The sequence below is a fragment of the Cydia fagiglandana genome, chromosome 17 (assembly GCF_963556715.1).
Source record: "Cydia fagiglandana chromosome 17, ilCydFagi1.1, whole genome shotgun sequence".
Classification (NCBI taxonomy): Eukaryota; Metazoa; Arthropoda; class Insecta; order Lepidoptera; family Tortricidae; genus Cydia; species Cydia fagiglandana.
In genome coordinates, this window is record NC_085948.1 from 13,875,226 (window position 1) to 14,163,583 (window position 288,358).

The following is a 288,358-nucleotide window of genomic DNA, read 5'->3' on the forward strand; positions in this document are numbered from 1 at the left end:
TGGAGCAAGGTTCACAATCGCATACATATTTATGAGCTGATTCTACAGTCAGTGCCCTAAAGCCGCAGATAGCTGCACAAAAGTCTCAATGGCGGCATTATACGCCAATCAACGAGGCTTGTTGCGACAGTAATTTGCCTTTTACGCCAATCAGCGACGCCGATTGTGCCCATGAATAGCTCTTGGAATATAAATTGCAAATAACCTTATGAAGATTGCATGGAAGTTTCTAGATAGGTACACAACCTGAAAAGCTCGTGCAAAGTTATAGGTACAATCAAACCATTTTTTTTTAAATAAATTTATCGTTATAAGTTACTTAATAATTTGATCTGATTATAAATTACTTAATAATTTGATCTGGGATAGAGCAAAATATTTGTCAGACGGTGGGCTCACTAATTTAGGCAGACAACATATTGCGCTCGTGATTTAAATTTGTACTAATGTGGCAAAATTGAATGCGCTACCCGCGATCGTGTGTGATCTGCCCAATCTGCCTATCATCTAAAATCTTCGATTAGGCGGATCATTCATACTCTCTAAAGCAGGCAGGTGATAGAAAACCTTGCGTTATCCACCTTGAACAGTAGTTCCATCAAATAGATAGTGACGACCAAAGCACAGAATAAATAATACTCGGTACAGAAGACTCACTTTCTCACAAAACGCGTCTGTTACGATCAGGACATATATAGCCGCTAGGTGGCGACAGCGCCACGCGCGGCTTATGGCTAGTTACCAAAATTGGTGTGGAACGGATGTACTTTTAGATACTTGTAGCAAAGCGACGAAATCGCGGAGTGAGCCACGCCTGACCAAAGTAACAAAATATAGTCCCGCTCTATCTATTTAACGTTGAGTGTACCTCGTCGATTGGCGTTCTTAATTCAAGTCCAAAAATAGCCTAAAGAGAGCCGCTCCGAGATTCAATAGGTTAATAGGGCAGTCTTCATTGCTTAAGGGGCCCACTGATTAACAGTCCGCCGGACGGTATCGGCCTGTCAGTTAGAACAAAATTTTGACAGTTCCGAACAAGTGATAGGCCGATACCGCCCGGTGGACTGTTAATCAGTGGGCCCCTTAAGTTGTTGTAAAAGGTGGCGAAGTATCGCCAAGTAATGTACCGTGGCGGCTAGGGCGAAGATGTGCCAGATGGCGTGGGCGAAGGGGTTCCGGCCGACTTGAAGATCACGCCGATGAGGAAATTCGCCTTTGTAATGGAATGCTCCTTTAGCCGTCACTATCTATTTAATGTTGAGTGTACCTCGCCGATTGGCGCTCCACGGCTTACAAAAATAGCCTAAAGAGAGCCGTTCCGAGATATAGGGCAGTCTACATTGTTTAAGTTCTGGGAAGAGGTGGCGAAGTGTCGCTAAGTAATGTACCGTGGCGGCTAGGGCGAAGATGTGCCAGATGCCGTGGGCGAAGGGGATCCAGTCGTCGGGCTTGAAGAACACGCCGATGGGGAAATTCGCCTTTGCACGGGACAATGGTATACAATTTCGTGGAATGCTCCTTTAGCCGTCACTATCTATTTAATGTTGAGTGTACCTCGTCGATTGGCGCTCCACGGCTTACAAAAATAGCCTAAAGAGAGCCGTTCCAAGATATAGGGCAGTCTTCATTGCTTAAGTTCTGGGAAGAGGTGGCGAAGTATCGCCAAGTAATGTACCGTGGCTGCTAGGGCGACGAAGATGTGCCAGATGGCGTGGGCGAAGGGTATCCGGCCGTCGGACTTGAAGAAGAACACGCCAATCAGGTACAGCATGCCGCCGAGCTTCAGGTCCGACATCGCTGGGAACTGGTGCTGGAATGGGAAAAATGTATACATATAAGTGCTTATAGTATTAGTAATATTAATTAATTTAGAAATTCAGGCAACAAGGCCCATATTACAAATACCTTACGGCTAACAAACATATGTAATTAATAAACTTAAAAACTAAACACTATTTAGTCGACAAAACGGCGTGGCTCAGTTGCATCGGCTGCTCTAGTATACGTAGTAGTAGTCTATAGTGCGTTTTTTTAGCATTAGAAAGAACTCCACAGAACCAAGCGTGCAGTTTTTATCAGGCTCTTTAATTGTTAATAATTATTGAATTATCTAATGTAGCATGGTCAGTACATATAATTTACTTCAAATTATTACCGCTAAAAGTGCCGGATTTGGAACCACAAGCTTACCTACTTCTGCGAAGTTCTTTCTAATGGTAAAAAAACGGACTATAGTGTAGTAATAGTATAGGCGGCTGTGGTCGATTGTATTCTCAACGTCTCTTAAGTGATGAGCTCCTTCGGTTCTGGCTCAGTTCAGAGGCGGTTTACACAATTACTCTAATCTGATCACGTTCTAATTCTTTTCGTCAAATCCGGTAGGTACGTAAATTAAACCTACCTATAGCTCTACTATGAGTTCCGTGAATGACAGTGAGAAGTGAAGATAGTGAGAAAGTTAAGGAAAATGTATGGAGTAATTGTACAGTGCCTCTACCGGTCACGTAAAGAACTAAAAATTTCAATTTGTACCATGAGTTACAAACGTTTTTACGCGAGTTTTCCATACTTGCCTAACTTCACACCTAAAACGCTCTCTTTCTAATTATATAATGAAAACTGAGCCAGAATTATTCTGCGTAAATACTTTACGCGAGTAAACGTGACAGATGTTATGGAAAAATACGTGCGTTTCCAACGTGACATTTCTGTCAACTTGTAAACACAACAAATACGCAGATTTTTCACGAATATTAATGCAATTTTCAACGTAATATGTATAAATTTATAACAGTATGTGAACTTCAAGCAAAACTTTAAGGGATAAATCAATTAATAGTTCGATAAAAGGCTGATTTAGTACAAAGGTAATGAGTTATACTTGACATCATATTTTCCTATTTCTACTGCTACATTTGCGAAAATCACATTGCTTACGAGCAGTTTTTGGTTTTAGGCAAGAAGCTGATTGAAAACAACATTTCCCTGAAAACCCGGATTGCATCATGTATGCATGCGTATGCATGTAGAAGTTACATATGTATTAAGAATTAAGGCTCAATACAAGGAGCGGTACATAGACATGTTGCTGTTTTTGTTGCTGGGTGCACATAACACATAGTAAGAACATACACATAGTAAGAATATTTACACAAGAATTGCTACGTATTTTATTAAGCATTATTATCTTAAATAAAATAAAACATACAAATGTTCTGTGAGTTTATTTATTTTTCTTTACTAAGTAAGTATTATTTTATTTTCCGTTGTTCAAATTATTGTGTTTGGTAGGTACTCGTTTTTCATGTCAACTTGGTAACAGGAAATATAAAACTTTCTTCAAAAACTTTTGCTGGTGGTTCAGAATCTGAAAATTTAAAACACATTTATTGCCAAATACCCGCAGCGTGGGTTCATTTTGTATTGGAAATGGGGCGCTTGGCACTGAAATATACTCGAGATCATATAGGTAGTATAAAATTAAGATCGCTATTAAGGTCATACGTAGGGTCTGTGCGGAAAGAGAAGAGTCGTAGGTATAATGTATGGGCTCCCCTAAATTTCACGACTCTTCTCTTTCCGCACACTCTATTAGATAATGTTACTTAGCAGTAGGAGACGGCCGCTGTCATGATGCGGACTGAAGCGGACCATTATAATACATACCTATTTTAAGATTTCTTCTCATGTGTGTACTATTTTCATCATAGGTAATAAATATGTAGCCAAAAGTAGCCTGTATAATCGCGCCGTATACTTTGCTTCCTATTTTTTAACACGCAAAGTCATAATTTTAACTCGATTATTAATGATGTTTACGTAATTATCATATTTTGCAATTTTTGTCTTGAATACAATATATTTTAATTTATACATTGTTTACTAACATTGATGTGTTTATTATTTTCGTAACTATGGCAACGTCAAATCTTTAAAAAATTGTAGAATGAAGGTTGAGTCAGTAACAAAGTGACAAAATTGGTCTTAGAGCATTTAATAACTGGAGTGGCCACTGAGTGCTTACTGTTAGGATTTAGGATTAGGGTTCCAAGCAGGAAAGAAAAGCTTGTTTGAACACCATATAGGTAATGTTTATTAATCTCAAGCAAGACTACATAGTAATGGCGTCTCATACGGGAAGAAAGAACACCTACATTTGTTTTATATTGACAACCGAATAAATCAAATATCATAGTCGTAGTAGTCTCGTAGGTATACTCTTTATTTTTTTGTTGACATTATTACTTACCCCTCTGCCGAAAAACACAATTGTGCAAACTTTTGTATGGACTGACATGGCTATTTGTACGTTACGTACAAATCATGTAGAAATAGCAATACATTTGACGTCCCCTCCCCCGCAAAAATCGGCAGACTGTTTTGTAAAGAAAATGACAGCGATGACATGTCCCTTCTAAATGCTCTTAGTGGATGGTAGAGGTAAGGAATACAATCTCCATGTAATTAATAATGAAAAAGTGTCCGTCAAAAACCTTAAGAGGGAAGTATACTACGTAATCGTCCATACAAAAAGAGAAAACGTTTTTCCACTTGTAAATACGAGTATCTTCCATTCTCCATGATTTTTAGTACGGTATTGATACAATGAAAAACTAGGTTTATGGGTTTTCTTTTTTTCGCTACTCTGGAGAGATTTAGAAAAAATATAATAGCTGACAGCGTGCCCACTTTTTGCAAATATTCTCCCATAAAGGAGTTTTCTCATAAAGTCATAAAGGATTCTCCTTACCTCTACCCTCCATATTGACGGCTACCATCAGTATATGTAACATTACTTTCTGTGCATCTCACTTGCACTAATATGCGAGAGCGAGATGCATAGATAGTAAATTACGTAGACGTGAGAAAATGTGTCAATTTTGTTATTTAGTTCTATAGGTGAATCCTAGAGGCGCTGTATAAAACTCCGATATAACTCTTGCTCTGTTTTATAGTATACTTAGAAAGGGACAACATCGTTTGGAGTGGAGTGAAGTTAGGTACATAAGACCGTAAAGAAACGTAAAACGTGACACACGGCACGTTTATTCACTGAAAGTAAGTGAAAAATACTCTGCCAACTGATAGTAGAGGCAATCGTAATCCAAATGAAGGTAATGATCGATGGTCAGTTATCACGCAACGATAATATTATATAATTTGGTAGTATCTTACAATTTCAAAAAATTCCACAAGTCAAGGCTTTTAGCACAATCTTTAACTAAGGGCCTCGAAATTTAAGGAATATTTCAACAACTTGTATTATGATATGATATGAGTGACATGATACCGGCTTACCGGCACAGTCGATGTAAGTAAGAGTTTGTCCAGTTCGGCTCTAAATAGGAAAACAGGTAAGTCTTATACCAGATACCTGACCATGTCATAAAAAAATTTTATGGACATTGGACAATCAAATAGTATTACAAATAATAATCTGCGGAAACAAGTTGCTTAGTATCAACATAATAATGTAGGTACGCAACGCTTTTACATACGAGTAGGTACGTGAAGCATGTATGTAATGTAGGTACAGTCAACTGTAAAAATATGGGTGTACAAATCATCTCAAAAAATATGTCCCATAACTCGATCTTATGTCAGTGAATTAAGAACTATTGGACATATTTTTGTGTAAGTTGTCTACAGCCATATTTTGACTGTTGACTGTACCTACTTAGAAACAGCATTGTGAGCATTATAACATCTACCCTATGGGGTATCCCACAAATATTTTGCACGTTCAATGATGGCACTTTTCTACACTACTATTCTACTCTTTTCTTCTTTTTTCTCTCTCTTTCTTTTCTACTTTTTAGGGTTCCGTACCTCAAAAGGAAAAACGGAACCCTTATATGATCACTCGTGCGTCTGTCTGTCCGTCTGCCACAGCCGATTTTTTTCATAATTTTCGAATAAACAGTTTAGAAGTAATTCAAGAGAATAGGCAAAAAATGACCATTCCCCCCCTTTATCTCCGAAACTACTGGGTCTACAATTTTGAAAAAAATACATAAAATAGGTCTATACCTATAGATGGTAGGAAAACCTATTAGAAATGAATGAGTCAGACAAGCGTGAGTCGGACTCAAATACTTACTTTTTGATCTGACCCCTACGGATTTTTTAAAGAGATTTCACTCACCTCTCACAATAAACAAACATTGTTAAAAATTGCGTAATTAATGAAAATCTTTATTTCAGGCAACTAGTGGCCCATACATAAATACCTTAAAACTAGCATACATATTATAAAAATATATTTTAAAACTAAACACTACAAATCACATTAATGGCTGCGATGCATTACGCAACCCCGTAATGTACGGAACCCTTGGAACGCGAGTTCGACTCGCACTTGGCCCGTTTTTTTTTTCTTTTCTTTTATTGTAATTTCAGATGCCTATGACCGGTACTGTTCAATGCTCGTAATTTATTCGGTAGTTAATTTCCATTGACGCGAAGCATAAAATCTGAAGGCCGATTGATAATAGAATTTAGTGTTTACATGCTCGTACCCCAAAATAAATATGCAAGTGTTTTATTTTAAAACAACTAAACGTAAACCCACCGAAAGATACGTAGAAGATAAGTAAACAAACAAAGATAGTGTCTAATATTAGACAGGCTTAAAAAAACCGGGCAAGTGCGAGTCGGACTCGCGCACGAAGGGTTCCGTAACATAAAGCAAAAAAAAAACGGAAAAAAAATGCAAAAAGAAAACGGTCACCCATCCAAGTACGAGGGTTGCACTGAAAATGTCGGGAATAGAGAAAACTGTCGCATCTAGACAGTCAATCTTTATTTTAATGCATACTTAAACTCAAACTGACCACGCATATAAATTTTCTTTTGAAAGTAATCATTCTGTAATGCACACGGCTCATAATCCCAAAGTCCTTTTTGTATGGCGATTTTGGGGCCTTAGTGGTTTTGTATGAAATTCGTAGAGTAGCCAACGGAATTGAAGTTTTTTTTACATATATCTATATATAAAAGATTTTTTTACTGTTGTCATATGAATATTTAGGAATGTCGAAATCTGCCGATATGCAACTTTTTTGGCAGTCTTTTTAATTAACAGCACAAATGCGATCTTAAATTTTGACGTCGCTTTGGAATGACATGCTTCTTTAAGATCACCCATGGGATAAAATGAAAGTGACTTTCATATATAATTTTAACTGCAAACGAGCGTACGATGAACTCTAGTTCATAAAAAAATAACAGAAGCCCATTGTAACTTTTATTTGTTCGCTGAGGGCATATTGAAAACCGTTTAAAAATGTGATCCGAAAAATCACTTGGCCAAAAATTCAAATAATGTTCGACATACAATTTTCAAATTGTCAGTAAATTTTAAATATAAATGACAACCAAATGGAATATACCTTAAAAGTTTTATAAAGAGTTACATTTTTATAAATTATATGCCTCATTCTATTATGTTATTTCTAAGTGTCCCATTCCCGAATATTTCAGTGCGACCCTCGTACTGACCACGCCCGACGTTGCTTAACTTTGGTCAAAAATCACGTTTGCTGTATGGGAGCCCCACTTAAATCTTTATTTTATTTTGTTTTTAGTATTTGTTGTTATAACGGCAACAGAAATACATCATCTGTGAAAATTTCAACTGTCTAGCTATCACGGTTCGTGAGATACAGCCTGGTGACAGACAGACGGACGGACGGACAGCGAAGTCTTAGTAATAGGGTCCCGTTTTACCTTTTGGGTACGGAACCCTAAAAATTATGTAAAGTTTCAAGTCCATTTTTCAATCTCTTCGCCAGACGAAAACTACTCAATGAATATCATTTTCGTTGTCAGGTCTCAGAGTAGGTAAGTTCCTAGAATTTAATTTATACTGTAAATGTGGCTTTCTATAAGACTAGGGTCTTTATGCTCCATGTGCATAAGGAACGTTTCCATCAGAGAAGAAAGACACACATTGAGCATAAGGATCCTTCTCTATGGAAAGCCACAAATGTTCATTATATTCGAACTATAATCCGTCCAAAACAGTGTTTTACAAATTGAAACCACTCTTTTCAATGGGCAGTTTGGTTACGGAACAAAAAGTTATCGGTTAGGGTAATTCAGCGGATTGGTGTTAACGGAATTGGTATAAACAATTTCAACCCTAATGACGTTAATATTAACCTTAATTTACCATTTTATTTCCCTTGGAATTATCTATACCAATTCCGTTAACACCACCCCGCTGCACCAAAAATGGTATAAAATTTACGATGTCTGGTCATTATACTCATTATCCTGCAGCCCCACTCTAGGCATTCACAAATTACTTTAAGTTAGGGGTTAGATTATCACATAGACCTAGTACACGACAATATTAAAAACACGTTTTAATATTCCTGACAACATACCAAAAACAATCTACGTAATTCGGTCGGGTTATTTGTTGCCCACCATAAACCATACTAAATTTTTGGTGGGGAACAAACAAAAAGTGAGACTGTGACAAGGACAAGCAATAATATCGCTTTCTCTGCTACTCCTACTGAAATTTCCATAAGTGCATCTAGTTCAGTCGTTTGGCCCCTCCCCCGTGTCATCTCTATATTATTGTACCTCTATGGATTATCATTATAGTTCAAAAAGTTCGTTATATTTTTAAATTTGGAACAGCTGTCAAAACTCAAGTGGGTGTCTATTCTAGTATCCATAGATATTAAAACAATTATCGATTCGAAACGTCAATTCGGTATATTTTTTTAATATAAACCGTACGACATTTGATGTCGAGTGGCATGAGAATAGGGACTTCATTCTTTTGTCTATGAATTTAAAAAAACTACGGATGCGTGACATTTGTGAAAAAAAGTTTTCATTTACCGCCATTTGACTTACAGTTTCAACTTTTAATTACTTTTAGGTTATAAAATTGATTTGATAGTTGTTTTTAAACAAACTTTAAGCAAAAGTATCGTGTAAAATGAGTGATAAAAAGATATTTAGGAGCCGCCACCTCTCAAATCTGCGAGTTATGTCAGACAGCAACGATGGATGTCGGTTGAACTATGAGGTTAGTGAATATATAATAGAAGGTAATAATATGTGTGTAGATAAAGTAGTGTATGTAACTGTACATAATTAGGCATTAAAACACTCGTGTGATCCTTTTAAGAAACTCACTTCGTTCGTTTCTTAAACCCACACTCGTATTTTAATGCCTTTCATTATGTAGCAGTCACATAAACTACTAATGCGTTCTTGGTACAGTACTAATGGCCTTGCTAATGGTACTTCCTATCGAACACACATAAATAGAGAACCAATTCTGAGTCGTTGTAAGAATTGCCATCTGACATCTGACATATCTGACTTCGAGTCTTTCTATACGGACGGAACCGTAAAAAAACATTCTACATATGTCATTGAAAATGTACTGTGATCGTTATACATATTAGTATGCAATAATAAAGTATAATATAAGTATATATAATAATATACAAACCATCTTTCAATTCCATACAACGCATATACCGATGCCAAATCGAGAGAGCAAGATTTATTTGTACACCATATCGTTGCATAAGACATGCACGTGCCATATGCAAATATTTATACAACTTGGTTGTTTCTATTTTTAGTACAGTCGCCATTAGGTATACAGGAGCCAAGTGTTCATGGCTCCTCTACACGATGGGCCAACGCCGGCCACTCCAAGGGACGCATTTATGCGTTAGAGGGAGGGAGCAAGTGATATTGCTATCTCATTCTACCGCATGGCTGCGTCTCTTGGAGTGGCCGGCGCTGGCCCATCGTGTAGAGGAGCCATAAGATATTTATAAGCGCTTTGGCCGCTCCGATTTCATGGTGACTGAACATAAGGCAAAAATATATATTCTTTTTAGCATTAGAAAGAACTTGAATGAAGGTAAGCGGTCTTGACAAGTCTTTTAATTGAAAAACGCTTTTTAAAATTCAGTAACTATTACTTATGACAGCAAAAGAATATAAATGATCGTGTTAGATTCATAATTGTTACATATTTGCCGTAACTTATTTTTAAAATGTGTTTTTCAATTAAAAGACACATCAAGATTGTTTACCTTATTTCTAATGCTAAAAAAAACGAACAATAGTGGATGCCGGGTAATTAGACTGATTAGGTGCCGTTTGAACAAGTTGATAAATACTCTGATGAGTCTGTTAAAAGTCTGTGTAAGGAGCATTCCATGAAATTGTCTACCGTTGTCCCGTACAAACGTGACTTTTCTGAAGATTTACAGGTATAGGAGTTTCTATTTCTCTGTCAAAAATAAGACCAGAAAAATAATTGTCGGCTTTAAACGCCGAAAAAAAAGTTATAAAATACGAAATAAAAGGCGTTTGTACGGGACAGCTCGTGGAATGCTCCATAACCGTAAGGCCGGACAGTATTCGTAAACATATTCGCTAAATCAAGGTTAGCTAGTTAGACTAGTCTCAGGCAAAGGTAAACTACGCTAATTATTTTTGCTACGTAGGTATTTATATGCAAACACACTGTTACGACTTGTTTCTTATAGTTATATTATATCAAACATTAATATCAGACGTAGAAATATAAAATGTAAAACGGGATGGATCTAAATATTCTAAATTATCATTTCTATTGTACATAAGCCTCCAGGATTTCTGTAATGGAAGTCAAGGTTTAAGTCCTGGTTAGCTCAAATTAGGTACATATTTAAGGAACACTTGGTTCGCCATTTGTTGGCGGTCGAAACTATGTATAACCCTCTTCAGTGGAGGCCTGTGACACAAGTAAGACGAATGTACTCGTAAGGTAATTGTTTGATTGGTTGTAAGTAAATATATGTATTTGTGTGTGTGTGTGTGTGTGTGTGTGTGTGTATGTGTGTGTGTGTGTCGCTTTCGTAAAAACTAGTGCCTACGCCAATTCTTGAGATTAGTTGCCAACCGGACCCCAGGCTCTCATGAGCCGTGGCAAAATGCCGGGATAACGCGAGGTAGATGATGAAATGTATTTCTGTTATTTCGAGAATTAACTGCTTGCAAAGCAATGGTACAATATTTTGAGACGTTAAATTGCCGGCGCCCTAGTCGCCCTACTAATCGACAAAGTGATTAATTATTAATTAAAACACTCCGCCTCCGTGGATTCGTTTAGTTTCGACTCAAAATGTAGGCCGTTCTTTTAGCGGATTAAGCTTGGAAATGAAGTTATAAAGTGAGTCGACGTCGCTACCAACAAAGTTTAGTAAAGTAACTTAAACTTAATTGATTTAAATTGTGGTGTTTTAAATGTATTTTAAAACTGTTAGATAGGCACTAAATAAAGGCTCCTCTTCACGTTGGGCCAACGCCAACGAGGAACGCATTTATGCGTTAGAGGGAGCAAGTGATATTGCTATCTCATTCTACCGCATGGCTGCGTCCCTCGTTGGCGTTGGCGTTGGCCCAACGTGAAGAGGAGCCTTAACGTAATGTTCAATTCAAATTTTAATGGCATTCAGCATAAGAGAAGAGTTTTGGTAGATCGGTGTGAAATTCCGGCACCGTGGGCTAGCGCAACACAATGCCATTGTAAGTTATCTTTGACAATGATAATACAGCAGGTTGCACCCTTCGTGAGTCCCGCAGTCTCAAGCTTTCTTTTCCTTCTCATCGTACCGGTTTTATCTCTAACTCCTTCACCGTTCAGGCGATCCGGCTTTGGAATGATCTCCCACTCAATATCAGACAGGCTCAAACCAAGCTTTCGTTTAAGCGCATGTTACGTAAGCATTTCTTCGACAAACTCACTGGTTAATTGTCCATCGTAGGCATAGTATTCTTTGCACTGGGTACATAAAGTAATATATATGTAAGTTTATTTAATTATAGTATGTATATGTAAGTTTATTTTCGTTAGTATGTATTATATATCGCTATTTTTTTTTTGTCTTAAGTTACCTATTCTGCGTTTTTTTTTTGTTTAATGCCTGCACCTACTACTGTTTCTGTTTAGCCTGGTGGTTGACTGGTAGAGAATGCCTTTAGGCATTAAGTCCGCCATTTGTACTTTATTTGTTATATTGTGCAATAAAGATTAAAATAAAATAAATAAATAAAAATAATACATAACACGCCAGTCAAGTATTAAATTTATCTATGAACCTTATTTTATTTCATTACAATAACTAAAACGCCACAAATGGAATTATGGAATATACCTAAGTAGATCAATTCTTTGGCTAGTTTGACTAAATTGCGTAGCAGAGCAGAGTAGCCTATTCGCTCCATCTCGCAAGGGACTCTCTCGAAATGCATACCTTCTATTGTTCTCCAGTACCATTACCATGAGTTGCTATCGAGAACTTACATTACGTTACTACAATCGCTAGCGCCTAAACGCGGTTCGTGTAGATTTCGAAACAACTGGTACCATGAGTCAATTACTCGTTTACTATACTCGCTAACGTAAGCTCGATTCATCGTGTAGTTAACGTTACGATAGCGAATTACCTTGGAGTGACGTGCCTAACTTCACAGCAAAGAAAGCTATCTCTTTTTGACTATACTGAAACGACAGAGTAGGACGATATTGGGCAAAAAGCTAAGTATCCAAGCATTCGTTTAAAAAATATAAACATAACCGTGCTAATTTAAAGCGTCATGGCACAGTATTATTATGTAAAGTGTTAGTGGGGGTCTTGTATTTGTGTTGGTTACTTTGTCAATGTGACAGTTCTCTACTTAAGTTTGAGTCGATTGGCATGACGTAAATTGTGTTACTGTGTATAAAAAAAAGTGCCTAGCGCCGCTAAAGAAGTTTTCACTTCAAAATTAACTGATTTGCAAGACCAAAGTGATCCCATAAGTGTTCCGTAAACAAAGTTTTGTACGGAACACTAAAAAATGCGTACTAGTACGTCGCAATTTCAACTTCTAGTTGACTACATGCAAAAGTAAGTATCTATGTACTTTAACTTTAATTTGAGTTATACAGTCTCCCTAGTTTATAATAATATGATGAAATATTTTAGTTTCAAGTGGTTAGCAAAGTATTTTAAGGTCCCTCTCATCTCATGTGTTAACAGGCATGGTGACCTTAGCAAACCCAGCGATGGGCCACATGGGAAGGAGCTCAATACCCGACGGTGGGCCGAGCTGACACAACTTTTAAACGCGGATGCGACAGGCGTCACCAAAAATACAGATAAGTGGAGAAAGGTATGTGTATAACATATTAAATATATTAAAAACGGGTCACTAATATCGGGTTTGGATATGTCTGTCTCTCACGGAAGTTTTGTGTGTATAACCCATTAGCTTTATATTTATGTTTTCATTTACCTATTCATTCATCACATTTTTTTCTTTGCATGTACATTTGGTTCGCTCTTCACTGATTTTGTGTGTGTGTGTGTGTGCGTGTTGGGTGTGAAGGTGTGGAGTGACCTGAAGAACAATACGAAGAAAAAGGCTGCTCGGATATTCAGAGCTGGAGCAGGAACTGGTGGTGGTCCTGCTTGTACATTAAAATTAAGTGACCTAGAGCAGAGGGTGCTGGCTATAACAGGGACACGGGCAGCTACAGGCATTGTAGAAATTCCGGAGGTTGGCCTGGAGGTAGGGTAATGGGTACTTCATGCTTAATAACAATTTCGGCGGGGTGTGTAGCATGGCGTCGGGCTCACAAGTAATTTGAGCAGCGTGTACTAAGGCTGCTCCTATACGCTTCCATTTGTTTACTTAACATGCAATCCGCACACCCCGCCCCGCTGCACGCCCCACTCGAGCGTCCACTCAGGCCTTACACTTAAGGTGACAGTCCATTTCCAACCGCAGCTGCACTACTGTTCATTTTACTATGGAAACTGACAGTAACAGCGACGCATTAAGTACCAATAGTGCAGCTGCAGTCAGAAATGGAATGTTACCCTAAGGATAAAATAAAAAGTAAGAACTCCCATACTTAATCCCCTACACAGAGAATGCTGTCCTATGGGAGTTTGTTATTCTTTATTTAGGGCCAGTTGCACCAACCACATTTGACAGACTGATCAAAGTCAGCCGGCGCGCCCAGGCGCTTTACTATGAAACTTTCCATACATAAAAATTTAGTGAACTCTTTAACGATACGAACAGTTTGGTGGAACCGACCCTTAATCTTACTCTATGGTCATACCTAAATTAAAATATTTTACAGGAAGAAGTAACTGAACTGGCTGTACTACCGACACTTGATAATGATGACAGCCCATCTATTTTTATACTACATGATGAGTTTGCTCAACAAACTTGTTCCAGTGAGTTTCCGTATCATTGTTGCTATAAAAATAAGATCAATGGAATTAATTTAATGCATGTCCTGAGAAAAATTCTAACAACATACATAGTTAAGAGTCACCATAGCCTAGCTGGTATTGATTCTGCCTAGAAAGCTGGTTGTCCCGACTCGGTATCCTGGAAAGGGTAGCGGCACAAATATATTTTCTTCAATTATGATGACAATGATTTTATGTGTAACAATTATTGGATTTATATTTTTGTATGAATATTATTGCCCAGTATCAATGTACAGTCAGCAATACTATTAGCTTAGCAGTTTGCACCTTTTCATACAAATTTCTATGCAGGGGTGGTACCTTTTCTCTGCAGCTGACTGTAAAGACCAATCTCTCTTTGGTTGTAATTTTGTTACCAAGTATTTATTTTATTGTTTTTATTTTTTATTGCAGATGTTGAAGATTGGAATCGGCCAGGGACATCGGCTCAACCCCCAGTTTTTCCACCCTTACCTGTGGACAGGAATAACCAAGACTTGGCGGGCAGAGAGGAGCCTGAAATAGTTAACAGCCCAGGTAGAGTTTTATTTACTAAACCTCATTTAGAAGCAGATAATAAATTTTGCATTTATTGACACATTTTATAGGTGTAAGTACTGCTCAGTAATATTATAGCCCATTGCCCACAACACACTTAAACTCTAATCTTGCAGAGGTGTTCTTTTAACCTGCAATTTATAATAGGTATGAATGTATGTATGTGCAATAAATACTGATTTATCATTACTTTGTATCCTCTAGACAGGAGTGAGGCCGGCATGACACAGACGCAGGAGCCTGCGGCTCGGGCCGCGCGGATGCTAGACAGGAGTGAGGCCGGCATGACACAGGCGCAGGAGTCTGCGACTCGGGCCGCGCGGATGCTAGACAGGAGTGAGGCCGGCATGACACAGGCGCAGGAGCCTGCGACTCGGGCCGCGCGGATGGCTGCTGAAGGCAGGCAGCACGCGCCGCAGAGTCCTACGCCCTTACCACTTACGCCACGGCGGCGGCGAACACGTCCGACGCCAACATTCTCCTCTCGTACTCGTACCCAGACACAGTCCGATTTGGCAAGGCAAGCCTTCGTCAGGTCTGACTGTGAATGGCGAAATTTCCAAATGGAGGCAGAGCGGGAGAGGAATAGGTTAAGAGAATTAGAGATAAGGATGCAAGAAAGGTGGTTAGATTGTTTTAGTCAATTGTTAGTATTGGGAAATAGAATTGTAAGTCATTGGGAAAAAAAATAAAAATGTTATAAATGTGTATGTATATTTTTGTTTTACCTATTTAACAAATGATACTTGGTACCTATTTGCAAACATTACACTCTTAAACAATTATACTATGACCGTCTTGATGCAAGTCTTCTAGCTAACTGATCCCGTAGTGCTCTCCCCATTAATAAATCGCTAGCACCTCCATCTTCCAACACCACTTCCTCTCGATGAAATTCTGAAAAGAGAGAGCTCTTCTATAGGTAATTATTTATTTTATATACTAATATTATAAAAATGTAATTTTGAAGTTTTGTATGTTATCCTAAACTAGGTTCCTATATTTCATACATTCTTTCACCAGTAGGTATATCCATACTATCCATACGAATATTATAAAAGGAAGTCTGTCTGTCTGTCTGTTACCTCTTCACGCTTAAACCGCTGAACCGATTTAGATGAAATTTGGTATAGAGATTGTTTGAATCCCGGGGAAGGACAAAGGGTCCTTTTGGACAAAATAATAGCTAACAAAATTACTGATTCCACGCAGACGAAGTCGCGGGCAAAAGCTAGTAATTAATATTAAAAATGCGAAAGTGTGTCTGTCTGTTACCTTTTCACGCTTAAACCGCTGAACCGGTTTAGTTGAAATTTAGTATAGGGGTAGTTTGACTCCCGGGGAAGGACATAGGACACTTTTTATCTCAGAATCCCTTAAGGGGGTGGAAATTTGTATGGGCAATCAATAACCGCTGAACCGATTTAAATGAAATTTGGTATGGTGATAGGTTTGAGTTGTGGGGAAGGATATAGAATAGTTTTTATCCCAGAAATCATCCTTTAAGGGGGTGGAAGTTTGTATGGGGAATCAACAAAACGCAGATTGGATAAAATAATACCTACCTAAATTACTGATTCCATGCAGATGAAGTCGCGGGAAAAAGCTAGTATACTAATAAAAAGGACCTTCGGGATGGGATATAGGCTATACTGGCTATACATAGTTATGTATAGCCTATATCCCATCCCGAAGGCCCTTTTTATTAGTACTGTTTTCTTATATAATAGATACCTTGATCTTGTTCACATATCTCTTCGGGATCCGGAACATTGTACTTTAAGGCAATGTTGTGTAGCACAGAACATGCTATAATAATTTGTGAGCATTTTTCTGGCCTATAATGTAAATTTCTATCTCGGTGTACACAGCGCCAACGGTTCTTCAATCGCCCAAAAGTGTTTTCAATGACAACTCTTGCAGAAGTGTGGGCTGCATTGAAAGTTTCTTCAATAGAGTTGGGAGTTGGGTTTAAATATGGTGTCATCAGCCATGGCCGTTGAGGGTAACCAGAATCACCTGTAAAATAGGAATATATTTTATTAAGGACAAAAATAAATGCTGTTTTAAATGAATCATAATTTAAATTATATTCAAAATATGTCTTACCTAAAAGCCAGACAATTTCATTACGCCTGTGTAAAGACTGTATATAATTGTTAACATTACTATTTTCCCATATGAAAGAATCATGGGCTGCACCTCCAAACTTAGCATTAATGGATAAAATTTTACAATCCTGATCACATATCTGAAAAATTAATATATTGTATATAATATTACGAGTAGTAAGTAAATAGCTTTTAGATAAACATGTCAATCTAAATTTATTAAGGAGTAGGTTAGGTACCTATACAGATAAAAACAGACCTACTTACCATTTGTACATTCATTGAGTGATAATGCTTTCTACAGAAATATAAGTGTTCTTCTTCCTTTTTGGGTGTAAATATCTTGAAGTGGCTGCAGTCAATGCTTCCTATCACCCCTGGGATGCCATATTTATTGAAAAAACTAAAATGTGAAGATTGGTTTGTAGGTATTGTATTGTGGTCATAAGAGGAAAGAATATTACGTGAGTGAGTGAGTCAGTGTCGAAAATAAGGAACTTTGTTGCACAATAATTTTTAAACTACAATATGAACATATTGAATGTTTTTGAGAATATATCTTAAGCATGTTAAGCCCTATATATTAATGAAAATTCAGGGTTCTAGCTTCAGCCAGCACAATATTACAGGACGTCGAAAATGGCCTGAATCGCTTCGAGAAAAGGATAGTACGGCCGTGCCTCTTTGTTTTGCTCGACTTGGCGGGGGCACTGCCGTAAATTACGTCAGTACCTAGTTTAAGTTGTGATTCGTCTATTTTTACCTGTGTCTAATGTCATCTCTTTCTTGGCGTGTGGTTGGAAAATTGATAAACATTTTTAGAATATTGGGGTGGTTCAAAGCGGTTGTTACTTCTTCAATATAAACACTCATTGCTTCCTGCGAAAAATGGTGTGCCTTGCCAGTCACACGTTGGTAACTACCTTGTGCATAAAATAGTAATGCACATAAAACCTGCAAGAGTTAGTTTGTTGGTTAATTACAAAATAACACTCATAAATGTCAAATAAAATGTATAAGTACTTAACACTTTTATAGAATTTATACTTAACTTTGATTCCACTGACACTCTTTGAGTGGATTTCAAATCCGCATGATTTATTAACAAATCACACAAATCCTCAAAAGCTTCCTTGCTAAGCCTATATTCTTTAATAAAATTATTCTCACTTATGTGTTGAAGTGGGTTTCTTAATATGTTTCTCATATCGGCTTGATATTTTCCTTGTTCACGTCGTTCGTCTTCATATGCAGCTTTCGCTAACATATCCCATGCCAAATAATGCCTTGCTGACATTATTTACATAAATAATGATAAGAAAATATACTATAACACGAATTCTAATAAGTTTTCACGCTCCAATATGCCAGTGAAATAGATTACTACAGTCGATAACGTATTGCTCGGTAGCGTATGTCAAAAATGTGACTCATGGTACCAATTTCTATAGGCAACAGCTACAAACGTTACTCGCTAGCGAGCTAGGTAAAATACCTATCGAAAAGTAATCGCTAGCGTTGAACTCATACTGCCGATTTTTAGTTCTATGAGTGACCGCCGACGGCGCTGTACTATTCTCCATAGAAATCATTTACGCAGTCGCTAGCGAGCATTGTCACTGTAAACTCATGGTAATGGTACAGTTCATAACTCAGAAGCTACCACCTACCCGCATTGCGTATAAACGCATATGAGCCAGCAGTTTACTTCTTAAGGTGCGTCTACGCTGGGCGAGCCGAGCACGAGCCGAACACAATTCGTCTAATGTGTACCGACTTACAAGCCACGAACGAGCGCGCTGCGAGCGTTTCGTTCGTGCTCGGCTGCGTTCCGCCAGTTGTCGGTTTTTTGACGAACACAAAGGGATTTGCTTCGCGCTCGCAGTGCGCTCGTGGATAGGGTTGCCAACTTTTTTTTGGTGGAATATAGTATTTTCCAGAATAAGGCATCAAAAATATAGTACATTTCAAAAAAATATAGTACTTTTCCCACCCACAAGATGGACGGACGACCTTGTTAAGGCCGCCGGAAGACGCTGGATGCGGGTCGCTTCCAACCGGTGCGAATGGAGGTCCAAGGGGGAGGCCTATGTTCAGCAGTGGACGTCTTATGGCTGAGATGATGATGATGATGATAGTACTTTTAGATAAAATACTAAACATGAGTGTAATATACGTTTAATAGGAAATATAGTATTTTAGCGTACTATATATTTTTTCAAAAGTATATAGTACAGAGAGCCAAAATATAGTACAATTCTATATAATATAGTACGGTTGGCAACCCTACTCGTGGACGTATTCGTTGTACGTCCACACTTGACGCCGCGAACGACGAAGCCGAGAACGGCTCCGCTCGTGCTCGGTTCGTCTAGCGTAGACCCATATTTAAGCCCGTAGAGTAGAAACCTATTAATCATAATCATAACGTCCGCCACTAATACTCGTTTGATAAAGTAATTTCTTTACGCAACGCACGACATGTCGCACCCTATGGCTCCTCTACACGATGGGCCAGCGCCGGTCACTCCAAGGGACGCAGCCATGCGGTAGAATGAGATAGCAATAACACTTGCTCCCTCTAACGCATAAATGCGTCTCTTGGAGTGGCCGGCGTTTTTTTTTTTTTTTATTTTTTTTTTTTTTTGTTTTTTTTTATTTATTTTATTTAATTCTAAACAATATACATTGTGTCGAATAGTAATACATGCATATAATTAGTACATACATTAAAAACTAGGGTCAAATATATCTTATCTCTACCAAGTACAAATTCAAAAAAAAATAAATAAAACGAGGCCTTAAAAAAGTTAACGTTACAAATACAAATACCTTAAAAATACAATTCCCATTATGATATGTCATACACAATTTCATTGATGATATAATAAAATTTAATACTTCTACAACAATAATAATAATGTCAAAAATAGATCAATAGAGGTAGGTATGTCATTTACATTTTAAAAAAAAGCCATTAAATTAAATAATAAAATTGGTAACCATTGCAATACTAATTAAAAGATTCATTCACAAATTCATTGATAGAATAATAACATTTATCAACAAGAAAAGCCTTTAACTTGCGCTTAAATACTTTGCAGTCGGAGATCTGTTTATACTCTATCGGCAGTTTATTAAAAAGATGAACTGCCTGGTAGCTTGCCGAATGTTGTACAACTTTGAATTTAGGCACTAAACTATTTTTAAGGTCTTTTCTTCTTGTTGCAAGTCTTACAGCTCTGTCGTATTCGCATTCAGTGACCTCCAAATTTTTGACTAGACCTGATAGCAGAACTAAAATATAAAGGCAAGGCACAGTCAAGATCTTAAGCTTTCTAAAATGCTCCCTGCATGATTCCCATTGTGGTATTCTGACTATAATTCGGATAGCTCTTTTCTGCATCAAGAAAGCACTTTGCGTATTATATTGATAACTGTTGCCCCACAATTTAATACTATATCGTAATTTAGATTCTATGAGGGCATAGTAGACCACCTTAAGCTGTTCAATCTTCGCTTCCTCCCGTAAGCTTCTCAAAGCAAAACAACCTGAACTAATTGAATTATTCAACTCCTGTAATTGCGGTTTCCAATTAAGATTAGAGTCAATCAAAACGCCCAAGAATTTAACTACTTCTACTTGTTCAACTATTTCTCCATTTATATTTAAAAGTAAGGAATCGGTGCATGTAGGACTAGTATTAAATAAAATCGATTTAGTTTTGCTACTATTTAAGGTGAGATTGTTAACTGTGAACCATATAGAAAATGCATTGAGGGCTCTATTAATTACTTCATTAAGTTTAGCTATGCTATCAGCGGACACTACAGCGTTGGTGTCATCAGCAAATAATACCAGCTTCAAATTCGGAATAGAGTCGTTCATATAATTAATTAAGTCGTTAACAAATAATATAAAAAATATAGGACCCAAGATGGAGCCTTGCGGCACACCTCGTCTTATATCAATCATACGTGATTTATGAACTGTCTCGCAATTATTCTCAATGTGTTTCAACTCTACAAACTGTTTCCTGTTTCTTAAGTACGATTGATATAATTTAAGAACGTTTCCTCTCACACCATAGTGCTCTAATTTACTCAATAAGATACAATGGTCAACAGTATCGAAGGCCGCACTTAAGTCCAAAAATACACCTGCTACCTTTTTCCCACTGTTGAGTTGTAGTACCGTATCTTTAATTAGCTCATCAATAGCTTCACTCGTCCCAACACTCTTACGGTACCCGAACTGCTTTGTGTTTAATATTTTATATCTGTTGATATGATCTAGCAATCTGTCTTTTAGCAATTTTTCGAACACTTTAGACAGTGTAGGTAACAATGAAATGGGCCTGTAGTTTTTAGGCATATTAGTTGATCCCTTTTTATGAATTGGCAGTACTCTAGCTATTTTTAGTTGATCAGGAAATGTACACAATTCAAAACATAAATTATAAAAATGAGCTAATGGCCCTGCTAATAAGTCAATATTGTCCTTAATAATCCTAATCGGTATGCCGTCATAACCTACAGATGATTTAGACTCCATCATCCTAACCAGGCGATATATCTCCTGAGGAGTAACTAAGGCATTGGTCATCTCGTAAGTTACCCGGGCCACATGTTGATGGAGTAACTTGACCGCTGTTTGTTGGTCCCCTACACTTCCACTAGAATGATCAAATATTTTACAAAAAATATTACATTGCTCTTGTGGATCGCTTACAATTTTATCTGTTTTTAATAACAAGTTGTTAGTCGAAATGGGTGGAGCTTTATTTCTATGCTGATTCACTATTTTCCAAATAGCTTTACTAGAATTTTTTGCATTATCGATTTGCGTCTGTACAGCATTTTTTTTGGCATTTCGGATTACCTGCCTGTATAGCTTTCCGTATTCTGTACGATATGTAGCTATTGAGTTGTCAAGGTGTTCCTTATCAATGAACGTTAGAAACCGTTTCATTTTGCTGGAAGTTTTTATGCCCTTCGTTATCCACTTACATTTCGTGTTCACTTTTGAGACTTTTAGTGTTTTCTTAAAGCTGCTTTTAAAACAGTTCATAATTTTTTTAATAAAATTGTTAATGCCTAAATTGTTCCAATTTTCATTCAGTAGCTTACATCTAAATTTATTGTTGTTGATGGCATTGTAACACCTTCGTTCTCTTCGAATTAATAATTGTGGCTGCTTTTTAGCAGAACACGATGAATTTGTTTCAATTCTACAGAGTAGTCCAGCATGTCCATCAGCTAGACCGTTGTGATCTACATCTATACTTGATACCGAGGACTCTGGCAAATTCGTAAACACATTATCAATGCATGATTCAGAGTTATTTCGCAAGAAGGTGGAAGCTGTTACTAAAGGTCTAAAGTTATAACACTTAAACAATGTTATTAAGGCAGTACTTCGACTATCATTTAAATGCAAATTTATATTAAAATCACCACAGATTAAACACTTTTTGTGGAAAAAGTGGTTTAGCATTATTTCTAGTTTTTCCATAAATGTTTCAAAATTGGACTCACGAGGACTGCGATAGCAACATATTACACAAATATTAGTTTCACAGTCTCGAATACCACATACTTCGAATGACTCCATTGAATATAATTTCTTACATATTGATAACTCTTCAATATTTCTATCCTCACGAGCTAAAATTAAACTACCGCCCCTTTTTTTATTGGTTCTTACGTTATAAGTAGCTAGATAGTAATCAGGAAAGTTAAGAAGCGGCGCTGTAATCTTGTTTAAGAAGTGTTCACTGACACAAACAAAATGCTGTACTATAGGTAAGCTATTCAAATATAATTCCAAGTCGAGTTTTTTATTGCTAATACCACACAAATTCTGATGATACACATTAATTAACACTTTATCTTTGTGTTCACTAGTTAAGCTAGTTCTGTTTTCGGTTCTAACGAAAGGAGTCATTACTGATGCCTCGAAAAAACTGATTTTCGATAGGTATATTTTCTTCATTAGTCAAGTACGCCTGGGCTTGTCCCATAAATATTTTAAGACTCGAAAATACTGCTCTCATTCCAAATTTGGTTAACCTACCCGAATAGTCCGAAAACATATCTAAAGTTAGGTCCCGATTCGTGTCGAACAGGAAGGCATAGTTGTTAGTTTGCATATCCATCGCAAGTAAACTACCAAACATCTCTACCTTATAGTTATAAATAAGTGCCCCACAAACATATGTTGGAAGACAGATAATTTTATTGGTATGTGTGATTTTCCTAAGCGACTCTCTAATACAATTTATTAAATTAATACTATTTTGAGACTCATTTATGTCTTTTTCACCAATAAAGATTATACAGAAGTCATTCATGGTAAAACTCTTCAACTTGTTCTCTAAGTTCGTAAGTAGCTCTATAATGCCACAGTTTGGCGCAGCATAGTGACAGTATGTGGCATCTCTATCTAGGTTATATTCTATGGCATTCAAAATGCAACCGGTTGCTTGATTACTTACAATACACAATTGATTTTTAGGGTTATCGTTTTTGGAGGCCGCGACTAGTCGAGTGGCAGTGGTGTGTACCCGATGGGGCTTACTGGTTCCCTGCTGCGCATGCGTTAGACTCTCTTTCCGTCCCTGTTCCGGCGTCTGGCTGAAGTGATCCTCTTGTTCTTCTTCTCTATCTATGCTAGTTTGCCTTGACCGATGTTCTACTTTACTCGTATCCTGAGAATTTTCCTTTTCGCCTAAGAGTTTTGATTCGTCCGATTGGTCATTTAAACGTAAGGCTGGGTCCGGGCAGCCCGAAACGAGTGGCTTATTTACTACAGGCACTTGTTTGCTGCATTTTGCCTGTGCTTTGGGTGTCCCTGTTGGTGATACTGGTGCTGTTCCCTTCAGCAGGCTCCGGTACAAATCACACTTCTTACGTGTCTCAATTAGGTCATCTTCTAGTTTGTATTTTTCGCCTAGCAGCTTTTGGATTTCTGTATCTGCTCCCAGCAATTGTTTCTTAAGATTCTCTATCTGTTTTTTTAAGTCCTCTACTATAAAATTTTGTACTTGTGAGTGTATGTTAGGCAAACTGTGGGTATTAGTGTTTCCTGTCAAATTCAATTCACTCTGAGAATATTCATCCTCACATTTTTCGGCTTCTGTGTGTATATTTCGGCTTAACGACACGTCAGGACAACTTGTGTTTAGGGTGTTTTCCAAAACTGAAAGATCTGAGCAACTTTCATCTTGGGATAAAGAATCAAAAGAATTCTGTACTGGTAGGTTATATTTTCGCCTTGTAGTGATATTTTCTGACGTAGGTTGAGTATTTGTTTGTGAAGCATCTTGTACTTCGCTGTTGTCTACCGGCTCTAATACTTCTGTCTCGACCGGTGTAGCTATTTGTACAGTCTCTAGCTTACACATCTCCTTTGCATTCTTTACGTTGACATTTGGCGTAGATGTTGAAGTACTAGATAGCCTTTTTTGTTGAGCTATAGTTTTGTATTCGTGGTCTTTTTTCTTACAGTTCATACAAGTCCACTTAGATTTAGCAGACCTATCCATTAAGTTATAACGTTTCTCAGTATTGGTGCAGGTGAGACAGTACGTCTGTTTGCAACATGAACATTTCAGGTAGTGTTTAACTTGTATTTTTTTACACTTTCTGCAGGCAGGATTCGGCGCCATGATTGTATTACAAATTGTCAAGTTTTAGATTTAAAAAATAAAAATAAAAAAAAAATTACAAAAATTAAAAAAACTTTCACCCGAGGATCGAACTTGAACTCAAACTGTTTGTTACATGCACATAGTAACGTTGGCCCATTGCGTCCAAAAAGTATGTCTCAAAGGGATTTTAAGACCCGCTGTTTTAACGAATACATTTTTTTAAGACCCACTCACACGCCTGTGTCGTGTAGAGCTGTTTTAAGAAAAATACGAGTGTGGAGTGTGTAATGTAAGACACGCGATGGGCGACCGTGAGCGTGGAAAACGGTTATGTCGGCGGCACAGTAGCTTGGTAGGTTTAAGAGCCAACAGGATTGGTCATTTCTCCATACAAACGTACTCGACTGTTTCCTCCGTGGGTTTTGATGCTAGAGCAATGATTTTTTCAACACAGATTAATATTGTCAATATCTGTGTCGGACCGTTTTGCTTTTTTTGTTTTTTAAGGCGCTAGAGTCCTCCAAAAATGGCCAAAATGGCCTAATTGACTATGCCGCAACGCAATGAGAGGCGTACCTAGTATTCAAAACTGATATCAATTAGCCAAAAAAGCAAAACGGTCCGACACAGATAATTTCATAGTCATTTAGATTTCCAAGTTTGGTTAGGATTGGTTAAGTTTTGAAGAAGGAAATAGTCGAGTACGAAACCTCGATTTTTGAGATTTTTACGCAGGATATTTCGCCTTGTCCTTATCGCACTAGTTTTCCGTTAGCGAGACGGGTATATATACCTAAAATATTTAAAACTCAGCTCCTGTTTCGTCTTAAGTTAAGTACATTACATACTTAGAAACTAAATACGGGTTTATATGGATTTAGGTGCCCAAGCACAGATTTTTCATCTGGCTGGGTCGTTGGTGTCTACACTACTGACAAAGTAATAACTGAATAAAATGAACAATGTTTTGTACGGAACACTAAAAAGTGAAGCTAAACCCTTTTGTCAAATATGCTAATTTACTAAAGTTTCATAACAGTTACGGGTTACGGACCAGTGACCACCAGATAGATATGTACAGTCACCAGCAATAATATGTTACACAACGAAGGCCGCAAAAATATGTGACGCGCACTTATTGTACTACGAATAAGATCGTGTCAGGTATTTTTGCGGCCTTCGTTGTGTAACATATTATTGCTGGTGACTGTACTATTTACACGTGTCCACGTGAAGCGAAAGTATGATAATTATATTCATGTAATTCTTATTTATAAGTATAATATGGATAATACTCTCATTTTATTCGAACGACTATACAGTGATCAACAAATGTTAAAGGTAATAAAGTCATTAATAATGATAGTGTCTGGAGCGCTCGCTCGTTGGACTGATACAAGAATAGGTATTCTTGTTATGTCTGACCAAAGTTTCGGTTTCGGTTTCGGCAAAAAAATCATGTTTCGGCTGAAGGTTCGGTTTCGGTCAAAAACTGCCGCACAGAAACTGTATTAGTTTCGGATTCTTAGGTGTGGTTAGTATTCGGTAAAAAATCCGTTTTCGGTCGGACACTAATTCTTGTTCGCAAACCAAGAAAGGTATAAATATATTCCTCAGGTGAACGGCCCAATTATGTAATTGTTCTAAAACAAACGAGGAAAAAACGGAAATAACAATACATATATATTATACAATATTAATGTTATCTACATTGTTTTTTTAGTTTATTTATTCACTTTAAAATTTAATACAATTTTTGCATGCATGCCACTATTGAAAACCTCTAGGGTTTATGTAATAGTTGGCGAGACATAAAGGTACCTATGTATATACACCTATTTACTCGTTTGAGGAAAATCGAAAATAGCTCTCAAACAGAACTCGTCGACATCCTCGGATGTCCTTTGACTTTTCAACCCGAAGATTTATCAACGTCACGTTTCACAGAATATTTCTTTATTCGGCAAACACTTTGTCTTGAGTATTTATTTCTTTTGCTAGCGTTATTTATATTATCTTGGAGGAATTCGACAAATTGCTGATATTGCGGATTTTTTCCGTCCGACAAGTTTAGTTTAGGTTAGAGGTCAACAAAAAGGGGTCATCCATTAATTACATCACACGTTTAGGGGGAGGGAGGGGGTCAAAAAAATGTGACATATTGTGACATGGGGGAGGGGGAGACACAAACTTTGTGACGTCACTTTAACTTCATCAGTAGGTAACCGAAAATTTATTTAAATTATTTTATTCGCTGTAAATTTAAATAACAAGTTTTTAAAACGATAATTGTTTTTATCTTTTAATTTTCTTTCCTAAGCAGTTTTGGGGTATAATATTTATATCGTCAAAAATATTTTGATAAAATATTAATAATACTTAGGTACTTACTTAATTCGATTTGGCGATTTCGTAGAAAAGAAAAAATGTGACGACACACTAGGGGGGAGGGGTTTGCCAAATGTGACCAAGTGTGACAAGGAGGGGGGGAGGGGTCAAAAAGCCTAGAAATTCGTGTGACGTAATTAATGGATGACCCCAAAGGCCCAAGATACATTTGTAAGTTTTATTTACGTCATTAGAGACACAGCTATACTACAGAGATGAATATTGTTATCTCCTTTCCTTTGTATAAGGTTACCCCCTTAGAGCATTTACTAACTGGAGATGTCATCGCTATCATTTTCATTACGAAACAGTCTGCCGATTTTTGCGGGGGAGGGGACGTCAAATGTATCTAGACACGCGGCAGCGTGTCAAGCCAAGTTCAAGCAAAGGAACTGGCTAGCCAGCGCCAAGTGTAATATTACACGAACCACTTGGTGCCACTTTTGACCCTTCTATAACTCAAAACATCTTTAACGTAAACACATAAAATTACGTGTTTAATTATATCCATAAGGACATCTAGAAGCCCAAATTTCATTAAGCTAGCTCAAACGGTTATAAAGATATGAAGGTCAAAAAGTCGTAAATTTTAAGACTGACTGACTGACTTATATGTAGTACCTAAACCTAACCTACTTCCAGATGACCTAGAAGGATGAAATTTGGAATCCAGCTCAGTTATTGTGTGAAAGCGTAGGAAAAAATCTAAAAATAAAAAAAAGTTAAAAAATAGGGGGGGGGGGGTCCCCATACAAAAAAAAACATTTTTTATTGTGACTGACATATAAGTACCTAAACCTAACCTACTTCCAGATGACCTAGAAGGATGAATTTTGGAATCCAGCTCGGTAATTGTGTGTAAGCGTAGGAAAAAATCTAAAAATAAAAAAAAGTTAGAAAATAGGGGGGTCTCCATACAAATTTTTTTTTATTGTAGCGTTGGAACCGTTACAAGCAGATATTTGAAACTATCCCAATATATGTATTATTATATTTGCTATATAAAAGAAATATAAAAATAAATAATGACGACCGGTCTGGCCTAGTGGGACCCTGCCTGCGAAGCCGATGGTCCTGGGTTCGAATCCCAGTAAGGGCATTTATTTGTATGATGATACAGATATTTGTTCCTGAGTCATGGGTGTTTTCTATGTATTTAAGTATTTGTATATTATATATATCGTTGTCTGAGTACCCACAACACAAGCCTTCTTGAGCTTACTGTGGGACTTAGTCAATCTGTGTAAGATTGTCCTATAATATTTATTTATTTTTATTTTTTTATTATTTTAAAGTTAAGTCAAAAAATAAGTGGTGTCCCCATACAAAAAACTTGTAATACGCGCTAAACAACCGGCCAACGGTGTGTCGTTGACGGCGCGCGGCACTACATAATTAATACAAAGAACAGAAGTAAAAAACATGCAGCGGAAACACAAGAAAAAACATTAAATCTCAATACCTGCCTAATTTTCTTTACAAAAAGTATTGATATCCCATCAAAAACGTAAATGTAAAAAAGGAGAGCCAAGTTCAATACAAAAATTATGCTTGGCTGTGGGGTTCGCCGCAAAAAGAATGGAGATCTAAATGAGTGCCAAGTTCTATGCAAAATCCAAATATGTATTTATAGGAACAAAATAACATTATAAACAAGTATTAAACTCTATTTCTTTGTTTTATTGGATACCTATAACAATTGCTGTTATTAAAAAAAAAAAGTGAGATCTTAAAGTAGGTTAGATTTGGCTTGGCCAGTTTTTATCAGAATTACAAAATATATATATATTGAATAACTTTACAAAATGACTGATGTAATGAAAACTGGCCAAGTCAATTGTTATAGGTATCCAATAAAGCAAAGAAATAGAGTTTAATACTTGTTTATAATGTTATTTTGTTCCTATAAATACATATTTGGATTTTGCATAGAACTTGGCACTCATTTAGATCTCCATTCTTTTTGTAGACCGGGAGATAGTGACACATTTTACTGGGTCATTTGTACCAGTATGGCGGTTCGTCAGGGGTCTAAGCATGTAATGAAGGAAAGAAAAATGATGGTCATAGCGCTGGTACCGGCGGCCCAATCGCGTGGGCGTTAGTCGAACGTGTCGCATAAAATACGAGTGTCGAACGATTTGTTCCACAAAAATCCTCGTATTTTCCGATAGTCCATAAAAAAGAAGTAGGCGGTAGCGTAATGCCATACTTCTCCGGTGTGACTTACAGCCCGCCATACTGAGGCGAACACATTAATTTAAAAAAAACAATTCAACCATTTGTGCCAAGCTAATTTTTGCACAGGTGATCATCGTCGAGGAGCCATTCATGGACATCACCATGCCATACTCTTCGGATGGTTCCAAATGGCCGCCATACCGCCGCAAGGGAGTTAATTTTTTTTTTTGCTAAACGGTTTGTACCAGTATTGCATTTAAATTTTTGGAAAGTATTTGATAAAATGTGACCGTTATTATAATTGCCATACTTATAGTAGGGGGAAAAAGTGCTGCCATACTTGAAAAACTTATTTAATCGACACGTTTCAAAAATACGACTATGTATACGTAAAATAATTTTTTACAGCATGGCATCATCATATTCTGTTTGTTTGGATACAATTATACCTAAAAAAAAATATTTCAGATTATAACTACGGGGCGGACGACTGTGAGACTTAAGCCAAGACTTAAAACAAAAAACAATTTTTTGACGATTTGTACCAGTATGGCATTTGGATTTTTGGAAATTGTATGATGCAATGTGACCATTATTATATTTGCCATACTTCTAATAGGGGGAAAAAGGGGCACCATACTTGAAATAAAAAAATATTGTACACATTTGCCACCTCCTGCAGGTATGGCATTATGAGATTTCCATTTATGATCACACAGAGTCTTGAAAAAAAATTACAAGATGGTACAAATCGTTTAGCAATAAAAAAAAAATTAACTCCTTTGCGGCGGTATGGCGGCCATTTGGAACCATCCGAAAAGTATGGCATGGTGATTTCCATGAATGGCTGCTCGACGATGATCACCTGTGGAAAAATTAGCTTGGCACAAATGATTGAATTGTTTTTTTTTAATTAACGTGTTCGCCTCAGTATGGCGGGCTGTAAGTCACACCGGAGAAGTATGGCATTACGCTACCGTCTACTTCTTTTTTATGGACTATCGAATAATACGAGGATTTTTGTGGAACAAATCGTTCGACACTCGTATTTTATCCGACACGTTCGACTAACGCCCACGCGATTGGGCCGCCGGTACCAGCGCTATGACCATCATTTTTATTTCGTTCATTACGTACTTAGACCCCTGACGAACCGCCATACTGGTACAAATGACCCAGTAAAATGTGTCACTATCTCCCGGTCTATTGCGGCGAACCCCACAGCCAAGCATAATTTTTGTATTGAACTTGGCTCTCCTTTTTTACATTTATGTTTTTGATGGGATTTCTATTTCTACATGATTTGTACGTAACGTACAAATAGCCATATGTCAGTTCATAGAAAAGTTTGTACAATTGTGCAAGTCTTTCGGCAGAGGGGGTAAGCTCTCTAATGGCCACTCCGGTTATTAAATGCTCTAAGGTTACCCCTCCTGTCCCCAGTTATCCCAATTGACGGTATCCATAGGAGAGGCTACCGCGAAGATGTCTTGTAGAGTGTGCTAACCTGTTAGCATATAATATTGAAGACCCCGTCGTGGCTAGCACGGCGTCTAATAACCTTAAGTCGCGTAGTATTTTACGCCTTGGTAGCGTAGGGTTTGAGATGGAGCCGCCTGGTGATTTGAATTTAAACTAATCGCTACGACAACGTGTGCACCAGCCGGCTCCGTTCATATTGATCACTGTGATGCTAGTATGTTTAGTAAAACCAATTTATTGAACTTAGTTCATCAAAATATCCAAGGATTTACCTGTAAGGAACACGAAATTGATTTGTTTATACAGTACTCGAATATTGACATTCTCTGTATAACTGAGCACTGGCTTAAAGGTCATGAATTTATGTTTAATTTCAATAATCATAGTATAGTAAGTTCATTTTTTAGGAGATCTTGCAATCGCGGCGGGTCATTGATAATGGTAAAACATAATTTAAAAAGTAAGGAGCGTAAAGACATTGTTGACATGTCTGTGGAACGCCTTATAGAACTTTCTTGTGTTGAATTGGAACAATTTATAATTATATGCGTGTACAGGCCCCCATCGGCAGACTATAACTTATTCGAATCGGTCATAGATGAAGTACTTAGTAGTGTTTTTGGAAGTCACAAAAATATAATTGTATGTGGTGATTTCAATATTAATTTGCTAGAAAATTCGCCATTATGTGGAAGGTTACTAAATACTTTTAAATCCTTCAATTTAGTCAATTTATTTTGTGAACCCACTCGAGTCACAGCAACCAGTGCTACATGTATAGATAACATCTTTAGTAATAATGACGCGATTAGTAAATCTGTTATTAACAACCTAAGTTCTGACCACTGTGGACTAAAAGCTTCTTTCAGCGGGAAAACTGAAGAAATTCCTCAAGACACTTTGTGTAGGCCGATTTCCGAAAGTCACCTAGGTTTATTCAATCGTAATATTACTAAACAATTATGTTGTCTTTCATGTACCCAGGAAAACCCTGACTGTTTGAGTTCCGAGTTGTTTAATTGTATTAAAAAGGAATTTGATGCCTGTTTCATTCAGAAAAAGGTGCAAGGCAAGGCTAAGACTAAATTTAGCGACTGGGCTACACCGGATATTCACGAGAAAAGACGCCGGCTCTACGACTTATATGATTTAAAGGCAACTGATAAAAGACCGGAATTTCTGGAGTACGTCAAAAATTATTCTAAATCTTTTAAAATGTTGTGTGTCGCCGCTAAAGCCGATTATTTGTCGAAAAAGATCCTAAATTCCAGCGATAAAGTCAAAACTGTATGGCAAGTTATCAGTAATGAAACTGGAAAACGTAAACTGAAGGATCCGCACTACAACCTACGAATTGCTGACACTTTAGTAAGTTCCGACCGTGAAGTGGCAGATCATTTTGAGCGGTTTTTCTCGAATATCCCGGTAGAAACAACAAGATCCCTTAATTCATCGCCAGACGTCGCTGAAGAAATTTTGAAGACAAATGTGGCAGAATGTACAGAAATCTTCAAATTTTCGTATGTCTCATCGAATATAGTTCTTAAGACTTTTAGGTCTTTAAATTTAAAGAAAACAGAAGATCTTTGGGGCCTGTCTGTCAAAGTATTAGATTCCATCATTGAGTCAATTACACCATACTTAGCTGAGATTTTCAACAGATGCATTGATGCTGGAATTTTTCCAGATATTATGAAACATAGCAAAATTATCCCTCTGTTTAAATCAGGAACGAGAACAGATCCCACGAACTTTAGACCGATTTCAATACTACCGGCATTAAGCAAAGCGTTCGAGAAACTTATTCTGAATCAACTATTGTCACATTTCAACAGAAACAAACTGCTTGATAGCAATCAATTTGGTTTCACCAAAGGTCGATCAACTACTGACGCCGGTGCGGTACTTCTAAAACACATCTTTGATGCTTGGGAAAAAGCTCAAGATGCTGTTGGAATTTTCTGTGATCTGTCAAAGGCATTTGATTGCGTTGATCACGAAAATTTAAAGAGAAAATTAAGCCGCTATGGGATAAAAGCTAGTGCCCTTGACCTGGTCTCATCGTACCTTTCGGATAGAACTCAGCGAGTAGTTATTAATGGAACTCAATCGGCGGGGTCCCCGGTAGCCCTCGGAGTGCCTCAAGGTTCAATTCTTGGTCCCTTCCTGTTCTTGGTATACATTAATGACTTACCAAAAGTTGTGCAAGATAGACATGATATAGTGTTATTTGCAGATGACACTTCCCTTATATTTAAAGTGGACAGAAAGGAAAATAGCTTCGAGAGCATTAATGACGCGCTATCTACCATTGTAAACTGGTTTACGGCAAACAATTTGCTTTTGAACGCCAAGAAAACCAAATGCATCAAGTTTACGCTACCTAACGTCAAGCAGGTAAATAACAGCAAGATTAAAATAAAAGGTGATACGCTGGAATTTGAGGACCGAACTGTTTTCCTGGGAGTCACTCTAGACTCCAAACTGCAATGGCATGCACATATAGGCACTCTAGCCGGAAAACTTAGTTCAGCAGCCTATGCAGTGAGGAGAATCAAACAGCTGACAAACGTAGAGACGGCCAGGCTGGTATACTTTAGTTACTTCCATAGTGTTATGTCTTATGGAATTCTGTTGTGGGGAAAAGCGGCAGATATTCAGACAATATTTGTGCTGCAAAAACGAGCTGTACGTTCCATCTATGGACTGGGCGCTCGAGTATCCCTAAGAGAGAAATTCAAAGAAGTTAACATTCTTACCGTTGCATCTCAATACATACTAGAGAATATTATGTATGTTCGGAAAAACATCCACGAATTCAAGGTTAACAGTGATATCCATAACTATAACACTAGAAACAAACATAAACTTGCTGTGCCCGCCCACCGCCTCCGTAAGGTTAGTACGTCTTTCGTCGGGAACTGTACACATTTTTATAACAAAGTCCCCACTGATGTAGTGAATTTACCACTTCATAAATTTAAGTCGCACATTAAGCACTCCTTGTTACGTAAGGCGTACTACACTGTAAATGATTTTATAAACGATAGAGATGCTTTTAAGCCGGTAGCTTGATTTCATTAGTATAATAAGAATTAAATAAATATTTTTTTTTTTTACATTGTGAATTAAATATGCTAGTGTCCAGTACAATTGACACATGAGACAATGATGTTCTCGCTTGATTATATTGTTTAATTTAATTTTAGTTTTGGACACTTGGAGACCTTATACATCTCTAAGTACATATTTATTTATTTGATTTTTATTTTTGATTATACATACTTACCTATATTTTTAATGTTTCTGACACTTAGAGACCTTTACATCTCTAAGTCAACTTAGGCTAGTAATTATGTGAAGCTATATTACTGTCTTTTTATGTAACATATGAGCACAAAATGCCGTGTCTTACAGCTACATGTTATTACTATTTTAATATTAATATAGGCCGGTAGCTTGAACATGTCATGCTCGCTTAAAAGTCTTTGCTTACGGTGGCGTTGTTGATCGGGTCGCCACTTTCCCGAATGAAGGTTGAGGGAGGCGATGGCTGAGATACGCGTCATACTCGTGAACGGGTGCTGTTTGTGGAGACTGGTCTGTTAAGCTAACACGAGCTATTATACTTAGTAACTTTTATTAATTAATTACAGTGAGACGCCTCATTCTGTTCTCGTATGTTTCTTTTCTTTTAATGAATGTATTAATTATACAGGATATTGACTCTTGGAGACCTTATACATCTCTAAGGATAACTTGATAAACCATATAATCTTATAGTTCTGACACCTAGAGACATTTACACCTCTAAATATTATAGTTTTTTTTTGTGTGTGTTTTTTTATCTGTATTTTGTATGTAATTCGACATTAAGAGACCATATACATCTCTTAGTAATTGTAATACGTTAGATTGAATTGTTAGTTTTATTTTATAAAATTGTTGATGTTATTATTTTTGCTTTTATGTAAATTCAATGTTGACGTGTAAAAGTGCCCTTGTGGCCTATTTGCTGAATAAATGTTGATGTTTGTTGATGTTTGATGTTTGTTTGATGTTACGTGTCAAATGTCTATGCTGTGTCACATGTTATGAACGTTAATGCAGTGTCCATAATTACTGTAATCTCGGCACCTTGGACTGGCACACGTCAGCATCCATGCATTACTAGACTATTAAACAATAACGACTGCCGATATTTGTACACTCGTTGCTATAGCAGTGTAGCTACCGCTAAAGTGCGCTAAATTACACGGTCTTTATTTTCTCTGGTCTCTGGTTTACAAAGAAACAAAGAAGTATGTAGAGCGGCAAAGTCTACACAAGTAGGCACAGATGTCAAAGGCCTAAGGCTAAGAGAATAAGCTGTGTGTAACAAAGAAGCGTCATTATACAATGCCCATTTCAACGTTACACCATTGTGTCGTGAGATAAGTACACTAAACACTTTGTGTTCATAACACTAAGTGTATATTTAATAAATAAGATGATGTATACATATAGTACAGTCGCTGCCCAACATACCTAAATACCTATACCTATCCCCTTTTCTATAGGCCCCGTGCATGAACTATAGGGGCACTGTAGGAGCCGTCAGATTTTTGACGCGATGCGTAAATGTGTCGTTTATGCTTCCGATGTAGCCCACAAGATGGCAGAACCTACTATGCACAAGGAAACGTACCGACGATAAAGGTAGATGGTAGCACTTGCTTTGGCAATGTACATGTGCACATATGTTTCCGATTCAGGCCACAAGATGGCAGACCCTCAAACGCGCACGGTCCCTATACAGCTAGTTTAGCGGCGTGGGTGCTTAACACATTCAGTGACGATATTCGTACCTATAACACAGGAAAATCCATGTGTAGCGAAAAGCGCATACGAGCAGAAGGATAGTTAAGTTAGGACACTGTCTTACTGTGCAATAGTGCCTTACTACAGTATTCGAACTTCAAGATATTCACAAGAGACAACACGTACTAGATCCATTCTAGATACCTATGTTATAGTTTAAATATCAACTAGTTCTCTTTTGCAGCGCAATTCAGGCAACCAATGTCACTTTTACGTTAGATAGAGTAAGATATCTATTAGATGTGAATTGGATCTCTAAGTCATATCCTGTGGAAATCGTTCAAGAGTATCTCCAGAATCGCGCAAATGTCAAAATTGACAGGTTAGATCTTAAACATATCGTTATCGTATCTTGATGTCTAAAAGATATCTAATAGATATCTATTTCAAAATCCGAATCGGGCCCTTAAACTACTTAATAAGATAAGTACTTCTGGCGTTAGTAACACGTTACTAAACATTATTACAAACATGAAAACGGTTTACGACGTGATTCGTGTAGAGAGATCAAACGATTGTTAAGTTAATACAGTCATTATATGCGGCTGTTATGTAAGCTACAACCTCTGCCGCCTTGTAACTATCGTACATGCTCAATACGATCAATTCAAATTTTTCCAGCCTCCAATTCCGGTAATCTAGAATTTGCTTGAAACTGCAGAGAAATCTGGACACATCTGTACCCTCGTAGGAATCGCTATACTTCACCTGTTGTCGCCAGAAACAGTACTGCAGTGCATCAAAAAACCGGCGTCTTGAGCATCTTTTTCATTAACTACAAGGCAAGTAAAGCGAGGTAGTCATGCAAGGAGACGTACAGTCGTACATTAGACGTGACGATGGTCGCAGCTGGCCCGAGCGCCATGACCAGGTACAGCAACAGCTCCAGCATCTTGTAGCGCTCGTGGAAGATCTGCTGGTACGTGATGCCGAGGACGGCCAGCAGCCAGATGGGCCAGCGCAGCTCTTGGATAAACTTGTCACTGATAGTTAAGAGTGACAGAGATAGCACTATCGCATCAATACTTACATTAGACGTGACAATGATCGCAGCGGGCCCGAGACCCATGACCAGGTATAGCAACAGCTCCAGCTTCTTGTAGCGCTCGTGGAAGATCTGCTGGTACGTGATGCCGAGGACGGCCAGTAGCCAGATGGCCCAGCGCAGCTCTCGGATAAACTTGTCACTGACAGTTAAGAGTGACAGAGATAGCACTATCGCATCAATACTTACATTAGACGTGACGATGATCGCAGCTGGCCCGAGCCCCATGACCAGGTACAGCAACAGCTCCAGCATCTTGTAGCGCTCGTGGAAGATCTGCTGGTACGTGATGCCGAGGACGGCCAGCAGCCAGATGGGCCAGCGCAGCTCTTGGATAAACTTGTCACCGATAGTTAAGAGTGAAAGAGATAGCACTATCGCATCAATACTTACATTAGACGTGACAATGATCGCAGCGGGCCCGAGCCCCATGACCAGGTATAGCAACAGCTCCAGCATCTTGTAGCGCTCGTGGAAGATCTGCTGGTACGTGATGCCGAGGACGGCCAACAGCCAGATGGCCCAGCGCAGCTCTCGCAGCATCCAGCAGGAGAGCGTGCCGACGGTCAGCCAGGGGAAGTAGGAGCTGGCGATGAAGATGTAGATCATGGCGCGGTCGCAGCGGTGAAGCCAGTGCTTCATTTTGCTAGAAAAAAATGGATGTGTTAGAGAATTATCTGATGAAAATCGGTTAGTCGAATTTAAACTGTCGTGAGTTCAGCAAATTTTACGGTTGAAGTCGTGTAATTTTAGTTAGTCGCGCGACATGTTTTGAAGACCTCATGGCTCCATTTTCAAGCACTAACAGTGGATGAGTAGTGACTAAAAATACGTGAGATAAACCGTAAAATTTGCCTAAAGTCGGTTAGGTTTTTTTATTGGTGGGAAACAAGCATACAGCCTGAAAAGCCTGTTTTCTTTATGAGCGCTTTGCGCAAAGATTCTGAATGGTAGAAATCGAAATGAGAATATTTTCTGAGATTGTGATGTGAAAAAGTTATTTTATAAATATCAAAAGTGTAAAATAGTGTTATCAAATAAGCATGGATGATAAACTGCTTAAAATGTAGTAAGAAAATTGTGAATATAAAATGTTGATCGTTGTTTATAACGCGTTTTCCCATTACTGAGTCACCAGCGCAATGTATGCGAGTCGAACATACATTTTTGCCTTTGCATAAAGGCTTTATGATAAAGCCAATATACCCACTGCGTTCACGAGCGTCTATTATCTTGTCTATTACCCATGGTACAAACAGCACCACTCGTAACTGACCATCGGTGGACCTTATGCCTTTAGTAATAAGGTTTACGAACTTAACAGAGTGGGCGATGGTACATGGGTCACCGAAAGCAGACAAGTCAAACGCTAAATACAAGGACACGATTTAGCATACTTGTTACGGATCACGGGATTGAACTGGGCTAATAACCGCGGAAATCTAAGTTCGTGAATTGCGGGCATTTTTCTCGGTCAGTCTAATTACGCCTTCATTGGAGTAAAAGAGAAAGATCCCCGCAATTTGCTAATTTCGGTTTTCGCGGTAGCCCCTCTGGCATCCAATTAAGCTAGAAATCGGCTCGCATGCACTCGCACTTAACCAATGACACACGGTGGGCTATATTTAGCTAACTCGACTTAATTCTCACGGCCTGTGGCCTCTGACGCACCTACGAAGCCTTAAGACAGCTTGGATTACATTTAAACCCGTTTGCTCCCAATGTCATGTAAAACTAGGCTATTCTTAGGGATAAAAAGCCATATACATGAGAATAATGGTTTTAGCGGATGGGTAAGCGCTCGTTAAAGCTTAACCTAGTTTTTAAAGCGTCCATTTCAGAATAACCGAGTTGTAAACATAAAAATGCCTCGGATAGCACTTATTCGCAAACTTTTTAAGGCCTCACCGTAAGACCCCGACTTATTTCTTAATGTTTTGAAAGACGAAACAGGAGCTGAATTTTAAACATTTTAGGTAAACATACCTGTCTCGCTAACGGAAGCGGCTTAAACTAGTGCGATAAGGACAAGGCGAAAAATCCTGCGTATAATAATCTCATAAATCGAGGTTTCGTACTCGACTGTTTCCTCCTCCAAAACTTAACCAATCGTAACCAAATTTGGAGATCTAAATGATTATGAAATTATCTGTGTCGGACCGTTTTGCTTTTTTGGCTAATTGATATCAGTTTTGAATACTACGCCTCTCATTGCGGCATAGTCAATGAGGCCATTTTGGCCATTTTTGAAGGGCTCTAGCGCCTTAAAAAACAAAAATATCAAGAAAAGCAAAACGGTCCGACACAGATATTGACAATATTAAACTGTGTTGAAAAAATCATTGCTCTAGCTTCAAAACCCACGGAGGAAAGAGTCGAGTACGTTTGTATGGAGAAATGACCACTCCTGTTGGCTCCTAATTAGATGCACCAGGTACTTATTTCACCACGCTGACAATTGACACCTGACCCTGTCAATTTTCTGTAAGGTTCTCTTCCGGGTCCTGTAAAAGACAGTACCTAAGTATTGTCAATTTATATTTTTTGTTAGGCCAGCAATGTACGGCGAATTGTCAATGTCAAGTGACCACATCTATGTCGTCTTAATGTATATTGTATCTCTTTCATAATGAAGAGTACAAAGCCTTTTTAAATATTTACCGCTCTTTTGAAGGCTTTGAACAAACAAGTTCTAATTGTCGTTCTTATAACCCGGCAACCTTCAAATCAAGAGTGAACGGCACCTTCTGGGCGAGCTCGCTCCATCGTAGGCCACGTCTACGCCTCGGCTAGTCTGTAGCCATGAGTAAGCCCGTTCATAATATGAAAAAAAAAGAATGTGCCAAGTCAAAGTACAGGTGAGACAGGGATAAAGTGCCAATCCTGCCAATCTGAGTAAAGAGGGCACGCCAATTGTGCGCCAATTTCAATTCAATTAGACGTACCTCGTGCCGGTCCATTGTTAAACCATCACAGTAATTGGAACTGAGGCGCCGCTCAGATGTTTATACCTATTTACTATACATACCTACCACGTGAGCATAGTATGTATAAGGTGTATTGTGGTAACTTCGAAACTGGGATAATTAAAAAAAAAATCTAAGTAATAACTAAACGAAGTAAAATCCAGCATGTGGTAAATTAATTTGTCACCACACCAGCCAGGATTCCATTTTTCGAAGCACTCGCTACGCTCGTGGTTCAATTTTGGAATCTTTCGCTTGCTCGGGTATCAATATTAGCACGAGCGGTTAAACAACAACTTTGCCCCCTTGTAAAACAAATACCTATTGTCATGTGACCTAATCTGTCGGTACCTACTGATTTGGAAGCGCAGATTATACTTACCAGTAGGTATATTAACATACAACGTTGTATAAAAAGGTAGGTATCTTGGATAACCTTTAAGCAATATTCAGTATTCTAGACGAGATTATTAGTATTATTACGTATAAGATTCTGTTTTTGGGTCATGGAAATGTGGAACACGCCGAATATGAAGCACGATTTTGCATTATTGTGTCAGGGTATTATAATAACCAATATTCCGGGCACCTATAGGGATTATCTTCAAGGATTCGACAGAATCTAGGGCACGCGGGTCTAGAGGCAAGATATGCGTAAATACGAGTACTAATATTAGTTTATAATGTTTACAATATTATTATTTATTACCCTATAAAGACGTATATAGGCTTAACAGTCATTACTTGTTCTAAAAGGGAGCATTATTAAGAAATGGTAACCTTTGATCTATGTACTTTAGCACACAACCAGTGAGGCGTCATAGTCTCAGAATGTGTTAGCATTTTTCTGTAACAATGCTTAGTACATATATCTTTACGTTTTGTGAAGAAAATTATGCAATGCGGCTTGGAATTAAAATAAAAAATAAATAAATATACGCGTCGACTTGAGAACCTCCTCCGTTTTTTTCGTCAGTTAAAAAGTATCATACGGCGAAGCTCGATATAAAAACGCAATTATAAATGCGAAAAACGGCAAAAAAATTACGGTTGTTTTGTATGGGAGCCCCAATTAAATATTTATTTTATTTTGTTTTCAGTACGAGTATTTGTTGTTATAGCGGCAACAGAAATACATCATATGTGAAAATTTCAACTGTCTAGCTATCACGGTGAAAGACAGACAGAAGATGGACGGCCAGCGGAGTCTTAGTAATAGGTCCCGTTTTTACCCTTTGGGTACAGAACCCTAAAAAACGATGGAAACCCCTGATCTATGCCAACATTTCCTTTATTGTATCGTGGCGTTACCAGCATTTGAGTTCGTGCAAAGCGTGAATAAGCTTTGTATAGCACAAAATGGATTTACCAGCTCTGCCGTCCTACTTACCGCTTCTTTTTACGACGCTTCCTCCTAGCAGCGTGAGTGTAACATTATAGTATACAGTTAGAAATATGCTCCTAACAAAAGAGTTTATAGTGACAAGATATGTGTTTTATGTAATATGTACTTGATTACAATAGGAGACAATGTATCGGGACTCGTGTTCTTAATAATCCCACGCGATTTTACTGAACATATTGATTTTAGCGTTCACGATTTTCCCACATTGTTCATTATGCATACCTGGAGTTTATAACTTTAAGGGGCCCACTGATTACCAGTCCGCCGGACGATATCGGTCTGTCAGTTAGAAGCAAAATCTGACAGCTCCGAACAACTGACAGGCTGATATCGTCCGGCGAACTGGTAATCTGTGGGCCCCTTATATCTTCGCAATTAGTTCCTGTTTTATAATTAATAATTTGCCGGGTAATATTCCTACGCCTGGCTAGGGCTATGCTTAGCTGCATCACCATTATACAGGACAAGTAAAAACTCTTTATAGTCTTTGAATTCTTTGATACTGTAGGTTGTAGCTACCAACACGAGTATAGGGACGTTATTTTACTGTGTCACTGTCAGTTCCACTATTTTATTGTTAGAGTGCTGTAAATGTTCCTCGAAGTGTAGTTTAAGGAGAGCCCATGTAGGAGTTTAATGTTAGCCGTTAATGTTTTATGATGATTAAATTCATGGACTATCCCGGCCATCAGTGGAGACATATTATTATTATTAAGACCTGTTTGTACTTTTAAAGTAGATTGAAAGCGTGCAGACGATTCGTTTTAGAACTGGGGAATTCTAATTAAAATAAATATACTTATGCGGCGCATATTGATATCAGATTTCATTTCGATCAAAGAACTCATTCACATATTTTATGCCTCAGAAATGACTCTTATTTGGTGCAGTAACCGCAGCTGCACTACCGGTACTGAACGCGTCGCTGTCATTGTCAATTTCCATAGTAAAATCGACAGTAATGCAGCTGCGGTTAGAAATGGAATGTTACCCTTACGTATCACTCGTGTCAGATCTGTAGCAGCACACCGAGTGGAAAATAGCCGACAGAGTGAACAGTAGACATCTGTATACCAGGGCCTGAGGCGGGCGAGGAGAGCGCGCGCGCCGAGCGTCGAACGAATGGCCGCTGCTGCTACGTTCACAGGTCAGCGAGTGAGACACTTACGTATCAGATCTGCAGCAGCACACCGAGTGGAAGGTAGTCGACGGTGGTCACGACCTGAGGCGCGTGAGCGTCGTGAGGATACCGCGCGCGCCGAGCGACGAGCGAATGGCTGCCACGTTCACAGGTCAACGTGTGGGACACTTACGTATCAGATCTGCAGCAGCACACCGAGTGGAAGGTAGTCGACACTGCGAACAGAAGGCACAACGCCAGTCCGTATACTACGGCTGCGATAGCTTGAGGAGCATTCAGCGAGCGCGTGAGAAGCTCGCGCGCGCCGAGTGACGCTGGCGCCACGCATATCGCGTGCGTGCATACGTTCGCTACGTTCTCTACCTGTGGACAAAATACAATATATATAATAAATACAATATTGTGGGTCATTATAAACCCTCAGTCGCGCCATAACCTCCTCAACTAGTCTCCCATATCACATTCTATGCTAATATTTAGTACTAAGGCCTGATTCGAAACAAATTTGACAAATTCAGAGTGATTTTTCTTGGATATTTTCTAGCTTACTTTATATATACACTACGACATTATAATTATCAGAATCACAAAATTATTATACCACAAATTTTTTTTTTTATCAATTCTAAGATGATCAAAAAAATCAAATAAACGCCGCCGTCTTTTTAATTAGGCGCCAAATTGCTGTCAAAAACTTGATAAGTATGGAAGAAACTTGCACATAACTAATTTCCAACATAACCTGTTACCTAATATTATACCAATACTGAAAGGTAATTTCATTGCAATATCCATGAAACAATGAGGATCTAGACATATCTTCAAATATCTGGCGTATCAGGAATTTCGTCGATGTGGTGTCAGTTACCGGGCATTGGTTACTTTTCGACAGAGAAATCGACACCAACATCACTAAAAGAAACGGTTCGCAGCTTTAGTTTAATAATGCGGATTTCCAATATTACTTTGATAATATTTGGAGATGATCCACGATGTTTATGAGGCAATCAGCATGCTTAAGCCAGTACCCTCGAAATCGGACCAAAAAACTTGATTCAACAAAGTCCCACAGTATTGACCTATTGAACGGTATGGAGTGGAGTGTCCAAGGAATTAGTTCGTTAAAACAACAAAAACTATATGCAATATAATATTTCAAAATAAACATTGTTCTTGATAGGACTCAAACTAAGAAACTGTCAAAAAACACTGTCGGATGTATGATGGAGGGCATACAACAAAACTAACGACAGGAGCGGGAAGAAATGGAAAATGATGAATTTACTTATAAATAACAATTTTTAAACAAATTTTCAATAAATTATGGAAAAACAAATCTTGATTCAGCTAGCTTCAGTACCATTAATAGGGTTTTCAATTTGGCAGATTGAATTCGAATCAGGCCTTATATGTGCGTCGCAACGAGTTATTTGCTAGCTCATGTTTATTGATCAAAACAACAACAAAAAAAGTAGGCTGGCTGGAGTGTCAAAACTATCAAAAGCCTACACTCCATTACATACTTACATATGTCGTGTCGTAAGTTGACTCTTGAATATATTAATGTTTTGGAATTTTGCCAAATCGAGGGCCTATTGTTACGCTAGACTGTCAAGAGATCTTTGATCTTCAGTTGAAGGTTTTTGTGCCACGCAAATCGTTACATATTCGACTTTGAGCCGACTTTTAGCCTAATGCAGTTGAGATCTACTTATATATTCTAAATCAAATTAGGGAGTCTAAAGTATACCTACGCAAAAATAACCTATTTAGTCCTGTAGGGAGTGTAGGGAATGGAGAGATTTAAGTTTATAAAAGCTAGGTAGCTTAGGTACATCATTTTTAGCTCATATTCTGCGAAGCTGCTTCTGCTATTGACTGTACTGGATTTCCACTCAATAATTTAACTTCTTTATAATTAAATTAAATTAACGAGACTCATTATGCATGCATTATGCCAGTACGATGCAATAAAAAAGTTGAACAGATTTAAATTATCCAAAGAATTGTATGATCAAAGGCGATTTGCACTGAAATCAGCTAAAGATATGCCGCTCGAAGTTACATCGGCATATTTTATGCGGCTCCCAGAAAAACCGGGCAAGTGCGAGTCGGACTCGCGCAGGAAAGGTTCCGTACCCTAATGGAAAAAAAGGCAAAAAAAACGGTCACCCATACGGTACTGATCCCGAACGACGTTGACTACTTCGGTCAAAAATCACGTTTGTTGTATGGGAGCCCCTCTTAAATCTTTATTTTATTCTGTTTTTAGTGTTTGTTGTTATAGCGGCAACAGAAATACATCATCTGTGAAAATTTCAACTGTCTAGCTATCACGGTTCGTGAGATACAGCCTGGTGACAGACGGACGGACGGACAGACGGACAGCAGTCTTAGTAATAGGGTCCCGTTTTACCCTTTGGGTACGGAACCCTAAAAACGAAATGGATGTTCCGAAAAGTGCTTACGTTCTCGTCCTTACGTATGAATAGCAATGTGACAAACTTAGGAACTTAAATACTTATAAACCATGATTAAGTTCTACTTTCAGAATATGAATGGGGTGTTACTAGCAATAATGTCACCAAGTTCGTTTTTTTTGCATTAGAAATAAGGTAAACAACCTTGATGTGGCTTTCAATTGAAAAACACATTTTAAAAATAAGTTACGGCAAATATACAATGTAACAATTATGAATCTAATACGATCATTTATATTCTTCTGCTTACATAAGTAATAGTTACTGATTTTTAAAAAGCGTTTTTAATTAAAAGACTTGTCAAGATCGCTTACCTTCTTTCAAGTTCTTTCTAATGCTAAAAAACGAACCATAAGGAATATTCATAAATATAAATAAAATGTTATACTTTAACCCCCTTATTCATTCCCTTAGAAAATGACACATAAGTACAAACGATTATCAATTAGCAGGTTTGTAGGGGTAATAAGGGGGTTAAGGGGGTAAGTTTATGAATGGTCAAGTCTTACTACTGAAAAACGCCGTAATACTTACGCACGATGAAAATTACGTATTAGTAAGCTTTTATATTTAATTCCTCTTCTACTTATTTTTTATTAACCCTTAAATGCATGGTGTACGATGCAGCGTACATTACAAAAATATGTAATTTTATACATAATTTGATAAAATCTATTTATGTATTCCTATATAATATTTCAATAGTAAAACCAATCCGTTTTCCGATTTTTTACTTAAATTAACGCAATATTTTAATTTATTCGTTTTAAGACGAAATGTCGGAAAATTCCAAAATATCCAGGGTTTGATGATTTCTAGTATGTGATTTTGGAAGTATTTTTTGGGGTTTGTAATTATTTTACATTTAAAAACTTTATCATAGGTGTATCTAAAATAGTGTATCTTTCTGATGGTAGTAAGAGTTTTCATATATATCTTCCTGATGATAATTATATATTTACATAAATATGATTTAGCCTATGCAACTTCTAACACTGATTACGCAGTGAAAACCGATGTTATAATTTTTTTACCATTTTTCCCATAATCAGCAAACAATTACGTAACACATATATTAATTTCGGGCAAAAAGAAAAAATCATACATTTAAGGGTTAATTTAATAAATTTAATTGTTCTGATTCTAATTCTTACTGAAAATAATTATACTTCTAAGTTTAATGTATGCTAAAATAAAGTAGTATCCATAGTGTGAGTTTTTCCCTCGCTGATGTGACGAAAAAATGTTGTTTCCCAATGGTTTCCCACGTTCAGAAATGTTATGAGATCATGCGGCAGCGACACTTTTTTAACCCTCTTCCTTTAAAACCTCTTTCGCATCTGTTTTCTTTTTCATCTTTCGCCTGCTCGGATTTCAAAGGGGTCACTAACTTTGCTCCCTTCTAAAACAAATAACTATTGACCACCTTTGCCGCTGGTCTACATACAAGTTCATAAATATACAGTGTGGAAAGATAAGTCGAATCGGGCCCTGGGGGGAAACTAGTCAAACTACCTTAAATCCTTAAGCTGGCTCATTTTACTTAAAGGAGACATTTTAAAAAAGAAACAAAACTGCATTCTAAGAATTTTTCTTTTTTTATTCAATGTGGCTTGTCTAAAAAAATCTTGAGTACTAAATATTAGTTTTTATGGATATTTTGTACAAAAGACGAGTGTAAGACCTAATGTTTCTTGGAGAAATGTTATTATTAACATTATCTGTATCGACTAGTAGAATAAAATAGCGAGTGTTTATTTTTTGGAATTTTTAGTCGGTTCGAGTCCCGGGCGAGGCAAGCGAGTTTAAGAAAATCTTTGAATGCAGTTTTGTTTCTTTTTAAAAATAAACGAATGTTTCCTTTGAGTAAAATGAGCCAGCTTAAGGATTTAAGGTAGTTTCCCTCCAGGGCCCGACTTATCTTTCCACACTGTAACTAGAACCTGCGGTGCGGCAATTAGTGTAACTCGTAACTTATCATTTAATAATTGCAATCATGTACAACATTAGGTATAAACAAGGTACACATATGTGAACATGAACCCGGACAGCGTATAGCAATTAGTTTTAATATTATACTAAAGTCTTATCACAATAAATTTTAAGCTCGTAGGTTATAAAAAAAACAACAATGTATAGAATTTACATTACATAAACCAACAATTACTCTAATTAGGTCTTAAATGTATTTGTAAGAACTAAGCACACTTTGTATGGGGTCCTTCGACCCCATATAGCAGAGGAGTATTAGTAAGGAGTAGTAAGTAAGTATATTTTGTCAATTTATCTATTAGGTCAGGAAATGAATGCTCAAAAAACGTTGTAGAGGGAAATGCTAGGAACACAATTTTTGACTCCGTAACTTTGTTTGGACTAGTTAGGAGGTGAACATATCAAAAGTCCCCTTCTGTAGCCCCGATGCTGGAGGGTAGAGGGGGGTAAGAAGGTCGAATTTTTCGGTTTTTCATTGATATCTTGGAAACTTTGCGTCTTAGCGACATGACTACTAAGACAAACCGAAAGCTGATAAAATTAGTTACAAGTACTTAGTAGTCATGTCGCTAAGACGCAAAGTTTCCAAGATATAAGTAAAAACCGAAAAATGAGACCTTCTTTCCCCCTCTACCCTCCAGCACCGGGGCTACGGCCGGGGACTTTTGATATGTTCACCTCCTAACTAGTCCAAACAAAGTTAAGGAGTCAAAAATTGTGTACCTAGCATTTCCCTCTATACCTTCTTATTGCTTGGCCTATATTAGCAGAAAGTGGAACACAAATATGTATGCTTTTGACTAATCGAACCCGGAGTCATATTGTCCTTTGTGCGAATATCAAACGCAAAATGTCATGTGTCATGTCGTGTTTGAACGGATCTGTTTCTATTGAGAACACGTATCGCGAGATGACCCGTACCGTATCGGTATATAGGTCAATCATACAAATAGATAAACTGTATATGCTACTTAGTATATGGCTTGCTAATGAAAGCGAACATTATGTCAAAGGTAGCATCATATCAGTCATACATAGGGTTGCCAGATGAGAAATATCTAGGTGATATAATATAATGTTACCGAAAAATTTTAATATGTTTCACTTTTACATAGGACTCCTCGTCCCCTGGTTGTTTCATATCAATCCAACAACGTGCATCGCTGGGTGGTTCCGAAAAGATCTCTACAGTCACCTGCAATAATATGTTACACTACGAAGGCCGCAAAAATATCTGGCACGATCTTATTTGTAGAGCCATAAGAGCGTGTCTCATATTTTTGCGGCCTTCGAAGAGTAATAACATATTATTGGAGGTGACTGTAATAAATAACACTTCGTGCTTAGTTCTTATCCAAAAAGTTTTTTGGGAACTCAACGAGATCCTTGGTACAGTCAGCAGCAAAATTTGCTAAGCGGGCGACGTGTTCAAAATTACCTTGACACGCTCTTATTTTTTTAACAATAAATTCGAGATTCGAGCAATCTGTCTCGCCTACCGTCCCTTCTAGTCTGGCATCTCTTAACTTAATCGACGACCGCGTGGTTATTCTATCTCTTCTTTTGAGAATAAGCTGAATTTTAAAATTCTATGTAAGTACAGCTTGACTATACGATGACAGCTATATGATGACAGCAGGAATATATGATCACACGCCATGTTGCGGAATTTCACTTGAACTAATTTTTTTCATACTATACTGAACTGTCACCCTATACATGAGAATAACAGCGCCCTCTTGACAATGATCATATACATATTACTGGTCAGGCTATACTTGGATTCCCTGTTAATCGTAAATAAGTTTTATATTTCCCTGAGAGTATACAAATCATGCGAAAGGTCGAAAGAATCCAAGACGAAACGAACCTAGCAACCCTTATTACCGTATATGTGGCTCTTCGCTAGGCTATATTTGTAGCGAGACGGAGGCACATAATAGAATGATTGTTCTCGTATGATATAATATGGTTGCGGTTTCATTCCGTAAATACCAGAGGTCAATGCTTAGTACAGTGAGTAGGCATGTGTAGAAAAATATATTATGAAGCCTATTAATACCGATGGTATGTTAATGTAATAGCACCACTTGCATTTAGCCTTCAGCAGACGAAAGTGGACAACCGCGCGAAATCGCCTTTCCATACAAACGTAGTCTCCATTTTGCTCAATCAAGCGAAGGGGTATGCTATATGGCTAACATTATTTTGTGTAAAAATATTTTCCATAATAATGTCATATATCCAGAGAGGAAAATAGGGTCTACTTTTGTATGGATGGAGAAGGTGTTTCACTATCTTGTTATAATGATTCTGTAAACTGCTCCTACGAAAACTAACCGATTAACCACAGTACATAATCGAATGTATCAGCCACATTTGAGATTTAGTCACTGTCTAGTCCAGTGGTTCCTAACCTGGGGGTAATTACCCCCGTGGGGGTAAAACTGGTATTTTGTGGGGGTAATAAGCTGACCTAATATGACAATACAACAAACGTACACGTTATGTTTTTTATTACCATCGGGAGGAGGGGTAAAATCAGGTTCCCTAGTTAGTCATAGGGGTGATCGGATTGAAAAGGTTAAGAACCACTGGTCTAGTCTCTACCATCGTCCTATTTGGTCTACTGATGGTCAGTTAAAAATGCTGCTGTTATATAATTACAACAACACTTGGGTCTCTAAACTTTATTCCAACGGTGTGTTACTGAAAGGGGTAGACCTCGGCGGACTTTCTCTGATCAGATCGGGGAAATCCTGAAGAAAGGCCAGGTCAAGAGCACCCTAAACCGGCGAGCGTGTATGAGGAATGTTATGAATGTGAAGGAAGCGAAAGAGGTATGTCAGGATCGTAGCAAGTGGAAATCCGTGGTCTCTGCCTACCCCTCCGGGAAATAGGCGTGATTATATGTATGTATGTATGTGTTTCTGAAGTATCTCACGGTACTATACCTACATATAATATATCCGATATCCTTTTTAGGGTTCCGTACCCAAAGGGTAAAACGGGACCCTATTACTAAGACTTCGCTGTCCGTCCGTCCGTCCGTCCGTCCATCTGTCTGTCACCAGGCTGTATCTCACGAACCGTGATAGCTAGACAGTTGAAATTTTCACAGATGATGTATTTCTGTTGCCGCTACGAGTATAACAACAAATACTAAAAACAGAATAAAATAAAGATTTAAATGGGGCTCCCATACAACAAACGTGATTTTTGACCAAAGTTAAGCAACGTCGGGCGTGGTCAGTACTTGGATGGGTGACCGTATTTTTCTTCTTTTTTTTCCGTTTTTTTTTGCATTATGGTACGGAACCCTTCGTGCGCGAGTCCGACTCGCACTTGCCCGGTTTTTTCTGGCAAACCAGTCGTAAAATCTTTTGTATTGAAGGATACGCCCCCGTGGTTATTATTTTAGACTGTTATTTTATTCATCGTGCGGCAAAGTGATGGCGACAAAGGCCGAATTCTTAATTAGAAATATGGAAATGAGAGAATAGGACCATAATAACAGTCCTCTATTTTGTAGTCATTATACGCACACTTTACACCGTCGCTTTTAGTGTTTAAAAATAGTTTAAATCATAAATGGTTATTTCTTATGGCTGCTAAACCTATAAGACACACCTACGGGCGCGAATAAATGATATGGATGTGCATTTGACTTGCCGAGGTTGTCTGTGTGGTTGGCATGTAAAAGCACCCTAAAAGCAACATGGTTTTAAAAAATAGATCCATTATTATCAAAAGCGATCGAGAATTAAAAGCCTTACTTAAATTTGGCTGGTCTTTCATTATCGTTTACACGTTTTTTACACAAACCACCCACTATATTTTAATTCCCCGCAACCCAATATTATTTGCAAGCCGCCTTCAGTATCCTTAAAAAGGTGCAAATTCAAACTTTGTTCTCCAACAAAACTATAAGGAAAACGCAACAAAAAAGTGTTGGAAGCCCTTTTGATTTACCCAACAATTTTGTTATGGTTAACGGACCCCTGATAGTCCGGGAGCCGGCTGCATGAAACAAACCTCATCAAAAAATAGAATATACCTACCCTGTAGAGGTACCTGACATTTAGTAGATTCCAACGCACTTGGTCGGCCTAGGCTTAACCTGGCAGATTTTGTACAAATGGCAAAAACGTTGGACAAAAATTCATCAAAAAAAACCTCATCGAAAAATAGAATGAAACTTGTATGGTAGGATACCTGACCTTGAGGACAGTAAAAAAAAAGTGGTCGGCCTCACCTTAGCCTGGCAGTTTTTGCAGTCCGACCAGATTTATTGGGTCACGTGAGAGCTACAATTTACCTCATCGAAAAATAGAATGAAACAAACGGATTATAATAGCTAAAATAAGCCTGTTGACGTATGTCTTGGTCGGCCTCACCTTAACCTGGCAGTTTTTGCAGTCCGACCAGATTTATAAAAAATCATCAAAAATTTTTTATCGATAAATCGTATGAAACTTGTATGGTACGATAGCTGCCTTTGAGGACAGTATAAAAAAAATGGTCGGCCAAATCCTGTGTTTGCAGGTTCCTGTGTCCGACCAATTTTGTGGTACCACGTGAGAGCTACAATTTACCTCATCGAAAAATAGAATGAAACAAACGGATTATAATAGCTTAAATAAGCCTGTTGACGTATGTCTTGGTCGGCCTCACCTTAACCTGGCAGATTTTGCAGTCCGGCCAAATTTATAAAAAAATCATCAAAATTTTTTTATCGAAAAATCGTGTGAAACTTGTATGGTACGATAGCTGCCTTTGAGGACAGTAATAAAAAAATGGTCGGCCAAATCCTGTGTTTGCAGGTTCCTGTGTCCGACCAATTTTGTGGTACCACGTGAGAGCTACAATTTACCTCATCGAAAAATAGAATGAAACAAACGGATTATAATAGCTAAAATAAGCCTGTCGACGTATGTCTTGGTCGGCCTCACCTTAACCTGGCAGTTTTTGCAGTCCGACCAGATTTATAAAAAAATCATCAAAAATTTTTTATCGAAAAATCGTATGAAACTTGTATGGTACGATAGCTGCCTTTGAGAACAGTAAAAAAAAAAGTGGTCGGCCAAATCCTGTGTTTGCAGGTTCCTGTGTCCGACCAATTTTGTGGTACCACGTGAGAGCTACAATTTACCTCATCGAAAAATAGAATGAAACAAACGGATTATAATAGCTTAAATAAGCCTGTTGACGTATGTCTTGGTCGGCCTCACCTTAACCTGGCAGTTTTTGCAGTCCGACCAGATTTATAAAAAAATCATCAAAAATTTTTTATCGAAAAATCGTATGAAACTTGTATGGTACGATAGCTGCCTTTGAGGACAGTAATAAAAAAATGGTCGGCCAAATCCTGTGTTTGCAGGTTCCTGTGTCCGACCAATTTTGTGGTACCACGTGAGAGCTACAATTTACCTCATCGAAAAATAGAATGAAACAAACGGATTATAATAGCTAAAATAAGCCTGTCGACGTATGTCTTGGTCGGCCTCACCTTAACCTGGCAGTTTTTGCAGTCCGACCAGATTTATAAAAAAATCATCAAAAATTTTTTATCGAAAAATCGTATGAAACTTGTATGGTACGATAGCTGCCTTTGAGAACAGTAAAAAAAAAAGTGGTCGGCCAAATCCTGTGTTTGCAGGTTCCTGTGTCCGACCAATTTTGTGGTACCACGTGAGAGCTACAATTTACCTCATCGAAAAATAGAATGAAACAAACGGATTATAATAGCTTAAATAAGCCTGTTGACGTATGTCTTGGTCGGCCTCACCTTAACCTGGCAGTTTTTGCAGTCCGACCAGATTTATAAAAAAATCATCAAAAATTTTTTATCGAAAAATCGTATGAAACTTGTATGGTACGATAGCTGCCTTTGAGGACAGTAAAAAAAAGTGGTCGGCCAAATCCTGTGTTGGCAGGTTCCTGTGTCCGACCAATTTTGTGGTACCACGTAAGAGCTACAATTTACCTCATCGAAAAATAGAATGAAACAAACGGATTATAATAGCTGAAATAAGCCTGTTGACGTATGTCTTGGTCGGCCTCACCTTAACCTGGCAGTTTTTGCAGTCCGACCAAATTTATAAAAAAATCATCAATTTTTTTTTATCGATAAATCGTATGAAACTTGTATGGTACGATAGCTGCCTTTGAGGACAGTAAAAAAAAATGGTCGGCCAAATCCTGTGTTGGCAGGTTCCTGTGTCCGACCAATTTTGTGGTACCACGTGAGAGTTTCAATTTACCACATCGAAAAATAGAATGAAACAAACGGATTATAATAGCTAAAATAACCCTGTTGACGTATGGCTTGTTACGGGCGGCTTTCATAAATTCAATGTGGCAGTGTGCGGCAGAATCCACTTGCATCAAATTTGATGCAACACATTGTGGCTGGACATTAAGAGATGAAATGTATAAGATCAAATGGTTTGAAGGACACATAACGCCTTTGCGAGTCGAAGAAATAACAATAAGATAATCACTTAATATATGTGAGGTTATCTTGTGTATTTTTATTTATTTATATTTATTGAGAAGTTCAACAGCGTTTACATTAAATAATATACAAAAAACATGAGAACTTATAGCATAGCCAATAACAGAACTTCCTGTAATTTATACATAATAAAAAATCATCTGTGGGTAGACTTGTAACTTGTGCTGTACAAGAATCGTAAATATAACTTAATTTGTAAGTCTTTAAGGTACAAGGAAAAAGAGAAAAAATTAATAATAACTGTAAACTGGAAAAAAAATCCTAAAATAGTAGGTATAGCTCTAATTTTGCGTAAACAATAAATAAAACATAGTAAAATAAAAATACATACAGTACCTACATAAACGAGCGAATCTATTAGTTTGTATGCATTTATTGGAATTTATGTGTTCGTGTGTGTGTGTGTGTGTGTGGTGTGTGTGTGTGTGTGTGTGTGTGTGTGTGTGTGTGTGTGTGTGTGTGTGTGTGTGTGTGTGTGTGTGTGTGTGTCTGTGTGGGTGGGTGGGTGGGTGTATGTGTGTAAGTGGGTGTGATAGTGCGTGACTACCAGGAAAGTTGCTTTGCAATTTGTGATTTGAAAACACGTCTGGAGGAGAAGAAAGGGTCAATGTTTTGGAACGATTTATTATAGGTACGTGCGATTCTACTCAGAATTTAATAGAATAGAATTTTGGCCATAATTGGTACGATGACAGGGAATATGGAATAGTGTGGTGTGACGAGTTCGGCGCGTGGGAGCGCGGAGCCCTAACTGTGACAGCAATCCAACGCAGTCTAGATGCCCGTTGAGAACATCGTGGAGGAACATTTTACCATTTATTTAAATTTTGGAAGGATCACGTGCAGTTTTTCCTCTTATATTACAAGTGTTCGATTAAAAACTAAGCTTTGGTGTATACCTACCTGGATCACCTGCACGTACAAGAAGGCGTTTCATATACGCCCGCCCATCAGATAGGTACACAAAGTCATGATGCGTATGGAATACAGCATGTGTGGTCCTATTCTAGCTGTCACGTGGTATCACAAATTTGGTCGGACTGCAAAAACTGCCAGGCTACGGTGAGGCCGACCAAGCCATACGTCAACAGGTTTATTTTAGGTATTATAATCCGTTTGTTTCATTCTATTTTTCGATGAGGTAAATTGTAGCTCTCACGTGGTACCACAAAATTGGTCGGACACAGGAACCTGCAAACACAGGATTTGGCCGACCATTTTTTTTTACTGTCCTCTTAGGCAGCTATCGTACCATACAAGTTTCATACGATTTTTCGATAAAAAAATTTTGATGATTTTTTCATAAATTTGGTCGGACTGCAAAAACTGCCAGGTTAAGGTGAGGCCGACCAAGACATACGTCAACAGGCTTATTTTAGCTATTATAATCCGTTTGTTTCATTCTATTTTTCGATGAGGTAAATTGTAGCTCTCACGTGGTACCACAAAATTGGTCGGACAGAGGAACCTGCCAACACAGGATTTGGCCGACCACTTTTTTTTTACTGTCCTCAAAGGCAGCTATCGTACCATACAAGTTTCATACGATTTTTCGATAAAAAAATTTTGATGATTTTTTTATAAATTTGGTCGGACTGCAAAAACTGCCAGGTTAAGGTGAGGCCGACCAAGACCTACGTCAACAGGCTTATTTTAGCTATTATTATCCGTTTGTTTCATTCTATTTTTCGTTGAGGTAAATTGTAGCTCTCACGTGGTACCACAAAATTGGTCGGACACAGGAACCTGCCAACAAAGGATTTGGCCGACCACTTTTTTTTTACTGTCCTCAAAGGCAGCTATCTTACCATACAAGTTTCATACGATTTTTCGATAAAAAATTTTTGATGTTTTTTTTATAAATTTGGTCTGACTGCAAAAACTGCCAGGTTAAGGTGAGGCCGACCAAGACCTACGTCAACAGGCTTATTTTAGCTATTATTATCCGTTTGTTTCATTCTATTTTTCGTTGAGGTAAATTGTAGCTCTCACGTGGTACCACAAAATTGGTCGGACACAGGAACCTGCCAACAAAGGATTTGGCCGACCACTTTTTTTTTACTGTCCTCAAAGGCAGCTATCTTACCATACAAGTTTCATACGATTTTTCGATAAAAAAATTTTGATGTTTTTTTTATAAATTTGGTCGGACTGCAAAAACTGCCAGGTTAAGGTGAGGCCGACCAAGACATACGTCAACAGGCTTATTTTAGCTATTATAATCCGTTTGTTTCATTCTATTTTTCGATGAGGTAAATTGTAGCTCTTACGTGGTACCACAAAATTGGTCGGACACAGGAACCTGCCAACACAGGATTTGGCCGACCACTTTTTTTTTTACTGTTCTCAAAGGCAGCTATCGTACCATACAAGTTTCATACGATTTTTCGATAAAAAATTTTTGATGATTTTTTTATAAATTTGGTCGGACTGCAAAAACTGCCAGGTTAAGGTGAGGCCGACCAAGACATACGTCGACAGGCTTATTTTAGCTATTATAATCCGTTTGTTTCATTCTATTTTTCGATGAGGTAAATTGTAGCTCTCACGCGACCCAATAAATCTGGTCGGACTGCAAAAACTGCCAGGCTAAGGTGAGGCCGACCACTTTTTTTTTACTGTCCTCAAGGTCAGGTATCCTACCATACAAGTTTCATTCTATTTTTCGATGAGGTTTTTTTTGATGAATTTTTGTCCAACGTTTTTGCCATTTGTACAAAATCTGCCAGGTTAAGCCTAGGCCGACCAAGTGCGTTGGAATCTACTAAATGTCAGGTACCTCTACAGGGTAGGTATATTCTATTTTTTGATGAGGTTTGTTTCATGCAGCCGGCTCCCGGACTATGATTACAAACATCATTCGACATCGACAATCGATCGATTTATGTGGTTGAAAAGCTCTTGAGGGGCCTACTGATTACCAGTTCGCCGGAAGATATCAGCCTGTCAGTTGTTCGGAACTGTCACCTTTTGCGGCTTTTGCTATGCTTTTGCGTTTAACTGACAGACTGATATCGTTCGGCGAACTGGTAATTTGTGGGCCCGTATAAAAGACAGATTTAAACTGTATAGATATAGATACCTACCTATTTATAAAAATTGAGCGCATGATTTGTATTATAACAGACGTGAGGATTATATCAAACGAGACTAGAATTTATTAGCACATGCACATCTACGCTGTACCTACTAAATTAGTATGGATGGACGATACCCTGATTAGGTTGAATACATTATTACATTAGAGCACACGATCGGTGGGGTCCCTTGAGGGATGGCCTTTCCATTGAATAAAGAAATTATCTATCTATCTATCATTAATGGTTATAGACTGGGCACTTAGGTAACTGGATAGAGAACTAGACTAATATGATAAGTAACTCCATAGGGGCTCGGTATATTAGTTATACATATACCCACCAAAAACATAAATGTAAAAAAGGAGAGCCAAGTTCAATACAAAAATTATGCTTGGCTGTGGGGCTCGCCGCAAAAAGAATGGAGATCTAAATGAGTGCCACTGCCAAGTTCTATGCAAAATCCAAATATGTATTTATAGGAACAAAATAACATTATAAACAAGTATTAAACTCTATTTCTTTGCTTTATTGGATACCTATAACAATAGCTGTTATTTAAAAAAATGTGAGATCTTAAAGTAGGTTAGATTTGACTTGGCCAGTTTTCATTATATCAATCATTTTATATATATTGTAATTCTGATAAAACCTGGCCAAGCCAAATCTAAGCTACTTTAAGATCTCATATTTTTTTTAAATAACAGCAATTGTTATAGGTATCCAATAAAGCAAAGAAATAGAGTTTAATACTTGTTTATAATGTTATTTTGTTCCTATAAATACATATTTGGATTTTGCATAGAACTTGGCAGTGGCACTCATTTAGATCTCCATTCTTTTTGCGGCGAGCCCCACAGCCAAGCATAATTTTTGTATTGAACTTGGCTCTCCTTTTTTACATTTATGTTTTTGGTGGGATATCAATACTTTTTGTAAAGAAAACTAGGCAGGTATTGAGATTTAATGTTTTTTCTTGTGTTTCCGCTGTATGGTTTTTACTTCTGTTCTTTGTATAATTATGTGGTACCGCGCGCCGCCGACGACACACCGTTGGCCGGTTGTTTAGAGCGTATTAAAAGTTTTTTGTATGGGGACACCACTTATTTTTTGACTAAACTTTATTTTAATATAGCAAATATAATAATACATATATTGGGGTAGTTTCAAATATCTGCTTGTAACGGTTCCAACGCTACAATAAAAAAATATTTTTTTGTATGGGGACCCCCCCTATTTTTTATTTTTAGATTTTTTCCTACGCTTACACACAATAACCGAGCTGGATTCCAAATTTCATCCTTCTAGGTCATCTGGAAGTAGGTTAGGTTTAGGTACTTATATCAGTCCCAATAAAAAATGTTTTTTTTGTATGGGGACCCCCCCTATTTTAAAACTTTATTTTATTTTTAGATTTTTTCCTACGGTTACACATAATAACCGAGCTGGATTCCAAATTTCATCCTTCTAGGTCATCTGGAAGTAGGTTAGGTTTAGGTACTTATATGTCAGTCCCAATAAAAAGTGGTTTTTTTGTATGGGGACCCCCCCTATTTTTTAACTTTATTTTATTTTTAGATTTTTTCCTACGGTTACACACAATAACCAAGCTGGATTCCAAATTTCATCCTTCTAGGTCATCTGGAAGTAGGTTAGGTTTAGGTACTATAAGTCATAAGTCAGTCTTAAAATTTACGACTTTTTGACCTTCATACCTTTATAACCGTTTGAGCTAGCTTCATGAAATTTGGGCTTCTAGATATCCTTATGGATATAATTAAACACACGTAGTTTTATGTGTTTACGTCAAAGATGTTTTGAGTTATAGAAGGGTCAAAAGTGGCACCAAGTGGTTCGTGTAATATTACACTCGGCGCTGGCTAGCCAGTTCCTTTGCTTGAACTTGGCTTGACACGCTGCCGCGTGTCTAGATTCGTCTTACGTGTCCAATTGTTGCGGAGTTATGAACTTTGTCCCGTTGAGATAAGGGCTAGAATTTCGTATTTTTAGGCTATAGGCTTAAGATACAACAGACTGGCGAGCACGTATTATGTCCGACATAAAGTTTTCGTTTCAAAAAGAAAGCACCTACGTGCGAAAGAGGCAAATGTTTTATACCGCCCATAAAATACATCGTGCTACCATTGCATAAGATGTATACGAAAACCTATACGTAGAGCTGATGAAAGTTTATATACATATGCAGATTCCTGAAAATAATTCCGTCATGGGTTGGTCATGGGGGTAATGGTCAAAAATACAAACAAACATTTTTTTTTTATATAACGACCATCAGGTTCAAGTGTCAATATATTATTAAGTATTTCAATAACAAATCAAATAGAAAGTTAACGCAAAATTAAAGCATCTATGTCTACATATATGCTTAGATTCGATTAATATATCGTCGGGTGACAAGCAAAAGTCACTAACTAACACCATTGAAATTATTGGAAAATAAACCGTGTTACAAGTGTAATAATGTGCATTGTTACTTTAATTTCTTTATAGTACTTAGCAGTGGCGGCGCGTCCATAAAAGCCGATTCCCACCGGCTTGCCTGTTTTTGGACGTTTGAGCAGAGTTGTAAAGGAAATATGTAAGCCTAATTAGCCCCGGCTTGCCTATGGATATGTTTGACGCGCCGCCACTGGTACTTCGTGACTTTTGCTTGTCACCCGACGATATTTTCTTGGGCAGAATACATATCTAAGGCGGAAAAATAATAAGTTTTAGGTAGGTACATATCTCGGAGGCTTACATCGCGCCAAAACTTGTTATCGGGGGGTTTTCTTGTATTATCGTCTGCAGTGGCGTGGCGGCAGGGCAGGAAGCGAAGTTATCTTCCGGCACTAGGCCGTAAAATACATTTACTCATGGTTCCCTACTAGCGACCAGCCTAGTGATCCAAAAAACTCGAGCCCTGTTACCTCTTTTTTTACAGCTCGCCTCATTTCACGACGCCTAAAAGACTAAAAGCCTATTTTACTAATGAAATAAAAAAAGGCTTTTAGCCTTTTAGGCGTCAAGAGATGAGGCGAGCCCTAAAAAAGGCTCACAGGGCTGTCTTTTGGATCACTAGACCAGCCACGCCGGATTTCAGACATGAAACGTGTCAAACAATGTAGGCATAATTGGTTTTTGTTACTATAACACTAACAATAACAATAGGAACAAGTAGGTAGTAAGTAACACTAACTAATGTCTAAACTAAAGCATATTTTGGACACGATCATTAAGTGCCTATTATCAATAGTTTCGGGTGGAAAAAGTTTCTGTAATTATGTCCATTTAATGTATAGTAATCGTTTGACATTAACCCTTTCGCCTCGATGCTATCGTAATTTGTTACGAAAGTAGACCGCCAATAGCACGGAAAGGGTTAAATGGGTCACACAAATACGATTAGGTAGGTAGTTTCCTTTGGGTATATACATTCAGTGTGTTCAAAGATGTGGATTTAATTGAATTGGAATGTTGGTTATTTACCTACCTATGGTATGAAAGATTTTGATACACAATACGAATTAATATGTATAAATCCCCTGTATATTTGTATAATCCTTTGTTATCCCGTTATACCTACCTACCTTCCCATCATGACAATAGATAGGTAAATAATCGTCTATTCTGTTATTTGAATACGCGATTATCTATAGATTAGTTGTTTTCGCAATATTAAGTAGGTATATTATGTATACAGATATCATTACATGTAATCACGGATGGTATTATGACCCTTATCATATTATACAATCTGATCTGTGATTTGCTGATTTGGTGTATGTATTGTCCGTTACACAACTGGACAAATATCGGAAACTGCAAATCCCTATGGGCTTGTGCACTAATCACGCGAGGTGTTTTCAGTTACTTTTTGACCGCCCCTCTCCCTAGGTTATATTTGATGAGGTTTTTGGCTACCCCCCTCCCGCACATAATCTCACGTGTATTTTTTTTTATTTTTTCATTCGACCTATTTTCTAGATAAATAGTATTGTAGGTATAAAGTAAATACAATTAAATAAATTTTTTGCCAATAACTGATTTTTATATTTACATAACTTCTAATATAATATACCTATGTCATGATTTCCTATATACCCCCGTTTTAGCACAGTTATTTTCTGCGCGATTCGCGCGCAAAGTGTAAGTGTAGGCGGGCATTAACTTAAACACTTTAAGCTGTCTGAAGCGGCCTTATCATTAAAGTATCATTAGTTTCATTACACATACACAATATTCAAAAGCATGACTGATAGCAATATTTATGGATCCTTATCAACAAACATGTGTGCCACAATAACATTTAAACAATCATTGGGCTTTAATGATACCAGTTTTATGGTCTATTAGGGTAATACTTAATTGGTTTACAGTGGTTTAATATGAGTTAAGCCTTGAAAAGGTAAGAGAGAAGAGAGAGTTACATTAATTTCACATTTATAATATTGGTAATTTTTGTATGGAATATAATGTATTTACTGGAGTGTACATTACTCCCCTGTCTCCCCTTAAGTTTCGAGTTTGGACTCGGGACAAGAGGGCACAATTATTTGAAGCTATAGGGGGCTATACAGCAACAGATGTTGGGGTTTTCCAGTCGATATTGGCGGAACCCCTATCTAAACATGCGAAGTTCGTGTACCATTTCTTTGATATCTAGCAACACTAATGTAATGTAGAGTAATGTAATGTAGAGGCCCAACGGAGCCGACATGTCCCATAGATAAAGGCTCCTTCTAAATACGCAGATAAAAAAAAAAAAAAAAACAAGTTTCGAGTTTGACAAATATGAATCATTTGATCCGAATTGACTCTAAACTTACGAGGTCTAGTAGCGGCTACTTAAAAGTTCTACTTCAATCTCCAAAGGTCCACCGTCAACATCGAAAAATAGAAAATTTATCTACCACTCCAATTGAATATTCAAGCAATAGATTATTGGATCGTAAGTCTCTGGATGAATTATGCGATCGACAACACAAACGAAATTCTTCCTATTCGCGATTCCCATACAATATGGATTCCACACGACTGCAGTTTACTACATTATTGGATCGTAATCTGGATAATGTTTACTTGCAAAGTTCCATGTCATTATACGAACCATTTAATATGGTAATAATTAATAAAAATCATAACAATCATAATACATATAAGGTACTTGCGCCTAATAAGGCCCACTTTTAATTTAATTTTTTATTTTTTTCATTTTTGATATGAACTTGCAATTTTGTCTATGGTACTAACCAAACATGGGCGAGAAATTTAAACTCATTTACACTTATAAAAGTATGAAATTTTGAAATTGAGCATGCTTTAAAACTGGGACTTATTAGGTGCAAGTACCTTATAGGCAAAGGGGTACTTAGATAATACTTAGGTAGGGTAGAAAAGGGGTTTCACTCGAAATTTTATGTCATTTAACTCTGTTCCAATCGAATATGATTTAAATTTCATTGATCTGAATAAGTACTATAGGTAGGACCTTGGGCCTTAGGCACTGGTCCCACCGCGAGCTAGTAAGTAAATAAAAGAGACACGGCGATATTTATAGTTACTCGCCCAGCGGTGAGTTATAAATATCGCCGTGTCTCTTTTATTTACACGGGAGTGCTTATATTTTGTTCGTGTTTATAGCCGATAGCTCATAGCTTACTAGCTCGCGGTGGGACCAGTGCCTTAGGAGGATAAAAGTTGATTAAAATTGAATTGGAAGATTTCATTACATTATTAGTTTGTCTGTTGTATAATTATTAATGCTATTTACTTGACTGGTTGACAACAAAGTGAAGAGTTGTCAAATAAGTTCAATGGCCTGTGTGCATTATCATACAGTACTGTTAAATCAAAGTCTAATTAACCTATTACTAATTAGATTATCCAAACTGAATACAATATCCACTTTGAATAAAATACTCAATGAGGTCTAAATACATGAATATGCTAAATTGTAATTGAATTATTTCGTTTTAGTTATATGTAGTAGTATGCTTTGTTTATTAATGCAGCCACTGGTGCAGTTGACTCTTTTTTGGGGTTCCGTACCTCAAAAAAAAAACAGAACCCTTATAGGATCACTCGTGCGTCTGTCTGTCCGTCTGTCACAGCCTGTTTTCTCGGAAACTATTGGACCAATTTAAGTTGAAATTTGGTGCACATATGTAAATTAGTGACCCAAAGATGGACATATTTTTTATATAATTTTAAAATACATAGGTTCGAAGTTATTTAGACCCGGGTATGTCCTTAAACTACGTCCAAACCAGCGGTGGTAGGTCCCGCAAGGGGCCGCCTGGTTTGCTACCACCCTCCCGCCGGAGTCAGGCGCCAAGCAGCCTTGCTGCGTTTCGTCTATGAGCGGGAGTACCAGTGCCTTTGGGGGATGATTTGCTGTCAGTTGTGTTGCATAATGCCGGTTTTTGGATCCTTGAGTGACGTCGGGCCGAGCAGCTCTCGCTGGAGGGTAGCGGGATCCGAGGCACGGTCTTGCCGGTGGCCGACCGCAGGAAGTTGGGGGCCCAATTGTACGACAGCCACGTGCGAGAGGCTGCCCCGCCACCTAGCGAAAAATCCTGGAATAGCTCCACCGTGCCAGTTGGCGACTGGACGGGAGGACCCGGTGGGTTATTTCAGGGGGGCTCGGGCGTCCCCGCAGTCTCCAAGTGAGCTCCTCATTGTCCGGATTAGCTCAAGTGATCCAATTGGTAAACGCAACACCTCGACAGGCATTTTTTCACCCATCCCACACTCCACAAATATGAAAACAAAAAGAAAAAAGAATAGGGTTAAACACCGGCTGCACTTCCTCCCATTGAAAGTGCACCTCACCAACATCAGGGGGTTGCACTCAAATATCGATCCGGTCCACCACCATCTTGAAACCGAAAAACCGCACCTATTCTTTTTGACGGAGACGCAAATCAAAACCCCAGCGGACGCGTCGTACCTCAACTACCCAGGCTACTCACTGGAACATAAGTTCAGAGCACGTGCTGGGGTCTGTGTGTACGTCCGCGACGACATTTGCTGCAAGCGTCTCCGTTGCTTTGAGGCTGCCGGGTTTTCCACTTTGTGGATTATGGTCGACTCGGGCTCAGAGAAAACTCTGTATGCCTGTGTCTACCGATCGCACAGCGGAAACCAGGAGACAACTAGGCTCTTTGACCACCTTACTGAGATGGCAGATAAAGCCCAACAGCGGTACCCCGCGGCTCAACTCGTATTCCTTGGGGACTTTAACGCCCGCCACGAGGAGTGGCTGTTCCCGTACAAGAATACTTGCCACGCTGGGAGGGAAGCGCGCAAATTTGCTGTATCCCTAAACCTTACCCAGCTGGTAAATGTTGCGACGCGGATACCGGATGTTACTGACCATACACCCAATTGCCTTGACCTTCTGCTGACAACTGATCCAGACAGGCACTCGGTTTCGGTCTCAGCTCCGCTAGGATCGTCCGATCACTGTCTGGTGAAATCCGTGTCGATCCACTCTCCTCCTGATCTCTGCCCTAGGGGCACGAGGAGAGTATGGCGATACGAGTCAGCGGACTGGGATGAGATGCGGCATTTCTTTGCGTCTTTCCCCTGGCAGCAGGTCTGTTTTTCTTCGGGTGACCCCTCGTGTTCTGCTGAGGCTGTTGCGGATGTGATTCGGCAGGGAATGGAATATTTCATTCCGTTCTCCGACCTATCGCTCGATCACAAGACCCGAGCATGGTACAATTCGGACTGTGCTTGAGCCGAGGCTCTTAAGCAGTCTGCATACCAGGCTTGGGTACTAGCCCGCGATACCAAAGCTGGAGCACAGAGGGTTTGCGCGAAGAAAAAAGCCTTTAACTCAGCTGCCAAGTCCTGCAAACGGGTGCTTCGAAAGGCTCGATTCGACCACGTCAGTCGAATAGGGGCCAAACTCGCCTCCTACCCTCCTGGTAGCAAGCGGTTCTGGTCCCTGTCGAAAGCGGTCGAATCCAACTTCTGCAGACCCACATTGCCACCTCTGCAGAAACCTGATGGGACACTGGCCCACTCCGCGACAGAGAAAGCTAACTTGTTTGCTTCTCTGTTTGCGAGCAATTCACGTCTAGATGCAGGCTCAAAACTTCCACCTACGCTACCTCATTGCAGTTCCTCTATGCAGAGAATTGCTATACATCAAAAAGAGGTACGCCGAGCTCTGCTGAATCTTGACGTGAATAAGGCCAATGGACCAGACGGTATACCTGCACGTGTACTAAAGCAGTGTGCGCCTGAGTTGTCTCCTGTACTGACACGCCTGTACCGCCTCTCTCTCCAAACAAGAACGGTGCCGAAATCCTGGAAGCTTGCAAACGTGCAGCCAGTACCCAAGAAGGGTAGTCGTGCTGATCCCTGCAATTACCGACCAATCGCCATTACCTCCATGCTCTGTAAAGTCATGGAAAGGGTACTTAACGGCAAACTGCTGGCATACCTCGAAGCAAATGATCTGCTCAGTGACCGTCAATATGGCTTTCGCCGAGGTCGGTCTACTGGGGATCTTTTAGCGTATGTCACGCACTGCTGCGGCGAGGCCATCGAGAGGAACGGTGAAGCGCTTGCTGTTTCACTGGACATCTCGAAGGCCTTTGACAGGGTTTGGCACGCAAGTCTCCTTAGCAAGCTTCCTGCTTACGGCATCCCTGCTGATTTTTGTAGCTGGCTATCCGATTTCTTGAGTGAACGGTCGATCAGAGTAGTTATTGATGGCTGCTCTTCGGACCTCATGGCCATTGACGCCGGTGTTCCTCAGGGGTCTGTTCTCTCCGCAACCCTTTTCCTGCTCCACATTAACGACATGCTGCAACCCAGCATTGTAGGTTATGCAGATGACAGTACGGTTGTTGAGAGATATTTGGCTAGTGCAAGGGACAGCAGGGAGGATATACGTTCACAGAGAGAGGCCATGGTTGAGCGAATGAACTTGACCCTTAGTCTCGTTTCCCAGTGGGGTGATGACAATCTGGTCACGTTCAATGCCTCCAAAACGCAGGCGTGTCTATTTTCCGCTAAACGGAGTCCATTCGACCTGACTCCTTCTTTCCGGGGTGCATCTGTACCTATTACCGACAGCCTGGAACTCCTCGGCATGGAGCTGAGTTCAGTCCTCGGCTTCGGCAGCTTCATTGAGTCTAAAGCACAAACTGCGGCCAGAAAGCTGGGCGTCCTAAATAAGGTGAGGCGATACTTCACACCTGGACAGCTTCTAACACTTTACAAAGCTCAAGTCCGGTCGTGTATGGAGTATTGCAGCCACCTGTGGGATGGCTCAGCTAAATACCAACTCGCCGCTTTGGACTCAGTGGAGCGCAGAGCCAGGAGGATGATTGGCGACAAGAAGCTAACGGCTAAGCTTCAGACTTTGGCCCATCGGCGGAAAGTCGCCAGCCTGTCGGTATTCTACAGGTTGCACTTCGGGGAGTGTGCCCAAGAGCTACACGAGCTCATTCCACCGTCCCCATTCTACCATCGGACTTTTAGACGCACGGCCGGTTTCCATCCTTACTTGGTAGATATTCCGCCAATTCGCACTAAGCGCTTTGCTTCTACTTTCCTTATGCGCACTGCCAAGGAATGGAATTCCTTGCCGGCGTCTATATTTCCGTGCTCTTATAACCCGGCAACCTTCAAATCAAGAGTGAACAGGCACCTTCTGGGCGAGCTCGCTCCATCGTAGGCCACGTCTACGCCTCGGCTAGTCTGTGGCCATGAGTAAACCCATGCATAATAAAAAAAAATTTAAAAAAATTTAAGAAAATAGGCATAAAATGACCACCCCCCCCCCCCTTTATCTCCAAAACTAGGTCTAAAATTTTGAAAAAATACTCAAAATGGTTCTTTACCTATAGATGACAGAAAAACCTATTAGAAATGTGCAGTCAAGCGTGAGTCGGACTTATGTACGGAAACCTAAAACTAGAAATGCGAGTCCGGTTTTTTTAATTAATCTTTTATAAAGGGGTTTTGTCACGCAGTGACAATGACACCCCTGTAATGAGATCTAATAGTAATAATGATTTAGTTTTTAGGGTTCCGTACCCAAAGGGTAAAACGGGACCCTATTACTAAGACTTCGCTGTCCGTCCGTCCGTCCGTCCGTGATAGCTAGACAGTTGAAATTTTCACAGATGATGTATTTCTGTTGCCGCTATAACAACAAATACTAAAAACAGAATAAAATAAAGATTTAAATGGGGCTCCCATACAACAAACGTGATTTTTGTCCAAAGTTAAGCAACGTCGGGAGGGGTCAGTACTTGGATGGGTAACCGTTTTTTTTTCTTTTTTGTTTTTTTTTTTTTTGCATTGTGGTACGGGACCCTTCGTGCGCGAGTCCGACTCGCACTTGCCCGGTTTTTTTTTAACTATTATTATAGTTGTAGGTCCTCGCTTTCAATACGGGCGGCCTATAACTATTATTACTTCGTTTCATTAGTTTTTATGAATGTATTATTATCAGAGCTCGGCAGGGGTGAGCCATTTTGACGTCACTTATGTCAAGTGTAGCTATTAATATAGATACACCTTAGAAAGAAATATGAAAATAAAACTTTATTTATTATAATTAAACTAAAATGACAATGACTTATGTACAAATAAACTTTAATATTAGCATATAGATGGATATACATATTATTTGAAGAGGTTTACTAAAAAAGCTTGCTATAAAATTAATTTGTTTTAATGGCGACGTAAAGATCGTAGCGGAAAGGCAGCCTCAATAAAATATTTTTTTTAGTTATTAAATTACACCACATATACCGTCGAATGACAAGGCATGTCCATCAATCAATCAATCAATCAATCAATCAATCAAGGCATGTCCATGTTGTGCAAACTCTGAAAACAGCTCACCCCCGCCGAGCTCTGATTATTATGCAGTTTATTTAGGTATATAAAATATTATATATAATTATATATGTATATATAATTAATTTAGTGTATATTAATTATTGCCTATGCCACTACATCACTCTAGTTGACTCTTAGGGTTGGTTCTACCAAACCGTGTGTCACCATTAAAGGGTTCACTAACTTTTATTGTATGTGAAGTTTCATAGATCTCTTCTGCGTGACATTGATCAGTCGGTTGACCGTGGTTGGTGCTACTGGCCCTTATTCTCATAATAATACAGTGTTTGGTACATTTTTAGGGTTCCATACCCAAAGGGTAAAACGGGACCCTATTATGGTTATAGTTACAGTGATAGATAGACAGTTGAAATTTTCACAGACGATGTATTTCTGTTGCCGCTATAACAACAAATACTAAAAAGTATGGAACCCTTGGCGGGCGAGTCTGACTCGCACTTGTCAGGTTTTTTAAACATCTCACCTGCTTGGAAATTGATGCTGACTTTATGCTGATTACTGATAAAATCTGATCAATGTATTATTTAGTATTTGTCTAGTATAGTCTGTTTTTTTTAATTATGTCTTGCATGTTTGAATATCTGCTTTAACAGGGTAATTACATAGAAGGTGAGTAGCAATAGCAAAATAAACCCTCAAGACCAAAGAAGAAAATATCTCATAACTACTCCAAACTGGAGTAAGAAAAATCGGCCAAGTACGAGGTACGAGTGAGACTCGCGTTTGAAGGGTACATTACCCAATTTTTTATGTGAAACGAATGTGAATTGCCTTTAAAAAACCCGTAGGTGTCGCATCAAAAAATGGTAATATTTAACTGGCAGATGTTTCAAAAATATAAGTAACACCTAATCTATCTGTAATTTGGGTTTTATCATTTCACAATGACATTCAAAGAGTTGCATGGTCAGCTGGTATGATGTACTAGATTAAGTAAATGCAGAGTAAAGAGTTATATATAGCTTACACCTGATGTTTCTTATTACCAGTGCCACCCTACACATGATCCAAAACCATAGGACGTGCGCGTAATCAAGATCGGTCTTAATTATAGATCTAATAGAGCTGTCTAAGAGCTCACTATAAATAGTTTCGCAATACTTCGGAACGCGGAAGATTATATTCTGGCCAAATAAAAACAATAGCCCTAACTGAAATACTCACCAGCGTAGGAACGTAGGCTCTATCCGGTGACGCTCGCTCGTTCATCCATTTCACCTTCTTCATTCTCTCCCATGGAATATCCCATTGAAAATAAATCTTACTTTCATTGAACTTAGCTTTAAATTTCATTATTATCACAGAAAATAAACTCAGAACGTCGCCCATTTTAAGATTCACCGCGGCGAACTAGAAACTAAATGGTTAGGTGACCAAAAACATCACGGGTTACTTTGAAGAAATGTCCAAAATCATGTTGTTTATTCGAATTACATTTTTGGTTCAATACCTACGATCTCCTAATATTTTTATTACGCGCGACCACCGCTGGTCGATTCAGCTTGACGTCTGAGAAAATGAATGATGAAATTGAACTGACATAAAATAGAGTGAATGAATGATTCAAACAACGGAAGATCGATTATTATCTATGACAAGGGGTGTTCTCCTATGATGGTGAACCCTATCATTTTGCCATAAAGTTCAAAATCATATGGGAAATATATTCCCTTTGCCTTATAACATGTAGGTGAGGCCCACAGGGAGGCCCGGGAGAAGTTTAGGTTGTGGAATTGGTATGGGAGACCGGAGTCAGGTTATTATTATGATGAGATGCAGAGAAGCCGAGGTATTTTTAAAGCGAAACTGAAATGGTGTCAAAAACACGCTGACCAGATAAGGATGGATATCCTTGCATCTCATCATTCTAAGCGTGACTTTCGTGGGTTCTGGAAAGCCACGAAGAACCTAAACAGTAAACCTGGCCTTCCTGCGAGTATTGAGGGCATTAGTGAGCATAAGTGTATAGCCAGTTTATTTCAAAAACAGTTTACTGTGGCGTCACCCTTAAAGTTGACATGTTCATTACTGGAGGATGAGTTGAGTGACCAGGAGATTAAAACTAGATTTACAGCGAAAGATGTTGCTGCGGTTTTAAAATCTATGTCGCGTGGAAAATCTCCTGGTCACGATGGCCTCAGTATTGAACACCTGAGGAATGCAGGCCCTCACTTGCCGAGGGTACTCGCTCTGTTGTACAACGTCTGCATTAGTCACGCGTACTTACCCGAGGCAATGATGAGGACTGTGGTAGTACCAATTGTCAAGGATAAGGGTGGTGATGTAGGTGATAAAACCAACTACAGACCGATCTCGCTAGCGACAGTGGTAGCTAAAGTGCTGGACAGTCTGCTTGGTACACAATTGGATAAGTACCTCGATATACATCAAAATCAATTCGGCTTCAGGCCTGGACTCTCTACGGAAACTGCCATATTGTGTCTTAAGGAAACTGTCAAGCACTACACAGAGAGAGGCACATGTATTTATGCATGCTTCCTTGACTTATCGAAGGCGTTTGACCTCGTCAACTACGACGTCCTCTGGCGGAAGTTAAAGAACACGAAAATGCCGGTTGAGCTTTGTAGAATGTTTAAATACTGGTACCTAAACCAGAGGAATGTAGTACGATGGTCAAGCGCTTATTCGGAGCCATACAGGTTGGAGTGTGGGGTGAGGCAGGGAGGGGTGACCTCGCCCAAGCTCTTCAACCTGTATATCAACGCACTTTTAGAGGAGCTCAGCAGCACTACTGTCGGATGCCACATTGGCGATACTTGTCTGAATAACATAAGCTATGCAGACGACATGGTGCTGCTGAGTGCCTCTCCTTGTGGTTTGGCGAAGCTCATAAATATATGTGAGAAATATGCACTCAGTCACGGTTTGACATATAATGTCAAGAAAAGTGAATGCATGGTCTTTCAAGTTAGAGGTAAAAAACTACCACCAGTACCTCCTATTAAGTTAAACGGAACTCCACTTAATAGGGTGGACCGATTCAAATACCTTGGGCATGTAGTAACCTCTGACTTGAAAGATGATGCTGACATTGAAAGGGAACGGAGAGCGTTGTGTGTTAGAGCGAATATGGTGGCCCGCAGATTTGTTAGTTGCTCCACTGAGGTGAAAAAAACTCTTTTTAGAGCTTTCTGTACTACCTTTTACACTGCTAATCTGTGGGCGTGCTATACGCAAAAGCAGTACAACGCTCTTCGTATACAATATAATAACGCCTTCAGGGTGCTGATGGGACTACCTAGTTTTTGTAGTGCGTCAGGGATGTTCGCGGAGGCCAGGGTAGACTGTTTCTACACCACAATGAGGAAACGCTGCACATCCCTGGTGCGCAGAGTGCGGGCTAGTTCCAACGGCATCTTGGGGGCGTTCGCAGAGAGGTTTGACTGCCAGTACCTGAATCACTGTCATATGATTCACGTGCTGGTGTCCAAGCCTCTCTAAGGCTCTTATTGTTTGGTGTTTTAGTATAAGTTAGAATGTAATGATTTAATTTATTTTAATTTTAATGTAAATAAGTTATTTTAATCTTAATCTTAATTTTAATATCAATGTAATATGATCCTAAGTTGGTCGAAATAAACGATTTTATTATTTATTATTATTTGTATGTCTTTTCCATATCTCGGGACCATGGGGTCCCGGACCTTTGGGAGGCGTACGTGGGGCCGAAGCCAACAGCGCAGAGGCCCTTTAAGACACTTTAATCTAAAAGCAAGGGATACACATGGCGGATACCATCCCCGAACGCACAATGTCATACATCCGGAGATGGTGCCCGCCAGGTGCAAAGACTATTGCAGTGCAGCACTTTTGTGCTGCGATGGGAACTAAGGTCATGGGCTATAGATTTGAAAGTTGGATGGACTGGATAATGGGCTATGGGAGAGACTAGCGGACACCTGCCGTGACAATCAGTCTCAAAATTGTATAAGACAGGTGGTGACTCGCCAACTCATTGAGTGGGCCCCGCAATGGCCGCACGCACAGTGCGACAACAGGGCAACACTTTGGAGCGGCTGTGAGGTTGTCGAGAGGTGAGTCTGCGGTAGCCAGATCCCGGTAATCCGTTCAAGGGCCGCCGGCGTTATGACATTTTACACTTCCAACCTGGAGCATAGGTCCCGCTCTTGCGACTCCACTCTGGCCGGCCAATCAAGGCAAGCACAGAGGCGAGGGCCAGATGACAGGGCCCTCTGGAATAGGGGTCCGCGGTGTCGCCACTCACCGTCAGCTCGCCACAAGCTGCCCCCGCGGGGTTATTATTATTATTATTATAAGGCTTAAAAAAATAATTTTGTTGTATGGATATGATATAATTTAATATCAATAAAATTAAAATTTTATAATATTGAAATAATTTTTATTAACAAATAATCGTTTAAATAAGCATATCTTAATAATTTAACATTAGGCATAGATAATGATACCTAAACTTGGTCAAGCAGATCTTGTCAGTAGAAAAAGGCGGCAAATTTGAAAAATGTAGGCGCGAAGGGTTATCGTCTCATAGAAAATTTGAATTTCGCGCCTTTTTCTACTGACAAGATTTGCTTGATCGTCTATATTTTATTATTATTCTATGTTTGAGAATAGTGACCACATCACTCAGTCATTGTACAAGTATATTAAATTTCAAACTTATAAGCCAACTAACAATATTAATGTTTTTATTTTAGGAGTTTCCTAGGTAACTGTGAATCTCTGAATTTAAAACAACTCTCTATATTTATAAGGGCTTGATACATGTCACAAATCAAGTCAATTTCTTGATTAACTTTGATCATTTTCATTCATACTCTTATTCAGCACTATATTGATTTCTATTTTTTATTCTTATTATGATCAGATAAGTGAGCCTACTCTCACATATGTTGTCACCTGCTCTCAAGCAAATTTTCCAAATTCTATATAATTTGCATATGTGAGGTAACCAGTCATGGTATCAATTAATCTCACTGTGAACCCCCAATCATTACTACTACTATGAGAAATTTTGCTATACATTTTTTTAGTACTCTATTTGTCACACCACTCAAAGTAATCTTCCAAGCCTTAAAGCTTCCATGACCTCCATGATTTTATGAAGGCAGCAGCAGGTGGGTATAATGTCTTTATTATGCTTGTCTTGCCTGCAAACAGGCATCAAAGTAATAATTTGTTAAAAACCTAAAACATGCTCTCAAATAACTGTAGTAGTCTTTTTATTTCAGCTATTCTAGCAGCCTGTGCCTGTACAGGGATCATAGCCTGCGATACCTCCTCCCCTTTTGCAAGTATAGTGTACATGCTCTTGATATTATTGTCCATTGCATCACAAGTCTTCCCGACTGCATCTTTGTACACTTCCATATTCTCGGCAGTTAATGATGAGTTGGAATGCAGTATACTTGACAGGTTCTCTATTAAGTTATCCACAGACTGAGCAATCCTTTGAGCTTCATATTCTAAATCATTCAGGACTGTGATATCAATCTGTCCGATCTGTGGGGCTAGTATTTGTCTGTAGAGCTTTCCTGATGGTGTACTGGATCTAGAAGCACTGGAACTCCCAAACACTGGAGTCTCACCTCGCTTAGTTATAGGACTAGACAGCTTTATTTTAAATTCTAAATCATCTGCTACATAATGTGTCATGTCTCCTTCATACCTAACATGACCATCTATGTTTAGAGGATTTCTTTCCTGTTTACGGTTCTCTGATGGCAAATTGTACGGCCGGGACGGACCGGGTGAATTTCCTGGCTGTTCAGCAGGACCCTGGTCCGAGTGAAACGATATTTCGCTGTAGGAAGCCGTCATCCGTGCAGAAATCTCATCATCCATATCATCTTGTTTATTTGGCGGGTCCTCCACGTCGGGAGAACTGGGTTTATTTGTTCCTTCAGCCATTATCTTCTTAGTTACTAATTTGTTGTAGTAGTAATATTATGGATAATGTTTTGCTTTATTGAGAATACAATACAAAATAATTATACAAATCGTAAATGATAACAAGGCATTGACTTTCATTATGACTGATTGATGAATGAATGAATGATAAAATAGAAAATAATTTAGCTGTGAAACCCATGGCTTAAATAGCGTTGAATAAACGCTTCAATATGCTTTGAGTTCGTGAGTTTTCGTATTTGTATAAAATATTATAGAAAATGACCTAAAAACTAAACAATAAATACGTAATAGACGTATTTATTTATTATTATATGATAAGCTATTAGAAACTAGCATTGCATGGTGTACTATCGGATACAGAAAGTATTTAAGTAGATTTAATTATAAATTGCCATGCATTAATTTCAACTTTTTATTCAGAGACTAACAACAAATGTATTACATATTTTAATCATATATTTAGAATTATTTCATCACATTACATGAATAAAATTTCTTTGCGGGAATATTTGACAGTTGTCAAAGTGTCAATAAAAACATAAAACTCATAGGCGGTACAGTAGCGAGTGTGTCTGTGATTTTCGGAAATCCTTTCTTAAATCTTGCGTTAATATCACCATGACTGAGTTATAAAAGTTTCGTGTTTTATTATTTATACAAAGCAAAAGGCGAGATTGATCGGTGAGTGTGTCATCGCATTTTGCTGGGGCCGTGCTCGTTTCGACAGGTCGGTCGTTTAACATGGCGTTGGTCGACAGCGACATGTGCGGATGAATTGCTTTATTCTTTGTCGTGTTCATTTCTTTTACCCAGTGTTTATACAGTGTTTTTAGTAGACAATCGTGTATGTAACCGTGTTTGTGAGTTACATAACGAATTTATGGGGTTTTGGGTGTAAGTTGACGTGAGTGAAATAAGTAACTGCGATGGTGAAAACCCGCCGCAGTAATGGAGAAAACGGGGAGGTGGAGGAAGGGAACGAGGGCCTGAACGACGTCGGCAGTGTGTCTGACGAGAAGGTGAATTGTTCTCAATGATAATTTACTTGGAACTTCACTGTGTACGCCACTACCTCGCCTGACCCTGATCCTTGTTGGCACCCCAAAATGCATTCACGCATGAGCTTACAAGCGCTATCCTATTGGATTAACCCATGGTGTAGTTTTAGTTTGTGATTTACACCTTCCTTTGTTCAATATAAGCATGAATTTAATTTGCAACCATCCTTTGTTACTTTATGTTGCAATATATTCAATGGTAACTTTGTTTTGAGTTGGCATGACAGTAGTTGGTATTTATAAATGATAACAGACTTATTTAATGTTTGTAGGCTTCCAATTGGTCACAAAGGGAGCTGAGGAGTGGCCAGTATAAAGTTACAAGGAAAATACAACACTGGCCTACCAAGAAATGTAAGTTGATAAATAATTAAGTTTATTGAAGTGTCATAGAATAAATTCTGCTGTACAGAAAGGAAACTTCCTACAAAACCGAAGTTTGACTGTGGTTGAGGGTCGAATCTTGCTGTACCTTTCTAATATATGGACCTATCCCTTTCGGCTATTTAGGGTTGTCATAATTCAAGCCATTATCTTTCTCTAGTTGTGCATGCAAAGAAGCGTCAAGTTGTGTCAACCCTAATAATTGCTCACAACAATGCTGAGCCGAGTTTGGCCCAAGTCAGGAGTTTCGCACCCCTGGTAGTGTTGCTTTTAATTGTAACTTGAGTACATGGTGGTTTATGGGCTGTATGGATTCATAACTATTATTTTCAAAATAAGAGTAAGTATGTTTAAACAGAGTGACTCTCTGTAGTCTTAAAACAAATCTTACATAATGGATACCTAAATGTTATGGATTCTCAATAATATCAATGTGTAATATTATAATTATGTGGCAAGTACTATTACAACATTAAATCCATATCACATGATATGAAATCTAATAAGCTGTAATATGGTTGTTGTTCAAAGTGTGACATCACTATAGTCTAGAGCAGCGGTCGGCAACCAGTGGCCCGCGAACCTCTCACTTGCAAGCCTCCCTGGCTATTTTGTATATTATAATATTGACAAATGACAATGTCTGATAAAGTCATACATATTAACAAAGTGTGGCCCGCGACTACTTTGTTAACTGCTATGTAGCCCTTGTACTTGCTATGTAGCCTCCTATGCACCTCCGGGGTGCCCTAGGACAGACAACAACATGTAGCCCTTGGCTGCTAAAAGGTTGTTGACCGCTGGTCTAGAGTAATTTTAAAATTAAATTGTACTTACAGATAGCAGAAGACGTCGCACTATAAAGATGCCTCGTATTGTGTTCCCGGAGAGTGACACAGAGCAAGAAAAATATTCTAGACGGTAAGTTATTTCTGGCATTCTCGAATCAGGTATTTTATATATGAATTGAATTGAACAATTATTAAACTCTATGACAGGTAAATTAACCACAGGTAACATATTACTGAATCATTTTTACTCAAGTAAGTCATCACTTCACATCAATTTATAACACGCGCAAGTTTCCACATCTTGATGACTAGAGCCTATTTCACTAAATAATAATGACTATAAACATTCAGGATGTGGACCCGGCTATTAATGCCTGCTTTTGTAGAGTTTACAAGTCACAACTTGTAACCTCTTGCCCTATCTCTTTGATCATAGTTCGCGCCAAGTTCGAGTGTTCTTCGCAGACGACAATGATTCCACCAACCGGAGCCTCCGCATTCACAACAGCCGCGGCCCGAGGAAGAACTACATGGAGGACAGCGAAGACAAACCGATACAACAAAGTGAGACTTGATTTTGCTTCTATCTATATGCCTTTGTTCTCTGGCATAAAATTTTTATTTTTATTTTTTTTTCTTCGTTACACTCTTGACAGAGTGGTCGTGACCGTTATGTAGACTTTTGAGCGGCTCGTTTAACGACACGTCGCCATTCCTCCCATAGAGATGCTTTCCGTGAGCATTCGCTTACTGTCTCTTCTGATCTTAATTTTATTTTTTATTTTTCGCAGATGTCAGACGAAGCTGCCGTAAGCGCAAGCTGCTGCACCACAACTTCAACGAGAGCTGGATCACCAATGAGCTGAAAGTTAAGGGATACCCGGACTTGTATGGGTTCCCTGGGTCTAGTTCCTCAGATGAGTTCACATCGGGAGACGAAGCTACAAGGGTCTCTAGCAAGAAAATGGTGGCAGTTGGACAGGTATGTAATGGTTTAATTTAGGTTTAATCGTTGAGTATATCGACTATAGGTATTAATCCGATAAGAGCATGTTTGCGTAGCTCTAGTTACGGGCGTAGAAGTATAAAAACGTGACGATCAATAAAGGATATATTGGAAAACTATTTTAGACAGTTTACGATCCTGAATCAGAAAAACCCACAAACTTAAAAAAAATCTAAACTTTTACTCAACAAATAATTGGAAATTTCAAAGATTCATTACTTACAGTCTCACAGCATCCCGCCGCCAACAAACACAGATGAAGACACACAGCTGTCGCGCCAGAGAAGGACCTCAGCTAGATTCAACAAAAAGGCTAATGTAAGGCTAAGACTAATTTAATTCTTCATCCTCGCGTTATCCCGGCATTTTGCTACGACTCACGGGAGCTTGGGGTCCGCTTGACAACTAATCCCATGATTTGACGTAGGCACTAGTTTTTACGAAAGCGACTGCCATCTGGCGGCGTAGCACGGTGGCGTTTTTATCCCTTGTCACCATACCTGTCACGTTCTAACAATTATGTAAGTGCGAAAGGGACGCGCATAGTGATAGTCGATAAAAATAGAACCGTGCTGCGCCCGCTGACCTTCCAACCCAGAGGGGAAACTAGGCCTTATTGGGATTAGTCAGGTTTCCTCACAATGTTTTCCTTCACCGTAAAGTAACTGGTAAATATCAAATGATATTTCATACATAAGTTCCGAACAACACTTTGGTACGAGCCAGGGCACAGATTATATAATAGTTCTTACGAACAGATACTTTTCTCTCAAACAAAACGCAAATACCTACCGTTTTGATACCTACACAAAAATACAATGGAGCGACCTTCAACGCGCCGCTCCCCGCACCGCGCGCAAAAGATAGAGATTAATATTACACAATAAAGAAAAATAATAGAAAGCCCAGTTAAAACCAGATAGAGATTAATATTACACAATAAAGAAAAATAATAGAAAGCCCAGTTAACCAGAGCAAAAATGAGTAGGCACTTTCCGGTGTAAAGTTAACTTACTGTCGTTAAAATAAACATTTACCAAAATAAATTAAAAATTTGCTACCTGTTTCAAATAGATAGATATCTAAAACTGTACATTTGTCATACAGTATAATAAACATTACATGTTAAATTAAATAAAAACCGGGCAAGTGCGAGTCGGACTCGCGCACGAAGGGTTCCGTACCATAAAGCAAAAAAAAACAAAAAAAAAGCAAAAAAAAAAAAACGGTCACCCATCCAAGTACCTACTGACCACTCCCGACGTTGCTTAACTTTGGTCAAAAATCACGTTTGTTGTATGGGAGCCCCATTTAAATCTTTATTTTATTCTGTTTTTACTATTTGTTGTTATAGCGGCAACAGAAATACATCATCTGTGAAAATTTCAACTGTCTAGCTATCACGGTTCGTGAGAATCAGCCTGGTGACAGACGGACGGACGGACGGACGGACGGACGGACGGACGGACGGACAGCGAAGTATTAGTAATAGGGTCCCGTTTTACCCTTTGGGTACGGAACCCTAAAAAATACAATAGTAGGTAGGTTAGGTACCTACCTACTATTGAATTTCTTCGTAGGTAGCTTGTAACTATCGTAAAAATTGACAGTGCGGCGCGCGGTGACGTGCGTACGTGAGCGCGTGTGGCAACCAACTGGCTTGCTTTTCTACCGTGAACGGGAGCAGATTCGTAGGTATTAATCCGAGCTCGCGCGGAGAGTTCCATAGGCCTGGCCAGGGTTTGAACTTAAGACTAATTTTACTAACTTTAAGAAATTAAGTTAAGCCTTCTTTGATTACATTAAATTAATAAAAATTAATTCTATTAGGATGCCACAGAGTCAGATTCGGAAGGTGATAACAACCAGACAGTGATTGAGAAGAAGCCATCTGCCGAGGAAAATGAGAATGCCAATATGGATACGAGTGAAGTTAAGAAAGAGGAGGCGCCCGAGCAGCCAGCTGAAAACGGACAGGATAGTGAAAGGTTAGATATAAATCAAAACAGGCAACCCACTGTTAAAATCGAAATTAATTCATCTGCCTCTGTCACTCTTGCTTGTTCGAGAGATAAAGAGGCAAATTAACGAACGAACGAAATAAATGGTTCACCGTAGCAGCTCAGTCTGTCTATAGATGTGCGTTACCCGAGGCAAAGAGGCCGTGTGCCTCGGCCAACCCGGAGCGATCTGCTTCGCGCGGCAATTTCTTCTCGAGGTAATTATGTGTAGATTTCCTATTTAGTAAAATCAGGTCTTAGTTAAATGTTACCAAATATCGTTATGATGTTTTTTGAACAGCTGTGAAATCATAAGCTTCCCATACAACCATTTCCAGTCGCCGTTACGACGCGGTGTAGACACATCTTGTGTCGACACCGTCTGTTTCGGTCACAATTCCAGTCGCAGAGTCGTCGCCGTGTCGACACAGTTACCAGAAATGGGGAAGGGTCGACACATGACACAAAGTGACATAAAGTGTGGTCGCCGTGTGCACACATTGTTTCGAGTTTGCGACTACTTTCTGCCAATATCATTCGTTCATTTTGTTCCTGTCAAATGGAAACTGTCAGATGGAAAAATAGTTAAATAAAAATAAGTGACATTAATACGCCATCTCTAAAACCGATTACAAGACGTAATTATATATTGTTTGCATTTATATTACAATAGGACTTAAATTATAATGGGGAATTAAACTGCTCGAGTGATTTGATAAACTAAGTGTAATATAATCAACGCGCCACCACATTGTTTTAGTTTAGCCGGAAATGAAATTGTTTACTTCTCAGTGCCTGTGTTCATAACTATATTATTTGATGCATTTTTAGTACTTCGATGCGTATACTATACTTAAATAACAGAAATAACGCTTTACATACTACGAAACTTGTTAATTATGATGTATAAATATGGTTTAAGGCTGAGAAATATTGCAGTCACAAAGTAGTCGCAAATGTTTCGACTTTGTGTCGACTCTGTGTAGACACATGACACGCGCTGTCAAAAGTAATAACAAAGTTACTGGATTTACAAAATGGCTCCTTGTGTTCATTTGTTTTCAGATATTCTCAAAGTGTAAAAATGCCGTGGTCAGAGATGGGACTTAATAGATTAACTGTTTATTCGACTAATTAATGGAATAAAAAAAGTTAATCCTCAAATTAAATCGCGATTAGTTTAGTCGACCTAACATAGGTTGAAATTGAATTAATCTGAATATTAATCGAATAAATTATCGATTAAATCTCGGTTGGAAGTTGACAGGGGGCCATTTTTGTACGTAAAAATAATAGAAATGCAGATGGTAGCCAAACACTTTGTCATAAAAGTCGAGATGGGTGTCGATTTATAGGTTTTAGGGAGTGCCGATTTCGAAAATGATGACCATTTTGGAATCCAAAATGGCGGCCATGCACTGTGTCATAAAAGTCGTCATGGATGTCGTTTTATACGTTTTAGGGGGCCCCAATTTTGAAAATGATGACCATTTTGGAATCCAAAATGGCGGCCATGCACTATGCCATAAAAGTCGTCATGGGTGTCGTTTTAGAGGTTATAGGAGGCGCAGATTTCAAAAATGATGACCATTTTGTATTCCAAGATGGCGGCCATGCACTATGTCACAAAAGTCGTCATGGATGTCGTTTTATAAGTTTTAGGGGGCCCCGATTTAGAAAATGATGACCATTTTGAAATCCAAAATGGCGGCCATGCACTATGTCATAAAAGTCGTCATGGGTGTCGTTTTATAGGTTTTGGGGGGCGCAGATTTAGAAAATGATGACCATTTTGGATTCCAAAATGGTGGCCATGCACTATGTCATAAAAGTCGTCATGGGTGTCGTTTTATAGGTTTTAGGGGGCGCAGATTTCGAAAACGATGACCATTTTGGATTCCAAGATGGCGGCCATGCACTATGTCATAAAAGTCGTCATGGATGTCGTTTTATAGGTTTTAGGGGGCCCCACTTTCGAAAATGATGACCATTTTGGAATCCAGAATGGCGGCCATGCACTATGTCATAAAAGTCGTCATGGGTGTCGTTTTATAGGTTTTAGGGGGCGCAGATTTCGAAAATGATAACCATTTTCGATTCCAAAATGGCGGCCATGCACTATGTCATAAGAGTCGTCATGGATGTCGTTTTATAGGTTTTGGGGCGCGCAGATTTAGAAAATGATGACCATTTTGGATTCCAAAATGGTGGCCATGCACTATGTCATAAAAGTCGTCATGGGTGTCGTTTTATAGGTTTTAGGGGGCGCAGATTTTGAAAACGATGACCATTTTGGATTCCAAGATGGCGGCCATGCACTATGTCATAAAAATCGTCATGGATGTCGTTTTATAGATTTTAGGGGGCCCCGCTTTCGAAAATGATGACCATTTTGGAATCCAGAATGGCGGCCATGCACTATGTCATAAAAGTCGTCATGGATGTCGTTTTATAGGTTTTAGGGGGCCCCGATTTAGAAAATGATGACCATTTTGGATTCCAAAATGGCGGCCATGCACTATGTCATAAAAGTCGTCATGGATGTCGTTCTAGAGGTTTTAGGGGACGCAGATTTTGAAAATGATGGCCATTTTGGAATCTAAAATGGCGGCTATGCACTATGTCATAAAAGTTGTCATGGGTGTCGTTTTATAGGTTTTAGGGGGCCCTGATTTCGAAAATGATGACCATTTAGGAACCCAAAATGGCGGCCATGCAATATGTCATAAAAGTCGTCATGGCTGTCGTTTTATAGGTTTTAGGGAGCGCAGATTTCGAAAATAATAACTATTTTGGAATCCAAGATGGCGGCCATGCACTATGTTAAAAGTCGACATGGATGTCGTTGTATTAGTCATGGTCATCATTTTCGAAATCTGCTCTTCCTAACACCTATAAATCAACATCTATGACGGCTTATATGACAAAGTGCACGGCAGACATCTTGGAATCCAAAATGGTCATCATTTTCGAATTCTGCACTCCCTAAAACCTATAAAACGATATCCATGACGACTTTTATGACAAAGTGCACGGCACATATCTTGGATTCCAAACTGGTCATCATTTTCGAAATCGGCACTTCCTAAAACCTATAAAACGATATTCATGACGACTTTTATGACAAAATACGTAGCCGCCATCTTGGATTATAAAATAATCATCGTTTTCGAATTCTGCACTCCCTAAAACCTATAAATCGACATCCGTGACGACGCAAGTTATCTTTATTTTCAGATCCAACAAATTGCTACAGAATACAAAGGACAAAAAAAGAAGCGAGGAGGTAATGAAACAAGCAAAAATACAGATGATTCCTCGACGCAATTGGATGCTTCTTAAATTGTGTCTAGATTTTTTTGTCATAAAAGTTTTTATTTTTCACATATTACCCTCACAAGTTCCGTGACATTTCGACGTTGTAATTTTTTAAGTAAATGTTTTTGTTTATCTTTGAGAATCTCACTAGAATAATACAGGGTTACTTTTTTACCAGTACAATAAATCAACATACGTAATTGTTGCTAAAAATAAAAAATACCAGCATTCTTTGTTACTACTATTTGGAAACAAAAAAACAAAAATACCAATGCCCGAACTTATCCGCTAAAGTACTAGAAAATGTGGATGCCTTGCGCATCAATTAGCAAAAGCACTAACTGGTAACTGTTTGTTTACGTCATCGCGCGCGATTTCATACCGTTGACACCTTGTAATTAGTGCAACCAGAAGTTACTAAATTGGTGAAGGATAAATTAATTGATGCGAAATAATAAAAAAAAAATATTTGTGCAATGTGATCTATTATCGATACCAATGATGTGGTAAAATTTATTGTACCGGTAAAAAAGTAACCCTGTATAATCAAGGTATGTTTATATTTGATGATTGAAATAGTAACGCAAAAAAAATATATATTTGTGTCTTATATTCCTGCCGAAGACTTTTATTTTTCCTTTTCCTTCTACACAAGTTTGGCCAAGTAATAAGAATTTAGGGCTCTCAATTTTATTTTGACTTCTACAACAGTAAAGCTACGAGGCCATGTTTGGTATCGTTTTCGTATAAATTCGCAGTACCAAATTTAGTTATGGTAGGTATCACATTGACACCATTCCAAAGTAAAAACATATAAACTTATCAAAATACTTTCTTTTAAACTCCTCTTCACGCTTAAACTGCTAAACAGTTTTAATTTAAATTTAGTACACATATATTTTAACTCCCGAGACAGGCCATAATAAGTTATCTCAAAAATCATCCTTTAAATGTGTGAAATGAGGTGTAGGGGGGAATTCAGAAGTGACTTCTTGAAGTTAATACTGTTTAAGTTTAGGTTTGAAGTCATGTTTTTTTTTATCATTTTTAACTAAATCAAAGATGTAGACCATCCCAAATTTCATATAAATCGGTTCAGCGGTTATTGATTTCCCGTACAAATTTCCACGCCACTTTTCACACCTTCAAAAGATGATTTTGCTTATAAGATCTATCCTATGTCCTGTTCCGGGACGCAAACTATTTCTATACCAAATTTCAACGAAATCGGTTCAGCGGTTAAGCGTCAAGAGGAGTTTTAAAAAAACCGGCCAAGTGCGAGTCGGACCCGCGTATTAAGGGTTCCGTACATTAAGTCCGACTCGCGTTTGACTGCACATTTCTAATAGGTTTTCCTGTCATCTATAGGTAAAGAACTATTTTGTGTATTCAGACGGACAGACATACAGACGCACGAGTGATCCTATAAGGATTCCGTTTTTTGCTTTTGAGGTACGGAACCCTAAAAAGATTTTTTTTTAATTTTGTGGAATGGTGTCAATGTGATACCTTAAATGGATTCAGCAACCCAGATTTATACGAAAACGATACCATACACGGCCTAGCACCTTCACTGATGTAGATATATCAAGATAAAATTGAGAGCCCTAAATAAACTTTCAAGAGCGGATATCTCAAAAACTATTCAACATATCGAAAAAATTGACTGAATAAACTTGTAACAAATTAAATTAACTTTCATTTTGTATAAATGGCCATGTCGCTAAGATGCATAGTTTCCGAGATATAATCGAAAAACCGGAAAATGGGACCTTCAAACAAAGCCCCCTCTCTTCCCCCCCGCTCAAGGGCTACGGCCGGGGACTTTTGATATGTTCACCTCCTTACTTGCCCAAACCAAGTTACAAAGTCAAAAATTGTGTTCCGAGCATTTCCCTCTACAACTTTTTGTAGCATTCGTTGGCTGACCTAAGTAGCTTATTGCATTTCTTTAAAAACTTTTCTGTAAAAGGTTGACGGGTGTTGGGTGTTTATATGGTTTTGGTCGATTATTATCATTTGCATCGCCCATGATGACTTACTAGAATTACTTACGAGCACACGAGACACTAATAGTAGTTTGACAAACCTTGGTTTTCAAGAGGTATTTTATATTGACATTTGCTGTCACAAATTTGCTGTCAGATTTAGTCGCAAACCGCACGCAAAGTGCACACAAATGTGTCGACACCTTGTTACGGAAAAGTGTACACACGGCGACGACACTTTGTTTCGAAACAATTCTAGACACATTGTGTGGACTCTGTTACGACACATCTGACATTTAGTTACCACTTTGATGATTCTGCGACTGGAATGGTTATATGGGTTACTTTGTTCATTTCATCTGTTAGTGAGAAATCTATCAGGGTGTCTTGAAATTAATTTAGATTTTACCAGCTTTATTTTATTTTATTGTAGCAATCAAGGCCCTGCTCGGTCCACTAGAGGGCGCGGTCGTCGCAGGCAAAAGAAAGAGGATAGCCAACAAGACACAGGTATGTAACCTTTTCTATTTGGAACTTAATGGTCTATGATTGTGGATGTGACAGGTTGTCACTTTGAAACTTCATCTTCATTGTACAGATTTTTTGAAAATTGTTTTCGTGTTGTTTTTATATGTTTTTTCGTTTTGTGTTTGTTCCAGTTTAAATAATGATTGATACAAATTTCGTTGTGTATAGTCCTTAATTTTTTAATGTTATATAGTGTTTTACAAAGCACTTAAAGTTTCTTTTACATATTTTCTATCTTACATTCCCTAACGTATCTCCACTGTGTTTAGCAAAATGATCTTGTAAAATTTCAAAAGTGCTTTAACAAAACATTATAACGAATATGATATATTTGGTAATGACAACATAATCTTCAGGTGTGTAGACCATACTAAAACCATAACATAATTATATTCAATTACTATGTGTTCAAATTAGTTAAAGATTGGAATAACATAGATTTATTAAAAGGGTTCTAGAAGTTGACTATATTTTAATGCAATAGGAGCTTTGCAACTAATAACATAAAGTTGTAATTTTTAGGGGAGGGTTGTGGAGTGAAGGTGAGCATTTGTCAGAACATTTCCAAAAACGTGATTTTGGTGGCCTTAATACTATGTTTTTTAAACATTATTAAATTACACAACGGGACTTAATCGCGTATTTAAGTTTTAAGATTTACATCCGACGTTTTGGAGACGGCGTTATCCCAGTGGTCTCGGAGAAGACTGGCTAAGGTTGACATCAACATCTTCTAGCCGCGCGAGTTTTTCGAACTACCCACACTTGATTTTTTTTTCTTTGTATGGACTTCCGCGCTTGATCTTGTTTATCACTTTGAACGTTTTGCGCACTAGGGATGTTACTCTGTCGACCCACATCACTAACGATATTCGATTTATCGACTGCCGATATTAATTTCCGCTTACATTTACTAATGGCTGGATTCCATGTGGATGAGATTTTAAAACCCTCGTCCCGATTGAAATTGTAATTCATTGAAATCAAAAAACATTACTTATATGGATACGTTTATGTATCATCATCATCATCATCATCTCAGCCATAAGATATCCACTGCTGAACATAGGCCTGCCCCTTTTTTGGGGGGTGAATGCCATAATCGCCACGCTTGGCAGGCGGGTTGGTGATCGCAGTCGAGTACACCGAATTTGAGGGACGCTGCTGCCCGTCCACCGGTGGTCTTGGACGTGGTTTAAGAACATACCCGGGTCCTGGACGTAGTTTAAGGATACACCCGGGGCGTTTATGTATAGTCAGTATTAAATCTGCGCAGCGATTTTTCACGAATCCGTGAAATGTTGTAACAAATGCGTGGGTGTGTGTATAGTGACGGAGTCGTCATCGGAATCCAGCTCGGAGCTGACGCTGCGCCGCGCGCCGCGGCGCTCCACCCGCTCGCGGCCGCCCAAGCCGGCCTTCGTGCAGATCGCGCAGCGCGAGACCCGCGGCCGAGGTCAGTTCTTACAGCTGTTTCCCACTGGGTATCGTCTTGGGTCGTCCCATTCGTTTTTCGTCAATTTCTTAAATTAGTCCTATTCTGCTTTCGTCACTCATTCTACATTCGTCACAATCGTCGGTGGCTTTCAATGTAGAATGAGTGACGAAAGCAGAATAGGACTAATTTAATAACTTGACGAAAAACGTTTGGGACGACCCAAGACGATACCTTCCACTGACGTCCAGTTTTTTGCGGGTACGGTTTTTTGCAGGTTCCCGTTTTCTGTAGTATACATGCAGGATCCCGCAAACAGATTCCTCGTGTGAAAGTTACTATACTGCAAAACGTAATTCAAGACCGAAAAAAGTAAGACAATGTTGCCACTGCAATAATTTGTTTGTAAAATTGTAAATTCCTTTTGATAAATAATCAATCACGCTGAGATAATTTGTTAATTAGTAATTTTACACCTACTATTAAAAAAGTACTTTTATTTACTTATTTGTACGTAAATACAAGACGCGATAGTAAAAAAGTGGCAACATTTCTTACTTTTTTTGGTCTTGAATTATGTTTTGCAGTTTACATTAGCACCTAAACTACTAAAACGGGATCCTGCAAAAAACCGTACCCGCAAACTGGACGTCAGTGGGAAAGCGGTCTTATACCTCGCCCGTCGAATGATGGTCTCTGTGACAGTCCATTTTTATATGAAGTAGGTGTCGCGTAAAATGTTTGTAGACATATTCAATGCCTTTTTATAACTCAATGTAATAGGCGTCCCAAAATTCAAGAGGTTACCTTGTGACAAATTGTACAAGTTGCCTTTAGTCGCACTTGAGCAAGCGAGAAATGTGCACGTGCTAACGATCTCCCGCACGCCGAAAGAAAAAGTTAAAAAGCTCATGTTTAACGACGAGTATGACAAAGATGAATAGAATGGTAAAATTAATCAAAAATAACAGATTACTTCGTAGGTAGAAATAAATATCGAAGTATTTTTTGAGCTCCTTAAGTATTCATTCATATAACATATTTGTATTAAGTATATGTGTAAGTTTATCAACATAGTTTGTATTAATATATGTAAGTACGGTATAAACATATTTCTTCAATTATTAATTAAATTATGCCCAGCCAAAAGCCAGAGGCTTGAAGGGACTGTCATAGGGACCATTCGACGACAGGTTATTGAGGCTATAAGTAGGCAAGATTCGACCAACAACTGAATAAGACCCACGAACAATACAGTATCAATACCTAACAGTTAAGTAGCATGTGTGACATAAAAGCGTTTTCACACAGCTCTCGATCTGAACTTGTGAAAATACTATCCAAAATCGTAATAAGGGCTCATTTAGACGATACCAGAACTCGCACGCGAGTTTCATTACATTGCGGGTTTTGATCGGTCGGTTGAATTGAACCAAGAGTCCGCAATGTAGGTCTAATCACATGCGAGTTCGCGCGCCGTCTAAATCAGCCTTAAGGCGTAACTCATGTTAATCGGGCGCTATGGAATAACGCTCCTATTTTTGTGTGTATGTATAGTATGTCTATACTCGACCTTGCATTTAATCCTGTAAGAAGTATTGAAGTTTGTGACGTCGCTTACGCAAAAAATGTTACAAATACCAAAACTGAAAATAATGAACGATAAAAAAACGTTTGCACGTAACACTGATCAGCAACCAAAGAAGGAAGGCTTATTTGTGACGTATGTGTGTTTAGATTAGTTTGTGTGTTGTTTGACCCTAACGCCATAATACGTATACATATAACCTCAAGCATGCCAGGTGAAGGCTAAAACAAATTGCATGTACGTATATGCAAAATGGACCTTCATTTTGCGATAAAATTCAACATATATTTTTATATCTATATATTAGTGCGCTTCGTTACACATCGACGAAATAGTACAGTGTTTCCGAAACTTTTTTATGTCGCGACCCTCTTCGCAGAATACTATGTACTATATCTTGTTGAAGAGACTAGAAAGTGATGGGTTAGAGTTGAGAGCCGACCCGCTAGGGGAGGCCCTCGAAGATACGAGTCCATGTTACACTGTCCGCCGAGTCATTACAAAGTGCCTTTTACGATTGCTACTTGAGTGGAAAGTAAAAGCGTTGTACAGCTAAAACATTGTTGGACTGTTGGTTCGGGTGTACAACTAAGCGCTACTTTTTATTTTAGTCAAGATTTAGATCATCTATAGCCACATCTCCGAACAGTGGCATGAAAAACATTTTTCTCTACTTCCGCTATTTGAAACCTGTATTGTTATTTTTCTTTACTTAGTCTGAGGTCTCCATGGAGGCGCGACCCATAGATGGAAATACACTGATTTAGCGGAAGCGGATCGCACTGGTGTATATAGATACAAAATATATGTAAAAGCAAAGATAATTTAGACTAGAGGAATATTGTCAAAGTAAATTATGTAAACAGTACATTTACTGCCATCTTTCGACACAAATGTTTAACACAAATGATAAAACTCACATGGCGTTCTAAAAGTGTTAATCATTTGTGTCGAAAGATGGCAGTAAATGTACTGACTACATAATTTATTTTCACAATATTCCTTTTTTTTTAATTCTCTTTGGTAAAAGGCAGTCGCAGAACGTAGGTCCTTACGTTACGTTTTGTTTCAGCAAAAACGTTTACGATACGGAAGAAGCCTTACTGCCTCCGAGAGAGGAAACCCAAAATCCTTCGTAGGAAAACTATCAGATGTAAGCCGTCCCTTTTTTTAAACGTACGATTATGAATGCGCTAAAAGGGTGGCATATTGAATAGTTTGGGCCATATACACGAAAAGCCGGAGCCACACAGAGCTAGCATACGCGCGAGGCAATTTCCTTGTGCACAAAACAGCCAGTGTAGACGTGCCTCGCGCGCGCCGCCTCGTCGTTTTCTAAGGCCCCCCCCACATCTGGCGTCTTTCGAGCGTCGGCGTCTACAATTCTATGGCCGCTGCTCGACGCAACGTCGACGCAGCGTCGACGCAACTGCGCAGCGGCGTCATTTTCCATAGCGCTGACCAGACGCCGACGCTCGAAAGACGCTAGATGTGGAGGGGCCCTAAAGGGGCCCACTGAATAACAGTTCGCCGGACGGTATCGGCCTGTCAGTTGTTCGGAGCTGTCAAAATTTTGTTCTAACTCACAGGCCGATACCGTCCGGCGGACTGTTAATCAGTGGGCCCCTTTATAGCTAAGGATGATTTGAGGTTGGGCGAAAAAAAACAAAATATAAAGGGGTCAAAAGTCTCACTTTAAATAGTCGGATGTGGAAAGTTAAATCCGTTGGCTCTATACGTCGTTAGCATTTTTGCCATTTTAACCAAAAGGGTACTTATTGTCGGTTATCAAGGCGCTATTTCCATAAAGCTTTAATTTGAAATCAACCTTATCGACAGCAGACAATGTGGTACCTTTTAGTTGCACATTCGGATTAGAAGATTACATGTCACATACTATGCAGATACAGTATTTGGTTGTTAATTTTATGTGTGTGTCAGTCAATTTATTTTTATGAAGAGTGATATCACTTTAATTGTATTGATTGGTTATTAAGCTCAAACTTTCGTCGTCAAGTGACCAATTCTATAATGGCATTTCATGAAATTATCAAAATCTGTGATCTGGCCATAACAGTATAGATTCTACTACATATTACGGTATAATATTTTAATTTCTTTCTTAAGAATTATTTCAATTTATTTGCTCAAAGGCTAACCATAAAGATTTAAATTGAATTAAAGGCATGAGACCAATTTGTACCTGTCTGCGTCGTAGGTATGTGCGTGTTAGGTTAGGTTAGGGGCTCGGCTAATGTAAATGTCGTTTCTCAGCTCAATCCCCGTCGAGTAGCAGCAGCACATGCAGCTCGGATACGGACGAGGACCTTAACGTCACCATGAAGAAGAAGACCAAGGGCAGGTAAGACCTCATGAAGACCCATTTTAATATTATGCTTTATTACTCTTTATGTTGAAGGAAACACAAATAATCGCACTAACCCGGTGTTAACCGGTTTAACCTGGAGTTACTAATACAATTTGACACGGGGTTAACTGTTTAACCGGTTAACTCCGGGTTAGAGGTATGGTGCAAGTGGACCTTAGAGGAGGTATAGAATGCGCCATTAATGGTTTATTGTGTTCATATCAAAATGATACTATTTCTTAACATGGACACAGAATAAATAATAGTACTAGGTACAGAAGACTCACTCTCTAACAAAACGTGTCTCTTACGATCAGGACAGATATGGCCGCTAGGTGGCGCGCGGCTTATGCCTAGCCATGAAAATTGGTGTAGAACGGATGTATTTTTAGCTACCTGTAGCAAAGCGACGAAATCGCGGAGTGAGCCACGCCTGGCATGGAAGCCAAAAATCATCTTTCCGATTCATGTTGCCTGTAAGCCACAAGCCTATTACATCTTGGCTGGTATTTTATTGCCCCCATAATGTACGATTTCCACCAATTGGCTGGAGTAAGTCGCGCTGGAGCGGCATTTTACAATGTGCCTATACAAGATGTATGGCAGACGCGATGGAGTCCGTCCGGAGCAGTCCGCGTCCGCGAGGATCGACCGGCTGCGTCCGTAAAAATGTGAAATGCGCTCCGACCCCGCCCGGTCGGTGGAAATCGTACATTAGACAGATGATTTTGGCTTCGCCATAGCATGTATAGATATGCCCCTAAAACATGCTTTTAAATGTTTCTTTTTTAGGCAAAAGTCAAAGTCTACAGACGACAAGAAAGACGATAGAGCACTAAGAGACATACAGCCTGTGGAAGTCGATGGAAGCGTCAGATTCTCATCCGTAAGATATTACACCTAATTCCCAAGATATTACTCAGATATAACAAGAGATTCTTAAGGTATTACTCAGACTCTCATCCGTAAGATATTATATTATACTTTTTTGTTTAAAAACTTTGTCAAATAGAATAAGGCTAATGAATTATTTACTGTTCCTATTTTTTTTCTAGCTTGTTATAGTGTCCCACTGCTGGGCAAAGGCCTCTCCCTTTGGTCTCCACGACTCCCGATCTAGCGCCTCTTCCGGCCAGTTGTTGAGGTGTCTATACGGAGCATAATAATTTAATTTAATTACTTTTTCAACAGGTCGGAGGTTTAGAGGAGCACATAAAATGCCTCCGCGAAATGGTCCTCTTCCCCCTAATGTACCCAGACTTGTTCAGCAAGTTCAACACAAGGCCAGCGAAAGGGGTTCTGTTCCACGGCCCCCCGGGTACAGGGAAGACGCTACTGGCTAGAGCGCTGGCGAACGAATGTAGCCTGGTGGGGGGAAGAAAGGTGGCCTTCTTTATGAGAAAGGGGGCGGATTGTTTGAAGAAATGGGTGGGGGAGAGTGAGAGGCATTTGAAGCTACTGTTTCAACAGGTATATCAATCTCTGACTAGTTTGGTTTTTATCTTTTTTTTGGTACTTTTCAGCATAGTGTGTAGTGTGTAGGTAGTGTAGACAGGTATCATTTACACAATTGTAAAAAGAATTTGCCTTCGGGAAAATGGATGAATTCTTGAAATGAGCAAGAGGCAACTGCTTTAAAGTTGCCAACATGCAAAATATTCTACATGGAAAAAATTGTGATAGTCACATTTTATATGGGGAACGAAATTATCCATTAACAAAACTTATTGTTGTTTGTGAAATTTTACAGAAACTCTCCGCTACTTGCACATCTATTACTTCTCTAAACGATAAAATTTTACTGTCTCAATAAAAATCACATTACTGTGTTTATTGGCAGGCGAGCAAGATGAAACCGTCCATAATATTCTTCGACGAGATAGACGCGCTCGCGCCCGTACGTAGCGTCCGACAGGATCAAGTGCACGCCAGCGTCGTTGGCACGTTGCTTGCTGAGATGGACGGGTTATGTGACAGGTATGACTATACTGCTTATAACTAAGTAGTTATTGACTGTACTGTAATAAAGATAAGACAAGATGAAACCGTCCATAATATTCTTCGACGAGATAGACGCTCTCGCGCCCGTACGTAGCGTCCGACAGGATCAAGTGCACGCCAGCGTCGTTTGCACGTTGCTTGCTGAGATGGATGGATCGTGTGACAGGTATGACCACTTATAATGCTTATAAGTAAACAGTAATTGACTGTACTGTAGCAAATAAATAGAGATGTACGACGCCATGTTTTGTGGTAACTGTATTACCAGGCGTCAACTTTTGACAACCAAAGTTACTACATAAAGGGGCAGTGCAGCGCAATCTATATTAGGCTTAGAGAATATAACCAAACGGAGTGGTCATTAACAGGCGTTCCCCTCTGTCGAAAATAGGCGGCCAATGGTCAACAACATGTCAACCACATGTATGGACTGACGTTTATCTGACATGGCAATTTTGACGTATACATTTGATGTTCCCCTCCCCCGCAAAAAACGGCAGACTATTTTGTACCGAAAATTATAGACATGGCGTCTCCGTTTGGTTATATCCTCTAAGATATTAGGTGTCAAATTCGAAGCACGAATAATACGATTCTATCTTACCTACCACATCTAATTCAATTGCTACCTTAGTGTGTTTCATTAAAAAGAGAACCCGGACCCGGAATATTTTCTCCATAGAAACTATGTTAATATGGGCAACCGTTTCTAAGTTATGGCCTTTTTTAAACATCCATGCAAAAAACTACTTTGTTCTAACCCTAACAGGTGACAGGGTCATTAGGGTCAATGAACTTACTTGTAAACAATCAGTATACGACAGGAAATTATGCTAATTTGTTCTAATCATTCTTAGGTCTGCTTACAACACGGTAAGAATCGTTGCAGGATTTTCGCTTTCTTAGTGGTTCCACTTGTTCAATACTTGAATGAAGTAGTTATGTTATTCCTTAATATTAAAAATAATACGAACCACAACATTGTTTACAACGACAGTTCAAATTGTGACATTGACAACCACTCAAAAGTACGCAATCGTCTTATAAATATCTCTGGTTTCCTTGACTGATAAAAAGGTTTTAGTTTCTTAACACGTTTCAAAAATTATTTTCGAATAGAAAACTATCTGTATCTAAAATAATAAAAAAATACAAGTAGGTTGTGTTTGAACGGTTTGATGCACCAAATAAACTTGCAAAAATGAAATACTAAGAATAAATCAAGAATAAATACTTCTTAAATACCTAACTAACAAACCTTCTTGCGTGGTAGGAAACCATAGAAGTAGCATCCTATAGAAGTGGTGTGCGCGTGCCTCCGTGAGGGACAAAACATACGCAATGCGACAATATTAAAAACACGTTTTAACATTCCTGACAATATACCAAAAACAATCTACGTAATTCGGTCGGGTTATTTGTTGCCCACCATTGCCGATACTAACAAAAAGGTGGGGAACAAACAAAAAGTGAGACTATGACAAAGACAAGCAATAGTACCGCTTTCTCTGCTACTCCTACTGAAAGTTCTATAAGTGTATCTCGTTCGGTCATTTGGCCCCTCCCCCATGTCTTCTCTATATTATTGTACCTCTATGTAGGAAATAGACAAGACGTCTGATATTTGAAATTAAATTGTCATTGAACTTTACTTATCTAATGTCATATTCTTCAAATAAAAATGCCGTTGTTAGATGCTCGTGGTTATTTAAATTTGTGGGGCTGTGTAAAAGATATGGTGTACCAAACGGAATGTGAAAATGCGGACGAAATGAGACATTAAAGGCTAATTGCTGCTTTGGCAATCTGCGGAGGAAAAATGACGAAGAGCTTACACTATCGCATGGGCAATGTGCGCGGGCTCGGGTGCGGGCTGCGGCGTACAGTATAAGACACGGAGGTACATTTAAACACCGTATGTGAAGAGAAGATAGTGTTAAATATTGGCAAAAAGTAATTATCTAAGAAAGTAATAAAATAATTTGTAATATTTTTGAATTCATTTGATTTATTTGTCATTTATGCGTCATTCATACATCATTGCGATTCTGTCAACGATCGGAAAAAAGCGTAAAGCCCCGAGCTTTCCCGACGGAGATCCTTAATCTAGCCGTCATGTGCACATGCTATAGGGTTATCACCACAGTTAAAAAGTAGAAAATTTGGTATTTTTATTTATTACTCAATTAATGATTCTTACCATTGCCAATCTGCTCTGTATCACTTAAACGACCTAATACTTCCGGGAAGGATCGTCGTGCCTTTCCACCCTGTATACAGTGGCGTTTAAAAGTGCATGGATAGATGTCGACCGTAATGCCTTAATATTACGGTTTAAAGTGTTGAAACATCTTCATGCAGTTGCAGTGTACGGTGGATTGCCTTTCATCTGTCTGCACCAAGATCGTGGTTCATTTCACCATTCTTCATTCAATTTTTTTTATTGTTACAGAGGCGAGGTGATAATAATCGGCGCAACAAACCGCCTCGACGCGGTAGACCCGGCGCTCCGGCGCGCGGGCCGTTTCGATCGCGAACTACACTTCCCGCCACCTCACGCCGCCGCCAGAAGAGAGATATTGGACATTTACACTAATCATTGGAGGCCTAAGCCTTCGGATGAGACGCTGGATCATTTGGCGCAGGTCGCTAGCGGTTATGGAGGTAAGACATAGAGTCACCTGCAATAGTATGTTACACAACGAAGGCCGCAAAATTATCTGACAAGATCGTATTTGTAGAGCCATAAGAGCGTGTCACATATTTTTGCGGCCTTCGAAGAGTAACAAATTATTGCCGGTGACTGTACCTACTTATATTTGATGAAGATCATTGTTAGTAAAATAAAAACAACGGGTTGCACTCTGGGAGCGCCGGCAGAAGTGAAAACTCAATGACATTAACACAAGTAACAGTTTTTCGATCAGGTCACGTGTCCGTCTGACGTCTTACGAATCTTACGGTCACGTGACCTGTAGCGAGTTTAACATTTTTTCCCCATCACAAAAAGTGCACAGCGCCGCTAAAGAAGTTTTAACTTCAAAAAAACATCTGCAGTGATTCGCCATATGGTAAATTTAAAAATAAATTGTTTGTTTGTTACAGGTTCAGACTTAAAGGCGTTATGTTCAGAAGCAGTATTAAAAGCATTACGAAGAGTGTACCCACAAGTGTACGAAAGTGAATACGCGCTATTAATAGATACCAAAAATGTGAGTGATGGCTTGCATTATTCCATTAGTTGACTTATTTCTTTGTAAAATACATAGTTTCAAGTCAAACGCTCCTTAAAATGCCATTCAGGTATGGTGAAATGTATATCTCCTTGACATGTTCACTTCCTACCGCAACGCAATTGCGACTACTCACCACTGAGATCACAGACAACTCGGTATTTTTTGTCTATAGTCAGGGATCTTTTTCTGGCTCTTGAAAGCCTCGTTGAACTTAAGCTCTTTAACCTGTCACTTGCTTTTGGTGGTTACCAGCAGTGTCCTACCTTGGCAATAGAGTTGACTGAACAATATCAAGTGAGTGGCTAATAAACTTTTGCTCCATAGGTGGAAGTAACCCGAGAAGACTTGCTCCAAGCCATGCAGTCGCTAGTGGCGGCGGGTGCGCGCACCAGCCCGCTGCCCGCCAAGCGGCTGCCGGCGCACGCGGCGCCGCTGCTGCACGCCCAGATACAGGCCGCCGGCGACCTCATGAACAACGTCTTCCTACAGGAGAAGAAGTAAGACTCTCTCTCATGACAGGATCGTGGCATAGGTGGAAGTGACCCGAGAAGACTTGCTCCAAGCCATGCAGTCGCTAGTGGCGGCGGGTGCGCGCACTTTTGGCGGGACCTTTCAAACATTTGCGGTCACGAGCTACGAGTTGTGTGCCTCGCCTACTGCCACTAAGTTTGACAATTGTAAGGGAAAATACTCTTCATCAAATACTCTCATATTTTTTTTAAGCATTTCTAAGTGCTTATAGGAAATTAAAAGGAAAACCATATTTGAAATTTTTTCTACAACTTTAAACTTGCTTTTATAGTTTTCTCATACCCTTAACCTTCGTCAACAGGATCGGCGACGTCCCCCTATCTCCAAGCGTGCTCCTAATCAGCGGGGAATGCGCAGAGACGCACATAGCGCCCGCATTACTCGCGCAGTTGGAGCATTGCACGGTGAAGGAGCTCAGTATGAGCACTCTGCACTCCGTCCATGCGTTTACGCAGGAACAGGCGCTGATCACTGTAAGTACTCGACGTCTCCCTGTCTCCAAGTGTGCTACTAATTAGCGGGGAATGCGCGGAGACGCACATAGCGCCCGCATTACTCGCGCAGTTGGAGCACTGCACGGTGAAGGAGCTCAGTATGAGCCCTCTGCACTCTGTTCACGCGTTTACGCAAGAACAGGCGCTGATCACTGTAAGTACTTGACGTCCCCCTATCTCCAAGTGTGCTACTAATTAGCGGGGAATGCGCAGAGTCGCACATAGCGCCCGCATTACTCGCGCAGTTGGAGCATTGTACGGTGAAGGAGCTTAGTATGAGCACTCTGCACTCCGTCCACGCGTTTACGCAAGAACAGGCGCTGATCACTGTAAGTACTCGACGTCTCCCTGTCTCCAAGTGTGCTACTAATTAGCGGGGAATGCGCAGAGTCGCACATAGCGCCCGCATTACTCGCGCAGTTGGAGCATTGTACGGTGAAGGAGCTCAGTATGAGCCCTCTGCACTCCGTTCACGCGTTTACGCAAGAACAGGCGCTGATCACTGTAAGTACTTGGCACAGCACTATTTTTTATGAAAGCTACTACCATCTGAGCTCCAACCCTGAGGGGAAACTAAGTCATTTTGGTATTAGTTCGGTTTTCTCGCGGTATTTCGCTTCACCGAAAAGCGATTGGTACCTAAATATCAAATCGTTCTTACATACGTTCCAAAAAACTCATTGGTACAGTCAGCATCCAATCTAAATTGTACCGGCCATATAATATATTATATTGGAATACATCTTTATTAATAGTAACCATATTTTAGGCCACTTTGGAAGTCACCATCTATTTGACACCGAATGTACGACCCGAAGTTCAATCTGAAGGTCTCTTAATTGATTTCATAACTGCTGTAAAACAATTTAAAATGTAATATTTAAAACTTTCGCGTTTTGAACACACATTAACTCGTAATTTGTGCATCGGGTAGTTGCACAAATCTCTGTTTTGACATTTTGCCGGGACATCAGTTAGCTGCGACCACGACCAGTGAAACATGTGTCGAAACGTCGGTAAATAAAGGTAATACATAAAATAAATTCGCGTTAAACCCGTCTATCATCATCTCAGCCATAAGACGTCCACTGCTGAACATAGGCCTCCCCCTTACCCGTCTATAAATTTGAGTTAATAAATTTAAAATGTATCTACAGAAAGTAACCCTATACTTCAAACCTGAGTTGAGTTTGTTATTGCAGCTGTTCTCCGAGTGTCGGCGAGCCGACCGCGGCTGCGTGCTGTTCCTCCGCGACTGCGTTGGAGTTTGGGCCATGCTCGGCGCTACCGGCGCCGCGCTGTTCGCGCAACTATGGCGGACCAGGGCCGCTGGCGACGGCACATTACTACTGGCGACTTCTAACGTGCCTCATAAGGAACTTCCTCAAGAGGTACAGTAATCATCCTACTAGGTGCTGTTTGTCTTTCGCTTTACTCCTGACATGCCGCAAAGAAATATCCTAAAAATACTGGAGATTTTCTGAATCTTAACCCAATGTAGTGTAGTCCCTATAGCAATTTACAAAGGTCAAGGTTGTAACAATTTGAATACATAACTTTCTTAAAGTATACATTTTGTAGTAATACTAGTGTCCTTTGTTCATAAACAGTATTTTCGTCGTCGTCTACACCAGCATTTCCCAAACTAAAGGTCGCGACCAATAACTAATAATATTTTATGCCCCATTTTAAGACGGCCACGATTAGGGTCCCAAAAATGGCAGTTGGTATTAGGCGGGTCGGAGGCCAGTCAACTTTGGGAACCACTGGCCTACATAATTATAATTATTACAAAATATGTAATTTGTCCGCAGCTTCAAGACCTATTCCCCGTATACAAAGACTGCGTGTACTCCGTGCGGGAGCCGAGCGCGTCCGAAGTGATTGCGTTCTTAAAGCCGATCATCACCGAAGCTCCATTAGAACCCCCCGTTATAGAGAACCATGAGCCGCCGCCTCCTCTACCTCGAGGTAATGTACCGCACCACAGAATAAATAATAGTACTAGGTACAGAAGACTCACTCTCTAACAAAACGCGTTTTTTACGATTAGGATAGATATGACTGCTAGGTGGCGCAAGCGCCACCTGCGGCTTATGGCTAGCCACCAAAATTGGTGTGAGATGGATGTACTTTTAGCTACTTGTTGCGACGCGACGAAATCGCGGAGTGAGCCACACTTAGCCGCACTAAAAGTTAGAGTTTTTAAGCGTTCGTTTTATGATAACAGACGCTTTTAGCATCCAAATGGCTAACTGAACAATATGTTGCAGCGCCCCCGCCGCCGCCGCCCCGTGAGACCGAAGAGCAGATCTCCCGACGCAAGCGCAAGGAAGACTACAAGCTGCGCGAGCTGAGGATATTCCTCCGGGACATTTGTAGGAAGCTGGCTTCCAACCGACGCTTCTACAAGTTCACTAAACCCGTCGATCTGGAGGAGGTATGAGAACCAGTGTTTTAGCGGGAGCTATATAAGCGGCGGGGGGAACCCCGCCGCCGCCTCGTGAGACCGAAGAGCAGGGCTGGCTTCCAACTTGTCTCAAGTAAACACATAACAATGATACATTGATTAAGATGCGTAAAATCTAAGAGTGGTATTCCACTTATCCAATTTCTTTGTCCAATGTCAGTGCGCCTCACTCTCTCATTAAAACAAAATGTGAGACGCAATACACATTGGACAAAGAAATTGGATAGGTGGAATACCACCCTTAGACAATTTCGTGCTTCGAATTTGACAGGTAAACGAGATGGCGCTGTACTACTCCTTACATTTTGCGGTAACTCTGATTGTCAAAAATTGACGTTTTACAATTCAGTGACCGCAAAACACATGGCGCAGTACAGTCAACTGTAAAAATATGGGTGTAGACAACTTACTCAAAAATATGTCCCATAGTTCTTAATTCACTGACATAAGAGTTATGGGACATATTTTTGAGACGATTTGTACACCCATATTTTTACAGTTGACTGTACAGCGGCATCTTCTTCACTATAATAAGCGTAGGTGAACAAATACCTATTTTGTCAACAGGTAACAGACTACCTGGAGATCGTCAGGCAGCCAATGGACCTGGAGACCATGATGACCAAAGTGGACATGCACAAGTACAACTGCGCTAAGGAGTTCCTCGAGGACATAGATTTGATATGCGCTAACGCATTGGAGTATAATCCGGACAGGTTAGTACTAAAAAGTTTTTGACAAAAAGTTCAAATTGGTCCTAGTCAAAAATTTATGAAAAATCAATAAAAAAATATCCTGACAAATTGAGAACCTAAACAGCTGTAATTTCGAAAAAGCGGGAATAGTCGCTCAAACGTTCAGAAAGGGGGTATTGAATGAGACCCTTGTGTACGTATATTATGATGTTGCAATAATTTTAAGATTCTGAGAATTATTTAATATAAGTACTTTAATTTTAAGATGCTGTAAAACCTGTTTTTTCCCTTTCTTTCATACTGTGTTCACATATCTCTTCTCTCTCCCATTGCCTTGCCGTCGCCAAAGGGCTAGGGGGATGTATAGGTATGATAAAATACAGCTTGATAAAGTAGTGATTTAATATTAATATGTAAAAGTTTATGAGATATTTATGTATGTACATCCTCTAACCTTTTGTAACATGGAGGGCTGCCATCTTTGATTCCTGTTCTGTCATCCAGACTAGTAACTAAAGCGGTTGAAGGGTTCAAAATAATCTGAACATAACTTAAGTGTAATTTTGAGGATAAAAGCGTGAGCAGATTGTTTTGAACACATTGCCCGCTTGGATAGTACTGTTGCTTTGTCGATAGTACCTCAAGTTAAGTAATAATATTTTTTTAATATTCATATTTTTGAAATTAATTATGCGTATGGATGACGGCCCTAATGACATGTTACCTCATAAAATGATCATAGATTCTTATATAGTTTGTAGTTTCATTTAGTTAGTTACATATTATACAAAATAATTGCATGTTTTTCATTATCGAGCGTTGGCGTGGAACCTGGTATACCAGAATATATATTTACCATGAAATCTGTAAAAACTATAGTATTCACTTATACTGGTTTGCTTTTAGCAAATGCTCGCATGCACTCTGTAAATAACAGTTCTAATCATAAGTAAACCTTATCATCATACAAATAAGGTTCTGAAATAATCAATATAGCTTGTACCATGCCGGAACCAGAGAACGTATTTCACCCGTTCAATATTGAACCTTATCCCCCTACAATTAAGCTTCATTCAACAGAACGTCGTCAGACAAGCAGATCCGTCACGAGGCCTGCTCGCTGCGCGACCATGCGCACGCGTTGATCGATGTCGAGATGGATAGCGACTTTGAGTTGGAGTGTCAGGACATTGCCAGGAGAAGGAAGGATGAGGGAACGGCGGCGGACAACGATCTGCCGGACTTTATATATACGGCGTCTAATCTACGTAAGTATTGTCACATTTTATCGATTCACCCCAAACTCAATCATCATAGTTAACATCTGCATGGTGGCCGCTTTCGGACGAAAGAGGCCCTTCCGTTGGCTCGTTGGGTAGACGACATTCGGGCGATTGTGGGTCACATCTGGATGAGATTACCTCTAGACCGGGACGAGTGGCGTACTCGAAAAGAGGCCTATGCATTAAAAATCATAAATCGGAAAATAAATCACTTTCCTGCGAGAAGGGTGTATCTGTATATGTCCAGTGGCGCGAGAACTTCAAATTTTCGTCTGCAACTTCGATGTTGTCGTTTTCTTTCTAATAAAAGTCCTTACCCGCGTTACATACGCACACACCGTGTGGTGTTAAACTTGATGAAATATAAGGGAAGCCGATCTTGTTCAAACTTGTTCGAGAGATCGGCTCACTTTACATTTCGTCAACCTTCATAATAACTTGCCAATTTCCAGATGTTTCGGCGAATCTCGACGGCACTGCTGAGGGCAAATCACCGCAGACACCCGGCCCAGAGCGGGACAGTGTCAAGCGTAAGCGACGTCGCATCAACGCGTGGTCGAAAGGACTCGTTGTGAAACGACAGAGAACGCAGAAGGTAAACATTATTCAATCAGATTTAGTTCATGGTGTAACCACCGCGTGATGACCAACTCCTGGGACTTTTTAGGCTTCCGTACCCAAAGGTTAAAAACGGGACACTACTATTAAGACTCCGCTGTCCGCCCGTCCGTCTGTCTGTCTGTGTGACCACCACTACCACCAGGCTGTAACTCATGAACCATAATAGACTGTCTGTCATGAAATTTTCATAGATGATGTACGAGTATTTCTGTTGCCGCTATAACAACAAATACTCAACACAATAAAATAAATATTTAAGTGGGGCTCTTCTTAATTTTTGCTGTTTTGTGTAATCTAAGCCTTCGTGCCCGAGTGCGACTCACACTTGACAGGTTTTGCTTAATTTGTTCATGATATTGGGAATTCTCTATGGAATAGAAATTATATATTTTCACCTCAGCAGCTCTAACAAGGGTACTTTGTTTCATGTGTTCATTTTATAAGTAGCTATTTAAGTATATTTAAAATACTAAATTTCCAGACCTTCAAAGAATCGGTAATGATAACCGACGAGGAGTCTAAAGAGAACAAGCCGATCACGTCGACGCCGATGACGAACGGCGCGTCGACGTCCGGGTCGGACGACGACGCGCCGCTGCGGCGGCCGCGCGACGACTCCGTGTTCAATCTCTCCGCGCAGGGCGTCCACAACCACGTGCTGGAGAGGTGAGCCACTACTCATACCCTGGAACATTAGAGCTTGTCTAGACGAAGTGTAGACACTCGCGTCGACGCCGATGACGAACGGCGCGTCGACGTTCGGGTCGGACGACGACGCGTCGCTGCGGCGGCCGCGCGACGACTCCGTGTTCAACCTCTCCGCGCAGGGCGTCCACAACCACGTGCTGGAGAGCTGAGCCACTACTCATACCCTGGAACATTAGAGCTTGTCTAGACGAAGTGTAGACACTCGCGTCGACGCCGATGACGAACGGCGCGTCGACGTCCGGGTCGGACGATGACGCGCCGCTGCGGCGGCAGCGCGACGACTCCGTGTTCAACCTCTCCGCGTAGGGCGTCCACAACCACGTGCTGGAGAGGTGAGCCACTACTCATACCCTGGAACATTAGAGCTTGTCTAGACGAAGTGTAGACACTCGCGTCGACGCCGATGACGAACGGCGCGTCGACGTCCGGGTCGGACGACGACGCGCCGCTGCGGCGGCCACGAGACGACTCCGTGTTCAACCTCTCCGCGCAGGGCGTCCACAACCACGTGCTGGAGAGGTGAGCCACTACTCATACCCTACTTACTACTAATTACTCTACAAAAGTAACTAAACAATTGTACATTTTCGGGTAGTTATAACATTTATTGGTTAACCAACCAAATATAAAACCGCCTGGATCAGTCATTGAAAGACCTGCCTTTAACCTACATTATTTGATCATGTAATGTTTTCATCTACCTTCAACTTTTGAGGGTTGATTTTGTTTACTTTTATTTAAATACCTAAAGATACAAAATATAGTTTGGCGCGGTGACCCAAAATGAGTCTTGGCCTCCAACACAAGAGTACTTTACTCGGTCCTGCGCAGACTCACGCCAGTTTTCACTGACGTCGAGCTCCCGGAGATATGCCTCCACTAGATCCGCCCACCGATACTTAGGACGACCTACAGGACGGCGTCCAGGCGGTCGACCCAAGTTTGCTCTCTTTACAGCAGGATCTTCACCCATTCTTTCGAACCCCCAGCTCATACCCTGGAACCACAGACAAGACATCAACCAGACCAGACTTAGCATAGTCGTGCTACCCCCTCTACCACGCATACGGTAATTTTACTCCATGTTCGAATCGAAAGTGTCTTTGTGTGACGTCCGTGTCTTTGAACGGACCAATCACGGCACGGGACTTCGCTCATCTCGTCCCGCGAAATGTGCAAACGTGCATGAAATAATTGCTCTAAACTCGGTCTAGAGTATTCCTAGTCTATGCCTGGAACCTTGAATTTGTCCAGGGTTTGTTTTAGCGTGCTCTAAAAACTACACAACGTATTAAATATATGCACTTGGATTTTCTTTTAATAAATTTTTATTTTAATTTTTCAGTACGGCAAAGTCAACGGAGAAAGTGACAGCAAAATCATCACCAAAGAAAAGAAATTCCGGGCACGAGACTTCCAGTAGAGGTACGCACCTTTAATTTGGCAGTGAACTTCCTGTAGTTACAACCTTGGTCCCTCTTTTTTGCATTTTTTCCTAGCCACTTGCGTTAGGTCAATGTGCGGAAGACCAGCGTATAAAATATATTGCTTGGAAAAGCGTCATAGCCAAGAACTCTCGTATTTTTATACCTACACCCTTAGAGCATTTAATAACTGGAGTGGTCATTAAGAGCTTGCCCCTCTGCCGAAAAACTTTCACAATTGTGCAACCTTTTGTATGGACTGACATGGCCATTTGTACGTTACGTACAAATCATGTGGAAATAGCATACATTTGACGTCCTCTTCCCGCAAAAATCGGCAGTCTGTTAAAGAAAATGACAGCGATGACATCTCCAGTTACTAAATGCTGTAAGCCTACAACGGTCAGACTCAGAAAGAATGAGAGTCACTCAGTCTTCTCTACCAACCTTCTGTAAGGTCTTCCCCACATTGAGCTTTTACTATTGAGCGTCAAGTACTTAACACGCATTTCTACAAAATTAATCAAATATAAATTATTTCCAGACGCGGACAAAGTACTGATAAACAAGACTGAATTAGATAACCTCCTATATAAGAACGCGAAGCCGCTCCGGCAGATCGGCCTGTCAGCTCTGCTCGACCTGCACGCGCAGCTGTCCGCCGTGCTGCGCCGCTACGCGGACCGCGCGGACCGCACCAAGCTGCCGACTGACATGCACGCCGTGGTAAGATAACATAATAATATTTTGTGACGTCCCACGACAAAAGGTACCTTATGGCGGTTGGCGCTTACGCTATTATTAACGCCACTCCAATATTATTGCGGCGCTATGCGACGTAAGCGCCAGCGCCATAAGGTACCTTTTGTCGTGGGGCGTCACATTTAGCCTATATACGTCCCACTACTGGGCACAGGCCTTCCCTCAAGCACGAGAGGGTTTGGGCTAGAGTGTCGACGTTATAGTAAACTCAAACCAAACTGACGACTGGGGTCATATCACTATCTCTCTCACCCTACCTACGACCACGCGGGTGTGAATGAGAAGTTTAACCACCCCAGTCGTCAGTTTGGTTTGCGGCTACTATAGCCCAATGCTGATTAGGGACTTCACATACACCTTTGAATTTCTTCGCATATGTATGCAGGTTTCCTCACGATGTTTTCCTTCACCGAAAAGCTAGTGGTAAATACCAAGTGATATTTCGTACATAAGTTCCGAAAAACTCATTGGTACGAGCCAGGATTTGAACCCGCGACCTCCGGATTGAAAGTCGGGCGTCATAATATAATGTAGATAAGATAATGTGTGTGTGTTTTTATTTTTGTATCTAATTGACATGTACGTTTTACACTGTATTAAACGATTTGAATTGAATTGAATTAATATAGTTCTTTATTGTACAACCGTGTTACAGAGGTGTTATGTAGTACATGTGAGTTTCAACGGTAACCCAAATCGGGTATACGATGGACACTTAAAACTAAGAAACACATAACTACTATACACATACATAGCATATATGAATTTTTGATATTTATTGTTAACAAGGTTTTTCAAATAAATATTATTCTATTCTATATCTATAGGTAGCGCGGTACGTGCACATATCGAGGAAGTGAGCTGGTGTGCGCTCCTGTTGCTGGTTGTGTGAGTGACTTTATTTATTGGGTGATAAATTTGAAAATGGAGTGGCGAGCCAGCGGAGCGTTACGGCGTACAGGACACAAGGAATGTCAAGCGACCATTGGATTCAGCGCTCACAGAGACCGTCCGAATAGGGAGTATTACTGCAATGTTCTGCCGCCAGAGTGCAGCACTAATTTGTTTAGTAAACCATAGAGTAACTTATACATACTAGGCCAACAGTTTTCACTCAGTTTGATGTCTTAAATAAACGGATTTATTATTATTTATTATTATGACATTGATGCACCAAGGCGGTTTGTTTACAGGTGGCGTACCGCGAAATGCGAAAATCGTAATTTCTTTATCTGCTTAAAGCATAAGCTGCGAATAAGCAAGAGCGATAGAGAGGCAGAAACCGAACTTTCGATTGTCGTGTTTCACGGTAGGCCATGTGATTGACCTAGTGACTCATGATGTGTCATTGTGAGGTTTATTTACTGTATTTGCTAGTGGTGACACCTACGCAGAGCTTTGTCTAATAGTTCCTATTTGTTAGATACGTCCACTCAGTTCGCACACAAAGTGGAGTGGAATGGTGTCGAGCGTCGACAAAAACGTTCCATGGGGCGCGAAGCGTCAAATTGCTCAGGCCGCTCGCATACCGTTTATTTGTTTAAATTGACGCCGCACGCCTTGAGCGTCCGCTCAATTTTACGCTAATGACGTCATCGATTCATGTGTGATAATAATATGGCTTGAATATGCTAAATGATGTTTACAAAATTAAAGTGATTGTAAAGACGGTATTATAACGTCAAGTTCAAGTAAGTATATCACATGGTAAAGGCATGGTAATTGTCAGTGTATTTATGTCAAATGATTTTTGAAAAGAAAACTTTGTTTTATCTTTAGGCACTGGTCCCACCGCGAGCTAGTAAGCTATGAGCTATCGGCTATAAACACGAACAAAAGATAAGCACTCCCGTGTAAATAAAAGAGACACGGCGATATTTATAGCTCACCGCTGGGCGAGTAACTATAAATATCGCCGTGTCTCTTTTATTTACACGGGAGTGCTTATATTTTGTTCGTGTTTATAGCCGATAGCTCATAGCTTACTAGCTCGCGGTGGGACCAGTGCCTTAATGAGAACTTAGGTCAACAAGTATGCGTACCTAAAGGTGTCAATCAAATGATTATCACATAAAAGTAAGGTTTCCTAACACATTCATAAATATTAGGCAATTTCAATGTACGCGGTGGTCATTATACGAAAGAACACCCTAATAACCAAAAATGAACCCTTTACCGTTGGAATAAGATTCACATTATTAATTGAACAATTGAAAACTACAATAAATAAATATTTGTATGTAAAACAGTTGCATTACATTGCAAACTACTTTCACTGCCATTTGAATTTAATATTTTTACGACGAAAGATGCTTTATATTACTAAAATGGCTCATAAAGACACTGGATTGAATTTTTTTTTATAATATACTTTATTCATGTAGGCCTAGCAACAAGCTCTTATGAATATCTTTTGTATCAAGCAGAAGTGTCTGCGAACAATGCTATTGCGAGTAAGCTTAGAATAAATTTAAAAGTGGAAAAATGTACTGTCAAAATTTACTGTAGTGTACTGTGCAGTGGCGGAGCGTCCATAGAACTCGATTGCCATCGGCTTGTCAGATATTCAGGCTCTTGGGTCATTTTCTTTAAACTTACGAAGCAAGGGAAGGGCAACTCAGCTACGGCTTGCCTATGAACAATCTAGACGCGGCACCACTGGTACTGTGTTTGTTTGAGGGTGCCTCCCTAAAACGCCCATATGGTGGAAACATTTGCTGTCCATGGATGAGTCTTGGTAGCTCAAATTGCAGAGCCATGGCACAGAATAAGTAATAGTACAGTCACCTGCAATAATATGTTACTCTTCGAAGGCAGCAAAAATATGTGACACGCTCTTATGGCTCTACAAATAAGATCGATCGTTTTTGTGGCCTTCGTTGTGTAACATATTATTGCAGGTGACTGTACTACAGTACAGAATGGACACTTCCTTCAAAATCGAAGATAGCGATTCAGGGTCGAACCATGATATCCCTATCTAACTTATGGCGCAATCCCTTTCGACTATTTAGGGTTGCCAAAATTCAAGTAATTATCTTATCAAGGTTTGTCAACCCTAGTAATTGCTTGGAGCAATGCTGAGCCGAATGGAGCCGAGTTTGCCCGAAGTCAGGAGTGTCTCCCCACTGGCACTGGGCTAGTGATCCAGTGGTCGTGACTTCAAGTCACACTCGAGATAGTAAATTTTTCCACATTTAAATTTACACTGGGTTGAATGAACTTTACAATTTCGGACGGTTATCACCTTTTATTTAACGGCTTTTAACATAATCACAACAGGACTGAGCGCCATTTTAGGAAAACGAACCTTAAAAGTATGTACGTAAGAGTTTATATAGAATGTCATTGAGGTTGTAATTTATTGGATCCTTAAGGGCCCCCCCACATCTGGCGTCTTTCGAGCGTCGGCGTCTACAATTCTATGGCCGACGTCGACGCAACGTCGACGCAGCGTCGACGCAACTGCGCAGCGACGTCATTTTCATAGCGCTGGACCGACGCCGACAGACGCCGACGCTCGAAAGACGCCAGATGTGGGGGGGCCCTAAGATTGTCGGAGAATATGAAAATGTTTGCTGTAAGCGTTTGTCGAGTCTCATTCACGTATTATGTCACGACATTCCGTGAATATGACTGTACGAATGTTATTATGCTAGAGCAGGTACATATGTTGTCCCTTTCCTACTGTTGTATTAGAAAAGGACAGCCTGTGATAAACTTAGCATGTTAACATTTCTGATCGAATTGACTGCAAAATAGACGTCAGAGGGGCATTCCATGAGCTGTCTGTCCGGTATAATTTCATTTTATTTCGTATATTACCTACATTTTTTCAACTTAGCATTTTTCACATCCATTGTGACAGAATAAAAACTCCTATTAGGTCAGTGTGGCTAATTCCGTCATAGGGATTATTCCGTCCACTAGCGTTTTTCTCGAACAGCATCGATAATTTCGTCGACAAAGCAGCGAATGCTTTTAGTTTCGGCAATGAAAAGGATTTTTTTTTCTATAATTGAAAATCAAATAAATAAACGCTCGTGGACGGAATAGCCCCTATGACGGAATTAGCCACATTGTACTTAAATGCAAATCTTCAGAAATTCGCGTTAACGGTAGACAATTTCATGAAATGCTCCAAAATTAAAGTTAGTTCTACATATTGCGCAAATTCGATCAGACTTGTGCAGTATATGATATCTTAAATTAGAAACACTGCCTATAGCACTATTTAAGTATAATTGTAAGTGTTATTTACGACTATTAAGGCATCCGACTAACCATTCCTAATTAGCCAAATTGTGTGTATACACGGTGGAATATTAACGAATATTACACATTAATATATTATACGGTAAAATTATAAGCTCAAAATTTTACATTTCAATCCTACTAAAATAAAAATTTGTAGGTGAGTTAAGTGTGATTTAAACAAATTGTACTTTATTTTACCACAATACACCTCTTAATTATTTATTAATACTTAGCTTTGTAAATTTCAAACTAAATCTAATACAACACAACAACAATACTAATTAATTGTAAATTGTGAGCTAATCATTTTAAGTCTTGAAGTGTAAATGTTTAAAAAAAAATTAAGTTCATCACAGTAAATGTAGCTATAGCAGTATATTGCCATTATTACGTTAAAAATGTCGATACTTTTGATTTTGACCAAATCCCTACTAAAATATTTAGTATGTTTTAACCAAAGAGAATCTTGGCCTCCGAAACGAGAGCGTGACACCTGTCCCGATTTTGCCTAACTTCATGCCAGTTACTGAAGCGGAAGCTGAAGCAGATCCGCCGTCACACGGTCTTCCCCACCGGACGGCTACCAGTCGGTCGTCCCAAGAACAGTCTTGACAGCCCGATCCTCTCCCAATCTGGGTAGGATTAATAGTTCGTTTTTTTTTAGCATTAGAAAGAAGGTAAAAAGAATATTATTACTTATGAAAGCAAAAGAATATAAAAGATCGTATATGATTTATAATTCTAAAATATTTGCTGTGACTTATTTTTTAATGGTGATTTTTAATAAAAACACATTTCAAGATCAAGATCGCTTACCTTCTTTCTAAACCTAAAAAAACGAACTATAGTATTGATATTTAATTATTTACATTAATATTATGCCCGTATTTTCTTGAACAAAAGATTTACAAACTGTTTTGGTTAAATAATAGCTGCTTTAGCTACATTATACCTACTTTGATTTAGCATAGTTTGCGTCCAAGTAGTAAGTCCCCGTGGTCTGTGATATGTAGTGGAGTTGTAAGGTAAAGTAATCTTACTATAACTGTAAATTTATCCACTCATCTCGAACCGCTTATTTATTGACATTCGTTTGTGTGCCCTTTCCAAATGTTACCCTGTATCATAGTCTAATAAAACAAGGTCTTCTCTTCCCAGAGTGACACAAGCCTACGTCACAATAACATTGCCACTTTATATAGCGCTATCGCATATTATATAGCGCTGTGGCATTATGACGTAGGCTTGTGTCAGTCACGTGACCACGAAAAGACGGGAAGAGAGTACCAGGCGGAGTATATTATTATACCATGCCCAGTATGTAAGGCTAGTGGGTGTATGTTAAGTGTAGGTTTCATTGGTCAGTTGCGATCAGATATATCGGAGCGGTCGAGACCCTCACAAATATCTGAACACGCCTTTATTGTCAAGGTGTTAGAGTGCACATTCAGATATTGTGAACACCTTGGGCGCTCCGATATATCTGTTAACGTACAGTCAGCAATGTCGGCATCAAAGTGATAGTCGCGGCGAAAGTGGTCAGATGTTGATACACGTCCTTATTTCTATAGCAATAAAGGTGTGTTTGGATACTTTGGCCGTTTTCTGACGCTGAATGTATCGTAAAAAAATATGTTTTTTTTTTAAATCTTTGACTACGTTATCGGTAACGTAGTCAAAGATTTCAAAGTAATAACTGAAAATTTGAATGCTAAAGAAATTTTGTTTGAGTTTTCAGACTTGTTATATCTATTATTTCATGGTTTTTTCCGCGATAATTTGCTAGTATTTTTTCTAATTGTACAATTGTGTAAAGTATGCAATTCATATATATTAGGTTTCGTATCCTGTAAAACTACAGTTTGTTTCCAGTTTGATGTCAGTTTGTTTTTAGTATTTGTATGTGCGTCGAAATCATATCGAACAATTTGGCTTTTTAGGCAAAATAGTAATTTGATTATGTTTTAATTTAACGACCAAATAAGTGGAGTAAGAAAATTAATTTAGTACGGTTTAAGTTTGGAATGTTTTTTAATTATTTAGACTAACTAAATTTGTTTTACGATTAACGAATAAATCTGATAGTTTAAGTGATTTAATTATTTCTGGAAAAGTTTACGCTATACGAGTACACTGCTAGGGATAATCACAATTCTTATAATAAGTTTTCTTTCATGTTTTTCTGGAGCAATCTAATTATTTTTCTGTTAACTGATTATTCAATTTAGCCCGTTAAATACTGCTTAATTTAATTTTTTGGAATTTGCCTTATTTAAGAAATTTGTGTCCAAAATATTGGGTATTTAATTGTAACATATCCTAGCGAAGTCATGATTAAAACTTATCGCTAGTATAAAATTTGAGTAAAAGACTTAGTACAATAACACGATTTGTGTATTAATGGAGAATTTAATAGGCTTATTTATTTCATTGAAAGCAATTTCAAATTGTTAGTTAATTTTCTATAGTAACTGCTTTCTTCTTTCTAGTGTTAGGCCTCAGTGGTCCGTGAAAGGAATGAAAGTGCGTTTAAATAACCATTGAATTGTTTCAAATAGAGTATGAATGTGTAGTATGATGGTTTAAATACTTTAAATTAATTTTATTTATTGACTTTCTGTCCTTACATGTTTTTATTATTGCAAGTCTAAGAAATTGTACTTCGAAATACGGGATATTAAATAAATTGTATATTAATAGGCGGTTCATATTATTTTGTGTAGCCTACTTGTTTGAAGACTGCTCTTTAACTTCATTTGTTTTTATTTTCTTGGAATTATATTAAACCAAATTATATAAGGTACTTAATCTGCTGACACTTTTGCTGGTTTTGTAGATTATTTTTCTAAGCTTGTTTGTGATTTGGCACAACAGTATATTGTCCGTCTGCCTTGTTTATAAAACGCATTTAAATTTTGAAATCATCAATCCTAGTTAACGACTAGGGTATGCTTGTATGGAGCTGAGATTGTACGGAGAGTCCTGGAAATTCTCGTTTCCGGGATTGATTATGTATAGAAAATTTACGGCAAACTGCTCACCATATTTTATCTTTAGCGAACGCAGTCCGGCATTTATTTTGAAAATTGCCACTATCTTAAACAGTTTAAAATGCTAATTGCCCCAAATTTTGACACTAGTTAGCTTCTTTCAACTGCCAAAAGACGCATAGCCTCTGCAGCGCCATTTACGTTAAGCTAAGTTCAAAAGTAGCAGAAATAAATACTGTTGTGCCAATCAATATAAGTTATCTCTCAATTATCTATAACACAGTGTGATATTGATGGAATAAACGCAACAATATGTAGCGAAATACAAAAAATAGTTACCTCATTCCGACTAGGAATAAAATACATTATAATATGATACGAATACAGGAACTGGCCATATAATTAACTGATTAACTTTTCTGAATCTCATATGAAGCTGTCAATGTAGTGTTTTTTTTTAAATATATAACTGTCATTTTTCGTTTCTGGTTCAGATATAATTATAAACGGTTCAATTTTGTAATAGCATTTGATAATCCTTCAATTAAGTATTTTTAATGACAGCCTCATATGAAAAAGTATGGCGTCGCCATGTTTCGATTCTTCCCACGTTTGGGCGCCATATTTACCGCATCCATTTTGTTTTGAAGCTTGCATTTGCTCAAGAGCGGGTGTGTTGGCACTCTGTATCCACCGCTAGTGTTAACTTTGTATGTAAAAATTATATTAATGATACTGAGAATAAAAGGGTACGAATTCATGTGATATAGATGTTTGTTGTTTTATTTATGTCTTATCATAAATGTTAGATAGTTGAGTGTGCTCAGAGCATAAAAGGGTCAACCACTGCGTTGCATGAACAAGAGATTTCCTTTGGCAGGATTGGTCCTTAGGACCCAAAGATGGATTTAAGAAGTGGAGCCACCCAGATTGTTGATGCAGGTGGGGGGTGGGGGGGTTTTTAAGCGTCTGCGACGTCTGAGGTTAATAATTCTTTAAGTTTAGGTTCTAAGTCAAGTTTAGTATCATGTTCAACTAAATCTAAGATGTAGACATAGATTTCATCGAAATCGGTTCAGCGTTTATTGATTGCTCATACAATCCTACACCTTACTTTTCATTTGGTATTTTTTAACTATCCTATGTTCTTCCCCGGGACTCAAACTATCTCTATAGGTACCAAATTTTATCTAAATCGGTTCGGCGTTTATTGAATCCCCATACAAATTACCTCCTCCCTTTTCACAACCTTAAAGGATGATTTTTGAGATTAAAAGTTTGCTATGTTGTTCCCTGGGACTCGAAACTATCTCTGTACCAAATTTTAACTAAATTGGTTCAGAAGTTTAAGCGTGAAGAGGAATTAAAAAAAAAGTATTTTTTCATATTTTATGTTTTTACTTCGGAATGGTGTCATTATGATATCTGAAATGAATTCGGCACCCCCGATTTATACGAAAACGATACCAAACTTGGCCTAGTAGCTTAAATGATACAGATATCAAGATCAAGTTGAGAGCCCCTCCCCTAAAAATTTACATCAAAAATCTCGGTGGCTCCACTTCTTGAATCCATCCTTGGGTCCTAAGGACCAATCCTGTTAGGCCCAGCACCATCCGCTAAGATACTTTTTCAAATCAGGCTCGGTATTGTAGAAACTTTATGAAGACCATATTATGACATACATACCTATTAATTTCGTTATAGACAAAACTTGCCGTTTAGCAAAGAGGGCCCATCCTTAAATTAATTTGGTACTTATTGAAATTATAGTGACTTATTCTGTTAATAGTACCTAAGTTAAAACTTTTAGAAATATTTTTGCGAATTGAATTATTCTAATACTAAAAATTACGTCGTAAAGGACTAATAAATTGACGATTTCAAGGAATAATTTTATAAAACCGATCATGATCTCTGAACCAACTTTTACCAGCATATAGGTTATGGGCCATACCTAGGTATGTACGATCACTTTAGGCACTTTATTATCAAGATACTCTAATCGTAATTATATCTATACGTATAATATATGTAATGTAGTCCATATTGTGGCTTTTAGGAGGATATCTGGCGTCTTGAAATTAAACAACGAAGCGGGATTTAATATTTTTATTTTTTACAATTTATTTACGTCGGTGATCGTAAATGAATTTTACTACAACGCTCCATCCTTTCAATTCAAATTACACGATAGAATGATACTAGAACATAAATATTTTTTCGTATTATTTAAGATCAAATAGATAATCTTTTTTACACCCTAATGTAACGATATCATTTAATTTAATTTGTCATTATATTAAGCAAAAATACAACAAATTAAATTACTCAAGTAATAATTAATTATAATCTTTATCGGAGAGAACAATTATCTAAAACTAAATCATTGCAATTACAATTTATAAATAGTTTTAACAAAAATGAAGGAACTAAATATTTGAATCTACTAAATTAAGACAATCACATGTTTATCAACTAAACATAAGTATTTACGTCACTATATATTAATTCTTTACGTCCTTACATTTGGCTCCTGGGTGAATACTCCTGTACATCGTTCACAATCGAAAATGTGCCATAAAATATACAATTTTGACCAAGTGCTAGAAGACGGAGGTTAACATGGTTAGAAGGAACTCTTAACCAAATTGTAACTCAGGACTCCGGGACAACGAAATCCAGTTAGCGGAGCGGAGCTCGGCACTCGTCAAAACAATTACTCAACCACAGTACGTATCATTAACAAATAACAAAACTTAATTAAAACGCCTCCATTAAAAACTTTAACAAAATCACTCTTAATACTGCTGAATTTGTACGAATTAGGTAAATAATGTCCGACAACACAATGTACATGTACCAGTCAACCACAAGTCGTAACACAAATTAAATAAAGAATAAAGTATCAGCATGTTTGTCACAGATTTCAAGTAAATATTCGTCATAAAAACATTTGATGAGGAAATCAATTATAAAACCTACACATCCGTGAATCTGTATTAAAATGTGCTGTGAAAATTTTTAAATTATTGATGGTGTTGAATTTGATTATTTGGCACAATAATGTAACTTTTCACACGATCCCGAGTCTTTGCTAAACATTAATCCATGACAGCGACTTATTTCATTAACCTTATTTTACATTTACAAATAATTACATGTGATCAAGCGCTCGGAGACAAAATCGGTAACATTAGTAAGCTAAAAAGGAAAATTAAAGCAATAGAATTCTGATCTGTAAAACTATAGTACATATTCAAATATATAATGTAATTCGTTTATAATTATATAAAATCCCTGTAACGATAATATTGTTATATGACGTGACACTAGTAGTGTACCTACGGTATGCCTGAGAGCTGCGGAGTAACTGTGATTATGTAATTTACAGTCGTTATATAAAATAGAGTCGTAAATAGTGTTCAGTCTTGTCGGTAGAGGGCGCCCGAACTCCGGGCCCCCTCGCTGCTTCAACGGAAAACTATTCCAATATCTACACAACGCAATATACATGTGGGGTGCTCGAACCATTCTCAACGGAACAATAATTATACAGAAATAAACCGTATATACACAAGTCTATCTAATCACGTGGTAAATCTATTTACGAAATCATCGGTATACAATTATCTAAAGCCAGGTAGGACCGAGTCTTGTTTAATTCTAACTTCATTATTACATATTCACTAAAATCTTGAAAAGCTCCTTTTGATTTGAACATTGAGTGCAGATACCTTTATTTGTCTAACCTGGCGCGCGCGGTTCCACTGCACTGATACCGGGGCCTTATCAACACAAAACGTATGTCTACGTGACAATTTGGAGATCCGTGTCGTTACATAAAGGGCCCGCACACCGTCGGCGGCGGGCGAGGCGGCGCCCCCAGTGCGCGGAACAGCCGGCGCGAACCGATCACTGTAGTCACCTCACTAATACTACAACAATTACAAATACACTACTATTTACCATTTTAGACACCGAATGTCTCATTAGTAGCTAATTTAAATTTATATCCCATTAATTTATCAATTAATATTTACATTTAAAATTGTTTATCATCGAATATAACTATTATTACGAAATATTTTACAAACTTTGGTGAATTGCAGAAGAACTCGCACGAACATAATATCTACAGGACACGTCTAGGGCAAGAATGGAACGGTTCTTTAAAATAATAATAATATAGGTAACGTATATAATTCACCGTAAGTAACAGTGCGAAAACGCAGGAGCGAACAACGCAAATGGAATGGAAACGGAATGTAACAAACAGAGAGCTCCGCGGCCGCGGTCACTAACGATAACAATCACAACACCTTTCATACTTATTGCACTCCTTCGGAATAATAAATTATCGCCTATCACTTATACGCGATCTCATATACATTTACAATATTAACACATCTTTAAATATAAATTTAACTAATTTAAATGTGGACGTCGCTCGCCGCGAGCTCCGGAATGTTTTCAGAACACTAGAAGACCTCGCCGCGGCGCTCGAGACCGAAATCGTCAGTGCCGACCAATAAGAACTGACTGTTTTAAAAGCTAAATAAAATGTTTAATGTCTGTAAGTAGTTCGGAATAATAGCTGCAACAAAACAGATCACAACTTTTAAAACAGTCGTATTTCAGAAACGGCAGTCAGTTTCAGTCTCGCGCGGGGAGGCGAGATCGGAACACGTCAGACGTAAAATTAAGGTACAGTGCTACGGTGAACTAAAGAGGGGTGCCTAGTCCTGCCCGTTGTGGTGTAAGAGTGCGCGGTTGTCGGGCGGGTGCGGTGCGTGCGGCGCGTGCGGCGCGCGGTACGACTCGCCCTCCTCGTTCTCAGAGTTCTCTTTGGAGCGGTCGCTCTTGCAGTCCTCTTCTTTAGCTACGGCGGCGAGCGAGTCTAAAGCCATTGGCATCGACTGGTACAGCTCGCGCGCCTTGTCTCCCGGTGGCAGCAGATGTAGCATGTTCAGCGGCATCGGGAACCCCGGAGGAAACTCTGGGTAGAACCCTTGCGTGAAGGGATTGAACATGGGACTTGAAGCGATGTCAGGTTCTGAGCTGGCCGGCCGTTGTCCGCCGCCGCCTCCTCCATGCTCGTCTTTGTCGTGATGTTTTCCTGGTGGATGGTTGTTGTTGTTGTTGCCGGAATGCATCCCGAGCGCGTCTAGCGGCCCGCCGATGCAGTCCTTACGTAATTGTTCAAGCTTTAGACTCTTCCCGTATTTCCCGCGAACATACATCAGTAATGAATTGTACGGAATGCCGAAGATCCTCGACGCTTGACTGGTCGTCATCTTCTTGTTCCACACGTGTTGCAAAGCCTCTGTCAGTTCCGCGTTGGTCCACGATCGAGGTGGCCCGCCGCGCGGCGCGCTGTGCTGGCCTTTCGGCCGCCCTGAAAGAACAAATAGTTTTATCGACACGAAATACAAAACGTTCCGGTAATTAGGGGTGATTTGTGAACGGTGCAGCGGGGGCACGACACATGACGTGCGCGGTGCAGGCTACTATCTAATAACCGTATTTTGGCGGAGCAATAACTCGGCGACACACGGCCAATGAGCGGGTTGCCACACGGCGGGTTGTCATTAATTTGTCGCCGCACGCGACTATTACAACTTACAACCAAGTCGGTTTTGTCAAAAAGAAAAGCGGACATGCATATGCGCGATGTCGCCCGCGTAACTTTATGCTTTTATAATTCCCGCGGAGCACGTTAACTCGATTCCGATCAGATAATCGAGTCGTATTACAACCGGAATGATAAATTTATTATGGAAATTAGGTTTTCTTTTAATAGAGGTTCGAGGTCACGCGATGGCAAATTAAAGAAGGTTAGAGCCACTGCACACGGGGACTCACTGCAGTGTGTTTTAAAAAAGTCGCTGAATGCGCGACTCTTTCGGGAGACAGTGGGAGATGACGTAGTGCTAACAGAGGCGTTAGTGCGACAGCGACAACACAAAACGACAGCCGCAGGCTTCCATGCTGATTCAATTCAACATCATTTTTCTTACAGATTCAGTAAATTACAGTAAGCGTTTGAAATTTGTAATACTCGAAGAATTACCAAAATTGTCGCGTTTTGTAGATCAAAATAGGCCTATGGCAGTTTGATATCGATATCACGAGGCAGCAACCCATTGTTTTAGCGAAAGACGAACAGGCTGCTGCCTCGTGATATCGATATCAAAACGCATATCGTTACAAAAAGCCCGTGTGCGATGCCTCTTAGTTCTGCGTTGTCGCATGCATGTAGCGATAAAATGGGCGGCGATCGATCGCTATTGTGGGACGTGCGAGACGAGAGCATTCATACGGTGGCCGCTGATACGCTATCAGATCGTCTTAATAAACAGCCGGGAGACAATGCCCGTTTAGCGGCCGTGTGCGGCGAACTTTGTGCATTATGCTTGCATGCATTGTTTGCTGCAGGCGGCCGTGCGCTGAGTAATCTCGAGATAGTGACGTAGATGGAGATTTGTTCAATGTTTCGTGATTTGATGTATTTCCTAGACTACAATTTTATTCATGAAGTTATAAGATTTAATCAACTTATGAACATTATGGATCCGAGTAGGTCATATAACTGTCGTCAGCCTCAACTCCGTCAAACTTTTCATACATTTAGTATTTTGATGGAGTTTAGACGCAGGCACAAATCTGCAGAATGACCATCCTACCCTTGCTTACTGTGATGTCATGCCCCCTCATTTATGAATTACGAAAGTGACCATGTGCCGATTTCAAAGTTTATCACGTCAAAGTTGTACAGAATAGCAGACTTACATTTCTTTTTGACGTTGGTAAAGAGTTGTGCGTCAAGCGGCGGTGCGCGGTGCTCCACGTCCATCAGGGGGTACATTTTGTCCATGCCGGGGGGGAAGAGGCCCAGCGGAGAGTCGATGCCGAACACTGGAACAAGAGAGCACACGGTTAATACATATGGACAGGTTATCAATAGGCAACATGGTTTAAAAAAAACACTGCGCTATGGTTGCGGAGTTGCAGAGACGATTTTCTCCTAAACTTTTGTTACCTAAATTTTGTCTCTTACTCTAAACTAAACAAACAGAAATCTCAAAATCACGGATAGGGACGAACATTTAACAACGATCTGCTAGATTTGGTAAACGTTTATGATTAACGCCATTAAATAGTAAGGAATGTAAGGATAAGGATACTAAACAACATACAGGGTGATTCATGAGACGTGAGCAGGACTAATCCTGCACACTCAGTAACTGATAATTGATCGATCACCGTCGTATTTAGGTGAAACAACGACACTCTTTCCTATTTTTTACTTATTGGTGAGGACTAATTTAACTGTCTACAATCATGGTTACCCTACAAGACCTAATTAATATTAAACATAAAACCTCTTTAACCGTAATGACAGCATTTTGATTACGAAGAAAATAAACTGTCAAACTTGAGTGAGATACGAGTTTTCACAAGTAACCAGACCGTGATGACAGTGATGACATTCAATTTGACACAGAATATCGGTAGTTTAGTATTCTAATTTTAGGGTGACCATGCATGTCGTAAATAATTAATTTTATTTTCAACACGAGTAGAAAATTAACGTTAATCTCACTAATACTCGTACTGATACGAAACAGTTGCTTATAGTTAATTTACAAAATGCGCTCCTGCTCACGTCTCATGAATCAACCTGTATACATTTATGTAATAAGGAAGCTTGTAGAAGTAGGTACATAATTACATATTAACTTGTTAAATAAAAATAAGCTTAGTTTTAAATAAGGACAGCGGACATCGAGTGCAGGCGCCACCAGCACCAGCATTCGGTTTACGATAAAAACATAAAAAAGTTTGTAGGTAACACGTTTCTCTTACAGTTAAATACAGCGTTCAAATCTAACTAGAGAGGCAAGAACCTGGGTACGACTACGGTTATCTATCAATCAATAGATAGGTATTAGGTACATTGTATAATTACATAATATTAATTATGATTACTTATGGATTTACTTCCATAGATATGATAAAATAAATGGAAACTGCGCCCGTACGTAATTAGAGCGCTAGAAGTAGTTATCTGAGCACAAGTAGTGAAAGGTGTTGCGTGAGTGACTCCGCTACTCGCCGGTAGATGGCGTTGACAGTCGCGTTCGCTTTTAAACGCAGCCCGCAAAGAAAAGATGCATTCGAATATCAATAAATGAAAATACAGTTGATAAAGAAATATTTTTAACAGACATAGGTAGGTTACCTATATTGAGCGTGCGTTTTATTCGCAATTAATTAAATTCTGAATCATCAAAGCTGTGTCGTGTCATCATTTTCACAACTGTTGTTTGTCGATGAATGAATTAAAATATTTTAACTTGAATTTTACATTTCAAACCGCAGTTAACAATTTATACTTATGGAAAAATTTGTGAAGTATATTCTAAGCTTCGATAGGTGGGTAATTAGCATGAAATAAATGTGATACGATTAATAAGTCCGACGTCTGTTTTTTCTATAAAAAATGCCATTTTAATTTAATAACATTAAATCTACAATTAATTAGACTAAAATGTTTAATGAGTAATCAAATGTCTGACTTAACCCGTTTCTGGCGACAGCTTAAAGTCAGACATATTAACACAGACTAATTACAAAAATATGCACGAAAATAACTCATTTAGAGGCAAATGTTACGAAATTGCACTGACTTTAATTATTACTAGGTAATTGCAGTTCGATTCTGTGTACAAATATTCGAAACGTAGTACAAAATTACATGACAGTGCAAAACAAGTCTCGATGATACAAAATGGCTCAAAAATACGTTGACAAAGATATTTTACTATGCACATTTGTTGATAATTTTAACAATTTTTTGCGTTTGTGTATCAAAGCCAAAGGATAATATTTTGACGATAATACATTTTGTTTCAGTGAAAGAATGGCAATTTTAATTTTTAATGATGTTTTGTAACAGACGTGTAATAAGAGATATATATAAAAATCTTCCGACGTATTTTTGAGCCTGTATTTAGGGGTCATCCATTAATTACGTCACACGTTTAGGGGGTGGGAGGGGGTCAAGAAAATGTGACATGTTGTGACATGGGGGAGGGGGGAGTCACAAACATTGTGACGTCATTTTAACTTCATCACTATTCATCATTAACCGAAAATTAATTTATATTTTTTTACTCGCTGTACATTTCAATGAGGTTTTGGAAGTAGGTGATTTTCGTTCCTAATTGGTTTTGTGTTATAAAATTACTAATATTTCTTTTACCAAAAATATTAAAAAAATAATGCCGAGTTAGTATTGCCGATTTCGTTGAAAACAAAATTGCCTAAAATGTGACGTCACACCAGGTGGGGAGGGATTTGCAAAATGTGACCAAGTGTGACAAGGAGGGGGGTAGGGGTCAAAAATCCTAGAAATTCGTGTGACGTAATTAATGATCCCTTATGATGTTTTGTAACAGACGTGTAATAAGAGAAATATAATAAACCTTCCTACGTATTTCTGAACCTGTATTTCTTAAAATTCTATTTTAAAAATTGATAGTTACTAACGTAGCAACCGAACTGATCTAAAATCGTTCACAGGTAACTGATATTAGATAAAAGCTCCAAAAGGAAGGTGAAGGAATTCATGAGCTTTATAAAGCTGCATACATAATACCGGTGGGTATAAGACTGCGCGGCGCGGGCTTCCGAGCGAATTGAAATTACTCCATGTTTCTTTTGCTTGAAGATCCAGCGGGAATATACTTGTGGGAATTGCAATTTCTATTCATGTATAAAATAGTTCTTTGTCTATAATTGACTGTGACTGTGTTTGACACAAAATATCCGTAGTATAGTGATAAATTATATGACAACTAGGGTAATTATTTAATTATATAACCTTATACTAAAAATGAAATCTATTCACCTATAAACAGAATTCATTTTAGTCTAAGGTGGCCAGCTATTGAAGGGTGGCCAGTTATTGACACCTTATACTAAAATGAATTGTGTTTATAGGTGAATATTATAATTCATTTTAGTTTAGGGTGGCCAGTAATGGACGATTTACCCATTTGGTTAGCAGAGCGCTATTAGATCCTAGGCCAGTGAATCCATCAATTTATAGTCAGTTGTCTTTTTTAGATATTGGTTTAGTTTTTATTTCACGTAGGTATTCTTAATCGGCAGGTAATAACAATATTTCTGCAGTTCTTTAACCGACCAACGGAGTGACAGCTGATGTTCCCGAGGTTTAATAACACATCCCTTAATCTTTCGTATGCTTTGTATACGGGACACGTACCTACCACATAATTTGGACTGTAATATACAATTTCAACGATTTCAAGGTTATTCAGTAGATTTTTTTGACAGTCGCATACGTAGGGTTAATCGATTTACGAGTTAAGGGCTTGTGAACAACAAAAATCTATTACTGACTCGGGAATGATATAATTTATTGTCCGCTTCGATTTTTATCTAAGAATAAAACAAATCGATCCTGTCGCTGAATATCTATGAAAAATATTGACAGCTCAAGAGAAATCTCGCGCCAGATCTTTCGAATTGACTGAGGAAACAAAGGACCTAAATAACAATATAGCTATGAACAATTATCAGACCTGAAGAAATTAGGTTTCTAAATGAGAATAGTAAACGATTTAGTTCAGAACTGTAGGGTAGATGTAGGTAATTTAAGATTATAGCGATTTTTCCGTATAAAATAGCAAGTTTACTGACGCTCCTGAGTCTCCCTATATGCATGTCCAAAGGGCTAAGTAATAACTAGCTATTAGTTATTAAGTACCCACTTAGTATATACAAGTGTATTAATTATACCTTTGATTAGTTCTGAATGTAAAACCTAAAACTAAATAACATCTTTTACCAACTGCCGTATTCGAACTTCAAGATATTCACAAGAGACGACACGTACTAGATCCATTCTAGATATACGTTATAGTTTAGATATCAACTAGTTCTCTTTTGCAGCGCAGATAGAGTAAGATATCTATTAGATGTGAATTAGATCTCTAAGTCATATCCTGTGGAAATCGTTCAAGAGTATCTCCAGAATCGCGCAAATGTGTAATTTGACAGGTTAGATCTTAAACATATCGTTATCGTATCTTGGTGATGTCTAAAAAATGTCTAATAGATGTCTATTTCATAATCAGAATCGGGCCCCAAAACGCCCTTAACCAGACAACACATCTCGAAAGACATTACTCGCACAGCTAGATAGTGTGCAGATGTAAATAAGCCGAGGTGTCCTGCCCAGCGCGCTGAATCGATATCGCCGGCTAGGTTTATTGCTAGCTATCTTTGCGAGTAACAGGTATGTCTGTGCTCCGACTAACGCGGATATCTGTACGGGATATATCTACGCTTCGGCTCGAAAGAGGTTTATTAAAAACGTAACGAGCTTTTACGTACGAGTAGGTACGGAACAATTGCAATATTGAAATCGGTATATCGTTGGTACCGATGAATTTAGGTCGCTATAACGCTTCGGCTCTAAAGGGGTTTATTAAAAACGTAACGAGCTTTTATGTATGAGTAGGTACGGAATAATTGCAATATTGACATCGGTATATCGTAGGTACCGATGAATTTAGGTCGCTACATCCGAAAGTAGCTATAATCAAGATCTATTAAACATTCATGAGTATTGTACTAGAACAGAACCTCAAAATTTCGTTGTCATTAGTAATAGTGGACTTAATGCCTTAAGGCGTCCTCTACCAGTCAACCAATGGGCTAAACCAGAAAGATTAAGTAGGTGCAAAACATGCCAGAAATATCGCAGTTAGGGTTCATTTTCAAGACAAGTACCTTTTAAGGGGATTCCATGCCCCAATGACCTTCGATCTGAACCCCTTAGTTTTCTGATATTTTTTGTAGCGTATCATACGAGTATTAACAGCAACGGCTTTATAGTATCCCATATTTATTTCAAAGTTCATTGTCTTCGACATATTTGGCATCAAAGTTGAACAATTTTCAAGTTTTCTGGCCATAACTTTTGTGTAAAGTAGTTTAAAACCTCTGACCAGTTTTTAGAGACGTCAAAGACGAACCTATATAAATAGATTTGGTATATGTAAGATCTTTCACAGCAATCGAGATACGAAATAAGTGTTTTCTTAGACAATGTCTAAAAAAATCATAAAAAATAAGTATTCATTACTTTCAAAATCCGGCAGACAAAAATGGAGATAAAAGATTGAAGAACCAATAGACGTTTGTCTTACAATTCTTACAGTGCAAAAGTAGGAGATACTATTCAACACTTGACAAAAATCGATGAAAACCTCGGGTAGCCCCTTGCGTGTTTCATAAAGGATTTGGAATTCATTGCTCGACAAATACGTACAGTCGTTGGATTGATCACAATTATTATGATCATTATTTATTGCTGTCGTATTCATAAAACGTGTATCAAATGGCTACTTATCTTAGTTTAAATAGACTCATTTTCTCACAAATATAAATGTTAAATAGCTGTCAAGGTAAAATAATCGGAAATTATAGTTCGTTTTTTTTTAGCATTAGAAAGAACTCCACAGAAGCAAGCGTGCAGTTTTCATCAGGCTCTTTAATTGTTAATAATTATTGAATTATCTAATGTAGCATGGTCAATACATATAATTTACTTCATATTATTACCGCTAAAAGTGCCGGAATTGGAACCACAAGCTTACTTCTGCGAAGTTCTTTCTAATGCTAAAAAAACGAACTATAAATTGAACATGTAAATAGGTTACACAGGTATCTGTATGAAAATATCAAAAGGTATTGTTGTAAGTCTGCTGACTGTACTATTGGTGCTCCAATAGTTGCGGATGAAAAAACGTGACAAAAATATAATATGCACCCCTCGAACATTTTTCCAAAGAGATATCTAATCATCATCATTCTAATTGATGCACATACCTATCTGTATAATTATGTGCAATTGTGCATCAATAACATACCTAGGTACTTATCTCTTTTTGTTAATTAGAGAACTTTTGACTTGTAGTCTGAACCGCTACTTTTGATGCTCACTGTACTAGGCTTTAAAAGTGTGAATTTCCTTGATTTCGTTGTAATGTTTATTCAAAATCATAAATATTGTGAGCAATGTATGTACAATAATTACAGAGAACCCGACGTCGATCAAAACCGCAATGTGCGAAAATGTCTACATTACATTACAGTACTGAATGGAGGCGTCTGGTTTATTTCCCTTCCTCATACATCTGACAGCCACATTTGACTCACAAGAATAGCAAAGTTACGAGCGAGTCTAGAAATGGGAAACTAGAGCCATCATCACTCGGCCATCAAACGGATCCCGTTCAATCTTATGGAGCTGGACTATTACTTGCTTAATTGTAATTCTCACTACAAGCATTCGAAAGCCTAGAAATTTTACGATACGTGGTTACATACGTTTAAACGCCAACTCTAAAAAGACTTAAGAACTGTTTTGTGAACGGGTTATAAGCCTTTTTGAGCCTAAGTTTTAGGCGTCTAGGTTTATAGAGGCAGGAATACCAAACAGTTAATTTGTGTCACTGGTTACAGTACTCGTTAGCTCGAGCCATTTGCATAATTACTGACAATCAATAAGCCTACATTCATATTGGATGGAAATTGCTTAAAAATAACTGTGGAGATCTGTATCGGGTCAGGGAGATGTAATTTTAGCTGTGTTTTACTTCACACGATTTTGGCCAAAGAAAAGAGAGTACTTCAGATTATGATTATTCTTAACGTGGGTTCGTGTGTATATTTAGATATGAAAAGAAGGTAAACTAAACCAGTATGATGGGTTCTAACTAGTGAGATTGTAACTATGGGTAGGTCGCTTTGTTATCGTGATAAGGCGGCGTATTATGGGTAACTACGGGTACTTCTGTGCTTCTGAGTTATTTAGTTTTTCGACAGGTACTACGAAGGTTTTCTTATAGATAATTAGTCTAAACTTACTGTAAAGTTGTTCTGCAAGCTCCGACCGTCGCCAGGGTGCCAACGGTTGGTCTGAACAGAAATATTCACTCTCTTACTCATGTCTTTTACGTATTTCATTTGTTTCGCAACAAAAGTCGTGCACGGCTTCCGAATTGAGATAAAAGAAAATTAAGTTCAAAAGGCACTTGTCAAACGTTTCCAAGTTACAACACGGTTATGTAATGCAAATAAAAGACTGCAACATGAAGATATCAAGCGCTGTGACCAATCGATTTCATTATATCACACGATTTCCAGAACGGGGAACCTTGTGGTCAATTAGCCGGTCGGCGCTTTCTACTCCCCCCAACAAACTGTTCGACCATAAACAATTATTTTCGAAACACTAACCAGACTGCAATACGGTTAAATTCGACACGACATTTTTTCCGCAAATTATTTAAGAATTTTCGCAAGTGTCACCTTCATATTCGTAAAAGCCTCAGTTTTTATGCACATTAGATGTAGGTATACTGACTAAAGTCAACACTAAAGTCGTTTTAAAGCGCCAGCTGTTCGCCCTAGTGAAACCGACGTAAACAAAATCGCACTTGGAAGTTATCAGACAACAAAGTTAGCGATCGATCGTGCCCCATATGCACCACGCGTAGAAATCGAAAGCGGCAACTTGGTCCGCAACCCTTGCGTACAACTTGTCAGAGCACCCCGGTCATTGAGGAAAGAGGGAGCTCCGTCTCGCTTACGCGTCACGCACATGTGTTGTTGTGTCTCGCTCGACACATGCGTAAAGGGTCGTGTCGGGTTAGGCACGTGTCACGTACGGGCCCATTCACTACCGGCGCACACACGGGGGCGCGTCTGTGTGGGAGTCGCCGAGCGTTGTCTATGGTCAGGCTCGTGCTCGCCGTTTATTTTGCAACGAGATTTACAACTATAACTGTAAATTAACTTTATCGAGCGGACCCGAATCTAGGTCGTATGGAATCAGCATTAATTATCGCTTTAATCTAAGACCGATGTCGGCTGTACGTACAATAGATCACATGATAGATAGCGGCCGGCAAGGACACGGGAACGATATCTAGACGCCATAACTGCTACCTCTCGCCAACTAGGTTAATCCATTGTTTCAGTCTAGGCACACGCACGCCGATGTGGGGAACGATTAACTGGAAAGAAGTCTAGGCCGATGATGCTGCGACTATCCTTGCATTGTTCGAGACATCGCGTGTCCAATATAAGTCCTCATTACATAAATAATATAGGGTGTAACGAATACTGATAAACAGGGTTTCAATATTTATAAGGCCGACTTTGATTGAGCTACTAAGCCTTGTCCTAACTGAGGCGACTAACGCGACAATATTAAATACAGTAAAATGGTACCTACTTTGCCTGTATGGTCGCATAGTTCTATTTGCAAAATGTAATTGTCGCATGGGAAGCATACACAGGCCAATGACAAGTAGACCGTGCGTAATTTAAACTCAACCTTTCTGGACCAGTATCCATACTGCCGCATGGCGAGAGGATCACTTTGGATCCAGACATTTTTTTGCTTCACTTCTAACACATGGACCACACGGAAGTGAAGTAGAAATGGCAATAAGGAAGCTTTCGGCGGTCAGCTAGGGCACATGTGGTAAACAATTATTGATATGTGAATGCCTCACTGAATTGGGTCGGGACGCCAGTTTCCTCATGACACACGCATCTGAGCCGTGCAAAACAGTTTCATATAAAAACCATTCCCGTGACTAACGATGACGTGTGACTCATAATTGCCGGTTTAATTGTAATTTCATAATGACACTACACCGTTTCCGAATTAGCGTTCACGTTTGATTGTAACAAGAACACATTAGCTGAATCACACACGGTGGGAGAGTTGAAATAAATTACACCTGGTAACGTGTTAATTTCGTAAGCTTATACCAATTTGGGCATTAGCTATTGAAATGTATTTTCGTTAACTTCCCATGTTACATCGTGTGAAGTTTTTGGCTGGAGCGCTTTCTATTGTTCGGGTTCGCGCCGAAATGAGAGGTCGATCTCATTGTCTATGCCCGAATAGTGAAGCGCTTTAATCACTCGATTCAACTCCGTTTTCGATCTATTGCCCACATGACGCTTCAAACTTCATTGTTATTTTAGAAATCGGAACGGCCTAATTAATTTCGTTATTAAATTTATTATCTGGTAATAACGTGTCTACAGTGAGCCGTAGTTGTTTTGTTTGCTCGTCACGTCTCGTTTTATAGTAATAAAGAACGGGGGTATGTGCTCTGCGGTCTGTCGATCGTATCGGTAATAGTTCGCTTCCGTTGCGTATGTAATGTAATCTATCATGTGAAAGAGCCAAAACGATTGTGGTTATTCGCAAGAATCGATTTAAAGCGGATAAAGCTGCGAATACGAATAAAAAATCGATTAGATCGTTACACTTACTGTGGACTTTCTCTGTGCATGGACCGTTAAAAGTACAAAAATTAGTGTCCGACAAAAACTAGGCTTTGTCAATATTAAAAGGAAAGACTAATGTTTATGTAGACTTATTTTATTCTGTAAGCAACTAACTGAAGATTATTTAAACTTGATTCACTGTGAAGCTCAATTTAATTCATGCAAGTAAACAAAACAGAAAGTGACGTGAATGTTCTATCTCGTATTCCAATTATAAGTCGATACAATCGAGTATGCATTCGAATAACAAAAGAGTAAATTGTCTATGGGCGTCTATTTATCACGGCGCGTATCGTATTGATATAGAAAAAGGTTAGATTGATTTCGGCCAAATTGCTGTTTACGTGTGTGGTAGGCCGCAATGATTTGTGCACCGCCATTGTGTTACATTACTCATGTGCCTGACTCATGGTCGCCCCGCTATGTAGTTAATAACATAGATACATTTGTAATGAAATTACCGAGAAATAAGGTACGCATTTCCTAGTAGCTTTTGGTTAATGAAAATTATTGTAATGATGTTGGCAACATGGCGTATGAGTGAACGAAGTTGTCGAAGCCATAAGTTATGAAACACGATTTTATTAACTATATAAAAAAAAACAATAACAAAGTCGAAAGCCATGTTCTTTATTCAAAAGTCGGTTGCCAGTTCTGTTATGGTTGTGATTGACAGCTGCATATCGCGATACCAACATACAAAAAGTAACATTTAATTAACATATATCTAATCTATGTTGCTTTATACAAAACATGCTCGAGACACGCCACGAAATTGTGGTTTCCCGCGGTCCGTACGAAACTTTATAATCACAGATCAGTAATCCGATTTCGTTTCCTTGCCGACCTTTGCGGCCGTAAAAAAATCAAGTCTCGGACGCTCGTCCCTTTGTATCGTTTTTCGTTACATTAAGTAGGTTGCGAAGTTTAGTAGCGGGAAAAGTTTTTACGAAGGTATTTTCCTTGATTCGGCAGAATAACATTTATCTGCGGTAAAGGATCCCTTTCAAGGGTCAATAAATCTCGGTATGATGAGTGGCGGCGGTGAATTTGGAGCTCTTTAACGGTTCCGGCAGTTTTTGCCGCGGTGCATCGTGACGACACAGACGTGGCCGTCGATTTCATGTGTCGAGCGCACTTTTTGGTCGCCGGACTGTATTTTAATTGCTTTCTAAACTCCACTCAATTCCCATGCCCGCCGTGAAATCGACTAGCACACGTAGATGCAATGCATGACATGTAGTTTTTTCGTGGGGTTTTTTGTGTTTATCGAGAGAGAGATCTTGCGTATGCGCCGGTCATTGTGTTGGTGAGAGGCCGCGTTTCCGAACACACTCGTGATCTTATTTCGATTCTCATTCACAGAACGCTCATTCAAAATTTGAATTTAACGGCTAGAATCAATTATGGTCGTGTGACGAAAATATATCTTAGCTCAGTAGCAAAGTGTTCTTGTACATTTAATAACGCGCAGCACAGCGGGTAGATATGAATGATATGATCACGCATGCGCATCAATCTCGTGGATGGTTCGTCGGCACCTCTTTATCGTTAACAAAAAATGGAGTTCTTTCTCAGGCGGACAATGGCGTCTGGGCATATCACTTGTTATTAAATTCGTATAAGATTAAACCTAATATATGATTCGAGTTCCGGTTGCGTGTAACAGTTTTTTGGATCTGTTTAAAACAGTACGGTAATTCGTGATTTGGAGCAAGTTTAAAGTTGGTCGGTGAGTTTTCTTAAAAATCACTACTTGTCTCTGCCTACAGTTACATTATATTACTGTTTCTGTAGTTTCAGATTGAGTGATGTTTGTATCAGACTTCAAAAGGCTGGAGATTTATTATTTATTTACCTGCGCAAATTGCGAGAATCAGTATTGAGTATAGCAAAGGCTTCAGTTTCCTTAAACACCACGAGTATTCCTGCACAAAAGTGCATTTTTATAGGAAAACCAAACACTTATGAGTAAATGTACAGACATGACTAAAAACTCAATGAATCCTACACGCAACGTCACATACGCCGAGCATGCAGACTTGAGGATCGCTTGAATAAGATACCAGAGGGCCTACCGCGAACCGCGTTTGATGAGTTGCCTTCCTGTCACACTTACGTACGAATTTACAAGTGCGACAAAGAAGCAACACGTTGAACGTGGTTCACGTTAGGCTCTCAGGTAACTTTAACACGGCAGTAGCAGTAGTAGGTAGTAAATATTATCTAAAATTTAAACGCTCACAATTCCAACAATATGTGAATAGTTAATACTTATTACGTCGGCGCCCAAATCTAATGTTTAATTTGTCTTTGGTTTTTATTTGTAGTTTCTTTGTACTTATTGTATTTTATTTTGTAGTTTCACAGTGCCTTGGTTTTACTGTAATGCTGTGTTACTTATTTGACTAATAAATAAATAAATAAATTATGTCGAACATTTCTATAAGAAAATTATTGCCAATCCTTGCGAGTGAAATGCACATATTGCTAAGTCAGGCTAAGCCAGGGCGAAGCCAAAGAAACGGACCTCTTCAATATGTAGGGAAAAACAACTAACTCAATGAGAAATTATTGAGGGCTTCTTATTTATAAACAGTCAAAAAAGTAAATATTAGCTAAAAATACCCGTATATGGCTAAGTATGTACATGCTAAAGTTAAGCTAAGTCTCACAATCTCACATATCAAGACAGACAACATTGGGTTGACCATATTTTGTGACCATATGTTCCGGTCGTCCCGAATTTTTGTCTAGTTACCTATGGATAATTTTAACAACTATCGATAGGAAATTATTAATGAATGAATATTGTTTATTTCAGATTTTTACAATTACATAATTATACTTATTATACATATAAAAACATCTTAGATAATATAAGTTGATTTGTTGGATATAAATAAAAGAAGTTAGTAAACAGTTCCATTACATTATAAATTAATTACCATACTATAAAATGATTTATGGCATCTTAATTTTAAAGCCCGAACATGGTTAGGTTACAAGCCAAAGCAAGACTTAAGGCCTCAAAGACCCACATGTCACCATTTGATTCCCAGATAGCATTCAGAAAACACAGGGCCCGATTCGAATTATGAAATAGACTTCTATTAGACATCTTTTAGACATCACCAAGATACGATAACGATATGTTTAAGATCTAACCTGTCAAATTTGATATTTTCGCGATTCTGGAGATACTCTTGAATGATTTCCACATGATATGACGTAGAGATCCAATTCACATCTAATAGATATCTTACTCCATCTAACGTAAAAGTGACATTGGTTGCCCGAATTGCGCTGCAATAGAGAACTAGTTGATATCTAAACTATAACGTATCTAGAATGGATCTAGTACGTGTCGTCTCTTGTGAATATCTTGAAGTTCGAATACGGCAGAGTGACTGCATAGTGCGTCGTTTCTCAGCCCTGACAAATACCCTCTGGTAATTGGAAGAACGCGCTCGCCGACGCGCTCAGTCCGCGCCGTATATCAACCTCTTTACGATCCGCTTGGCGTATCAATAATCGCTTATTGAAAGCTATTTTAATGGTATACAGGCCTTAATTTCTGTATAACATATGTGATGTGCGTAGGTTTGAGGTTTTAGCTGTCTCAGATTACCTGAGTCTATATTGAGTAGGTGTCTATTGCCTAGCAAAAGCAAACGTTTCTTTAATTAAATGTTCTCGTGTGTGGGAACAGAAGTAGGTACTAAGATCTTAACGCGTTAACTACTTTGATGTGGTCAAATCCTAGGGTACAATTTAAAAAAAAAACCGGGCAAGTGCGAGTCGGACTCGCGCACGAAGGGTTCCGTACCATAATGAAAAAAAACAAAAACAAAAAAAAGCAAAAAAAAAACGGTCACCCATCCAAGTACTGACCCCTCCCGACGTTGCTTAACTTTGGTCAAAAATCACGTTTGTTGTATGGGAGCCCCATTTAAATCTTTATTTTATTCTGTTTTTAGTATTTGTTGTTATAGCGGCAACATAAATACATCATCTGTGAAAATTTCAACTGTCTAGCTATCACGGTTCGTGAGATACAGCCTGGTGACAGACGGACGGACGGACGGACGGACGGACAGCGAAGTCTTAGTAATAGGGCCCCGTTTTACCCTTTGGGTACGGAACCCTAAAAACTATCTAATTTTAGGTTTTGGCGTGACGGCGAAAAAAATAAATCATAAACTAACCTGCGAAAGTGAAATTTACTTCCTATTGTAATGAACAATTCATAAGTAGTTTTTAACAAAATTATGCCAAAATTCAAATATGGAATGCAATCGCATAGTTCCTTAAATGACGTATTGCCAGTTTTCAAGATCCACAGTAAAGTTGACGGTTAATAAAACTATTTTGGGTCGGCGCGTGCGCTGAGGCAGAGAACATTTGTCAGCTCGCTAATGGCGCCATTCACACCTATTGAGCCCGAATGTTATCTTCAAATCTACTGTGTTAAGTATTAATTACGACTATGTAGGCGAACAAGGTTGACACCACAATACGCGTCTTACATTTCTTTAAACTGTTTTTCTATTCTATTAAATGTCAAATTATTATTTTTTCCTATAAAGGCGGGAATAGTAGGGTGACCAAACGTTATTCGTATTTGTACTATATATATATGTCCAAGGATCTTTAGATTTAACTATTTTAAAAACTGGAAATTTGACCGTATATCGGAATGGGATAAGTTACTTGATCGCTGTTTAAGATATTGATAATCTGCCATTTTTTACTATTTAAATGCTGTATGGTTATCTTTGGAATATGAATTAATGTAATACATGCTTTCAATAATTTCAATTGTTTCAGTGGGATAAATATGAAATAATAGGCACAATCTAAATACTTCGTGGTCCAAAGACCATGTGTTATGTATTCGTCATACATTGGCGTAGATTATTTTTTCCTTATTATTATGACAAGCTGCACTGACTATGTACAATACAATTAACGCCTCAATGACGTATCTCGTTATGAATTGCAAAACTTTGCTTGTCTGCGACTACGTCTAATATAGTGACTAACTTCTGCTCTCGAATAAATTACCATTATGCGCAATTACATGGGTTTAAAACGTCCTAAAGAAAGGTACAATAATAACTGATATAGATAAACAAAATAAACTTTCTTATCTGTGTAAATAGGTCTATTTCTATGGGCCGTTTGAACAGCAAGAGAATGAAATTTTGATTCAGATTTTTTTTCGTGGAACTCCTTGGACGATAGGTTACCTGCCTGCATAATGCATAATGCCCTGTAGTTCGCCAAGAAATTGTAGAAAGTTATTGAGGGCGCCACTTCCTACGTAACTGTCACATTGTGGAAATATTTTAGTTCCATTTAATTAAATTTTTACTATTTTATGTCGCAGTTCATTTGTATGTAAAGTATAGGTATTCCGGATGACAACTTATAATTCTGTAGTTCCAAAAAGTACGACCAGGCAGTGTTTCCTGCCGTAAGACACTAAAACTCTTCTTAATGAGAATTAGTGATACATTCACATTAGTAACAAATGAGCAGAATCGAAATGAGGTCGGCCCTATATTATTACTATAGCCAATCGGTAGATGTCACTACACAAAACAAATTTATTGCTCCTTTTAACGTCACTCTAATGTGATCACTGACAAAGGAAATGTAAACTAGTCCTAAAGACCATAGACAAGTCGAGGTGTAAAGCTAATAGGAAAATTTGATTTATTATTATGAGATATTTAAGGGAGTCTAATATCACTCATTAGCTTTAAGTAACGTGTGTTATGGAATGTAAAATAGACAATATCTTTGCAGGAAATATGAAACGTTTTAATATTATAATACGGTAATATTTAAAATTGCCTATCGATAATGTGCATACCGTATTATATAAAATATTATAGCTAGTACTTATATGACTTTGATTTATAGATGGTCAAGCAAAGCTTGTCAGTAGAAAAAGGCGCGAAATTCAAATTTTTTATGAGACGATATCCCTTCGCCCTACATTTTTCTGCCGCCTTTTTCTAATGACAAGATTTGGTTGACCATCTATAATTTAATGGATTAAAAAAAAGTAATATCACATTAAGAAAGGAATACATCTTATTATACTCTAAATAAAAATACCGGTTTTTCCTCTTTAAATATGTATAAACACCTATCTAAACATCTATAAAAACTTCGTATGAATAACAAAAGAAAAGCCAATAAGGACAATATAACTTCATAATTAATTTCTTAAATACTGTTCAAGAATTTCAGAATAGGAATACTTGTGTCCAGTTCAGGAATAATACTGCAAATATCATATTTTTTTATATTCACATTATATTCACATATTTGTTTTTATACATATTTTACTATGATCACAGCTTGACAGATAAGAAATGTAAAACATGTCACATATATGAAATACTAGCTTTTGCCCCCGACTTCGCCTGCGTGGAATAAGTAATTTGAGGAGCTATATTTTTATTTCCAATCTGCTTTTTGTCGATTCCTCATACAAACTTCCACACTTCTTTCTGGGATAAAAACTACCTACCCTACGAGTATGTCCTTCCCCGGGAGTCCATACCAAATGTCAACTAAATCTGTTCAGCGGTTTAAGCGTGATGAGGTAACAGACAGACAGTCAGACATTTATAATATTAGTATGGATAAAGTACTTGGGTAAACAACTGTTAAGAAATAATTGCTGCTGTTTTTGCATATCGACTCAATGTATATCGATATATTTAACGTCCGCCTGCTTTCTACGGATGTTTGTATCGATAAAAAGTCGTAAACGATATGCGCAATCATTTTAATAATGAGCGTATAGATAATTTCTAAGCCGACCTACCCATTCTGCTGGGAAATAATTTGATAACGTCGGGTGACAAGCAAAAGTCACTAACTAACACCATTGAAATTATTGGACAATAAACCGTGTTACAAGTGTAATAAAGTGCATTGTTACTTTAATTTTTTGATAGTACTTAGTGACTTTTGCTTTTCACCCGGCGATAATTAATTTGAAAAATAAGGTAAACAAACCGTTTGGTAAGCGGCAACATGCGAATGGGATTCTATAATCTGACAAGAAATTGTAGAAAATTATTGAGGGCGCCACTTCCTACGTAACTGTCACATTTTTGGCGTAACATGCATGCATGCATACATGGCAACAATTTAGTATGGAATTTTATGTAGCACTTATAAGTTTAGGGTTTGCAATCCGGATCCGAAATGTATTAAATTATCCGGATCTGGATCCGAATCCGCGGATCTTCCCATACATTTCGGATCCGTCGTGCAAACCTTATATAAGTTTAATCGACACTAAAATGACCAGAATTAAATCACTGGTCTTCTACTTTGATTAAATTATAAGTTCGAAATGTTCGAATAAGAAAACAAATTCGTGTAGGAATTATAATTTCATAGGAAATGCTCGTGTGACCATCATTTTAGTTTACCGCAGGACATTTTTTGCATCCGTCCAATTTAATCGTTCATGATTGGAAAAAATAATTATTAATGCTCGTCTAAAATTAGATTGAAGCGGTAGAATCGATTATAACGGTAAATAAGCGTCTGCGACCAACTTTTTTACCAATTGTGTATTTATGAATTAGGCAACCTACACAATGCCGAAATGCGTGTAACCGATTTGTCATATTGGTACAAAATCAGTTAAAAGCATGTAGTAAATATAGGGACGCATGTATGCGTTAGAGGGAGCAAGTGATATTGCTATCTCATTCTACCGCATGGCTGTGTCCCTTGGAGTGGCCGGCGCTGGCCCATCGTGTAGTGTAGTAAATTATGAATAATGATTGGGTTGGTCCCGGGACTTGCCCCGAGCTCTGCTACACCAGTAGCAGAGGCAAGCCAAGTACCAATACTCAACACTCATCGGATGCACCACGCCACACACGCCAGCCTAAGCTGCCGGTCGCCTTCCTTGCGTCCCCGATGCCCGGCCCCGCTCAAACGGTATCACCGGGCTAGGGGTCGCGGGGTTGGATAAACGATCGGTGGCGAAAAAGCTGGCCTACACCAGCAGCACCGTCATCCCCAAAACGATGACGACTGACCTCCCCACGCGGTGGGGAGCGACCCGCCACAGCCGTCGCAGCCGAAAGGCGGGCACGGCCACGCATACCTCTTTTGAGGTATCGCATGATATCCATCCATTGGGTTGGTACCAGTTTTAACAGCCGATCTATTATTTTAGTAGTAATGCAAGACAGAACAGTGTTAGATAGTTAGGAATGTAAACCAGATGCAAAAGATTGCAATAAATGGTGATGGACACATAAAAGATGCAAAAGTTGGTCGCAGAATCGAGCCCGAGGAATATTAATACGCGTAGCGGGTGCATTTGCGCCTAGACTGTTAAACCTACATATTTCATGTGAGCAAGTGTTTAATTATGTAAACTACTCAATTACCTGTAGCCAGTAATGGGATTATGCTTGCACCCATGTAATCAGCAAGTGTCTAGGTTGTAAATTTTATTTTTACAAGGGCAACTCTGATCGAGGCAGTGAGTTTTCGTCAAGTTATTTGGTCGAATGATGGCGCAGAATTGAATATTTATTGCTTTATTATGAGGAAGCGATGAATAGGTCGGCGCGGCGACCACCCATTCTTGTTTTCTAACTATAAGGGCGCGTTTCAAAGTTGCTATGAAAAAAAAAATGTGGTTGGATTTCAGCTATTATTTACTCTGTACTCTTTGTTCATGCAATGTAGGTATTTCCTTAACACTCACTTAATTACTATTCTGCTGGATTGTGAAAAAAATCTGTTATATTTAGTAACGTTTGAACTAAAACATATCGTCGCTAAATTTGTAACGGAAGGCGCATGCGCAACTAACCCTGTTTGAATAGAAATTGTATTATGGATGGTTTCTCATATCTTCTATTGAACTCGTTTTGTCTAGGTGTTCCAGTCCTTAACGAACCCTTCAATTATCTTCCAATACCGATATGCATATCGCTTAATCAATACGAATGCGTGCATTTTGTTTGTCAAAGCCAGCTCACGATGTGGTAACACCGCTCTCACCTTTCACGACCGAGTCACCTGCTAGATAAATCACCTGCAGCGGATAGAAATGTTCACATAAATTATTGTGGCACTATATAACGCATATCATTACCGATACGCCCACCAGGTTTCTAGTGTACGGCGGGCTTTATGCGAATTCAGTTTATGTTTGAATGTTGGTACATGACGTTATGTCCGAGTTTTGAAACGCATAGACAATCTGCAACAGTTAACTGGAATTTTAAAGTATTATGTTTACTAAACAGCTAAACGTAGGGTACATTAGGTCGTAATCGTAAATCATGTTTATGTACCTGTTACATATTATGGAACAATTTGAGAGTAGCTAGATATCAAATGTGTTTTGGTATCTTTATCCAAATAAGTATCTAAAACCATTATCTGTTTGAAGTACTTAGCGATCACAACTACATGTCCAACTAAGCTTCAACTTATTCCCACATACTAATCAGAAAACATAAATTACTGGCAATCAGCAAAGCGTGAACGCATCCATAAAAACGTAAACAAATAGGATTCCAATTATGAAATTACCCATCATATAGGTACACGTGTCGTGACGTCACAGTGGGGCCAACACAATGGCTGATTAAAATGGCAATTAACGCTTGTCTGTCCCACTGATCTGTATTATCTATGCTTTGAGGCGGGGAAGTGATACGAACTGAGCGTGAGCAGTACATACTACTTACATGTTTGCTATTTATAGTTAATTAACACGAGCTCATATCATAACAGTATTAACTTTTATTGTTGTATGCATTTAAAGAATGAGAAATGTTTTGAAAGCGTTGATACTTTATATTATGCTACTTTGATAATGAGTTATTCTAATTTCCAAAATAAATTTAACTTTATTTTGGAAATTAAAGTGGCAATAAAGGCGTAAAATGGAATTCTAACAAATAGGTTGATCGAATTTCGTCCTTTCTTAGTGGTTGGCCAGTTTGATATGAACTAATATTGTATTTATTTACTTATTTTTTATTGCAAGAAAGCAAAACATAAATAGGACTAGGACATAAGGTCTCATAGAATTTTCTACTAACAGAACTCTGAAAAACGCGGAAATTTGTCAATGAAAATAATTTGCAAAAATAGCTCACAAAGACCTTTCTTGTGAGTGGTGTGCTATTATGAGAACGTGACTTTTAAATTGTTTATTTTCAAGAACCTGCAAGACTCCAGAGCCAAGTTTAAGAAAACTCTCGAGCCTGACGAAGACGCACGAAAACGTCAAATGAGACGCATGGGGCTCAAGTGCCCTCTGTCACTCTTTTGGAGTTTTCCTTTTTAACTAACTGAAGCATATCTCAGTTAATGTGTAAAGAGAGTACAAATGTAGGGAAACATTTTTCTTATATAAATATTATTTTATATTAATATCAATAGACTGTCTAGTGAAAGTAGATATTGAGATTTATTTAGAAACCTTTAAATGGCAAAAATGTATATTATATACACTTCAAATGAGACAAACGTCTCTTAAATAACCCGTCACTTGAGGACAATATTTTTCACATTTTAAATTTTTTCGTGTACTTAATTCAAGATGATAAAACTATGAGAAGTAATTCGCGTCATATAAATTATACGATTAGTTAATTTGATGAAAAACAAGACGATAGGGATTTATTTTGGTTAGTTATTTTAAATATGTGGGATTGCAATATATTAGAAGTCTATTTACTAAAAAAATAGGGGTTATTGCTGAATGGACTAGATTTGTGTCATGTTATTTATTTTTGCCATAACAATGTCACGATTTTTTATATTTCATATGTAGGTACCAAAAGTATTTACATAAACAAATACTAAGCAGTTAATTGTTCTAAATTAATTGTGAATCCGTTTATAATTTAATTACATTCTTATCTCCCATAATCGAGGTGTTGGTGAGTGGGTCAGACCGATTGAATGCTAATGCGTTGTCATCTGCGCGCACGCGATGGCAACCCTGATCAATAATCAGCTTGTGCATCTTCATCGCTCATTATTGGAGTGAAAGAGATGCAAGAATTTAGACATAAGTATGTACTCAACTTGCCTGCGATCCTATAATAGTATAATCAATAAAATACGGCTTGACGGCGCCAACCATTATATTATAATGAAACTGGTGAAGAATTAGGGTGGAATATTCTGTCAGCTGAACACTATTTTTTTTTTCTTATTTTTGTCCTATTTTTGATGAGTATATAAGTGAACAAATTAGATTTTTTTTATTGAAAGTTTTACAGAAAATATACAATATTTAGTACCTTAATCTAATGTTTCGCCAAACTGTGAGACAGTTTGTTGGCGGTGCGCTCTAAACTAAGCTTAAGCTAAATAGGTACACTAATTATTAAGTAACAATTTAAGTTATTATTTTGAACATATAAATTTAACTATATGTATGTATTCTAAATCATACACGCTCGTTTGTAATAACAATACCACGAATAGTTCCTTTTTACATGACGCCATTGGGAAACCAACATTGTCATCAAAGTGTTACATCTATTTGACCACAAACCAGGGTCTCTCCAACTTCACGTAGTACCCCTTTTAATTTTCGTAAATAACTGCGAACCATTTTCTCAAAAAAAAAAATTCGAAACTTTTAAACGGTATAAATATAGAACAAGTCGTAATATTCAACTTTTTGCTCAATAGATTACTTGACTGACTTAGTCAAATCAGATTATTTTTGCGAACTGTTAAAATGATTAGAATTAATTGGAATCTGTCTTTATAGAACACTGAACGAATGACGTACTTTTTAGTTCTTTCCTATTGATTATCTTCTTCTTCCTCGCGTTATCCCGGCATTCTGCCACGGCTCATGGGAGCCTGGGGTCCGCTTGACAACTAATCCCATGATTTGACGTAGGCACCAGTTTTACGAAAGCGACTGCCATCTGACCTTCCAACCCAGAGGGTAAACTAGGCCTTATTGGGATTAGTCCGGTTTCCTCACGATGTTTTCCTTCACCGAAAAGCGAATGGTAAATATCAAATGATATTTCGTACATAAGTTCCGAAAAACTCATTGGTACGAGCCGGGGTTTGAACCCGCGACCTCCAGATTGCAAGTCGCACGCTCTTACCGCTAGGCCAGCAGCGCTCCTATTGATTATATAATAGAAATAGAAATTGTGTCAAAAAATGCGGCCTACGTTTTTCTAATCATTTCCTCGTGCTTTATTTCGTAAATGTATGGTGTTAAATAATTTATTTAAATAGAGTTAACATCCCTATTGTTCATACAGCCGTTCTTCAAGCAGTGTTTACAGAAAGGCTCTCGTTTCCCATAATCCTAGGTGTTAACGCTCGGGAGTGGGTCAGGCCGATTGAATGCTAATGCGATGCGCGGGCGCCGTCATCCTCGCGGTGCGCACACGATGCGCATTGCGCGGACAGTCCTGTCTTTGAATTACTCGTATTTTTATTTTACTTAAGGTTTGTTTGTATAATAAATAATAAATTTTAACTTGCGTTGCGATTTATATTTCTTGCTCTTTTTTTTTTAATATAAAAATATTTTTTATAAAGTTTGAATAAATAATATGTGTAATACTTCTAATACGTACAATATTTTTGTTTGGCAATATTGATTGTAGTAGAAGTAGTAGTAAACTCTTTATTGTACAGAAAGAAATATTAAAAATTACGTACAATTAGTAAGAAGTACAAAGGCGAACTTATCCCTTTGAGGGATATCTCTTCCAGTTAACCTATTGTATTTGTTATTTTCGTACTGACGAAGTATTTTAACTTCGTTTACTAATACATATCAATGTAAAACGTAAATAGTTAATTTACAACGGAAAATAATTTCAAATAATAAAAGAAGAAAATTTACTGTAAAACTTTTATGTTCTGCAGGATTTAGCTAATAGAAAATAGGTAGGTATAAAAAGTAATTCCAAGTAATTAATATGTAGGTGACGTATTGTTTTCCTATTCATCCTCGCGTGTGCGCGCTTCGTGCCAATGTCGTCGCCTGCACAGTTCCACTTTTTTTACTCCTCCCTGAAGGTCATGTACCCAATGGTCTGAGACCTCGCGTGTCGAGACATAAGGTTTATGTAAACAATGGACAACATAGATTCATCAATTAATTCAAATAGCTGTCCTTCGGCCCTAGTAAAGAGAAATTAAAAAAAAAAAACAGCGAATTCATTGTTGCTAACTATGGCGAGGTTAATGATTTCAAATACCATTAGCGTTACAAATAACTCGGCATCGTAAACGCCACACACGAAGTCCTAAGGTAATTAAAATTATTTAATACATTCCACGACTGCTAATAGTTTTAAATCGGGGTCGTTAATCTTACTTTATTCACCATTTCGAAGTAATCGTTGCAGTAGCGTGAAAATAAAACAATCAGAGATAATACAAGAGCGGTTCAAATTTAGAATTGCTTGACAAGTCCAAGTGAGCACAATCAGGAAGGCCTGTGATTGCGGCGCTCCAACCCCTCATTACATTTACGTACCACCATTAACCATAATCAACTTCTCATCACACACGGAGATGGAGGAAACAATAAAATATACTCTTATATTAAATTTAACCACTGATTCTGATATTATGACGTCCTACTAAAGCTTGGAAGCTTGATTAAAAATGTACGAGGAAAATATCGTTTCGTTAGATTTAATAAACGAGAAGATATATACTTAGATGTATACGTTTGAGGAAAACCACACCGGTGATTAAAGTAAAATTTGAATGCATTCGAAATTTGATTTCAAACTTGACAAGTGCGGAAACGTTCACAAATCTCCCCCTCGAGTCCCAACACACCGAGTGCGTGCAACCCTTCATTACTACCCACGGCATTATGGCGCAATCAAGCACTCGGCACATACGCGAAACTGAGGAAACAATAAAACAAAATTGACGTATAAAACCACTCCTTGAACTAATTCCGACCGAGGTTTTAAACCTGTCGTATAAAATACATTATTGACGTGATTTGTGGACGGTCCTAGCTATGCCTTTGTTATTATGACTGCCCATTATTTAGATGACAATAACTTAAATATATATACTATACCACTAATATTATTGCGCGATTAATAAAATTGAAAGGGAGTTTAAACAATTTAATCACTCGGTTGAGATCTGTCGCCAACCATGATTGCATGATTATGATTACCTAGATCTAAAGGAACTTATATCTATATATAGGTATAAATAAACCACACTAAAACAAAATATGCATACCTATCTTTTTTCGCACGTTCCGCCAAATACATTAAAATAAATTGAAAAGGTAATATATTTACTGCGTTTGTGTGGCATTGTAATTAAAATGCAATCCCTTCGAGCGTCATCAATAAAATTCGCCGTAAATATCACAAGAACCACGTCGTTTTCCGCTGTAAACGCGTTTAGAAATCGAAAAGGGATCATAAAGCAAGATGACTGCTCGAATTGCTTCCTCTTTCATACGAGCAAAGAGACCACGAGCAATAATTATTGAAGTGTAAAATTTACACTGACACACATTTACGAGGACCATACACGGCGGGTAGAATGCAGGCACCGCCATTTAAAACGATATTTTACGGCCGGGCCAATGTTTGCGATATGCTAAGTTAATGGACTTTATAAAGTTATAACCTTTCACGCGATTGACGAGATAATGCACCCGACGCATGAATAGGTGATCTTAATTTTATCTCAGATGTGAGGTTCCGGTTAATATAATCAGAAGGTAGCTAAAGCGATAATGTGATCTTGCGATTCCACCGATAGCGGTACACCGTAATTACATTAGCTCACGGCATAATTAAGTGAATCATTACATATTTTCACATAAAACGGCATTGATATAGGGCTAAGGCTTTAGATGTGTCACTTTCTCCCCATTAAAATTTAATTGCTTATAAAGCTTGCGCATAAACGATATTTTATTCTAAATACGGCATTACAATGTCACAACAATGATTAAATTCGTGACTCGTGAGCTGAACGGAATATGTTTTAAGTGAGATATTTTCGTGAGTATGTTGGTATCACGAAGCATGCCATTATCGAGTGTGAGGAAACCTGTGCGGTGGGGTGGAGCGTGATAAATCTCAACTCGTGAACCGCTGGGGTTAAACAGTAGGTTATTTAAAGCGAATTTTGTGGGTCGCGAAGGGGCAATGATGGAGGGCCGAATTATGTTAAGCCTGACAGGTTTCGCAAAACAATAAACTAATTTAAGAATATGTTGTTATAATGCCACTTCGTGTTTTTAGACGAGTAGTTCATTGAAAACGTTTATATATAAAATATCGTGTCTGTTTAAAATAAATTTTAAGTAGGTAATTATCCATGTGACATGCCATATTTAATTAGGTGCGATTTAACCCTTTTATTGCTAACATGACACGGTCCTTTTCTTGTAAGAATCTCATTAGAAAAACACTACACTAAACTAAATCCTACAACCTACCATTAACATATGTACCTATATTTAATTACACTACCTAAGTACCATCCTATCCTACTTAGGCGCAACATCTATTTACTATTACTAAAAGAATACCTACAGGTGGAAAACAGAATTGTGTATTTTGTCACTAAAAAACGACAAATAATTTGTTTATGTATAAAATAAAAGGCTGTAGCCAATAAACCAATGTAGCGTTAACTTTAAGATCTTGATGCCGAGGTCAGTTTTTATTTACCGATTTACCTACCAGGTGCGTAATTATTGTTCATCCAGAACAGCCTTGCTTTTAATATTGGCCTTAACTTTTTATAGCATAACCTTAATAAACACTAGTCACTTTTTAATATACGTTTTTAATTATCTCATACTATAAAACAGGACTGTCCGAGACACTGCATATTGATTTGGACACCCTTTTATTTTGACATATTTCTGCCGTGGCATCTTGACAAAATTGATATGAGTAGTACGGATTTGAAAATTAACAACAACAACTATGCACTGTGTTTAAAAATTCGTCATAACGTGTTATTATTTTCGGAATGTTTGTTGCGTGCCATGACCATCTAGATTAGTATATTGAGTACTTACTGTGAGGCGGCGTGAGGGATAGGGCTGAGACGGCTTGCGGCGGCACTGGCGGGTAGAGGTCCTGGTGCGGCGGGAACATGCGGGGCGGCGGCGGAGCCTCCTCGGCCTCTTCGGCCTCCTGCTTCGGAGGCGAGCGCGGGCGCGCCAGCCTCACCGCCTTCAAGCCTCCATCACCCGGCGATCTACGCATTGACAAGTTCTCTGGCGTGTCAGATTCTCCAGAGCGACGCCTTGGACGAGCTTGCTTCCTCCTAGGCTGAGGACTCGCCGGGCTCGCGGGCGGCGAGGCCGCCGGCGGGTCGGCCGCCACCGGGCTTCGCGGCGTGCACGACCGCGCGCTCTCCTCTCGCTCGTGATCCGCCAGACCCCGCACTTGCAGCGACTCCCCGGCTCGTATCACAGTCCCTAGCTGCTCCTGTGCCACAGACACCTCGCCACGGTACATAAAGTCCACAACCGCCTGCACCTCCCATCCTTGGAAATCTTTTAACACGATGACCGGATGCTTGCAAGGGTTCTCGCTGAAAATCCGTCGGAATAACGGGCTGCAGGCGCCGAGCAGCACCTTGTGGGCGCGGACGCGACGTTCGGCACATACTAGCGTCACATCCACTAAGGTCTCGGCGTGCAGGAGAGCTTCGAACGAGCGGAGGAGGTGCGCTTGGTGGTTATTCCAGCGTAAGCTGTAATGTTCCTCCGGTTTTTCTTCCATGCTGCTTTCGGACGCGCGTGCGCGTACTTATAACCCTTTCGTGTTTCAATTCCGGCGCATAGCTCACTGAAGTCAAAGTTAGTCACTCGGTCCAGTTCGTAACACTGCACACACGGGACAGGCGCGGACGTGCGGCGCGTACGGAGCGCGAGCGCGGAATGGGGAATCAGACGGGCGCGCGGAGCGGCGGTGTCGCGCGAATGCCGAGGCTCGCTGCGTGCGCCGGCGGGCAGTGGCCGCCCGTGGGGCCCGCCCCCGGCCCCGCCTACCCCCCACCACCCTCCGCCCGCACACACGTGTCACATTACCCGAATACCGTCACATGTGACGCCCACACTATATGTCAGCCTAGTACCTACATTCCGTAACGTTGACACACCTCCTTATGTACTGGATTCTTATCTCCTTATCAGTTGCGTAGCGTAACATATGGGTGTATTTCTTGTAGTGGTTGTATGGAGCGTGATAAGAAGCGTTTTCTTATTCTTTATATTTGGGGATGGCCGCGTGGCGTGTCATGGCCAGCTATGTTTGTAGGGGTGACCTACAAACGGCGATGGGGGAGGCAGACGAATTCGTTACTTTACTGCGTCCATAGGTGAGTCGAGCTTTGTGAATTTATCCGTCTGCGGGATAACACAGAGACGAAGGTTTCATTTGGACCGCTTTGACAAACATTAAGGGCTATTTATTATTCTGTGGTAAGTGTAAGGTAAGGAGGGGTATGACGAACATAGTTTAGTTTGCTCGGTCATATCCCGGTGATAGTCTTATCCCACTTTACCTTAATATATCGAAACATAAGTACCTATACCCTACTGTTACCTATTGTGGACAGGAAAACCAGAGACACTTTGACAACTGCGAAAAGGCATGTTATCGGCAAAAAGCGATCCCTTCTAAATAACCTTCGTTGAGTTTCCACCGAGACTCGAAATTCAATAACTAAGTTGCTAGGTAGGTACCTACCTCCTACACCCCTACCTAGGTACTGGAATTTCAAGATAGTTTTAGGAACTTACATTTATGTCACTTCCTTCCTAAGTAGCTATTTATTGGATCTATATCTGAATCCCTAAATAAATAAATAAATATATCTTTATTTCAGACCCAGAAGTCCATATATGGTTAGTTACATTAACTAAAGTATTTTCTCCTATTTTTGTTTTCCCTAATATTGTTTGTCATAATGATCAGTTGTCCTAACAATAAAAACCCAAATTTTGTTTTCCCTAGTGTTGATTACTTATCCTAATGATATTAAGCATATTTTCTTTATTGCGAGGGTCGCAGTTCTGACCCTAACCTAACCCACTTTTGTGGTAGCAAGTTCTAAAACCTAACCATTTTTCGGAACCTTACATTATGGAAAATAATCGTTATGACAATTGATCGTTAGGGCATGTGCCCATTAGGACAAACCAGTTAGGGTAAGTGACTTTAAGACGTTGTTAGGGATTCAGAATGACACCCCTATTTATTAGGTAGGTACCTACTTTCATTGAACCTTTTTATAATTTGTTTTACATACTTAGGTAGGCAATAATTTACATACCTACTAGGGTGCTAAAATGACAGTGATCCGTTAATACCTCTACAAGTAATTAGGTAGGTATGAAAGTAGGTACCGTAGAGTTTCGTATCTTCGCCTGGGTTTTGACACTTTTCCCAAAAAATCTCTCAAATTTGAAAGCATTTTAATCCGTTAAGGCGAAAAAACGTTTTTTAGTATTCCTAACTATCAGAATACACCGCTAAAACTTTGAATTTCATTGGTTAAGTTGGTAATAAATGGCCCTAAAGGCAATAGGCGATGTTTGGGTATTTTTCCCAATCTTCGCCTATGGCATGCCTTGCCGCTAATACTTACTTTTCTGTGACTTACACATGTTAAGTCGTATCTCCTTGGAATGTGCTATGAACCTTAACTTCACCAGACTAGGCATATATTTAAAAAACCGGGTAGTAGGCGAAGTTTGGTAACAGTTTGAAGTTGTTTTCATACATTTTCTATAATGAAGCTAGGGCTGCCAAAAATTAACCAACATGCCAAATAAAGGGGAGTAATGGTTTATAAGTTAAATAAATAATTATTTTTAACAAAATTGTGTCAGGCCTAACATCTAAGTGTCAGGCCATCATTGTGGGAAGCCAGCGTCAACTTCTGAATTTGGACACCGCTTCTGTATCACCAATAATGTTTGATGGTTCGTCAATACCTTTCTCGAGCCAGGTTAAGGATCTCGGTATTATAATCGACAGGCATCTATCTTGGGACGGGCAACTTTCGGAGGTTAGTCGAAAGGTCACTGGTACTTTACGCTCTCTATATCCCTTAAAAAACTTTCTCCCAATACCCACCAAAAAATTACTTGTGCAGTCACTAATACTTCCGCTCATCGATTACGCTGACGTGTGCACAACAAACATTTCACAGTGTTCACTTAACAGGCTCGATCGCTTGCTGAATAACGGCATTCGTTTTATTTTCGGTCTACGCAAGTACGACCACATATCTCATTACCGTCGCCAGCTTAACTGGCTCCCTATTCGGCAGCGTAGGACTCTCAGAATTCTTTGTTTGCTTTTTTCGATACTGTTCGAGTCATCTGCTCCCAGTTATCTAAAATGTAGATTCAGTTTTGTAACCCCTCGCCCGGGTTGTGAACTACGTTCCTCCCGCTCTCTTAAACTTTCGGTATTTCCTCACCATAGTGGTTTTCTCTCTTCTTCCTTCACCGTACAAGCAATCCGCCTCTGGAATTCGCTCCCTCTGACGATCAGACAGGCTCCAAGCAAGTTAACTTTCAAACGTTTGCTTTATAACCACCTGCTAAGGCAGGCACAGTAGGAATTAGTAGGTAGGTAACCCTTAACGCATGTGCAATTATATGTATTTGTATATATCCTTGTGTATATATATATATATATATATCTATCTATGTATTTAGTGTACTCTTAGTCTTATGGTATAACATAATTAATATATGTATATAGTTGGTATTTAGAATGTTGATATTTAACTTCGCTCAAAAGTTACGTTTTTTTTTTTTCTGTTTATTTCTCACTGCACCCACATGGACGCTTTTCTGTTTCGCCCTATGGTTGACTGGTAGAGAATGCCTATACCGGCATTAAGTCCGCCTGTTGTACTTTTTGTATGTGCAATAAAGTTTAAAATAAATAAATAAATAAATAAAAATTGTTTAATTGTTGCAAAATTGTTGTTATTATCGTAATCGACATCAAATCAACCTTATCTACACAAAGTGAGACACAAAAATACCTATTGGGTACCTATTCAATATCGGTAAGAGTAGAAATAAGCATTTGCATATAGCGTAAACTAAAATATCCAAACATAAGAAAATATTTAAATTTGGGAACAAGTAATATCATCCACCAATGAATGTGGTACAAAAAATTTGTCAACCCTAGGGGTAGGCGAAATGTGGCAACAAGATGGACGCAAAGTACCCTCACCAATGTTTTATCCAATTGTGACTTCTAAACGTAAGCTGGCCATTAAATAATAGTTTCATATGAAAAAGAAATAGTTATAGGATATAATCATGTCAAAAGTTTACCATTACCGGGTCCGTATCACCGTTTAAAACTGAAGTTAAAACACTGGTTTAAAAAAACGTGTAGTCGACGTTGCGAAAAAACCTCACTAAAGGACAACTGTGTGAAGTTAGCCGCAGAATGTTCGAAGAATCTTGACACCCGTAAAAATACTTTGTATTTAGCAGGTCATAAACCTGCTTACATTAGAAACATTTTGTTAATGGCAACTTATGTCAAACTAGGCGAAAATAGGTAGCGCAGGCAAAGATACGAAACTCTACGGTAACTGTAAAAAATACAAATACATATAAGTAAAATAAGACCAAAATAATAATTAAAACTTAATATAATTTAGGTATAGGTCAACCAAATATTTATTTTATTCTTGGTCTACTAACACTACTACCTGCAGTCAGGTCATTCAGTGTCACTGACAGGTCACTCATGTCAATGACCTCTAAATACTATAGTAGATAGCGCATCCACTCATTCACACTGACAGTTATTTATCGTTATAATATTCACTTAATTAAAAAACCGGGCAAGTGCGAGTCGGACTCGCGCACGAAGGGTTCTGTACCAAAATGCAAAAAAAAAACAAAAAAAAAGCAAAAAAAAAACGGTCACCCATCCAAGTAAGTACTGACCACTCCCGACGTTGCTTAACTTTGGTCAAAAATCACGTTTGTTGTATGGGAGCTCCATTTAAATCTTTATTTTATTCTGTTTTTAGTATTTGTTGTTATAGCGGCAACAGAAATACATCATCTGTGAAAATTTCAACTGTCTAGCTATCACGGTTCGTGAGATACAGCCTGGTGACAGACGGACGGACGGACGGACGGACGGACAGCGAAGTCTTAGTAATAGGGTCCCGTTTTACCCTTTGGGTACGGAACCCTAAAAATGAGTACTTACCTAAACACTTTACCAAGCTGACAGTTCAATAATGACAATCGAATGTTGATCGAATGTCAGTGTTACTAATCGAAAATAGAACACATGTTTGAAGTGCCGTATGTGGGAAACACTAGCCTTTAGCCTGGTCAAGGGTTAACCCGTGGAGCGCCCTACTGTCACATGTGTGCTGGTAACTAGTATTAGGAGCAGTGGCGGCGTGTTCATAAAAACCGATTCCCACCGGCTTGCCTATTTTTGGACGTTTGAGCAGAGTTGTAAAGGAAATATGTAAGCCGAGGCTAATTTGGCTTGCCTATGGATGTTTCACGCGCCGCCCCTGATTAGGAGTTCCATACTACGGTAATATTGGGGCGCTCCATGGGTTAATAAAAATCACATTATACTAGGTAGAGGTTCCGCGTAATATTTAAGTAGCTATTATAAAATATTCTGCAAATACCTATACCACATCTCAGTATCTATTTTATAATTTATATCAATTTATTCGTTTTCAAGAAGTTTTTGCTTGTATCACAGAATCCACTCTAGTCTGTACCTATAGGTAGGTAGGTAAGTACCTACAGTATTGGAAAAAATATCTAATGCCAAAAATATATATTCCAGTAATTATTAACTACAACATTATTCCAGTAGTTAACTTAATTAGGTAGGTATATAATTTGAAATAATTAAAAAACCTATTTAAAAAAGTTCTGAACAATATTTAAGTTTAAACAGGGTATTTTATCCTAGTAGGTACTTAATCCTGTCACAATAATTCATAAGTCGTGTAGGAGATAGTAGGACCAGACAGACATACAAAGGACTGCGATTATACAGACAAATCCTCACATAACAATTGTTCGTCAAAAATTCAAACATACCTGATTGTAAAAACCCCCACGCGATACTAGTACCCAGACTTTAAACTAAACTTCAGCCTATTTAGAAAATGTCGTAAACGACCGCCTATTACTGACGACCGGTCTGGCCTAGTGGGTAGTGACCCTGCCTGCGAAGCCGATGGTCCTGGGTTCGAATCCCAGTAAGGGCATTTATTTGTATGATGATACAGATATTTGTTCCTGAGTCATGGGTGTTTTCTATGTATTTAAGTATGTATTTGTATATTATATATATCGTTGTCTGAGTACCCACAACACAAGCCTTCTTGAGCTTACTGTGGGACTTAGTCAATCTGTGTAAGAATGTCCTAAAATATTTATTATTATTATTTATTTATTACTCTAAAAACTGTCTTTTTGTATCTGAAAAGTAGCAATAAACACATTCTGGAAGCTTAATTCTAAAAGGGATTACGTTTTAGTAAAATTGAGAGGTTTAATGCGTTTTAGAATGAAAGAGATCTATCTGTAAGGGATACCTGTTTGACCGTTATGTTATGTTACAATAGTGTCGGTTTGTTAAAAGTGTAATAATGGATTGTTTAATTGTGTGTTAGTTTATGTTAATAGTTATGACTGAGTCATTGGGACAATGTTTTACAGTGTTTTTATACCAGTACCGCCTATTGTGAGTATTGTGTTAAGTACACATACGGAAAACATAAGTGGGTTGGTACTTTGCTCTCGTTGGTAGGTAGGTACCTATTCGGTTCCTGGAGTTGGTGAACCCATGGTTGAAGACTCTAACCAAAATGGTAGGTTAAAAATAGCTCGATAGAAAAAAAAAGACAATTAAAAAAATGCCTATATAACTAAAATATTCGACGTATAACGTCCTCAGTTTACATGAATGAGTCAAATCGTCGGCTTAAGTCGCAAACCTCGTAACTCCATTCAAGGAAATTAGTAATTGCTACCTTGGACAAGCCGACGAAATAAGAAAACAAGTACATTAATCCTAAGGGAGTAAAATCGGCCATTACTTCCTTGACACAGGTGTAATTTTATTATACAGCCGTGAAATAATGCACTTTTATGAGAAAGTATGAAAACTTTTTTTAATTCAACGTTTCCATTATGAATAGGTAGGTACGATTAACGGGTCCACCACATTAATCCAATTAAATATACATTCCCACTAATTACGCAGTAATTAACATAATTATTACACACACGGAGTCGTTTCAGTTAATCCGTAGTTATCGGAAACATACATTACTCCCGACACTAATTGTAATTAGTATATTAATGACCACATGCCGATTTCCTAACGATTAAATGGTGACATATTTGTACTTGTTTTTATCTGATATCCTCAAACATATTTATGAGTAGGGTTAATGTGGAGAAGACTGATATATAAAATTTTTGGTTAGGACTGGAGTCTACTAGATACGATATAGTAAAGATATGTGAGGTCACGGGGGAGGCTCACGGGAAAAGGTACCTTATGGCGGTCGGCTCTTACGCTATTATTAACGCCGCTCCAATATTATTGCGGCGCTATGCGACGTAAGCGCCAGCCGCCATATAAGGTACAGCTTGGCAAAAAAGAGTAGAAATTAAAAAGTGACAACACTGTAGTGTCGTCCCTTTCAAACCAATCTATATAAGAAAACGGGACGACACTACAATGTTGCCACTTTTTAATTTCTACTCTTTTTTGCCAAGCTGTACCTGCCTTTTGCCGTGGAATGTCATACATATATCTTTACTATTATTATATATCTAGTGAATCTCTAATTCATTTCCCTAATCGAGCTGTACGTCGCTACGCGCATTGGACACGACTGATGATAAACACACAAATAGGTACCTAAATGCCTTTACCAGAATTCGAACATTTCAAACCCAGTATCAGGCGTGGCTCACTCCGCGATTTCGTCGCTTTGCTACAGGTAGGTAGCTAAAAGTACATCCGTTCCACACCAATTTTGGTGGCTAGCTGCACGCTGTCGCTAACTAGCGGCCAAACCTGTCCTGATCGTAACAGACGCGTTTTATTCTGTTATTATTTATTTTGTGCCAGTATCTCCTTTTTAGGCAGGGTCACTACCGACTAGGCTAGCAAGATAATCCGAGTTTAAGACGTGTTTGCGTATATTACAAAAACAAAATGCCACTAAAGCTATGACAGAAACAGCAAAGACATAACAATATACATTAACACCTAGTTCTCTCGTTACTTTTTATGGCCTGAATAACCGTAACGGTAACGAAGAACGTTGTTTTTAATATAACCTATCGTTTATGACTTCCACGTCGGTTAAGGGTTAGAAGGGTAACGTTGAGATTCGAGGGAAACATTGAAGTTTGGAGTATAATATCTTACTGGGATTTAAGATCAAGCACACACCTCATTAAAAGAACCTCATAGAAAAAACAATCGCCAAAACAGTCGTCGAATTGATCATGTCACATAGATAGGCATTTAAATATTTGCACTGCGTATTATGGGGTTGGGTTAGATAGACTATTTAATTTAGTTTACTACAAGAGCCAAGATGCGTAGTGAAATTCATCAGATTCATGAAATAAAAAGAAACTGAGCCGAGCGTTGGCTGAGCGAGGCGAAGTCTTGAGGTAAACTAGACTAGCTACTTAGAGTGCGTCCATCAAGTTTTTTTTAAAGAAAAGTTTTCGAAAATAAAATTAGCCACACAGGCCAAGGATTTTTATATTACCTACCTTAGTATGTTACCTCTTTTAACGAATGCGACACATACTAATTGTTCATGCAATCAAAACAAATAATGTACAAAGAAAACAATCAAAAGTATCAAAACCCTATTACTGTAAACGTCTTGACTACAAAAGATCTTATCTCCACGCCAATTTAATGAAACCTGCAGTTACTTTTCACAATAAAATTTAGTAATGAAAAAATACCATGTGAAATCCAAGAAGACGTTTCTTTCCTTAATAACAGAAAAAAAATCAAAATAGTGTCAATGGCTAAGTAAAGTTAGGACACCTTTCTGGTTCGTGAAAAAAAATGTCAAAGTAAAGCTGTACAGACATGAGACGTTTCCGTAGCAGGGCATGCGTGTTCATACATCATGCCGAATTACCTTTACGTGTGTACCATTAGTGCGCGATAGCATCTGACCTCACTTAATAAAACGTAACACGATCGAGCGAGGGGGAGTTTAGCATAAGGCGAAGTTGGGAAGGTTTGGAAAGCGAATTGATTGATAAAATAAAAACCCGCTAGGTTTAAATATGAACTACAAATTTTTAAGAGTTTATGATCGTGAGTGCATATATAATATATAGCTGATATTTGGCTTTCGCCCATCTATTTCCCCTTTGTATTGGCGAACAAGATTTTTTTATCACTTAGATAGGTTCAATTTTGTGAAGTTTTAAGGACACGAATTTTATAATTTATTTATTACAAAGCCCTGATTCTGGAAAATTCACAAAGTGTCAGCATGTCATGATCTCAAGACAGTCAAGACACCTATCTACCTACATACATACATCACATTTCATAGCTCTTAGAACCACTTTATATGAATTTGTCAGCTTTTTGTTCTTCCAACTTCTAGAAAAACACATCCTTCCTTATCCTTTGCATCGCGTAGTCTAAAGTGTCATTCTATGGAACTTGTTAACTACGTAAATAAAAGTCACTAGTCAATGCATCAGTCAGGTCAGAGACAAATTCAATATGGCGGTTTGTTTACACAATTAGTTAGCAAGTTCCATAGAATGACACTTTAAATAAGTACCTACCTATTGAATAAATATCGTATATTTATAGCAGGCTAGCTACCGTGTATGAATATCAAGAAAGTTTCCAATATACAGCTTTAAAACAACACACAACTCGTTTTGTATCCGACACCTAGATTAGTTGGCTCCAGTTTTACAACTCCGTTATTGCTCGCTTGTTCATATAAATGAGTGCACGGACATTTTTATATGGCTTTCAAGATGTTTTATTAGGAAAATGAGTTTTAGAAGGAGTTTAAACGAGATTGTGATGAACAAGTGGGTACTAAAATAGGTATAAGTAGTAGTAATAGTAAAACTACAACCGAATATAAGTGGTAGCAAATAAGGATGGGACAAAATCCCCGCGACTCTATCGGACCCTATAGGCCTATAGGTAGCCTATAAGGCACTTGCCACTTTACGGTGTCACTTGCTTTGCCAAAGTACTAATGCCTTAATATACATGGCTACATTTATATTTAATAGGTACCCATACTACCTACTTAATCAATCCGCCTGCCGAACGAGTAAGTATAAATAAACTTCTTAAGCAAGGCCTGTGTTTATTTATAAGTCAACCTTACGCGGCTTCATATCCATTGAACAGTAAGCCTAGGCGGTAACCATGTTTAGAATCGTTTCAACCAGACCCTGTAACATCTAAATCAAGCAGCACCTATCATAGACAAAACCCCATTAAATCATTGTACGTGTATAGCACGCTTTACGTTTGTCTATGGCCGTTAACGACGTGTATGGCCGCCGCGGGTTGTCTATGCTTGGCACAGACAATGCAGATCGGCAACGCGGTAATGAATCAGATGTGTATCGGCGACGTGTGAGAACATACGGCCAAAATACAAGCCGTAAATAGTCGCTCGCGTGCGCCCAGATTTGATTTTGGAACGTGATAGAGCTGGCCGGTTGGGTTGCGTTCGAAATTGGAACGGAACTGGCAGCATTCGCCGGCAGTGATTTTTACATATATAATTTATATGCTTACAGTGCCATGTTTAATTTGTAAAATATGTGCAGTCGCCTGCAATAATATGTTACTCTTCGAAGGCCCCAAAAATATGTGATACGCTCTTATGGCTCCACAAATACGTATATTATTTCTGGTGACTGTACTGATATTATATTTAGCTATTATTGATGCGTTAATTTTAAGATTATAACTATTTTTAATTGTGAGTAATAATGGTGCTAATTATCATCTGAATAATCAAGTCTACGTTGAAATACTCATCATATTTTTTGTCTAGAAATATTGGACTAAATTAATCTAAACAGAGAAATTAAAATATTTTATTTACAAAGTACAAAAACGAACCATCATGATTAAAAAAAATATAGCCTATCAAACAACTTTGCCAGTAGAAAACGGCGCGAAATTCAAATTTTCTATGGAACAGTAACCGTCACATCTACTTTTTTAATTTTTTATTTGTGCTTTTTTCTACTAACGGATATGGCTTGACAGACTATAATCATATTACTCAATTTTAAAACAATAACGGTGTACTTCCTAACTCTATGGCCAATCGTGCCCACACGACCCGCCCCGGGCGCAGAAAATAAAAGTTAAAAGCATAGAGTTGATAAGCGCCGAATTTTCAATGTTTTCCCGCGAGTCGGCCCGTCATGTTGGTACACTGTACGGGCCGGGGTGCTTTATTCGTTGGGAAGTACTTATTCGTAAAGTGAAGTACACATCGTCGGAATTTTAATGTTCCGCGCGAAATTGTGAGTCATTTCAGTCCGTTGTATTGGTACAACGTACGAGCCGGGTTTGACGCGTATAATATTTATTAAGTATTATGTTGAAAAATCGAAGTGGAAAAGTGGGCAGCCTAGGTTTTTTTATGTTGCTGCTAGCAATCTGGAAACCAGGAGAGTCGTACTTTTATGCACTTATTCTCTATATTTGATTCTGCATCTTCTCGAAATTTTTCATGCAGTTAGTTTCATTATTAAAATGTATTATTATTTCTAATAAAATTTAATGTGTTTTGTAAGCCTGGCCTATTTTTTTTGTTAGTTTAGAATCTAAAATAAAACTGACTTAAATCTGCTTCAATTTCATATTCAGAAGTAGTCGAAATCATTAATCCACAACACACTGCTTCGTCTGTCAACATATTAGCGGTTGGCGCTGGAGCTAATATACGGCGTTGCATGAACAAGAGATTTCCTTTGGCAGGATTGGTCCTTAGGACCCAGGGATGGATTCAAGAAGTGGAGCCACCGAGCTTTTTGATGTAATTTTTTAGGGGGCTCTCAACTTGATCTTGATATCTGTATCATTTTAGCTACTAGGTCAAGTTTGGTATCGTTTCCGTATAAATCGGGGGTGCCGATTTGCCGAATTCATTTCTGATATCCTAATGACACCATTCCCAAGTAAAAACACATAAAATATGAAAAAAAATTTTTTTAAATTCCTCTTCACGCTTAAACTGCTGAACCAATTTAGTTAAAATTTGTTACAGAGATAGTTTTAGTCCCAGGGAATAACAAAGCATACTTTTAATCTCAATAATCATCCCTAAAGGGTGTGAAAAGGGAGGAGGAAATTTGTATGGGGATTCAATAACCGCTGAACCGATTTAGATAAAATTTGGTATAGAGATAGTTTGAGTGCCGGGGAAGAACATAGGATAATTTTTATTCAAAAAAAAAACCTTAAAAATTAAAGGTAAGGTGTAGGATTGTATGGGAAATCAATAAACGCTGAACCGATTTCGATGAAATCTATGTCTACATCTTTGATTTAGTTGAAAATGATACTAAACTTGACTTAGAACCTAAACTTAAAAAAATATTAACCTCAAACGTCTCAGACGCTTAAACCCCCCCCCCCCCTACCCCCACCTGCATCAAAAATCTGGCTGGCTCCACTTCTTAAATCCATCCTTGGGTCCTAAGGACCAATCCTGCTAAAGGAAATCTCTTGTTCATGCAACGCCGTGGTTGACCTTTTTTTGCTCTGAGCAAACACAACTATATAAGGGCTTGTGCAGATAATATTTCGTTCGCGTAACTTCTGCTGCACTTCTACTTTATAGTCGAGTACCTATATGCGATGCAAAGTTGGCTGATGCGCGGCTCGTTTAGAGCCCATTCACACGATAGCGGAAGTTTGTACACGTGTGCTTTTTATTTTCTTTCCTGCTCGTTATTTTGCCGCGAATTTACATCGGAGTTTTAGGGTTTGGGGATGGTACAAAGTTTTAAAGTGTTTTAGTTTAGGTAATCCAAAATAAAAGAGGGATGTCTATGGTATTTTTGATAGCTTAGTTTATGGTATTAAGGTAGAGTTTTACTGTTTTTAACTAAAATAACCGAGTACTTTTATGTAAGTAATCAGAAGTTACGTGAGCTCACTTGCAATTAGAACCAGGATAATTAGATTACAGGTACCTACATACCTATGCAACAAACTTGCAACCTACCATAAACTTCTTCGGATACATAATAAAAGGTTGACAAAAAAAACACCATACAATTATTCTCTCTAACACTAGCTAAATAACAGTAATTTAAACTACACTTACCTACATAACAATGGCCACACATCCCGCCCTTGAGACCAAATCCTAAAAACAATGCATCCTACCTGGGTTTTACCATTTCACACATATTTCCATGAAATTGTTTAAATCTATGAACAATGGGGTATTTATTACACACATAGCGGTATTGTGGACCCACGTTTGGGACATGTTAGAAAAAAAAGATAGTCTTTGATTTTCTGCCAAGTTATTTTTGCTGTTATCTGTGGCGGTTTCATCCATAGTCAGTCGGATATTTTGTATAGCGCTAAGCTTCGTTCAATAAGTAAGCTACTGTAACTGATAAATTTGCCAGTGAAATTGATATCCTTGGAAGAAAAACGCCGTATCTGTTTAAAAGTTTGTTAGTAATTTAGTTCTTATTCTTCAGCCGAGGAAATGACGTCACTTCTCATGACACGGTCGTAGTTTTTCTGGTATTCCCAGGATGATGTCCTTAATGTCCACTCTAGAGGTGTAAGAACATGAGCCACTGGATTTTAAACAAAGTGTTGAGGTGTATTGAACTCATGGCCAAAAGTTACGTCATAATCATCACCTAACCTAGGAAAAAAAGAGTCTTATTCCAAATTCCCTTTATGCGCGTAGTTTAGTTTGGGTGAAATCGATCTTCCAATCCAACTCCGGGCTTTGTTTCCCCTCTGGGTTGGAAGGTCTGATGGCAGTCGCTTTCGTAAAATCTAGTGCCTACGTCAGTTCTTGGGATTACTGGTCAAGCGGACCCCAGGCTCCCATAAGCCGTGGCAAAATGCCGGGATAAGGCGAGGAAGAAGAAGATGTAGTGCCAGTTAGAACGTTGTCTTAACATTACTAATAATATCAAAGCTAATGTAAACACACTCCGTTATCAATGGAGTACCCAATAGGTACCTAATATATTAGAACAAAGGTTAGCAACAATATCTACCGCAAACCGCAAGTAATCCTAATTTCACTTAGTTCACCTTTAGTGTACAACTTTACCAAGCAAAAAAAATTAAGATAAAAAAAATAGAATGAGGTATGCAAAAATTTATTTTAAAATAATTTGCGCAGTTTGAAGTGGTCCTTCGCTTCTCCTGACCCACGTATTCGTACATCACTATACCGATATATATACCGATACATGCTCAATAACGATATACGATACGAGTCGATTAGGCTAATCACGTTAGCGCCCACCATTCCCGTGTTGGAGGTAATTAAAGAACACGGTTTTATATTGGACGCCGCCCCGAGCATTAACTGTTGTGTTACGTGCCATACGTTACAAGCCAATTAATATAAATGGCTGCGTACAAGAATATTTGAAATTATCAAAGCCCGCCATGAATAGTTTATACCGGTATGTTTGGAAAAGTAGCGGTTTATTAGGTCGAGAGATAGGGTCTGGTTCAGTAAAGTTGATATACTGCAATCGTCTGAATTAAGACCGACATATTATTAAATGGTCTGTTAGGGATGTAGTAAATAATTACTCCCCTTTAATTTGCGCTAATACAGCCTAGTATGCAACGCTAATATATGGACAACTAAATGTAAAGGTCAAAAAATAATTTGAAAAGTCGTAATGTGAAAAAGCAGGTTAAGACACTCGTAAATTAAGGCATCACAATACTTTCTGGATATAACTGCAGGTTTAGGTACCAAATTCTCCAATAACATATCTCGCTGTCTTGTTTGACTCCCGAACTCGTATAATAACTCACTACATCTCGTACTTTATTACGGCCTAAATCATTAGTAGGTGTTAACTGCCGAATTGGGCGATTAATGTGTGGCCATTACGTCAGCGGTGTAAACATCCAAGTGTAGTTTAACCCGCTGCTTATAATTGTTGGGGAAGATTAATTGGTTAGGCCTCCGTTTAACACGTGCCGTCGTATGATGGTGAAATAACAATTCGGAATATAGCAATGATTTAAGTACTACAATATAATTAAGGTGCATTTGGTTAACTTCGAAAGCGGGGTAATTTTGAAAATGGCAAATATTTATAAAACCAGAAGCTCTTAATACTTCATCAACACCTCAACACTTAAGGATGACTCACTCTAGACCGGGCCGGAGCTTCCGGCGCTTCGTTTTTTATGGAAAGCAACACGTGATCACCGATAGAAAATGACATGTCGGACGCCCCGGCCCGGGCAGCCGGGCACGGCCCGTTTTAGCGTAAGTCTTCCTTTACGCTACTACAACGCTTACGAAAAGTGTTTCTAGTTTATACCATTTTCAAAATTATACCACTAACGAAGTTACCCCAATGCATCTTGGTTGCAAAAACTTTTCTATATTTACGATAGTTCTGTCTTAAACGATGGAATGCTTGATTCTAATTTTAGTTCCTTTGCTTTTAAGTTCCTATGTTACGGAACTTAGAACAATGTTAACATGAGACATTGGAACTACTTATCCTAAAGTCACTCTAGACTTATATACCGTTCGATAGCCCGTTTCCAATGGTAGACAGTCCGTTTATCAAGTGTATAATTATATTGCCAGGAATTAAGATTCAGAGTGGCTATTGGGGCAGTGTCGAGCACTGGCCTTACTTCCCTACCTACTACTTATGTTTCTAGTTTGACCAACTTCTCACCCTAAGTGTAGGAAACCTCGTCTCACTGTCATGTCGCGGCTCCATAAAACACGGGCTTTAAGCTCAAGTCCAACACACGAATTCGGATGTCCAGATAAGCATTAATGGATTGGCTGACATAAATGTGACGTCACTCCACATATTTCAAACGTCGCATGCCGGTTTCATCCAGTCTAAGGAGACCTACGATTAGAAGGGTGGTATTTAATAGCCGTGCCGAAGACGAATGGAGAAATGAAAACCAGCTTAAAAACCCCTATATTCCTAAAGATCTCAGCGTCTATTTTATACTGGTAGGGCTCGACGTTCCCACGTGGAAACGAAGGTAAAGCATAGCAGCCCCATATTCACAAATAACCTTGTAGCTAGTATATTTTGAGCTTTAGATTCTTAGAAACCGTGTGTAATCAGAGTTAGGACTTGAACTGGTCTTTCAACAGCGCTGTCCTTAAATTTCTTAAGTTGTATGAATTTTCGGCGATTTTAGTAAGCTTTTTCTTGGAAAGACCAGGACAATGTGGCGGAGCAGTGTTATCGGATAGCTCAAGGGTTACATTTAGCGGGTATGCGTGGACTGGCTCACGCGTTACCCCGATAGGATCAGACATTAGCATTTTCGGCGGGTTTCGGCTGTCTATGCGCCAAGTCATGTGTTGCTGATAGGCCACACGCGAACGTAGGCGGTGTACACGCGATTTGGTCGTGACGTGTGGTCAAGATGGCCTGATGAGCTAGATTTTCTTGAGGTACTTGTAGTCGGTTTTACGAACAAAAACAAGTATACTGGGTATAGATTAGGTAGAAGTAAACCCAAGGGCTTTGTTGGTGAGGTACGTGTGATTTATCAATCATGTGAAATCAATTAAATAATCACCTACCTACCGCTAGATTTTCTTGTTGATCTAACAAGTAGTCTTCACAGCCAATTACATAGATTATACAATTAGAACTCTCGTGAGACTCGAACAGACATCCAACGGACACAAAATCGAATTTTAATATTTTCAATACATAGGTTTAGATTTCTTATTTTAAGTATATAAGAGGTCTTTAAAAGAACACGAATGATGTTGTACTTAACTATCGCTTTATTGGCTACATTTTTAGTAATAAGTTCAGTTTACCATTGTCTTTGAAAAAAGCGGTAATATCTTCATGGCCGACGCAACAAAAAGAGGGTAATGTTGTAATGTTTTTTGACTGCATGCAATAAAATATTTCGCTTAACTAGTATCTTCTAGTGAAAGATGAAAGGTGCCGACTAGACGTCACGAAAAACATGGGATACGTTTACAGCCTTATGAGTACTTGGAATTAGAGTAATAGTTAAACCTTGAGTTTAAACGAAAAAAGGGATTAAGTCTCTTGTTGTTACTATGGGACTTAAGATCTTTTATTACTAGAGCACTGAAATGAAACGGTAAAGGAGATAGATGCGATGAGAAAAATAGACACGTTTCGAGGCCAGATGAAGTTCTATAATATTGTTTAGATATAGAATTGTATAGTATATCATCATTAAAGATTATTGCATCTTTAATAGTAATAGCTAGGTAACTCAGTAAAAATACCATGACGTGGAAGTACCTATAGCTTTAATAGATTAAAAATTAAATTGGCATGGAACACTTGTTCTAACTATTACAATGGTTCAAAATAATCTTGCTTAAAGCTAATGATTTCTCTTTATCCAAAAAGCCCAACACAGACTTTTCCACTGAAACAATCTATACCCAAATATAGAAACGATTTCATTTAGGTATCTGTCGTGATGAAAGTTGATATAAAACTAGCTAAAAGGAAAAATACACCGTCCCGCACTTCAAAGTTTCTCGAACAAACTTTAAGTGACCGACCTGCTGGCTGCCATACGCAGTATCTAAAGTTCTTGTTATCAAGAAAGTTTTAAAGCTATATCTATGAAAAAGGTACCTACACGAAATGTACAGTAAGCTACCTAATTAATTAACCCCTCTGCATTGAAATAAAACTTGTTTGCAGGGAGGGTGAGTTATCTCTGCGGCTTACTGTATACTGTACTTTTATATCTGCTGAATTAGCGGATTAACTGTAATAAAACATGATCTTTAATAACATCGTATGCATTATTAGTAAAATATTCTTATCATTCAAAATACAGCACGGGCGGTAAGGTAGATAAAAATAGGATTTAAAGCACCCAGAACAATAAAACATAAATGTAAGTGCCACATCTACATTTCGCCTAATCGTTTGCAATCATCCATACACGTAAAGCGCATTGTTTTGCACCTACCTGTATTTCTTTTGTTTCCTTTTTTATTGCACGACGTGTAAAACAAGTGTTCACACCTTTTTACGGCGGGAAAGTTTTATTTTACACTGTCCGGTGGTAAAGTTAGGTGGTTCTTCATTGTTTCCGAAGTATTCATATAATCCGTGATATTTTTATTTTTATTTGGTTATTTAAGGACTATTCTTATCTTTAAGATGTGATAACTAAATTTCTCATACAATAGTTTTAGTATGGAATTTATTTTTACCCAATTTCTAAAGAAAGGATAATGTTTATTACAGTTTGTTTGCATTGTGATGGGTGGTGATAATAATATGTATAAGTATTTTTGAAAAGTTAACGCTTAAACGCGTAGATGTAATAAGTATATATACACTTTGTCATTACAAATGCCAAGCAGAGTTAGTTTTTGGTTCGACTCCAACATCATAACTCCGTGCAAGTTAACAAAACTTTTAGTTTAGGACTTAGTAGAGTTAGTAGTAGTTCATCGTTCGGTATCTTCGTCGATTATCGATCACACAACGAACTAATGAGTGTTACGGAACATTCGGGGTTGATTCATTAGAGCGATACATCGGACGCAGACGGGGCAAAGACTAGATTATTATGTAGAATGTATATATTGTAGTTAGTATCGCGTAAAGACGTTTTTGTTTAGTACATAATTTAGTTTTGCAATTTATAGAAAAAAAAAACTAAAATATTGTCTGCAAATGAATATGAAAAACTCAAAACTTAAATTGAAATTTAATGTCGTCATCGTACACTAAATATGAAGGTAAAATCAACGTTAAAATTCGCGTACTTAAGTTGATCTAAACCATAACGTGTATCTAATAACTGATTATATTGCTCAACACAATGTCAATGTCTACTTTTCTGCTAGGTACTACTATTAGGACGGTATGTCCTATCTGAAGTACATATTCGGCAGCTGTAGGTAGGTATCGTAATACATCGCAGCACGCGAGCACACACGCGGCAATCACCATAAATGTGTAAATATCTATATGTCCTACTGTGAGGACGGTGTGTCCTATCTGTAGTACATATTCTGCAGTCTGTAGGCAGGTATATATCGTAATACATCGCAGCACGCGAGCACATACGCGGCAATCACGACAAATGTGTAAATATCTATTATGTCCTATTGTGAGGACGGTGTGTCCTATCTGTAGTACATATTCTACGGTCTGTAGGCAGGTATCGTAATACATCGCAGCACGCGAGCACACACGCGGCAATCACGACAAATGTGTAAATATCTATTATGTCCTACTGTGAGGACGGTGTGTCCTATCTGTAGTACATATTCTGCAGTCTGTAGGCAGGTATCGTAATACACCGCAGCACGCGAGCACACACGCGGCAATCACGACAAATGTGTAAATATCTATTATGTCCTAACTACTGTGAGGACGGTGTGTCCTATCTGTAGTACATATTCTGCAGTCTGTAGGCAGGTATCGTAATACACCGCAGCACGCGAGCACACACGCGGCAATCACGACAAATGCGTAAATATCTATTATGTCCTACTGTGAGGACGCTGTGTCCTATCTGTAGTACATATTCTGCAGTCAGTAGGCAGGTATCGTAATACATCGCAGCACGCGAGCACACACGCGGCAATCACGACAAATGTGTAAATATCTATTATGTCCTGCTGTGAGGACGGTGTGTCCTATCTGTAGTACATATTCTACAGTCTGTAGGTAGGTATCGTAATACATCGCAGCACGCGAGCACACACGCGGCAATCACGACAAATGTGTAAATATCTATTATGTCCTGCTGTGAGGACGGTGTGTCCTATCTGTAGTACATATTCTACAGTCTGCAGGTAGGTATCGTAATATTGGGAGGTTGCATTAAAAGTCGCTGTGTATTATGATTTTTTGAACGTTTATTTCTATGATAAAAAAATTCATGATTTTAATCAAAATATGCGCCATCGGCAGCTACGACCTTCTCCCACTTTTCTGGCAACAATTGAATTCCGCGGCGAAAGAAAGCTCTATCCTTTGAGGCTATCCAATCAGCAATCCATTTTTGGACTTCTTCATAATTTTTGAAATGCCTGTCTTCTAAATCATGCTGCATCGACCGAAACAGATGATAGTCTGATGGAGCCAGGTCTGGAGAATACGCTGGGTGAGGGAGGGTTTCCCATTCAAATTCCATTAACTTTTGTTTGACCTTCAAAGCAACATGAGGCCGAGCGTTATCATGAAGAAGAATCACTTTTCGTCGATTCGATGCAATCGATGGTCCGTTTTTCATCAAATTTTTGTATAAATTGTCCAACTGTTGTTGATAACGCTCAGCGGTGACTGTTTCATTCAGTTTTAACAACTCATAATAGACAACTCCTTCCATATCCCACCAAATACAGAGCATCGTCTTATTAGCGTGGATGTTCCGCTTTGGAGTCGACGTTGTCGGTTGGCCAGGATCAACCTATGTTTTTTTTCGTTTTGGATTCTCAAAATAGATCCATATTTCATCTCCGGTCACGATACGCCAAAAGAAACTCTTCTTTTTTTGCTTTGCAATTAAGGAAATGCAGATGTTTAGCCTATTCGCAATAGCACTGTCGGTCAATCGATGTGGCAGCCATTTTCCTTCTTTTTGTATCTTCCCAATGGCATGCAAACGTCGCGATACAGTTGATTTATCGACTCCAAGTTGTTGAGCTAATTCTTTAAGCGATTGAGCGGGATTATCGTCCAATAGCGCTTTCAATTCCTCATCTTCAAATTTTTTCAGTTGTCCTGGCCGTTCTTTGTCATAAACATCACAGTCACCGCTTTTAAACCTTCTAAACCAATCTCTGCTTGCTGTTTCGGATGGAGCAGATTCCCCATAAGTATCTGCGAGCAATCGGTGAGCTTCAGCCGCACTTTTTTTCAAATCGAAATAATGAAGAAGTACACATCGGAAAAATAACTTATCGCGATCCATTTTTAACTGTGTATTAAATATTACTTATTGAAGATAAAAATGCTGACTGTCAACTGGATTATATTAACACACTTTCAAGCTTCAAAATTGTACATTTCACAGTAATTATACTTTAGTCTAGAAATTGCTAGCCACATTTATATGAGAACAGCGGGAATTAATGCAACCACCTAATACATCGCAGCACGCGAGCACACACGCGGCAATCACGACAAATGTGTAAATATCTATTATGTCCTGCTGTGAGGACGGTGTGTCCTATCTGTAGTACATATTCTACAGTCTGCAGGTAGGTATCGTAATACATCGCAGCACGCGAGCACACACGCGGCAATCACGACAAATGCAAATGAATACGGTTTCATATTCACCGTCTACAGGGTGCTTTAAAAATAGATTAGGTATGGATTGGATACTTGTGCAAAAAAATGTCTTGAAAGATAATACAGTAGGTAGGTATATCAAGATGTTTGGAACTCAGCATGTGTCGTGTGCCACATAAGTAATGCCAATTTTTGGACTAAGAACTCTTATATTTGATAAATTTAGGTAAAAAATATTCAACCCTAACAGTAACGTTATGATGGTCGGTCTAACGGCTCGGCCATGACATTGCGCGACTGGCGACGGCGGTAAATATAGGTGAGAACGAAAGGTTCGATTACTGTGTAGAATCTATGGTTGCCGCCGCCGCCGTCGCCAGTCGCGCAATGTCGTGGCCGAGCCGTAAGTAAGAGCGACCTACATAACCTTACAGTGAGATGTCTCTATCAATTACAAAATGTCTCTATCAATCGAGATGTGGTAAAAAGTTATACTTATTTTATTACGTGGGCACTGCAGGATTTGATAAATTCGTGGCAAAGTTTGTGATAATACTGATTTCAAGTGCTTTGACTTTCTCAGAAAAACTGGTCAGCAAAGTTCGCAGTTTCAATTAGTATTTTTCCAGCGCTGTATTACAGTAATTGGCCAATGGCTGTCGCCATCAGTGGCTTATCGTGCGTTAAGTCGCACGTGACGAGTCGCCGGTTCAGGGTTCCGCCTAGCTTAGCCGAAGGTTGAGGGTTCAGGGTTGTTTGCAACATACAACTATTTGTGCTGAACCCTGAATTATACGCATTGGTTAATAGAGCCCGAATGTGACCACCTCGTGCAAAAGAGTAAGCGATATGGTAATCACCTCGCGGAGTATGGATAGCATAAGTACCTATTGATCAGGTATGTACCTCATGTACCTACATAGGTATTCCCTGCATATCCTTATATGCTCTAGATACTTTTATGTAAGTAATAATTATATCTTAGCATCTTAATGTTGGTCCACAAGATGGACGGACGACCTTGTTAAGGCCGCCGGAAGACGCTGGATGCGGGTCGCTTCCAACCGGTACGAATAGGTCCAAGGGGGAGGCCTATGTTCAGCAGTGGACGCCTTATGGCTGAGATGATGATGATGATCTAAATGTTACCTTGACTAAGAAACTAAGAATACCACCTACAATCTAATTCTCACACAAACGCCCGACCATAATTAAGGAAAGAAAAAAGTTGCGGCTTCGAACACACCCTATAGCGCGCCGCAAATTCGGGCGGGCCGTGCCAGGCCGTGGCACCCTGTATAATTGCCCGTCGACGTATGCCGTGTATGACGGTTATAATCTCTGTATATCAAGCTATTATGCGGGATAGTTCACTAATTTGGGCTTACTGCGGTATGAGCAGGTATTTTCAGGTTTTTGGATTCTTGGAGCTTTAGCAAATGTTCGAAATAGCTGTGAATACTTGGTGAATACACAAATGCTGAAGGACATGCTAGCCCGGCTGGATTTGAAGAGCGTCACACTTTTTTTTTTGTAAGTACCAATGACGTCCCTATAATAATTGCTTCGTAAGTACTCCAAAAATTTAAGTTCATTTCCTTTTATTAATCATACTCGTAGCTGACAAAAACGGTTCCCATTCAACACTAACTCATTCATGACAAATGACTTCCCCGCAATGGAAATATCAACACAATTGTGACAGTCCAAACGGGCACTAAAGATGATTTTACACTTAAACAGTGCCGACACACAGGTCAGAACGCCTACCGTGGGACTGCGTAAACCAAACGCAACTGTGACAAATCGATTCTCAATCGATTTTTCAAAATAACGGTAAATACGATTTACATCTTGGTTACGTAGCAATAAGCGTGATCGATGAAATGTTTGTGCATTGAAGCTTTAACTGTCATTTCATAAGGCACGACGGCGGCATACAATTATAACGCGTCCACTAATCGATGATCTGTGAGAATAATCCCTCGTTTCTGCGTTTCGTTCGCTCCTGGATGTATATTTCCATTGCATACTTAGCTGTAGCGAGTCTATCGTAACTAGAGATCGCAGATCGGATTTGTAACACTACCGCATAGCCTGACAGCGCATTTTAAGCCGGTTCACATGAGCGTTGGACTTGTATGCACTAAGAATGTCACCTTATTTTGTTGCGACTACATTTCGCGGGGCAGGGGTCTGGTCTAGTTGGCGACGTGTCATTGTCGCCGGTCGCACGATCCGCTGTCCGGCCAGACGTGACGAGTTACGCGTGGACGCCGTTTTTATTTCTGCCAATGACGGGTGTCGAGGCGTGGTGCGGGCAGTGTGAATCCGCCAGATAACTAATTCATGTCACTCTCTCTTATCACCGCGGCAAAGGGTTTATTTTTGAGCTTGCTGAGTGCTGTTTTGATTTGTTGTCGCATAACCGGTCGTTGTGGGAGTGATATGTTTTTTTCGCGTTTACACGCCCACTCGTTAGTTTGGTGGCGAAATCTTCAACTCGATTCAGAGATTGCGTTGCAATTTCGGCATACGTTTTTGTTATATTGGCCGTCCGTGTAGCTATCAATCTAGACGAATTATTTTGTTATGTAAGGACACGCTCTACCGCACCCATTTAGGTGCTCACCCATTAGATGAAGATTAGGTAAAGAGTTACGTACCTACCGAGTTAGGACACGTATACTATTCCTGCCTGGATTAGGTAACTTTTTGTTTGTATCATAATTATAGCACATACTGACTAGCACACCTCGCAGCTTAGCCAAAACAGAGCATTTTTTTCGAAACGTCCGCAAGAACTAACAAAACGGAACGAAATCTTTGTCTACGTCTACACAATCTCCATCACAAGTTTCAAGTTCATTATTACAGATCAAGTATCGTGCTCGTTTAAGCGACGTAATTGTGGTTAAAATTTGTAACGTAATCCCGCGACTTATCAGATATTTGTCGATATCTAAAAATATCTTATCTGTGTACTGTTGTCTATGGTTCATAAGCCATTTTTAAAAAGTTAGGTGATATTTGACGTGCATTGTCCGCCATTATGACTGGCACATCGGGCACGCGCCGAAAACGCAGTTCAATGGACACTTATCGGACAATCATGAAATAGATTTTTTGTAGTAGCGTTGTTTACTTCGATTTAATGGCCGTTTGGGAGTTTTGGTGCTTTAATTGTGACTTCTGGTTTCTTATTCATGGAGTTTTTATTACATTTTTAACTACGATACCTATCTTGTTTTTAAACTAACGTAAATAAGTGCTAATTATTTAGAAGTTTTGTTCCTAGTGCGTTTGATTTTGTTTTGTGTCCTCATTTTCTGTTTGTAAGTACATAAGTATGTCTAAATAAGATACTTTATATGTGCATGTGATATGCTACCTTTCTAGTGCATTATCGCTATGGCTAATATATGAAATATCAAAGTAAAATTTACCATTACTTAACATCTGTTTTAATTGAAACTGTGATTAGCTGATAGATAGAAAACTATGCTTGTATGTTAGTAGTATAGTACCTATTAGGTGTGTTGTTATGATATTTTGAGTAAATTTTTCCTGCGCCTTCCTAGGAATACGGGCGTGAGATTCGTGTACGAACGATATCTTCGGATCCATCAGTCTGTCATTGCCCACAATTACAATCACGCACACAAGCATACACGTCAAGAACAGTTCCCAGCCATTTTTACCAACGTAATGGGGAAGTTATCGACATACACATCTCTGTATCTCGTCATATCTCGATAGGATTCACACGTAGCACACGCTCCGAGCGCGGCGCGCTTTGTCGATTGTATTGATTGTATCGAATAGTATCGATACATCGATAGCTTTGTCGACGGCGGTCCCGTCACTCAAGACGTTTTGGGAGTTTTTTGTGGCCAGATGCGATCGGTGTTTGTAATGTCTTAATTATTGTTAAGGGTCTTATGGGATTTGTGGCATTGTACCGTTGCTTTCTAATAAGACATGATCTTAATGGATTTTAAATATAAGAAATGCAGTACGAAAGATCCAACTAGTTCAGTAGGTAGGGTACAAAGCGTCAGGACTGACAGACCAGAGTGCCTAGCCAACGTGTCAATCGTTTGCGCTACGACAACCAAACGCTATCTGTCTTTATCGCACTAATATGTACCTAAGAGTAATAGAGAGACAAAAAGTAAAATGCAAACGGTTGTCATCTTGGCTAGGACCCCAGATGCGCCAGAGTCGATAGCGAGGTAATAATTTGTGTAAAGACGATAGATATCGCGACTGACAGACTGTGACGTCCGATGCTATCGCGCTTTTCTAACACCCGTCATTTGTCTATGATTGTCTATGGGTGGAGCAGAGAAATAAATCTTTATTGAGTTAGCTTTACGACAGTGAGTTCCTAACATAGTTAGGTACTTATTGAAAAGGATACACTTTTTTATAATTGCTTATTAGGTGTTCAGTAGAAAATTATGTATATTTCATTTAATTAATTACAAAAATATGTTCAAAGAGAAGCTGATTCCATGGGTATTTCACGATCCGAAATAAAACGAGGGACACGACGCGAGGAGGACAAAAATATAGCTGACATGTTAAATCCTAAGTTACTTGGCTAGACTATAGGTAAGTAATAAGCTACATTTCTACTAGTCAAATCAGCTTCTTTTTTAGAACTGTCAAAACAATTTGCTAATATGGAATTTATATGAAAACGAATGTAGTGACGTTACGGTCAACTCACCTACTTTTTATATTTCAATCCGATTTATTAAATAGAAATAGTGCTTAAAAATAACTGCTGTCTATGTTTTTCTAATTATTATCTGGTGCTTTATTCCGTGCACGGTGTGAAATAATTTATTTTAAGTAGAGGAAACATCCCTATTCAAATAACCACTTTGGTGTACACTGTAGGCGAAACAGATCTGGTTAGTAATAAAAATAAAATCAATCAATTACCTAATTGGAAACTAACATCAAACTGGCAAAAAATCAACTCGACAAAGTTAAATTAAAAAACAAAACCGCGTTCCAATTTCAAAAAGCAACTGTTACGCTGGATTACGCAAGGGCTATCGCTGGCCACTCGGCCAACGACCCCGGAACATTAAAAAGTTCCGGACAATGGCAAAAGTAGGTAAATTTGAAAACAGAATGTCAATAGCCGCCGGCCGGCCGAACCTGCCCCACGCGCCCTTGACTTGGGATAAAAAGGGGGAGATGACCGCCCCCCACTGCCCTCTGCCCGTTTTATAGCCGTTTTTTATCGAGACAACTTTAAAAGTTCAAGTTAGTTTTTAATTGTCTGGGAAGTGTGCAAGTGACTATTGTTTATGGTTATGCGAATTAAAAATTAAACAGCCGTAGACAACGAGGCGGCAATGTACGGCATAATATTAAAACTTTCATAATGATTTTCTCTGTATGCTGCCTAATGTACTGATTTAAAAATCTTAAATTAGGGTTACAATTACTAAAGTTTCATATATGTACTAACCTAACCTACAATGTAACTCGGCCAACATAATGCTAACTTAGCACTTAGTGACTAGGTACTCTCTAAATTAGTAGTTTTAGCTGCTCAGTTAACGTTTCGGTTGTGCGTTTTATTATAATTGTATAAATTATAAAGGTAAGCATAAATATCATTACGCTAGTAAGGGTTAGGTTAGGTTAGGTTAGGTTAGGTTAGGTTAGTAATTAAAATTAGTGATGTACCGACTATTGATTTGGCCGACTAGCCGACTAGCCGACTAATCGGCGCTCGAATGGCCGATTAGTCGGCCGACTAGTCGGCTAGTCGGCCAGATCATTAGTTTCGTATAAGTTCAGGTGAAAAACAATAGTTTTGCTCTTTTGGTTGCGCTATTCATATATTTTTTATATTTATTATTAATTATATTAAAGCTTTATTTCTACCATAGTTTTAACAGTTTTATAAATATATTATTTGACATGAATCTATTTTTTTTATATGGACCCCGTTTGGATAAAAGCCTCCTCCAACCCATGCCATTTTTCAGGGTCTTTGGCTGACTCCATCCAGCTTGCACCTGCGACCTTATGAATATCTTCTGCCCAACGCCTTCGTGGCTTGCCTGGTTTCCTTTTTCCTTGTGCTATAGGCCCTGACCATGTTGTTGTTTTAAGTGTCCATCTTTTATCATTAAATCTAGCAATGTGGCCTGCATTTGAGTCTCAATGCATTCATATATTAGCTTGGCTAAAAGGTGTTCTCTACAGGTTCAACGACCTATCACAAGAATCCTCGTTCAATTTCTGTCTTTCTTTTATTTTGCGATCCTGCAAGCCTATTATGGATCGCTTTATCCACGTGATAAAACAACTGTCACTTTTTAACTCTGCGGGATAGAAAGAGACGGACACCGTTTTATCACGCTGTCACGTAGACAAATACGACCATCATATCCGTACTGAGCAGACCGTCAGTAGGTACAACTTGTAGGAGGTATTTCCAAGGCTCTATTTCTCGTACGTAGTCGCCAGTTAAGAACCTATCCCCTGTGGTCAGCGTCTTTACGAGCAACGTGCCCTGTTTATAAGTCTCTAAATTTTGCAATAACATTAATAGTTCCCCATGGCTCCACCATTAAAAGAAAAACAAAAACTGAATTATAATAAAATCCTTTAAGTATAGAACTTGGCCATGAAATTACACGAGAATCAGTTGAGATCGACCTGAGAATTACCTATATGAACAAATGTTTTCACACCCTGAATAGGTATTTTGGTAAAATAGACATAAAACATATATGGTAAATATTGAAGCTGTGGTGGCCGAGTGGATATGACGTCTGACTTTCAATCCGGAGGTCGCGGGTTCAAATCCTGGCTCGTACCAATGAGTTTTACGGAACTTATGTACGAAATATCATTTGATATTTACCACTAGCTTTTCGGTGAAGGAAAACATCGTGAGGAAACCTGCATACATCTGCGAAGAAATTCAAAGGTGTATGTGAAGTCCCCAATCCGCATTGGGCTAGCGTGGGGACTATAGCCCAAGCCCTCTCGCGCATGAGAGGAGGCCTGTGCTCAGCAGTGGGACGTATATAGGCTGAAATGATGATGATGATGATGAAATATTGACTGTTGGTTTCTTTTTTTCTGTTTTTCTTTCACTAATAAAGTGCCGACTAATCGGCCATTTTTGCCGACTAGTCGCCGACTAATCGCCGACTACAAATGTGGCCGGATAGTCGGCTTTCCCGACTAGTCGGCGACTAGTCGGTACATCCCTAATTAAAATCAATAAAGTTATTGTAGGTGTAGGCGTAAATTTACTTCTCCAAATCTATAAATACCACAGATAATGAAAGCATCATAATAAACAACCTAATAAATCATTCACTCAGCACAGATAACAAAAAGTATCAGCTGATCATAAAACTGTCCCCTCCGGCCGCTGGCCTTGAGCCCGCGACCCCACTATTGAAATTAAAAAGAATTTCCCCGAGGTTACTGGCACTCTGCACTTTTAAAAATAGAATTACGAGTTTCGTAAAAATGGCTTCCCTTTTTTCTAAGCTTCGGAGCGGGGGTGGGAAAAATGTTTTGGTCGTGCTATAAAGAAAACAGCTGGCCGTTGTTTTTGTGGGTTTAGTTTTCTTAATATTATCAATCTTGAGTAGGCAAAGGCCCTACAGTTTATAGGTATAGTTACTTGGTCAAGCAGATCTTGTCAGTAGAAAAGGCGGGAAAAATGTAGGCGCGAAGGGATATCGTCTCATAGAAAATTAGAATTTCGCGCCTTTTTCTACTGACAAGATCTGCTTGACCCTTTATATTTGCCTATGAACCGCTTGATCGTCACGCCTGTGTATAAGACTCGTGATAAGTAATATCAGCACACATTAGGTAAAGTTAGAATTATAATAAGATTTGCTGAGAGATTTCCATTTGTGCCTTGAGTCTTTGGTCCGGTGGGATCTTTCTAGCCTCGTAAGTGCCTGCGTACTTGTAAAAGTACAAATTCAATTCCGGTTTTGAACTTTAATAGAAATAAAATAAAGTTTCAAATTCAAATACGCAATGCACTGGGTGTTAAATACATCTTAATCTTGAAGTTTTCTATGGGACAGTTACATTTTTTTTACTTTTGCGATTTCGGAATTATTTTTCCCATAGTGATAGTCGTTAAAAGAGAGGTATACCATCTCGCAGAGCACGACGGGACATTGAATAAGTTTCCTCTTTATGAGGGTTTTCTGTTGAAAATAGTACCAAATGTATTGTTTTCTCTGGCGGCTATATTGCAAGTATACCTTGTCACCATTTTATGAACAACATAAACAATTTCAGCGTGCCTTATCACCAAACAGCTACCTAAGACGTAATAACGAGCTTAATGAAAGGATCCATTAGGATTTCAACACCATCGTTACGTGGATCAGTTTCGTCACTTTTAAAACTTTAAATAATGTCAAACACAAACTTAACTGAGCCGTTAATACTTATAACAATTGAAATAAGGTGTGTTCTTGCTTGATTTGTTTATCGAAAAGTTGGTAAGCCTTTAGAAGTTTATCAATTGACTTTAGTCGGAGATGACGTAAAAAGTGGACCCGACACTCTCACGGTGTCATTCAATAGGGGAAAGGCCAGGAAATCGGCTTGAATGACTCTTATAAGAACATAGTTATAACTGTTATAAGAAGCTTCAGAATTTTTGTTTATTGCAAGGTAAGGCAATAAATCAAGATACTTATGTGCAGTAAGCCAGTAAGGTGGAATTTTTGACATTATCATATTATGTTCTAAAATGAAATTTATTAGGTAGCTAATAAGGGTTTGTTGCCAGCATTGCCAACAATAGATTAGAATTATTTGTATTATCTGTGGTACGCATTCTGTGACCTTGTTTTGATTATCTGTGTACTTCGCTCTCTTCCTCCGTGGTTACCATGTGTTGTGTATTAATTTATTGATAGTCAAATAAATGATTAAAAGTGAATCAGCATCTATATAATTACAGTCCACCAACATACCTATATGCAACCAATTCAACAGGGTTTTCGTTTACTTATTAGATTTGAAAATCAGAAATGTCTTACATATTTTAGTAGAACTTTTCTACTCGTATGTAAGGATCATTTAAATAATGCAATATATGATAAAAATTTGATTTCAATTTTCAATCGTTGGCGTGTTATTTTCGCACTAATTCATTACACAAATCAAAATACCGACTAAAGCCCCTTTAATATACCCTGTTGTTGATTGTTATTCGTCGCCCACTGATCATAACGAGCACCTCGAGGCCAAGATGACAAACGTTCATGGAAAATATCAATAGAGACTTAAATAATGTATGGAAAAAGTCGCGTTTTTTCGTAGCCTCTGTCATCCCGATATGATTTTGTTTGGCGTTTGTCGATATACAACGTCTCTTTGCTAAGCCCTATTTGAAATAGGATTTGAAACTTTAAATTTCGAACTGAATGAACGAATGAATGACGTGAACGCTCACAAGTTACTATTCCAATTAGAATAGTCTCGGTTGTGCTTTTACCCAAGTCGCTGACTTTATAGCTCGCTTATACAACGGGGGACATTGTCCACTGCATCCATTCACGCGATACTTTCTTAAAGAAATCACGTCGCCGACCGGAAGACGATTCGACGCGCAGAGACCAGAACATTCCACCAACAACGCACGACCACTACAACTTAAAACCAACCGTATTAAGTTACTTATAAAGTTTCATATACTTTGTGCAATTTTTTCAATGATTTAACCCTATGTTTGTTCAATTTTGAAGGTTGTGACAATTGTTTTAAGGTTGTGAATAGCTTGTATGTGGAGTAGGGGTGTGTGGTAAACGCGTAGTCATTGCGAGCAGATGCGTTCCGCCCTGATAGGTGTGGTTTTCCAATGTCTTATGTTTAGTTGGAACGGTACCGTGTTAAATGGCTGTCAGATTAGTGTTGTATTATCTATATAGTCGCCGGGGAAATTGAAAAAAAAAACTAGAAAAAACACATATGTTCCAGCAAAATGATACCCTGAAAAGTACATATAGGATAACTCAGTGTGAGTATGACACAGACATTCAGATATAATTACACTTGCGTAAGCTTTGATAGGTTCTATAATAGCTTTATTATAACCTCCTACTCTTTATATACTCTGTTAATTAAATTAAAACAGTATTTGAGGTTCATGTTAGCTTGGTATTAACCGTTCGTCAGAGTGTATGTTTCTCTATTTATTTATTATATATGTTAAACAAAAAAAATGGGTAAATTCTAGGAGGTGTCCAATGGTACAGGATAATTCACAAAAGCTGGCCAAATGGAACGAATGATTGAATGAAAATATCTATGTGTGTACTGTGTATGACATTCACCAATAAAATGGCTACTCTGACTGATACATGTGTCACTCATTCAATGAAAGTTTCATTCATTCCATTCGTGTCAGCTTTCGTGAAACTGTACAAAAATTATAGTATAGTATATAGTACATAGTTGGTCAAACGAATTTGTCAGTCAGTAACAACCAGGGAAACTATACTCATCATTTTCTTTTGGGTGCTAGTACTAGTGTACGACAAAGATAGTATGATTATCTCACTTTATGTGACTGAAATGAGACAGTCCTTTGACAAACAATATAAGTTAAATACAGTGGAAGTATAAAAAATCCATGCTAAATAGTTGCCATGTTTAAGCATTTTACGTCAAAAATACGACAGTTACGTAGGAAGTGGCGCCCTCAATAATTTTCTACAATTTACCTCCACATAGATAAATACATAATTAGATAATAAAGTACCTAACGATTGTGCGCGTTTTGTTTCAATCGTTCTAATTGATCGAGCATCGAGTGCGTTAGTCGTGTCATTAGACAAGGTGTCAACACTTTCATAGTCGACCGCCCGTGAGAGCCGCGTTTGAGCCACTCATTGTACCAAACCGTTTGTCACCGTTTTAGCGTTCGCTAAATTTTGTTGTATGGAAAGTTTCATAGTTCTCTGCTGCTTGACGTTGATCAGTCTGATAGTCTGCTTGTTTTCGGATTTGTGCCCATTAATTTGAACAGTCGGAGTCTTTTAAAACGAATGAGATACATCGGTGTCATCAACACACACTAACAGGTCAATTCGAATGTGCACTGACATTAAACCGATATTAGAATCATATCAGTTTGCGTAGCCAACATGCCAATCCTGCCCTGCTTATCGTATGTGCAGTACTTGCATGAAAAACATCTTTTAAATAAAAAAAAACTCATTCAAAGAGAACAAGATAAACAATTGCAAGACTTTTCAACTGCGATTACTGCATTATGTTGATTATTGCTGATAGCTCCATGGCGAACGAAACGCAACTGACACTGTCGCACTAATATGGAAGAGTGATAGAGAGACTCAGTGTTTCGTTATCGTAGCGCAAGCGATTGTCACCTTGGCTAGGCACCCAGTTAGCTGTCATTCGCTCAGACTTGTCCGCACTATTAATGCTAGATTCCTAGCTTAAGCTAGCTAATATGATTCCAAGATTATTCTAATATCGATTTGATGTCCACGTTCGAATTGGCCTATTAGTGGTTTGTAGCATTGGTACGACTAATCAATCCGCACCGACGTGTGTCATGACTCATGTGACATGCGCGACGTAGCGCTACACATGTCGTAGCATGCGTCTACGCAGCTACGAGCTCGTACGTTACGTTTCACGTCAAGAGCATTAACTGATAGTTGACGATAAGACTCGTTCAAGTCATACGAGTCCCTCACTCACGGCTCGATTCGGGAAATGAATTAGAGATTCACTAGATATGAAATAGTAAAGATATGTGACGGTCCACGGCAAAAGGTACCTTTGGCGGGCGCAATAATATTGGAGCGGCGTTAATAATAGCGTAAGCGCCAACCTCCATAAGGTACCTTTTGCCGTGGAACGTCACATATCTTTATTATTTCATTTCTAGTGAATCTCTAATTCATTTCCCGAATCGCGCTCATTCGTCAACTTATTACTCGTAATAAGTATCAGGTGTTGTTGTTGTGTTGTGAAAGTTGTTGTGTTGTATTATTGTATCTGTGGCTACAACATTTTGTGGTGTTGTGACTACAACTCCTGTTGTAGTTCTCAAATCCATCTACAACGAAGAGCATTGAAACCATTTTCATTGCTTTTTAGTTTGTTTAAGAGTCGATTATTAAAAAATAGTTTCAACCATTATGAATGAATCTTTCATTTTCCTAATGCAGGTACATATTTGTATTTCATAATCTCAAACAAAATCTCATTCAGTAGCAGCAAATCTCGGTGTATCGTACAGTAGTCGTGAAACAAACAATCGCACACATTTACAAACGTCTGCAACAAAATCAAGCACCGTTTATACCGTCAGCTCATAAAATCTCAAATTATACGACAGACGAAGCATTCGCTGTAAGCTTTTCAATTAGCGACGGCCTTTATTAAAAACGCGGCAGAAACCTTTTAAAACCCCCGCGATGTCGCTAGTCTACACATCGACCAATCAAGCCTTCATTTACGACTACAATCAATATTCATATCCCATGCGAAATCTCGCAGTCGCATCCCCGCAATGCGAAACAAAAAAACTTGATAGATGATCCGCACATCTCCCGCGCAAAACGAAATTAAAAAGAACAAGCCATATCACTTAGCGCACACAAGCGCGGTTTTTATTAAAAAATTCTACATATCTCGCGTCTTCGGCGCCTTATCTTAACCCCCCTACCCCCACCGAAGAGAGATAGACAATAAAAAATACGAAGAAAGAAAAGGACGGACACGCGTGGAATACGAAAATTATAATTGCCAACTGTACGTAAATTAACACCGTTGGATTTGGTGTTTTTATCTCCCTCTTTCGCTTTGGCGGGACGAGTTTGTCCGGTTGTTTGTGTGTGTGTGGGATGATTTGCATGCATGCTCACAAACACAATAAGGACGGAAATCGAAGGAGCGATGCGAGTCGATCGAGTTTCCTGCAGTACTGCAGCTGCATAATGGCTTCCACTGAAGACAATCCGTCCTGCATTATTGAATGTACCTGTAACTCTGTTAATATTACAAATGCTTTCAAGTTTCTTATGTTATCTAAGATCCCTTGGATTATTATAAGGAAGGATCTATCTAAATAAAAGATAAGTCTGCGAGATATTTATTGCTATCCTACCTAATATAATTTTGAAAATATCTCATATTTTTCATTTAAACAATGCAATTTTGTAATCCAAGTACCTATACGTAGAAAGGAGTTAGTCCTTTATAGACTCGTCTTAGTAGCCAAAATCAGTAAAACAATCAATAAAATGAAATCTTTAAATAGTCATGGTTACCACACCTACTACTTAGTAATAATGTTAATAATAATAAGGAAACCTCACGTGTATTTTTCTACAGTGAACGAAACTAAGAAAAAAAACCTACCACATAAGTAGATACTATTTCTCGGTTTTGTTAAACATAAATCTTCACTCTGCACTTCAAAAGAGCGAGTCTATTTAACGAAAATGGAAGTATAATCAAGATTTTCTAATTACAATACTATTTATCTTAAAATTAGTCCAATGAAAAAATTGCAAAAAAATACACGTGAGGTTGTGTGGGGGGAAGGGGGTAGCCAAAAACCTCACCAAATATCGCCAAGGGGGAGGGGGGGTCAAAAAGTAGCCGAAAATACCTCGCAGTTAGGTTAGAGAGAGAGATTGGTAACCATGACTATTTATACCTCGTTTACATATTTCGCCTTATTGCAAAGGCATAAGGCATAAACATATTTTTTAATACAGTTGCTCAAAAAGTGCTACTTTACGTAGCTGTTTAGCGTGCGGAAAGTTGGTTATCTCGAACTAGTGCTTTTTACTTTTCCAATTTTTTTAAATTTATACTTGTTCCAATTCACGACTACTTATTGATGAGTGTTAATATTAGTTTCCTTTAAACGTCGTAATCAGCATAAAAACCTACCGTTAATGTAAGAATACGAAAAATATTACATATTTCATATTTAATTACTTACCTCTTCATCATTATAACACGTTTATTTTTTAATATTCAATATTGAAAATTCCGTCCTTAATAAGTTGACTGAATGGAACGGAATAGCTGCCAAACGCCCATAGATATAATATACTTAAAGACGACGTCTAACCGAGCTGTCACTGTTACCACTTTTGTTTAGTGTACGATTAACAATGTTTTTCTTATTTTTTCGCAACTGTATTAAAAAACGTCGTTCGATACACGTGCGGAAATGTCATTCTTCACTCGTCCCGAGTCTTGCCACTCGCCTGCGGCTCGTGGCAAGATATCTCGGTACTCGTGAAGTAATGACATACCTTCCGCACTAGCATCGAAATGTACTATTACAGTACATATGGTCCTATTTTTCCGCACTAGTGCGTAAAATAGCACTTTTCGTGCGATGTCAAAAGTTTAAAGGGCCATATGTACTGTAAAACGTTGTACGATACACGTGCGAATAGGTAATTCGCAACTCGTGTCGATTTAAAACACTCCCTTCGGTCGTGTTTTAATTTATCGCCACTCGTTTCGGATTTCCACTTTTTCGCACTTGTATCGTAAATAACTATTTGAGGTCAACTGTACCTATCAATTTATTGCCTTACATTTGAAATATGTTTCTGTTATTTTCATACATTTATAATTTAAATAAACGAAACTTTAATAATCCCCAAGCTACCGAATAATCAGGCTCGAATAAATTACATGGATGTTACAGATCATTAAGAGAGCCCAAGCGCAAACCACATTAAAACAAAGGTTTAAAACGAAATGTAGAGCTACATTATCTCTCCGGAAAACAAATAGAGCCAGAATATCGGGAGCCCTCGGGACGCTCTATCCTGCAATTACCGTTGCTCGCCGACTGCAGGGGGCCTAGCCAAGGTAACCATCGTAGATAGAAAACGCGAATCGAAGTTTAAATCATGTATGGAAATTGTCACGTGACTTCGTAGCATATGTCATGCTGATACATTTTTATGTTCGTTTGACGTTTGTTAGTTTAAATTTTGTCGCTTAACTTAAAACTCGGGTAAATCCATTGGAATCTCAGCAAATATCTACCCTATTACGTTTTCTTAATACCAAAATCGCATAATCTGACAGATGGATTTACCCGAGTTTGAAGTTAAGCGACTCAATTATTTATTTACATGCAATATACCGGGTGTGGCCTGTAACACGAGCAAATAATTAAAACATAGATTGCACTCCTCAAACGATGACAATTTTGTTCAACAACTTTTAAAAATTATGATGTATTTAGAGTTCCTATATTTCATAAAAAATAAATATTATCTTCAATGGATGCCATCACCACGCCATATCATTGTGATTGACGTTGCTTGTCACGCCTTAAACATAACAAAATTCGCAATACATTGCGTCTTAGAATAAACTTTAAAGTGTATTTAAAATCAAACCACAAGTTATTTTAAAAAGTTGCTGAACAAATGTTGGTCAGTATGAGGAGTACAGCCTACAGTTAATTTTTTTGCTCGTATTACAGGCCACACCCGGTATAGGTATACAGTGGTACTACTAAACGAAATTAATAACTATAGTTCGTTTTTTTAGCATTAGAAAGAAGTACAAAGAAGGTAAGCGATCTTGAAATGTCTTTTAATTGAAAAACACGTTTAAAAAATCAGTAACTATTACTTATGAAAGCAGAAGAATATAAATGATCGTATTAGATTCATAATTGTTACATATTTGCCGTGACTTATTTTTAAACCGTGTTTTTCAATTAAAAGACACATCAAGATTGTTTACCTTTTTTCTAATGCTAGAAAAACGAACTATAGCTTAAATCTACCTGCTAAATAAGCTGGCGGCTACCTACTAAAAAAATAAGCTGGCTGAGTTGCTACCTCGCACAACGTATCAGCATTTTGATACAGCGAGGAAATGCCGCCAGCATCCTTGGTACAATGCCTCAGGGGCCTATTTTAGTCAGTTAGTTAGTCTTCGCCATATTGACCTTAGTTAAGTATCACATAAATTCTGGTTTGCCTTCAATTCTCCCGGCGATAAGAAGAACAGTCCAGCTTGCATTGATAATGGCATGCAACCACGTTTTGCCAACTTATGTTACGTCAAAGTCCTTAAAACAAGAGCAAAAAGGTTTATTTTTGAGTGATAAATGGCATATAATAAGTTTGCCTTTAAAATTTCACTTAGTATCATAATGGATGCGATTTCATATGTTCAGTGGTCCTGAGATATGACTGTTATATGTCTAAAGGTTATGCTAGATGGTTCGTTTGCTTTTCAATTCACAGTCGACTAGTTTGTAATAAGCTGAGTATATTAACTCATTACTGCTAAGCTATAGTCGTAGCGCTTAGTCTTTATGTAGTGAATGTGAACCGTAGAGGCAAAAATACAATGTGTAATGATTAGCAGTGAACGGGTTAAGCTAAGCGTTTTGTGCTTATGAACGCTAGGCGTAGAAAAAATCGCCCAAAAATATACATTACATACTGGCTTTTATTAATTGAAAACTTTCAAATGACCGACGGACTTACGTAACTACAAGCAAACCCCATAATAGAACTCCCACGCATCGCGACTGTCGAATCCTTTACATTACAGAAACGATTAATGTCAATTTAGGATCTAGATAAGACTGAAAAGATGGAGCAAGTTCAGACAAGTCCAGAAAAGTGCTCGCGTAGCGATATCTTACATATTTAACGATATCTTAGATAAAACCAATTATAACGGGAAGTTAAATAATCCTTTTCAAAAAAGGGTCGTATTCATTAAGCAGGATTCCATCTTATTATTTACAGTCTACATCTTGTAGATCTATGATATCCTTAGAATCTTGTCATCCGATCTTGACCTGATGAAAATTAGACCAATTTTGAAACGATACAGTGATAAAATACTCTTTAATAAAAGTATAACTTTCAAAACCGGCCCTACAGTTTCGGTAAAATTGCGAAACGTCTTTTAAAAACCAACCCAACGAATTGAGAAAATCCTTCGAAATTTTGAAGTCGGTTAAAAAGCGCGCGTATATAGGACACTCATCACAGCTTTTCTTAAGCAAAGCAGTGCCTAATTTCAATATCCGAACGTCCGTAGCGTTCGGAAACTCGCCCCGGGGAATAAATTACTCCGTCTATTCAATATTTCATCAGGGCGAAAGGCCGACTGAATATTCAAAACTAGAGGAGACACGTAAAGGCACGCGCAAGCCATTTTTCGCGCCTATCATCTCGGTAACAAAACGCACTCGTAATTACCCCCTCCCATCACCACCCCCGCCCCTCGCCTTAACCCCTCGCCCGCCGGGGGCCGCCCAGTGACAATTATTGATCAAAAATTCTCTCTCTTCTTTCGCAAAAGAAAACTTGGACGGGTTACGTGTCAACTGAATGTTCTTGGTACTTGTAATTAAGGACTTTTTATTTTTCGGAGCGTTATTTAGTCTTCATAATAAAGTGAAGACTGATGATGATGATGATGTATTTATAATGTCATTTTGACGGTTTAATTAGGTATCATACCTTACCTGGCTTAGGTGCCTAAGCAGTACATTGGGGTATAAATACCATATTTCGGCTAAAAGTCAGTCAGTTGACTTGCCACGTGGTAAATTAATTGTTGATGATGGGAAAGGGATCGGTGAATTATGAATGGCACTGGACATATGGGGCTGCCCCTCAGCCTGATGGTTTTCAGGCTTTGAGGCTGGAAAAATGATGGATGAAAAGAAAAGTTATAAGTATTTTCTTTTCTCTGTTTTTGGGGTTAAAACGGAACCCTTATAGTTTCGTCATAACCGTCTGTCTGTCTGTCCCAACCATTTTACTAGGAAACTATAGGATACATAAGTATACCATATTTTAAAGAAATTTGGAACGTAGGTGTATTTTGTGAGCCGCTATTTAGTCAAGAAGTTAAAATTTATAAAAATTGTTAGAGGACCCTAGAATATACAAAACATGTAACAAAACTGAAACCAGAAACTTAACAATAATTTACGTTAAATGGACAGTATTTTTTCGACTCAATGTTTATAAAGAGTCCTTTCACCTAGTATCAACCACCCTCAGTCGCAGTACACGCGGCCGCCTCGGCATATTAATTGCACGCGGCGCTACCGGGCGGGGGGTAAGACATGGGGAGACCGCGAGGTCAACCGTCGCGCGCCATTGTTTTGTGCGTGCGCGGCTATGTCACTCAGATGCCTAAAGAGTTTAACTGGTCTTTTTGTTTCTTTCTACTCGCCATATTGACTAAAGCCATCTCTAAATAATGACATAAGATATATGATATTTGCTACATATGAGTACATGTGACATACGTCACATACGTAAGACATGGGGAGACCGCGTGGTCAACCGTCGCGCGCCATTGTTTTGTGCGTGCGCGGCTATGTCACTCTGATGCCTAAAGAGTTTAACTGGTCTTTTTGTTTCTTTCTACTCGCCATATTGACTAAAGCCATCTCTAAATAATGACATTAGGTATATAATATTTGCTACATATGAGTACATGTGACATACGTAAGACATGGGGAGACCGCGAGGTCAACCGTCGCCGGCCATTGTTTTGTGCGTGCGCGGCTATGTCACTCAGATGCCTAAAGAGTTTAACTGGTCTTTTTGTTTCTTTCTACTTGCCATATTGACTAAAGCCATCTCAAATAATGACATTAGGTATATGATATTTGCATTACACACTACATACGTAAGACATGGGGAGACCGCAAGGTCAACCGTCGCCCGCCATTGTTTTGTGCGTGCGCGGCTATGTCACTCAGATGCCTAAAGAGTTTAACTAGTCTTTTTGTTTCTTTCTACTTGCCATATTGACTAAAGCCATCTCAAATAATGACATTAGGTATATGATATTTGCATTACACACTACATACGTAAGACATGGGGAGACCGCAAGGTCAACCGTCGCCCGCCATTGTTTTGTGCGTGCGCGGCTATGTCACTCAGATGCCTAAAGAGTTTAACTAGTCTTTTTGTTTCTTTCTACTTGCCATATTGACTAAAGCCATCTCAAATAATGACATTAGGTATATGATATTTGCATTACACACTACATACGTAAGACATGGGGAGATCGCGAGGTCAACCGTCGCCCGCCATTGTTTAGTGCGTGCGCGGCTATGTCACTCAGATGCCTAAAGAGTTTAACTAGTCTTTTTGTTTCTTTCTTCTTGCCATATTGACTAAAGCCATCTCTAAATAATGACATTAGGTATATAATATTTGCTACATATGAGTACATGTGACATACGTCACATACGTAAGACATGGGGAGACCGCGAGGTCAACCGTCGCGCGCCATTGTTTTGTGCGTGCGCGGCTATGTCACTCAGATGCCTAAAGAGTGTAACTAGTCTTTTTGTTTCTTTCTACTTGCTATATAGACTAGAGCCATCGCTAAATAATGACATTAGGTATAAGATATTTGCTACATATGAGTACATGTGACATACGTCACATACTTAAGTCATACGCACACCGTAATGAATTCATTCAACGTATTCCAGATTATTCAAACAAGTAGACGATGCACAGACACAAACGCAATCAACAAAGCACATGTAAATTTCCAAAACTCGAAAACTCCTCGAAAATTCCCAAAAATACGTTAATTAGCGTTTCTCATTTTTGCACGAGGGACCTTATATCCATAGGTTGAATAAAGTTTTAGTGTCTTTTGTATCTGAGGTGTTTTGAAGCGAGTGGGCACACTGGGAACGGAACGCAACATGCTATTGCACTTAACGATATGCAGATCACGCGCGTGCGCCTGTGGAGTGGGTTTATTACAAAAATAAGAGTTCATTAACGCTCCTATTAAAATAGGTACCTAAGTGTTCGGGTCTAAGTATTGCACACATTATATTATAGTAAGTAGGTAAATATTGTGTCACTGCGAAAGTAGCAAGAGATATCGTTAATATTTGTTTACTTCACATATTATACTATCACCTCATCAAATACTCAATAAGTATTCTGAACATAATTTATGTTTGAACAAAAAACCTTTTATCTTTATTAGGTATTAAGTTTAAATTAAGGCTGAATTGGACGCTTTCCATAAATAATTTTCCAACCTTTTCTCTGAAGTAACTTAACTACATATTGATCACGCTATTGCCGAGTAAACCTATTTTTATACCTATACATGACGATTTGGTAAACTAGAAACCAAGTAATTTTAATTTAAATATTACTACTACGAGCCAAAAACATCCCAGAATCTCCATCATTCCCTGTTTCGTCGTAAGAAGAGGGTGGTTAATGAATAAAAAAATCCCTTTTTTTTTCTCCATTGCTCAGTGATTAGTTACCCTCATAATGAGTAGTGTGCGTGTGTGTGTGTGAGGGGAGTGTGGCGACTTAAAATTTCATATGACAGTTGATAAGGGTTTTTAAGTATCGATCGAGTTTTAGGGGGTACTTAAACTTGATCGAGATTGCGAACGTTTTTAATAGATGAGGGAATTCGGGTTTCTTTTGAAGTGAGCTATACAAACGGACAAAATGGAAAGATGGATATTGATAATGGTTAGTAGCTTGTTTGTGTCTTTTTTTATTGCACGTAATATTGTAGTAGATTATTATGTAATATTGAAGTAAGAAACGTACTCGTAAGAGTAACATAAACTTTTATTAAAGCGATGTTTACAGAATTGGTGCCGTGACCAGGATGGATGTAGGTGATTTTTAAAGATTTCTGTGCAGAAAAAAGTTTCAGCTTCAAGTTGTCGGCAACTATCTAATTTTTGACGCGTTAAGGATGGCTACAGCTAGACCGGGCAGTGCCCGGGCCGAGACGTCATGTCATTTTCTATGACGGCTGATCGGTGATCACGTGGTTCCATAGGAAACGAAGCACCCGAAGCTCCGGCCTGGCCCAGGCCCGGTCTAGCGTGAGTCATCCTTTAAGTCTTTTTATATAAATAGCGGTAACGTTATTGTAAAAACTGTATGCTGGTGTTTTAAGTACCAGTCACCTTGTTTATTTTCACATTATACCTAAATTATTAAAAAATTTAAAACGGGTCACTCAGTATTTTGAGTAAGAAGATTGCTCGACAGGTTTCGCTCCATATGGTTTAGCTTCAACGGGAGCCCGTGTTGGCAGGCCAATTGCTTCCAACAGAGAAATCGAAAAGGAATTTTACTATAGGTAGCTAAAGCCTGAACTTGGACTTCCACTACACTAACCAATAATTTATTATAAATACCTACCAATAACCCTCCGAGTGCGTGTTTCGATAAAAACGAACGCCTCCTCAATCTTATTATTTTAAGTACCTAATACCTTATCTCCTTAAAGGTCTGCCAAATAAATAAACGCAGGTTTTCCTTGCCGCAAACGGTGTGTAAAGGTAAAGTATCACGTCACACACCACAGATGACTTTTTGACTAGACGGAGCAAGATATGCTCGCAGTTATCTATAATACAGAATGGCTCGAGCTCAGTGCGCATTGGCGCTCCTATCCATACTAGAAAGGGAGCATGCATGCAGTGGAACACTAGAAGTATTATGGCGCTGAAAGAACATAGAAACTACTATAACGATTATTACATGACCGCTTACATAGCTTTTAGGTATGAAGCTAAGAGGAATTATGGTGTAACAGGGATAATATTAAGAGGGCTCTAACGTAAAATTGTCGTTTATATATATATTGCATTTTTAACCATTTTAATCAAGAGGAAATGCCATGAAAAACACACGGAAAATAGGCTATAGTTGCAAGGGCAGTTTATTACCTTTTTCATATCTTTTGTCCCCTTTTAATTTCCCGTCTACATGTCCCCTCTGTGACGTAAAAATGAAAGTTTTTTTTAAATGATACGTAGGTATAAGTTGACGTGAGCCTTCGTTACGATTCATGACGCGCAGTCTACAGAGGGCAGTCTACGCGTTACATTACACACATATATAATACAGACCAATGTACCGCCTCAAGGAATGGGGACTTTCTTACTTTCGCCCCCCATTCGTGTCATATGCGTCCAAAATAACCTGACATGTCATATCTGTTTACCAAAACCCGGGGTTCTCTAAATTTTGCATATTGGCGCGGGGGATGGGAGGCCAACCTATGTTGGTTCTTTTTTAAGAAGGGATGTAAGAGTGACTCAAGTTAAATTAAGAATGTGGAGTTTGTCCCGTTTTTTTTACTTTTTCGCTCACTTTGTTTGTTGACGGAGTTTCCGACAATGTAGACTTTGCGCCGTCAGGTTCGCATCGGTAATGTAAGACGCATTATTTTCTTGGCAAGTCGAAATGTCTAATGTTGAAGCAAATTGGAAGAAGACAGAATGAATCTACTAATTTAAAACAATGTTCTAACCCCCTTATTCATAAACGTTTACTAAAGTTGACAAACCGATAATAATCGTTTCTCCCTTTCCGACGTATCGGTATGATGGAAAGGGACAGACGATTATTATCGGCTTGTCAACTTTAGTAAACGTTTATGAATAAGGGGGACAGAGTATAATTCATTATGGGATACAACTTGGTTAGTTGCGAAAAATGTTAATGTAAATAAATATGATTGTTAAGTTTAGTCCCAATAAAGTTAATAAATGCGACTAATGTACTAATGTACTATTTCTTCTACACACTTCTGTTTTTAAATGTAGTTATTTTTTACATTGTAAAACTTATATAAGAATTTAAATTTTAACTTACGTACCTATTTAGGTTTCCTTTTAATAACTAAGGTATATCTGAATAATCCAAAAAAGGCAAATTTATAATATACATTCGTTTTTATTTTTCGGGATTTGTAAAAAATCCTAGCTTATCTTACCGTATAGGTATGTCACCAGATTATTTTTCCTTGGGCCTACGTGTATTTTTAGGATTATAACCTCTTTGAAGTCGTGATTACGCTCCGAGATGCGTTTTGTTTGCCTTGCCGTAAGGGTATTGCGGAATACCTACTTAATAAGCTGAAAAGGTGCCTACTTCCGTGTTTATCCCTGTAATCTTGGTACCTGTATAATACAGGTTGGCCCGAAAACAAATTGTCAACAATGTTTATTGCTTCATATTTTTTAATTTTATAAACTTTTGCGTTTACTTTGTAATATGAAAGCTAAACAAACAAAGAAGAACATTGTATTTATACATCATTATTTATTGGACTTGTGGACCATAGGTCGTAGTTGTGATACTGCCCAAGAAATTAAATTATTAGTGGCCCAAAGGTGCAGGTGGGCGACTTAATAACTCACATTAGGAATATCCTACCCTACCTACCAAATTCCACGTAAGATCCGTAGGTAGGTATGGAGATATGATTTGCTGATTAGTAGTTCGGTAGTTTAAAGGTTTAAAAATGAAAAGCAATCGACACTAATAAAAACATGCAAATACCTACAGCGCTGTCTTATGTGCAATAAATCCCCTCAGTACCTAACCACTAACTAGTTACGTACATAGTTCAAGAGCGCCTAGAATTTCTTCGCAAACTTGTCTTTGTACATTTCCACTGGAGATAAAAATCCTCATACCAACTAGTGAACTATCTAAATAAAAATTTCCAACCACATTTTCCCTTTGGATATCTCTCTCGGCGTCGCAGCGTGAAATGGGAAATGTAAAAAGTGCAGCAAAAGGGACAAATAGTGGAGCAAAAAGGGCATGTGTCCGCTCGCGCCGTCTGTGGTGTAGAATTTGTACAAATAACTCGGTACGCCGGAAACCAGTACAGGGGACTACTACGAGACTGGGTGACTAAAAAGTGACTTAAGAAAGTAGTTAATAAACACTTTGTTGCACAAAACCAGTATAATACTTTTGGTAGATGCATACACAAGGACAACGGCGAACGTGGGCCAAATTCGACATGTACAACTGTCAGACTTCGCATCCAAGTCAAATCAACAGTTGATTTTATTGCATACTAAGTGTTGATTCCATCAACGGTGGATAATATCATGTGGTACAACCAAAACTCAACTCTAAACTAAGGGTGGTTCGGTTTGGTTTGCTTGTCACCCTAACTGTGGATTGCTAATGTCAAATTTTGGCATTGTACGTATTCGAGAACTTATGATTTTTCCCACATCAACGGGAGATCAACACGATACGTCAAACGTCGCTTGTCGAATAGGGGTCCTTAATCCCTTTGTGAGAACTTTTACAACCATCCTCATGAAATAATCTAAACATAGCCTTACATGATTGTTTGTATGTTCTTACTTGGATGTTCTGTGAACTATAGACTTCGTGAAACTCCATACTTCCGCCATTTTGAAAAAGATCCATATTACTGAAACGACAGAAAATTCTATATAACTCTCAAACCTGTTTACAAAATCAAGAGGATCGGTTTAGAAATGCATGTGCCAGAGGAGAACAGCTGGACGTACATACAATACGAAAGCATTATTGCCCGAGCTATAATGGAGACTCTCGCTCCCACTAGGTCTGCGCTGTCTTTGGATTAGATAGATGGTGGACTCCTTTACGATATTTATTGAAGACCTCAGTGAAGAAATTGTGTTTTATTTCCGACTGACGTGAGACGTGTTGCTTTTTAATAACGCTTCTGCCCAGATACTCGAAACTACGAATTGTATACGTATATTAGGTAGTACGTCCATTTGTCTAATCGTTATAATTATGGTAAGTTTATAGATATTTCAAGTACCTACCTACAATCCGTAGTAAGGGCTGCGCATTACCCCCAAAATGCACGTTGAAAACTTTTATAGCGCTAGATTTTTAGAATTTCGCGGCTATCTCAAGACATTTGAAGTATTCGCATCAAGATTCTAGTGCTTTATCGTGTGACTTAGAATCCATTGACTTTGGCTTAGCCTGGCATATTGATGAGCTTCTAACTCCATTTAGATTCATAAAGATTTTTGAAAACACTATGAGGTCATCGAACCGTGTGTAATGCCAAACTGTCATTCAAGTAAAAAACTTAAAATTACTGTTCAAATATCAGTGTGGAGAATATTTATGCTTGCGGATTCATCGTCGCGCCAAACGTAGCTATTTTAATATCACTGCGAAATCGTCTATTTTCCAGAATAGAAAATACATTTTCAAAAGTAACTTTTCGTTCTTTAGCAATGAGTATTGTATTTTTAGTAGAAGATGCATTTAAAGTTTGACGTATGATCGAACGGTAAATTAACTTGCTACAGACTTCCAAAATGAAGAGTTTCTTGTCTAGGTACTTAAGTAATGGAATCTAAAGTGATTACTTATTTATTATTAATGAGTAGGTATAGTTTGGTTTTTTTAGCATTAGAAAGAACTCCAAAGAAGGTAAGCGATCTTGACATGTCTTTTTATTGAAAAACGTTTTTTTAATCAATAACTATTACTTATGAAAGCAGAAGAATATAAATGATTGTATTAGATTCATAATTGTTACATATTTGCCGTAACTTAATTTTAAAATGTGTTCTTCAATTAAAAGACGCATCGAGAATTCAAGATTGTTTACCTTATTTCTAATGCTATTAAAAATAATTTGGCCAAGCCCGAGATAGCTCGAGGCATTTAGTGTTCCGTACGGCTACCATCAGTTTGGCATTGACATAAACGATATCGTGAACGTAATTTACTTCCTATAGGTATATCTCTTTCGCACTAATATGTCAGTACGAGCGAGATGCATAGAAAGTAAATTACCCACGGTAGCGTTTATCATCTCATCATCATCATCTCAGCCATAAGACGTCCACTGGTGAATATAGGCCTCCCCCTTATGGGGGGTGTATGCCATAATCGCCACGCTTGATGACGTAGATGATATATTCCTGTTACCGCTACAACCACAAATACTAAAAACAGAATAAAATAAATATTTAAGTGGGGCTATACAGCAAACGTGATTTTTTTGCCGTTTTGGCGTATTGTAGGGAACCCTCCGTGCGCGAGTCCGATTCGCACTTGGCCGGTTATTATGAACAATTGGCTCCCGGGAATTGAGAATCTTAGGGCCCCCCACATCTAATGTCTTTCGAGCGTCGGCGTCTACAACTCTATGGCCGCTGCTCGACGCAACGTCGACGCAACTGCGCAGCGACGTCATTTTCCATAGCGCTGATCAGACGCCGACGCTCGTAAGACGCTAGATGTGGGAGGGCCCTTAAGGTGGCTATCGATATTCAATCGAGAAGAAAACTCTACACATTCTTGTTAAAAATAGCATAAAGCTAAAACTGATTAAAAATACAGTTGCTTGCAAGAACCCGTGTGACTGGCCTAGAACAACGGACCGTATAGCATCCGATTCGTCACCGCGCCGCGCCGCGACTTTTTGTCATAGGCTTTACATAGCCTCCTAAACACCAGCCATACAAATGAAAAATCCAAAATTGGCCACTGAAATTTGAACCTATTGTGTAGTAAATAGAGTTGATTTTGCGTTGTTGGAAAATTTAAGGAAACAAAGCGAAAGCGACTCTGTTCCAATTGAATAGGATTTAAATTTCATCGAACTGAAGAGGTACTATAGGTAGGACATTGGGCCTAGGATGATAGACGTTTACATAGCGACCGATACTTGATCGAGTGAAGAAATAACGGTATGGGCAATTAGACGGTGAAATTTTGGTGGCTTGGCTAATTTTGTTGCGATAGATAATTAAGCAGCTATAATGGGGTTTTTGCCTAACTAAGGTAAAGAAAATTTATGATTTTATAATTTATCGATGTGGATAAAACATCGTCTTCATCGCCGTCATCAAGGCACTTGAGAAACGATATAAATCCTTATTACCACGTTCAACCTGGATACATTATATTTTATAAGACGATTCATTTCATTTTTATTTCAATTAACTTACCCACGTAGCCATTATGTCTTTAAAAAAAGATTTTTTATTTATAGAATATAGGTAAGGGCTGATTTAGACGATGCGAGAACTCGCATGCGAATGTTGAATTGGACGTAATCCACAGTCCGCAATATAAGTAAAATCGCATGCGAGTTCGCGCGCCGTCTAAATCAGCCCCAACCCGTTAAATTTCCAAAGTTAATGAGGTGACCGAGACTGAAATATAAACTCCGATGCCAGAGAGACATGGGGTATATTGTATATTGCGCATATTGTACCAGTTTTTTACTGTCGTCATCTTGTACAATATTATAACTAGCATTGATAGCATCAATTATTTCGACTACCACAACCAAAGACAATCGCCAACACATCTGTCTTTACCACAGCAGGTGCGTGGAGCGGAGCGTGGTTCCTGCAATCAGGTCGGAAGGCAGGAAATTTGCGGCCACGAGGGAATCACCTTACTGCTGTAACTAAATGGTAGTGTTGGTAGGCACTCCAATCTTTTGAGTCTCAATTTGAGTCTTAGCGATTAAAAAACTTCCGGGTCTTTTAAATCCCGAGTCGAGTCCGTTATTGAGTAATTTTAAGCGCACAAGCACTATAACATCAACAAGACTGTCTGTATCTGACTGTGTGTTTGTGTGAGTCTGTCTGTGTGTGATAGTCTTAGGGTCTCCCCAGATATATCGGCGCGCATTCGGCAAAAGACGATAGGAAAAAGCTTTATGTCTGCGCAATATGAGCGAAAATGTTGTCGTTCGGCTCGGCTCGCATCGGCCGGCGCCAGCCGACGCGTCGACGGCTTTTTCGCTCTTATTGCGCAGACATAAAGCTTTTTCCTATCGGCTTTTGCCGAATGCGCGTCGATTGATCAGGGGAGACCCTTAGAGCTAATAGGTAACTGTAGTCGCCGTTAAGAGCTCATCCCTCTGCCGAGAACCTTGCACAATTGTGCACAGTTTTGTATGGACTGACGTTTATCTGACATGGCTATTTGTACGTTACGTACAAATAGGCATGGCGTGCCCCTCCCCCGAAAAAATCGCTTCTGTTTTGTACAGAAAACGACAGACAAGGCGTCTCCGGTTACCTACTAAATGCTCTAAGGTGATAGTGGGTGTTTCACTCGTTACAACAATCATATTATAGTGAAAGTTTGGATACATGATTTTTGTACTCATTGGTTTGCAGGTCCCCAGTTCCCACAGCGTAGAAATATCCGTAAATAGTACTATCGCTTTGTTTAATAGTTATAAATAACTTTTGCTCTCCAAACCTCATCATTTATGGTTTTGCGCACCAATCAAGCAATAAGAAATGAAGTAAATCAAGGCAAGGTAAAAACGGGGGTGATTTTCATACACGTAGCAATGATTGGTGTCGATGCCGATGCTGATGGCAGAGACTAGTTAATAATAAAGACTGGGCATCTCTATATAAAGATTACAAAGTAGCGTATAGCATAGCATAGTTCTGTTGCTGTAGAAATATAGGTACCATAAAATGGGTTGAGTAGGTGCAAAACTGACATTCAAACCTCGATAGGTAACATTTTATTTTTACATATATTATGCAAACTGAATGGTGTGTATAAAAAACAATAGGTACTCTTTTATTTTGGATTTCCATTACCATTGGAGTTTAACAGCGAGCCATTGTCAAATTAGGTACAGTCAACAAATTTCTATGCAGGTCACCTTTCTCTGTAGCTGACTGTACCTTGAAACATCTCGAGCAAGGCGCACCATCTATCTGCAAGCGCCTTATGAAGGTATTTACTTTTTACATGTCTCTGGCTTTGGTGATATAGGTCCGGCTACGTGTGAAACTTTGTATAAAATAAAATTATACCACCGACCGCAGCCGCGGACATGGTAGTTTTTGTGCCCGGATAATTCGATTGGGTTGTGTGAATTCAAGGTATCATTCACATTGTACAGTCAACGAATTTAAATTCCGACCCATTTCGTACTTTGTCACAGTGACAATCAATATGAAAGCCGCTAGAGACCTCATACGGTTGTCACTGTGACAAAGTACGAAATGGGTCGGAATTTAAATTCCTTGACTGTACACAAGGCGGGTTCATTCTAATGTTAAGGCCTGATGAGAATCTACTGTTTTTTTACACAACAGTTAGCAGATTGTGTGCATTTGTGCAATAAGTAATGACATTATCGCAAAGGTATAATAATAACTTATTACTTTACTTACATACTTACACCAGCTGGAGGAGCACAGTGGAAAAAGAAACTGTATCAGTTGGCCTCGGCTGGGCGGAGCCGGAGAAGGCCGCGCTACGCTGGACCGTGAAAAGGGCGTTTTCAGAAATAAATATTGAAAACCTGATTCTTTCACATCTGGACGTTCTTGGGCTCATTCTACTCAGAATCGACAGAATTCTCCATCCCACCATTAAAAAAAGATGTCCCAAAATGTCCATTCCATTACGTTACGTTTTAGTATGAATAAATTTTTCACTTGTATGTGCGTGATGTAGTGGAATGTACAATTTTCATACAAATTTTTGGGACATTATTTTAGCATCAGAATTGAATATGCTAGTGATTCTGAGTTGAAAGAACCCAAAAACACCGGGATCTGTGAGAATCAGGTTTTCGATATTTATTTCTGAAAACGCCCAAAAATGGAAATCGCTTCTGAGAGCCCTGTGTACCTTAAGGGTTGAACCTTTTCCATTGGTGAAATTAGGACACAATATTTTTATCGCCCTAACGTAACTGTCACACTAAATTTGAAAGCAACTTAACCTCACTTTATTTCCCCACAAGCCCAGTCACGGAAGCCATAATTCAGAGGGCTGGACTATGAACATGTCGTCCATTTTCTTTTAGATTGGCTGATTTGGGGTTGTTCACACGTCCTAAAATTATAGATGGCGCGATAAGGGAAATTAAATTGTACTGGTTGAAAGTGGGCTAGAACGATTAAATAACCGATGTTGACATGCAAGTGCAGGCCTTGGAATTGTTTTAGATTATTTGTTTAATAATAAGCAATGTTACACACACACACACACACAATAATACTATTTCACCTCACCAGCTGGTAATGCCTGTCTTGATTGTTAAAAAAACAGTACAGTTATAGGTATGTATAACGCTACGTCTTACGTAGGCGAACAACGCGCGAACGCGGCGCGGCGAAATCAATCCTTTGATGCCCATAGAAGTGTCCTACGTAAGCGATCTCGTTGCGAACGCGGTGCGGCGCGATTTGCACGCGAATGTCAGGCGGCGCGGCGCGCGTTGTTCGCCTACGTAAGACGTAGCGTAAGAAAACCAATGCACTATAAGAGGTAAGTATGTCAGATTTTTTATTTCATTCATTTTCCTATAATACCACTGTGATTTGATATTATACAATTTGAACTGTAATTTGATTGTCGCCTGACGGGACGGGACAGAAATAATAAGAAATAATTGATTTGTCCAAACATATCTTATACGTATATACAGGTTGTTTGGTACATCGTTTGCTAAATTAAAACGGCAGATAGGTTGAGTCATTTGCTATTTGCTCATGTCTAGAAAAAAAAATGACCATTTTTTTACTACTGCTCAAGTAAAAATTTGAATTTTACGAAAAACTGCCATAGAACTGAAAAAAAATGTGCGCAAAATTAAAAAGAACTGTGCCCCATTTAAAGGTGGTTTTGGGCCATGCGCGTGCAGAACTAAATTGTATACTAATAAGAAGTACTTAATTAGTACAATATCAATCTAGTGTCTTTTTATCCTTGCGTTGAATGCGTGAGGTTTTAGAGGAGGTCCAACTGTATGACTCTAAGACACCAAAAATTTTGTTTTATTAAAAAAATTCCTTTTCAGTACCTATTATTAAAGCATCTCAAGTCTTCTTGCATCCAGGGTACCTCCTCGTGGTGACGGTGGTAACGGTCAGAAGTATGATTTTGACCGGCTAAGTCCCTGGATGCGAATTACGCCGTCATGGCAAGAAGATTAAAAGATTCGATGCGTTGTGATGCCTCTGAAATGTGAAATGGTCAGCTTCTGGTGCGGGGACACCCCGAAAGGACTACTGGCCTTAGCGAAAAACTTATTTGTATTTCTTGTGGAGTAAATCTTATAAGAAATAGAAAACGTTTGCGAACATATACTCTTTCTGGTTCTGAAATAAATGAAGAAGCCTATGAATATTTTCAACAACTTCCATCCAGTAGTAGTCGTTCCTTAAATCCAAATGATTGCGTTTGTCAGAAATGTTGGCAAAGATTTATTCGAAATAGACGATCGAAAAATAACGATAATATTGAAATACAATCTATCGAAGAAAGTTCTGAAGAAACAAAAAATCTTATCAGACTTGACATGTCAAGAGCATCCAGTACACAATCTCAATGCATTTTCGGCTGTCATTCAGGACGGTTCCGGGTATCACAGCAGACAAGAGCGCAAGTATTGAAAGACTTTCGATTTTATATTCCTCAAGATGCAAGAGTCTGTTCTGATCACAATAACTTTCACTGGACAGAGATTCCTCGAGAATCAGGAAACATTTTTGCAGCAGCTCAAATAACTGATATGGTAGATCTATTGAGAGGGATGATTAATACAGATAGAAAACACGTTATCAACTTCGATTTTTTCCAAGATCTAGATGATGTGATTGTAAAGCATCATAGTGGTTTAAAAAAAGATCAATTTGAATATTTATTAGCACAGCTGCCTACTCTCAAAAAAATAGAAAAGCGTCACCCAGAGACATCTCTAGCAATATATTTAAGTAAACTAAAAAACGGTCATACGGATGATCAACTTGCACATACATTCGTAAATGGATCACGACACATAGCACAAGACCTATTAAATAAAGCTAGAGTTGCTATTGAAAAAGACTTTACTTGTACACGTTTAGGATTTGAAAACATGAGTAGAGAACAAATAGCTGATCAGCGAACAGTTTTGTCTCGGAACTTATTATTAGATGAAAATAGTTCTCAATCTCTTATAACAATCTGGGATTGTACATATGTATATATTAATAAAAGTAGAAATAATACTTTCCAACGTAAAAGTTACAGTGTACACAAACAACGTCCTCTAGTTAAACCAATGATTGTTGTTACACCAAATGGTTTAATCATTGATGTTATTGGCCCTTTTCCAGCTAGTAAAAATGATGCAGATATATTGAAAACTATTTTAAATAATATGCCCGAGGTTATATCTAAATTTCAAAGAGGCGATGTTTTTGTGGTAGACCGAGGATTTCGTGACGCCGTTTCATACCTACAGGATAAAGGATTCATTGTGAAAATGCCTGAACTGGTACAGACTGGCGAAAAACAGCTAAATGACTTAAAATCAAATCGTTCCCGTATTGTCACTAAGATCAGATACGTCGTGGAGACGATTAACGGTCACTTAAAGACTTGTTTTAGATACTTCGACCATGTTTGGCACACAAAAATGTTGCCACACTTGATGCAGGACTTAAGAAATGCTGCAGCAATTCATAATGAATTCTACGTTAGATGCATTTCGGATGTTGACGATGCTCAAGTTATATCTGAGTTAATGCTGTCTAATATGAATCAAAAGAACATCTTAGGACAAATTGTAAAAGAAACTAATCTTAATCGCAAGTTAAAACAATTTCGCTCAATCACTGATGAAGTGTTGACGGATTTTCCTGTTTTGTCAGAGAAAGATGTTTATTTAATAGCTTTGGGACGCTATCAAATAAAAGAAGCTGAATCGTATTACGGTGAACACATAGCCTCTGATGGTAGATTTAGGATTGAAATATACACTAACACCGATGAAATTGATTTTGCTTCTTATGGGTTGATATACTAATATCATTATTTATCTAGATATTTATTTAGATCCATTATTTATTAAAGGAAGAATACAGTCTCGACATATCAATAAAACGAAATATTATGTTTATGTGTTAGCAGAAAAAAACTTAGTAGGTAAAGATTCAATAAAAGGTTACTATTGTAGTTGTAAAAATGGTGCGCGAACCATCGGTACCTGTGTTCATGTAATTACTATAATCTGGTTTTTAGGGTATGCAAAACATCATAATGTACAAATAAATCCACCATCAGAAGATCTAGAAAATATATTCATAAGATTTGATAGTTCAGATGAAGAAGATGCTGAAAAATAAAAATTATAATTTTTATTTTTCAACATCCTGTAAACTGAGGCGCATTCGCTGAACGGCACTAAAGATATTTTTCTGGACATATACTCCTCTAAAGTAAAACACTGATATAGAAATTATCGCTGCACGCCATATGGCCCAAATCGGGACATGGTTCTTTCTAGGCCTGGGAAGATAGCAAAGGCTCAACCTATTTGCCGTTTTAATTTGGCAAACGATGTACCAAACACCCTGTATAGTAGGGTGTATTCGGGTAATTTCGTATGTCGGATAATTCCGAAAATCAGATGAAAATGACCCAAAATCCCATTATAATAAGAGTCCGTTTTCGGAATTTTCCAACGGTTTTCGACATTCGTAATTACCCGAATACACCTACATACCTATAAAATATTACTTATGCCGGCTACATACGTAACGATAAATCGTTGCGATAAAACTGTGCAGTCCGACTGTGCAGATAAATCGAACCGTGTGTATGACAAATCGTTACGATAAATCGTTGATCGGTGGCAGTTGCAAATTATATCAGAAAAATCGTTGTCGAAGCGAACTGCACAGTTTTATCGTTGCGTGTGGATGGCGATCGGTCATTTCGGCAGTACTTCACGTAGCTTGCTTGTGTGCGCACGTTCGTTCCTCAAGTAAATAATGAAAAATGTAATGAAAAATATAAAAATGAATCCATATTTCTCTTGGTCACGTCATCACGCGTGAACGGCTGGACCAATTTCGCTAATTCTTTTTGTCTTAAAGTTGGTCAAGCAAAAAATAAGTAAATTTAAATTTAGACTGTTTATTTCAGTAAAATATGCACATCATATAATATCAAGCTTAACTACTAATCTTAACTTTAAAAGATTTTTTGAGTTAAGGAGTCTTATTTTTAATATTTATATATAATTAATATTTTTTATAGGTACATAATAGCATAATAGGTCATATAATTCGGTGATTTCGGTATACTGCCCTCTTATTTTAATTAGGTATTTTTTAATAATATTTCTTGCTTGTCTATTCGTCCGTCCTTCTATAAGTTTTAGTAATTCCTTTGAAAATCTATTCAAGATGCTCGGTAAGATGCAGTTCCACACTCTCTGCCTGTATACATTGTCATATATTGTTTGGTTATTGTCAGGAGAAGTTTCTTATGACAGAAAAAAAATAAGAAAGTTGCGCGGAACATTAGAAAATTTAAGAAAACTAAACTTCCATATTAACTTTGATGACATGGATAACATGTTTCTTGCATGAGCTTCTGCGGAGAACTGACGACCGACGCCGATATCGGAGGCGTGTGGAGGCACTAGGAACGTTCGATTTATCGCACAGTCGGACTGCACAGTTTTATCGCAACGATTTATCGTTACGTATGTAGCCGGCATTACTCTATACTAGGTGAATTCTAAGTAAAACAAATAAAAGCGCACATTTTCCAACATGCCAGTACCACGTAGCAGTGCCGGCTACCTGCGTCAGTTCCGAGTAAATATTGAAAGCAGTAATGAGCCCGCACCTGTTGGCGGCCATGATTTGATTACAATTTATAGCGGCCAAGATATACGTGTGTATGCCGATTAGGTATTCAACTGTTTACTTTACGATTCGCTGGAAGTTTATTCAGAAACGTAAAGTGTAATAGGTACTAATTTAAATTAAGGCCTGAGGACATTCTATTTGGCCTTAAGATAGTGTCCTTAAAAGCAGCTTACATATGGCAATAATGTGCGTATGTCATATGTCATATATGTCCTATAGTCAAATAAATGTCAGTAAGTACTCGCCAACTTTTCTGGTGTTGGGTGGTATTATGGTACCACCGCTGGGCAGCTGCCAGGCACCCGAATTAATTAATAATGATAGTATGGCATACTAACTAGAGGGATTTCGTTGCTCTATAAATTTCAAACCTACTTTCATAGCTAGCTCTCCGTCTATTAGGTGCTTAAGAGCCAACAGGAGTGGTCATTTCTCCATACAAACGTACTCGACTGTTTCCTCCGTGGGTTTTGATGCTAGAGCAATGATTTTTCAACACAGATTAAGAGTGACATGATTTGCTGGATGGAAACGCGTCGCTGTCATTGTCAATTTTCATAGAAAATGAACAGTATTGCAGCTGCAGTTGGAAATGGAATGTCACTTTAATATTATCAATATCTGTGTCGGATCGTTTTGCTTTTTTTGATATTTTTGTTTTTTAAGGCGCTAGAGCCCTTCAAAACTGGCCTCATTGACTATGCCGCAATGAGAGGCGTAGTATTCAAAACTGATATCAATTAGCCAAAAAAGCAAAACGGACAGAGATACCGACCGACCGACACAGATAATTTCATAATCATTTAGATTTCCAAATTTGGTTACGATTGGTTAAGTTTCGGAGGAGGAAACAGTCGAGTACGTAACTTGTCCTTATCGCACTAGTTTTAGGAGCCGCTTTGTTAGCGAGACGGGTATATTTTCCTAAAATATTTAAAACTCAGCTCCTGTTTCGTCTTAATAACAACGGGCCACCAGCTGTTACTATCGGGTAACCGTATGACTGTATGTAGAACCACTGAAACTCTGCAATATGGTGAAGGCTAGTAGACACTGTGATCCTGAGCAGCATATAGACTAGTCCCTGATGCTGCCGGTACCTGCAGCTCGGCACGCTCCGCAAATTGCTTTACTGAACGGAGGCAAAGGCGTTAGATGTTCCGGCCGGGGTCCCGTCGGCACACAACTTTGACACTTCAACCCTTTACCACCAATTTGCCATACCAGCAATTAATTTATCTTTATTTTATCTTTTATCGTTTATCTTATCTTATCTTGGAACGCCTTATTGTGATCGGTAAAATAGAGGGGAAAAGGCCTAGGGGTAGAACTCCCAAACGATGGTCGGACCAAATAGCGGAGGAACTAAAAATACCTGTCAGCGACGCACTCCACCAAGCTACAAAACGCGTCTGTTACGATCAGGTCAGATATGGCCGATAGGTGGCGACAGCGCCACGCGCAGCTTATGGCTTTCTCCAAAATTGGGGCGGAACTAGAGATGGGTAACTACCCGGGTAAATACCCGAGAGCGGGTATTTACCCGGTAAATACCCGATATTTACCTACCCGCGGGTAAATACGCGGGTATTTTCGTATTTCTTCTAAATTTGATGTGTTTAATGGTATGTGAGTATAAATAAGATTAATTTAAGTAATTTTATATAATGTAACATAAAATGTATGTTCAAACTAATTACGAAAAGGTTGCTATGAGGTGAAGTTCTTAATATGTACCTACTTATATTAAGGAAATGTTTGCCATACCCTATTAGGGTCCATGAGATACTATTATTTTGTAACAACTTGTTTTTTACCATGGTGCAATAAACGATATTCTATTCTATTCTATTCTATTCTAAGTTCGATTTTAACATATCAGTCCAATTATGAATATCGTGTAAAATCATTCCTTGGCTTTCGGAAATGTTTTAAAATGCTTTTAATATACATTAGAAAGATGAAAATAAATACTACTTATGAATGATAATTAAAAAAAAATTGCAGTGTCACAACTTGAGAAGTTCATAAGTCAAATACAGTTAGTTTTAGGACAAAAATGTATATAACCTTTTTTGTAGGAAATTCTGTCTACTTTAGTTTGTGCATACAAGACTTTTCCATATTAATGACAGATTCCAAGAAAAATTAAAAAGTTCACTTTTACTCCCCTCCCCCCAACCACACCCCCCACCGACCGAAGTTCGAATGTGTATTATCAACGTATAAGTACGATAATTTACTCAAATCTAAATAAAATACTCTTATGACGGCCTTTTTTAAATATTTATCAAAATTGTACTAAAACTTCCTTAGTTACAACTGCAGGTTTCACTAAACCATTTCATTTTAAATGACATACAATAATTACAACCATTAACTCGGTTTATATCTCCATTTTAACACAAATCGACATGTACAACAAGAAATGAATCTACCCGCCCATTCGGGTAGATACGGGTAAATACCGGGTAGATGGGTATTTACCGGGTATTTACCTGGGTGGGTAAATTGGGTAAATACCCGCGACCCATCTCTAGGCGGAACGGTTGTACATTTAGCTACCTGTAGCAAAGCGACGAAATCGCCGAGTGAGCCACGCCTGACTGTATCTACAGTAGCAGGTAGGTCTCAGACAGCAGGTACGGTACTTGTGTGCTACTCCATGAGTACCCACGTCCGTAGGTACTAAATGAAATGAAATAGGTATAGGACGTAGGCACGGAACTAAGTGATACAAAAGCTCTCACGCTTGTCACCTCTGCCAGTGGCCGCTAAAATTAGCCGTCGGATTGTTATTGGTTAAATTATTCCTCGCACGTCGCGTTCTAAGTGAATTTCCTTCGAACGCTTGATCTGCATGCCTTAGCGTATATCAGTCATAGGTTTCGTTTTATATCGACTTTTTAGAATATATAAAGTGACTGCGAGGAAAATATATAGAATTAGGTATACAAAACTGTTCAATGTTGTAAGCCTTATTTAATAACAAAACTTCCGTGAGACACAGACATATTAAATATATTAAAAATGGGTCACTCACGTATTTTAAGTCGAAAAACGCTCGACATGTTTCACACCGTACCGAGGAGTGTCATCAGGAGCTTGCTTGCTTTTTTTCGACTTAAAATACGGGAGTGACCCGTTTTTAATATAGTTATTTAATATGTTGTAAGCCTTAGTTTGCTAAATAAGCAAGTTATGTACATCATAGTTGGTCTGTGGTCTCCTGCTGCTCCAAGGATTTCAGGAAGATGTCGCTTTTCAGGGATAAAACCGCATGTAGTTTGAAACTTGTATTTAATGTTCTGTTTATTCTTAACTATAGGTACCTATCGTGCAAAGTGTATTACTTATTGGTTGTTATTGGAGTTTATTTTTTTGGTTGCTATGTGCTATTTTGCTACAGTAAAATGTTTTACTACAAATTTAAACATGATACTAAATAATATATACACTACAGCAGTACATAAAAGTGTCTAAAAGTTGGCGCGGTGATTTGTTAGCACGAGTAAAACTTGAAACTGCGGAGTAGGAACTTAAACTAATTGCGCTCGTCGGTGTAATGAGGCTATTGATAACGGCGACGATATCATTGTTAGCTCTCCAGTATGTACTTACCTTCTAGTTTGGTGATTAAGGTGCCTACTCGTGAAAACAGGTACCTACTAGCGATGTGACGAGTCCACTTTTTTTCGATTCGAATCATTCGAATCGATTCGGCCACTGATCCGAGTTGAAATTCGAACTGACTCGACTCGACGGTTTGCGTGGTTCGCGACAAGGTCACGGGCCGCGGAGCCGCAAACGAGTCAAGCGGCAGTTGTTGTAAACAGAACCTTCAGGACACCGAATTAAGGTTTATTTTTCAATGGCCATACTACCAGTGAACTCGACTCGGGATGGCAAATCAAGCGGCAGTTGTTGTAAAAAGAACCTTCGGGCTATGGAATTAAGGTTTATTTTTGAATGGCCTTAGCGTAGCGTTGACTCGGCTCGGAGAGTTGGTGAATTGGCGATTCATTCGCCGAGTCAGCGGATCGGATACCAAGTTACCAGTCAGTTTAGTGGCCGAGTTGATTCGGATTGCCAATAGTCTTGATTCGAATCAACTCATCTGTAGGTTGATTCGGATTATTCGAATCAGATAACTCGACTCGCCCATCGCTAGTACCTACATATACATATACAGGCTGTCCCAAGACTATGGGACATCAAGGGAAAGTACCTTAAATATCTTAGATAGGATATTTTGCTGAAAGAAGACATTATTTTAATTTAAAAAACAATTTACACTGCATTCATAGATTTTAATAACAAAACTTCCGTGAGACACAGACATATTAAATATATTAAGAACGGCTCACTTACGTATTTAAGTCGAAAAACGCTCGACATGTTTCACTCCGTACCGAGGAGTACGTGAGTGACCCGTTCTTAATATATTTAATATGCATTCATAGATTTTTAAATTATTACATGTTTGAACCGGGAATCGAACCCGCTACACGAGAAAAAAATCATCGTAGTTTTATCATACCCATCGAAAGGATTCATCATAAGGATTATTTTTTGCTAAATAACATACATGGATAAGAAGGTAGGTAAGCGATTTTGACATGTCTTTTAATTTAAAAACGCTTTTTAAAAATCAGTAACTATTACTTATGAAAGCAGAAAAATATAAATGATCGTATTTGATTTATAAATGTTACATATTTGCCGTATCTTATTTTTAAAATGCGTTTTTCATTTAAAAGACGCGTCATACATGCAAACGATAGTCCGTTGCGAACTTCTCCGAAATTAAAATCTACGTAGATTTTAGTCATTGTATTTTGTACACGGTAAACAGTGGCATAAATCGTCCTCTCTACTCACTCACTGCCAACATTAACAAGGCATAATATAACACGTTCATAAAACAGTTTCATCCCAAAGCGTTTCTCCACGCGATTTATTAGTTAAACTCGAAACTGTGAAGTGGAAACTAATTGTCCTCGGCGTAATGAGGTGCTATTGATAACAGGTTCAATGTCATTGTTCGCGATGTTCGAAAACTAAAGGCGGATCAAAAATGTTAGGGGAAACGGCCGTTTTTCCCAAGGGCGATTATATTTCACTCAGATATTTAAAAAAAAATCTTACTTAGCTTTCCAGGTCAGTAATTAGGGTAAAACGGGACCCTATTACTAAGACTTCGCTGTGCGTCCGTCTGTCCGTCTGTCTGTCACCAGGCTGTATCTCACGAACCGTGATAGCTAGACAGATTTTCACAGATGATGTATTTCTCTTGTAAATTTTAAAATCAAAATTATCTAGTATTAAAACATTTTTAGTGTTCCGTACAAAACTTTGTTTACGGAACACTTATTTTTTTACTTAGCCTACTTTGGTGTCCCACTGCTGGGCAAAGGCCTCCCCTCTTTTTCTCCACTCGACCCTGTCATCGGCATTTTCCCACCAGTTAGAGTAGAATTAAAACATTTAAGTTTTTTTTTCAAATGTAATAATGTAAAATTAAACTTGTACGTCGCGCACATCATAACCCACATAGCAAGAACACATGCTAACCCGAAACAGGATGGTGCGTGCCGACCTTAAAGATGGTATCGTTTACTTTCATTATTAATTACAAGCAAGGGTTCGGCATAACTGGTGTAATTTATCGTCAAGCCACAGTTTAGATATAAGTAAGCAGTTCTTTAACTGCATACGGCACTCATCAGTAACGCAGTCGCAATAGATAACTTTTTACAGCTTTTATCTGAGTAAACATTACATGAATATTTATGCTAATGTAAGTTGTTTTCAAATTTAGCAAATAACAATCCTTTGTAAAAACAACGAAACCTCATTGAGATTAGGTTTGTATTCGTATTTATGAGTAAAATATGTTTGTCAAAAGAAAATAATGGCTTGCGATAAAAGCTTGAATCAAAGTTATATTTCTTTCAAAATAGCTGTTTATTAATATATGTGCCACGAGCAATAGGTAATAGCTGTTATGAGATGTTTAAAATCCAGTAAACAAGGAACCTCAGATGATCGGTTTACTACCCAATGCATTTATCTATAGGTAATAGACAGTACCTAATACTTACTAATATTTATTCTTATCATTTTCATCAAGCATAAAGTAATTAATAATGAGGAATTCTTTATCAGTGATCTATTTGGTATAAGACATATGTTTTGAAAGTTATTAAAGTGAGCGGAAATCACACAAAACAAAGAAGTAAGAATGTGGAAAGAAGAGCGCGCATTCTTTGTTCCGTGGGAAATCACTAGGTCTCTACAGGCCACAATTTTAATCACAACACCATAAAGGGCCTGTACCTACCTTTTGCCGAAGAACCTGCATAAATTGGACAATGGTGTAACGTTTCTAAAACTAAAACTCTTTACTGGTGAGAACCTGTAATTGGCTTTTTGTATCACATCTATAAAACCTATTAACATGTTAACAGCTGTTGGATCTCCGAATAGAAAATAAATAAAGAAAATAAAAATAAATAAATAAAAAGACTGCTTTATACTTATACTGTGTGCTACGATACGTGCGGATACGTATTTCGGTAACGTGGTGATTTTTACGAGCGTTAGCACGCGAGCATTTAAACTTTACAATTTTCGATTTAAACCCATTTGGGTAGAACGGGGTTGTAGCTACAGCTACTCACATTAGCATTTATCAAATATATTTATTCTAATTTAGATAAAAACAATCGCCGTTCTTTTTAAGGTGACAGTCCATTTCCAACGACAGCAGCACTATTATTCATTTTACTATGGAAATTGACAATAACACCGACGAGTTGGTACTAAGTAGTGCAGCTGCGGTCAGAAATGGAATGTTACCCTTATTTAACTTGCTATGTTTGTTGTATGTATGTATGTTAAGTTCGGGCCAAATATTGCAACCTAAATTAGATTTCTCATTATCTGATTGAGTTGAAACTTCACATACTTATGTAAGTTAATATGCAATATTATAGCACCAGCAGCTCGATGCTGCTCTGATGATGGACACCAAAGGTAGCCATGGGAATTTTGTGATAAAATAAAGTAACCTACTTAATTTTGTTTAGGATTGTTGGAATTACCTCGAAGAGTATTGGTTGCCTATTGAAAGAAAAGTTGTCCCTTCGTTCGATTTATCTTTAACAAAAAAAATCTATGCAATTATTCTCTCGCTGCTAGGAATGCTAGGATAATAGGTATGTCCTATAAAAAATCGGAAAAAGTCGAAGAAGCATATAAATAGTTACGTTTAAGATTTTACATCAAATTGTGTAAGTATTACTTTTTTTCATAATATTAATATCCAGAGAGAACTTACCTAAAATGGGGACTATACGTTTGTATGGGGAAGCGGTCGTCCCTTGTAGTTTTAATGCAAAAGTTTCGGGCAAATATGATATTTGTAACAACAAACCCAACTAGAGTTAACACTTCAACTGCTTACGTGACTGCCGCCGATAAAATTACCAAACCATCCTTACGACCTTACGGCATTTTCGGGTTAAAACATTTTCACATAGTTTTCAACTCGAACAACCTTGCATTTGCCCTCCGAAAACTGACCTGAGTACCTTATGCTACATTAGTTAGAGGCGAGATTGGTGTGATTTTGGGTTTTAAAGCTGTAGTTGTTAAAAGTCAGGTGTCGTTAGAACGTGAGGGATGCGTAACCAAAAAGTACAAATGACTATTTGGTTACAGTTTTTGGTGAAAATAATAGTTTTCAACTTGTTGCGAGGCGGCAGAGGCGGGTTGCGTAATTTTTTACAATAGGGATAGGTTAGTTAGTAATTAGTTTAACTTACAATTCTGACTGTACTTCTTCTCATTTGTTTCTATCAAATACTTCTAGAGACCTTAATGGAGCTAAACTGGGTGTGTTTGTGTTACTTTCGAGGAGTTCCGTATGCTATGTCAATAGTTTTTAACGCTGCACTAAAGGATGCCTCACGTTAGACCGGGCCGTGTCCGGGCGGAGCTTCCGGTGCTTACTTTTCTATGACATGACAGGCGATCACGTGATGCTTTCCGTAGACAACGGCCCGGAAACGGCATGGTTTAACGTGAGTCGTCCTTAATTTGGTCAGAAAAGTCCAAAACGCTATTCTGAAAGCCAAAACTAAAATACACACAACAATGAATACAGATAAACTACGCGAACCAACAACACCGTACAATTCCCTTCCCTGTAGCTAATTACAAGAAACAAGACGTAAGTTGGCAAAACAAAGCACAGACAGACGAACAGCCTGACGCCACCCATATTTTCAATATAACGACGTTCCTAGATTTACGCAGAAACCCCAGAACGCATTGCGCTGCCATTCACATATCCAACTTACTAATTAAGTCACAGACTGAGAAGAAAGCTGTAACTTTGACAATGTTACTCCATACGTAACAGTCCATACAAAACACCAGCGTAAGCAGAGCTCTGAAAACCAGTAGTATACCTTAGAATCTTTTGACGCTCAATCAGTTTGATGGCGCAAGTTAGAGTGGTGAACGCAGAAAGCGAAGCCGCTAGCGTAGATCTATGCCTATTTAGACGCGTCCATTTGGAGGCACGCATGCCCGGCGCCATATAGAGTAAACAATAGAGCACCAATGACAATCCGTGGCCTGAATATGGTTTGTAGCGGTATGAGAAAGCATGGTGTTTAATAGTGTGGTGTTTTGATGGCGGTAGACAGTCTTGAGCTGTTCCCATATACAGTTTGGTATGTATTGATTAGAGATTGTATGCTATATTCTCCTTTTAAGTACATATAATTTTGAAATTTCATTAGTTAACTACCTATGCAAAAGGCTTTTAGGGACCCATTAAATTATAAATTCAGATTATAATATTAATAAGATTCAGAAGCTTGTAATTTTATATGGTTTGTCGTTAGTTTGGTTGACATTTATCAGGGTAGTGTTCATTTACTAAGATCTATGTAAATGTGTCCATTTAAATAAAAATGGTTTGATTCGGGTGAAATTGACGAATTTGTGTTCATTACACGTCTTTCATGCCATCAATTACTATCATTCTAAAGACTGCGAGAAAATGCAAAATGCATGTAAAAGAAGCAGCTGGTAAAGTAATGAAAACACTACGTCGCATAAGCGTCGCATAAAAGTGCGTTTACGGAGTTAGTGGAGCCTCATTAGATGTCTGACGTCATTAGGCATGCAATACGGGCATTCAGGGGACGTGTCGCGTCTGGCAGAGCTATGAATCTATGGTAAGTGGCCGGGTTTTAATAAAGGTATGTTTTAATTTTAACTTACTTTTGGTTTAGCAGTAGAAGACCCAACATGGTTTCATTCTAATAGGTACCTATCATATGGTTTGTTACCTACACTAATATGACTTATTAGCCGGCATTAGCTGAATGCAGCGCTACCTAAATCACGACACATTGTAGTTTCGCATTCACGAACTATTTTCGCTACATACGGGGAAACCATGACATCAGCTATGAGCTATGACAGCTTAGTAGTTTAAAATAAATTCTTTTTTTCTACAGATCATTTAAAAATTGTTTATGTTAAAGGAAAAATCAATAACGAATACCATAAAGTTCCACCAGCACAATGGTATTGTTAGCGGACGTTTCTGCTTATAGTCCGATAAGTTATTGTAGAAATTATTGAGGGCGCCACTTTCTAAGTAAATGTCACATTTTTGACGTAAAATGCTTAAACATGGCAACAATTTAGTATGGAATTTTTTTAGTTTATTTTTATTTAATTTCTACTATTTTATATAATACAAATACAAGCACAATAATACAAAATTAATTCAAATAATTGAAGTTCTATACTTTCCCAAGTCACAGAACAGGTAAGGAGCTAGTACAGTTGCATATGCCACTTAACTATGCACACTATGCCGGTTCATTTGCTCGCTATGCCCTAAGTGTGGGAGTTCGGAGATTCTCTGATTGTGCTGCCAACTGGCACATGCGAGTGTATGTGCGGGGAGATGTATGTGAAGGGAAAGGTTAATGGAGCTTAGGTTATGTGTGTAGCTATTTAAAATGTGAAACGTTTGGATTCAGATGTTTCGTTGGATTTAGTGTATTCACATCATCATCATCATCATCATCTCAGCCATAAGACGTCCACTGCTGAACATAGGCCTCCCCCTTGGACCTCCATTCGTACCGGTTAGAAGCCACCCGCATCCAGCGTCTTCCGGCGGCTTTAACACATAGGGTGATATGACATATACAGGACCAGATCAGAACACTCAGTACCTAGGTAAATGAATCGTTCAGCATCGTATTTACTTTGAAGCAAAATAATTACACCTTATTTTCCTGTTTTTAAATTTTTCGGTAAAAACAAATTTATTTAGCACAGAATGAATTGACTTTTTGGGTTCCGTAATGTCACTGTCCGTCTGTCTGTCACTAGGCTGTATCTCATGAACCGTGATAGCTATAGACAGTTGGAATTTTTACAGATGACGTATTTCTCTTGCCGCTATAACAATAAATAAGTACTAAAAAGTACGAAACCCTCGGTGGCCGATAAGATTCGGACGGTGCGAGATTAAAAATTAAAATTAGTTGATTTTTTACAATTATTTATCTAATCACGTCAGATTAAAGTGTATCTATTTTCTTAAACTTTTCTTCACTTATAGTTACTTTTTGAAATGGCAATGGCATTTAGGTATACCTAAGCAAAAAATCATGACAATTTGAACATCCACTGACATTAGAAGGCTATCGGCCTGAATAAGTTTACACGCATAAGACATACTTTACAGTTATGTTCAACCACCACACCCTGAAATCATAAAAACAATCCAATCCAACGTATCCTCACTTTGTGAAATCGAAACCTCGAATAACAAAACATTTTCCTATCTCCATTTCTCAAACACCATTATGTGAGTGCGTATTATTTCCGAAGGTGTATTATTTCTCCTTAAAAGACAATAATTCACATTCAAATCGCTCGCCGCCATTTTTTATATCGCGTGTGTTTCGCGCCTTTTTCGGGTGCGGGCGCGTCCCTAATAAAATTAGGCATAGGAACAGAGGGCTTGGAATATTTAGACAAGTCTATGCGAAAAACAAGGAACGTCTTAAAATCATAATAATTATTGTTAGTAATTTATCTACTAGATGATTTTAGTAAATATGTATATAGTAACAGCACCAGTCATGGGACATTTAAGAAGAAATTTGGAGTATTTATGATATTTCCCTTATACATGTAAATGATCTACCGCTTAGCGTGTTAAAAGATGAAAGTCCTATCCGTCTTTCATGTTTTAGGCGTGTTGTATCAAAGATACTGCAATTAGTTTCCACATATTTAACAAATTAAAACTATGCTTTTTTTCTCCAGTCATGGACACCAAAGTTCCAGTAATGGGCCCCCGGTAATGGACGTGGATCCAGTAATGGGCCCCCTATAATGGACATTGCTCTATCAGTATAAAATATTGAAATGGGGAATAAATTACGGCAAAATAAAACAATTTTTGGTATAAGCTTTTATCGGTGAATGTATTTTTCTTTCCACAGCCAATTATTATTGTATTAGATCCATCGAGACAATTCTAATATACCCTAACACAATTAGTTAGGGTTTAATGCGATAAAGTTTCCATGGCCACCTCCTGTCTCCATCATCAATCAGGTCCATGTTATCATAATATTGCATTATCATCCGATTTGCATACTTAATTACGTACTTACACAAAATTTCAACTGAATCGGAGATCGCAAAGTGGCTCAAATTCAGCTACCCAGATTGGACCCACACTAACTAACAGGGCAAGTTAAATAAAAGTTTGGAAAAACGATATGAATTTATCCGAAGTCCGAGAATACCTCCTGATTGACATATTTCTTAACTACATTTTATTTCTGTATTGTTTAAACATGAAATTATGGCATAGCAAGCAACATTCTGTCATTTGTCCCATCATAGGAGGAACGCAGTTTTACAGCTCCTATAATGGGATTGGGCCAAATATCACTATTTTTTTACATCTGTGGAGTCACAACATAGTGTGTTGTATACCTTTATCTCATGGTAAATGCAATTAACAAAACACATTCTAGTTTTCATCAAGTATTAATTAATTACAATTTAATAAATTAACTCACCTCTCTTAGCGAAGTTGTTAAGAATTCGTAGTGGTATTTTTTTTCAGTGACACGACAACTTTTAGGTTGACGCCAATTTCTTAAAAAACAACCAAATTTAATAAAACTTCAAACTGAAACAGCTCTAGGACTCTTATTTATGATAATATACAGCCAGTGTTTATAAACTACTTTTAGATACTTATTTTAGAGGAATTATGTTTTTTTGTCCCATTACTGGTTCCACGTCCATTATAGGGTCCACTACTATAAGGCTATAAATTAAATTCTGTTTAATTGGTTTTTAAATACAATAAAGTGGGCCAGTAAAATATGTTAAATTGACTACATTACGAAAAAATAAGTCATTCATTACCGCGCGTATGTTTGTTCCTAAAGTAAAGCTCAAAATATTGACTAAGTACTTATAAAATTTGCCACTATCACTATTTGAACATTGGAGCACTAATTTCACCGATTACAAGTAACTAGACTATTATGTAAATAATATTATTATGTCAATTATTTGTATATTGTTATGTATGCTTCTTGAGCTTACCGTAGGGCTTAGTCAATTTGTGTAAAAAATGTCCTATAATATTTATTTATTTATTTTATTGATGTAAATGTGTGCGATTATAATAAATTTCAATTAATTACAAACTTTTTTAAAACATACCTTTCACACGTGAGACTTTAAATAAGGAGTAGTACTTGCTGAGTAGCTGCCGCCAAGAACTAATGACAATACATAAAGTACGCCACAGTGACACATCTAAATCCCGAAACAGCGCCATAAACCAGGTGCGAATCCACAAAAAGCGCCCGACAATGAAAAATATCGCTTCATTTATTTACATTCCAGCTCTAGCGCTCAGCCGGTCTACTCGAACGCGACCATAAATTCACGGATTCATTCCTTGTCTCTGCCCAATGTTGATTTAACACGGTTTTAGTCTTATTGATTCTTTATTACGACACCCGTATTGTCTATGCGCACGCAACTTTTGCGTTTTGTTTAATTAAAATACGGTCTTGATGTATGTTTATTGTATTGTTTGATTACATTGTGGAGTTATTAATTGTCTATGTAAAGCAAACACTATCAGTTTTAATGAGTTTTTGATCACGTTTTGTAGGGTAGCTGTACAAATTTTGTCTGGATATCAATCTTTGTTGATGGCAAGATGTTATTTATATGCGTGTATCATGCGATTTAGCAAAATTCTTCATTTAATAGATTGTTTAGTCCTAATATGACAGCTCACGTAATGTCAAAAGAACGAACGGTAATTCTAAGCTAAACTCTGTAAAGCCTGCGCCAACACATAAACGTCGAATTCCTATGAAAATATTAGGAATTTAGATTGTTGGATGTAGAGTGGGCAATAGAGAGTATAGAGTTGGTCCAAAAAAAGTCTGCAGCGGATTTGATAGCCCACGCAGTGCAAGTGTCATTTATAGGTACGTCATAATTTTATAGAAGTTTGACGTTTAAAATAACACTTTCACTGCGAGGGCTATCAAATCCGCTGCAGACTATTCATGGTCTGATTCTACCTACCTATCACACTTCCCAGATGGGTGTTATGTCTGGGACCGAAGTCCAAAGAGAGCTTCTTAGAAGTTTTTTTTAATTGCAAATGAGTCCGAAAGTTCCAAACTCCGAAAGCGCGATGTAGGATGTGCTTCATTCAAAGTTGCACTTGCACTGATTATATGGAAGTGGCTCTACTAACGCCATCTGTTGATCTTGTGGCACGTTGACAGACACAGAGTAGGCGCCAATGACTCTTTGTTCAATTGAAATTATGAAGAACCTGTCTTTTCGAAAATTACATAAAATAATACACTTGAAACACAAAGAACTTATTGTCTCTCACCAGTTTTTGCATATCCTTGGTCAGTCTCAGCTCATTGCGTGGTTTGATCGGCTGTCATTAGTTCACCAGTAATGAGCAAAAGGAGGAAGAGTGTTACCACAATAAAACAAACGGCCAAGTGCGAGTCGGGCACGCGCACGAAGTGCTCCATACCATTACGCAAAAATGGCAAAAAAAAAACACGTGTGTTGTTTGGGAGCCCCACTTAAATATTTATTTTATTTAGTTTTTAGTAGTAGTAGTTTTTAGTAATCTGTGAACATTCCAACTGTCTAGCTATCACAGTTCATGAGTTACAGCCAGGTGACACACAGACGGACGGACAGCGCAGGGCCCCGTTTTAACACTTTGCGTACGGAACTCTAAAAACAATGCGTAACTAGTGTTTTTATGTATAAAATGTAAAGGTCTAGATTATGTCGTGCAATGACCGTGAATGTGAAGCTGAAGTCATTGTAGTAAGTAGAAGGGAAATAGATAACTAAAAAAAAACCTTTTAACTCGGACAAAATATGTATAGTAAACTTAATTTAGGTACAGTCGCCATCAGATATATCGGAGCAGCCAAGGTGTTCACAAATATCTGATCACGCCTCTATTGTCAAGGTATTAGAGTGCGCGTTCAGATATTGTGAACACCTTGGTCGCTCCGATATATCTGATGGCGACTGTACATACAAAACGAATTCAATGTAATAAGGTAAAACAAAGTAAATTAAATAATTTTCAATAGTCTATACATTCTCGGGCGGCAAGATATTTAGGGCCGGCAAATTGTAAGAAAATTTCGCTGAGGATAACTAGAAATAACTCAAAATGTAGTCAATATGATGGGTGCTAAGAAAGGGGCGGCTACAGGGCCTGGGGTCTAGGGCGGCAAAGACTGCAAATCCGCCACTGTACGTTTGTCAAACGATTGAAGCTAGGTTATATACGTGGCTATCAAGCGCCCTTGACCATCTGCGTGGCTTTTATGGCTGATTTGGACGGCGCGCGAACTCGGATGCGATTTTACATTGCGGACTGTCGGTTACATCCAATTCAACCGACCAATCAAAACCCTCAATGGTATGAAACTAGCATGCGAGTTCTCGTATCGTCTAAATCAGCCCTTAACTTTCAAAACCAGATGTCGTAAAGCATCCACTAATTCCGGGCCACACACTCGTATACGATCTGTTGTTGCCGCGGGCAATTTGCTTTCTACGCTACCTTCTAATCAATATCCCATTGCGCCGTGGTTGACCACTAAGTGGCGGTATAACGTGACTGGTACACATGTGCCGATTTACCGTGAAATCGGAACAATCGAACATGATATGGGTAACAGTCAGAACAACACACCAAGCTTAGTATGCGTAGTATGTAGTTGAAAGTATCTAGATTTAGACCAAGAGGAGTCTGCAACGATTTTGATAGCATACGCAATTACGTAGTGCAAGTATTATACGTATTTCTTCTCTCTCTCTCTTATTCTTTTGAGCCCTTTTCAATCTTTGAGATGTAGGCCTCCTTCAATTTTTACCATTCTGGTCTATTTTGTGCCCTTTGTACCCATTTTGATCCAGCTCTTTGTTTTTCCTACTGGGCATGCATCTTTGGTTTTCCTACTGGGCGTGATTCTCCCCAAGGTCGCCAATCTACCAGCCTCTTACACCACGAGCCGCCTTTCCGGGCGACATGTCCAGCCCACTCCCACTTCAGTTTCGCCATTCGTCTGGTTACATCGGTGACTTTGCTATGTTCCCGAAGCCACTTGTTTGTTTTCCTGTCCCTAAGGCCCCCCCCACATCTGGCGTCTTTCGAGCGTCGGCGTCTGTCGGCGTCGGTCCAGCGCTATGAAAAATGACGTCGCTGCGCAGTTGCGTCGACGCTGCGTCGACGTTGCATCGACGTCGGCCATATAATTGTAGACGCCGACGCTCGAAAGACGCCAGATGTGGGAGGGCCCTAAGTGAAATTCCTACCATTCTTCTTTCCATCGCTCTTTGGTTTACTTGTAATCTGTGCAAGATTTCTTTTGTAAAGACCCAAGTTTCCGCTTACGTATTTATACGTCTTAATTTTATAGAAGTTTGACGTTTAAAATAACACTTGCACTGCGTGTGCTATCAAAATCGTTGCAGACTTTTCTTGGTCTAACTTTAGTTATTTATTTATTTATTTTTATTTAAAATTTAAGTCAGGCAACAAGGCCCATATTACAAATACCTTACACACTAACATACATATATATTTTATAAACTTAAAAACTAAACACTATTTATGCGACAAAACGGCGTGGCTCCGTTGAATCGGCTGTTCTTGTGTGTGTGTGTGTGTTGTGTGTGGTGTTGTGTCTAACTTTATTTATGTAGCATACAGGTCCAGTTAATTACCAGATGACATCTATCAGTTCTTACTTCTCGCTACGTAAATCTTTGGGTACTTAACCTCCAAAATTTTCGGAATTTTCGAAAAATAATCTTAGGTGTCAACCATCATTGCAAACATGTCCTGAAACACGAATAAAACTTTATTTTTCTATTAGTTTTTCAGCCAATTAGTAGTAGTAGTGGTTTAGCCAGGGGAATGAGATTGTTGAGGAATGATCCTACTGATTCACCTGTTAAAGTGAGAATCGTCCTCCATCTGAACAGAGTTTTTTTTTTAATAAATGACTGATCTAGTTAGCACCACTTGCACTATCCCACTAACCCAGGGTTAACCGGTTAAACCTGGAGTTAATATAATTACCAGTCTAATTTGACACTGGGTTAACAACTTGTTTAACCGCTTAATCTGGGTTTAGTGGGTTAGAGCAAGTGGCCCTTATGGTAACATTCCATTTCCAACGACAGCTGCACTACTGTCAATTTTACTATGGAAATTGACAATGACAGCGACGCGTTCAGTACCGGTAGTGCAGCTGCGGTTAGAAATGGAATGTTACCATTAATCGCAAAACTCAAACAAGATGTCCGTTACAAATCGTCTTCGATTTTCAAAACAGCGTCAACCGATTTCAATATCGCGTCCTATCAGCAATCGATCGTACAAATCCATCAACCGCGCCTGCCCATACCGGGCGTGCGTGGGCTATCGGCGATCGATCGTGCGACTGGTGTGCCGACTAATCGCACAAGGCTCAATCTTAATGAAAATCCTAGCGATGGCAGGAGCGGTGGACAACCGTTGGTATACGAAGAGTTTTTAAAATAAATTGTAAACATATACGAATTTTTGCGATGGACAAAGAGGCTAGAAAAAGATTCTGGTCCAAGGAAGAAGCCACATATTATGAAATGGATCGGTACGATGCGTGCCGCTGAGCTCGCCATACCTACCCACCAAAGATGCAGAAGAATACATTAGATGACTACCAGCCATCACTAGATGAAGCATTGGAAAGCGACAACAGGTAAGGTTTAGGAATTTTATTTGTTTTTAAACATCGAAAATTACCAGTAAGAATAAATGCCAATTATGCTTATTACAAAACCATTTTTAGGGTTCCGTACCCAAAGGGTAAAACGGGACCCTATTACTAAGACTTCGCTGTCCGTTCGTCCGTCCGTCCGTCCGTCCGTCCGTCCGTCTGTCACCAGGCTGTATTTCACGAACCGTGATAGCTAGACAGTTGAAATTTTCACAGATGATGTATTTCTGTTGCCGCTATAACAACAAATACTAAAAACAGAATAAAATAAAGATTTAAATGGGGCTCCCATACAACAAACGTGATTTTTGACCAAAGTTAAGCAACGTCGGGAGTGGTCAGTACTTGGATGGGTGACCGTTTTTTTTTGCCTTTTTTTTGTTTTTTTTTTGCATTATGGTACGGAACCCTTCGTGCGCGAGTCCGACTCGCACTTGCCCGGTTTTTATGTAATAAATACACTTGGGTCTATGTGGTCATAGATAAAGTGTATTTATTACAAAATATTCGGTGAATATTACGTGAATATATATAAGATAAACGAAAAACTTTTTAATTGATACCAAAAGGGGGTACATTACCCCACGAATAAAATTTTATCGCTAAATTTAGAAATGTTTTTTTTTCGCAAACATTTTCACACGGTTCGAACTTTAATATTATCACATGGTGTGTTTTATTTATCGTTTATTTAACTTATAGCATGTCATGATTATGTCTCATCTCATCTGTATTGGTAAGTGAAAACTTAAGCGCATACAAAGAAAAAATAATAGCTTCTACATATAAAAATCTACCTAGGAGCTACAAAGCCGCGTCGAATTGCAAAGTCCATCCAATTTCCTAATCACCCATGTACCGTAAGGTCCGATATTAGTTTCCCGATTGTCCGCAGGGCGTCGCCGCTTAATGGTCTCCTCGCCATTCTGCCACTGGCATACATTCGCGCCATTAGCAATTCTGATACGCGAAAGCGATATTGACCACATAAGTGGAACTTTGTAGCGGCGCAGTGAAATAAGAGGAGTAGGGAAGTTTGATAAACGGGTGTGATGAATCAAAGTCCTGGGTACAATTAATTACATTTATTCTGCTCCAAGTTCTTACTTCAACACTTTCAACATTCTTAACTTAACACGCAGTAAGCCTTCCTACTCAATGTTACCGGTTCAAGCGCCAAAGCGAGAATGCCCCTTCCATCCCATGGTAAGTTACATTTATACTTTTTCATCATTTTAATTGGTGGGTAGGAGAGAAGGGTTATTTTCGCGACTACCGACAGATTAATTAACAAATGTTCGGGTAAACACAAATCATATTTCTAATCACTACCCACTGAATGCCATAAGTTTAACATAACTCACATAAAATAATTATAATTTATTCTTGAAATCTTATGAAATATCACACTCGGCCATCCGACTGCGTGCTACCTCCGGTGCACGATCAACAATAATATCACACTCGGCCGTGTTGCCCAATATCTTTTCAATCCTATTATAGTTAGTCTGTTTGTACAATACCAGTACTCTTCATTGTACACCAGAATACAATAAGATAATACAAAGAATTACAGCAACTCTAGTAGAGGTAAACTTCAAATTATTTAATTTACTCATGGTATCAGGTATTGCAGATGGAAACTGTATTCATTCTTCAGATTAGTATTGCTGTTACATAAAAAGGGATACCTATTTAAATACCTACTTATACTACTGATCATGTTAACGTTCACGAAATACATCGTCCACACTGTCAACCCCATACGATTTGTTAATTTAGCTAATTACACGCAGGATTGCAGACAATATTAGCGGCACGTACTTGTAGAATAAGCCCAAATTTTATTGCATTGATTTTAGCACTGTAACTTACTTATTTTCAATTAAGTTCTACTTATAACAAACATGGCACGAGCAATAAAATTTAGCCTGATATATCAGAATAAGAAGAAAGACAACTACCACAGCATAAGCAATAATAACTGACATCAATAATCAAATTTGTAGACCTTTTATGATAAATGTAGGAACTGTTTATGGGAAGCTATGTAATTACATTAATGGCTTAATCAGGTTTGTAAATTAACAGTTGCAATTATATAATGTTTTCTCTCTGAAATCAAACATTTTTTTTTTAAATTACAATACTAGTTACATGCTTGATGACGTCCTCCACTGTAGGGTAGGTCCTTCTTGAGCGTCGCCTTGACTCCCGCGGTCCTTCTTCGTACGGGTCATCTGAGCGAGGCCCTCGTCGTCAGCGCCTGCTGTGGTGACGACATCTGTCTTCAGGCCCCTCACGCTCGGCTGTCGCAGTGCACAGCGTCCTCTGTGGTAGGCCGTCGCTGACCTCCAGCGTCTACCGCGACTCTGCATAAGTCTTGCTCGTGACGGCAGTCTAGGTGATCTCGGGGTGTCAATATCGGAATCCATTTTACCCTGTAATTAAATTTCAGTGCGCTGCATGATTGGTCGTTAAACTTTCATTCACCCTACACCAGCATACCAATGCTTTTTCCTGTTTAAACTCTTTAAACTCAAGGTAAACTCTTTAAACTCAAGGTAAACTCTTTAAACTAAAGGTAAACTCTTTAAAGTCAAGGTAAACTCTTTAAACTCAAGGTAAACTCTTTAAACTAAAGGTAAACTCTTTAAACTAAAGGTAAACTCTTTAAACTAAAGGTAAACTCTTTAAACTAAAGGTAAACTCTTTAAACTAAAGGTAAACTCTTTAAACTAAAGGTAAACTCTTTAAACTAAAGGTAAACTCTTTAAACTAAAGGTAAACTCTTTAAACTCAAGGTAAACTCTTTAAACTCAAGGTAAACTCTTTAAACTCAAGATAAACTCTTTAAACTCAAGATAAACTCTTTAAACTCAAAATAAACTCTTTAAGCTCAAAATAAACTTTTTAAGCTCAAAATAAACTCTTTAAACTCAAAAACTCTTTAACTCTTCAAACTCAAAAAAAACTCTTCAACCTCAAATTAAACTCTTTAATATCTTTAAACTCTACAGATCCTAACTCTGACTTTCAACTGCAAACCCGTACTAAATACAACATCAATGGACTCCCTGGCAGCACACGACATGGCCGCACTCATAAACAGCACATCTACATGGCTGTAGACTCTAGCAGCACACTACATGGCTACACTCATAAACAGCAGACCTACATGGCTGTAGACTCTAGCAGCGCACTACATGGCCACATTCATAATCAGCTCTAGACTATTCAGACAATTCGTACTATATACTCATATTTAAACTCAAACTCTTCTAACTCTTATTTCAAGTCAAACTCTTCTAACTCTTATTTAGACTCAAACCCTTCTAACTCTTATTTAGACTCAAACTCTTATAACTCTTATTTAGACTCAAACTCTTATAACTCTTATTTAGACTCAAACTCTTATTTAGACTCAAACTCTTATTTAGACTCAAACTCTTATTTAGACTCAAACTCTTATTTAGACTCAAACTCTTATTTAGACTCAAATTCTTATTTAGACTCAAACTCTTATTTAGACTCAAACTCTTATTTAGACTCAAACTCTTATTTAGACTCAAACTCTTATTATTTAGACTCAAACTCTTATTTAGACTCAAACTCTTATTTAGACTCAAACTCGTATTTAGACTCAAACTCGTATTTAGACTCAAACTCGTATTTAGACTCAAACTCGTATTTAGACTCAAACTCGTATTTAGACTCAAAACTCGTATTTAGACTCAAAACTCGTATTTAGACTCAAAACTCGTATTTAGACTCAAACTCGTATTTAGACTCAAACTCGTATTTAGACTCAAACTCGTATTTAGACTCAAACTCGTATTTAGACTCAAACTCGTATTTAGACTCAAACTCGTATTTAGACTCAAACTCGTATTTAGACTCAAACTCGTATTTAGACTCAAACTCGTATTTAGACTCAAAACTCGTATTAAACTCAAACTCGTATTAAACTCAAACTCGTATTAAACTCAAACTCGTATTAGACTCGAACTCTTATTAGACTCGAACCCGTATTAGACTCGAACCCGTATTGAACTCGAACCCGTATTGAACTCAAACTCTTATTAAACTCAAACCCGTATTAAACTCAAACTAAAATGGATTCTCTGGTAGCACACTACATGGCCACACTCAAACAGCACATCTACATAGCTGTAAACATTAGACCCGGTTATATGATACCACCTACATGATATCTAGAACCACTAGAGTCAGACTATAGTACACCACATACATGGTGACTAACTATACGCTAACTACACTCTTACCCACATACATAGGTAACTGAACATTAGACCCGGTTATATGATACCACCTACATGATATCTAGAACCACTAGAGTCCGACTATAGTACACCACATACATGGTGACTAACTACATGCTAACTACACTCTTACCTACATACATAGGTAACTAAACATTAGACCCGGTTATATGATACCACCTACATGATATCTAGAACCACTAGAGTCCGACTATAGTACACCACATACATGGTGACTAACTACATGCTAACTACACTCTTACCCACATACATAGGTAACTAAACATTAGACCCGGTTATATGATACCACCTACATGATATCTAGAACCACTAGAGTCCGACTATAGTACACCACATACATGATGACTAACTACATGCTAACTACACTCTTACCCACATACATAGGTAACTAAACATTAGACCCGGTTATATGATACCACCTACATGATATCTAGAACCGTTAGAGTCTGACTATAGTACACCACATACATGGTGACTACCTACATGCTAACTACACTTTTGCCCACCTACATAGAGAACCATTAGAGTCTGGCCATAGTACACCACATACATGATGACTAACTACACTTTTATCAACCTACATATGATACCACCTACATGATATCTTAATAACATACATAGTTCGCATACATAGAATACTATTTATTTGAAAAAACCTTGTTGACAATAAATATCATACATAGACAACTAGAAATATTAAGGCCAGAGTATAGTACACCATCTATATGGTGACTATAGCTACGCCTCTACCTATCTACATATGCAACTTTAACATTATATCTGGTTATAATATATATATTCATTTCAAAACTAACCAGAGGCGTTAATCAAGCATGACTTGCTATTGGAGAATTTATCTCATACTAAACATACTATTTAATAGATTAGGTTCAGTATTCGAAACTCAAATATAGGATGTAAATACATGTAAACACTTTCATTTAACGACAGTGCGTATTTCAAATAAATCTGCATATCATCCGAGAACTTCTGCATGTCTTCACAATATGAGCATATTAAAATTTAAAAACCTTTCTCAGTTAAATAAAATTGCTCCTTTTTAACGACAATAATCGTACTTGCCTTTAATGGTACACGTACAGTATATGTTTGTATTTTAATTGATAACGGATTCATTAAATATTTATGCAAGTCGTATCCATTGTATTCAACTTTGCTAAACATTGATATTACCCAAAAATTTAAATAAAAATAGCATACTACTGCACTGTAGACACTAATCGTAACACGACTCTTGTAAAAAGTTAGGCTTTCAACTCGCTTAGTGCCTGTATTAATTTTGATTACCCGCAGAGTTGTAAATTACAATACAATACAAATACTCTTTATTGCACACCTCAATAAAAGAAGACAATACAAAAGAAAACAGAAATACAGGCAGAGCTAAACAACAGGCGGTCTTAAAAATTACGTAAACACGTAAGGTTACGTCAAGTTACGTTACGCTACGGTGGTTAAATTACGTAACAAGTCTTCATTCATTACTTCAACTTGACCGTGATCGTGTATCTGCATATCATTAATCAGGTTTTGAGATTATAAGCATTACACAACTTAAAACTTACTACCATAACGTCAGAGCATATAAAATATGAATATGTAGATATACTAGGTACTCACACGTTCTGGTCCTTTTATGGGCGCAGTTTTATCCCACTTCTGACTTGTGATGAATCAAAGTCCTGGGTACAATTAATTACATTTATTCTGCTCCAAGTTCTTACTTCAACACTTTCAACATTCTTAACTTAACACGCAGTAAGCCTTCCTACTCAATGTTACCGGTTCAAGCGCCAAAGCGAGAATGCCCCTTCCATCCCATGGTAAGTTACATTTATACTTTTTCATCATTTTAATTGGTGGGTAGGAGAGAAGGGTCATTTTCGCGACTACCGACAGATTAATTAACAAATGTTCGGGTAAACACAAATCATATTTCTAATCACTACCCACTGAATGCCATAAGTTTAACATAACTCACATAAAATAATTATAATTTATTCTTGAAATCTTATGAAATATCACACGGGGAAAAATTGTAACTTTGCACCAATTTGAATAGAACAAATTGACGGATTGTCAATATAAGGGTCATATTTTTATTAAAACTTGACATTCATGTCACTAACTTTTTAATCATCTTCTCAACTGAAAAAAATCATGACAAAGAAGAGTTACCTATTGACATACGCAAATAATTACAAAAGCACAATATATTGCTGATAGGTAGTTGGAGAATTTAAGGATACCTACCTATAAGTGTAAGTAGCAAAAAACTTGTAGGTAATTTTAAGAATTTAAGAAGAAGCTAAAAATGTAAGTCTGTAACCAAAATATAAGTAACCAAAACTAAGCTCCAGCAGTGTTCATAACTTTAAAGGATAGGATTATAGGTATGGTTTTCTTGTTTTTCAGTATCTATGTGAATCTTAGTCTCTTTCAGGCAAGACAGACCGAGACCATTAGAAAACAACATAAAATCAACATGAAGACTATCCTACTTCCCTTAATGTACTGCGGGCACGCCCGTCGTTTTATTTTATCACGTAGATATTATTGTCGATAGTGCATTTTAATAGAATGTTGGAATTACTACCCGATAAAGCGGTATTGGCCGCGTAAAACTACATGACGTAATAACTAGTGAGTTACATATATTCCTACAGACATACTAATATTTAGGTATGTAGAAATTTTATTTTTATTATACTTATTTATTACACAAGAAGTTTTTTTTATGGAGTAAGCTCCACAAAACTACATAGTTTGAGTGTGGAGTCAGGTATCAGTCTCACTATTTTATATAGGCTTACATTAGGAGTTACATGAACTCATGAATACTCTATAGGGCAATCTAAAGGTACAAAATACACTCAGTTTTTGTCACCACCACCCTCCGTACAAATTGAGAAATGAACACGAATCGATATTACTTCCATGCTATATGATGATGTTTATTTAATTAAATCTAAAAACACTCACGTAATGTACAGTCAGCAGCAGAAGTTAAAAATTATCATGACGCAAGTTTATTATTAAGAGAATAAGAGCGTGTCAAGGTAATTTTGAGCAGGCGAGCCGCTGCTGCTGACTGCATATACTCTGCACTATTAAGAACAATGTCAGTTGTATTTTTCTCCCCTAAAAACTAGTTTAGTGAGACGGAAAACATTTCGAAGGCTGATCTAAGCTGATTTGACAATTTGTTAACTTTTCATCTAGTTTTGATACGACAATGTCAATTGCTGCAGTGAAAATGTAAGCAGAGTCGAATAAATATTGGAATGGCCTGCTGGTAAGACATTAGTACGATTGGTACTTAACTTACCACAGCACATGAAACGTCTATTTAAACACATGTCTGTGTATAGTCAGACAAATCGACCGTTTAGCCGGCATGGTATGGTCACTTACCAACTATTTGCATATGGGATATATTTATCGAGATATTTCTGTCGTTTTATAGTTAATTTGTTATCGGAATAGATGCTAATGAAGTTAAATTGGTTTCAACGCCGTACGTTGAGGTTATTTATCTGACTAGGTTTTTAGATAGTCATGACTGGTCTAGATCTGTGACGTAATTTAGTGTAATGACATTCTGAGGTCTGCAATGTTTACGTACGTGGTATTTGTTGGATTTGAATTCTGAATGATGGAAATATGACGTGGGTCCTCTTATAAAGTAATGTTAGGATATATTAATAAATAAAAGGATACAATGCAGAAACACGCTGAGCAGCGTTTCTAGCCGTAGATTTTACGGTATTTTTTTATAAGGTGCTCAAAAGAAATCTGCAGATATCTTACGGTGTTATCTCATCGCACTCGAGACCCAAATGTCGTGAATTCCTTGTGGAGCAAACAATATTTAGCATGGCAAAAGGATGACTCACGTTAGACCGGGCCGTATCCGGGCCGGAGCTTCCGGCGCTTGCTTTTCTATGACGTGACAGTTGATCACGTGATGCTCTCCATGGAAAACGATGCGCTGGATCCTCCGGCCCGGACAAGGCCCGGTCTAACGTGAGTTATCCTTAATTAACAGGATACAAATACAATGCAGAAACAAAACAACAGCGTTTCTAGCCCTAGATTTTACGGTGTTAATGTATGGTGCTCAAAAGAAATCTGTAGAAATCTTACGGTGTTATCTAATCGTACTCAAGACGTAAATGGGTCAAACAGATCACTGTGTTACGTTCTTTTCTGTAGACATACACAAGAGTTAAGGGCTATAAAGGTTAATTTTCTTATTCAACCCTTATCCACGTAAAAAGGTCCTCCTTTTATTTACAGAACTATGATAAAATCATTACTTACATGCCCACAAGCTGTTAACTATTGCCCACAGGAGAGAAAACTAGCGTGTTCGCGCGAACTGTACATTTTTATCATAGTTCTGTAAATAAAAGGAGGACCTTTTTACGTGGATAAAGGTTGAATAAGAAAATTAATCTTTATAGCCCTTAACTCTTGTGTATGTCTACAGGAAAGAACGTAACACAGTGATCTGTTTGACCCAATGTCGTAAATTTCTTGTGGAGCAAACAATATTTAGCATGGTCATGGCAATTGTCATTTCCACCAGTATGTCTTTCTATATGCACCAATTCTGGATGGTATTTGTGAAAGTTTCCTGATACCCAAAGGTTGCGTACCCCTGGGTGAGGAAGGCTTGGTATCGTCGCCATCGACGATATGCGCTCATGCTCGTATGTATGAGTGGATTAATTCGTCCACAGAACGCGGAACAGTAAGCCAGTGTTAAGAAATTGGCTAAAATCAGGCAGTTCAAAAATATACCAAGGCGTTGAAGGTGGATTACCGCTTTTGTCTTTGCGTTTTTTTTGTGACAGATTATATAAGATACATATATTTCAGCAGAGAAAGATCAAGAAAAATTATATGAGCCAAGTTAAGGAGCATGTAGGGGCCGTATCGTACCAGGCAGTACACTAAATGGCTGGCTTCGGGTCGACCAAGGAGAGACAATAACTTCATCACGCTGCACCGACAAGAATGAATGAATGATATTTTCGTTTAAATATATCGTCGAAAACTCGTACACACTCGTTCTCGGTCGGTCTCGGGGTCTCTCGACGAGTGTCTGTCTATAGCCCGTATTAGTAGTTGATCCATAGTTGCAATTGGTCTGACCTTACTGTTTTTGTCAGTTTACTGTACTCCTGACCCGCAAGCAGCCTGTTTGCAGATAAATGATTAAGATACAGGAGATTTAAGAATATGCGATGCGCGGGAGCGGATCAATTATCGCTACTGGAACCGATCGGTTCCATTCCCTTCGCGCTGATTACTTCTATTTATAGAAACAGATGTTCTTCAACTGCACATGAAATAAGTTTTTTGTGAAAAAGAAAAGCATTTTTGATACAAGCTTTTATCGCTTTTCTGTTGAACTAATTACTCATCGAGAAAATCATAAAATTCCAAACACAATTACCTCCTCCTTGCTTCGTTCTCCTCAGTGCTGAGTGCATCTAGGAAGTGGAGCATATGACTCCGGATCGCAGATTTCCAACTTATCCGATCCCTTGTTGACTTCTAAGGCATCATGGACCTTCAATTTCATGGATAGCGATTTGCTAACCTGGTCGGACCATCGTGTTGGACGCTCGATAGTCGGTACCACAATACTGCATTGTCATTCAACTAACACATATATTTATAGTCAGCGCCATATAGTAGATAGCATCTTAGCATCCAAAGTATCCAAATAGTTCGGTACACCATATTATTATATTTTGTATGACGTACCGAACTATTTGAATACTTTGGATGCTACCTACTATACGACGCTGACTGTACATATGTGAAGTTTTAGCTCAATCGAATAATGGGACGTGGGTCGAATTAAGCTTGCAAGATTTGACCCAAACATATATGTACATGTACAAACAGACATTGTAAGTTAAAAAATCGGGTGAATCCGATTACATTAACTTGCAGAAGCAAATCATTATGGCTACTGCAGAGATCGTTCGTTGCAGCCTTAGAACTTCTATTTATAGGGGCCCTTAGATTGTTCTAGTTCATACTAACCTAGCGGTACTCGTGGTAACACATCCAGAGATACGAGTACCTAAAGATGTATATGTAAAATATGTAGGTGCGCTAAACGTATGAGACTTTTACATACCATAGGCATTGTCCCGTATCCAACAGAATTTATTAGTTTACTTACACACTTTTATTTAGTTTTACTCCGTATATATTTAGCTTATAGGAATTAAGCTCATTAGAAATGCCGTGAAGAGTACTTAATAGATAAAGGAGAGAACAGTACAGCCAGCAATAATAGTTTGTATCAAAAAGTGTGGTTTGACAGTATCTTGGTATTGATATCAAGTTTTTACTTTGAAAATGAAAACGAGAAGAGAATTTGCTGATAATGTGACGTAGAAATTTAACGAACACAAATCCAAACGGTGCTAATCACAAACTACGAGTGTGTTAGACGCACATCAAACATTAAGTACCGACCGTACAGCGTGTCATGCGCGCGCGCATGTATAATTGGCTGCGATAGACCTCATTAGTACTGACGCGGCTTCCGTCAGTCTCATTAGATCATATGTGGAGATAAATATCACGAGGAAAGAGTTATTTAATACACCGCGCGGCCTATAACATGAGTTAATAATTAAAAATATAGATTATACTCAAACTATAATAAAACTTTTGGTCAACAACTTTTTAAAATTATGAAGCTTTAAGACTTTTTTTTTCATTGAATTGAAATAGTGTTTTCAATGTGTCATGTAACCCCCCTATGGAGGTGTATTGTCAAAGGGACTCTACGTGTTGATTATGGCTTCACGGAATGTCTAGGACACCATTGTCCCATGTACCTATGTGAAAGATATACCTATTATAAAATGTATTTACTGTGAGTACAGACAACCTGGCCACCTCGAAAGGATGGGTGAAGTTCGGGCAGCCTTTAGGGTCTACTTGGGTCGACCAACATTGTACTGGACGCCGTCCTGTTGGTCATCCTAAATACCGTTGGGCAGATAGAGTGGAGGCAGGTCTCCGTGAGCTCGGCGTCGGCGAAAGCTGGCGGGATACCGCTCTGGACCGCTCAAATTGGCGTGCTCTTGTGTTGGAGGCCAAGACTCATTTTGGGTTATCGCGCCAACCAAGTAAGTAGGTACAGACAAAATCAGGTAAAAATGTTTTTTTTTTTGGTTTTATAAATTGCTCCTAAGTCTAAACGATTGCTAAATCGACAGTAATTTGAAAATAACCTCACTTATCTCCACATGACAATACAATCACACGTCCTCCAACAAAATGAACAAAACAAAAAGCACCTGCACTTTCCATAATCACGACATCGCTACATTTATAGCAAAAACGTCTTAATGCCATATGAATTCCAAATATTTTAAGACGTTATTCCTTTGAATCTAATATGAGTTGCTCAATCTATAAAAGTAGTAACTGTATTTAAATAGGTGCAGTGAAACCTCGACTATAGTCTTAAGTATTTTAATAAAAGTAAACAAACAATTTGTAAATTTTCGGGTAGTTATAACATTTATTGGGTAATGTTTTCATCTACCCTCAACTGAGTGACATTTGAGGGTAGATTTTGTTTAGTTTTATAATACCTAAAGATACAGACTATAGATACACATTTTTAAGGGTAGTGCAGAAAACTTTGTGTTTGTGTTGATTTAAGAAGAAGAAGAAGAAGAAATACATTTATTTAACATCTTGATAATAACACACAAAACAAATTACACAACTATTAAAAAATATTATTATTATTTAAAAGGCTTTATATCATATTTGGCTGAAAGAGTGTTGATTTTTACTAAATATTTTTTAGTTTCGTAGTAAAATCAAATTAATATTAGCGTTAAAGTGGTACAAGTAGGTACCTATAAGTAGGTACATATGAGTAACATAACTGCCGTTTCATTAAGTTAAAATCGTTACTTTTAAAATTTTAATCCGAAATCTTAATACGGCCTTCACCACTGCAGGGCTTGGTCATTTTCTTGGTATAATAATATACTCCGCCTGGTACTCTCTTCCCGTCTCTTCGTGGTCACGTGACTGACACGAGCCTACGTCATCATGCGACCGCGCTATATGATAATATGCGATAGCGCTATATATAGCGGCCATTTATTTATTTTATTTATTTATTTATTAGTCAAATAAGTAACACAGCATTACAGTAAAACCAAGGCACTGTGAAACTACAAAATAAAATACAATAAGTACAAAGAAACTACAAATAAAAACCAAAGACAAATTAAACATTAGATTTGGGCGACGACGTAACAGCGTGGCTCCGTTGCGTCGTCTGACTTGTTATTGTGACGTAGGCTTGTGTCACTCTGGGAAGAGAAGACCATGTTTTACTAAGCTATGACGTCTATTTCAGTTTATACTTTATATGTATGTTTCTGTAGAGTTAGACCAAGAAAAATCTGCAACGATTTTGATAGCATACGCAGTGCAAGTGTTATTTATACGTCATAATTTCACAGAAGTTTGACGTTTAAAAGAACACTTGTACTGCGTGTGCTATCAAAATTGCAGACTTTTCTTGGTCTAACTCTTGTATTGTGTCTATTTAAAAAAACACAAATCAAAAATATTTTTATTAGTTCCCAAAGTTGTACGATTTTTTACAACTTACCGAGGTTCCGCTATAGACACTTATGCCATCTTGTGCCTGCCCAGCGCCGGCGCCGGCGCACAGTCGTAAACGTTAATAGGATAAAAGTGCAAACAATCGGGCAAACGTGACCGATTCAGATAAGTGGACGTGTGGACTTGTGTAATACGGGGACTGCAGAGTTAGGAATGACCCAGACCAGACTTGCTTTCATCATGTTGTGGAAAAGGCAGAGAGGGCCAATAGAGAGTACTTACCTAGGGGAGACCGAGGTGAGTTGTGACAGAGGAAAGTTGTGACATTGGCGAGCTAACAAACGCACACTGTTGCGAGCTGTTGCACTAACAGTTATTAGATTCCATAACTGTTAGTGCAACAGCTCGCAACAGTGTGCGTTTGTTAGCTCGCAACTTGAACTAACAAACGCGCGCTATTGCGACCTAGTTTTTAGTTAATAACTCCTCTGTCACAACTCACCTCGGTCTCCCCTACTCTAGAGAGCTCCAGGTGGTAACACCCGCCTGAAGATCGAAGTCCAGAGAGGTAGTCAGAAGGAGTATACAATACAGTGTGGCTAAAAAATAACTGCATTCCCGTTGCCAGGTAGGTTTTGGGATTATAGGTAATGAGCAACTTTTACTATGGGATCAACCCTGAAATCGCCAAAAAAAATTTTGCCGTTTCATACATTTTGGCTGGTCCATTTTCTATGGGGTCAGTTGTATAGTAAAAGTTGTGAGCAACTTTTACTGAGGTATAAACCTCCTCCCTGGCAACGGGAATGCAGTTATTTTTTAGCCACCGTTATAGTAAGTGACATTTGAAACTTCGTAAGCGCGATGTAGGTTCCTACCAAATTGCATTTAGCTTCCTAGCGCCATCTGTTAGAATATTGTGGCACGACGTCGACAGTGACAGAGGAGACGCCACAAAGTCAAGAAAGGTATCTACATCTACCCTAGCCTAGCACCCATAGTACAAGCTTTGCTTAGTTTACGGCTAGGTTGATCTATGTAAGATGACCTATAATATTTATTTATTTATTTACCTTAGTTTTTGCCAGCCGTTTCAATCATGCCAGAACTTACTCCTAAAACCTTAGCACAGAATAAATAATATAGTGCGTCAAGCAAATCTTGTCAGTAGCAATGTAAAGCAAACTAAAGTAGGGCAACACTCAAAGAGTAGTATTGCGCTAAGAAAAGCAGCAATGTACAATGTACATCGAACCAAAACTTTTTTTTCCGCTGAGCGCGCCTTGTCACGTACGTCAATTCAAATTGTCACTCGCGGATTCTCTATTGAAAATGTTTGAAATTGTTATTAATACGTATGGACGGATAGTTTAAAAGCGGTGTGTGATGTTGATAAAAATGATTAACTAATTTGAAGATCTCAAAATAAAATTGTAAGTGGACTATGCCGTTAAACAAGAATGTATGATTAAAATCATTGCTTCAGCAGGTAGATGTCATACTGGATTTTCATATTTTATTAGATTTCTCAGTTGGCACTGTAGGCATTGTAGGCACCTTAGCTTTAATTAAGCACAGTCTTATTTATTATATTGGTATTTAATGGTGACACAGCAGAAATATCTCTTGAAATAGAATCGATTCAGAATGTAAACATTGTAAACCATTTGTAAACAAACAAGATGATGGCTGTCATTCGCGATCCACATTCCACAGATAAAACACAGATGACACGCGATTTTCGAATTATTCGAACACAGTGTTGCTAACCCGCGATTTTTCAAATTTGCCGCCGTTTGCTACTGACAAGATTTGCTTGACCCAGTATAGTACTAGACTCACTCTCTAACAAAACGCGTCTGTCACGATCAGCATAGATATGGCCGCTAGGTGGCGACAGCGCCACGCGCGGCTTATGGCAAACCCCAAAATTGGGATCGAACGGATGTACTTTTAGCACAGACAAAACATCCTCTAGACTGAGCATAGTCTCGCTACCCCCGCTGCACGCTGCCACGCATACGGTAATTTTACTCCATGTTCGAGTCAAAAGTGTCTTTGTGTGACGTCCGTGAACTCGTTCGTCGTTTTAACGGACCAATCACAGCACGGGACTTCGCTCACCTCGTCCCGCACCCCCGCATTTTTGGCAGCATCGGTTGCATGAAATAATTGTTCTAAACTCCGTCTAGAGGATTCCTAGTCTATGACTTTTAGCTACCTGTAGCAAAGCGACGAAATCGCGGAGTGAGCCACGCCTGAATAAATCATAAATAAGTTTAACACAAGAAGGATAGGTATTCTAATTTCTTGCCCATTTATTAATGCAATCGTTTATCTCTATCGTTATTATAATTAGCCTCGCAGACAAAAGCTAAAACAATCGCAGTAAAATTGCATACCTAGCCCCGATGCAAATCACACAATAATAGTATTCCAATAGAACGGTCGCCGTCATTTTGCGGCTCGCCTCATGTCATTATAGCATGCACATTACGCCTTTATGGCCCATTCCTGGCTGCTATTATAGCCAAAGGATAGCTAAGAAAGTACACTTCGTAGAAGTTTTCTCCTAACCCAGCTCTGAGTGAAAACTCGTCTATCCACCATATGCCAACAGTGCATACTGTCATATTTGGACACACAGTGCGTAGAGGCGACGAAAGTTTGGAAAAATGTGATTGGACACACCGAAGGCAGGAGATCACGCGGTCGTTCACCAATGAGATGGACCGATCAAGTTAAAGACTCGTCATCCTCTGCTTTTTACACGGTCGTTAGAGACGCGTTGGACAGAAACCGGTGGAGACAGATCATCCGCTCCAGATGCAACCCTGATACTGACCACGATCCTCAGACATGAGGGACCCGACCAAAGAGAGAGAGAGAGAGAGAGAGAGAGAGAGAGAGAGAGAGAAGTTTTCTACCAGAAGTCGATCATCATCTTTATAAGCCTTTTAACGCCCACTGCTGAGCATTGGCCTCTGTTCGAGTACGCCACTATTTGGGTCATGAACTAATATCATCCAGAAGTGACTCCTAATCTTCCGAATGACGTCCACTCAACGAGCCGATGATGGAAGCGGCGCTCCGTTTGCCTGAAAGTGGTCACCATTCCGTTAGAGGTCTCGCAGAACCTCATGCATTCATAACACACGTCCAACTCGAAAACACGTTACAGTTTGGTGCTGATTCGAGGAGCGAGTTTATAATATCGTCGGGTGACAAGCAAAAGTCACTAACTAACACCATTGAAATTATTGGAAAACAAACCGTGTTACAAGTGTAATAAAGTGCATTGTTACTTTAATTTTTTGATAGTACTTAGTGACTTTTGCTTGTCACCCGCCGATATATGGTGCAAGGCTTAAACAAACGGTGATTTATACATATTTAATTACACAAACGGGTCTACCGCGATATAAGTTCAAGCGGTGATTTTTGGCGGGACACAGTATGGAGCGGTCTTTCTGTATTTATTTTATAAACTAGCTGTGGCCACAAACGGTTGGTATTTAGACAAGCAACAAAACGCCCTAATAATAAAGGTTAAAGTAATTGTTTTGGTTATTTGAGTAGACTTGCTATCTTGATGCATATATGCCAAGTAGTTATACCTAATATGTTATTATTAGATATAAGTAGGTACTAGTGACTATATGTAATATTATGTTTGAGAAATCGATTTAATCAATCAGGAATTGAAAAAAATAATGTTTGTCATGACAAGGATGGAATATTTAAAATCAGTTTAAAAAAGCAAATAAAAACTACACACGGCTCCATTTTTATGAATATTAAAGATTCTGAAAAGTACAGAAACAATATTCTCATGTAGATACTTTTCACATTAAATATTTGAATTATTTCGTATTAGAGTAACTTTTCTTCTAATATTCTTAACCTTAAGAATAAACAAACACCTGGCAAAACACAATTTAACAAGATTTCAATATTTTGTCTACTTACTATAGAGACATGTCAAACTATAACAGATCCAAAGCACATTGATTTGTTGAAATTATGTACCTTACCTCAGATTTATTAGCTTATTATTATACAAATATTATGTTGATAAATGCAGAACAGCGATGTTGGTATTTTGTAAAGATATGTTCGTTTTTAGTCTACCCGTTTGCGTAACATCCATACTGCCGTATTCGAACTTCAAGATATTCATAAGAGACGACACGTACTAGATCCATTCTAGATACGTTACAGTTTAGATATGAACTAGTTCTCTTTTGCAGCGCAATTCGAGCAACCAATGTCACTTTTACGTTAGAGTAAGATATCTATTAGATGTGAATTGGATCTCTAAGTCATATCCTGTGGAAATCGTTCCAGAGTATCTCCAGAATCGCGCAAATGTCAAATTTGACAGGTTAGCTCTTAAGCATCTCGTTATCGTATCTTGGTGATGTCTAAAAGATATCTAATAGATGTCTATTTCAAAATCCGAATCGAGCCCATAGTTATGTTACGAGACGTTGTTATTGGCATTGCAATAAAGTATGTATCCAGACGGTTTACAAGGTATTGCGTTGTAAGAAGAGGCTGCACAAATGCATACACAAAAACATCTGTTGGATACTTACTCGTATATAAAAATGCTAGGGAACTCTAAATACCGTAAAACCACCCAACTTAACTATTATTTGAATATCCGAGTTTTAGGCAACATATTTATGTTCATATATATGGAAGAAAAAAAAAAACAGAAAAACTAATTAGGTATTAAACTTGTGAATCATTGTAATAGTACTTAATCTGGGACTATAGTTAGGTGGGTTCATGATAAGGACCTACTATAGCTCTACCGTTTAACTGAAGTGTTTGGTAAGAAGTTATTATACAGTCAGCTACGGACTGATTGAAGCTTGCAGCTGATTTATACTATGTTAAGTAAGTAGAAATACAAAAAAATCACCACACAACTTCTTTATCAACCGTCTGAGATAAGTGGTACTCATAGATCTATACACGAGCTTATTTTGTCATCCCTCGCAGTGCACATCATTCCTACTGTACATATACTGGAGTCAGTTATGTAACGCTGCCATACATGACCCAAAATTTTTTTATTAAGCTATGAGCTTCATCACATCTGATATTTGAGTAATTCTAAGCATTTCTAGCCTGAAGTGGGGGGGAGGGTGGGGTACAAAGACGGCCGCCATCCGTCATCTTTAAAAAAAATCTACTCTGATCCTGGTGGGTACTAGGGCAAGTTTGGTATCATTTTCGTATAAACCAAAGACGTAGAATTCATTGCTGATATTTGTTTTTTCAATTTCATAGTAATTTTACAAGAAAAACGTAAAAAGGTGAAAAATTTGGTTGGAGATTTTTGCTACGCGGAGCCGAAACTACAAAAGATAGAAAGTTGAAATTTGCACACTAGATTACATTTATAAAGTGTACAAGAGATAAGAAGCGATTTTGAGAAATTCAACCCCTAAGGGGGTTAAAAAGGGGATGAAAGTTTGTATGGGGTTCAAGTTTTATTTTAAGCTAGGAATTTGAAACTTCGTAAAACGATATATTATTAAAATACAAGAAAACTAATTTCAGCGTTTTTGAAAATTCATCCCCTAAGGTGGTGAAAAAGGAGTTGAAAGTTTGTATGGATATCAAAAAAATTTTCGAACGCGGGACTTGAATCTTTGTATTTGGGGATATTATTAAAAGACAGGAAAAGTAATTTCAGCGTTTTGTAAAATTCATCCCCTAACAGGGTTAAAAAGGGGTTGAAAGTTTGAATCCATTACAAATCCGAGTAGACACACATTTCTTATTGCCTCCCAGGCTTGAAATGCTTAGAATTACTCAAGGAACATATGTGATGAAGCTCATAGCTTAATAAAAAATTTTTGGGTCAACTTTATAACTGCCTCCGCTAATATACCTAAATCAAGTCATAAGCTTGGAATACGCCTAGTGCGTAGGCACCGGAAGGTCACGCTTCGAAAAACGGTCCATTCGGTTCGGTTCGGTGTAAAACTGAATCGCTACGTTGAGCGTCCGACAGTCGGGCTGACCATGTCGCACGGCCACCTGTTCAGTAGCGGTTGGTATCGTATGCGGCTCATTCGCCGAGTGTTGTGTGGTGACCATTCGGTTCGGTGTTAAACTGAATCGCTATGTCGAGCGTCTGACAGTCGGTCTGACAAGTCGGGCTGACCATGTCGCACGCCCACCTGTTCAGTAGCGGTTGGTATCGTATGCGGCTCATTCGCGGAGTGTTGTGTGGTGACCATTCGGTTCGGTGTTAAACTGAATCGCTATGTCGAGCGTCTGACAGTCGGTCTGACAAGTCGGGCTGACCATGTCGCACGCCCACCTGTTCAGTAGCGGTTGGTATCGTATGCGGCTCATTCGCGGAGTGGTGTGTGGTGACCATTCGGTTCGGTGTTAAACTGAATCGCTATGTCGAGCGTCTGACAGTCGGTCTGACAAGTCGGGCTGACCATGTCGCACGCCCACCTGTTCAGTAGCGGTTGATATCGTATGCGGCTCATTCGCGGAGTGGTGTGTGGTGACCATTCGGTTCGGTGTTAAACTGAATCGCTATGTCGAGCGTCTGACAGTCGGTCTGACAAGTCGGGCTGACCATGTCGCACGCCCACCTGTTCAGTAGCGGTTGGTATCGTATGCGGCTCATTCGCGGAGTGGTGTATGGTGACCATCCATTTGGTCAATGGATTTTATTTGTGTTCACCAGATCAACAGCAGAGAAAAAATGCTTCATTTTCAAGAAAAATTTAAAGAAAGGAATGGAAAGATTTGCGATGTCCTGGTAGGCTTCCGTAGCTCAATTGGTTAAGAGCAACACACGGATTGTGGAGGATGCGCGTTCAAATCCTGCCGGAAGCGTAAATTTTTCCATTTTTTCCTTTAATATAAAATTTCAAATTTAAAGAGCCAAGTTAAATCAGGTTATGTAATTAAATCACACTTGATATTATAATACGAGTATTTTATCGACACCGGTCTTTTGTCAATTTGCAAAATTTCAGCTTGATTGGATACCAAAATGTGGTCTAATACCTAATTGTTGAAACATTAAGCAAATAAATATAAATATTGTATAAAAACTGATAAACTAAAAGTTACTAAAATAAAATATCCCTAAACCTAAACTACAATAAAAAATACAGTTGTTTAATATTTTCGAAGACAAAATAACAAAATAAAAGCACCATTGGAACACTAAGTTTCGTGCTGTCCCAAGTACGCCCTAAAGTGTGGTGGCAATATATGCGCGCGCGCCGCGGGACCGGTAGCGCCCACGGCCGCAGGACAATGTACCGTAACACTGCACAGTGTGATCGCGCGCTACTATTTAATAACCCCAATTATTATACGGAAGACCAACAAAATTCAATTTTATTATTTAGTATTCCCGTTAGGTACGCGTAAATGGTTTGAGCCACTGTTCCCTCCTTGACCCTACATAATAACTTGAACTCAGGACGATATTCGGGTCAGATAAATTGAGAGTTCATAATTTTAAAAAATAAAACCGTATTCAAACTCGCACAATGGAGGGTTTCGTAACTAGATAAAACATTCTTTTTTATGTGGCTGTGGCGAGACCCAAACTGTCATTGCGCAAATCTAAACTTGCATTTGTTATACATTGAGTCGCGAGTTGAGTATTTAAATAGCATATTTTTGACCATTTATTTTGATCCACAAAGGAATGGCAGCATTTTTTTATTGTATGTAATACCTATACTCCATTACGACCATTGACCGATTTTAAATTGAGGAGGGCAGTTTTTCTGGCGAAGATGTTTTTGGCGAGCAAGCCAGTTGATTTAATAAATACTATACTCGTAGTTAAGGTATCTTCAAGCATACTCTCGTTGCTTGTAAATTTTTGCTAGGCCCGAATATACTTTTAATATGTTTTGTAGCTAGTTACCAAATCAATATAAAATATTAACTACACACCAATCTCGTGAAAATATTAAAAAGGCAATTAATATCGTCCTGTATGTCGGCCGTTTATAGGGTACCGGGTAACACCTGATTATCGGCGCGTGCGCCACAGCAGCCTGCGCCAGCGCAAGCGATCCAGACAATCGCTGTTGCATGCTGAGGGAAATTAATACTTATCCTGTTTGTTAGAAAGCTTACAATGCTATTGACAAGTTAAATCGGCGCAAATTAGGGATATTAATACTTGCTCGCTTAACTATAGAGCACAAAATGCAGGTGATAGTTAATAAAGATACTTGCTGATACACTCTTACTGCCGTATTCGAACTTCAAGATATTCATAAGAGACGACAGAGTAAGACTAGATAGAGTAAGATATCTATTAGATGTGAATTGGATCTCTAAGTCATATCCTGTGGAAATCGTTCAAGAGTATCTCCAGAATCGTGCAAATGTCAAATTTTACAAGTTAGATCTTAAACATATCGTTATCGTATCTTGGTGATGTCTAAAAGATATCTAATAGATGTCTATTTCAAAATCAGAATCGGGCCCTTAGGGTATTAATACTTAGTACCTACTTGTTCATAGAACTTAAAATGGGTTTGACAGTTAAAATATTTTTTACTATTTTCTTATGCGTAATTATGTCTATGTCCAAAATTTTTGTAATTATAGGGTGCCAAATGCAGAAAATCAATGGAAAGGGCCATATAAAAAATACAAAAGTATTTTACAGTACGTTACGGTCCTATTAGTGCGGGATTAAGGACAATACTTGCCTATGACAAATATTTAACGGGCCATCATACGTACTGTAAAACGTTGTACAATACACATGCGAAAAGGTAATTCGCAACTCGTGTCGATTTAAAACACTCGTGCTCGTGTTTTAATTTATCGCCACTCGTTTCGAATCTCATACTTTTCACACTTGTATAGTAATAAACTTATTATCGCTTTGTTACTTAAATGAGTAGATTTCTTTAGGATTACATTATGGTTCTATTGCTCAAATACGGATAAAACGCCTAACTTTCGAATAATACCTTAACACTTTAGTTTACTTAAAATTTATATATACGATACACGCTTTTATAAATACCTAACATTCCAGCCAGCCGCATAAATGCAATAAATACTGCTTACCGTCAGTCTGAGGCCACGAATGCAAAACCACATGTGAGCGTTTTGTGAACGAAATCATTTATTTATGAGGATCAAAGTCAACGATGCAAAACGCACTGGCATGAGAAGCGACGTACCATACATTTTTGCACAGATATATGCCACAACATAGGCTAAGGTGACATTGACAGATATCCTTAACCCTTCAAACGCCAAGGACTCCTTTAACTATAAGGATAAGTTCGCCTTTGTACTTCTTGCTAATTGTATGTTATTTTTAATATGTCTTTTTGTACAATAAAGAGTTTACTACTACTACTACTACTATTGGCGTCGTGAGTTACCTACCAAGACCAAGTGTAATGGTAACATTCCATTTCTAACCGCAGGCTGCACTACCGGTACTGAACGCGTCGCTGTCATTGTCAATTTCCATAGTAAAATTGACAGTAGTGCAGCTGTCGTTGGAAATGGAATGTTACCCTAAGTGATATGAAGTATGCTACTGACTTGCCGTCGTAACGTTTCCAAGATTGCGAAATTTCCTCGTTGAATTATTTTAGGAACTTCTAATATTTTTGTATGAGGATAGTAATTTTCCATTTCTAAAACGTAGACTTTCTTTAATTCTTGTAAAATTTCCATGAAATTTCTAACTTACGGAAACTTTCCACAATTTGTTCATGCCCGTTCATGATAAAATAAGTGCGACACATTAAACAATTATGTAATAGCAAAATGGTATTATAAGTTTGACGCATTGTTATTTGCCTGTCTGTCTGTGGCATCGTAGCACTCAAAGGGATGGACCAATTTCGGTAAGGTCCCATGGGTTCTGGTTCTTTCTCTCACTTTCACTGAGCGTAACAAGCGTGAGCGAAACGGCAATTTCATATTTTTAGCTTTTGTGCAAAAATTGTTGCAAATTTTGAAAGTGTTCGTGTTTTTTTTCTATCGAGCGAAAGTCACGAAATCAGGTTTCGATTCGATGAAGTTACTAGATAATTCACAAGAGAAATACCTGTTGTTTACCGATATAATAAAGTTTTTTTTAATAATACAATGATGGTGACAAACAGGAATACGGCCCGCCCGGTGGTAAGCGATAACCGTAGCCCATGGATGTCTGTGACGTCAGCAACAATGAGACTTGTCGAATTGTCGCACCTGTCACGTTGGTGAAATAGGGGCCTGGTCGAGGCGTTAGTGATAGGTACTATCGCCCACACTGTTAAATGTAATAAGTTCCACCGATGTACAGTCGCCATCAGATATATCGGAGCAGCTAAGGCACTCACAAATATCTGAACACGCTTCTATTGTCAAGGCGTTAGAGTGTGTGTTCAGATATTGTGAACACTTTGGCCGCTCCGATAAATCTGATGGCGACTGTACAGTTGGCAGTGTTGCTGTTTGTACTTCCAAGTACTTGCTTCATAGCCACAAAGATCTTTAAATAATATTTGTACAAACTATTTGGTTCAATATTCATACAACTTCGACAGTATCCTGTTCAGGCTTAAGCGATACCATCTCTGATCTTAGTCTTGTCGGTTTTGGTAACCGTAATGTAATTAGTTACCATAGTGTGGCCACGGATTACATAATACCAAAGCAGGTACGCCACTGTCAAAAATAGGAAATGTTTCCGTTATTGTGGCTGAATAAACTTTTTATTCGTCAAAAAAAATTATCAATGGATTAATGCATGTAGGCCATGAAAAAGCTGTATATTCAATCTTTACAAATGTTAGTTCTTCTTGTAGGTATTCTTGGCCGACAGCTTATTGACATACGTGATAATTACAGATGTGTAAGGTGCAAAAAGTTTTCAGAAAGCAGGAAAAGTTCTCGGCAAAATCAGGATAAATATACAGAAAAAAAAGAAAAATTTTACGTTGACGGCCCTGGTTCGTCCCTCAGATCTTAATTCGGAGCAGTGATGCGGGTATGTGGGGCACGCCAGTAGATGTGCCATGGTAAGGTATGGATGGTAAGGGCATTTATTTGTATGATGATACAGATATTTGTTCCTGAGTGATGGTTGTTTTCTATGTATTTAAGTATTTATATATTATATATATCGTTGTCGGAGTACCCACAACACAAGCCTTCTTGGGCTTACCGTGGGGCTTAGTCTATTTGTGTAAAAAATGTCCTATAATATTTATTTATTTAGACACGAAAAGAAGAAGACAAGCGTATCTACGGTAGTAGTTAATCTGTAAGTATAGTGCTCGATTATGCGGGTACGACATAGCTATTCAAATTACACACTCCTTCATTATAATCGTGGCCTAAATACCCTCAGAACATATTTGCACTAAGCTCCTTTGCTTGTTGAAGCGTACCTACGGAAAGCACATTATTAATTAGACATACATAATTAATTTGAAATACAAATATGGTAAGATGGTTGGATAAGCTGGACTTTAAGAAAGTTGGCTCTGATTAACTTAGTGCGGAACCACTATAACACAATATTAAACTACATTTATGAGAGCACTAATTAATACTAATAATAGAAGTGGACAACAATGTTTAATTAGAATTAAAAATAAGCTTAATTATCTTGTTATTTAGATCAATGCAATAGGTATGAATGTATAGATTAGAAACCAAACCACAATCAACTATATTATACACGGTGTAACATGAGGAAACCGAATAATTTTAACAGCGTATTTCTGATCATATTTAGAGACAAAAATGTCCTAAAAACTTTTTTGAAATTCGCCTAGTTTCAGAGATAATATTAATAAAAAAAACAAGTTTTTATTGTTACATAGTGTAAAAGGCCTTTTTGATGGTGATGTTGCTGCTATGGGACGTAGCCTAAATATCCTTATTGATAGATGTCAAAAAGTGACAAGTAACACTTTGCAAAAAGTAAGTTTTACAAAAAAAAATGTGAAAATAAATTTTAAATGACAAGTTTGGTAAACTTTTATTTTTAACATTTATTTTTTATGCACAAATACATTTAAAAAATTAAAAAATACGTAACAAAATTAATTTTTTTTTGGCGAGATTGACCTAAACTCATATTACATTTTTTCTTTCTTTTGACCTCAGAAATGCGTGGTTAAAATTATTCGGTTTCCTCATGTTACACCGTGCATAAGCACATGCGTATAAACCTACCTGAACTCAGCCATTAAATTGTTATTAACACAGATCGCAATTCTCGTAAATCATTTTGCGTATATCGAATCCATTCTAATAAGCCACTTGCACCATTCCTAACCCGAGGTTAACCGGTTAAATCTGGAGCCACCATGGTTATTAAATTGCACAACGGGACTTAATCGCGTATTTAAGTTTTAAGATTTACCTCCGACGTTTCGAGGACGGCGTTGTCCCCGTGGTCTCTGTGGCAGTCTTCTCCGAGACCACGGGGACAACGCAGTCCTCGAAACGTCGGAGGTAAATCTTAAAACTTAAATACGCGAATAAGTCCCGTTGTGCAATTTAATAATGCTTAATAATCGTGAAAGTTTAAATCAGTACTACCATGGTTGCCAGTACAATTTGATACTAAGTTAGGGGTTTAACCGCTTAACCTCGGGTTAGTGGGATGGTGCAAGTGGCCCTAAGAGACTTAATGTTAACCCTTTGAACGTCGCACTTCATAATAAACTTTATTGGAATGCATGAAGGTCTATATTACACTGTAACTGTGCGCGTAGTTGACGTCCTTGGCGATAAAAGTGTTAAGTAGTGCTGAGTACCGCGAGCCGTGTTACCTCTCTGTCGCACTTGTAAATTTGTTCGTAAGTGTGACAGGGAGGCAACACCTCGAACGTGGTTCGCGGTAGGCCCTCTGATACGTTTTGTCGTTTGGCGTTTGTTGATTTACGATGATTGTCATCTTGGCTAGGCTCCCAGATCTCACATTATAAGTGCGGTGACAGGGTGCGTAGCCAACATGTCAATCGTTTACGCTCTGTAGCGAACGAAACGCAACTGTCACTGTCGCACTAATATGGAACAGTCATAGAGACACTAAGCTTTTCGCTGTCGTACCGCAAGCGATTGGCACCTTGTCTAGGCACCCAGGTGCATCAAACATAAATCCTGTCGTTATTATCATCGAGTCAAGTAACGGCACAGAATAAATAATAGTACTAAGTACAGAAGACTCACTCTCTAACAAAACGCGTCTGTTACGATCAGCACAGATATGGCCGCTAGGTGGCGACAGCGCCACGCGCGGCTTATGGCAAACCCCAAAATTGGGGCCGAACGGATGCACTTTTAGCTACCTGTAGCAAAGCGACGAAATCGCGGAGTGAGACACGCCTGGTAACGGTGAAATCATAGAAGGTAGGATACTATAGAAGTGCACGCGTGCCTCCGTGAGGGACAAAACATACGCAATGGCGATGTCGAATTTATTTGTTGCTCACCATAATCCATACTAAATTTACGGTAGGGAACAAATAAAATGTTAGACTGTGACGAGGATAAACAATAATAGCTCTTTCGCTGTTACTCCTACTGAAAGATACATAAGACTTCCTGTTCGGTCACTTCCCCCCACCCCTCATGCCAGATCCCCAGGTAAAATAAATATCACAGCTCGTTTATGACAGTCCTTGGACATTCCCTTCACCTGAGGCCCTACCACAAAAAATTACAACCAAAGTTTCGTTATCTGCCTCTCTATCGCACGATATAGAAGAGCGATAGAGAGGGATATAACGAAATTTCGAATTTAGTTTTTCGTAGTAGACCAACTGCATCCAGTCAGCATGAGCAGTTAGATTGGTAATTAAACGTGACGTTCCACGGTAAAAGGTACCTTATGGTGGCTGGCGCTTACGTCGCATAGCGCCGGAATAATATTGGAGCGGCGTTAATAATAGCGTAAGCGCCAACCGCTATACGGTATCTTTACCCGTGGGACGTCACAAATGGTTTAATGCCACTAAAGTCCATAAGAAAACAATAAATGCGTTTTAATTAAAGGAACATGTTAGTTCATTATAGACGAGTAAATAATGAGACTGTCGATATTCAAAATGGTTCAAAATAATGAATGATTAAATTCAAATTTTCGAGTGTACATACATACGTAGAGTATATCTTTGGCATGGCCTACACCCTACAATCCCGCACCGTTCGGCGGATTACATAACTACATTGTATTTAGATGTCATTCGATTTTTCTCAGTAGACCTTAATAATTACGTACAGTAAATACAAAAACAATACATTTGACATGGTTTATTTTCGTATCACAATGGAATCGATTAAATTATGACTAATTACAGGTACCTACGCTTAGCTACGTATATTTTTTGCTATTCTCCCAGATACAGGCCCGATATCACCAAATGGGCAAAACCAAATGAAACAAAAATTGTAAATATCGAAAGCTAACTATAAATAACTCACATTTTACTCGTATAACAATAATGCCTACAATAGCTATGATTTCGTTCGCAACTCGGTTCCGAACACATGTGGAATCGTGCCATTTATAAGCAGGACACGGGGCATTATCATAGCATTATGATACGAGATCCTGTGGCACAGATGAGCCACGACTGTGCAGAAATGTTCTTGAGAGGCTTTTGTATCTATTAAATGTTTCTGAAGGAATATAAAAGAACTAGTGATCCGCCCCGGCTTCGTACGGGTTAACAAATTATACACTTAAACCTTCCTCAAGAATCCCTCTATTGATAGGTGAAAACCGCGTGAAAATCCGTTCAAAAGTTTTTGAGTTTATCGCGAACAAACATACAAACACACAAACAGACGCAGCGGGGACTTTGGGCCCGATTCGGATTTTGAAATAGACATCTATAGAACATCTTTTAGACATCACCAAGATACGATAATGATATGTTTACGATCTAACCTGTCAAATTTGACATTTGTGCGATTCTGGAGATACTCTTGAACGATTTCCACAGGATATGACTTAGGCCTATTGTCCACGGAAGCGTAGCTGCATAGAGTGAATATCTTGAAGTTCGAATACGGCAGTTTGTTTTATAAGGTGTACCTAGTGATGTGCTAATATGATCTGTGACTTCCAAAAATAGTGTGCTGTCACTAAAGGTATCTATATTTTCGATTGTAACCTTGGGAGGTACCCTTGGATTGAAACCTTGGGAACCATGTCTCAGAGTCATTTTTGCAGAATTCGGAATTTTCTTCTGTTATAATTCAAAATTCGATTTGATTTTGTTTAAAAGGACACTGAGACTTAGGAGGGTGAGAAAGGACACAATGTAAAATAGTTTCGATGAAAGTATACATTACACACACAGTGAATGTTGTAATCTGACGGTATGCTGGTAGATTTAACATAATACTTACAGCATCTACAAAAATACAACGATTTTGATAGGAGATTGTTGGATAACGGATACCTAAAGGGGCCCACTGATTAACAGTCCGCCGGACGAATCGGCTTGTCAGTTAGAACAAAAAGTTGACAGTTCCGAACAACTGACAGGCAGATACCATCCGGCGGACTGTTAATCAGTGGGCCCCTTTACTGACATAACCTTCTCGGCGCGTGAGGTTAGAACATTTTCCCATGTCCGCAAGATTTTGTCTCTCATCATCATCATATCAGCCCTTTATCGCCCACTGCTGAGCATAGGCCTCTCTTCTAGTACGCGACTTGTCCCGGTCCTGAGCCAATCTCATCCAGAAGTGACCCGCAATTTTCCGGATGTCGTCCACCCAACGAGCTGACGGACGCCAGGCGCTTCTTTCATTTGAAAGCGGCCACCATTCTGTTAACATTTTAGTCCAGCTACCATCACTCTGCCTAGCAACATGTCCAACAACAACAACATGTAGCAACATGTGTAGATTTTGTCTATGGGTCGTTTTGTTATTATGTTCGCTTTTTCTTTTATACTTTTTAAATAAGCCTGAACAGACCTATGTGATACATTATTTGTTCCCGATTATGAGTAACGCTCGGCGTGCAGTTTATGTAGTAACCTGTCGACGGGCATTTGCAAGCAGATCAGCGGCGCGCTGATAAAGAACGGGTTGAGGAGAAAGTGCAACACGGGAGCTATTCTTTGTAACTAACCTATATATATATAGACATACCTAGTTACGAGTAATACTAATAGTCTGTTTCACTCTGATGGATAAAGTCAGGAACGATATATCAGAGGCCGGCAGCTTTAAAGTCACTCCTATTACGAGTAGTTAAGTTGTTGAGAAACGCCTTAGATGGTATTGGTACGGTCATATACAAAGACGACCCGAAGACCATATCATCAAAACAGCCTTATACTTGCCGACGACGAAGCGTGGAAGCGGAAGACCCCCGCCACTTGGTGGACGACGGTCCAAAAAGACCTTAAAGAACAAAATATCGACAAGAACTGCAGGTCGAACCATCGCCACATGAAATCTCATTTCTTCGAGGCTCGACGAAACCCAAAGAATGATCTGAGAGGAAAGTCGAGACCAGAGGATCTACCGCGAAATTCGATAGTCGAGTGTGCCTACGTAGTATCGCCAAATCAGCAATAAGATTGTCTCTAGGTAATTTTTGAGCTGTAATAACTCCAAATTCTCATAAACTTTAACTCTACGAAATATAAAAAGGATTGGACCTCAAAACCGCAATAGACGAGGAGTGGTTTTGTCAACAAGGGTTCCATATGAACAACTAATAACGGTGGTTTCGGTTGCAAATAACACACAATTGCGACGACACGTCGTGTGTGGGAGTGCGTCTGCGCTGATTTGTGCGCGGATCTAGCTGCTCGTTTGCGCAGATTGTTATTTACCGCGCACGCGCTAACGACCAGTTCACACCGAGATGTTTGAATTAGGAACGCGATTTTAAACAAATATGAGGCTGAAGGATACTGTCAATTGTTATGGTGGGTAACCTCTGTACGAGAAAGTCAAATAGGTACCTATTGAAATGAGTCAATTTGAAAAATTTAAGGTGAGCTGCTAAAGTGATTAGGAACCAGATAACTAACCTTGAAATATTTTGGGCGTACATCGTTCTACTCATAAAAATATAACGGTTACAGGCGGTTAAAGGAAAATTGTTTCTATTGTCCCCGGTCTCCCCTATGTAAGCAATAATTACAAAAGTAGAGTGATTTTTCCAAAAAGTGATGATGGAAAGTTTGTAACATACAAGGAATGGAGGGAATATAAAGTACAACCAAAATGGTCAAGAGGAAAAAACAGGAGGCCCTAGATTAGCCCCTAACGTGACTTTTCTAGTCTGAGGGCCTACCGCAAAAACCGAAATTCACAGATTGCGGGGATCTTTCTCTTTTACTCCAATGAAGGCGTCATTAGAGTAACCGAGAAAGATGCCCACAATTTGCGACCTTCGATTTTCGCGATTATAGCCCTGCTATAATCTTAATCTTACGTTGACGAGTGGTGTAAAATCTCTCATAAGTACATGTACTTGACTGTCGTGTTTTTAAACAATACTTTTTTTTAATTTTTAATAATATTTTGATATCTAAATACCATTGCATACACAGCTTTAGTCTCTCTAGTATGTGGGTTAGCATTATTTGTATACACGTCAAAAGACCCTTCGTCAGCTCATTCTCACTACAAAACCTCACATGTTACTTACACTTTTGTGACACATACGCTCTTCTTTAGCATGTTATGTCTAGTTATAGGTTTGCAAAATGTCATGATTCACACATATTTCAGTTACACTTACACCCTTCTTGTTAATAACGTAGAAATTTAGTGTGAGACACTATCGCAAATTTCTGCACCAGTCTCTTATTTTATTTTATAGAGTTCACTCTTGACACGAGATACTATAGTTAAATATTCAGAATAGAAACCTGTGCGTCTTTCACGATATAACAACGCAATATATTTATTTAAGTATATATTTATTTGGTAAATATTTTTGAGGACAATCTTACACAGAACGACTAGGCCCAAACTAATTAAAGTTTGTAGTAGGGGACGACATAAATACTTATTTAGATAAATACACAGGTACTTAGATGCATAGATAACAACATTAGGATTCAAACCCGGGACCTCGTGCTTTGTAGGCGGGATTACTGGGCAGGCTAAGAGGCTGTTAGATAAAATTTGTTTGTTAACCTCCTGAGACCCAGAAGCAATTGTTTTGTTTTTGAAATTGGAACCCTTATTTACACAATATCTAAAAGTTCAAAATAGATTTTGTAATATGTACAAAAAATTGTACGCAGGGACTTATGAGGTTAAATGTCCCTAAGTGAATCAAGTGCCAACCGTATTTTTTTAAAGTAGTAATCTTTGTCTGATGGCATTTAAAACGAGGTAAGAGATAACTGCAAGAATTCACAGTTGTATCCCAGCCTACTAGCTATGAGTTGCACGCGGCGATGTCTGAATTATGGCTCTCATGCATATGTGTTGCATTCGTTAGCGCTGATTGATGTATGTCTGTTTTATGTATTCAGCATTGTTAGTGATGGACGCTCCAGGCTACCTGGTTATAGATCTAGGGCTTATGAAAATAGTGTTAGTTTTTGTTTTAAATGTAAATATAACATCTACATATGATTTTGCATGTTTGAGAAATGTGTACAAAGGATTTTAATGGGATATGGTCTTTAAATGAATGACCAAATTTATGAATTGTCTTGGTATCCGGCCAAGTGCGAGTGAGACTCGCGCACGAAGGGTTCCGTACCATTACGCAAAAAAACGGCAAAAAATCACGTTTGTTGTATGGGAGCCCCACTTAAATATTTATTTTATTTTGTTTTTAGTACCTATTCGCTGTTATAGCGGCAACAGAAATACATCATCTGTGAAAATTTCAACTGTCTAGCTATCACAGTTTATGAGGTACAGCCTGGTGACAGACAGATGGACAGACGGACGGACAGCGGAGTCTTAGTAATAGGGTCCCGTTTTTACCCTTTGGGTACAAACCCGAAAAAGAGATGAAATACCACAGACTAAACTACCGTAAAAGCATAGTATCGCAGCAAACCGACCCCATTCGTTATCAGGCGTGTTGTCTATGCTAATCCGCCGGACGGGTTCCAGACCATAAATAATAAAGTTTTGATTAAAGAAACCTTTAATAACTGCATGTTTATTCATATGCGAATTAATTAGGGTGCTGAGACGCGGAGAAATGGCTAGGTTAGATAGATGGCCATCTATACCTACCTAGTATCAATATTATCAAGTGATATTCACATATTGACGTAGTATCACATGCAGTACCTATTGGCGTAAATTGTGCATTTTATCCTGACTACCAACGTCCTACACATAGTAGAGTCAAGTGTAAAAATATAGGTGCACTCATCATACTCAAAAATATGTGCCACAGTGATTTTTTTTTAATGTAATAGTCAGCAAACGAGCAGACGAGCCGCCTGATGGGAAGCGGTCATCGTCGCCCATGGACATAAGCAACACCACAGGAGCCATTTAAGCGTTGCCGACCCTTGAGAACCCTAAATACCCGCTTCTTGAATAAAGCTCCGTTTCGTGAATTAAGAACTATGGGACATATTTTAGAGGAGGAAGGTTAATTGTTTTTTCAAAATCAATATTTTTAGGGTTCCGTACCCAAAGGGTAAAACGGGACCCTATTACTAAGACTTCGCTGTCCGTCCGTCCGTCCGTCCGTCCGTCCGTCCGTCTGTCACCAGGCTGTATCTCACGAACCGTGATAGCTAGACAGTTGAAATTTTCACAGATGATGTATTTCTGTTGCCGCTATAACAACAAATACTAAAAACAGAATAAAATAAAGATTTAAATGGGGCTCCCATACAACAAACGTGATTTTTGATCAAAGTTAAGCAACGTCGGGAGGGGTCAGTACTTGGATGGGTGACCGTTTTTTTTTTGCTTTATTTTGTTTTTTTTTTGCATTATGGTACGGAACCCTTCGTGCGCGAGTCCGACTCGCACTTGCCCGGTTTTTGAAAAGCCCCCTAAATCAAATAAGATCAGCTTCAGATGGGCAAAACTGCGGGTAAATCCAGTTTTATTCTAATGTAATCAGTTTTCAATATACTCTATTAAAGCTAACTTTTGTTTACACTGGAGTTCTTTGCAAAGTTAACGGAAGCCAATGAGACTTGCCTAGTTAATTAAATTCCATGAAGCGTATCTTTTCTTAGCAAAATATTAAGTTTAATGGTAAGTTTTCTTAGAAATAATTACACAAGTTAATTTTGAATTCGCGCGGGGTTCCACACTATTGCGGAATATCTGCAATTTGGCATGCAATCAATCATGTCGACAAACTGGTACCTACTTTAAATAAAAACTAGAAAAAATATTTTGATTAAGAGGCAGATCGTCGATAGTCTCACAGTGATACCTACTTCACGCAGAATAAATAAACCTATTTAAGGATGACTCACGTTAGACCGGGCCGTGTCCGGGCCGGAGCTTCCGGCGCATCGTTTTCTATGGAAACCATCACGTGATCACCTGTCACGTCATAGAAAAGTAAGCGCCGGAAGCTCCGGCCCAGACACGGCCCGGACTAATGTGAGTCATCCTTATATCGTCTGCAAAACGTGACTGATTGAGTAATCAACATGTTAATAAGGAAAAATAGTGTCTTATTATCGAGAATGATGAAAAATATAAAAAATATAATTATAAATAAATAAAATACGTTAAAAGTAAGTAAGTATTATGTTACCGCGCGTCGGTAACACAGTGGTCCTTCCAGCTGGATTATCCCAGGACACAAGCCACAATAAAAAAAAAAACAATCAAAGCATAGCTAACCTAACCTAACCTTACAAACTACTATACAATAATAAAAATCTTAAATACTAAAAAATCATACACAGTGACAGGTGATCACCTGATGATGCTTTCCATAGAAAACGATGCGTCGGAAGCTCCGGCCCGGACACGGCCCGGTCTAACGTGAGTCATCCTTTATGCATTGCTGTTTAGACAACGGGTTTGGTGACTGTGAAGGCCAATGCGTGAGCGGCACGACCTCCCACATTTTCATCAGTGACTACCAGAGCTCGGCAGGGGTGAGCCATTTTGACGTCACTTATGTCAAGCGTAGATATTAATATAGATACACCTTAGAAAGAAATATTAAAATAAAACTTTATTAATTATAATTAAACTAAAATGACAACGCCTTATGTACAAATAAACTTTAATAGTAGCATATGGATGGATATACATATTGTTTGAAGAGGTTTACTAAAAAAGCTTGCTATGAAATTAATTTGTTTTAATGGCGACGTAAAGATCGTAGCGGAAAGGCAGCCTAAATAAAATAATTTCTTTAGTTATTAAATTACACCACATATACCATTGAATGACAAGGCATGTCCATGTTGTGCAAACTCTGAAAACAGCTCACCCCCGCCGAGCTCTGGTGACTACTTTACGCAGAATATACCTAATTTTAGACACAATTGTGCGACGGTTCACGGTATTGTCCACGGGATTTGCAGTTTCCCCCTGTATCATATTTCGAATGTATCGATGCGTGGGCCTTTTTGAGCGAGGTCTCGGCTAGCTACTGTAATGACATGCTAGTGACTCTCATCTAACCGAGGATGGCAATTAGTGCTTTATTTATAGCACACATGCCAATATATGCAATTAACCGCTTCCTTTATTAATTAACCGTTATACTAAATACACCAATTAATAAGAAACTATTTAATATATGGGTCAATTTTTGAAGAGGGTGTTTTTTCGACATTTGTATGGCAATTTTTTATTTTTGAAAAATCTGATTTATAATCATCGTTTTAGGAAGGGTTCTTAACAACAAAAAATATACTGTAGGAGGCACCTCTGTACTTTTTATAGTTAGCTAGATATGGACGTTTAAAGATCGACATTTGTATGACACTACTTAGCCATTTGTAAGGCGCTTTTGACATGTACATAAGGCATTTTTTCGACATTATATGGCAGTATAAACATGTATATGCCACTATTTATTATTTTTGTTGCATTTATAAGACCCTGACGACATTTGTATAACACCTTCTCGACATCTGTATGGCACTATGTCGACATTTGTATGCCACAATCGACATTTATACGGTCAAAATAGCCGTATAAATGTCGCCATACAAATGTCGCGACATGTCGCCAATAATATTTTTTAGCGATATTTCCTACACAATACAACCGATTCACTTATTTATTTTACTATATATTTTAACACTATATTTGCAACTATTATTATAAAATAAACATTTTTATTCCAACTATGTACCAACGTATTAAGCGTCCATACAAATGTCATTGTAGTCGTACCAAAATATATCGAAAGAGATTTTTATCTGTTTTTAAATAAATTAAACTGTTTCCGGGTCTACATTTGATGTCAATCGAGGCCCAACTAACCGCACTATTGCGTTGTAAATTTAATCTAACCGTTATTCAATAGACAAAGAAGATTATAGGGGGTATATTTAAGTCATAACAAAATAGGTGCCGCGCGGGACAGCAATAAAAAGGCTTCCCTTGTTTTATTAAATAACGCATTAATTTATCAATATGATTAAATCAATTCTCTAGAAAATGCTCTTTATAGAAATACAAAGTTGTTTATAGTACGTTGCCTACATCCAAAGTTATGATTTTTTTTATTGCGCGATGCCGCCACTGGGACACGCGAAAAACGGCAAATTTCGCCGTTTTTGGAACTTCAAATGCGATTTTGTCAGGAACAAATAATATTTTAGGTACAGTTGTGCATGATTTTTAAAGCTTATAATACACTAAATGAAAATATATACATACCCAGTCTTTTAGTCCTATGGACTTCGAGTTTTAGCCGTGGGACAGCAAAAAATGCCTTTTTGAAAATTGACCCATATTTATAACTATTTAGCATAAGGAAACCCTCTGTGAAAATATTTTACTTATTATAGAATCTGCTTTTTTTTACATTTTTCATAACACCTTGCTGCACCTTGCATTCTTGACCAGAACATCGTCGGTTCACGTATACCTATTTCTCGTTTCATATCTTGTCTTCCTATGTGTAGGTATCATGTACTTGCTTCCCATGTGTCCCTATACACTAGCCGTTTTTAAAGCTTTTACGTGTTAGATTCTTTTAATTTTTAAACGTTGAGTATTTATTATTTTTGAATGCCGTTTTGGCACCTCTTTGATCTCTTTCAGTTCACATCCTGATGCTCCTACTTTGTAGTTATCGCAAATTGTCTATGCATAGAAAGCCAACATCAGCAGCATAACTAATGGCACATGTTTTAATCACATAACATAATATCAAAGCGAGACATCGAGCAATTATAAGTAGTGCGTGCGGCAGCCGCTGCCGTCAACTATCGACTATCGAACATCGACATATCGACATGCCGACATGTCGACACGGCTGGATTTATAGCGGGTTGATCGAGTGTTCTTGGAGGGTGCGCGAGCGCAAGTGAGTTGTGTTTAGGGGTGAACTAATGTAACGTGATCTACTTACCTTCAAGCCCAAAGCACATGTCGTGGTCCGAAGGCCTTTGACGTGTACCGAATAATGTGATGACAGCGATTTATGCAGCCGAACGACTGTATAGCCTATGCCCAAAGTATAGAGGTAGAAGAGGTGTAGAGAGAGAGAGAGTGAGAGAGAGAGAGGTGTAGTCCCCCCCCCCATACAGGCTCCCTTTACAAGGAGGCCTATACACATACTATACTTTAGACACCATACTAAAGACGGCTTGGGGCCTAGGCCTTCACAGGGATGGAACTTCTGGATCTGGATTCGGTATTGAAGGATGTTCAATACTCAATACAATTTGTATTCAAATTACAATGGTATTCTGAGCCAAACAATTAGAATTACAATGGTATTCTGAGCCAAACAATCACAATTACAATGGTATTCTGAGCCTATCATCTCGCCAGCGCTCGGCTAGCAATCGCAACCCCATCTCTGGACGCTGCATGTGTTAATTAATATCGACCTATTAAGAGTAGGAAGTGTCGTGGTTTCTCTCGGAAAAACGGAGGCGGATTGAAAGTTGTACTTTTGATAGGGGCTATTATGCCGTTAGTTAGTAGGCGTGTAATGAGGGCTTATTAGATTTTCAGAGCTCCTCTTGATGGCTGGCTTTTTCTCATAACATTATCTATATTAAGGATCGAACTTACGACTAGGTATGCAACGTTGAATTTATACGTTTCTATACATTTTTATGTAAAAAAGATACGTCAACACATTTTTCACCTCATTTTGCAGTTTTTCATTGTTTTTAGAACACGGTTGAAGTTACAACTAAACTTGCTAAACTTACAGGCAAATTCGTACGTACACTGACATGAGTAGTTTTTGAGTTAACCGCGAACTTACAGACATACAGACAGACAGACGCGGCGCGGTGGGCTACTTTGTTTTATAATATGAATACATACTACTTAGATGGTGCGCAGACAGAAAAGTTAAATATAGGTATCTATATGTATAAATTTTATTAAATTTTATTATATGGGATAACAGAAGCATAAACCGCAAAACAAAGATCAGACTAATGCGGACCCTTGTTTTCTCGATCTTCTTATACGCGTCCGAAACCTGGACCATCAAAACCGAAACCCGTCGCAGGATAGATGCGTTCGAGATGTGGTGCTGGCGGAGAATGCTCCGGATCTCATGGACTGAACGCCGTACAAATGCATCAATTCTCGACGAACTTAACATTACAACGAGGCTCTCCACTGTTTGCTCCCAACGTGTACTTGGTTTCTTTGGCCATCTGAGCAGGGCAGGGCCAGATAGCCTAGAAAAGCTCCTTATTACTGGCCGTATGGCAAGGAAGCGTAGGGGTGGACGTATGGCCACGCGTTGGGCGGACAGAATAACGTCAGAGACAAACGCCACATTGCAGGCTAGCATGCACTGGGCCCAAGACAGAGTGGCTTGGAGAGCGCTGGTGAAAAGTGTCCACATTCGTCACGTCCCTCAGCCATGAGGATACGACAAGGAAGAAGAAGAGAAATTTTATTTCTGCTGAAATGTATTATTTAGATATTTATTATAAAATTATGAAGCACGCTTCAGAAACACCTTTACTCGCAACCAAACATTTAATTTGTCTTAAAAACCACTTATTACGAGCATTAGTTTATAGCCCTTATACCCGAACCATCTGCTGATCATTTACCGAGATGCCGATAAGCCTGGATTTACGCGAGTGTCCCTTCGATTCCCCGTTCGACACCGCATTGTGGGCCCAGTATTCATATGCCAACACTCGATTTATGTCTTTACCAAGTTATATCTACCAACCATTAACTGAAAAATAAAAGTACAAGACCCTTAATGGGTGACAATACAGTGTAGAGTTCCTTGAAAAATATGGTTGTGGGAAGTGAAAATATTTTGCACGACAAGCCAATTCGCTTAGCCATAATACGGTAGCTTATTTATTACTGTAGCAATGTTAATTATTTCCCATTGAGTAATTGCTTATTTGATGGACTTATCTTATATTGCCTGGTAGCCTTGGTTACTTGATATCCATCAGTGTGCTAGCTCTCTAGTGTTTACACGAATTAACCGATTAGTAATTGTATATGTTTACCACAGTTACTTTAATTTTAATTGGGGATATTTCATTAAATACTTATTAAATTTTGGTCTTTTCCTTTTTATAATACTATTCGAATAGAATAAATGAACTAAATAAAGATTAGACAAACAAAATGTTTTAATTCAATGCAAATTCATTGATGTTTTAGTTTTACACACAGTGTTTAGTTTCATAATCAATTTTATTATATAAATATAATTATTATACATCCGTTATTACCCGTTAATTTGTAAAGAATAATCCTTCTGGATTACAGTTTAAATGCTAGGTATCGTGAAACTTCAAGCTTTTATATGTACACATCAAATTACAAAACGAAATTTCGTTACATGACTTTGTAATTCAATATAATGATAAACTAGCCCTATTTGTAATTCTGACGTATTCGGATATCACTTACAATCTTTCCTTTACAAAATAAATCCATAGATTATCTACAATCGATGTCAACAACCGGAAACTGTATAAAATACTGTAAATATCAAAACGAATGGCTCCCCGGCGGTAACTTTAGAATGTAACGCGAGAAGCCATTGTCTTGGAGTAATTAGCGGGATTCTAATCAACTAACTTGCGCTTTGTTTATTAATTTTAAGTTTAAACAAAATGAGCAGTTAAATGCTTGCTAGGTTATTTATAAATTCAAAAACACTGAATACAATAAAATATAGCCGTATGTCAATAGAGCCCGGATACAACTATCATATAAAGTGGCAAATAAAGACATACCCGTAAGTATATAATATTGTGATTGTTGTTGAAATCAACTCTCACCAAAAGCTGTAAATCTAGGAAACCTAGAATTTATCTGAGTACTAAAGTAAATCAAAATCGAAGGGGCACGCGAGTACACTTTCACCGCACGCGACGTTCGCAGGTTCGATTCCAGATAAGCACTTAATGAGAATGAGTAATTGATTTATCCCAACTGTGGAAATGTTGTGTAAAGTTATTATGAATGTGGTTGTTTTAATTAAGGCCGAATGATTGGTTGGGTTGGGGTTGTGACAGATCTATTTAGATTTGTAAGTTGCTGTTGGCAATGGAGAGAAGAATTATGAGGTTTTGACAACATTCTGTTGTTGAATAGTTAGTTATACGAAATAATATGTGTTTTTTTAATACAAATACTCTTTATTGTACACCAAAAGAAAACAATTCCTAAAGTATAGTGCGACATAAAATAGTAGAAATTAAATAAAATCGAACTAAAAAAATTCCATACTAAATTGTTGCCATGTTTTTAGCATTTTAAGTCAAAATGTGACAGTTACGTAGGAAGTGGCGCCCTCAATAATTTCCTACAATTTCTTGTCGGACTATAACCATAATTTAAGCTATGGTACGGTGTTATCTAACACTTAGTTATTTTCGTTTAAGAATTTTCCAAGATACCGTAAAACTACCCAACTATAGTCTTAAATCTCTCAACTATGATCCAAAACCAACGCAAATTTCTACTCGCATATTTAGGCGTGTCTATCATTCGAAAGTATCAGTTCTAAGGTTTTTTTTCATAAACGGAAGAAAACATGATTGTTTTTTCCGTTTATGAAAAAAACCTTGAAGTATGATGACTAGAAAACTAGAAGAACATAATATGGAACTCGTGGACCATAGTTATAGCATTGGACTATAGTCGGCGGTGGGCTATAGAATACTATTGAATAGCGTTTTATCAAACATAATATATTCTACTCTTTCATTTGAATTTTAAACACTAGTTAAAGTCCTTAAAATACAATGTATTAAGAAAATGCAGATCATATGAATTGAGCGGTTTTCCATGCAAAACCGATGAAACTACATGTCTCTGTAATCGGCCCGGTGCTGTATCTCCGATCTTGTACTCATACATTATTATACTCATACATTACTGGCAATAAGCAGTAATTATATGTGCGTCTAATGGCTTATTAGAATAATACGTGTACGAGTTTAATAGAATAAGAGCGGGCTTATTCTGTGGAGATGAAAGTTGCGGTGCTAGATAAACAGTAAATGTATGTGCATAATGTTAGAGTAACTTCTGCAGAAATATTGGGATAAGAAAAACTTCAAAATTTTACTAACGATAGTTTTTGAGATGTAGTATGTATTCGTAACGCACAATTCGGTAGAGTTAGACCAAGAGAAGTCTGCAACGATTTGATAGCACTGGCACTGCTTATGCTAACAAAATCGATGCCGACTTTTTTTGGTCTAATTCTATAGTCACGTAGGTACACAACAACACAACACAAACCCATTCACTATTTTTTTCATTCACTACGTTTTTGCAATTAATGCTAAAGCATGTGTACTTTTGTGTGTACATTAAAAGTGACATTCCATTTCCAACTGCAGCTGCAATACTGTTCATTTTACTATGGAAACGCGTCGTTGTCAATGTCAATTTCCATAGTAAAATGAACAGTATTGCAGCTGCAGTTGGAAATGGAATGTCACTCTAATTCTCTTCAACTAACGTAAAACCTCGTTATTGCAGGAGCCCTTTTCACAGGAAGAAAATCTTGTAAGCTAAACTTTTTCGGTTTGTCTCGGGAACGATGTTTCTGCTCTAAACGGCATGACCGTGGTTTGACTGGTTTGACACATATGAAACGTACATGACACATACCAACAAAGTTTCCCTATTTTTAATTTGAACCTTGTTATACCGGGTGTGGCCTGTAACATGAGCAAACAATTAAAACATAGATTGTACTCCTCAAACGGTGACACTTTTGTTCAACAACTTTTAAATATTATGAAGTATTTAGACTCCCTATTTTTCATACAAAATAAATATTATCTTCAATGGACGCCATCGCCACGCCATATCATTGTGACTGACGTTGCTTGTCACGCCTTAAACATAACAGAATTCGCAATACATTGCGTCTTAGAATAAACTTTAAAGTGTATTAAAAATCAAACCACAAGTTATTTTTAAAAGTCGCTGAACAAATGTTGGTCAGTATGAGGAGTACAGCCTACAGTTTAATTTTTTGCTCATATTACAGGCCACACCCGGTATACTAGATTAGGGTAACTTTCGTTTGTTTTAGGAAACAGTGAAACAAAAGAAATGCTTCTTTATGTAGTTTTTAAAAGATTGGAATAAGATTGAAACATACTGCCGTATTCGAACTTCAAGATATTCACAAGAGACGACACATACTATATATCGTAGAGTGTTATAGTTTAGATATCAACTAGTTCTCTTTTGCAGCGCAATTCGGGCAACCAATGTCACGTTTAAGTTAGATAGAGTAAGATATCTATTAGATGTGAATTGGATCTCTAAGTCATACCCTGTGGAAATCGTTCAAGAGTATGTCCAGAATCGCGCAAATGTCAAATTTGACAGGTAAGATCTTAAACATATCGTTATCGTATCTTGGTGATGTCTAAAATATATCTAATAGGTGTCTATTTCAAAATCCGAATCGGGCTCATAGTGTACATTGTAATGCACATGAGGCCATAGGAAGTACTAAAATTCTTAATGATTAAACTCTTAGTAATCAGAATAGGCACTCAACCTGTGGCTTGGTTGCAAGTAATGAAAACGCTCCTCGTTTACCCAATGTACTCACTATTTGCATATTGGCCAGATAATGGCACAAGGGAGCCGTGGAGGCTCTTAGAGCTTCTAATGAAGCTCGGACGGAGTATGTTAAGTGGTTTAACGGCGCAGAGGAAATTAAATGGCATACATAAACAGATTTAGCGTCAAAAATATATTTTCTATAAACCAGGTAAAATTAAAAAATACAAGATATATACACGTACTGGAAGGCGCAGCGTGGGTAGACCCCCCACAAGGTGGACTGACGACCTGGTAAAGGTCGCGGCAGTCCGCTGGATGCGGGTGGCGCAAGACTGGTCATTGTGGCACTCTTTGGGGGAGGCCTATGTCCAGCAGTGGACATCCTCTGGCTGATATGATGATGATGACAAGATATATCCAGTGGTACTACTAAACAAAATAATAACTAGCTTAAATCTAAAATAGGCCTAAGGCATTGTACCAAGGATGCTGGCGGCATTTCCTCGCTGTATCGCAATGCTGATACGTTGTGCGAGGCAGCCGCCAGCTCTTCCGTCACCAGTTACGTCAACCAGATGCTTCGCGATTTCTGCGAACAACAACAAGCCAGGAAAAAAAATTATGAGAACTGCATTTGTGATAATAATATGGCTCTCATGACTCAAAATTGGCAATCTAGTTTAATCTAGGTCTAATTCTTTTCCTGAAGGTCGATGTCTACCTACACGATATCCGAGGGTAGGTATTCTCTCTATCTCTCTCTTTCTCTTTTCTGGGTCTCTATTTTCGATTTTTCGATGTTGGCAGTAGGTTGGCGATGTTGATTTGATATACCTAGGGCCGGCTACGACACAAAGTTGTCAGTAACATCGACTCCACACATCCAGAGACCAGGAACGCATGGCATGGGTGAAGCTATCCCGGTTCAGATAATATTGATTTAATTCGCTTGTCGTGTATTAGTTCGATGGCGCGATAAGCGCCGGCCGATGGAAATTGGATCTTATTAGCATAATTTAATAGTACCATTTGCGAGAGATGATCGAGATGAGCTTAAAGCTCAGTTTCGCGTGCGCTCTAGTTAGTGGATGAGTTGGTGTTAGTCTTGAGGGCTTACTTGAGTCTGTTGAAATAATATTTGTTGTATTACAGTTACAGGTCGAAGACACGGTAAGATGCTAGATTTTTACTGAAATGTGTTCCTTTGGTTATCAAATTGTACGGATTTGTTTTGATCCAATTTTGTTAATACCTATCCTATAATTCCTATGGGAATGTGAACTTATTTTGTATTGAGTTTTTGAAAAAGAGAAAGTACCTATATCGGTTAATTTTTGAAAATATTACACAGGTACCTAAATCATTTCATAGATCTTGCTTGTTTCTGATGCGACTCGTACTCGGAGTAATTAACAATGGAGCCGCCATTAACAGGCGTTCCCCTCTGTCAAAAATAGGCGGCCAATGGTCAACCACATGTCAACCATATGTATGGACTGACGTTTATCTGACATGACGTACCTATACATTTGATGTGCACCTCCCCCGCAAAAAACGGCAGACTATTTTGTACCGAAAATATTAGACATGGCATCTCCATTGGTTATATCCTCCAAGGACTCGTAGGTACTTACAATGTAACCTGTAGTCTTACACAAAAAAAACAAAAGTTTTCACTTATGCGCACTATAATTAACAGCTTGTGTGCATGCATGCATACTAATGGATTTATCACACATTATGTTAATATAAAAAGAGTCACTTTTCAATCAGAAATTAACTTTGGATATGTCCAAAAAGATACGTGAATCTAATCGCTGTGTACCATGTACCATCAGCCAGAATTGCATTTTATGTAGCTAGAAACCTACTGTAACTTAGGTACCTATATCAGGCGTAGCTCACTCCGCTTTTTTTCGTCGCTTTGCAACAGGTACATCCGTTCCACACCAATTTTGGTGGCTAGCCATAATGCCGCGTGGCGCTGTCGCCACCTAGCGGCCAATAGGTATCTGTCCTGATCGTAACAGACGCGTTATGTTAGAGAATGAGTCTTCTGTACCTAGTATTATTATTTATTATGTGCCTATATCCCAATAAAGTGTTGTTCTCTAGTATAATGTAGGTTCGTAAAGCTCGGCGCACACAGCAGGGCGCCTGTCACTCCCGGCTGCCGTCCGCGCTGCGCTCGCGCTGCTTTCCATGTGTACACCCACAGCGACGTCTGCGAACATGGACAAATGTACAAACATAACGAGTAGAAATATATGACAAATTGGTGCCAATAATGTTATGCCAACTATACATTAAAATGTTATCCGTAACTTCAGAGTTGCAAGAAAAAAAACTAAAGGTGTCGTTTTCGTTATAAAGTTGTGATGATTTCTGGTTGACTAATGCAGAACAAAATCGGTCGGTATAGTGTTTTTTTCAGCTTTTGTAAAAAACAAATTAGGAACCTAAAGCTGGGGTATGACCCAATAATTACGCTTTAAATGACAAGTTTTACGCGTTTATCTAGGGTATACACCGCCGTTATGAGTTGGCTCTGCACTAGCGCCAAAAACGGGTTTATACAACCTTTATGTTTTTACGTAAGGTAAAATAATAAATAAATAATAAACAATAAATCATTTATTCAGGCGAAATAAACCCTATTTGTACAGATTTTTTCTTCTGCCAAACTGCTGGTTTAGGTATATTTGCTAGTATGGACCATCATTTCTACAAGAGGTGCATTTTAATAGTGAAATAAATAAATATTAACCACACAAAAAAAACAATTCCAATAAATTATATCAAGCTTTTCTCAGCTTAAATCCCTCAAGTCCATGGTATCAGTGGTACTGCACTTTCTATATGAATTGTAGGTGCATGCATTGTGCAGCGAAAGTACCCGCGAGCATAATGCGCTTGCACACGTCGCGCAGGTGCCAGCTCATTAGGCCCGGCCTTTGTGTCTAGGTCTAATCTAGATTTGTTTCTAGGTTTTACTGGGCTATATTCTGAAGTCATAGGGGTCACGAGATTGGTAGTCTGTCTATACTTACTCTGCACCGTCTCAGACAGTGGTAGCGCTATACTTTGTCGTATAAACCCACCACACCCATAAACCTCACCATAAACACAAACATCACCCTGGCAGTATAAGATCCTTAGATCTTGAACGAATTTTTAGACCTCTAGTATTTTTTTCAAGAATGATTTTTTCTGCTCTATATAGCACAACCGAGGTTTGAACTAGAGATGCCCCGAATAGTGGTTTTGGCCGAATAACTAGTACCGAATATTCGGCCCCTCTGTTGGCCGAAGCGCCGAATATTCGGCGACCGTTTTGACATGCGATCATTTTGAGTCACAATTATTATGAAAACTTTTCGCCAACAAAGCACAATATTTGCTAACATATATTTTTTATTGAACAGAATTAATGAATGTAGTTACAGTCAATCAAATCAGACCCATGATAAAAAATAAATATTTTGTGTTCAACAAATGTTCTTCGTTTTGATTTTGATTTTGTATGTAACAATTTTCGAGAATACATTTTAAATATTAAATGTACCTGGTTATGATAATTTTTATTGTGTAATTTTTCTTTTCAGACAGGTGCATCAGATATTCGGTATTATAGTAGGCTACATTCAGCCGAATACCGAATATTCGGCAAAGTGGCCGAATAGGCCGAATACCGAATAGTTGCCGAATATTCGTGGCATCTCTAGTTCATGAACCCACGATTTTTGACCACCAAAGGTACATATAAAGCTTAAGGATGAACTTTCTCCGATTGCTCATAATTCTCATAAACCTATCACAGAAATATCTGCGTATGCACTGGCAACATCTCGCTGCATTAAACTGCCATCCAATTTGCATATTATAAATGCGCGTACGCGGCGGCAGTATCGCGGATCGCTCACTGTCGGGACCGAGCTGTCGCCTGTAATGGTGGCGCGATCTGCGATACAACGTACTACCGACCTACGCTGCTGGTGTCCTATTCTGCCACAGTTATAGTGCCACTTGCACCATTAACCGGTTAAACCTGGAGTTACCATGGTTACCAGTACAATTTGACACTGGGTTAACGCTTAACTCCGGGTTAGAGGGATGGTGCAAGTGGCCCAATAGTTTTTTTAATCACTGTAAGTGTGGGTGAATCAACGCGCCAAAAGTATCTGCTAACCTGGAATAGTTTTCCAAGTACAGCTGTATTTATAGGTACAGTCGCCATCAGATATATCGGAGCGGCCAAGGTGTTCAGCTGTTCACAATATTTATACACGCACTCTATTAACGCCTTGACAATAGAGATGTGTTCAGATATTTGTGAGCGCCTTGGCCGCTCCGATATATCTGCGATGTTGACTGTGTAATATTTTTTTTCCACAGCTTTCATGCGCTTGCGGAAAAAGAATTTAATTTTGTAGGTCAGCCTAGCCTGGTCAGAATTTTAAACATTTAAAAATATTTAAAAAAATAATGGACTCAAACAGAACACAAACCTACATCAAAATTTGCCGGGTCTACGAAGGCTTCACAATGAACACCTAGAAATGGAGCGCACCGTACCACTGTTGTGAATACGCAGAGACGAGTGAACGAGATATCCTACTGTTATTTCTCATTGGAGAATTATTTTTCGTACAAATACTTGCTAGGTACTCTAGGTAGGGCGCTAGAAATCCTGGCAGTGTTGCCATCATACCGGGTGTGGCCTGTAACACGAGCAAATAATTAAAACATAGATTGTACTCCTCTAACGGTGACACTTTTGTTCAAGAACTTTTAAAAATGATGAAGTATTTAGACTCACTATTTTTCATACAAAATAAATATTATCTTCAATATTATCGCCACGCCATTTAATTGTGATTGACGTTGCTTGTCACGCCTTAAACATAACAAAATTCGTAATACATTCTTCTTAGAATAAACTTTAAAGTATATTTAAAATCAAACCACAAGTTATTTTTAAAAGTCGCTGAACGAATGTTGGTCAGTATGAGGAGTCTAACCGGGGAGCCGGCAGGCCTCGTCGGCGATGGCGGGATAACTTGGACTCCTTCTTAAGAGGCTGGCCAGATATTGCACTAAATAGAGACGAGTGGAGAAAGAGGGGGGAGGCCTTTGCCCAGCAGTGGGACACAGTGGGCTCTGAATAATAATAATAATAATGAGGAGTACACCTTCAGTTAAATTCTTTGCTCATATTACAGGCCACACCCGGTATTAATGTCACTACTATTTTAATAAGTGACACTGTAGATAATAAACTTGCAACTTAAATGGTGATAAGTTAAAATTCCTGATGACTAACCTGTGCATTCGTTGATGAACAAGCATTCGTTGTGTCATCTTAAAGGATGGCTCACGCTAGACCGGGCCGTGCCCGGGCCGAGGCATCCGACAATCATTTTCTATGACGGCTGATCGGTGATCACGTGGTGCTTTCCGTAGAAAACGAAGCGCCGGAAGCTCCGTCCCGGCCCCGGCCCGGTCCAGCGTGAGTCATCCTTTATTATGAGTGACGTGTATGATAAAACGTCTCATCCTCAGAAGCTCAGGACGAGTAACTCCACCCCTTTGACATTTTTTTAACTAGAGGACTGTGCGAAAAAAGACCCTTTCAAAATGTCGATGTTCTATGGAATGGTTAAAATGCCCAACATATTGTTGCTAATTCGAATTTGGTCCCACAGTGAAGGATGCCCTGTAAGTTAAACATGGCATAAGTGTTCTCTCAATAAAATTGGATAACGTTTCAAAGACATTCTGTCAACAGTTTTTGGTGAAATAAAATGCCATTGTTAACCTACCTTAAATGAAGATAGTAAGTAAGTACCTAATCTTTTTCATATCTCTGAAAACGCCTTTTTTAACTCTTTGTCAAAGAATAATAAACATATGCGCAGTCATTTTCTAGCAGAAAACGGGTAATTCAGTCTATTGTTACACCTGCGGTACTTGCACTATTTGTCATGGTCGAGATGGGCATCGAACCTGTGACCGGTCCGGGTCGCCCGACGGTCATTGTCTTTGCTACGATGGCGATTGATGGGAATAGTTTTGTTTAAGTATGTACAGAGAGTAGCTTAGCAATGTACAAATTGCAGAACATTCCCAAAAAGCGGAAACGTTCTCGAGAATGTTCTCAGAACATTCCTGCAACATGGAAATTATTGTTTAAACAAGAGAATATACTTGAAATAAAGTTTAAATAGGCATAACTTAAAACTAAATGTTATTATGCTTATATTATTGTCTATTACAGTTAGTTATTTTGTTGATGTGATATACTTATTTACCAATAAGTTGCTTAAATTCTCACTTTATATCAGAGAACATTTCGACTTTCGACAAATTTTTCCAAAATTTTTTTTAGTTTCATTAGAATCTAGAGGCCTCTATCTCCCGCCATGCCAAATCTCAGCGCGCTCGGACCAACTTGAAAAAATTAAAAAAAAAGTCGGCCATTTTGTTTTTTTTTTAATGCAGTTTGTTTTGTCTCGGGGCCTTCTATGACATTTGGTCGAGCACCCCCCACCTATCACGCACCGTTTAAAAGTTGCCATACAAAATAAAAGTGGCCAGTTTTCCCGAAATTGTACCATTTTTCCAAAAAAAAAAATTTCATAGGTTTTTAGGGGACCCTGAGATTCCGTGACCAAAATTTCAGCGCGCTAGGACAAAATTCAAAAAGTTTTAATAAAAAGTCAGCCATATTGAAAAAAAATGGCGGCGTCAAAAACTGCCTGGGTCCCTCTATGACATTTGGTCGAGCACCCCCCACCTAAGTCTGACCGTTTGGCCGGGCCGTCATACATTTTTCTGACCGGAAGCGGACGACCAAAAGTCGGAATTTTCTGGGGGTAAAGACTACACCTAAACTATCGTGAATATTCATGGTATAAACTACGATAAATAAATAAATTCTCGTTCTCGAGAACATTCTCAGAAGTTACCGAGAATTTCTCATGTGGAAAGTTTCGCAACTTTGGAAAGTTCTCGTGCGTGCATTGCTAGTCAGTAGCTAGGTTATATTAATAGTTGTCTAATAGAGTCTGGCTGCTGAAATATTACACAAATGGTTGGCGGGAAATTCAAAAAATCTTTAGCTGGTCACACTTTGTGTAGTAGGAATTATAGTTTTGATACTAGAAAATAATTTTGATTTTCTGTGCACACGTAAGGTACCTACCTAAGGATATAAGTTAAAATATACGTTGACGTGCACTCAAAGCCTGCTCACATAATTTCTACCACTATTTAAAGTACAGTCAACGATAAACACATATGTTAACACTTTCTCAGCATATACCATTGTAACAAGGCGAAAATGGAAATGTAGTGTAAGTAAGTAATATTAATCCATCACAAAAAAAAAAGTACTATGCAAAATATGCTAAATGCTAAGTATCAAAATATTTATAGAGCACCAACCTCCTAATTTGTTTACATTTGTTTAGGAGTTGTAAACATTGCAGTTTTTCGTTATACAACGCTACACGTCGACTTCGCACACTGTCGTAATTATTTACGAACTTAAATAATAGTTTGTGAGCCTCACTCAGTATAGACATTATTAATATTATTTAAAATAAACCCCTTATAAACCGCAAACAATTTGAATGAATGACATAAAGTGACAACTGACTTTCAGCTTTTTTTAAATCATAGACAATTGGTGATACAACAACGAAATATCTGTCAACAATTTTTGGCTAGCCCGACTCTAGTTGTTGTCTAGTAGTTGTTGTTAATAGTTGTTAGTATAAATATGAAAGAAGCAAACTACACATTAGCAGGCGTGGCTCACTCCGCGATTTTGTCGCTTTGCTACAGGTAGCTAAAAGTCCATCCCTTCGACCCCAACTTTGGGGTTTGCCATAAGCCGCGCGTAGCGCTGTCGCCACCTAGCGGCCATATCTGTGCTGATCGTGACAGACGCGTTTTGTTAGAGAGTGAGTCTTCTGTACCTAGTACTATTATTTATTCTGTGACATTAGTACAGTCAGCAGCAGAAGTTGCTAAGCGGGCGTTGTGTTCAAAATGACCTTGACGCCCTTTTATTCTCTTAACTTCTTAACAATAAAGTAAGATCATTTTGAACACCTCGCCCGCTTAGTAACTTCTGCTGCTGACTGTACCCTAACCTATAGTTCGTTTTTTTAGCATTAGAAAGAACTTGCAAGAAGGTAAGCGATCTTAACATGTCTTTTAATTGAAAAACGCTTTTTAAAAATCATAAACGATTACTTATGAAAGTAGAAGAATATAAATGATCGTATTAGATTCATAATTGTTACATATTTGCCGTAACTTACTTTTAAAATGTGTTTTTCAATTAAAAGACACATCAAGATTGTTTACATTATTTCTAATGCTAAAATAACGAACTATATGCAATAGCGATTCGCGTACAAGCTGGCGTGGCTCACTCCGCGATTTCGTCGCTTTGCAACAGTTAGCTACAAGTACATCCTCCGTTCTATAGGTACCAATTTTGGTGGCTAGCCAAAAGTCGCGCGTGGCGCTGTCGCCACCTAGCGGCCATATCTGTCCTGATGACAGACGCGTTTTGTTAGAAAGTGAGTCTTCTGTACCTAGTACTATTATTTATTCTGTTGCAATAGCGATTCGCGTACAAGTAGCTGCCCCTGCGCAATCAGCAGCTATCGACAATCTGCGCGGTGATCGCTCAAATCAGCATCGTCACCGCGCAGGCATATCACGATGCAGTGATACCATGCAATTGTGCATGTGCAAGTGCAGTGAAGTACAGTAGCGGGTTTTGCGTAAGTGGCGGTCGCTTACGAGTATGTATTTTAAGGACTTGACTTTATGCTTCTAATATGCAACTAAAAAAAAACTCAGTTCCTGTGTAAGCAGAATTGTAAGTGTTTTGTAGGTTATTGATTAGGTACCTAGTTCAAAGTTTGAAATCAGAAATGGCAAAAGACATTTTGAGAAACCTACAGGTCAACGTAGACTAAATATGCATCTATCCAAACTTTTTCTCTTTTTTTAATTCAAAGAAGAAGTCAAATTTGAAGTAGGTAGCCTTCGACTTCTTCCTACTTAAAAATCTTCAAAACACCTCTAAAGAAGTCATCTTTAGAGATGTTTTTAGCGGGGAATCTCGAAATCATAATCATCATCTCAGCCATAAGACGTCCACTGCTGAACATAGGCATCCCCCTTTTTTGGGGGGTGAATGCCATAATTGCCACGCTTGGCAGGCGGGTTGGCAGTCGAGTACACCGAATTTGAGGGACGCTGCTGCCCGTCCACCGGTGGTCTTGGTTGTGGTTTAAGGACATACCCGGGTCCGTAATCTCGAAAATATGATGTATTATCTAATTTTCGGAATCCTTTAGTCATAAACTATTAATATTTTAGTCTGAAATTTAGTTTATAGGAAGTAAATACTTAGGTACCTACTTATCATGGTTCCTGAAGGCACTTAGTAGCAAAAGCCGCGTCAAAGCATCTCCGTATCAGATTATGTGTCTCGAACTTGTATGTCGGCGAACGAGCAAGATAGCATTGTTTAGAACAATTAAATAGTTTTCATACTTACATACCAGACCGGTAAGGATATTTGAAGTTGAAGGGCCATTAGTAGAACTAGTTCAAATATAGATCTTTGACAACGTATGGTTTTTCTATTACTATCATGGATAGTATCGTTGACGAAATATAATTTGCACCGATTCGACATACTTACACGGACTCGGCATCAAGGACTTTATTTACAGCTAAACAAAAATATCTTAAGCGTGCGTATTCTACGTACCTTCTTCTTCTTCCTCGCGTTATCCCGGCATTTCGCCACGGCTCATGAGAGCCTGGGGTCCGCTTGACAACTAATCCCATGATTTGACGTAGGCACTAGTTTTTACGAAAGCGACTGCCATCTGACCTTCCAACCCAGAGGGTAAACTAGGCCTTATTGGGATTAGTCCGGTTTCCCCACGATGCTTTCCCTCACCGAAAAGCGACTGGTAAATATCAAATGATATTTCGTAAATAAGTTCCGAAAAACTCATTGGTACGAGCCGGGGTTTGAACCCGCGACCTCCAGATTGCAAGTCGCACGCTCTCACCGCTAGGCCACCAGCGCGTATTTTACGTACTTACCTATTCTGCTCAAAACGATTAATTGTTTTGTATGACTACTTACACTCAGAGAAGTAGTGAGTTTTGAAAATACGTCTGAATTGAAATATATTGCGCGAAAATACACAAAAAAGATCATGAATTTACTGTTGTTATGTGAAGTGGGACCAGGCGTGGCTCACTCCGCGATTTCGTCGCTTTGCTACAGGTAGCTAAAAGTACATCCGTTCCACCCCAATTTCGGGGAAAGCCATAAGCCGCGCGTGGCGCTGTCGCCACCTAGCGGCCATATCTGTGCTGATCGTAACAGACGCGTTTTGTTAGAGAGTGAGTCTTCTGTACCTAGTACTATTATTTATTCTGTGGTAGGACACAAGTTATTTTAGGTTGTTAAGTGCCAGATATATTCAATAGCTGCTGAAAGTTATTGCCCGCATAAAGGTAGAATTCCTAATCGTTTCCCAATTAAGTTGAACACACACTCCAAAGCCCAGTTGAGCCAACTTGCTAACCAAGACCAGTCTAGATAATTCAGTAAGTCGGTCCTCGCGTGGCACTGACTTGAGAACTGTAATCCCTCTCGGGAAGTTCCATCGCACTGCTATCTGTGGTGTCATTGTCTGGAGATACGAAAAGCTATGAACAGATGTTTGTTATAAGACTTACAAGTAAACTTCCTATCCTAGTTACTAAAATCTTAAATATTAAAGATTATAACTAGGTTAAGAACGTGTAATGTTATTTTTTTTTATGTGAAATAAACAGATTTAATTTTTAATTTTTTTTTTTTTACTTAAAAGCTGATCGTTAGGTATGTAGGTTCGTAATTGTAAGTACCAAGGCATATCACTATTATATGACTCCTCAATTTAGTACACTATGTATTTGGAGCATTCCACGGGTTGGCCCGTACAAACGCATTTTATTTCCTGTGTTGCGACTTTTTTTCGGCATTTAAAGCAGGCGATTATTTTTCTGTGCATATTTTTGACCATTAGTTGCAAAGGAAACTCTTATACCTGTAAATCTTCAGAAAATTCGCGTTTGTACGGGACAAACGGTAGACAATTTCATGGAATGCTACATTTACACCACATAAAAGGCAAATAAGCATTCATCCCGTCTGATGGTAAGCAATCACCTAGCCCATTGACGCCTGCAACTCCAGGTGTGTGATACTTTATATTTAAGCTCCAGGGCAAAAACTATGCGTAAATATGCAAGTCAAGATACAGACTTACGTATGCATTTTTCTTTGAGCCTATAAATATTGCTATACTATTAAGAGTACCTATAAATCGTATAGCGTAGTAGAAAAAACATTCAAATAGTTCAAACGTTAAACCACCCAACTATAGTCCAAAAGCTCCCAACTATGGTCCAAAATTAACTTGAATAGACGAATATCTTCGTTCAGGTGTGATCAATAGTCGAAAGCCATAGTTGTAGGCCATAATATTTTTATAAATGGAAGAAAACCCAGACAAAACCAAACTGAACATTACCATACCAGACCATAGACCATAGTTGTAGCAACAAGAGGCTCTTGTACTCCAATAGTCCAATGTTTTGCTGCGAGCCTTATCCGGCATTTATTAGTGATTCACTACAATTCGAGACCTTTAGAATTCTAGTTTAAATCACTAAATTTTTATTCACTACAATGGCAGTCTGTGTTTGGCTTAGTTTAAATTAGTATGCATTTCGAAAATCTAAGCTACAAGTAGCTCAAAGGAAATTGCTCCCACTCAGCCAAATAAATATTTACCTTCATCACCTTAGATCACTTGTAATGCGTGCCAATGAATATACAAATAGTTTCATAAATAAGTGAGCACGATAATGCAGGAGGAATCCAGTGGAATGCGCCGTGATTGTGAGGTGTAGATGCGAAAGTAGGATATAGGTGACATGAGTTTGAGGTACTCAGTAGCAAAAGTTTTTGCATCCCATAAAACAATTCCAACTAGGTCTGAATCATTTCGTGTTCCAAACCACTTTCATGGATACATCCGGAGGTCCTCGGTCCCTTTTCGGAACTTATGTACGAAATATCATTTGATATTTACCAGTTGCTTTTCGGTGAAGGAAAGCATCGTGAGGAAACCGGACTAATCCCAATAAGACCTAGCTTCCCCTCTGGGTCAGATGGCAGTCGCTTTCGTAAAAGCTAGTGCCTACGTCAATTCTTGGGATTAGCTATCAAGCGGACCCCAGGCTCCCATGAGCAGTGGCATAAATGCCAGGGATAACGCGAGGAAGAAGAGGTGTTAAAAAATACAACGAACTGTCGTGTCTCCGACATAGATAGTCTATCCACGATATATGCTTGCGCCGGCGCATGACTAATGCTTCAGAGCCCGGTTTTATTTACAACTATAACTGTAACACACGCAGATAAATGCCTACACTGACAGCTACATTAAAGTATACACGTTAATGGATAAGCATGCCCATTTATATACATAGGTATTATGTTTTGTGAGTTGTAGCGATTTTGCCAAGTCCAAGTCGAAGACCAAATCCAACAAGATGGTGTAACCAAATATCCACCCAGGGCTATAACCGCGAAAATTGAAGTTCGCAAATTGCGAATCTGTCACTCTAATTACGCCTTCATTGGAGTAAAAGAGAGAGATCCCCGCAATTTGCGAATTTCTGTTTTCGCGATAGCTCCCCTCAGATGGACATCACACTAAACAACCCTTTCCACAAAGCACCCGACAGGGAGAAGTGGAGAGCTGCCATAGGAAAAATTAGCAAGCGGAGTCACGATCCTTAGCCTTCTGTTCTGCAGGAAAACGAGAAGATTTGAGGAGAATGGTGAGGGAATGCCGCCGGGACAGTAACCTGCAGCTCCGACTCCAGGGAACCGGGCTGAATGAACGCGACACGCGATCGACAGCCTGCCTGCATCCGGCGTCCCTACACTACATCTACTCTACACGATCCTTAGCAGTGAGGGACCGACTTAGAAGAAGAAGGAATTAGATATATCCTTTTTAATGCACGGAAGTGTAGTGTATAATGTACCGGGGCTCCTACCGCGAGTGATCAGCGCGCACGCGCCGCAATCACGGGAAAGCCCATAAACAACTGATTAGGAGCGCTCATGTGTGGATTATTTTATCGTTTCTGTGCGGCAGCATAGGCGATAGGCATTCCTCTGACCCTGCAATTATCTATCTATACCGGGTGTGACCTGTAATATGAGCAAAAAATTTAACTGTAGGCAGTACTCCTCATACTGACCAACACTTGTTCAGCGACTTTTAAAAATAACTTGTGGTTTGATTTTTAATACACTTTAAAGTTTATTCCACGACGCAATGTATTGCGAATTTTGTTATGTTTAAGGCGTGACAAGCAGAGTCAATCACAATAATATGGCGTGGCGATGGCGTCCATTGAAAATAATATTTATATGAAAAATAGAGAGTCTAAATACTTCATAATTTTTAAAAGTTGGTGAACAAAAGTGTCACCGTTTGAGGAGTACAACCTATGTTTTAATTATTAGCTCATGTTACAGGCCACACCCGGTATATGTATCCTATGTAGGTTCATATTAATAAAGTGAATGGAGCCAAAATCTTTAAATTGGAGATATTTGACAATTACTTCGGAAGATATTAGAAAATATGAGGAAAAATTACATAATCTCTAAATTTATTCGCGCTAGCTTTTATTTAAGGGACATAAATCGTTAAAATGTATACTTTGGAATGTTATCAGGAGGTGTGAGTGTGACTGTAGCAAACTATTGCAACGAATCAATCGATCAATCAATCATCAGTTTAATTTTTAAGTAGGTTTATTTTAATTAGTTTTTATATTAATTTAGTTTTTAAATCTTTAATTCATAGTTTTAACGTTTTATTATTACCAATTATTGTTAATTAATTATTTGTTTACCAAATTACTTAATCTGTCATAATACGGGCTATCAATCATTTTATTTTATTTTAAGTAAAGCATTTCATTTGAGTTATAAGCTTACGTTAGGTGCGCGAAACATATTACTTTAAGATTTTTTTATCTTTATTTTTAAAAGTTATTATTTTATTGTTCATCGTGTCCAAATATTCAGTAAAATTGATTAGTTTTGTTTTTCATGTTTACGACATTTTATTTTCAATTTCGTACTAATAAAATAGGTATACAATACAATATAGTGGTAAACATATGTCAAACGCTCAAATATACATTTAAGAACAACATTTTAATTGCAAAGTAACTGAAATAACACTAAATTAAAACTCAAGAGTATAAAATCATGAATGTAATCTAAATTAACATAGCTACATAAATATATTTCATAACTGAATCTCCACTACGCTCTAATGCTACATTATGCGATATCCCGCTAATCTACCTACGAACTAGATATAGTGGCCAATTCTGATTCAACAATTTGTTAAGGTTTTGATGTTGTTATGATACGACCTTGACAATCGCTCGCGCTGATTTGTGCACGAATGCACTGGGAGTCGTCTCATTAGAAACTTGCACGCAGCTTCTTACAGCTCACTTGCTTACAGGTGCGCGTGAATTGAACCAAAGAGAATTTGAAATAGAGCAATATTGTCAAAGTAAATTATTTAGTCAGTACATTTACTGCCATCTTTTGGCACAAATGATTAACACTTTTAGAACGTCGTTAGACTTTGATCCTTATTTTTTCACTGACATGTGTTAAACTTGTTAAATGTCAAAATCAAAATCAAATGGCGTTCTAAAAGTGTTAATCATCTGTGTCGAAAGATGGCAGTAATACTGACTACATAATTTACTTTGACAATATTCTTCTAGTCTAAATTTTCTTTGGTTGCACTGCTAGGCGTGTCGTGGTCGTATCGTAACAAGATCAAATCCTGAACAAATTATTGAATCAGAATTGGGTTCTGCTATATGTGGCCCACGCCGTATATCACTATGACAAAGACAGCGAAGGTAGCATGAGTTTTATGAGACTTAATTGCATGCCACCGCTCTTATGCTGTGGGGTTTGGAAAGGAAAGGAATAGAGTTACCACTGAGATTATGTTACTAATATTGTAACAGTATGGTAAATTATTGTAACTTGCTGGTAATTTCACAACCAACATAGTCTTTCTTATGTTAGAAGTGCTTAATAATTACGACTGTTGTATGTTTTTTAGGAAGGATAATAGGAAATACGCAAAATAAAATTAAAAAATACACTACCCATTACGACATGCATGAGCTTATAATATGTTAAGCAAATAAGCTGTCAGCATTTAATTCTCACATAAAAATTTACTTGAAATGAACAAATAGGTAATTCAGAAACATAATTGCTCATTTCTTCATGATTATATAAAAATATATAATATAGTGATTATGCTCCTATTCACGATCATAAAATAAACAAAAGCAAATCAAACCAAATGTAAAATACTACATTACTACAGAGGCTGGGAAGTAAGGGGTTGCCGGCCGAATGCATATAGATGGCCGAACGCAGTGAGTTTGTATGAAATTTTATTAAAGACCTCTCGTCTAGCCGCGCCGGAGATGTGATACTTCCCAGCCTAATATGAGGAACATAACATCAATATTTCATTGCATGTTTGAGAAAAATAATAAAAGAGCAAAGATGGTTCTACGCACGACATAGCACCGTATAATCGTCGCCACGGGATCCTGCACGCGAATGGCACACGTCGGGCTAGCCTAGCAACACTAGCAAGGTGCTTGTAAGGTGTAGAATTGTGAACGATCTAAAACTAGGGATAAATTGGTAATTTTACTGATTACAACAGATTTATTCTCTCTAGAGATTTGATTATATATTATTTTAAATTAATCATGTCACCTACATTTATTAAACAATACTTAATCTAACCTCCATCACTTAATATAAAACTAATACACAACAAAACCATACATAAACATAACATACAAATAGGCATAAAATACAAAAACACAAGCAAAAATTAATTCACATGCTACATTTCCCTCTTAATCTGTGTAGTGTATTTCTTAAAAGTTCAACTCGTTCCCTTTTTGAAATTTGAGTTACTTGAAGTAGTAAAAAACATTTCTCATTCTTAAAACTGAAAAATAAAAACAAAAAAATATTATTCGTTAACTTTAACCTGTAGATGCCACTATTTTGTGAATTACTCATGGCCGTTCAGAATCCTATAAAAAGGCCTTCTGTTCTGTTTAACTGATTAATGTCAAAATTGCATTTGCCTTGGCAAGTTTTGATTTTTGAGCGGTTAGAAGTTGAAGATGTAGGTATGAAGTTAGAGAAATATGCTTATATTTTATTCTGATGTGACAATTATAACACATAAACATAAGTGTTATGCCTATTTTTTGCCTATCTTCTTCTTTCTCCTCGCCTTTTCCGTATACGGGGTCGGATTTCCTTATTTTCAGTCTCCAGGCCGTTCTATCCTGAGCATCTTCCTTGCGCAACTTAAGGCTCTCAGTATCCTTCTCAATAGTTTTCGTCTATGAGATACGTGGTCTTCCTCGTAGAAATACTTAGGTACTCCAAAAGCAAATAATTACAGGTCATAATACCCACTTAGAAGTTTTTAAGTTAAATATCTACGACCCCACATTACAACGCTATATCACAGTCAGATTTGAACGTATGCAAAGTATGCACAAAATTTGTAGAAAAATCCTTTTCCTTTTACAAGGATTTAGTCCACTTCTCGATATGCCTAGGTTTGTAACATAGTCCGGAGAATGCGGCAGGCTACACCCAATCAGACAATGCTTGATTTAGCGGCTACTGGGGCCGTTACGCCGCCCACGCACTGAGATACGGCCCTACACGATACGTGCGACATACGACGGTCCTGTTAGTGTTACTGTTAGGATTGGCTTTGTAAAGGGTGCTGAATATTTTACTGTGATATTAATGGACAGAATTTTGCCACGGATAAATATTAGTTAGATAGAGATTAAATAAAAAAATACCTAAAATAGGTATAGGTACTACTTCTTCAGTTTATGTTAAAACTTCTAGAGTTTCGAGTTTCCCTATATTTTAGCTAATAACCTTGTATTGTTTTCATATGTTTTAATAGGTACCGCAAATGAACTTCCTTTTCTTAATTACGTTTATGTATTATTACCTATGCTCAGCAGTGGGCGACTGAAGGCTAGAATGATGATGATGATGATGATGATGTATTACATTGCGGGCCGAATTATTTCGTATGGTAATTTTTTTTACTGTAGGTATTTATTTCTAAGCAAAAGTTATCTCAATTTACTTCTTAGGTGCTATGCTAACCACCGTTTAAAGGTTTGTCCGTATTGAATTTTGTAAATAAAGATATTATTTATGTACTTATTGAGATCTCTTCCTTGATCGGACACTAAGAAAAAAGAGTAGGTTGCTAAGAGTAACTTAAGCATCACGACATTAGGTTTAAAACCTTAATATTACCAATTTAAGGTTCAAAACTAAATGCGCCTTATGACTTGTGCCGTTTTTGAACAAAGCATGCTTAATAGAGCTGCAAGATTTACAAGTATGGCTCAATAAATCTATTGACTAAATTTCCAGCCCCGCCCATATCATTGCGGTTAATTAAAATGACATAGGCGGGCCGGTTGTCACTGCGCAATCGGCGTGCGCGCACGAAAATGTTCGTCTCACACACACACATTATTATAACTGTAATTGGAACGATTACACACATAGACAGGGGTGATTGGAGTAGTAGTGCTAGGTCATTGTTTGGTTTGAGTGTTTGCTTGAAAATCGGCGGTGCAATTACGTCATCGTAATAAAAATAACACTTACGGCGCGATTACTTACGAAGCTCAAGTCCGGTCGTGTATGGAGTATTGCAGCCACCTGTGGGATGGCTCAGCTAAATACCAACTCGCCGCTTTGGACTCAGTGGAGCGCAGAGCCAGGAGGATGATTGGCGACAAGAAGCTAACGGCTAAGCTTCAGTCTTTGGCCCATCGGCGGAAAGTCCCCAGCCTGTCGGTATTCTACAGGCTGCACTTCGGGGAGTGTGCCCAAGAGCTACACGAGCTTATTCCACCGTCCCCATTCTACCATCGGACTTTTAGACGCACGGCCGGTTTCCATCCTTACATGGTAGATATTCCACCAATTCGCACGAAGCGCTTTGCTTCTACTTTCCTTATGCGCACTGCCAAGGAATGGAATTCCCTGCCGGCGTCTATATTTCCGTGTTCTTATAACCCGGCAACCTTCAAATCAAGAGTGAACAGGCACCTTCTGGGCAAGCTCGCTCCATCGTAGGCCACGTCTACGCCTCGGCTAGTCTGTGGCCATGAGTAAGCCCATTCATAATAATAAAAAAAAAAGATTCTGGAAATGAATTAGAGATTAACTTTTTGCGGCGCTATGCGACGTAAGCGCCGGCCGCCATAAGGTACCTTTTTTCCGTAGAACGTCATATATCTTCACTATTTCATATCTAGTGAATCTCTAATTCATTTCCCGAATCGCGGCGTCAGCCGCCATAAGGTACCTTTTGCAGTGGAACGTCACATATCTTTACTATTCCATATCTAGTGAGTCTCTAATTCATTTCCCGAATCGAGCCGTTACGCGCTGTTCAAATTGCAAGCATTCTACTCGTAGATTATTCATATTAGAATACTGACAATTAATAGATATAATTATAAATAGTATTGTTAAATAGTAATATTTTAAATGTATGATTTATCAGGTGCATAAACCAATAAAATAAGTGTCCTGAGGTCACTTCCTTCCTGTAGATATGTATGTAACCAATATAAGTAACACGATCTTTGTAGGTACAGTCGGCATCAATATTAGCGGATGAAACAAAGCGCCAAAAGTATCTGCCACCCTGGAATACTTCTCCAAATAGAGATCTCACTTCGCGACGCGTTCAAAAGTATCATCATCATCATCATGATTTAAGAGCATGGTTCTTGTCGGTGGAGTATGCGCCAGTTTTCGCGATCCTCGGCCAGGTTCTTTAGGTCCCTGTAAGAAACGACATTCGCTTTTGCTTTTAGTTGTTGAGCAAGCTAGGTATACAGCTTGCTTGTGGTTTTCCTCTTCCTCTCCTAGCTCCGATCTTGCCTTCTAATATAGTTTTAAAGAAAGTGTCGTGTCTTATCAAGTGACCTATCATTTTGCTTCGTCAATTCTCTATGGTCCTCAGTAGGTTTCTCTTCTCTTCAATAATTCGCAGTACTTCCTCATTCGTTTTTTCTCCGTCCAACTTATTTTCTTCATTATTCTCCACAACCACATCTCAAAAGTATCAGTCGCAGAATGATAGTTCCAAATCATGTCAATCTCTTATTTTAAGCTGTCAGAGAACGGCAGAGCCGCTTATTTTAATGCTAACTGGGGCTTTACCATGTCCTTATTGCGATTCTATATAGGACCTAAACTGCTAAGGGACGGAGCTATATAAGTCGCATAACTCCATCCCTTAGCAATTCAGTTAAGATCTTAAACAAAATCGCAATAAGGACATGATGGTAAGGCCCCTGTACTAAGAAACGCGTTCATCACTTGTTTATCGCCACTCTAAGGCGAAGGGGCAGCTGAGTTAGTAAGACATTCATGGAAGTGCAAGGTTATAAGTGTTAGCACACCTCCATGTAAACGTCAGTCATTCCAACGCCTTTTAAGTCCTCAACTGACGGTGGCCGCTACAACATACTTTAAGGGGCTACCCGAGGTTTTCATCCATTTTTGAAGTTTTGAATGGTATCTCCTTTTTTTGCACTACAAATAAATTTATAAGACAAACGGTTATCGGTTCTCCAATCTATTATCTCCGGTTTTGTCGACCGGATTTTGAAAGAAATGAATACTTACTTATTTATTATATTTTTTTTTTAATATTGTCTAAAAACCACTGTCTAGTTTGCTGTGAAGGATCTAAAGCCGACCACTGACTAACAGTCCGCCGGACGATATCGGCCGGACAGTTGTTCGGAACTGTCAAATTTTTGTTCTAACTGACAGGCCGATATCGTCCGGCGGCCTGTTAGTCAGTGGTCGGCTTTACATGTACGAAATCTACATATTTGGCTTCGTCTTTGACCTCTCGAAAAACGTGTATAGGGTTTTAATTTTAAACTCATTAACACAAATCTTATGGCCAGAAAACCAGTTTTTTGGCTTAAAATTGTTCAAATTTGATGCCAAATATCTCGAAGACAATGAACTTTGCAGTAAATTTAGGATACTATATTGCTTAAAGCCGTTGCTGTTAATATAAGAAGCTACAGAAAACATTAGAAAACTAAGGGATTCAGATCGAAGATCATTGGCGTGGGGTAGCCCCTTAAGCACGGTTTACACGACAGACCATAATTCCCTCTAATGGAGTCCGCGCCATGCGAGACACACATCAACTGTGGGAGACAGGAGGACTAGTTTTGGAGGTACAGCGATTTCGACTTTGATAATGGGGAGGAGGGTTCCATTTGTTGTGAACGCTTGAATTGGTGTTGTAAAGAGTGGTGTATACTAGAGGAATATCTATGGATTTGAAAAATAGGTATAAAATGTGTTTATTGGACATAATTCGAGTCAGTTATACCTGAGTGAACGGTTTGACTTGAGTTATTGACTTTAATATTTATTGAGATGAAACATTGCAACTCTTTTTCGACTCACTAACACTTAAGTACATGTTTTTACTGTTATGTGAAAACCGTATGAAGATCCGTTCAGTAGTTATTGACTTTAACACGAATATACAGACAGATGCGGCTGGGGACTTTGTTTTAAGGTGGTATAGTGATTTTTCGTGTAGCACATAACACAACCATACCAGGCGTGGCTCGCTCCGCGATTTCGTCGCTTTGCTACAGGTTGCTAAAAGTACATCCGTTCCACACCAATTTTGGTGGCTAGCCATAAGCCGCGCGTGGCGCTGTCGCTACCTAGCGGCCATATTCTGTCCTGATCGTAACAGACGCGTTTTGTTAGAGAGAATAGAGATTGAGTCTTCTGTACCTAGTACTATTATTTATTCTGTGACCATATTGATATATATTGATATATATAGGTATGTGTAGGTGGGTCTGTCCTTCCCCTAACTTCATCTAGGCCCTCACCGTCCGCACCGCACGCACATAACTCTTTCGGGAATGGCGCCACAAATCGCAGCGTCTGCGCACGTCTCCCGTTTGACGTGGACATGAACCCTCACCTGGGCTCTATTGTTTCCCAAAATGTTTTAAGTCATAATACTCATAATGTATTGGTGTAAGTGTAATGTATGTCACCTACGTTGGCAACATATTTACTGACATATTCAATAATTTTCTTTATAATTTATTAATCGGGGGGAAATTCTATGGAACTATACGCGAATAGTATTGTATTGTAATTAATGAGCAAAGTATCAACCTGTGTTTGTAGGTAGCTGTATAACTACTTACATATTACACTCTATCATAACAAATACTTATGTCATTTGCACCTGCGAATAGGGGCCCGATTCGGATTTTGAAATAGATTTCTATTAGATATCTTTTAGACATCACCAAGATACGATAACGATATGTTTAAGATTTAACCTGTCAAATTTGACATTTGGCAGGTGTCTTGAACGATTTCCACAGGATATGACTTAGAAATCCAATTCATATCTAATAGTTAGATATCTTACTCTATCTAACGTAAAAGTGACATTGGTTGCCCTCATTGCGCTGCAAAAGAGAACTAGTTGATATCTAAACTATGACGTATCTAGAATGGATCTAGTACGTGTCGTCTCTTGTAAATATCTTGAAGTTCGAATACGGCAGTAGGTATAATATCAGATTTCCATTCTAAACTTTAACATAAACCAATTGTAAATAGACAATTCTAACAACTTCGTAAATTACTATGACAAAGAGCAAACATTTCGCACAACAATCCTAACCACGTCGTATCACTCTCCTAACACTTCACTAATATTAAACTTTAATCGTATGGGTATAAGACTGTTATTCCAACAAAGATTCGATTTATTTAAGGGTTATGATACGTTAACTTTTCAATTGCTATACTAAATAGTTTGTCACGCCTCATGCGGGTAGTTTTGCTGATTAGGTTAGAATGCCCAGAAACTTAATATGGGGCATTATCTATGAAAAGGGACCTTATTGTCGATGGCGCATACGCCGCACAGCGTCGCGCGGCATTGTATTTATATCGGAGCATCGTTAATAATGGCGTAAGCGCCATCGACAATAAGGACCGTTTTCACAGAAAACGTCACATATGGTTATGGCTCTTTTTGGAGTCAGCGGCGTGTAAGGGAGTGTGTGGTGTTGATTATTTTGTAAATAGGCCTTTATTGTGGTACTGACAGATTAGAGGTGTTACATTTTCCCAAAGGTGCGTTGGAATATCGCGGTTACATGCTCATGATAATAATATATGTAGGTAGTTATAAATATGAAATATAGGTACCTACGCAAAACTTTGCTATTAGTTATAGTAAGTATAAATATGTAGCTGCAATTAATTCTCGTGTAAGTAACTAAAGTAGCTATAGTTATATCAAAATATTTGTAGGTACCTTAGGCTAAGGTTAGTCCTTCCTTTAATCTAACCCTCATACCACTGTGCACTGCTACCAAATTAAGACATTTTATTATGGCTTATTATTAACCGGGCAACTAAAATATTAAACAGGAACTTTCACTGGGCATATAATAATATAATTTGGCTGTGCATTAATATTTTAGCAACAATAAATGTATATTAGCCTCAAATTTAAGCATCATATTATTAAAAAACTGGCAGCAAAATCAAGCCGCCCAAAAAAATTTTAGGGAACTTGAATTGATAGGTTGGCGTCTAAAATAATAATTTGGCACCTAATATTGTAAAGCGATCATAAAATTTGGTTGTTTATATATTTTGTACATAAACACATAAGCTTTAAATACTCCATTTTTAAATAATTTAAATTTAAATAATTTAAACATATGCATACCTAGTACTTTAAATAATCGTGCGTTTAATACTCCATTTATAAATAATTTAAATTTAAACATATGCATACATATGCATATACATATGCAGACCGAAGACTGAAGACCGAGACGTGCATATATTGACCAGGCCAAAGAGAAAATTAATGTACTGATGTATCAGGACCTCAAAAGAGTGGCAGAGAAAAGAACGGAATGGCGATTACTCCACCGACAAGAGCTAGGCTCTTAAGAACAATGGTAATGATGATGATACATATGCATACCTACTTTAAATTGACAAATTTCCTAATCCACAAAACACCACAAATTTATTTACGTATAATAAATACCCTGCTATACTTATAGTTGAAAATCCTAATCATGAAACACCTAATGACCATTATACCATTAGGTCTTTAAAGTTTTAATTACTAATTTCAATAGTTAACTGGTCCTGCCAGAGTCAAAAGATAGATGCGACGACGAGCAAAGCGAGGAGGAGCGTGTTAGGTTGACCGTGTAGTGACAAAACAAAATATTTTAAAAGGACTTCGTTTTTAAATTAATAGATAGCCGTTTTCTTTTTAAAATGTGCTTCATAAATAGTCTCCAATATAATAATTCAGTTGCCAAATAAATATTTGGTACCTGCCTAAAAATAAACAAAAGCTGTAACGGCATTAAAATACAACTCATATTGATATATTTTAAGGCTCCGTTTTAGTTGCCAAATTATTAATTTTAGTACCCATTTCTATTATTTTAAACTACCCAAATTCGATTAATTAGTTGACCAGTTAAATACGTGCCTTTTAGTATTACCTACTAAAATCAACAATCACCAAGTTTAAAATAAATAATAGATCTCCATTTGAACCCTCCTATAAAAAACTCGCACTTTAAAAGCCAACTACTAACCGCACCATAAATTGCAGCACGTTATCATATCGGCGCAGATCTGCATTCCCAGATAAGTGACATCCTTACCTCGGCTCTTAATAACCTAATTATAATTGAATCCTAATATCCGCTTCCCCGCGCTAGCGTCCTGTAGGGTTACCACTCTGCACGCTGCAGATCTCTGGATAATTGGAGCTCTATGAATTTATGGGCTATGGGCATCTTTGTTATATCATGTCGGTGACAAAAACCGGGCAAGTGCGAGTCGGACTCGCGCACGAAGAATTCCGTACCATAATGCAAAAAAAAACAAAAAATAACGGTCACCCATCCAAGTACTGACCCCGCCCGACTTTGCTTAACTTCGGTCAAAAATCACGTTGGTTGTATGGGAGCCCCACTTAAATCTTTATTTTATTATGTTTTTAGTATTTGTTGTTATAGCGGCAACAGAAATACATCATCTGTGAAAATTTCAACTGTCTAGCTATCACGGTTCGTGAGATACAGCCTGGTGACATACGGACGGACGGACGGACGGACGAACGGACGGACGGACAGCAGTCTTAGTAATAGGGTCCCGTTTTACCCTTTGGGTAAAGAACCCTAAAAAGTATCATCGTTATTGATGTGCTGTCGGCCAGTATCCAAAATTGTGAATTGGTCAAGTTTCCGAAAAATTAAATTTGGAAATTTCTCATATTTTTATTAGAGCACCGTACAAAACTTTGTTCACGGTACTCTTATGGGATCACTTCGGTCTATAACTATTTGTACGGGAATAAAAATGTTCCATTTCTAAAATTAAAGTTTCCTTTGTTTCCTTTATAATGTTCCTGAAATTTCTGAACTTTTGATAAGTTTCCGCAACTTGCACATCTGTAGTCATCATCAGTATAATAATATGCGCGTTGCCGACTATTTAACACACCACAGTGAACCCGCACCCGCACCTAGCTGAGTTTAGTCATATTAAATCCTCCTCTTCCTACTCGTGTACTCGTAATCTTCCAACAGGTCAGCATCATAAGTAGCGGATCGGACTCCACGTCAAAAGTATCTACGGTTCTTCTCTAATGAGTAAAGTATTCTCTAATAAGGTTGTACATGAGTGTAAAAATTCAACAAAGTGCTAATAAAACCTCCTCGGAGAACATCGCTGTGTCATGAACTTCAAATTTAATTTAGAAAAGGAAGCAAATCTAATTTGAAAAATTAGGCGCGAAGTCTCGATCCCCCATACAAAATTTGAGCCATTTTCTACGAACAGAATTGGGTTGCCAGACTAAAGATATCGGAAATCAACTAAAACACTAAATAAAAAATTTAGAGCAGAAACTAGCCCTCATGACAGTCATGACGTATGTCGGCCGCCGGGGCAATTAAAATTAAATATAAATATATATTCTACAAGTTTTCTGGTCACCCTGTTCCTACGCCGGTTTACACTTAATTAAGGAATTAGTTTGTGCACACGCCGAGGTGCGAGCGAGATACTTGTCGACTTGTCTTGACCCACGCAAGAAATCGACCTTCGATTTCTATAATAGTTTTCAAGTGAAATAAATTATACTGGGTATATCAATTAGTCCAGTGTATAAAGTCTTAGTTAAGTTCCATTATATACTCGTATAATTATTAAATTTATCAAACATCGGATTTTCTGGGGCCAAATTAAATAAACTTAATCATCTATGCTTTTCCCATGTACGAGTTAGGGCTACAACTTTTGCTTCTAAAAATATTATTAAATTATACCTTACTTAGAAGTATGTTACTTAACAAAATAAAACTAAGCAAATCGCTGTTAAATTTTGTTTCTTCCTAACAAACAAAAGTCAAAATGACTGACAGGGACAGAATGATTAACAGCTTCGGACTTGACACCTTGACAGACATAATGAACAACGGCATTTGTGTTTTAGCGTCTATTAGATGTAAACACAAAATATATTTATTATATTCGCCTGTGCTTTTAATTGGTAATCATTAAACCATTCCAGACTATATGGTCGTACATTATTTGCAGGGAAACGACCAGGTTATTGTGTAACGCGAATGTAGCCCAAGGCCCGATATGCGTCGCCCACGACCATTTCTCCACACCAATCACGATCATGTGCTATTGGTATTGTGTGCTAATATTTCTATTATCGTGGATTTCTTGGCATCGGGTAAGCCGCAATCAGTTGAGGAGGAGATTCTCTGTGGCCTTTTGCATCGTCGGGTACCGCAATCAGTTGAGAAGGAGATTCTCTGTGGCCCTTTGCATTTGGGTAAGCCACAATCAGTTGAGAAGGAGATTCTCTGTGGCCCTTTGCATTTGGGTAAGCCGCAATCAGTTGAGGAGGTGATTCTCTGTGGCCTTTTGCATCGTCGGGTACCGCAATCAGTCGAGGAGGAGATTCTCTGTGGCCGTTTGCATCGTCGGGTAAGCCGCAATCAGTTGAGGAGGAGATTCTCTGTGGCCTTTTGCACCGTCGGGTAAACCGCAATCAGTTGAGGATAAGATTCTATGTGGCCTTTTGCATCGTCGAGTACCGCAACCAGTTGAGGAGGAGATTCTCTGTGGCCCTTTGTATCGTCGGGTAAGGTGCAATCAGTTGAGGAGGAGATTCTCTGTGGCCCTTTGCATCGTCGGGTAAGCCGCAATCTGTTGAGGAGGAGATTCTCTGTGGCCTTGTGTATCGTCGGGTACCGCAATCAGTTAAGGAGAGTTTCTGTGGCCCTTTGCATCGTCGGTTAAGCCGCAATCAGTTAAGGAGATTCTCTGTGGCCCTTTGTACGTCATCGTTTAGTTTAATCCTTTAATATTGTTGCAAAGATCATTGACAAAATATAATGGAAAAGCTAAGAAACGCACTTTTTCTAGTTCAATATTTATGTAGGTAAAAGAAATAGGCAGTATTAAATATTTATGTTTTAGGTATGTTCAATAAAACAAAGCACTCAAGTTTTTTTTTGTTATTGTAGAATTTTGGATAAATATTCATTAAATAATGATTACCAATACTTGCTATGATTGAATATGGTATGGTTAATTGTAGAGATGCACCGGATATCCGGTTACTATCCGGTATCCGGCCTATCCGGCCATTATTTTACTATCCGGCCGGATACCGGATAGTGACCTTCTATCCGGCCGGATAGTAACATTGCTTGATTTCGGAGTAAACAAATTCGATTTAAGTAACAGACACGGTCATAATCGTACTTGTTTATTATTTTAAAACAATCATTCCACTGACTTGCATGCGCACTCATTTCGAACCTAGAAATGAGTCCGCGCGAAGGTTTACTAGGAAACAGGTCAAACCTGCAGAATGCGCACTTAAAAACCGAAATGTAGGTGTAGTTCCGCCGGCCGAATATCCGGCGGCCGGATACCGGATATTCGACCAGTGTCCAGGCCGGATATCCGGTATCCGGTATCCGGCCAAACAACTATCCGTTGCATCTCTATAGTTAATTGGCACGTACTATTTTTTTTTCCGTTTTCCATTTAGGCTCTACAACGTTTCAATTAAGTACGTAAATGAGTTGTACTTCAATTATTGTGTAAAGTTTAATCAAATGTAATCACATGACCTCGCGTCTGCCACAATTCATGACGAACAAACACTCGTGATGTTGCAAACTTGCCAAATTATAGGGGACTGAAATGTGCCTAATTCGTAGGAACGGCGCAGGAGTTTTCTATTAACAGATGCGGTTTAAGGGTGAGGTTATAGTACACTGATTAAGATTAAGGTAAGAGGGAGACAGTGCGATCATGTCACACGTCATTACTCAAGTCGTATTTGGTAAAAAAATGTAGAACTAAGTGGATATAATACTGTGGATTTTTATATCAGGAACTAAGATATAGCACAGCGGCAGGCGACAGTGGAAAAATCTTCACCCGCGACTGGCATCTCCTGTTACCCAGCATTTCATTTTCGGAGCTTATACATTGCTCGCTGAGAGGTGCCACAGGTGAATTAATCACAATTATGTGACAGAGACAGGTGACAGCGGCCGGTGACATTCGACAAGTCACCCGCGACTCGCGTCTCCTGTCACCCAGCGCCTAGCGGACTACAAACATTGCTGACCACAGCCACGGGCCAATCACAATTAAGAAATAGCGATAGGTGACATTCGACAAGTCGCCCGCGATTCGCGTCTCCTGTCACCCAGCGCCTCGTCCTCGGAGCTACATTCCGCGCTGACCGCAGCCACGCGCGAATTAATCACAATTATGCGACAGCGACAGAATGGGAGACATTCGCACAAGTGTCACCTCGCTTACGTAATACGAACTCAATGCGGGCTTCCTTGTAACGTGGTATACGGTATACCCCTCACTATTCCTAATTATTTACAAATATTACACCCTCATTTTGTTACATTAAGTTTAAAACACTTTTCCAAGGGGGTAATTGAATAACAAAAATTTACAAAAACAGCGAATAGACTGGACAAAAAATTTCGCCAAGGGTGGCAAATTAAAAAAAAGCAAATTAAGCAACTTTTTTCTACTTAGTGTCACTAGCTATACCCTTAAAGTAAATAGATGAATGTGTATGTTAAATATTTGCAAATTTTTCGACGTAACATTTTTGTATTTTTTGTTACTGAAACAGGTGACTGCCAATATACCATCAATTGTCCAAGTACATTGTTAGTAATACAAAAGAACAACAAAAAATAAAATAGTTAAAATTCTACAGATTCTTTCCAGGAGCCTGTATGCAGAATTTTGCCACAAATATTAGACCATAATACCTAGCATAAGTTGCGTGTTTGCGCACGAGTCCCTACTTGAAGTCGCGCTTGATGTATGGAGTCATGCTAGACCGCCTGGTAAAACAAAGTAAACTCCCAGCAATGTGTTAGAGTTCAAGACACCATTATCGCACATCCAAAAAACTGCCGTCAACTAAAAGCAGAGACGTGGCTGTAAATAAAGGGGATTTGAAGCGCAGGCATTGTTCCCGGCGAGAGATGGTATCACCCGTGATATATGTGGAGGCGAAGATGGACTGGCCAGGTGGTCTAGGTAACGATAGGGCATGATATAGGAAGCTAAAGGTGCAATATATATCTCTGTATCATTGACCGAAGGCTGTGAAGAAAAAAGTTAATTGACAGACAAAAATTATAGTAAGTTTCATATATAGTTTTGGTACTGCAAAAAGGCATAAATTGTATTGAGATGACAGCTGTTACTTTTTAAACGTCAAACTAAATTGAACCTGTCAATCTGGGATTATGTATATGACTCATATAATATATGAGGCTCACGTTAGACCCAGCTTGAAATTTGTATCGAAAATTATTTCAACTTAAATTAATAAATCCCTCTTCTCAAGCTCGTAATACAATCTCCCGTACAATAA

At 38.5% G+C, this 288,358-nt stretch overlaps 6 protein-coding genes and 1 long non-coding RNA gene across 8 annotated transcripts; 3 read left to right on the top strand and 4 right to left on the bottom strand.

The window, feature by feature from the left end:
* Positions 1 to 1,088: 1,088 nt before the first annotated feature.
* LOC134672600 (monocyte to macrophage differentiation factor) lies at positions 1,089 to 68,541 on the bottom strand. The gene is made up of 4 exons (XM_063530553.1): positions 68,198 to 68,541; positions 42,247 to 42,437; positions 36,956 to 37,208; positions 1,089 to 1,810 (listed from the first exon to the last, which is right to left on the bottom strand). The coding sequence occupies exons 1-4, from the start codon at positions 68,360 to 68,362 to the stop codon at positions 1,625 to 1,627; spliced, it is 795 nt and encodes a 264-aa protein (XP_063386623.1). The 5' UTR covers positions 68,363 to 68,541; the 3' UTR covers positions 1,089 to 1,624.
* LOC134672619 (uncharacterized) lies at positions 12,309 to 13,735 on the top strand. The gene is made up of 2 exons (XM_063530574.1): positions 12,309 to 13,188; positions 13,405 to 13,735. The coding sequence occupies exons 1-2, from the start codon at positions 12,934 to 12,936 to the stop codon at positions 13,594 to 13,596; spliced, it is 447 nt and encodes a 148-aa protein (XP_063386644.1). The 5' UTR covers positions 12,309 to 12,933; the 3' UTR covers positions 13,597 to 13,735.
* Positions 13,985 to 15,082, top strand: LOC134672621 (uncharacterized). The gene is made up of 3 exons (XR_010099356.1): positions 13,985 to 14,267; positions 14,700 to 14,822; positions 15,048 to 15,082. It is a non-coding gene; the product is annotated as an uncharacterized LOC134672621 (long non-coding RNA).
* On the bottom strand, positions 15,541 to 18,725 carry LOC134672601 (putative nuclease HARBI1). The gene is made up of 5 exons (XM_063530554.1): positions 17,718 to 18,725; positions 17,222 to 17,357; positions 16,953 to 17,094; positions 16,578 to 16,862; positions 15,541 to 15,740 (listed from the first exon to the last, which is right to left on the bottom strand). The coding sequence occupies exons 1-5, from the start codon at positions 17,825 to 17,827 to the stop codon at positions 15,631 to 15,633; spliced, it is 783 nt and encodes a 260-aa protein (XP_063386624.1). The 5' UTR covers positions 17,828 to 18,725; the 3' UTR covers positions 15,541 to 15,630.
* A 2,897-nt stretch (positions 68,542 to 71,438) lies between the features above and the next one.
* Positions 71,439 to 73,054, bottom strand: LOC134672558 (BLOC-1-related complex subunit 6). Its single transcript, XM_063530500.1, has one exon. It carries the CDS (start codon positions 72,941 to 72,943, stop codon positions 72,221 to 72,223), a length of 723 nt encoding a protein of 240 aa, XP_063386570.1. The 5' UTR covers positions 72,944 to 73,054; the 3' UTR covers positions 71,439 to 72,220.
* A 579-nt stretch (positions 73,055 to 73,633) lies between these two features.
* On the top strand, positions 73,634 to 105,388 carry LOC134672559 (ATPase family AAA domain-containing protein 2-like). Its single transcript, XM_063530501.1, has 28 exons — positions 73,634 to 73,965; positions 74,277 to 74,358; positions 75,228 to 75,309; positions 75,616 to 75,743; positions 75,971 to 76,161; positions 76,411 to 76,503; positions 78,016 to 78,173; positions 83,925 to 84,001; positions 85,350 to 85,475; positions 88,115 to 88,195; positions 89,317 to 89,404; positions 90,203 to 90,296; positions 90,602 to 90,880; positions 91,251 to 91,387; positions 93,864 to 94,075; positions 94,517 to 94,623; positions 94,972 to 95,144; positions 95,480 to 95,651; positions 96,875 to 97,063; positions 97,487 to 97,643; positions 97,946 to 98,112; positions 98,710 to 98,858; positions 99,918 to 100,105; positions 100,573 to 100,715; positions 101,223 to 101,407; positions 102,795 to 102,874; positions 103,418 to 103,599; positions 104,463 to 105,388. The coding sequence occupies exons 1-28, from the start codon at positions 73,873 to 73,875 to the stop codon at positions 104,493 to 104,495; spliced, it is 3,846 nt and encodes a 1,281-aa protein (XP_063386571.1). The 5' UTR covers positions 73,634 to 73,872; the 3' UTR covers positions 104,496 to 105,388.
* A 7,591-nt stretch (positions 105,389 to 112,979) lies between these two features.
* LOC134672561 (protein jim lovell) lies at positions 112,980 to 144,372 on the bottom strand. 2 transcript variants are annotated; one of them, XM_063530502.1, is made up of 4 exons: positions 143,392 to 144,372; positions 124,851 to 124,901; positions 117,675 to 117,800; positions 112,980 to 116,280 (listed from the first exon to the last, which is right to left on the bottom strand). In XM_063530502.1, exons 1-4 carry the CDS (start codon positions 144,101 to 144,103, stop codon positions 115,622 to 115,624), a joined length of 1,548 nt encoding a protein of 515 aa, XP_063386572.1. In that variant the 5' UTR covers positions 144,104 to 144,372; the 3' UTR covers positions 112,980 to 115,621. The 2 variants fall into 2 exon arrangements, with proteins under 2 accessions (XP_063386572.1, XP_063386573.1); XM_063530503.1 differs by lacking the exon at positions 124,851 to 124,901 and having other exon boundaries at positions 143,392 to 144,370.
* Between the last annotated feature and the right edge of the window lie 143,986 nt (positions 144,373 to 288,358).

Coding starts and splice junctions, on each gene's coding strand:
- LOC134672619 (XM_063530574.1), top strand. CDS start 12,934: ATGTACTTTAACTTTAATTTGAGTTATACAGTCTCCCTAGTTTATAAT. Junction 13,189..13,404: donor ATACAGATAAGTGGAGAAAG/GTATGTGTATAA, acceptor TTGGGTGTGAAG/GTGTGGAGTGACCTGAAGAA.
- LOC134672601 (XM_063530554.1), bottom strand. CDS start 17,827: ATGAGTGTTTATATTGAAGAAGTAACAACCGCTTTGAACCACCCCAAT. Junction 16,863..16,952: donor TGAAATTGTCTGGCTTTTAG/GTAAGACATATT, acceptor CCTATTTTACAG/GTGATTCTGGTTACCCTCAA. Junction 15,741..16,577: donor GATATGTGAACAAGATCAAG/GTATCTATTATA, acceptor CTCTCTTTTCAG/AATTTCATCGAGAGGAAGTG.
- LOC134672600 (XM_063530553.1), bottom strand. CDS start 68,362: ATGGGCGACGTTCTGAGTTTATTTTCTGTGATAATAATGAAATTTAAA. Junction 42,438..68,197: donor GAGCCTACGTTCCTACGCTG/GTGAGTATTTCA, acceptor TTTTGTCCACAG/GTAGAGAACGTAGCGAACGT. Junction 37,209..42,246: donor TGCTGCTGCAGATCTGATAC/GTAAGTGTCCCA, acceptor ATTTTTTTCTAG/CAAAATGAAGCACTGGCTTC.
- LOC134672558 (XM_063530500.1), bottom strand. CDS start 72,943: ATGGCTGAAGGAACAAATAAACCCAGTTCTCCCGACGTGGAGGACCCG.
- LOC134672559 (XM_063530501.1), top strand. CDS start 73,873: ATGGTGAAAACCCGCCGCAGTAATGGAGAAAACGGGGAGGTGGAGGAA. Junction 90,297..90,601: donor GAAGCGTCAGATTCTCATCC/GTAAGATATTAC, acceptor CTTTTTCAACAG/GTCGGAGGTTTAGAGGAGCA. Junction 94,624..94,971: donor TATTAATAGATACCAAAAAT/GTGAGTGATGGC, acceptor TTTGCTCCATAG/GTGGAAGTAACCCGAGAAGA.
- LOC134672561 (XM_063530502.1), bottom strand. CDS start 144,103: ATGGAAGAAAAACCGGAGGAACATTACAGCTTACGCTGGAATAACCAC. Junction 117,801..124,850: donor GCTTGCAGAACAACTTTACA/GTAAGTTTAGAC, acceptor CTCTTGTTCCAG/TGTTCGGCATCGACTCTCCG. Junction 116,281..117,674: donor TACCAACGTCAAAAAGAAAT/GTAAGTCTGCTA, acceptor TTGTTCTTTCAG/GGCGGCCGAAAGGCCAGCAC.